General features: G+C 36.1%; 3 protein-coding genes across 16 annotated transcripts; 1 reads left to right on the top strand and 2 right to left on the bottom strand.

Moving 5' to 3' along the window:
* Positions 1-11,730: 11,730 nt before the first annotated feature.
* Positions 11,731-217,830, bottom strand: LOC145683907 (aminopeptidase O-like). 4 transcript variants are annotated; one of them, XM_081755572.1, is made up of 2 exons: positions 217,400-217,830; positions 11,731-14,119 (listed from the first exon to the last, which is right to left on the bottom strand). In XM_081755572.1, the coding sequence occupies exon 2, from the start codon at positions 14,098-14,100 to the stop codon at positions 11,746-11,748; it is 2,355 nt and encodes a 784-aa protein (XP_081611698.1). In that variant the 5' UTR covers positions 14,101-14,119; positions 217,400-217,830; the 3' UTR covers positions 11,731-11,745. The 4 variants fall into 4 exon arrangements, with proteins under 4 accessions (XP_081611698.1, XP_081611696.1, XP_081611699.1 ...); XM_081755570.1 differs by lacking the exon at positions 217,400-217,830 and adding an exon at positions 43,118-43,707; XM_081755573.1 differs by lacking the exon at positions 217,400-217,830 and adding an exon at positions 43,044-43,063.
* On the top strand, positions 41,220-136,240 carry LOC145683909 (RCC1-like G exchanging factor-like protein). Of its 10 annotated transcripts, none has more exons than XM_081755581.1 (9): positions 41,220-41,257; positions 69,441-69,625; positions 71,574-71,719; positions 88,649-88,757; positions 98,487-98,784; positions 115,572-115,744; positions 116,243-116,401; positions 126,748-127,007; positions 135,923-136,240. In XM_081755581.1, the coding sequence occupies exons 1-9, from the start codon at positions 41,235-41,237 to the stop codon at positions 136,007-136,009; spliced, it is 1,440 nt and encodes a 479-aa protein (XP_081611707.1). In that variant the 5' UTR covers positions 41,220-41,234; the 3' UTR covers positions 136,010-136,240. The 10 variants fall into 10 exon arrangements, with proteins under 10 accessions (XP_081611707.1, XP_081611705.1, XP_081611706.1 ...); XM_081755579.1 differs by lacking the exon at positions 41,220-41,257 and adding an exon at positions 42,089-42,156; XM_081755580.1 differs by lacking the exon at positions 41,220-41,257 and adding an exon at positions 42,332-42,375.
* A 20,781-nt stretch (positions 217,831-238,611) lies between the features above and the next one.
* Positions 238,612-280,204, bottom strand: LOC145683912 (arginine kinase). Of its 2 annotated transcripts, none has more exons than XM_081755585.1 (5): positions 280,052-280,204; positions 270,077-270,252; positions 249,225-249,403; positions 245,967-246,206; positions 238,612-239,527 (listed from the first exon to the last, which is right to left on the bottom strand). In XM_081755585.1, exons 2-5 carry the CDS (start codon positions 270,243-270,245, stop codon positions 239,042-239,044), a joined length of 1,074 nt encoding a protein of 357 aa, XP_081611711.1. In that variant the 5' UTR covers positions 270,246-270,252; positions 280,052-280,204; the 3' UTR covers positions 238,612-239,041. The 2 variants fall into 2 exon arrangements, with proteins under 2 accessions (XP_081611711.1, XP_081611713.1); XM_081755587.1 differs by lacking the exon at positions 280,052-280,204 and adding an exon at positions 279,981-280,005.
* Between the last annotated feature and the right edge of the window lie 8,154 nt (positions 280,205-288,358).

Consider the following 288,358-nt stretch of genomic DNA (forward strand, 5'->3'; position numbering starts at 1 on the left):
TATTCTTTTGTTAGACGCAGGTAATACTCTTCCACTTACCTATATTTTTGTTTATATATTTTTATTACTTACTCCGGTGCTTGTGGTCCCTAGTTCGATCCCAGCTCGCGCCGTGTGGACTTTGTGGTGGACAAACACCGTGCTCGTGGGTTTTCTCGGGGTTTCCCGTTTCCTCCCACTTTCTTCATTCCATCATTTCATTCATTTCTCATCATCACCGTCTCCTTTAGCCTAACCGGCATATCCGTGGGACGTAAAACTTAAAAATTTCATTTCATTTTTCATTTTTATTACTTAGAGTTCAACTTCATTTCAACACGTACGCTACTAGGCTACATGGGACGTAGATCTACAAACCACAGTACCTGCCACCGGAAATCGAACCCGACTCCTGCAAGGGTGCAAGTTCTAAGCATTTAGCCACAAAGAATCCCATAAATATATATTTGGTTTTGTCAACAACATATTTCCGTCCTTTACTTCTTTCCTTAATGATTTAATAATAATAATAATAATAATAATAATAATAATAATAATAATAATAATAATAATAATAATAATAATAATAATAATAATAATATATAATTCTGTAAAGACAATAAAGTGGAGCGTGCCAATATTTTTTTCAAATTAGTCTGGAAACCAAAAATGGTACATGTGTACCAAGTTTGGTTTTAGTAAACAGATTAGAGTCGAGATGGAATATTATTCTTGGGACACAATTGATTACAGAAAACCGCTTCTTTCTACCTATTACTGTTTTTACCTTATAGTAATCAACGTTTAAACCGGAAGTAGTTGATTTATGCCATTTCTGGTTTAAATAGAGGGCTAAGAAGGGAGATAGTACATTTGAAATGCTATATTGATTACAAAAACACTTTTCGCTATCTATTATCGTTTTTATTCTATGGCGATCAACACTGAAAGCGGAAATGGTTGATTTCTGCCACTACCGATATGAATAAAGTGTTAAAAGAGAAAATGCGAACTATTCTTAGAACGCTAAGTCGATTCCAAGGAAATCGAACTTGTTCTCTTATCGGTTTTCTTTATATAGATTAATATTGAAACCGGAAATCGTACTGGATTTCTACCACTTCCGGTTTTAATACAGTATTAAGGATGGACATGGAAGATATTCTTGGAACACTTCATCGATTTGAGAAAAACCCCTTTTCGCTATCTATTATGGCTTTCGCTCTATAATGGCAACGTTAAAACCGGAAATGGTTGATTTTTACCACGTCCGGTTGATTAATCGTCTCCATTAACGAACTCGGACGAGATATCATAATCGCTCCACATATCTATTGCAAAAACATAATATAACAATTTGGCATTTGTTCAAGAGTTATCGTAGGAGTAACGGACGGACGGACTAAGAATACAATATTATAAGTCCCGTTACGTGATAATAATAATAGTTATAAACGTATCCGGAAATGATTCATTTGCCATAAGGGGTGGCTGCTAATCTGGTGATGAATGACTAATACCCAAAGAACAAAACATAATAAATGACTAGGCAGAGTTGGATTTACTACTAGGCCCGGGGCGCAACGTTTTGAGTGGAGCACTTTGAATAAAAATTTAATTAGCAAGACGAAGAAAAGTGCAAAAATATAATAATAATAATAATAATAATAATAATAATAATAATAATAATAATAATAATAATAATAATAATAATAATAATAATAATAGAAGTCAAACAGTTTCCAAATAATAATTGATTTAGGAAGTCTATTGGCGTTAATCATTGGTCGTCGAAGCTAAATAGAATTTTAACATTCTACTTGCAGTAGACAGTAGCGAAGAGGCGGGTAATTATGGTGTACTGCACTTCCCTCGCAACCCTCTGTGCATGAGCTCCTCAACACCTTGTCACAATATAAATCTAGATAACGTTCGACAATCCGACAAGGTCGCCCATGTTGTGGTTTACAAGGGGGGCAGTATAAGCGACGTTTCAAAAATAGTTTCAAATTTTGCTGTAACTAATGTAAAAATTCTATTGGATTTTCGATATTCTGAAGTACAGTTTCCTCTAGGGGGGGGGCGATTGCCCCACCTTGCCCCTCCTGATGGGCGCCCTTGCAATCCGATTATTTTATTTCCTTTAATGAAATTCTTAGTGTTGGAATATTCAAATTATTACGGGCGAAAATTCAAAACGAATTTATTTCATTATTGCGCCAACGCATATCGTAAAACTCATCATTCTCTGTAACTATTTCAAACAACAAGAAAAGATCGTGAATTTATAGTAATTAAAGTCTTTCTTCACAACATATGTAAAATGAAAATTCATTAAAATTTCTACTAAAACGAAATAAAGGTATGCATAAAATAAGTTTTTCATTATTATTTTCTATTGTGTTAAAAATTTTCCCCATCGGGGAGGGGTAGTAAACCCGCGACTAGGGCAGGCACGGAAAGATCAAGTGTGCATGTTTCGTCTGATCAGCACCTTTTCTTCTTTTCTTTCTTCCTTTTTTTTTTTTTAAAAAAAAAAAACAAGATATACATACATTGGCATCGAGATACACTGGCAACCTTGTGCGGTGACCGCCACTTCAGTGTCCCCGTACGAAGGCTACAATTTAAAGCAATGCTTTTCCTCGAGTGGAAGACACTGAGAGTTGCTCGAGACAGTTGCGCGAGAGCGGTCGGTGGCGGCAACCGTTTTAGTGGAAGCAAACGAAGGCAGCAATTTAAAGCAATGCTTCACAAGCAGTTGCTCCACCGAGTTGCGCCACTGCAGTGGATAAATATGAATAGGGACGTAGTGCTTCCCAAGTTGATGGATGAGCTGCCGAATGGTTTCTCCACACACTGAATTGTAGTCCCAGTTCCTCTTTGTACATGTGTTGGTCTTCTGGCACGTGGTGTTTTCGGGTGTTTCGTCATCGTCCTTAAACTTGTTAAACCAACGCTGCACTGTCCGCGTCGTCACAACACCCTCATCGAAGGCCTGGCATATCTTCAGTCCCGCTACAGCGGCGTTTGACCTCTATTTGAACTCGTTCAGCATACATGCTCTTATGACGTTCTGTGGATGTCCCATGTTCCCTCTGTCTTTACGCAAGTTCACGGTGTATCTGAATTGCCACAACCAGGTAGTATGTTGGATATATCCACACCAACAACTGACGTTCGGCGTATCTCCACTCGCATTCAACTCACGGTGTGAGGTCCAATTGAACACAGACCTCCACGGAAAGGGACAGAACTTTCTTGGTTACCTTTATAGTTATGCACAAAAGTATAGCGTTTGGTCCCGGGCAGTAGTTCTTGATTAAGCATAATAAAAACTATCTTGAATATAATTTATAATAATAATAATAATAATAATAATAATAATAATAATAATAATAATAATAATAATAATAATAATAATAATAATAATAATAAGCTAAAATAGTGTTTTTAGTTTTCCAGAAGGAAACCAAAATTTTCCTCTCTTTCAGGTCTCAGAAACACTAGCAGCAACATATATATATATATATATATATATATATATATATATATACAGAGTGATTCAAAAGTCTGGACACGGTGGAATAAATCGAGAACTTAACTTCGGATCGAAAAATCAAAAAACACGTATTTAGTAATATTAAAAAATCTATCTGATGAAACCAAACTTGACCCTCTAGACCAGGGTTGTCCAAATGGCGGCCCGCGGGCCGCATGCGGCCCGCCAAACCATTTTCTGCGGCCCGCAAAGCTTTCTTGATTTACGATTGTTATAACATAATATTTTAATTTATATTCATTCATTCTTTTAATGTTTCCACTCTTCTTTCGGAATAAGGCATTCATTTAGCGCTTCTATACAACAAAAAGACGCGAGCATCCATGGCAACACTGGAGTCGGTAATGTAATCGCTGCTGAAAGGGACGATTACTTCAAGAACGTATATATATTTGATCTAGCTTTTTAAATCAGACCCTTTCTTCCTCGAACTTTGCCTAGAAGCCATAGCGCGCAAGACATACACCACTTCTTGTGATAAACACAATTTAGCATACTTTCTAAGTTGCAATCGTCTGACATTAGATTTTGAAAATGAAGCATTTAATTCTTCTGAGATCTGTAGAGACATCGAGAGTATCACGAATGGATTTAATGCGAAATTCTCTGATTTTGACAAACTAAAACACGACATTGCGTTATTTACTAATCCATTGACATTAGACATCGAAGAACAACCTCCAAACTTACAGCTCGAACTTTGTGACCTTCAGGCTGACCCATTCTTTCAGACAAGAACAAAGAAAGGAGTAGATTTTTCAGACTACTTTCTAACAAACATTTCCCTAACTTTTGTGAGTTTAGTCGGAAAATAGTGTCAATGTTTGGTAGTACTTATTTGTGAGAAAGTGCATTTTCCACCATGAAAATTGTGAAGAATCGCTTCAGAACCTGCCTTGGAGATTCTTCTCTTTTACATCTCCTGTGTCTAGCAACAACAAAAATGGATGTAGATATCCCAGCCCTTGTAGACGCTACTAGTCACCCTCATTTGCCACATTGAATAGGTATGTAATATTTCAAAATACATTTTTATATTTTTGTTTTGTAGCGTAATAATAATAATAATAATAATAATAATAATAATAATAATAATAATAATAATAATAATAATAATAATTATTATTATTATTATTATTATTATTATTATTATTATTATTATTATTATTATTATTATTATTATTATTATTATTATTATTAGCTGCGGCCCTCCACCTTACTAGTATAGACTGTTATAGCCCTCAGGCTCATTATAATTGGACACCACTGCTCTAGACCCACCCCCTGGGGGTTGGAGTGGGGTCAATTTTGAAATTTCTAATGGAAACCCCAATTTTTGATTGCAGATTTGGATTCTATGGCCCAAACTATGTAAAGTTTCATCAACACTTTTCCGTCGATGCATAACATGGCGCAGTAATCGGGGAAAATAAATGGCCCCTAAATACTCCCATTTCGTTCATGAGCTTGGTAGTATTTCCGACCTCTGTTCTCGTTCAGTGTCACTGGTTCACTTCTCTGTTCCTTCTCGTCACTGGATAGAAGCACACTACACACAGACAGAAGACACAGAAAAAGGCACACCTTCTTCATTTGGGCTTCGGGCAGTATCAGTGTTGCAAACCAGAAAATTCAAAAGCGGCGAGTAGAGGACAAAAAATAAAACAATTAAAAGTAAAAGGAAAATTGAAGAAAAGTATAGCTATTGAAATATCTGCTTATTGCACTATGGTGTTTTTTGACTTTTGTGTCTAAGATGAAAATGTATTGATATAACTGTTTTCTAATCGCTAAAATATGACATTCATTAGGGTCGATTGTACCATTCTCTGATAAAGATAAATTATCGGAATGATCCAACCTTGTCGCGGTAGTAGATCTCATCTTACACAAAATAACACATGACCACTGCGACCAGTGTTATCTTATCTGACGATTAAAAGATATCAGGATAGTATAGAATTGGCCCTATAACGTGCAAATGTTCGAACGGTGTGAAATTATCAAAAATAGCCTGTAACTGTCAAGCTAATTTATGTTTGAAATAACGGGTGAACCAAAAGTTTGGCCACGGTAGAGTAACTGGAGAAATACACTTCTGATCATAAAAGCGCAAAAAAACGTATTTAATATGTTTCAAGAAGCTATCCGATGATATCAAACGCAACACTCCGCCCCCACCTTCTGGAAAGGAGTGGGGAGGCATTGATTTTTCAAATGGGAACTCCAATGTTTTATTGAAGATTCGGAGACTGCATCCCAAATAATGTAAGGTATAATCAAAACTTTTTCGTCGATGTGTGATATGCTGTAATCGGCGAAATTAGATGCTCCCCTCTTCGTTTATGAGCTTGATATTAGCTCCGACCGTCTGTACAAGGTGCAGTATTTTGAGAAATACTATTTAAATAGTCGGATCAACAAAGTTATTCAATGATACCAAACACGATACCGCACCCTACCGCTAGGTGGGGTTAGCTGAAAGATTTGAAATGGAAGCTTTTATTTCTTATTGCAGAGTCGGATTCTGCGCACAAACCTGTATAAGATTTAGTCGAAACATCGTTGTCGCTGTGTGACGTGGCGCTGTAATGGCGAAATCAGGAAAACTTCCTACATGAACTTTAATTAGCTTCAATGCTGTGGACGTGATGAAAGAAGTATACATGTGATCAAAAAACAAAAGAAAGTGTGTGACTATTGGGTTTGTTAGGGTGTTTATCGTTCCTTTTCCGCAGTGGGACGAGAGAGACGAGACCTACAGTTGAAAGTGAGATCCGAACCTCTATTAGGTTTTGGAACCGAGACGTTCCCCATGAACAATTGCCGACGAAGTTTGTCCGACCGTCGTCGATTATTGGGTGACAGCAGCGAAAACGGTGTGCTAGTGCTGGTTCAAAGGCGGCTGCCTATTTGTCGACTTGGCAGCGAACACCGTGACGGCCCCGCCGCTGTTCAGAAACGGCAGCTATGAGACAGACGGTTGTCTTGGCCCAGCAGTGGCACGACGTCGTCCCCCGAAGCGACGGCATCATGATTTTCGCCATCATTTCGCCTGACTTGTGCGAACAGTCGGACTGCGACTCACGAGACTGCTCGCAGTCTCGCATAGTTTTAGATGGGTGAAATTATTATTGAATTCTTTCTTTACTTCTTCTTCTTCTTCTTCTTCTTCTTATTATTATTATTATTATAGTATATTATATTATTTGCTAGTAGTTGCTGTAGTAGTAGTTGTAGTAGTAGTAGTAATAGTGATAGTAGTAGTAGTCTGTAGTAGTATGTTTTATTTTTATTTTTAATCCTTTCATCCTTTAATTTTTAAATGTCTATAATGTGCAGTGGCGTATTTAGGGGGGTGGCTTCCGGGCTTAAGCCCCCCCCGAAATCTTACTTAGTATAGTAAAATAAATGAAATATCTTGCAGAATTTTCACATTTCCAGGCAAAGCCCCCCCGAAAGTTAGCAAAGCCCCTCCCGAAACAAAATCATAAATACGACATTATTAATGTGTCATCAATAAATTGATCACATCGGACCCTAGACAAGATTAGATTTTGTCGTTCCAATATAATTTCAAAACTAAAGGAGTTACCACTAAAGAGCATTGTGTGAACAGAGTGCACATTTCAATACATATGTATGGTACCACCGTAATTTCGTGGCATGGGGCCACGATGGCTCAGTGGTAGAGCGTTCACCTCTGGCTCTTGGGGTCCTGGGTTCAAAACCTGCTCCCGCCAAATGAACTTTGTGGTGGACAAACACCGTGTGCATGGGTTTTCTCGGGGATCTCCCGTTTCCTCCCACTTTCTTAATTCCACCATTTCATTCATCTCTCTCATAATCACCGTCTCCTTTAGCCTAACCGGCAAAATCGTGGGACCTAAAACTCAAAAATTTCATTTCATTTTCGTGCCATGGAGTCCTCTTAAGTACGTTGATCGAACTTTCGTTCGGGATAGACATGACGAAGGTTATAGGCGTAACCTGTAATTTGGGCATTATAGTGGAGCATTTGTACAAGAAGTGATACCTGTGTGTGTGCGTGTTATTCGTTTCATTATTGTTTTCTCTTCTCATATGCAACGTATGAATGTGTGAATTATAACACGTTTAGTGGCATGTGACATGGGATTGCAACATTGGGATGGCATTGCTCGTTCGTTCATTCACATGTTAAAGCGACGTTCACCTGAGCGATTCGTTTATAAGTGGCAGGTCGTTAACGGTGACGGATCTGTTGGTAACGATTCTCGGTCTAACAGCAAAATGTCTTTCTTTTTCACCCTAAACAGTTAATTTACTTTCGCCGATTATGGCGCCATATAATGCATCGACGGAAAAGTGTTGATGAAACCTTACATAGTTTGGGCCGTAGAATCCAAATCTGCAATCAAAAATTGGGGTTTCTATTTGAAATTTCAAAGCTGACCCCACCCCAGCCCCCAGGGGGTGGGTCTAGAGGGTCGAGTTTGGTTTCATCAGATAGTTTTTTTAATATTACTAAACACGTGTTTTTTGGTTTTTCGATTCGAAGTTAAGTTCTCGATTTATTCCACCGTGTCCAGACTTTTGATTCACTCTGTATATATATATATTTTTTGGCTTTGTAAATACATTGTAGCTGCCCCCCCCCCCTCACAAACGACGGGCCTCTCCTACACAAACCTGCTGGCTACACCCCTGTGTGCGGGCCTTCCATCTGTATGTAGATAATTATGTATATTGACTTGTGTCAAGTGATATTGGCTTTTCTCATGCAATATTGAAGTTTCTCATGTATATATTGGCTTTTCTCCAGGGGTAAAAGTAAGGGGGAAGGAGGTGGATGTCGTCCTGCCACTTCCATAAAATATCTCCGGCGTCCCACCACTTTCTAAATAAATACAATGGGTAAAGATAGCCAAGGGGGACAGTGTGACGTCACGCGTCCCCCTACCTTTTCAGATCCACTTTTACCCCTGCTTTTCTCATATGTATATTGGCTTCTCGCGTGTCTATATTGCATTTTCCTCGCATGTGTATATTGGTTTCACTCTATGTGTGGACCTTCCACCTGTAAGTTTAAGGTAGATAGTTACACACGTTTCACATCCATTTATATGTAACAATAAATAGAGAGAACAAGTACTTTTACTTATAGTATCTATTAATAACGGTATTCTGTATAATTCCCTTCTCGTTTTGTAACATGCGCTCACAAAAAAAGTTTTTTGGCTTTCTTTTATGCAAAGTCCTCAACAATTTTTTTCATAAGATGTTGATTGAGCAACCTTGTTTCATTAACTAATGTTGCCAAACCTAAGAGTCTTTCCTGTCCCATAGATGAACATAAGTATGTTTTAATGAGTTTTAGTTTGCTGAAACTTCTTTCACAAGTTGCCACTCTGCATGAAAGGACAAAAAAAAAAAAAAAAAAAAAAAAAAATCTAAGTGCCACTGAGACGTTTGGACAGACACTTTGAAGGCCATTTTCGGTAATCATGTCGAGTATGTTCCTTGGGGCCCGGCAAGAATACAACAGCCTGGTCATTAAGACTCGCAATTTCTACACATAATTCTACAGCATTCAAATTGTCTTGCTATTTCAAAGCGAGATCCGCACACGATTTTTTCAGGTCCTCCGAAGACATTTCACACAATACTAAGTGTGAACCCAAGGAACATATTTTTCTGAAAGAAACACTGCTCATTCTTTTTTTTATTTGTTAACACCATTTATTTCATGGAAAACTGAATCCAAAAATACTAAATTAATTACAAATTTGAGATCTTTGATTGGTTTCATTAAGTTTTTGGCAACAGATTTCACTTCTGAATTAGAGGAATTGGTTATAATTTTATCAAATGCTGCGAGAACATTTTCCAGCTCAGATTTCCTCCCACTTTCTTAATCCCACCAACCATCCCATCATCGTTCATACGGCCTTCCAAACTTGCCAGCGTTAATCTTGCCTCGAAATGGCGCCCCGGGGCAAATGCTCCGAATTGTCCCTCCGCAGATCCGGCCCTGAGCTTAAGTGATCTACAGGGTGGCGCACAAAATGATCCACCATTTTTTAAATTTTTTTATCGTTTCAGGGAACAAGAAATCACAACGTACACTTTCACAGCAGTAGCAGTACAGTTTGGAGAAACAGTTGAAGAAGAAATTGACACCTAACTCACTCTGCCGCTGCTAGAGGGCTAGTTTTCAAGATAGGTGACAAGAGCAGACTGACCACAGAGCAGCGCTCAACAATCGTGCTCTTGTTCCATGAATCAAAAAGTGTTATTGTTGCTCAAAGACGGTTTCGAGAGAGGTTTAATACCCGATGGGGTCCCTCCAACAAAACCATCCATAACCTCCATCAATATTGTTCAGAGGGAAGGAATAATATTGGAGCTCGACAGAAGCCTGTGTTCGCCTCAGAATATTTAAACTGTTAGAGTTGCAATGCAGAGGAGTCCCGGGAAGTCGACAAGAAAGGCAGCAGTGCAACTTGGCATATCAAGACAGTCGGTTCAACGAATTCTGAAGAATGACTTCCATTTTTATCCATACAAGATGACCGTTGTGCAACGACTCACAAACGATCACAAGCAGCAGAGATTAGTGTTCGCGCAATGGGCAGAGGGTAAGCAACAAATCCTTAACAACGTTTGGTTTTCTGACCAGGCGCATTTCCATTTGGACGGAGTGGTCAACAAACAAAATGTGTGTTTTTGGGCCAATGAAAATCCACGGTTGATTCACGAAAAACAACACCACGCTCCCAGGATTACAGTGTGGGCTGCAATTCCCAGCCATGGACTGATTGGGCCATTCTTCTTCGAAGAAACAGTAAACAGTGAGCGGTACTTGACTATGCTCCGGAATAACTTTGTCCCGCAGTTGTTTGCTACTGCTTTGCCCATCAACACGCAGTGGTTAATGCGAGATGGAGTCAAACCGCACACTGCGAATGTTGTCTTGAATTTCTTACACGAAATTTTTTACATGCGCGTTATTTCTGATCGGTTTCTAGATCGGTTTCATGCTGGACAATCTTGGCCACCTAACAGTCCTGATCTTAACCCATGTGATTACTTTCTATGGGGGTATTTGAAGGAAAAGATTTTTCTGAAACATCCCAACAATTTGGTAGAGCTCAGACGACTTCTTGCTCAGGCTTGCAGTGAAATTGATAAAAACATGTGTCGTCGAGTAGTGAATAACCTCAGTGTTCGATTAAATGCGGTTCAGATCAACAATGGCGGCCACATTGAACATGTTTTGAATTGAATTTCTCCACAGTACACTCTTTCTTGTGACGTGCATTTTTTCTGTTCTGATTGTGAATAGAGTTTCTATTTAAAAAGAAAATGGTGGATCATTTCGTGCGCCACTCTGTATAAGGAATGCTTATTAATGTTTCCCTTCCTTCGATTTTTGTTCAGTTTGATCTGATTTTAAGAAATTCATGTTTCTTTATATCCATTCGTTTTTTTCCACATCTCAGTTATTCTGAATTCACAGAAAAAGTTTTTTTCTTTCGAATGCTAGCTTTCACTAAGTGAGAACGGACATAAAACATATTTCTAATGTATGAAAACATGCAAATATTAAATCGTTCGAAACAGTAGAGAAAACACAAGATTTATTACAAACCAAAATGAACAGAAATCTAAGGAAAGAGAAGTTATAACCATTACTCAAATACCTAATTATCTCACACAAGTTATTTGAATTTTTTTCTAGATCATAATCTGAATCTGATATTTTGAGAACTCTGTTAAATTTTAAAAATGATTTTGTCAATATAGAAATGCACATAGAGGTATATGAAGTATATATATATATATATATATATATATATATATATATATATATATATATATATATATATATATATATTTAATAGCTTTCCGTCATTGATACAATTCGTAGGAGTTTCGTTTATTTGTCTTTTTGGAATTTATGTTCAACAGCTATTAATTTCACTGTCCCGTTCTTTAAAAAAAATACTGTCTCTTTTCTTAGTTCCTGATTAGAAAAAGGAACGAGAACCAGGTTCCGAAATATAATTCTACTGAATAAAATATTAATTTGACACTATCTATTCAATCTAAAAGAGATTTATCTAATGCATTGTGTGATTAAATTTCACTTTTTCTATACTCAAGAAGGAACGAGGAAACATTTGACACAGAGAAAAGTCAACAAAAAGTAGTAATTGCGTTTATTCACACATCATGTCACCTGTAATCATTTCTTCCACAACTACTCTGCTAGAGGGATCCATTTCATTCTTTAATTTTCTAAAACAAGCTATCGCTGTATCGGCATAAGGTCCACCTTTAATCAACAGTTCACCATATAAGTAAACTCCCATACCTTGATCTTCCTCTAGAAAATTAGATACCATTGGAAGTCCAGCTTTGTGTTTACAGCGTACAATAAGCTCACATATTCTGTGTCTAACATCAGCATTTTTTCTTTGTGGGTGATAATACTGAATTATAGCTTTAACACAAATTAGTGAAATTTTAGGTAAACTCAGTAACATTTCAAGAAGAAGAGTCAATTGATCTGACATTAGTGGAGGTAATCTTTCACATTTTAATTCACATTCTACAAGTTTTAAGTCACTTTTAGGTACGGAGGAGAAACGCTGCCAAAATGCATAATGGCGCTTAATGGCATAATATAATAAATTATCTTGAGACGGAATGCAAAACAATCCCAAACTTCCAGGCATACCAGGCATTTCTAACCACTGTCTGAATGTCTGCTGTATATTTAAATCAGATGCGATTTCATCAAAATATTCACAGTAAAATTCCAAAAAATTGCTTGATTGCACTAATTGTCCATGATACTTTAACGCGTAAGACTTCAACATTTTAACAAAATTATCCGAACCAACAAAATATGCCATGTATCTAAGAAGGAAATATCCTTTTAAATAATGTACTTGAGTGAAACTTTTTATAGGATTCATCCCATTTTTTACATATGCAACAGTCTTAACAACATTCTTATTTTCCTGTGGTCTTAGTACCTGTAGATCATTTTCGGTATTTTCTAATTCGGATTTTAGTGTTTTGTAGCGAAGGCATGCCCGCAATTCAGCAACATCTGACCACTTAATTTCATTGCCACTTGCCTGATACGAACAATATTCGTGGCAACACTTTCCTTTCTGACATTTTCTAGAAATAATACCTACTATGTTCATTGCAGCAGAATGAATAAGATCTTCCATGTATGTTGCAAAGCCCTCACTAAGCCATTCTTCTACCCAATTCAAAGCTCCAATAAGGAGGCCAAACCATGAATGGCTGATTTCATGTGACAACCTAATACACATTGTTCCATCACCTGCTACTACAGTTTGTGATATAAACACAAGATTTGGACTAGCAAGACCAAGGTGAGCAAAATTTCGCGGCAAAATCAAGATGTCTAGTCGCTCAAAGGGGTGTGGCCCTAACAAATCATAAGCAGCTTCTAAACTTGCGCAAATATATGACTTAAACTCTCTTTTTGCTCTCTTTAGAAGTGCAAACGGTGCAAATAATCTGCAAGGGATGATTTTCTTGAAGTTTTGTTTATTTAGATAACAAGGGTACGATTCATGGCCACAAGGAATACGAGTATCTGTTGTTTTGTTTTCTTGCTTGAAAGACACTACACATTTCGGGGAAGAATTCACAAAATCATTATTTTCTAGTGAGCACGAATTTTCACTAGTAGATGAAGACTCCAAAGTGCTTTTACAAATAACTGAATGCCACCATCTTCCAACTGCTATAGCAAGTGTAGAAAGTGGTAGCACCATAACTGTATAGTAGTAGAAAGTGTTCCAAAAGGAATCGAATTTTGCTACTTCCGGATTTTTATCCCCTGTCATCAGCACAACATAACCTGTTGGTACCGTAATTTTTGCTTGCCACGTTGCCATAGCAGCAGGTGGCTCCTGGCATGGAATGAGTGTTCTGTTGTTAACCCATGCAGCAGGAGTGTACACACATTTGTGTCCATCTTGATCTACTGTCCAACATAAAGAAGCACCTTTACCAGTAGTGGAATACGACACTGCAAGAACTCTAGGAAAACAATGTTTCGATATAACACCAGGTTTCCATATTTTTAGGCACCAATTTTCGACAGAATAACAAAGTTCTTTTCTCGGCCTTGATGCCCATTCCTCAAACACTTCTCTACTTTGTTTTTTACCAGTACTTAAAAGAAAGTCATCTATCTCTTTGTCATTTTGCAAGATCTCCTCCACTCGATGTACTATTATATCACAACAATCCAATACACATTGGAACGCTCCAACATCACCACTATTTGTACCTATTAAAGAATCTTTTGCTGATTGAATATAATCAGAAGCACTATCAGAATGTAACTTGGAAACACTATTATCGTTTTCAACAGAGCAACAAAACAGCAACACATATCCAGAAAAGCAGTTATTATTCAAATCACAACGTAAGTTTATCATGTAGTGATGTACACGGATATCATCAACATTAGCAAGAAGCGGCAGATCGTTTGCATGTTCAAGGCTTTCATCCAGATCCATGGAGTCAGTAACCTGATTCCTACAAAAGACAAACATTCAGATATTATTACTACGAACACGGCAAACAAAAGATAAATTATACAAAGCATATCTATATATAAGCATTAAATAATACAAAAGTAAGGCAAGACAATTTTAGAGTTACTAATATAAACTGGTTGAAGACTATCTTTATTAATTAACTCAAAATCTAGTCTCTCTGAATTTCTCTACTATGTTATGGATTTATTAAATAATCATCAACTGTCGAATTTTCCCACCTTTAACCAGTACGATTCTCAATACACGCGTACGAGAAAAAGAAATTTTAGTTGTGGTGAGTAGACAAAGGATTTTTTATGCATATGTATATTTTATTTGCATCTCTGTTAGGCTTCGTAGGGATTTCTAACAACAATAATACAGTTCAAATTTGAAATTTTACAGTGCATATAAATGCATACTTCAAAAGTTAATGCATATATTAGTGCTTAAGAACATATTCTGTGTTTCTATTTAGGATATACGCTTATAACATGCAATAAGGTTTAAGCAACAAAATGCTTTTTGCGTGGGAGGATGAAGGAATGTCTAGTTTATGGAGGAACAATATTGTTAGCAACCATGGCAAACAAGACATAAACTTGCTCCGAAATCCTATAGTTTTTTTCCTCACATCTCCCACCTCTCCCTGGCTTTCTAGTAGAGACCTGCACGGGCCGAATTTTTCGGCCCGAGCCCAATCCAGCCCGAATGTACCTAGGCCCGGCCCCGATAAATTTTTAAAGTTTCATTTTGTAACATTTTTCACGGGCACACTTCTTCAACGTATGCCTTTATTCTAATTATCGTTTAACGAAAGTCAATAATTATTAAAGAATTGCAATTAATCGGCCCCAGCCCGGCCCGACCTGAAGAGAAATCAGTGTCGCCCCGCCCAAGCCCGGCCCAGCCCAAAGAAATAACAGAGTCTGCCCGCGGGCCGGGCTGGGCTTCTGGCTGAGCCCGGCCCGTGCAGGTCTCTACTTTCTAGAAACAGTAGGTATCAATGGAAATTAACCCCTTGTGTTTCAGTGACATCCATGTGGATGTCATGAAAACGTATTCTTTATTGGGGGTCGTATTAATCCTGGAGTTAATGAAATTTTTTAGTGGATGCAAGAGACGAGATAGTTCTACTGTTTCTCCATAGGTGACAGCACCTTACTGACAGAAAACAAAACAAAAAAAAAGGGTTTTGTCTCAGTAGTTGGCACGCCTAAGGAAGCATTGAATTACGACATATGAATTGACGAGAAACAATTGGCAACTTCGAGATCGGAAAGATGAAGAAGTAAGAAACAAACCGTCTCACCTTTGGACATAGTGGGCAAGATACGATACCTCAGGTCAATGAACTCTGTTTTTTTTTTTTTTTTTTCAATTTAGGCTACTGACAAGTAAACCTTACGTTTGGGTGAATCGAGTTGCTGACTGAGACCCATATGAGAAAGTAGTACTAAATGTGGTCAGTATTTCAGTGAAGTTGTAGGTGCGAAGCTCCAGGGGTTTAGGAGATACAGCTACCAGAACATCACATGGAAGTACAGAATAGTCTTCATACAGTTGGAGGTAAAAGCCCTGTAAGACCTCTTGTAATGACAAAAGGTGAATACCAAATATATGGGTACATATTAGGACTAGAGGGAAGTCATATAGTAAGGGTATACTTGACGGCGGCCATCTTGAAATCCACCATTTTGAATTAAGGTTAAGTTTTTAAAATAGGAACAGGATCATGTGATACATGATTTAAGGCGCAAATTTAATCAGAAGAACTATGGTGACATTAATTTTGATTTACGCGCAATTGGTAAAAAGTTATAGGGAAATTTAATATTGTTGCAGCATATGTATTAGTCCTTTACCCCACCTTGTAAATTTTGTGTTAATGATAATAATTAAATAAAAAGCAGGTGGATAAATATTAGGTATATGGTAAGAGTTGCCTTGATGGCGGCCATGTTCAAATCCGCCATTTTGGATCAGACAAAAGTTTTAAACAAAACGCATAACATTGACACCTTATTAATAGCAAATAAGGACTAATACATATGCTGCAACCATATTTAATTTCCCTGTAACTTTTTACCAATTGCACGTAAATCAAAATTAATGTCCCCATTGTTCTTCTGATTAAATTTGCGCCTTAAATCATGGATCACATGACCCTATTCCTATTTTAAAAACTTAACCTTAATTCAAAATAGCGGATTTCAAGATGGCCGCTGTCAAGTATACCCTTACTATATGACTTCCCCTTGTCCTAATATGTACCCATATATTTGTTATTCACCTATTGTCGTTACAAGAGGTCTTACAGGGCTTTTACCTCCAACTGTATGAAGACTATTCTGTACTTCCACGTGATGTTCTGGTAGCTGTATCTCCTAAACCCCTGGAGTTTCGCACCTACAACTTCACTGAAATACTGACCACATTTAGTACTACTTTTTCGTATGTGTCTCAGTCAGCAACTCGATTCACCCAAACGTAAGGTTCACTTGTGAGAGGGTAGTGAGTTTACTTCATCGTGGAATTGTGTTCACATCGGACGTACATTAAATAACATTTTAGTTTACTGAGTGCGTGTGCGTGTTGATTTCTGCTGTAATGTTAGTGTGTCATCGAGTGGGTAAATTCCGAAAGGTAAATCGTCAAGAAGCTCACTGCTTATGCAGTGGATACAAAACGATAAAAACTACGCCACAGATGGTAAAATAATTTTTTGTCAATCATGTAACAAGCAAGTTGAGTGTGAAAAACTGTACCAACTGAATGAGAATTTCAATAAAAAAGCAAATATCGATGCAGCTGGTAGACAAGCGTCTAGTAAACAAACGTTGTTAACGTTGCAAATACGTTCAAACGGTCGGGATCAATCTGTAAATGATTTATGACATGTAATAATACTAGCTTCGAACATTTCATGGAATAAATTAAGTAATGTACATTTTCGTAGTTTTCAACAGAAATATTGTATTCTACTCCGACTCTCCGTAAATGATATTCCGACGAATGCTATAATATGGTAATCGAAGAAATTCGGAAGAAATAGGACGATTGCTATATATGAAGGGCTGTGAATGAAACCACAGACGCTTATGGTCGATGTGTTGCAAACACAGTCGTTGGGAAGCTATGCGAGGATGAGCTCGGTATGCCTTTTCTTATTGCGCCGAAAGTTGTAGATAAGGTGAACCACTTAACAATAGCTCGTTTTACCAATCAATCTTTGCAAATATTGTGGCCAACAGGCGATAAGGATGAAAAGTTTCTTGCCTTGGTATCAGATGGTGCAAATTACTTATTGAAGGGGGGAACAGCATTGAAAGTTTCTCTCTCTTTTTTTTTTTTTAATTTTATCCCCAAATGATCCACATTATCTGCTTGGCTCATGGGCTTCATAGGGTAGCAGAAGAAATTCGATTTCTATTTGCGAACGTCAATTTTTTAATATCAAATACAAAGACACTGTTTGAGAAAGTATCCCTCCGTGTACAAGCGTATATAGAAGTACTTCCTCATACTCCTCTTACCCCTGAACCCATTCTTACCCGCTGGGGAACTTGGCTTGAGGTTGCAATGTTCTATTGTAACATTCTAACGAAGTGAAAACTGCTGTTGAAGAATGTGATTCTTCTTATGCGAAAGTCCTTCAACAGAGCAAAGACACTTTCAATTTTAAAGACGTTAAGAGACATCTGGTAATGATAAAGACTCACTTTAAGATCGTGCCGACATCAATTCAGAAACTAGAGACGCGATGGATGCTGGTCACTGAATGCTTAGCTCTAGTTGATAAAGTTCAACACGAGCTCCAGTCAGCTACTGGTGAGCTCGGATGCTCTGTGTAAAATAAATTGGGGGATGTTTTAACCAGAAACTCCGACTACAAAACAATTGGAACCACAGGAAAATCAGATTTAAGAGTTAAATTCCAACCTACCAGAAAATGTTTATGCTAAACTTGCTCCTCTCTATAAATATTGTCCGGAAACATCTGTTTACGTTGAAGGGTAATTTTTTGGCTAGAAACTTATTCTAACAGACAAACGTCATAAACTGACACCAGAAAATATAGAGAATCATCTCGTAATATACTGTAAAGCTAATTACGAGGAGTAAATTCTCAAACACAAAGCGTTTTTTTTATTGTTTTTTATTAAAAAAAACAGTGGAAACATGTAGAAAATTGAGGCTCGTATATTTCGTGCAAGGTAAATGTACTTTAAATACAATCACGAAGAAAAAGCTAGACACCATGTTTTCATGTCACTGTGTACATTTTAATCTCATAATCTGTGTGTATTTTAAAATATTTAGGGTAATTTGTAAATATTACAAGAAAAAATTCTGAAGAGGAGATCCTGAAAGACAAAGTACCCTTTCAGTGTTATATTTCACCTACAAAACATCAGTCGCAACTTTGCTCCATGTTTGAAAATGTATTGTGCTCTCTTTAATTGTATTGCTAGTGTATATTTTATCATATTTAACAACACAGTTGCACGCATATTTCAAGAACTTAAGTGCATAAAAATTCGATGTATAGTTATGAGTTAGATTAAAGCAACGATCAAAATTAACAGTACCAAAAAAAGCTGATACTGGGAAATGACAGGCATGCATTTATTTAAAGTTTTAAATTGCAGGATATATATAAAACCGAGAAAAATTGGGACACGCGGAAATACGTAGGAACAAACCATGGTTCGACCAGGAATGCATTAAACTAGCAGATAAGAGAAAACAGGCAAAATTACCCTGGCTACAAAATTCGAATGAAATAACTACACAAAATTTCGCAGATATCGGCGCGGGGGGAGGGGGAAACTTCCAAAAATTTTAGAACAAAGAAACGCGATTTTTTGAAAGCTAAAGTTAAGGAACTTGAAGATAATAGTAAAAATAAAAATATTTGGGACATGTATAAGGGGATCAGCGAATTTAAGAAAGGCTATCAACCTCGTGCTTATATATTAAAGAAAGCTGACGGAACAGTTCTCACTGATACGGATAGCATCTTAAATAGATGGAAAGATTTCTTTAACGATTTGCTGAACACGCAGTCAAAAACTAATGTGCGTGGAGAAAAGGAGGTACACACCGCAGAACTGTATATTTCAGAACCTAACCGAATAGAAGTAGAAACCGCTATAAAGAAATTAAAGAAACACAACCGGGTGTAGATGAAACTCCGGCTGAGTTAATTTAAGCTGGAGGCGAAAAATTGTGGAACAAGATACACAAACTCATTCTCCTTATCTGGAACAAGGAAGAATTGCCACAAGAGTGGAAAGAATCAATCACTGTTCCAATTCACTAGAAAGGCGACAAAACTGACTGTAATAATTATCGAAGCATTTCTCTTCTGTCAACATCCTATAAAATCCTTTCAAATATTCTATTAGCAAGATTGACCCCATACGCAGATGAAATTATTGGATATTATCAGTGCGGATTTAGACGAAATCGATCAACTATCGACCAAACATTTACCATTCACCAAATACTCGAAAAAAAAGTGGGAATACAATACCCCGGTACATCAATTATTTATTGATTTTAGAAAGGCGTACGACTCGGTTAGAAGAGAAACATTATACAACGTTCTTACAGAACTTGGAATACCGAGAAAGCTACTTAGATTAATTAAGATATGTTTAAATGAATCCCAAAGTAAAGTCCGGGTAGGAAAATTTTTGTCAATGAGCTTTCACGTCGAAAATGGCCTGAAACAAGGAGAAGCGTTGTCACCATTATTATTTAACTGTGTTCTGGAATACGCTATAATGAAAATCAAAGATAGCATCCAGCGCCTAGAGTTGAACGGTATCCACCAGGTTATGGCATATGCTGATAATGTAAATTGAATAGAGGATGACATAAGAACAATAAAAAGAAATGCAGAGATCTTATTAAACGCTTGCAGGGACATGGGTTTAGAAGTAAATGCAAAGAAAACTAAATACATGGAAGTGCGTCGGGACCGTAATACGGTAAATTGTGGATGCGTTAAAATATTAAATAATACTTTTGATAAAGTGGATACTTTCAAATATTTAGGATCAATATTAACAGACGAAAATCATATTCACGAAGAAATTACATGTCGACTAAAAGCAGGGAATTCGTGTTACTATTCGGTTCAAAATCTCTTGTCGTCGCAAATTCTGTTGAGGAATTTGAAGCTTAAAATATATATAAAACGATAATCATGCCTGTTGTTCTGTATGGTTGCAAAACATGGTCGCTTACTCTGAGGGAAGACCATAGACTGAAAGTATTTGAGAACAAGATCCTGAGACGAATATTCGGACCACCCAAGAGGAATAGGAATGGGGAATGACGGACACTTCATAACGAGGAACTACATAATTTGTACGGTTTACCCAACATTGTTAGGGTCTTCAAGTGTAGGAGGCTTAGGTGGGCAGATCATGTAGCTAGAATGGAAGAAAGTAGAAACGCTTTCAAAGTCTTGACTGGAAGACCAATCGGAAAACGACCATTAGGAAGACCCTGGCGCAGATGGGAGGACAATATTAAGATGGATCTCGCAGAGATAGGAATACAAAGTAGAAACTGGATCCAATTGGCTAAGGATAGAAGTCAGTGCAGAGCTTTTGTGAACGCGGCATTAAACCTCCGGGTTCCATAGGCCATAGAGTTAGTTAGCTTATATATATATAAACTGATACTGGGAAATGACAGGCATGCACTTATTTAATTAGAGTTTTAAATTACAGGACAACTAGTAGGAAGATAAGTTTTAACATAGCGTTAGTGCTGCCTCCCCCCCCCAAAAAAAAAACATATACGGAAAAACTTAACAAGACACAAAAGTTCCTTCACTAATAATCTGCATCCGTGGGTGTCAATCGCGTCAAACCACGCACACATTAGAGTGAAAGAACATTCACATGATGTCGAACACAACAGTGCTCCAATATCAGGTTTTTTTAAAAGACAGAGAAATTAAAACTGAGCTCTGAGATGAGCACTCAGAAAGGAAATTGGAGGGTTTTTGTCCTCACAACATGAAAGAAGCACAACCTGAGATTTTTAAACTGTGGTAAGCTCGCAATAGGAGCCTTAATAAGCTTGTATTTATGTGTTAGTGAACATGAGTCTTAATTGTATAATTAAGTCTCATTTATTCTACCTACACCTCTTTTCTTTACCCATATTTTGGTAATGCTGCCAGTAAAGCCACAGAAAAATTAGACGATTTCCGTTTGTTTAGTAAACGAGTTAAAAGTGTAGAGACGAGCAGGGTCAGTATTTAATTTGATTTTAGAGTTATATGAACAATTACTTGTTCGATTCAAGTACAAAAATATTTTTTGGCGTCTTTTGAACACTCCTGTTCATACTTGGACTTACAAACTGTTTCTGAAAAAGTAGAAAACGGCATTTCGGACCTGCACGGAGTTTTCTTTGGATTGATGAAGAAACTAATATTAAAACGGAATTAAAATTAAAACGAAAATTTGCATTGTAATAAATCACCGGGGACTGAGTCCTCACATTCTCCTATGACAATTGTGGTATAGCTTTGGTCCAGTTGACACCTATACAAATACAATCCCAGATTCCTTTTAAACGACCCTATAACCAATCTCTCCGTAAAAAATCCATGTGAATTTATATTTTCGTTTTGTTGCGTTTTTTATTTTTTATTTATTTTCTTTTCAACAGTGGAAACATGTAGAAAATTGTGACTCATATATTTCGTGTAAGGTAAATGTACTTTAAAAACAATCACGAAGAAAAAGCTAGACACCATGTTTTCATGTCACTGTGTACGTTTTAATCTCATAATCTGTGTGTATTTTAAAATATTTAGGAGTATATAAACTGTAAGTATTACAAGAATAAATTCTGAAAGAGGAGTTCCTGAAAGACAAAGTACCCTTTCAATGTTATATTTCACTTACAAAACATCAGTCACAACTTTGCTCCATGTTTGAAAATGTATTGTGCTCTCTTTAATTGTATTGTTAGTGCATATTTTATCATATTTAACAGCATAGTTGCACGCATATTTCAAGAACTTAAGTGCATAAAAATCCGATATCTAGTTGTGAGTTAGATTAAGGCAACGATCAAAATTAACAGTACCAAAAACAGCTGATACTGGGAAATGACAGGCATGCATTTATTTAATTAAAGTTTTAAATTGCAGGACAACTAAGAGGAAGATAAATTTTAACACAGCGTTAGTGCTACCTCTCCTCGACATAAAAACAGGAAAACTTAACAAGACACAAAAATTCTTTCAATAGTAACCTGCATTCCGTGAGTGTCAATCGCGTCAAACCACGATTAGAATGAAAGGTGATGTCGAACGCAACACACCCTTGCAGTAAATCACCCCGGAGACTGAGTCCTCACATTCTCCTACAACAATTGTGGTATAGCCTTGGTCCAATTGACACCTATACAAATACAATTCCAAATTCCTTAAAAACCACTCTATAACCAACCCTCCGTAAAACATTTATGTGAATTTATAATATTTTTGTTCTGTTGCTTTTTTTTTTTTTTTTTTTGTTAAGTTGGATAATTTTCTTCAACATTCTCGAAACGTCCTCTAATCCTTGTTGATATATTTCTTTTGATAATCCTTATATATACACGTTTCCTCACAGGAGCACAAACTTAATAACTCTTACTAATTAGTAAACTGCCAGTAAAATAATTTCTATATTCCGTTAATGTTTCTCTAAATTTCTGCCTCGTTCCCCAAACTATTTAAGCCGAATCTTTTGAACGTCTTCTTCGGTTAATTGATAATGGTTTAAATGTTCAGTACAACAATTTATATATGGTTACTTATTTTGTTGGCATGTTGTGGATCGAATCTTCTCCAAAAATTTCCTATACACTAAACTGCCACTACATTTGGGATATCTGATTAGTAACGAGTTGCTGTACCTTTGGACTTGATAACGGCTGGTACAAGACGAAACATGGATTCAACAAGTCCATGGAAGTGGTTTGGAGGTACGGCTCCTGAAATGTCTTTCAGGGTTCTCCATGAATCAGGCAAAAGCACCGCTGGTGGACGACGAGGATATATCCCAGAGATATTCAATGAGATTTCAGTCCGGGCTTCTCAGTGGTCATTTCAGCTGGGAGAAGTATGTGAAATGGTCCTCCAAACAGGTGGTAGCTAGCAACTAGGACCTGTGATAGGAGCATCCACTTCTATCGAGACACAATAACAGCACGAATAAATGCAAATGGTCGCCCAGCTGATTTACATACTTCGATGCAGTGAAAGTATTTGGTCCAAACATTACCAGAAGGAAACACCCTAGACAATTACGAAGTCATCATGACCGTGTACAGTTCCAATCTGGCACCTTGTGCCTGGCATGGTTTGTAAGATTGGCGCTAGTACGATGGCGAGTAACAAAAGTTTACAACTACCTCGTATTAGAATTCACCAACGAAGGCACATAATTTCTTATGAACACAGCCACTATTTTTTTTCAACAAATATTTAAAATCTTTAGTTACTTAACTGTGCTCTTGGGTACATAGTTCAAAACTCAAAATCTGCTTTGAATTTTCTGCAATACCTTATGAAATAAAAAAGGTCATTAGAACGTAACACTAATGTTGTTTTCCTGAGATTATATATCTTAGATACTTTTTTTTTTTTTTTTTTTTTTTTTTGAGATCGTACATAGTAACTCATGACAGAGATGTAACTTATAGTTTCTTGTTTTCCTCTTCATTTAGTAGAAAGGATTTGTCTATCTTTTCTAACTTACTTAACGGACGTTACTGCTACTATGTCCTAACATCTTATTATAATATGATTCTCTCGATATCAGCAGGAAGTTACCAGCCATCAACTTCTAAGAACTAATTCTTGACTTTATTTATGGATGCTACAGATTAAATATTAAATAAATGAATGAAGATGTGCTAATCTCTGTATCCAACTGAATTTTAAATTTGGTTGTATTAGAGTAATAGAGCTTCCTCCAGGAATCGAACTCGGGTCTCCCGCCCGACAGTTGAATTATATTAATGAAAGGATAAAGATAACACAACCGCCAAAGGTGTTCCGAATACAGACACTGGATTGTTCAAGCACAGCAGCTAGGTTGTGGTACAAGCTATGTGATCTAAGTAAAGAGTAGTGAAGAGTGAGAGACTGTATGACTGTTCTGGAAAGCGGACTGGGTAACGTAGTGGTTAACGCATCGGCACGGCACGCCGAAGCGCCCGGGTTCGAGTCTTGGTCCAGTCATCAACCCCTGCATTCTCCGTAGATCAACTTCATCTCTAATTGCTTCTTTTTCCTTAGAAATTCATCCTCTAAGAAAGCTTTTCTGAAATATTTGAAGAACAAAGATCATCATTCGAAAGCCCTTTTATTGTATCTCTGTATTTTTTTTATAGCATCTTTATAGATCTTCACACTAGTACATTGATGGATACCATGCAACTGACAGAGTTCAGAGCATTATTAACAAATGTTTGAACAGATATGTTCTTCAAATACTTCAGGAAAGTTCTCTTCGAGGCTCAATTTGTAAGGAAAGAGAAGAAACTGGAAGATTCCAAGGAGGGTCGAAATTGTATAACAAGAAATGATCATTGTTGGATACAAGATGAATTCTTGTCATATACTAAAATACCTGTGTTGGAGTGTAAATGTGTAGATATTTCAAATTTATTTTTATATATTTACTGCAAAAGAAGAAATCAGCACACATCAGCAAGGATTTTACTTTTTTAAAAAAGGAAAATATGGCGAGAAGTTCTATTGTTTTCTAGCGATTAAAACATTGATTTTCTGTTGAAGGTAGCCGCATTTCTTCAAATACATATAGTGATGATTTCAGAAGGTGGCTCCAGGGAAATACCACTGACGCTACGATCGCAATACTTCTTTCGCTCCTTGTTTGTTTAGTCTAAAATTATCACTATATGTATAGCAAAAGAAGTACTTCGAACATAACATAAGAAAATTTCATAATTTGAAATTTCAATTTTTAGGACCACAACGTTTTAAGGGAAGGAGAGTGCTTACGCACAGGAAGTAAAAGTGAACTTTAAATCTTTTAAAACTGTTGTATATATTTTAACTATAATAGCTCATTTCAACGATATACTGAATGATCTACTATTATCCGTACTTTTAGTACATTATAAATTTGTCATTAATGAAGTTATATGGTTGCTTTCAAGTGTAAAATATACTATAAATATACCACATTGACTTCATCCCTAGTCTTCCGTTGCAAGCGCTGCTATCTGCTGAAGGAATTCCACTCGCTTTCTCTCGTTTAGCAACAGCTGAACCCTTATTGGCTCAACGCGTGGGTGTGTGAGGGTGTGAGCTTTAGTTCGCATTTTTGCCACGGCTCAAGACATTTTGGCAGCACAATAGGTATGCATTAATTGCAAATTTGGAGCGAGATGATCGATCTTTATTGATTATTCATAATTTTTTTCTAGACAATCAATTGTTTTAGTGAAAAACACGACATGCAAATAATTGAATTTGGCATATCAGCGAAAGCTATAGTAGCTATAAAAAACTGTTTGCGGAACAAAGCGAAAAGGGCTTCGCCCTATTTCTAATGCTGAAAATTCTATTTTCCATTGTTTACAATGAGAATTCGTATGCCAAATGCTTTTCCAAGTTTAAGTCTATGGGCACTTCGCTTTTCGGTGATTATTCCTCAATGGTATGTTCGATCGGGACATGCAACCCGTTACTACACTCAGCGTGCGCTCTCGAATCACCATGTCAAATTTGGTGAAGAACAGTTCAGGTATCTGGGAGACTCAGTTTTTCGGTGATTATTCCTCAATGTTATGTCCGATTGGGACATGGGACCCCTTATTACATTCAGTGTGCGCTCTCGAATCACCGTATCAAATTTGGTGAAGAACGGTTCAGGTATCTGGGAGATTCAGTTTCTCGGTGATTATTCCTCAATGTTATGTCCGATTGGGACATGGGACCCCTTATTACATTCAGTGTGCGCTCTCGAATCACCGTATCAAATTTGGTGAAGAACGGTTCAGGTATCTGGGAGATTCAGTTTTTCGGTGATTATTCCTCAATGTTATGTCCGATTGGGACATGGGACCCCTTAATACATTCAGTGTGCGCTCTCGAATCACCGTATCAAATTTGGTGAAGAACGGTTCAGGTATCTCGGAGATTCAGTTTTTCGGTGATTATTCCTCAATGTTATGTCCGATTGGGACATGGGACCCCTTATTACATTCAGTGTGCGCTCTCGAATCACCGTATCAAATTTGGTGAAGAACAGTTCAGGTATCTGGGAGATTCAGTTTTTCGGTGATTATTCCTCAATGTTATGTCTGATTGGGACATGGGACCCCTTATTACATTCAGTGTGCGCTCTCGAATCACCGTAACAAATTTGGTGAAGAACGGTTCAGGTATCTGGGAGATTCAGTTTTTCGGTGATTATTCCTCAATGTTATGTCCGATTGGGACATGGGACCCCTTAATACATTCAGTGTGCGCTCTCGAATCACCGTATCAAGTTTGGTGAAGAACGGTTCAGGTATCTGGGAGATTCAGTTTTTCGGTGATTATTCCTCAATGTTATGTCCGATTGGGACATGGGACCCCTTATTACATTCAGTGTGCGCTCTCGAATCACCGTATCAAATTTGGTGAAGAACGGTTCAGGTATCTGGGAGATTCAGTTTTTCGGTGATTATTCCTCAATGTTATGTCCGATTGGGACATGGGACCCCTTATTACATTTAGTGTGCGCTCTGGAATCACTATGTCCAATTTGGCCAAGAATGGTACAGGCACCTCGGAGTAGTATTTGGATAAACGAACGCCTAAGTCAAATACAGAGGAGGTTCGCGCACCAACTATGATTCTTTCCATTTCATATTTCAACATGGGTAGCAGCATTGGTAACACATCATCGGAGTCCAACGTTCGTGATAGACCGTTTCAACATATCGCTTAGCACGGACGCCAGCGTATATTATAATTGAAAGCAACCATGTAACTCCATTAATGACATATCTATAGTATACTAAAAATAGAGACATAAATTGGATCACGCTGCATGTTATTTAAATCTTCTAGGGTTGCCTCACTATAGGAGATTTATTTCAAGGAATTCACTGTAATCTAGGCGATGTCTTACTCAGAAATATACCGGCGACTTAATTTAAATTTTGAATTCAACCGGATAGCGATAATTTTTTTATTCAATTCTTAAAGTGTTGGGTCAATATTTTCACCACCTCCTAAACCTTTGATGTTTGCGAACTATAAAACAGTTGCAGATATGCATAGACTTATTGTCAAAACAGTAACATGCTTCTCCCTTGACAAAAGTTTTTGCATTTTCGATAACTATAATGAAATCGGAGAGTGAGAATTACTTAGTTGGTGGGAAAAAAATAAATCCCTTTAAAAGTAATGTGGAATTCTATAGTATTATCATCGATAAAGATTTCATCTCCTCATTTGCTCCGTACTTTCTTTCTTTTCCGGACAATCAAGCATTCCAGAACATCTTTATTTTGATATATATATATATATAAACTGTGTACTGTGGTCTACCAAACTTTCAACCATAAATATTGAACTCAAAAGAACATTCAGAAGAATCAAACTTGAAGACAGGCAGGCGAAACGAAAAATTTAAAGAAACATCTAAAAATAATGTAAAAGTTATTTTATGCACAGTTCGCAAACTAGCAAGGTTTATTAAGGTTCGTGTTCTTGTAAGAAGGCACACAGAAGCATACTATACATAATATATATATACAGTAAAACCTATCTTTAGCGCAATCGAACGGGAGTAAAAAAACAAAACAAAACAAAAAAAATCGGTTAAAGATATATTTTCGGTTAACAAAGGTACACCTATGCTTAAAAGTACGGTACATGCATACAAAGGACATACTGAGATAAAATAAGATGCTGTACGTGGTTTATTCAATTTACACTATTTATTACCACTACGAATTAATACATACAAAACTTACGATGAACAAACAACATAAATAAATAAATAAGTAAAATAAGTACACACGTTAACTTTATTTTGTGTACATATTACTGCTTGGCTTCTCGACTTTCTTCAAATATTTAGTTTGAGAAACCACACTAAGTATAACAATGTCATTTCAACGTAAGGCAAATTGTTGCAGTTCCTTCAAACTGTTGACAGCATATTAATAAGTCTTTGGTCTACATTCTTCTTCCAACACAATGCTATATTCTTCTTATTCTTTTACTTCATTTACTGCATTTACTGCATGCTATATCCGTTGTCTCGGTTTGCACATTACTGTCTGTTTCGATGATAACGTACTGTATTGTATATATCCCTGCCCTCCATCAGTACGTCTAGAAACTCTCTAAACGCTTTCTCCTTGAATCTGACATTTTTCATTAAAATGCTTATTTTGATTTCGGTTGTCCGCGTTAACATGGTTTCTGTTTAAAGAAGGGAACTTAACACGTGTTTCACTTTTAATTTCATGGGGTCGAGAAATAATTCCGTTTAATAAGGGATCCGTTGAAAACACGTTTCACTGTGTATATATATTAGTTCTAATTTTTCTACTTACGAGTTTCGTTGCTCTTGTCCCCCTACATGGTTCTACATCAGGCCTCAATAACCCATGAGGAAAATTAGCTCAATTGAGTAATATTAAGTGGTGTTCCAAGCGAGCTCAATTTTTCAATGTATTTACAATATACAATATGGGGCAAAGATACATTGTAGGTATGGAAAGACAATTTTAAGTTCATAAACAGAAATTACGAAGGTAATAATTGATAAATGATTTGAGTTAAGTTGGAAAAGACGTCAGATATGGGTTTGTGGTATAAAACACCCCAAAACATGTCACATGACCTCTCCCTGTTAAAAAGTTTGGACTGTAATACAAAATAGCGGTCATGGTGTTATTATACAGTAATAAATGCGATTCTACTTCCATTATCCCTATCCCATTATTCTACCTCCAAATATGGTGAAACTCCTTCTAGTTGCTCTAAACTTACAAGGTACGTTTTGTCGAACCATCACTTTTTCTTTAATTTCTTCACACTTAAGTGGTGTCATTGACAAAAGGGTATAGGAAAAAATTAAATGAAGAAAGTAGGATAACGGTTATAAATGGATTCCCGAAAATTCGTAAGGAAAATATTAAACTAAGACCAGTTTTGGAGTGCAGAGACAATATATTTGAACCACTGGAGCAACAGATAATAAGGAGGCAACAAGAAAGTATTAGTGTGAAAAACTCGGTGGAACTAAAGAGAAGGTTGGAAGAAGTAGGGAAGATTAATTACAGAACAGATGAAAGATAGCAGGATTAACGGCTGGAATGGGGAGGGTCTGAAAGAGGGCCTAAACTTCCTACTGCGTTATAGGTGATAGATTGGTTAAAATTAGGGAGGAGCCGAACATAGGCTGAAGGCTGAGTCCGGCGTTGGCAGAAATTGCCCCGAATGGTTGGGAGAAGAAAGTAAGATTAAAAGGTGACAAATTAGTGTCATTTAGTAGATATGTTGATGATTGTGTAGGCATGCAAGAGGACACGAAGACAATTGGAGAAATCTGTGAAAGAGATTTAAAATACACGAAAAGTGGAATTAGAAGTGGAAAATCAAGAGACATGAATGTTATTAGACATAAAGCTGAGGAAGAAGGAAAAAAAGATATTCATGGAATGGTACCGGAAAAGTTGTGCGTCGGGAAACTACTGCCATGCAAGGAGTGATGAAGACTATTCAACTAAAATAAACTTCATTAGTAACATGGAGAAAAGGATTGGGCAGACAAACAGTGAGAGAAGGAAAGCAAAGGAGAAAATATAGACTTTTCATGAGCAGTTAGAGGGAAATGGATACGATAAAAGAATTAAGGTACAAAAGGAAAGGAAGAAGAGAAGAAAAAAAAAGAAGACTGGAATGAGGAAAAAGGAATGGAAAATGTGGTGGTGGTGAGGAAATGTGAATATGAGAAGAAATGGAAGTCATCAAAAGAATGCTTAAGATTGGAGGTATTTCTACGTAAAGGAAAGGAAGCAAGAGGCTACTGGAGGTACTAAGAGAAAAGGGAAGAAGGAGAAGAGAATGATGGAGAAAGGAGTAATATATAGGATTCAATGTAGTGAGTGTGATATGTGCTATATTGAAAAAAACGGGAAAGAGATTAAAACAGCGAATACAACAGCATAAGAAGAATATTGGAAAGAGATAGAAAGCACATAAGAGACATGGAACATTCAGTTAATTCGAGTGAAATGAAAGTGCTGGGCAAAGGAAGAAAAAGTTAGTCAGAAAATGATAAAAAGTAAGATTTATTGAAATAGAAGACGATAGCTTTATGAACTGGAGCTCTGGATTTAAATTTGATGAACAGTGGAATAAGTTATTGAGGAGTTCTTAAGTATTAAAGATTAAATAAGGTAACTGCACAAGTTACTTTTGTAAATTTAGTATGATTTTTTCACTACTTATAAGATTATTCAATTAGTATTCATATTTAACGAAGTTAATTTTAAAGCCCACTTTGTTAATTAGATTAGGTCTAGCTGTTAGAAATCGATGTACATGATATCAACAGGAGGAAAATGAAATAAAATCTTAAGTTTAACGTCCCACGCTTATGCTGGCTAGGCTAAAGGGGACGGCGATGATGAGAAAGGAATGAAGTGGTGGAATGAAGAAAGTGGGAGGAAACGGAAGAACCCCAGAAAACCCACGCACACGGTCTTTTTATGTCATACTGTGTTTTTGCGCTAACCTCGTTTATGTGTACACCCAGCATCGCGGATGCGCCTACTCCCTATGGATGCATCCCGTAGCTTCGGATCCCCCTTGCTGCGATTCTATCCTGACTCGGGTTGATAGCATTCGTGCTTTTCATTGGCCACCTAGGACAAGTTAATAATAAGTGTCTTTTGCACAATATTTCTTATCATGTGTGTACACTGATTCCCTCCCAAAAATGAGCCTGCATAGAGTAATGCAATTCCACACCCCAAAAATGCTTGTTTAAGATGTAGTGAGTTTACTGTATTTTCTGAAAAAGAATTATATACGCAATGAATTTATGTATGGGTCTGTACAATAAATCAGCACCGAAATTTATTCCATATAAACATGTCTTGATACTGGTCAAGTTTGGGCACACCACACACTGCAAAATTTGCAGGTAAAATTCCATACTTTGCATGAAAAAAATGTATATAAGGAACGAATTTCAGCAGGCGGCAGAATTAAATACTACGTAGTGTAGCTCTATTTTAGGCTTACAGGTGTATGGTTACTAGTGTAAAATCGTTACAAGTGCTTTATGACAGTTAAAATAACTAAGTGTATATGAGAAATGGACTGTATTAGATACAGTTTTCCACAATCAGTGTATTTCTCTGCACAGTGTACAGTACTGGTCATAGAAACCTAGACGCCTAGTTAAAAAAAAAAAAAAAAAAAAAAAAAAAAAAAAAAAAAAAAAAAATCAAAGTCTAAAAGATGAACCCAAATCTTTACGAATTTCGAATTTCCTTTAGGTCTGGCTAATTTTCCCTTGATTTCTGTCGGAGATAGAGGTGGAAACTGAACTATAATATTACTGAAATGTAATGTAATTTTGTTTCCTGTACGTGTAGATCAAAAATATCTACCATACTGTAATGTTAAGTCCCAGATTTATTATATGATTTATGTTTTAATCTAGAGACAACAACAAAACTCACGCGATTTTTTTCTTGTTTCACTACCATTTCGAGATTCCTTAAAGCATAACGTTGTTCAGTTAGCTTCATTGAAACCAAACTAAGAAATACCTATCGAAATCAGCAGGATAAAAGCAAGGATATTTGAAAATATTCTACTCTTTCTTGGTAATACGTGATTCATTCTATTTAGGGACGTACGCAGGAATTTATTTCGGGGTGGGACAAATTGTATCAAACTTTGTAAAATTGCTCTTACAAGTGGGCAAAATTTGCAGGAAAGTCGGAATTTCGAGGGGTGTAGACTCGATGATCCGCCCCCTGCGTACGTACCTGGTGAGTTAATTTTTTTTTCCTTTTAACAAGAAAACCTCCGTGGGACCTATAGCAAAATTTCTGTAAAGGCCGCATATATTCCATGGGATCCACATGTTTATCATATGTTGCTACTTTTGCAGAAGCTCATCAGTCAATCTTAGTGACTTTTTCACAATGGAATAAGCCGACGGGACCACGAATGGTTTTCTGAAACCGACACAGTAAATTTATTCGTATTTTTTGTAAATTCGTTTCTATTTGTGGCTCATACAGAGCGATTAAGGAGACTTACGTGGCACTTAACTGTTTTAAAACTATTTTTATACTGCACTTCTTAATGCAATTTATTTTCCTATATGAATTTTGTGTTGTTTATAATTTCCAATCCTGTGCTTATCGATTATCGGAACAACATTTTAACATTTTTTCATGAATTCTAAAACATTCTTTTTCTCTCATAAAGTAATTTTATACATTGTCTGTAGAATCTGGGTAGTTCTATTTAAGTATAGATTTTCATACGTATAAAGTAAATAAAGAGAAATGGAACCCGATTTTGACGAACTGGAAGCTACACTCACAGTCTATCTAGCTACTTGAACTATCAACAGAACGATATTACTTTAAAAAAAAAAAAAAAAAAAAAAAAAAAAAAAAAAAAAAAAAAAAAAAAACCTTCCTGGCATTTTCTCAGTTTTTGTTTCATCCTTTTATTTCCAGTCGTTTCTAATTTATAGCCATTGAACGAATTTACAGACCGGACACGTGAGTTTGTTGTTTGCAATATCGTGTCAGTGTGTTTTCAGGTTTTCTCTCTCATTCTTAAAGTTTGAATTATTAATAATCATTCAATTTTCTAAATCATCAGTCTTCATTAGCTTAAACGGCATAATCGTGGAACATCAAACTAGAAATTTCGTTTAAATTTATTAATTTCAGCTTTTGTCCTGTAAACCAAATAGTTTATCTTGCACAAAGTATGTACTTATATTTTGGACTTTCGATTTTAACATCTGTTATATATCACTCTAGAAAGTATTCCATTTCGAATATTCTTTACAAGATAAATATGCTCTCGCATTTAATCAGAGTATATATTTTCTACAGGCCAACCATATTCCCATTGGTTTCGGTTGAAACTATAGATATAATCTAATGATCGTTTATCTCTTACTTAATGATTCCCAATGCGCGAAGTACTGAAGAACTAGACGAACATTTCGATGTTGCTTTCGACTCAAGAACATACATTAGAGAGAAAAGGAGAAGGGCTTTATGATTTGGTTTAATATATATATATATGACGTGATGTATCAGATTACATAGCTGTTTCATATTTATAACTTTCTTACATTCATACTTTTTGCAATACAACACAGATTCTTTGTTAAAAAAGAAAAAATGTCATAAACATGTTTTTCGAACCTATGCTAAAATGACGTTCTGCACACAAACTCCGTTAGACTAACCACTACACCATGAAGACTTAACTTTAGAAGTTGTCCATCTGTGTACATTATTACATTAATCATCTATACCCTAGAAGCATGATTTCTGTATTACCCAGAAAGCCAGATTTTATTTTCTTTGTCTTATTTTATATATGACATTCTCGTATATGCAATTACGCATTTACTTGACGGTAACGTCCAGATAGTAAATATCTCTGCTCCAAATAATCATACTACTATGTAGCAGAATGGAGTGAACATAGATTTCCCAGTAAGCACAAATGTAAGGATCCGGGGTATTATTTTCAGTGGCGAAGCGTAATCCCACAAGTAGGATAGACCCGACAAACTAATAACACAAACAACATTTCATGTATCATAAAATGTTTAAAATCAGTCAAAATTCTATTTTCCTTATTCAGTTAACCCCTCCCCCCTCAAAAAGAGGAACTGCCAAATCTATTAATTTTAAAGAACTTTCTTAGCTGTGTTTCTAACACTGTTTAGAGTTGAATTTATGTGCATGTATACATAGTAGCTTCTTCTTGTTTAATTTAACAAGAAAGAATTAATATATACACAAAAGCAGACGGAACGTAGTCTATTATTATTATTATTATTCAACAAATATTTACATGAGGAAAACACGCAATATGTATTAATGGAATATTCTCATTTAGCTCCACTATAAATATTTTCAAGTGCAGTTCATACTTTATTCTGCCTGGGATTTGGAGGGAGGATGAGGGGAATCTCCTCCTCACTTCCTGTATATTTGAAAATGGAGGGAGAGAAAGAGAAAGTACATTCTTTAGTTAGCTGTTAAATTTCTTGGATAAGTGTTTGTTACTTGCATCTCTCACTTTAACGTAAATACAATACTGCATTTAATTAATGCATACCTGATAGTGACTTCACTAGAAATGTTAATGTTCAGAAGGAACTTTATTTGAATTAATGCAAGATATTTAATATTGTATTCTATAGACTGGCATATTTAAGGGAGCGGCTTCTGTCCTTAAGCACTCGCCGAAATTTTATCGCAACTTTTTATTGTTTTATATATATTACAGAATTTTCACACTTCCAGGGAAAAAGTTAGCAAAGCCCCTCCCGAAACAAGCAAAGTCCCCGAAACAAAGTTGTAAATACCTGACTGACTCTATGAAATGGAAAACTCAACTAAAATACACACAAACATAATTATTTTATCCTGTACAGTAGCGTTTGGTAAATTTATACATGTTTAATTCAGTTGAGTTAATTTTGAGTTTAACGTCCCTTTCAGCAGCGAGGCTATATGAGACGGGACCTACAGATTAACGTGGAATCCTAACCACACGACTTCCCGCCGGGAATCAAACATATGTCTAATGTATCAAACTTATATTCTACAAGGTATTATGGACCAAGCTCCATGTAGGGAAAAAACAGCTACTCTGAATAACTCCTGAGAGTATATACCTAAATTAAACAAGTTATCACTAATATAAATACATAATTTTACACAGAAACTTCTTACTCTATGTTAAGGAGATCATTTTATAACATATTAACATTGAAAGATGCCTTCAACGCTAAAACTAAACTCCCAGAGGCGAGCCCTCGCACCTTCCCAACAATGCGTGCAATCCCCAGCAATAATAGCTTCGCTCTCTGAGCAGCATAGTACGTAAACTTGTCTAGCGAGCTGGTGAGGCTCAGACGCACAGACAAAGGATACTTGTTATAGTTATAATTATGGCTAGAGAAGGTGTATTAAATAGTTCATTTTATAGTACGAGTTTTATTAGTTTAGTTTTTGTATTACTTGTATTACTTTATTTGAGATTTTCTGCTTCTAGATTATTTATGTTTTATTTATTTATTTTTTGACGGCTCGTTAATTCCTACAATATTTTTAATTTTGGGTTGAGGGTACCAGCCTGAGCGTGTACAGGCAGGGATGTATTTGTTATTTTACACTTTATTTGCTTCGCTGTCCCTTTTGATCGGCATTTTTTTTTTTTTTTTTTTTTTTTTTTTTTAAATTTGAAATACGTTAAGGGTAGTTTGTTGATTAATATAGGAAGTTTTATGGTTTGGGGATTATATATTATATACGGTATTTTGCCTTAGTTGTAATTAAAATGCCTATGTTTCTGGTCCATCTTTGGCTACCGAGGGCCCATGCTGTAGCACCCGTAAGTGGTTCAATAATTTTGGCAGGAGTTTTATTGAAATTGGGGGCTATGGATTATTGCGTACTATATACTTTATGGAGAATGTAACTGTGAATATAAATTTAATTTGATTTGGTATTAATGTTGTAGGTATTTGATCAGTTAGATTAGTTTGTTTACGACAGATTGATGTAAAATCTTTGATTGTTTATCTTCTGTTGCCCATATAGGTTTAGTACTAATAGGATTAATAACGATGGGTCTATAGGGGTTTAGAGGTGCTCTTACATTAAAAATTGTACATGGTCTATGTTCTTCGAGATTATTTTGACTTGCAAATATTTCTTATGAACGTTTAGGGAATCGGGGATTATTAATTAATCATGGGATACTATCTTTTATGCCAAGCATAGGTCTATGATAATTCTTATTGAGAATTGCTAATATACCCGACCCACCTACGTTAAATTTATTAGAACAAATTAGTTTGTTGTATAGAATTGTTGATTGATCATGGTTGAGTATGTTAGGTTTGGCTTTACTTTCTTTTTTTAGTGCTGCCTATAGATTATATCTATATCTATATACCCAACATGGTATGCCTTATGCTAAATTTACATTCTTGTTGAGGTGGAACTGTTTGGGAGTATTTATTATTAATGTTACATTGATTGCCTTTAAATTTATTAACCTTTTTTGTAGGGCCGAGATTTTTATGATTGTAATTGCTTGAGTAGTTTAAGAGAAAATTTTAATTTGTGGAACTAAGGAAGCCTTGGTGCCCTCAGGCCGTGGTTTGACCTTTTTCAATTTGTGTAACTAGATTTTTTTTTGAATAGTATAAGTATTTTTTTATTCATAATGGGCTTGAATTTTTTAATTAATAGATATAGTATATTCACTGAATGAGAAGTTATTTCTTTTAATAGAAATAAAATTATTACGACTCTTTTATTTGATTGAATATCATTTATATTTATAAGATTTGTACTTTATATTTCTAGTATATAGTGATTTATTATAGTGAACAATGTATAGGTTCTGAGCGGTATCTTAATCGTTTTATTATATTAGTGTTAATATTTGTCCTTTCAAGAGTGTTGTTAATTATTTCTCTTTATTTAATTAGAATTCTCCTTAGCTGAGACGGGCTAGGATTAGTATCATATTGCTTAGTTATTTATTATGAGAATGTTCGATCTTATCTAAAACTAACTTATCGGAACTTAAAATTAAAAATTGTGATAAATCTATATTCTTGAAACCAGTAACAGAGAGTGAAATAATCATCATAATAAAACAAATGAAAAATTCGAATTCGGCTGGGTCGGACGAATTATCTAACAATTTAGTAAAAAGTTGTTACAAATATTTAGTTAAACCATTATGTTATCTCTCAAATATTTCAATCGCCACAGGAACCTTTCCTGATAAACTAAAGATTGCTAAAATTAAACCTTTGCACAAAAAAGGTAAACTCAATGAAATAGAAAACTATAGACCGATATCATTGCTACCCATTATAAGTAAAATTCTGAAAAAATAATGTTCAATCAGGTTATGGATTTCATTAATAAATATTCTACTGTATCCAACACACAACATGGTTTCTTGAAAGGTAAATCTACTGAGACAGCAATTTTTCATTTTCTAGAAAACTGCAGAAAGTTACTGGATGAGAAAAAATTATCTATAGGAATATTTTCAGATCTAACAAAAGCCTTCGATTTAGTAAATCACATATATTGCTAGAAAAACTTAGTTGCTATGGTATTAGAGGCTTAGCAAATAAATGTTTGAATCATACCTTAAAAATCGGAAACAAGTAACTGAAATCACAGGAATAGTTAAAAATAAAAATAAAATTCAAAAATGTGTGTCAAATGAAGAAATTATTAATCGTGGAGTACCACAAGGTTTAATTCTAGGGCCACTTCTCTTTCTTCTTTATATAAATGATCTTTCTGAAAGTATTAATAGTTCATGTGTGACTTTATATGCAGATGATACAAACATAATAGTTAGTGGGAAAGATGAATGTGAATTAGCTTCAAACTGCCAAACGGCAATGAACCAACTTTCAAGTTGGATGAATACAAATGACCTAATCATTAATGTAAATAAAACATGTGCCTTAAATTTTAACAATGGTAAAAGTAATCAAGCCAATGCAATAATAAAAATAAATAATAAAACAGTTAAATATGTAGAAACTGCTACCTTTCTCGGAGTTAAAATATCTAATAATTTCAACTGGGAACCACATATAGAACATGTAAGAAGTAAGCTAAGCAAACTATGCTATGCAATTAGATGTGTAAGAGATAAGATTAATGTAAAAACAGCTAAGTGTTTATATTACTCAAATTTTCATTCTACAATAAATTATGGCTTGATGTTCTGGGGAAATGCACCTAAAAGTATTGCTATCTTTAGGCTACAGAAGAAAGTAGTAAGAATACTTGCAGGAGTAAAATGGAACTCTTCTTGCAGAAATATTTTTAAGGAACTTGGAATAATGACTCTTCCCTCAATGTATTTGTTCGAAATATTAATGTATTTGAAAAAACATAGTAGTGAATTTATTGTTAACAAAGACATTCACAGTTATAACACAAGAAGTAAAGACGACATTCACTTGCATGCACATAGGACAAATATATACAATAAATCAGTTACACACAAAGGTACTCTATTATACAATCTACTTCCATCATGTATAAGAAATCAGGTCTCTGTCAATAGCTTTAGATCCAAACTTAAAAGGTACTTGATAGAACATTGCTTTTACTCGGTTGAAGAATATGTAAAAAATAATTCGTATACGTAAAATTAAATGTATAGTAAGTAAATTAGTGAAACCATAAGAATCTATATGTAATAATAGTATGTATGTTTATGTATACTGGTATATATATAAATGACATGTCCAATTTCGTTGTATGACGATGAACGGATGCAATAAATTATGATTATGATTATGATCTTATAATGCTGGCATATTAACAGCTCTTTCTAATCGAATTGGTGACGTGGCAATTTTGCTAGCCATTGCTTGAATATTGAATTATGGTAGTTGAAATTATGTTTTTTATTTACACAGAGTTTTGAGTAATAATGAAATAGTAATTATTTCTAGTTTAGTTATTTTGGCAGCAATAACAAAGAGTGCACAAATTCCTTTTCCCGCATGACTACCAGCAGCAATAGTCGCATCAATACCAGTATCTGCATTGGTTCATTCTTCTACACTTGTAACTGCTGGTGTTTATTTCTTAATTCGTTTTAGAGACGTTCTATGAAATGTGTATGCGGGTGATGTACTTCTACAATTGTCAAGTTTAACAATATTTATAGCTGGTATTGGCGCTAATTATGAATATGATTTAAACAGACGGAAGGGACTCCGAGTGTTTCCAACCTACCATTTTGTAACCGAAAAAAACGAAATGTTGAAGTAGCCTATTGACTTCATTTTATAAGAAACCAAAGATAAATAAAATATACGGTAGAAAACACGATAGGCCCGGCCTTACAGGCCTCATAGTGCGCTTCGCCACTGATTATTATTCGAACTTAGTTTTTCATTTCGGCATCCAGTTTGCAGTGACCAGAAGTGTACAAAAGTTGATTTTCATGTTTACAAGTGTAGCATTAGTAGGGTGAAAGAACAGTAAGTGCTACTGAAACTCATATCATTGCGGAAGCTAACGGGTTTTCATTGGCCTCGCTTATGTGTATACTCGCCGTCGCTGACGCACCAGTTCCGTTCATATGTACCTCTGCCCTATTGTGCAGACCCATAGCATCGTCCTACCCTGACTCGGTTACACAGCATTCGTGCATTTTTGTGGCCACCTAACGCAGGTTTTTTCGTTACCATTAATGGTGTTTAATAATTAGGTGCACCAACAACTACGGTCAAGTTTGCTATAAATGTAGAAATATTGACTTGTTTGTGTAGAAATTGACTTATTAGTATAATAAAGTGTACAAAAGTTTGCAAATGGCGGACATCGCCATTTGCAAGGTTGGCCGACAGTGAAGTCGAAGTGCCTGAAGTATAGTATAGAGAAATTGACAACAGTTAAAAATAGAATTCAGTAGATGCATGTAATATATAGAAATAAGTCAAAGTCAGGTTAGTTGAAAAATTGTCAAAATAGGGAAGAATTGAATTCAACATCGGGAAGGGGGTTTAACGGAATGAAGAGGGCCAGCTACCCAGATGGAAAGGGCGTAAAAGTGAGAAAAAGTGAAAAATAAATGAAATATAGATGAGCAGAGTATTTGTGTATAAATGTAAATGTGTGTAATGAAGCAAGATGTGCACTTTTCACTTAATCCCCTTCCTCTTCTGCGCAATACACCAGGGGATGTTGACACTAACACGATCACCGCTGAACTCCTAACACAGGTTAGTTCGCGTTTTTGCACTTTAGTTTTTATAGCATAGATACTGATGCTGTATTCAAACACAAATTATAATAAATTACTCGCGGCCCCTTTTGAACTTCATCAATGCTAAGTAGGCTAATCTGCCGCAGATGGGGCCTCCCGATAAGAAACACATGACTCTGTTTAAACGTTGTATTAGTACTTGTTGTTATCTTAGTATAATTTACGAACAATTACTCCAGTTTAGTTTCATTTTCACTGTTAATTACAAGGATGTTATAAAATAGAGGATCTGCCCATACGCATCTTCAACATATGAACTCAATGAAAAAAAAAAAAAAAAAAAAAAAAAAAAAAAAACCGAGCATCGTCTGAGCCGGCACGTCTGATTAGCTACTCTCGTTTCCGCCATGATTGTTGGCTCGAAACATTGCGATCCTATTGGCGCGGAGTGGGCAGAGTAGGTGTGGCGAAGCTGTGAATTGTGGCTTCATGATTTTGTTGTATGTGCAGATCCTGTATTTTATAACATCCTTGGTTAATTACAAATATTTCTTATTTTCATGCTTCCTTTACTCACTCCTACCCCCGATATCTATATAGTATAACAGCGCAAAATTAGTACCCTCCAACTGTTAAGTGTTGCAAATTACACACCACTCGTAAATTTGTGGCATTACATAAACTTTTAGAGTGCGTTTCGGGGTATTGCCCTGCACCCCTTTTAAGTTCATGTCCTTGGGATATTAAAAATTCCAAAACAAATACAAAAATATTTCTTTGCTGTGTGCTATCCCATACCATTATGTTCATGAAAAATGCATTTCTTTTAGCATATCATGCACGAAATGACGAGCTCCAGTAGTAGTTGTAGATTTACTTCAGAAGAGCTAACTATAAATAAAGTGAACGTGTGGCATAAAATCTACAGTGTATAAGACAAGAAACAACTTGTGCTAGGTGGCAACAAAAAGGTACTAATGTTACCTAAGCCAGTTAGAGCAGAAGGGAGGACCGAGGGGCAGCGAGGAAGAGGTGCGTCTATATGGAGCAGGCGCTTCAGAGAGGGTAGGTATACCCATAAAGAAGGATAGGAAAAATATATGGCGTAAAATTCATGTCTTGTGTGTTGCATAGCTTTGTGACACTTGTATGATCATTTGGTACACTGGCTTGATATGGTACTTCACTTTATCATGTATTTCTTAAGTAGTACTATGTGGTAGAGAGCTCACTTTCCATTTCGAATTTTTTTTACCTTAGTATACACGTAAGATCTGTACGTATTTTCATTACTTGTACAATCCTATTGTGAAATTAAGTAACAAAGTTCTTCCGTGGATTTTACGTCCCCCTCCGCTTGCGCCACACACGCATAAAGTAGGATGGTACCTAAAATTTTGTCTGAATAGGCCTACACTGAATTCAGATGCAACTCCCAGCAGCATATAGTATGTCCTAGGTTAGTTAATAAGACAGTGGGTTTGAAACACTGTAATATTATGCTCTGTTGTTTGTTTACCTAATATCACATCAATCTGCAAACTCATATAGCCAGAGGGACCGCGGTGATTCAGTGATAGAGCGTTCACTTCTGGTGCATGGAGTCCTTGGTTCGATCCGGTGTGTGTGGGTTTCCTCGGGTTCTCCCGTTTCTTCATTCCACCATTTCATTCATTTCTCATCATCACCGTCTCGTTTGGCCTCGGCGGCATTAACATGGGGCGTAAACCTTAAAGATTTCATGTGATTTTTTCATATAGCTACATTTAACTTCTTCTCCCTACTTAATAACTCTACACTGATCATCGTTATTACCTTTTCAAAAGTTTATTCTCATGCTGACATTTCGTCCAGTTCTCCGTGAATTTTGTATTTTAGAGCCGCCATCTGCGGTAGTTAGTCCGTTACGTAATGTCATGTCATCCAACGCTAATCTTTTGGAGGATAATAAGAAGGAAGCTAGTGTAAGCAACATTTTTCTTAATTATTCTCAATAATGTACCTAAACTTGAACTGCGCATCTTTTTGCAAAATGTAGTGTACCTAAACTTGACGTGTGCCGTTTTTTCCATTATGGTTTTCATGATGCACATTTAGACGCTGTATTTATACCAAAATCTTGAAAGAATTTACATTGTTCAAAAATTACTTTTGATGGAGCCGTTGAACTTCATCTATGCCAGGTAGGTTGTTGGCATATTCCCCAGTGCAGACCTTTGTAGAACAAGGCAGAATTTAATGAAAGAATTATAATTTTTGAATATTTAAGTGGTGTGGCTAAACTTGATCTGTACGAAATATTTCAAGTCAATTTGAGTAGCGTCCCTAAACTTAATCTGTATGAATTTTTGAAATTTTCGCTATTTTACTGTTAATCTTTACTATTATAAACTTCGTATTTCAAGTTACCTGTTATGACGACCGATGTAAAATAAGCACTGCTACCATCTCGAAAAGTATCGTAATTTTACCTCGTTGTTGTTGAGTTGTTGATTTTCAATGAAAATGAAGACAGACAAAAGAAGTACTTCTAGCGTAACAGAGAGCAGAAGTTATATTTTTTCGGCGGTGAATTTGTAAATTTTGGTTTATTTACTAGCATGGCATTCGTCATTTCGTATTGACAAATGTCAGAAATATAAATGTAGAATGTGTTGAAGAAATTATTGCGAATTTTATTTTTGTCGACTGTTCTTTTAGGCAAGAAAATTTTGTGAGTATTTTTTGTTGGTTAAGTTGAATGAATGTTATTTATAGTAGGAAGTCAAAAATCCGAAGTAATTGGGACCACAGGTAGTTTGGATTTACAAAAATGCCCAAGAAAATGCCATTTAGGCTTAAATATACTTACGGTATACTCTTTTACCGATACAGTGGTTATACAGTACATAGAATAATCACAATACCGTACGTAAGGCTACTTACATGTATTGTTTCTGAGGAACCTGCATGTACACTAAATTACGCTGTTCGGATTAAGTATAGCCCGCTCCCCCCAGTGATTCTACCGATTCATATTAGTTCATAATGAATCGGAATCGCATGTTATAAAGATTTAAGATGTAAATCTTGTGGCAAGAAAGCTTTAGTATAAGTAGTAGTAGTAGTAGTATCGGTAGTAGTAGTAGTAGTAGCAGTGGTAGTAGTAGTAATAGTAGTAGGAACGGGTTAGAAGCCCCGCAGGGGTTGGTTGGGTTCTGTTCCTGATATAAGTAGTAGTAGTACTAGTAGCGGTAGTAGTAGTAGTCGTAGTATCAGTAGTAGTAGTAGCAGCAGCAGCAGTAGCAGTAGTAGTGATTCTTCCAGTTCCAGTGACAAAGAACTGGGGGGAGCGGGCTATACACAAGCCAACAATTACATATGAATGAGCTTTTGTAAAAGCACTGACTTCACAGAACGCCGATGGTCAACCCTATTGTTTGTTTATCGCTAGAGCTGACAGAATGTAAAAAGCCTCTAAGGGCCGCGTTCGAATTTTTGACGTTCGGATTATGGACGTCCTACTGTATTTTACATTGTTATGCACTGAGGGTACCACGAATTTCCAAATTATTGTGTTTTATCTTTCGAGTTGTGGCTATACTAATATACGTTGATGCTACGTACGTTAAATTAGTTGTGTCGAAACACTTACAGATGAAAGTGGTCGAGTAGGTTTTCAATATTTCTTAAAAATAAAACAATTTAGCTGATTTTTGTTGCTTTAATTGAGTTTCTAAGACATGCTTATTTTCTGGAGTTATTTTCCTGACGCATGCACAATTACTTCCTTACAAATTTGGTCATTAGTGCTGCATCGCCGGATCGCACGAAAAGCGGAAAAAAAAAAACATCAAAATGTACTAAACGAGGGTAGGTTAGGTTAAATCTGAGGCGTGTAAACTCTCCTAGGAAATCGAAAAAAGTAGTAAATTAGGTAAGAAATGTATTGTATTAGGTTAAGTTAGATCGTCTAAACACAGATATGTAAAAGTTCCGAATTTTGAGTAGAAAGTCGTGCACAATCGTGTGGAAATATGCACGCCACTTCCACATTGCCTTTCTCGGCACTGAATCAAAACAAATGTACCTCTTCGTCAAATAGTCCCTTCTGCCTCCACTTACAATGCCGCTTACATCATCAAAAACAATCAACAACAACAACCACTTTCGTAATAGATACGAAAATTAAAAAAAAAAAAAGGACCACTTTAAAAAGATGTAGAGTAGGGTGGAAGAGAGTAGAGTAAGGTAGGAATAAGTAGGGTATGGTTACCTTGGGATTAGGACCGAATTAAGTTTGGATCCATTTTGTTAAAATTAATGGTGTAATTTCTCCTCTGCGTAAGGATACCAAATGAAGCGTCTCACGTGGAGCCATGTTCAAAATACAACTGCTCGTTACTTTCCCAAAATCCAACCATGCGATAATTTGCGAGAAGTAGTTCCTTCCGTTTGTCAAATAGTTACATGTTTATAATAACAGCTTATGATAAAAATAAACATAACTTCCGCTCTGCTTACATATTATCAATCACACCAACAAGCAAATTAACCATTTTTTCCGGTAAATTTTCAAAATTTGCTAGAAACTTTGGCAACCAAATTTAACCCTCAACTATCACTGTCACATGACTTTCACTTACTCTTCACAAACCACACTACTCTTCTTCACACAACACCCCTGGTGTTTGGGGTCTCGGGTTCGATCCCAGCCCCCGCCAAGCGAACTTTGTGGTGGACAAACACCGTGTACGTGGGTTTTCTCGGGGTTCTCCCGTTTCCTCCCACTTCCCTTGGGGTTCTCCCGTTCCTCATAGTTCGCACCATGTCTCTCTTTTCTCTGTCCTGGCACTTTACAGTGATACGTCCATCTTGATTTGCCAGTGTCATAGTGTTTGCTTGTTCAACTTGTCCATGAATGATAGGTGGACATAAGCATTCTGTTGTAGTAAATTTCGAGATCAAAGCTTCGTTGCGCTAATATCTATTCAGAAAACTGGTTTTCTACGATCTGGGTCTTTCCCCGTAATATATTCTAACATTTTCAATTTTAATAGAGGCCGTTTACGTTCTCTTAGATCATTTGGACACTTCTCTGAGAGACGTTCTTAAGAGAGTTACCAACAGGCTTGTAACTAATCCGTTAAAAATTAAGTATTAACTAAGAAATTCAGCTAAACTTTTTGTTAATTTTGAATTTAAGCAATTAAAATTTCTGAGAATTTATTTTTAGTTGATAATCGTTAAAACATATTCATAACTATTAAAAAAATGATCGTTATTTTTTCCCCTCAAAAATCATGTGAAATTGATATTTTGCAAGGATATAACATTGGCATGATGTATATTGATCATTTTTATTATATTTTAATACTATACATAAACAGAAATATTTCATATAATGCAGTAAGTTTTCCCATATCCTTAGCTTTATCTATTGAACTTTACATTAACTTCAACTTAGTTACATAGTAATGTAAATGGTTAATTTTAACTAGGGATGACCAAAATCTTCCAGAATCTGGATTGCGGAAAATTTATTTTCCAGAATTGAAAATTTCACTTCCCGGATTTCGAAAAGATTATGGAATTTTCTAAATTCCGGATTTTTTCCGAAATCCGGGATTTTTCTGATTTTTGGAATTTTCCGATTTTACTTTCCAAATTCCGGAAAGTAAAAATTCTGGAATTGGCCATCCTTAATTTTAACTTTAATCAATTAAAATTAATTTTAAATTTAATCAATTATTATTTATCTGTTAGAATTTTCATTAATTTTCTCAACTATGATTACCAAATATCGTCTAATGAACCATTCAACATTTCATATAAAACATGTATTCTCATCAGTTGTTGAGCATGGATGGGGAGAACTAGGTTTATCTTCTACCGATGTTATGGCTTGAAACTTAACGTATTAAATTCCTGATAGCATTATTGAAGATTGGTTCCTGATGAGGGTATTGTTCATTCAAGACTCTTGCAATTTTTACGGAACTATGGCTGCTAGCTAGCAGGACTGTCTCTTGTCAGTGACATCGTGTCATTCGCACACCGAGGCACATCTAAGAGATAGAAGTACAACTTGAAACCGTTCCCACGTGATTTCTTATGAATTACACATGTTATACGAAAAGTTACATGATATCCTAAAATAAGTTACTAGGTATCCTAAAATTTAACTTCTAACCCAAAACAGTTAGTTCAAAGTGGACTTAACAAACGTATTTATAAATTCTAGCCCTAAAACATGTATCACACGACCACAGTCCCATTTAAAAAACTTTATCTGATTCCAATATGGAAGCGGAAGGGAAGGATGGGAATAGTTCTATTTAAGCATGGATTTTCATACATATAAAGTAAATAAGGAAAAAGCAAGGTTGGCAAAAACCATGGTTTTTATTGAAAAAACCAAAAAACCAGTTTTTTTTTTTTTTTTTTTTGGTTTAAATAATTTACTGTCTGTATTTATATTAGATATCGACAGAAATTAGTTTGTATCACCTTGGTGTTATTATGCAACAACAAGGTTATGCTGGAAGTGGTTACATAAGCTTAAAGCGGAATCCAAACCGCTTCTCGGCTTACATCCAAGAGAAACTGTCCATTTCGACACGAAACTAGGACTAATTGGTCACAAATGCGATTGCCGACTCACTCACGAAGGACTCCTGATAAAAATACGTTGTACTGATCTTTACATAGGCCTAGTTGTTAACATAATTGTCAAGAGTCATTTCAGAAGGACAAAAAGATAAACAGTTACACACGTAAAAACGTTATACAGAATTACATATAAATCGGGAAACTCCCGCCTTAGCCATTGGTAAAATCCTGTTATTACTTTAAATGTGTTTGTTTGTACAATTTTAAGGTCAACGTATCATAATCACTACGCTAAAACTGAGCTATTAAATTGCAAATTTGGTATGTAGGTATCATTCAATAAAATTAAAACAAAGTCGAATCCAAGCTGATGTTGGAAGCTACGTAGGCAGTTGATAAATTTGGCAAATTTCTATCAATATATTTAAGCAACTTTGGTTTATTTATAAAACAACAGGCATTCAGGGCAGTAGAAATATATAATTTGGTTTCATTTCGTATATTTAGGCTTAACATCCTTCTGAAATACTAAGGTTATCACGGAGAAGACTTTCGCTTAAAGGGACACCTCGAATCGCTACTTGGTTTACACTTGAAAGATGGGTTGTGGTTCGACCGAGAATTGAACATGGGACCTCTTGATTAAAAGATGAAAAGTAGATAAACGTAATGCAGATGCTTTGATATGTGGAGACGTCACCATGAAGCTCACACGATTTAAAGCATTTTTCGTTCTTTTTTTTTTTTTTTTTGGTTTAAACCATTTTTTTTTTGAAAAAAAAAACAGCTGGTTTAAACCATAATTTAAACCACTTTGGTTTAAACAGCCAACCCTGAGAAAAAGGTATCCGATTTTGATGAACTGCAGGCTTTATTCATAGTCTATCTAGCTACGTACTTAGTAGTTCATTCGGAAGTTTTCCTCCTGTGCATTATTATGGTCAAACCGTTCGTAACTACTTCCGTTTGTACAATATATTGCCTGGTCGTGACTTTTAGAAAACATTATATAAATGTATTACCGTATTGGCAGTGATAATATTTTGTATTTCTAATTTTGACAATGATACAGTACAGGAATAACACCAGTCTTTTTTAAGTAATGCTTGGTAGCTATGTTAATGGTAACAACTGTGCATGTTATGTATTAGCTTCATGTTATGTGTAAGATTCATCACCACTGATTCTCTTTCAAGAATACTAGCTCAAAATTTAACCCGAGGCATATTTTTTAGTGTTTATTTGTTGTTGATTGTAAATGTTCCTAATTAGTGTACAATATTTATTTATTTATTTGCCTGTTTTGCATACAAATGACAGTATTCTCGAGTACGCATACAGTTGTCAGAATTACAAAATAATTATATATATGCTGTAAAAAACTTACAAATAGAGTAATACATACATAACCAGGGTTGGCAAAAAGCATGGTTTTTATTGAAAAACAAAAAAACATGTTTTTTTGGTTTAAACCCGGTTTTTTTGGTTTAAATAATTTGCTCTATGTATTTACATCACATATGGACAGAAATAAGTTTGTTTCGCCTTGGTGTTATTATACAACAATCGGGTTACGCTGGAAGGGGTTACATAAGCTTAAAGCGAAATCCAAACCGCTTCTCGGCTTACGTCTGAGAGAAATTGTCCTCCATTTGAACTCGAAACCAGGATTAACTGGCGATACGTCTACCGACTCACTCACGAAGGACTCCTGATAAAAATACATCGTACTGATCTTTACATACTTGTTAATATAATTGTCAAGAGCCATTTCAGAAGGACAAAAATAAATAAATAAAATAAAAAATAAATAAATAAAAAAATGTAAAAATAAACAGTTGCACAAGTGAAACCATTATACAGAATTACATATGGACAATTTCAAAATACTGCAGAGTACAGAAGAACTAATTTAGTCCAAGTTAGTTTACTACGACTTTTATTAGTCCAAGTTAAAGAAATACAACGACTTAATTTGCATATCAGTAAAGAAAGTGAATAAAGATACGAATTATTTGAATTCACTTTGGTCCTGACCCATTTATACATAAATAGATACCAAAGATACTTCTGATTTCAATAAATGCCTCTGGTGGGATTTTGTATGACCCTCCCCCCCCCAAAAAAAGTACGGCACTTCGATGTATTTTACCAACAGTAAACATTATTAAAACGAAACAATATTTAGAATTTTTCTTTGATTGTAATTGCATAACAATAATAACAAACTATAAAAAGATCATAAAATTATAAAAACAACAAAAGTTGCTTTTATAGCATAATCTCTTTGAGTACTGAATGGGGAATTTAGGTCTGAATATAATACGAATAATATAGGGAGTGAAACGTGATAATCCACAAATGTGTGTTCATCAAGATTTTACGAACACTTACACTCTTACGAACATTTTTCGTTTTTTGGTTTAAACCAATTGTTTTTATTTTTTTAAAAAAACAGCTGTTTTAAACCACCTTGGTTTAAACCAGCCAACTCTGTACATAACTATGACTTTTATAAGCTTACACATTCATAAAATAATTAACAAAAGGCATTTTACATTGTCTTCCAAAACCTCATTTACCGAGTAGTAACACTTATCTACTAAGAACTTGTGAAGATCAGATTAAAACATAGTATATGATTTGTTTTGCTTTAGAAAGCCAGGGAACTTATTGAAATTTTTTGTACAGTTAATATATACGCTTTTTTGAAAAAAACGAGAAATTTTTGGGAATAGCATGCAAATTATTAACGAATCGAGTATTTTATTTATGGATGTTACTGTTTTCAATAAATGATTGTTTGTCATTTACGGTAAACAAGATAATTTTATATAGATACACACAACGTAATGGTAATATCTTTTGTCCTCGATAGATGGACTTGCAAGAAGACTTTGGTGACAATCCAAACACAACCCTTAGTACTTTCTTTTGTAAGCGAAACGTGTTAATACATTCAGTAGAATAACCCCCATAAATAATACCGTAACTTATTAAAGAATGGAATTTTGCATAGTATACTGAAACCAGGGTTGGCAAAAACCATGGTTTTTATTAAAAAAACCAAAAAAACCGGTTTTTTTGGTTTAAACCAGGTTTTTTTGGTTTAAACCAGGTTTTTATGGTTTAAATAATTTCCTCTATACATTCATATCATATATGGTCAGAAATAAGTTTGTTTCGCCTTGATGTTATTATGCAACAACCGGGTTATGCTGGAAGGGGTCACATAAGCTTAAAGCGGAATAAAAACCGCTTCTCGAGTTACATCCGAGAGAAATTGCCCTCCATTTGAACTCGGAACCAGGACTAATTGGCCACAAATGCGATACGTCTGCCGACTCACTCACGAAGAAATCCTGATAAAAAAAAAAAAAAATACGTTGTACTGATCTTTACATGCTTCTTAATATAACTGTCAAGAGTCATTTCAGAAGGACGAAAAGATAAACAGTTGCACAAGTGAAACCATTACACAGAATTACATATGAACAATTTCAAAGTACTACGGAGTACAGAAGAACTAATTTAGTTCAAGTTAGTTAACAACGACTTTTATTGGTCCAAATTAAAGAAATACACCGACTTAATCTGCATATCAATAAGAAAAGTGAATAAAGATACGAATTATTTGAGTCCACTTTGGCTCAGACTCATTTATACATAAATAGATACCAAAGATACTTATTTCATTAAATGCTTCTCGTGGGGTCTGTATGTATGGCATTTAGTCCCCCCACACACACAAAAAAAGTACGGCATTTTCGATGTATTTTATCAATAGTAAACATTGAAACGAAACAATATTTAGAATTTTTCTTCGATTGCAATTACATAACAATAATAACAACTACAAAAAATCACAAAATATGTAATAAATGAATATAGAATATAGGACACCCATATAGTTAAATATATATAGTAGCCCAGTGAATACTTCACCGCGTGTTGATATATAGATATTGAATAGATACGGGTAACTACAAACATCTCAGGTTCTGACCCCTGCGCCATAATATCACGCGGACCGGAGGGCGATATATAGTCGGACTATGGTAATATTTTGTAGTTTAATGTGTTATAATAATAATCAACCATAGTAATACCATCTGATAGAATGGGTAGCATCATATAATCGTTGACTAAACATATTGAATAATAAATTATGAAAAGACAGTAGCAGTTATAGAACAGGGCTGTAGTGAATTATATTTTCTGGTCGTTTTTTTTTAAATAGAATATCCTGCTCCGTGAGATTTTTTTTTTTCCCCACGTTACCTACTCGGGCTAGCTTACAATGTTCATGGAGGCGACAGCTCTGATAGGGTACAGAATCAAAACAATTAATTATTGAAATTTATTCGCGTACCCGGATGTCGACCCCTAGTCCCTTTAAGTATTTTCATTTCTTTTCTTAGTTTAATTAGACGAGGGAAATTAACGACATCCCAGACTGTGGCGTGTCTGCGCAGGGTAGCTATCGGTGAGGTTTGGCATAGAAATCACCGATCCAAAATTCAGTTTATTTAATTTTTTTTTTATTTCGGCAAATCATTAGTTAGGGATATCTTAGATAATACTTCTATTCTAGTTTCATTACTGTCCTCGAACCTTCTTAGTTTTTCTAAGGGGTCGAATATTTTTTTTTTTTTTTACTTAGAGATTTCAAAATTGGGGACGCAGTTACCTGGTCCCTTTTCCCCTCTCCTTTTTTCCTGCTGGTCTGGGCCGGATACGGGGATCGGATTTCAATCTTACAAGCAAACTCTTGTGGGATTGGGATCTGATGGACACAGAACTTGCATCCTTGGCAGCAGGGCGCCCCTTGAGTCTACGTATTTGAGTAGACCACCCTTTTGGCATGTTAAGAATATTTTGGCTATGGATTTTGTTGAGAGCGAAATTCGACTTCTAACTTTGTAGCGTTAGTTATTTCTCACTTAAGTCTTTGGCGCCCCTATTCTTCGTCTTCCTTCTTCTCTATCTCTCTCTCTGTCTTCATTTCTTCAAGTTTTTTTTTTTTATTTTTTTTCAACCTTCCCCCCCCCCAAGATTTTGAACTTGTTACTTACGATTTATTTAACGTACAACTCTGATCTGAAATTACCAGCTGAGACGTTGCAAGACACGATTCATGAATGGAGTAGATAATGATTGGGTCCTCCATCACATTTTGACCTATCGCCGAAATGAACAAAGACTTCGTAGTTGACGACACTTCGATTACGTTCTTTCACCGTCGTCCCTCTTAAGTTTTTTTTTAATCCGTTGGTCACTTTCCTTTCTGTTTTGGTTTTCGATTACTTTGTAGTTAATCTGGGCCCAGAAATTGTATTTTGATTTACCTAGTTATATCTAGAAATGCTCTGTGTTACGTGCCTGCCTCACAAAGTTTTTTTTTTTTTTCTCCTTCATGATTTAAACACGAATTGATTATATAAAAGTTAAAAATTTATAGACGCGCGGTATCAGATAAAATTTAATTTGTTTCCAAATGTAATGTTGGAAGTCATTTGTTTTCTTGGACAATGTTGCAACCTTCTTAGAATTTATTGTAGGGGTGATTAATTTAAATGTGTGCGCATTTATTATAAATATATATATATAGAGAGAGAGAAATAAATACTTCGAAATGTATGTGTAATTAGTATGTGAATATGATGTTAAAGTAAAAGTATGATATTAAATGTATTATGAATATATGTAAGAGCGCTCGTGTCTGTCCCCCTAGACGTGTATTGGTTGCTATAGTTTACCAGAAGTCTTCCGACGAATTTAAGAATGTAGATTTTGTTAAGAATACCGCCGTGCACTTAAGTAATTTTCCTTTTCTTCTGAATCAATGTAAGTGATAACCTCTGTAATTATATAATGGCATGCATTGAAAAAATATCGGCAGGTCTAAACGTAACCCACATCATAACAAATATTATCCCTGAACAATTAACCTAAAACCATTGTGGAAAGTGTACCTTGAATCCGTCTCACCTTCATATGTATCCTGTGACTTGACCAGTTTTTTTTTTATCCTCAATTTGAACCATCATACTCCGTACACCTGTGGAAGATCATTTTTTTTTTTTTAAATCCGAACCATGTATAAACATATACGAAAGTGATCCTAATGAAAGGTCTCGTGAAGTGTCCCAGTGTTGGATAAATAACTTGAAATTATTCGATTAATAAGTTTGGAAATAGACCGTCTAAGAGGAGAAACTTCCTCTAGTGAAAGTGATTTTCTCGAAATCCCTAGATGGATATAAACGTAGCAGTATTTACACATTTCATCATAACACTTTAAAATCTATAGTCACCACAAACATTTCCCATTCTGATCACCGCACGACAACCTCACTCGAACCCAAGACTCTTTCATCCCAAACACACAATACTATGTAATACTCGGTAGCTTTATTAAGAAGAAAGAAAAAAAAATCCTACGTATGTTCACTAAAAATAGAATTATCCGCGATAATATTTAATGTTTACGAAATTTCTGCAGCAACAATTGACTTCTGCAGCCACGAAGAAAAATGAACATCTAATATAATTCCAAAGCGAAGAACTAGCATCATATCGCCCGACTTCTGTTAAAAATTTACGTATTGTTTATTTATTTAAATATCTCGATTTCTAGACTATGCAGAATGTTGAAACTTTCAGAATATATTAATTTTGGGTCACTTGACCTAACTGTACATTCATATGGGCTGTGAATTATACCTTCTAGGTTTTATTTCGGAAAGAAAGGTCAATTTCATGAAAACTAAATCACTAAGCACCTCGACGGAAGAATGGCGGTTAGTACTGACTTTTGACACTAGGGCTAGCGACGATATAATCAACCCTTGAACAACGGAATGTGACCTTGTACACGGAATTATTATACTATATTACGTTCACTTAATGACGGAGTAATAAAAATTTATCGCATAGTAAATACTACACTGTCCGTATTTAATTATCTCACACACTCTTTCATCACTTAACTACCACTACCACTGATACTACATTACAAATATACACATACTACTCAAACTACAAGACACATCATGCCAATACACACCAATTATCACTACCATTAATACATGTTGTACTGATAAATACACACAGAAAACATTCATATTTTACCATTTTAAATCGGCTCGAAAGGAAAAGGAAAGAAAGGGACAGGGCCAGCTGGCCCTTGTTTCACTGAATCACATTCTTAAGTGTTTAATCAACGCCCCCGAGGGGACGTATCGAAGTATTAGCTAACAATAGGACCCCTGCCCTGAAGGGGCAGGAACCCGGAACAAACTACATATTCAACTCATCCCGCTGGAAGCCGTACTCCCAATTTGGGAGTCAGATAGGAGCCCTTACTGATAATTCACACGTGCATTGTGATCACTATCCTAACTACAAAGAAATTAAATACCGCCATGTTATTACTAAATAAGTACAAAAGAAATCACATTTACTACATACACGAATACAATCTGCAGTGGGGCAGGCCTAACGTAACTCTAAAAGGAGTAATTTTCAGGATGAGAATATTTTAAGGGAGAAACACTACTCTTCCGAAACTGTTTATAGATTTTTTCTTTCTAAGAACAACTAGCAAACTGATGCACTTCACAGAACCTGTCCACCACTAATTATATCAGCAAAACATGGCGTTACCGAGTTGACTTCCTATTTCTGCTCTACAGTCCGGTTTTTTACTATAAAAATTGGCAAATTATGGCTCCATAGCTTCCAGTGATTTTTTATACGTTAATAACGTCACAATATTACCTTTATTTTTAGTTTCTCTCAGTCCTTTCGACTTTTAAGTTAGACGAACAAAAACCAGTGTCTTCAGTAGCACTTTCCGGCGTGGAATGGAATAATTGCGCCCTAATATCATAGCGTGGGTTTATCAGCCAATCAAAACTAAGCATTTTGGCGGTGGGGCTTTGAAACGAATAAAATTTGGTAAAATCTAGATTAAACTAGTTTTTAGAAGGACCTAGGTATCTAAAAGAGAGGTGAAGGGTGGTCCTGAAAATTCTGTCGAATTTTAGATTGGTTATTTGATCTGGAAAGTTCCGTCCAATAGTGGATCTATATTTTCGGATAGCACTGACACCGTAAGAATTGTAATAATCCATTTACATATACATATACAAGACTTATAACTAATTTAAAATATAAATAAAGATATTGATTCCCAAAACTATAATTCCCAATAATTTTTTACAGTTTCCCATGTTAATTTGAAATAGAATAACAAATAAAATTACGAATTATAGGAACAGCCAGAAATTTTTTGTTAAACGTCAGGTACAGTCGGCGCAAAAAATTTCGGGCACCCTCCTATTAAAAACATAATATCATTAGACTGTAATGGCATATTACAAATAAACATTTATAAACTTATAAAAACAAGTTACTTTTGTAGTATAATCTTTTTGAGTAATGAATGGGGAATTTAGGTCTGAATATAATACGAATAATATACGGGAGTGAAACGTGATAACCCACAAATGTGTGTTCATCAAGATTTTACAAACACTTACACTTTTACGAACCTTTTTTTGTTTTTTGGTTTAAACCAGTTGGTTTTTTTGAAAAAACCAGCTGGTTTAAACCATGGTTTAAACCACCTTGGTTTAAACCAGCCAACCCTGACTGAAACTAAAGCCTATGTTGTGACATTACCTCTTAGTCTAGGAAAGCCGAAACAAATACTACTTATTTTTTGTTGAGTTGGGAAATATGTACAATCCAAGTTAGTTTCGAACTAATGGTGACACCAAGAAATTTAGTTGAAATAGAAAAGGCGACTCTTTTGTTATTTACCATTACATAAGGAATAAATTTATTTTGAAAAGGATAATAAAAATTTAGCAAGGAAGTTTTATCATTGTTTAAAACTAACTTATTGCTACTTAACCAGTTACTTAATCGTGAAAATGTAGTGTTTAGATTATATTCAATATCATGTGAGTTACCTGTAATAAAAACATTGGTATCATCAGCAAATAAAACATCTTTATTAGGCAACATTTCTTGTGTGAAATCATTAATGTATATAAGAAGGAGCAATGGACCAAGCACTGATCCTTGAGATACACCAGTTAGTATTGTACCTTTATAACTGCTAAACTTATGAATTTTGCCATTATTTTCGTTCGTAATGTGAACTATCTGATACTTATCCTTCAAGTAAGACTCGATCCCTTTATTGGCAGTTCCTCTTATACCATAAAAGCATATTTTTTTTTTTTAAGTAAGAGATCATGATTTACAGTATCAAATGTTTTAGTAAGATGAACAAAGAGTCCAATTGCCCATTTTTTTATTATTTATCGCTTGCATAACGGTACTAAGAAAATCGAAAATTGCAGAATCAGTAGATTTGTCAGTTAAAAACAAATGTTGTGCTAATGATATTAGATTATTGGAATGTAAGTAATTCCTTATCCCATTTGACATTACTGTCTCGAAAAATTTTGAAAATACAGACAAAACTGAGATAGAGCGATAATTCTTAATATTGTAACGACTGCCTTTTTGAACAAGGGAATCACTTTAGCCACTTTTAACCGCTGTGGGAAAATGCCTAATTCTAGAGAAAAATTTATTACATGAGTCAGGTGGGAAGCAATTATCGAAGCAGATTGTTTTATATTAGTGGACGGTACTTCATCTAGATCTGCAGAACTGCTATTTCTCATCTTTCTTATAATAGCTAATATTTCATCAAGAGTTACTGGAGTAACAAAAGTACATTTTGGATAAGAAGGTATATTTGAAGAACCACTTGCATCAGCTTGGTGGGATAGAGCACCAAGAGCTACCTGAAGAGAAGTTATAAAATAATTATTAAGTTTATTTACAATTTACGCAGGGTTTGTAATTCTTTTATTGTCAAAAATGATGTGATTCAAATTAGCAATATCACCTTTATTTGTCTGTACCGACTGGTTAATAATATTCCACATAGTTTTAATTTTATTTCTAGAATTATTAATCATTTTCGAATTATGCATTAGCTTTACTGTCTTAATAACTTTCTTATATGTTTGTTTATACTTCTTAACGTAATTTCTGAATACATCAGAAACATTTGTATTATTAAGCAGTTTAGCATACTTAATTAAATTTCGTTTGGAATTACGAATACCAGTTGTAATCCAACTTTTCTTAATTTTATTACATTTATTAATTGGAATGAGAGGAAAAGCTACATTAAAATAGTGCAAGTATGCATCTAAGAAGGAGTTAAATTTCTCGTCCATAGTGGAAGCTGAATAGATTCCATCCTATGTCTCAAGAGCCAACAAATGACAAAAGTAACTAATATTACTCGGTGAAAATAATATTTTCTCAATTCTGGTAGTATTTTGCAACACCGGTAACTTAGTTGATGGAGGTGATAAGCTAACTAATTGCGCTTCATGATCGGAATAACCTGGGTTGAATATTTCAAGTTTATGGTTACGACACTCTCTGGTTACTATTACTTGATCAAGTGCTGATTTTCCAAACCGGGTAGGCGTATTAACAATAGCTTTTAGATTAAATGAAGTTAATAGGTCATGTAAATCTGTCTTAACTTTAGTGGTACCATCCAATTTATATTTATGTCACCACAAAATGATTATTCTGTATCTTTTGCACAGATGGTCAAGAAGAAGTTCAAGATTTCTAAAAAAAAAAAAAAAAAAAAAAAAAAAAAAAAAAAAAAAAGAAAGAAAGAAAAAAAATACCCGTAAGTGACCCGAATTAGATCTGTAAATACTACATATACACACTTTATCAGTGAGACTTATTGCAACTACTTCAAAGTGAAGTTCCAGATTAAACACCGATACATAAATTTCATCAGCTTTTAACTTGTTATGAACGAATATACAAACTCCTTCATGAATCAAGTTAACTCTTGAATAATGACTTACCAAATCAAAACCTTTCAATTTTACAGATTGAATATCAGTACAGCTTAACCAATGCTCCGTGAGGCAAATAACATGTGCAGTTGATAACACTGTCTCAACTAACACATGCATGAAATCCAGCTTATTGCCGAAACCCTGCACATTGTGATGAAATACTTGAAGCTGATTTAGTTTACAGTGTTTTACTGTATTGATATCTTCACCAGGTTTTATGTTTCCAAGGTTATTCTTGTGTTCAGCGCAAAAAAAAAAAAAAAAAAAAAAAAAAAAAAAAAAAAAAAAAAATTGTTTCCTACTTAAGTTTCCTTGGTGTGTACCAATGTATCCCAGTACAACGGTGTTGTATTGTTGTTTTTACTACACCCCACTCGCGCACAATCTTTATTTCTGCACAAACGTATTTCTTACCAAACCTATTTAGGTGTAGTCCGTGTGAAGTGTGTAATTTCCTATCTAGTATACTCACGTCCACAACAGAAACGTTTTTAAAGTGTTTTATTAGTTTATATACTTGTTTGTTCACACGTTCCACTTCTTTATTCACAAATGACCACCTGGCCAAATCATATCTGTGTGGCACTGTAAGCACTATAACCTTTGTATGTAATACGGCTGTAGTTGCTGTTTTAGGCATAGTAAAAATGCATTTACTTGAATTTTTTTAGATGTCATTAGTACCCGCTCAAACCACCGTAACATCATTATGGTCCATTGCTACCAATTCCGAAATAATTTCTTCACTAACCTTATCAAAGGTTGCACTTATCACTTCGCAGTTACTGAAGTTATTTGAGATGTGCCGCTACATTTCTTCCATGACTGTCCATATACAAACGTATTTTTGTTGTTTGTTTCCTTTTACTGTACGTCTGACTCTGGCCCTTTTTCTTTACACTATTACTATCAGAAACTGCGTTGGTTATTTTGTCACTTTCTTTGTACTTATCATTTTCCTCAGTGAGAACATCAAATCTGTTTTCCACTAATATATCCACTTCTTTTTTATTTCCGGTCGTGATTTTCTTCGAACTACACTTGTTTATATTTTTCTGCACTACGGTCCACTTAACACCTTGTTCATTGATTAAGTTATGCGGAGGGATCAGTTCCGTACTAATTACTCTGTTGTGAGACTTCTCAAAATTTACCAGTTTTCCTTGCACTTGTACTTGCACATTGTGTATCTTATGTTTACCACTTGCACTGATTTCTTTCACACCATAATTGTTCCCAGTAGTAGGCCTGCTGTTTGTACATGTTTTATTGACTTTTAAAACATCTTTGTATATTTTATTATTACAGTTTGAACGTTCCTATTTGTATTCATTTCCTTGTGTTTGATTTGCATCCTTCAATAGACTTGTACCTTGCACATTTACTTCAGTCAACTTTAAAAGTTGAGTTCTATTTGTTCACGCCTAAGCAGGTCCACCTCATTTTTAAGTTCACTAAAAACTTTATTACCAGTTTCAAACACGCTTCGATATTGTTTGATTTCAACATATTTTGATCGTCATTTGCTTTTGTATTCATATTTTTCGCTCTTGACCTTGTTATCGTATTTTTGTTCTGAATTTTTATATTACATGCTGCACAAATACTTGATGTCTCAAATTCACTGTTATTTTTTTACATTTTCTACATAGTTCAACATCATAACTCTGCCTTTCTTCAAGAGCTACACATGGAACAACTATACCTTCCGCAATCTTGAGCGTATGTGCGCCGAAAGGACGAATACAGAGAGCTTTGCTTACGATATGCAAATATAAGTCAGTTGAATTGACGCTCCAGACAACTATTATATGAAATAATCTTGTTATGTATATTAAAAGTTAATCAACATACGAGGAGGTATCAAAAAGTTCATGCAATCACTTGGATGAAATCTACTCTGGAGAAGTCTGGCACCATGATGGTATTAGTCCTTCTCTACATAGTCATGGCGCCTAGCGACGTGTTTTTAGCAGCGGTTCTTAACTTTCCGTAACCCCGTTTTGTAAGTCTGCAGTTTGGCTTTAAAACTACAGTTTAACGTCAGAAATGACGACATCCCTACTCTCAAAATGGCGTCGTCTGAGTGGACGCTTCATTTCTGGAAAGAGAAAGAAGTCACCTGGTGCTAGATCCGGTGAATATGAGGCAATATTTCATATCCTAATCGCACTTCCTTCATCATGGATGCATGGGCGGAATGAGCTGGTGCATTGTCTGCCAACAGCAGCACCTGTTTTGTGACCAATCCACGATGTTTCTTCTTTAGTTCTACTCATAACTTGATCAGGAGATGGGAATAGTTCTATTTAAGCATGAGTTTTCATACATGTAAAGTAAATAAAGAAAAAGGTTCCCGATTGTGACGAACTGCAGGCTTTATTCATAGTCTCTCTAGCTACGTACTTAAACTACTGAAATATTGCCTCATACTCACCGGACCTAGCACCAAATGATTTCTTTCTCTTCCAAGAAATGAAGTGTCCACTCAAACGACGCCATTTCGAGAGTAGTGATGACGTCATTTCTGACGTTAAACTGTGGTTTTAAGAACGATATCCACCGGAAAAAAAATAGACCAGTGCCAAAATGCATGGAAACAGAAAGTGATTAACAGTATGTTATCATTACTAGTAATAGTTTGCCCCCTGTGGTAGGTAATCTGTCACTGTCCCAGAAAACGAAAAAATATCACCTTGGCGGCAGACTTCTGCATTCTTGTCTTTTGAGGGAGGAAGGAGCTGGGTGTTTTCACTGTTTGCTCATTTCCTTTGTTTCTGGGTCAAATATAAACCTAACTTTCATCCATAGTCACTAGTCTGCCGAAAAAGTCCTCTTCGTTCACCTCACAGCGATGCAACATTTCTTTTGCAACGTTCTCACGATTTTTCATCTGAAGAGGTGTGCGTAGTCTTGGGACTCACCGTGCTGATATTTTCTGAAGATGCAGCTGGCTGTTAATGATATTCCAGACAGACCCCATAACTCATACCTACTACACATATAATACTTTCAGTTATCCTCCTGTCTTCCATTATGATCTCAACTTTCTCCATCAATGCGGCATCATCAGTGAAAGATAATCTTCCAGATCTGGAGGCGTCCACGGCGGCATGTGTCCAATTTGGAATTGCCGTTTCCACTTTTGGATACCATCTCATAGAATGGACTTACATCCCCATAGACTTCTTTCATCTCTTCGTGCATCTGCTTTGCTGATTTCCCCTGAAGATGGAGGAATTTAATGACTCTCCATGTCTCAAGCTTGTCAGTCATTGCACCTTCAGTGATTTACCTGCAAAAGAAAGAAAGAAAAAGTTGTTCGAACGAATCCAGAATTTGTATGGTTAACATACAAGGACCTAACTATAAGCTGCATGTTTGAAGGGGTTCGTAGTTCGTCACCTGGGTGCTTGCACAAACTTTTTGATATCTCCTCGTATATATTACATGTTCGTTATATATATCATTCTTTTAAAGTGGTATCGCATTGCAGTGAGTTACATCATAATTTATTATCGTAATGAGCTGAATTCGGTTTCCTTTCATAAACCATCTACTACTTTACTGAAGACTACCTTCTGTAGAATTGACGACAAAGAAACCATGTGCACTTCGACATTTTATAGCATCTAGAAATAAAATTTATCGATTGACTTTCGCAACACAGAATTCCAGCGTACTTCTCGAAAACTAGATCACTACCAAAACATGATACTTCAACAGTTTCTTTTCTACCCTTCTAAAAATGATTACAGTTACAGTTATTGTATTGATCTAAAAATATAATATATGCTACGCCCTCTTGTTCATAATTGATATGGCGACAAATCATGATTCCCTAAAATCATTTGCAAAATACCTAACTAACTAAATCTTCCATCACCGATTCTCAACTATCTAGTGAAGTTCAACATGCAATTTGTCGGTGTGATAAACTGTACATAAAACAAATCAAAAGAGACATTTATACGAGAATAGCTGGACATGTTCGCATTATTAAGACTCTCAACCTGCAGCAATTACGTGAACTGTCATTGCACCTTAAGGAAAATAAACTTGATATTGGCGATGAGCGCATAATACAAAAAGCAGACACAGCGATTGGATGTAAAATAAAGAAGTCTTTCTACGTTCATGAATTTAACTCTGAACTCTGCCTGACAAAAGGGAAAATTAATCTAATATAGAATGAGTGATCCTTTTAATACATACTTCTGCCGGTTGGAAAGAAAGAGAAACACTAACAATGAACAGTGACTATCTTCATAGTGTTTAACGTAAGTGCATTCACATAATATTCGTAGTCGTGAAACGATTTGTTTACCTCGAATAACCAGTTCTTATTCTTTCATTTTCGCAATGTTTTTGCCTTTCTTACCTCTTTCAGACTCAAGTCGGCTGATGATGATGGCCGTGCCCCTTGAAAGTGCTACTATTTTTGGATTTATAGCAGCGAATGTAAAGTGTTATCTTTTACTTGGTATTGTGACTGTTAGTACTGCTCGCAGTCTATACTACCTTGTTCATTTGTTTATCAGTTCCTTGGATGAATGTATGGTATCGTTTTCTCCGTAACTTAAAATTAATAAACAAATGAACAAAAGCCCTTCTATATCTCTCTATTAAGGGAATTAGTCCTGAGTAAGTGGCTGCTGATCAACACCCAGGCCAAACCACTTGGAATTTGGATAGAACCTTGGAATTTGGACAGAACCTTGAAATCTGGAGAGTGCATAGTATTTTGTGACGTAATATACCAATAAGGAAGGACTTTTGGAAATTCCACAAGGACGGGGAGGAGGAACAGGGATGACAGTATTATACTATCATATTCTCCGAATCTTTGAAGGTTAAAGACGTGAAATTTGATATATGAATTTATAAGAAATAATTAGATACTTGTTTCATTTTTTTGACTTTGAAGGAAAGAAAAGAGGAGGTATTACAATTAGAATAATACCTCGGAATCTCTTGAAGCTAGAGACTTGAAATTCGCTATATGGACTTCTCATATAAAGTAATTAAATATCAGTTTTAGTGTTTCCTCATGTTTGATTCAGAAAAGAGGGTTAAAAAAAGAAAGAAAAAAAACGTGGATTACAATAGCTTAAGAGTATATAGCTTGGAACCTCTTAAGGTTAGAGACAAAAATTAAATAAGTAAATAATTGTAAGGCATGTTCTTCGGCCGTGTGTTGTTGTAAACTTCTTGCGTGCTCAAATATGTATTTCAGATGGTTTGACTGTTATTTTAATTTGTTCTTTAGATTTCCTTTAAGTAATTCCGTTGCCGATATCCGCTTTCTGCTTCTTGATGGGCATTTTCTTCCTTTTTTTTTCGGGATAGAGTTGTCATCCCATGCCGAACCCCAGTTTGATTTGTCCTCTGTTTAGCCTAATCAGAAGGACTGATAAGAAGTTTTACCGACCTTCTGCACATTGTCCGTAATGGAACACTCCATATAGCCAGACCCCGTGCAAGACACAAACAGCCTAACCAGAAGGACTGATAAGAAAATTCACTCAGCTTCTGCACATCCTCCATAGTAGGACACTCCATATAGCCAGTCCCCGTGCAAGACAGATATAGTTATTTTACAGGCATGTAATTTAAAATATGAAAATTTTATTTATTTAATACCTATCAGCTATAACAGAGCTTAAGCATTATAACTATGTACTTAATAATATACAGATTTACAAATATACAATATATCACAATATACATAGGCTATCGCATTGTACAAATGTTTAATATAATACAAATATTCGAAATTGCATCATAATACACAATCACAGCACAATATTATAGCCACAGCATATTATGAAGAAGAAATTAATATACCAATAACAAAAATAAGAATTAAAATGAACAATAAAATAACACGATAAAGCGAAGCAAAGCAAAAACATACATACAGGAAAAACACAAATACAATCTCTTCTAGGCATATATAAGTTCAATATTTCAAAATAATTTCTAAAGATTTTTATTCAATTAAATTATAATTTTGACAAATAGATACAGTCATGCTAATTTAACAGAATCATACAGTAACATAAAATTTCTTCTTTCTAGTAGAAGATGCACAATCTTAGTGGCACAATAAATAGACTATGGAAATAGAAATAACATATGGAATATCTAGAAATATTGAGCATATTTGTTTTGGATTATGTTACAAGAATTTTCTGAAATCACTTTTACATTAAAAGTGTGCTTAACACTTGTAGTTATGATATTGTTCCTTGTTTCTGTTATACTAGAGAAGAAATATCTCCTCCAGTTCCCTTCCAGGCGGCAATGTGCCAAGAACTGACGAAACATTGCCACGTTGGACCGACACTGAATTTGATTTCTTACAGTAGAATGGTTGCCGATTGCGTAACGCATTCATTTTAACATTGAAGTTTAATAGTTGTAAACACTTACCACATTCCAATAGCCATATACAATTTTATACAAAAATAAATGATCTGTTAATCTCTCCTTAATTCTAATGTATCACAAGTAAATTCATTAACTAAATTATTATAAGAAATATTTTCTTCATATGAAGAAATATTTTCTTATTTTGTATTTTTTGTAATACATATGTCGCAAGAATTTAATTTGAATTCTTTCAATTTTCTTAATGTAACAGTGATAAGAACGATTCCATATCACGCTTGCGTACTCTAATCTGCTTCTTACATAACTATTAAATAACTTGAATGCAGTTGAATATTGTTTAAATTTTTGTGATTTCGTAGCACAAAACCAAGTGTCTTGTAAGATTCATTAACTATTTTTCAATATGTAATTCATATGTAAGTTTATTGTTTAGCCACACACCCCAGATCTTTAGTAAAATTTACTCTGGTTAATGTTTCATGATTCATAACATATTCATGGGTGTATATTGCCTTCAAAATGTACACACCAAACATTTCTTTATATTAAACTTACGTTTATTTTGCAGCGATGATATGTAACAACTGTCTATATCTTGTTGTAACTCAATACAATTTAGTTGATTAGTTATCTTCTTATAAATTTTAAGGTCGTCTACAAATAAAAGACATTTTGAAAAGTTAATAACACGTGGTAAGTCATTTATAAATGATATAAAAAAAACAATGGTCCCAAATTGGATCCCTGTGGTACACTTAAATTTACATTGAACATAAAGAACGTAATTGCTTACATATTACAAACTGCTTCCGATTACTTAAGTAAGAAAAAATTAATTTTAGCAATCCATAAGAAGAACCAAAATTTGACAACTTTTGAAGCAAGATGGTATGATCTAATTTATCAAATACTTTAGCAAAATCAGTGTATATTGCGTCCACAGAGTAACCATCTTTGAAAGAATCAGATATAAATTGAGTAAATGTCACCAAGTTTGTAACAGTACATCTTTTTGGATATAAACCATGTTGATAAGTTGATATATAAGATTTAACGTACTCAAAAATTTTCTGGTGTAAAATTTCCTCAAATATTTTCGAAGGTACAAATGTAAGTGAAGTCTGTCGATGATTTTTTACTTCACATGGATTGTCCGACTTAAAAATAGGTACAATTTTACTAATTTTCCAAATATCTGGAAATATTCGAGATTTCAAAATGCTATTGTATATATATATATATATATATATATATATATAAGAGGGATACGAAGAACTTATTACATGCTTTAAATATATAAGTTGGAGATTCTGTTTCCTGTTATCCCTCTTTTTATTATTTATGAAATTCCAAAATGTTTTTGGATCGTCAATTATATTATTCTCTACCATACTAATGTATAATTTGTAAGATTTACTTATCATACTTCTCAACTTTTTGTATAATGCAACCAATTTGAGTAAATGAAAGCTGGAATGATTCTTATTTTTCTAAAATATTATTTCTGTTTTATAAGATTTATTATCTCAGCTGTAAACCAACATGGATAATGTCATCTTTTATATATTTTTCGTTTAAGAACATTCTTAATTACAGCGTCAAGTTCCTTATAAAAGTAAGTTAGGGAATCATTCTAATTATCATATTGATATATCTGACCCCAATGCAGTTTTTGTAGATCCTTATACAGAATGTAAAAGTCAGCTTTAGATAGTTAAAGGTAATAGCTGGATTAAACTTTGTAAACGTTTATATGTAATAAAGAATTCAATTAATTAAAGGAGGAGGATGTGAGTCCTCACTTAATATCAATTTTTTTTTGGGGGGGGGTTAATTATAAATCTAATGTTCTTCCATTATTATTCCATATATTATTGTGTGATTGAAGATTGAACAAAGACAAAAAGTCCGCGACCACCACACAAATATGAACCTCTAGTCTGGAATCAGTAATCAAGGGTATGTTAAAATCACCTACGATATTATATTTTAGAACTGAAAATTAGTGACCTCAAATTTTCTAAATAAATCATAATATGCTTCAAGTTGGTTTTAGGGGGAAAGTATGTTGATACAATGATATAAGTGCTTCCTTCTGTTATCACCTTAATACAAACAGTTTGTACATGTTCAATATTTATCCTAATTTCTCGCACTTGAAATTTTTAAATACTGCTATAAGTGAACCTTCTCCTATTTTATTTTGTCTGTCTTGTCGAAAAACAATCTGTCATCAATGAATTCACTATCAAATACACTATTATTCAACCACGTGTCTGTCAAGAGAATAAAACCATAGTTTTCTGTTAAAATGTTAGTATATGTTTAATTTAATTTAGTATTAATTCCTCGTACATTCTGGTAATATATTGAAATCACTTTACCATTATTACTTATTAATTAATATTGGTTGTCGAATATCCTCTAATGTACGAAGTGTATAAACTACAGCCATCGGTTCTTTTTCTCAACTTTATGTTACCGGACCAATCGACCCACAAAAATTCTTAATTTTTTCTCTTTTACTTTTCCGCGGCTCACCGAATACAATTTTCCTTTTTACGGAGAGACGCTAGTGTACGTAAATAGGTCCCTCCTTAGTAAAGCCAATATCTTTACAATTTAAATTACGATTAACCTTTGTTCTAAGTAAAAATATATCTTTATTCTTACAAATTTAGCAATTATATTAGCAGCATCCTGACCAGTTTTTTTTTCTTTTTTTAACTTTGTGGTAAGCCTCAATCATGTCATTAATACTTACGTCTAGTGCACGACCTATACTTTTTATAGTGGTTAGTACTTTCTGTTTGGTAGCTCAGGGACGCCGCACACTTCCAACATGTTACGTCGTCTGTATTGATCCAACTCATCAATTTGTAAGTTCATTTTATCTATTTGTTTTTTCAACCTTATATTTTCACATTTTATATTATCGATAGTTTCCTGACATGTTTTTAACAATTCACTTTTATTTTTGAGAAGCTTCGAGTTCTCATCTAAATTTTCATGTGATAAGTTTAACGACTTCCTTAAATTCATCTTCGACTATCTTGTTTGATTTTTTTAAATCAATGATTTCTTCTTTAATAGATAACATTAACTTGTTACTATCTATACTAGAACGCCTAGCTCGAAAGCACTTATCGCAACGACAAGTTTGATAATTCGATCGAAGAAATTTAATATCCTCTTCCGTGAGATTAACAGAGGTACCATGATATATGTTTTTACAAGCTTTGAGTTGTATTTTCTGATTCAGTTCTTGCCTGTGAACAGCTTTGGAACATTTACTTCAAACTCTCATATTTAACAATAAATTTATCATTATTTTAACAAGAAGTTTATAAACTTGCTTGTAATCCTTATTTTATTAATAAAAATTGGGAAATCTGACGTTAACCATGTTTAATAAAGGTATTTTGAAGTAGTGTAGCTTTAAAAAGTATCTACGACACTGACACAGCACGGCAATTTCAGTGATGAATGTTTCTAGATGTGACCTACTAACACTGAGTTTTCATCATAATAAGTTTCTAATACTGACTTACGAATAATGTCTGGTTTCTTTACATTCTTTACATCCGATCACTTCAATATTTCATTGCTGATAATTTACTGAAATATATAATCAGCAAGTAAAATTAATAATCCATTATAATCTACAGTACTTATAGTTCATTTCACACTAAATATTATTCAATATAGAATATTTTTTCTCATACTAATATACTGAATCTGCAGAGCACAAATCACCTCCACACTACCATTATATGTATATGCAGGGTGTCCCAGGAAGAAGGGGCAATATTTCGGAAAATGGTAGTACAGTGAAATCTCTCTTAACGGACACCTCTATAATACAGACAGATTTTTTTGTCCCGGCAAAAATATATGTTCTCTTACGGAACAAAACCCTCCCATTTACGGACACTCTCAGATACGGACGCGGACAGTCCTTTTCCCCAAAAACGTTTGAATAACTTCTTCATAACGGACCGGAATCGTTCTCGGTTCTGCGATATATTACAGTATACAGAAAAGTTTTTTTCCCCATAAAAGTGTATCTCTCATGAGTCCAGACCTGGTGATTTGGTGAACCATCAAACAGAACAGCTGAACTTGAAATTTTTTTCGCAATAAACTGCTTTCTGGCGGAAATCCTAGAAAATATTCAATAAGCAATAACACTCATGCAGGGTTAGTCGTAAGGCCAGGAATTCTATGCGAAAGATCTTCCCTTCCCTAACAAATTTAATCCTTTTCCTCTGGACTTTGCATCTTTACCGACAATTTCATAGATAACAAAACAAACATTGTTTGTTTTACAATAACATTTTCAACGAGCAATGCTACATCTCTTACTTTTTTGGAAAAGAAACATTTTTCTTCTACTCATGATACTGGAACAAGTCTGGGTTGGAGTTTTCCCGGCTTCCTTTTTTATTTTCTGTAAAAGGATATTCTTTGTGATTGGGCCTGGGTCAATAAATATGCACCCCCAATAGCTTGCCTTTTCATCCATTCTGTCAACGAAGATGCCGCGCGAGTACACAAACACACACACACATGTTTCTTCTGCAATCGTACTAAGGATTTTTAGAGGACACTTGCTAGTGAGTTATATTACCGTTGTAGAGGTAAAAGCATGCCTTTTTCGTTAAACATTGCCCAGCAATAATAGGCTATGATTTAATAGAAATGAATTTCTCCTTCATCCCTCCCAGTAATTCAAATTATACTAAATAAGACTATTTTCATATTGAATTTTACGTATTTACGCCCATACATAATGTATTTACTGTATATTACTGCATACAATTACCCTTATGAGAAATTAAATTTCTGTAACCTCTCTATAACGGACACCTCTCAGTAACGGACAAAACTTCATGTCCCATTGGTGTCCGCTGTTGAGAGGTTTCACTGTATCGGTGATTCTAAGCACAATTGTTCATATGAACCTGGATCCTAATCTCAACGGTTTGAGAGGTACAGGCTGTGAACCATTTTTGACTTCATGTTGCTTATTGCTCACCCTGTATTTATTCTACAGAGGTGAGACATAGTGAAATTGAAAGGTGATGGAATGGCCTTTCCAACCATATGCAACGTGTGGTAGTGGTGTCTTTGGAAGAGAAGTTATTCAGGGATATTTGGGAATCAGTGTTGTCATTCAATTTCCTTAAATAACCTTAACTTTCCCAAATTTATATGTATGTACGGAAGCTGATTTATTTATTTATTTATTTATTTATTTATTTTTTAAGTTTATGCATGCATTATGTTTTAAAGTTTGATATAATTGTAAATTATTATCCTTTGATTTGTCTTAGATCAAAATTTCAAAAAATGATCAGACTGATGAAATACATAGAACCAATAACATGGAGCAAAACAAATAAATATTATCAAGACTGTCTGAAATTAGGATCTCAATATTGCGTACAAAATATATCTGTCAGACATCACAAGAAAATGAGGAAATTAGCACGAGTGAAAGCATGCAAAGTAATAAAAGGTAAGTGATAGTAAATGTCATGTATACTGTTTATACTACATTTAGCTATGTCTATAACTGTGAACAAGAAAAATCTTTTTAAACCAATAGCTATGCATTGTGTTGCAGTTTCGGGTATTTATTATGATTTTCATCAGAAACATCTGTAATACAAATGGTGTGTCTGATGAAGAAAATAATTAATAACACAGATTGCAACACAAGTTATTAATATTCGCCTATTAATTAGCTTGTTAATATGCTTTACTCAGATTTGATTATATTTTACAGTAAATATTAATATAATCTGAACTATCTATCCTTTTTATAAGAAAGGATAATTTTTTTTTACATATCTTGGGCATATGTTCCCTGTTCTTTCCTTTCGCTAATATTTCTCTTCCTTTAGATTCTGCAAGCTTCATCTAGGGCACTGCTTCTCAAACTTTCCGATAACACGGACCCCTGTTCATTCGGAAAGTGATCTGCGGACCCCCTTGCAATGCTATCTGAAATTTCACATGACATTAAAAAATATACTAATTAGAATTACCAGTGACAAGAAAAAGATCAAGAAAAATAATGCAATAAGTAATTTATTCTAAAGAAACATGATTGTTTCCTAGTGAACGAAATTTCAATTGAAAATACCGTAACTTTCAAAACTGAAAATCATTTTTAATTTTTTTTTTTTTAATCCACTTGATAAACAATCTTCTTAAATCTGGGGTCACTAATATAAGGAATGCAATTCTTTCTGTTATTCCATAATTGCATTGAAATCAGGAATAAATTTTGTCACCATCAATCTTAGGTCCTATTCCACATTATAACGATTTTGTTTTAAGGTTTTAATATTGCAAAAGAGCACATAAGTAAGTGGTAGGAAAAGGCATCAAATGTTGCAGTGCCTTTTTAGACAACTTTTCATACTCAAAGGGCAGAAATTTAATGAAGCAAGAAAACATTTCTAATTACTTTTTTTAGTAACTGAAAATTACTTCTTGCATAACAGCTGAGAGTTACATTTCAATACAACACATTTCAATTTTTAGGCGTCGCAGACTCCCTGGCTAGGTACCGCGGACCCCACTTTAAGAACTATTGGCTTATATGAATCAAAAAGGTGAATATGAAATTCGTTATTATTCTTAATAAGACTTCAAGCGTGCATTTCATAATTGATTAACGAAGTTCGTAGAAGTTTTGCAGTGTGTTAGAAGTACATTCAATAGAATATTGGCAAGGAAAAAAACAAATAACCAACATGAAAATCACTTCTTGATTTAATCTTCATAAGGTGCAATGTGGATTGTCTCGACTTTTGAACGTTTATGTTTAATTTAATTGACAGAAGTAAGGGCTTTTGGGAAGATTAATTTATTACTATGAAAAGTTACTGTTTTAATACCAAAGTATTGATTAATAAAAATCAAATTAAAATGATACAAAACGGAAAAGCAAATTATCAATTAACACTAAAAGGACGGAATGAGTCAAATTGGCCAATTACTAATTTCCTAGTGGAATTACGTCATTTTTCGTGCAGTTTCCTTCTATTGGGATTTTATACTTAGAATATTAGATGCAATAAATAAAAGAGTATGGTTGTAAATTACCAATACAGCTATTATTATTATTATTATTATTATTATTATTATTATTATTATTATTATTATTATTATTATTATTATTATTATTATTCCAACATTGCTCCACAGACATTGGTACATTGGTATGAAGTGCAATTATAATGATTAAAAATTTTATTTATCCGTAGTAATTTCATGCAAGTGTCTGGATAATGTTCAGAAGTAAATACTAAACATTTTACTCCTATCTCTATTTCCAGTTAATGTACTTTTGAAGGACACTTCACTTTAGATCAATATCATACTTTGGTACGAAAAGATAGAATTGTGAATTAAATAACTTGTATTATTTTTCTGTTTGTTGTTCTTTTCCATAGATGAAGATGCGTTGTTGAACCATGTATACGGATGGGGTTTTACTGAGACTGGTGCACTGGGTTATCACTTACAGCTAAAGCACAAAAACTTTCCTCCGAAATATCAAGACAGACCAGCTCTCCTTCGTATGCCGGAACTTAGAACAGTAAGTAACTGTGCCCACGATTTTATAATTGCTACTGTATCATTTGGTAATTAATTAATTCATAATCCTTCCTACCTACTTGAAAATCTTTTAACAGTTTCAAATTAATGTTCATCACCGGATATTTGAACCTGAATACTCCAAAACCTTCCAAATTTACTGATTTCGGCAGGTGCAATTGTTCACTCTCATCTGTCTTCTGAATTACACTCTTCGTTCTACGCTATACAAAAATTTAAATCTGTACGCACCAACAGTCAGCATTATCCTTACTTTACCCAGATTCAACATTCATCAAATATACAGATTATCACAACTCCACTTGTGATCGAACTTTTTATTTTAGCATCTTAGAAATCATCAATATACAGGGTGTAACAAAAAAAAGTACGGCAAAATTTCAGGGATGGATTCCTTATGGGTAGACAAGCAAAAAAGTTAATAGGTCACCCCCTAATTAAGCTAGAAAGATAATGTTGGTATCAATGTATTCCTAAAGGATGAAGCTTTTCACTGATATGTATTTCATGTATATGGAGGGTACTACGGTGGACGGGAAGGGTAACTACGTGATGTTTAAAAAAAAGTTCCTAGCTTAATCTAAAATTATCTTCCTAGCTTAATTATGGGGTGAGTTATTGAGGTTTAAATTGAGTAACATTAAGGGGCGACCAGAATGTGACTATTTCACAAGATCAGACGGCTCAATGCGTAACTCTGTAACGATACGTTTCCTGACATATGGTCATATGAACTTTTTTTGCTTGTCTACCCATAAGGAATCCACCCTTGAAATTTTGCCGTACCTTTTTGTTACACCCTGTATATCCAAGGTGAACCATTTACCTTGAAACATCTATGTAACTCTTAAACTAATAGATTAAAAAAACGCAGAAAGTTTGTTAGGATGCAAATATTGACAACGGAATATTGTTTTACATACTCTGTAATACAAGATTAACAGTTCCACCATCCCAACATAAAGTTGTTTTTCTCTAATGGCACTAAGCAGATTATTACGTATTTCAAATATACAGTGAAACTTGCCTATGTTGGCCATCATCGGTTCCATTGAAAAGTGGCCAACTTAGACAGATGGCCAACTTACAGAAAATAAATGTGATTGGTGTATTTTTAGAATAGGATTTCTAGTATTACTTGATTGTAAAACTTTAATAAGTAATGACACGTCAGCTACTTTTAAATAATGTGTGTAGAGTAATCATAATAATATACATTACTATTTGGTCTAGGAATTAATTCGTGCGGGTGGACAAGAGATGGCGCAACGAACGGAGCGTCCCACAGTTCCGTGTATCCACACATGTGTTGCAAACCCCTGTCATCGCGTATCGTTCGTAGCACAGGGCAGTGGATTAAAGCGTCAACAACACCAGTTTGTAGTTAAGTGAACATGGCGCAACTTGTGCCTGATAAAGTGTTTTTGCGGGGTGTCCTGCTGCATTACTTTAACATGCAGAAAAGTGCGACTGAAAGTCATCGTATTTTGGTGGAAGTGTATGGTGACCATGCTCTAGCTGAGCGAACGTGTCAGAAGTGGTTTGCACGGTTTAGAAGTGGTGATTTCGGCTTGGCAGACCAAGAGCGAGCTGGACAGCCAAAAAAATTTCAAGACGAAGAATTGACAGCATTGCTCGAGCAGGATTCGTGTCAAACGCAGGAACAACTTGCAGCAGCATTAGGCGTTGATCAAACAACAGTCTCCAAACGCTTGAAAGCCATGGGAATGATTCAAAAGATGTCACATTGGGTTCCACATGAATTGAAAGACAGAGACGTTGAAAGACGAAAAACCATTTGCGAATTGCTGCTTCAACGACAGAGCAGAAAGGGGTTTCTGCATCGAATTATTACGGGTGATGAGAAGTGGATCCATTACGAGAACCCTAAACGAAAAAAGGCCTGGGTGAAACCAGGTGAACCAGGTCCATCACAACCAAAACGAGATATTCACTGTGCAAAGGTTATGCTGTGCATATGGTGGGATATGAAAGGTGTGGTGTACTATGAGCTGCTGCAACCGGGTGAAACTATGAATGGAGAACGTTATCGACGACAATTAATGCGTTTGAAGCAAGCTCTGGCCAGAACACGACCAGAATGGGAGAACAGACATGATAAACTTATTGTTCAACATGATAACGCTCGCCCACATATCGCAAAACCGGTCAAAACCTATTTAGAAAATGTCGGATGGGAAGTTTTACCCCACCCGCCGTATTCACCAGACGTTGCTCCTTCGGACTACTACTTGTTCGATTGCATGAACAACGATTTGATTGGACAGCGGTGTACTTCTTCAGAAGATATCGAAACATGGGTCTCTGACTGGATCGCTTCCAAGGATGAGGACTTCTTTCGCCACGGAATCCGTACATTGCCTGACAGATGGGCGAAAATGGTGGCTAGCGATGGAAAATATTTTTCTTAAGGTATTTATGTATTTTGTGTTTGTACTACAGCTTCAATGTGTGCGTACCAACCGCACGAATTAATTCCTAGACCAAATAGAAAAAATACTACAGTATGTTTAATACACACAATTCATTCAACTTTCTGAACACACACACACACCGAAATCGGATTCGCTCTTTTGCTGTCTGTAGAGTAAGAAATTTTCATCTGAACTGATTAAATACTGACAAATATTTTCTGTAGATACCTTTCGAAAAATAGGAAATCAGTTATGAATAAAACAAATTTATTTATAATGGTTCATTCTAGAGGTGATTTTTTTTTAAAATTCTTTTTGGCACATACGCACATTCTAATTTTGTAGTTAACTACCTCTTGTTAATGAGCTACAAATGTTCCCTAGGAACAAAATATGTTTTCAGAAAATCTTCAGGGAATTCATGTCTCAAAGCCTCCGCTGCATTTCGACAAGCCGTCAGGTGCCAATAGTTGACAATAATTGAGATGGTTAGCCTTAACCTTGAGAATTTTCCGGAATTACTAAAGCTCCCCACTGTTAAAAGGAACCGACATAGCTAATGGTTTTACCAAAACAGAGAGGGCATACAACCATTTCCTTCAGCACCCCTTTATCAGGGTAGTGTTCTGGCCATTGACCTCCAAGAACAAATAGTGGAAATCCATACTTCTTTACCTCCAGTTACAAATACAGAACATCTGACCTTTAGTGTGGGAATACGAAAGAGTTAAGAAATATAACAAAACGGTATTTTTCGTGGCTAAGATACGCAGGTCAATTTATCATTATCATCATAGGGTAACATTGCTTCAAAGTGGCCAACTTCCAAGATAGACAGGTGGCCAACTTACAAAGTAATAAGTAACGAATGTCTTATGGGAAAATGCAGGTTCAAGAAGTACCAGACCAAGATAAGCAGGTGGCCAACTTAGAAAGGTGGCCAAGTTGACAGGTTTTACTGTACTTATTAAAAGAAAACGTACAATACTACATGTAGTATTTATTGTTACAAGCTAAGGCCACTACAGTATCAACAACATCCAATTTCCAATACCTCTATAGCAGTAATAACAGAAGAGAGACAGACCTGACAATGCACATGAGAAGTACGTTAGTGTTCAAAACTATCACCATGATGTAACATGTGTCTAATAAATGAGAACGAAGTTACAAAAGGATTAAAAATTCCATCTTTTTTTTTCGAAAGGCTTTATTTCGAGAAACAGTTTAGGTAAGTGTCATATACAATCGCATAGATGGCTGTCAAAGATGTAAAAATCATAATATTGTTTACAGTTAGTATGATATTTCAAACCTTTCCGGAGATACGAAAAATAAGGTAGAGATTGCTATACTGCTTAAAATGACAGATTTGTAGATCTTTTGTAAAAAATATGATTGTTGCTTTTCTTACCCTCTGTAAAATTACAGTTCGCGCGGAAAGTATTGACGCCTAAAGCTTAGCGTCAATATTTTTCGCGTTTTTACACACCATCCACGTATTTCTTTAATGACACCGAGGAAAGTATTGTCGCTTGCTGGCAGGAAAGACCTAAACTCGCCGCGACCTTATCCTGATAGCCGAGACACGCAACTTCAATTCGGGCGACTCCGCGCACGTTACATAGTTCTTCACGTTACACACATAAAACATCACTTAGGAGATAAATTCAAAGAGCTATTTGGTCTAGGAATTAATTCGTGCGGGTGGACAAGAGATGGCGCAACGAACGGAGCGTCCCACAGTTCCGTGTATCCACACATGTGTTGCAAACCACTGTCATCGCGTATCGTTCGTAGTATAGGGCAGTGGATTAAAGCGTCAACAACACCAGTTTGTAGTTAAGTGAACATGGCGCAATTTGTGCCTGATAAAGTGTTTTTGCGGGGTGTCCTGCTGCATTACTTTAACATGCAGAAAAGTGCGACTGAAAGTCATCGTATTTTGGTGGAAGTGTATGGTGACCATGCTCTAGCTGAGCGAACGTGTCAGAAGTGGTTTGCACGGTTTAGAAGTGGTGATTTCGGCTTGGCAGACCAAGAGCGAGCTGGACAGCCAAAAAAATTTCAAGACGAAGAATTGACAGCATTGCTCGAGCAGGATTCGTGTCAAACGCAGGAACAACTTGCAGCAGCATTAGGCGTTGATCAAACAACAGTCTCCAAACGCTTGAAAGCCATGGGAATGATTCAAAAGATGTCACATTGGGTTCCACATGAATTGAAAGACAGAGACGTTGAAAGACGAAAAACCATTTGCGAATTGCTGCTTCAACGACAGAGCAGAAAAGGGTTTCTGCATCGAATTATTACGGGTGATGAGAAGTGGATCCATTACGAGAACCCTAAACGAAAAAAGGCCTGGGTGAAACCAGGTGAACCAGGTCCATCACAACCAAAACGAGATATTCACTGTGCAAAGGTTATGCTGTGCATATGGTGGGATATGAAAGGTGTGGTGTACTATGAGCTGCTGCAACCGGGTGAAACTATGAATGGAGAACGTTATCGACGACAATTAATGTGTTTGAAGCAAGCTCTGGCCAGAACACGACCAGAATGGGAGAACAGACATGATAAACTTATTGTTCAACATGATAACGCTCGCCCACATGTCGCAAAACCGGTCAAAACCTATTTAGAAAATGTCGGATGGGAAGTTTTACCCCACCCGCCGTATTCACCAGACGTTGCTCCTTCGGACTACTACTTGTTCGATTGCATGAACAACGATTTGATTGGACAGCGGTGTACTTCTTCAGAAGATATCGAAACATGGGTCTCTGACTGGATCGCTTCCAAGGATGAGGACTTCTTTCGCCACGGAATCCGTACATTGCCTGACAGATGGGCGAAAGTGGTGGCTAGCGATGGACAATATTTTTCTTAAGGTATTTATGTATTTTGTGTTTGTACTACAGCTTCAATGTGTGCGTACCAACCGCACGAATTAATTCCTAGACCAAATAATTGAGTTCAAGTATAGAAAAATGGTAATACAGAAACAACATTTAAAATAAAAGGTACTAGGTTTATTAGTATCGGGTTATGAAAATGACGTCACGACTCAGAATCGGAAAGAGAGAAGGAAAGAAAAGAGTGAAAAGTCGGTAGCTAAGATGCGAGTCTCTTGCAAGTGTTGCAAGATTATAAACTTGAAAAATCTTATATCAAAAATAGAAGACCAGTAAAATTAGTTAATTGATCAATGTTAGAAATCATCCACAATGGATAGGAAATGGTTTAATATTTTTATATGATATATAAATTAGAGTTGCTACCCCGCAAGAAACTTCTATGCCTGCTGATAAATGAAACAAAAGAAAGAACGGGACTCACATGTAACTTCTGCAACTTTTGTGCAGAGAGTAACACTGCTCTGCCAAATATCGTCTTCGTGCGTGCATTAGTATGGGTACGTGGGTGTAGTGAAACTGAAACCATGGAGAGTGTTAAGCGCGAAATTGAAATCATGAATGAATTCGAATTATCAACTTCTCAGTATTATCGCAAACACGAGGAAGTGAAACCTCATTAAAGTCAAGCAAAGTAAATTTTCATCAATGTGTACGCCCGACTAAGAGAAAAATATGCAGACAAAACTGTTGAAGAAATTGTTGATATGATTGTTGCCGGTTTGCAGCTGGTTTACTCATTATTAACGTAGAGTTGCTGTGCTTTGAAAAAAAAAAAATCGTATTTTTAATTTATTGTGTGGGAGGGTGGCTGCTCGTGTGTTTCTGTTTAAGATTGACCTTTTCCAGGTAGATATATGAGAATAACTTCATTTCTTATCCTTTCTTACGTTATTCAATTGAAATGAATAATCAAAATAGTTTTCATGCTCTCGAGTTTTAATTGTGAGGATTGCAAATACATCACGTGCGAATTTCCAATACATTTATTACTATTGTCGTGTCTTCATGAATTATTAAAAGCAAATAGACCAAGAAACATATTTTTCGTTAGCGGCAGGAAAAGGACGAGAAATCACCTCTCCGCGCATATCAGCTGAGACGCAGAGCAGCGCCAGTTAAAACCCTGGCGATTGAGAACCCAACCAAAACAGACACACACATATAAAGGCTTCCCTGCGAAAAGGTTCGCGCGCCAACATGTACTAATGCGCTTGTGATTCGGCTCTCAAGTTAACATTGCGTTTAGTATACCTGTAGTGTTTCTTTCTGTGTAGCAACAATTTTCAACTTGCTCTGGTGGGTCGATGGAATTACTTGACATGTGCACGTGCTCTTGGTATTTCGTGTAATTTTGTTGCTGCAATGTGTGTGTTGTGATCTCATTTCTTTGGGACAAGATTCCTTACTACGCGTTGATTCCTGATGAAAGTGATGCGGTGATTGCCCTGTTTAATACTGGTAAAAAATCCAAAGATATCTCTAGGTAAACGAGTTTGAAGCTGAGAACAGTATAAATTTCAGTGAAACGCTTTAAGGACGGAGAAGAAGTCAAAATACCCCGCCCAAGACCAAAGTTTTATAGACCTAGGAAACTGTCTTAAAGAACGCTAAAAATCATGAAAAGGCAGCTGAAGAAGCAATCTTCTATAACAGCTAGTGAATTAAATGAAAACAATCCTGCATTGCTTGAGAATGTGTCCCTTCGGCCAATGCAGTAGAAAATTCATAATGACTTAGGGCTACTAAGTTACGGAGCTCGCCGAAAACCCCTTCTTGCAGAGAATCATCGTAAGAAAAGACTGGCTTTCTGTAATAAATATGGCACCTGGACTGTTAATGACTGGAAAAAAAGTGTTGAGGATTGATGAAGCCACGTTTTTTGTTAGTGGCACTGGTTGCCAATGAATGTACTGTTCTCAAAGTGCTGATCACGCCTTTCTTCAGTGCATTTGTCCATCTGTAGAAACCATGCCAGTATCATGTTCTGTTGTTCCTTTAGTTGTGGTGGTGTAGGAGAGTTAGTTATCCACTCTAGAAACCAGACTATGAATCAGTTTGTCCATTTTGAGCTATTAAATGATGAATTGGAATCGTCCTTTGCAAAAAGTAAAGCGTCATTTTTATGCAAGATGAAGCTCCTTGTCATACAGCCAAAAGTGTGGAATCTTGGCTTAAAGATGCTTGTGACACGTTTTTTTGAAGATTTCCAAGGGCAAAGTCCAGACTTAAACCCCATAGAAAAGCTATGATATATCATAAAGAGACGTTTACAGGGTATGGACATCTCTACATTGTCTCTGCTAGAAGCTGCCATCAGGGAGGTTTGGGACAATTTACCATTTGTTACCCACCAAAATGTCGCCTTGAGTCTTCCAGAATGATTGAAAGCATGCAAGGGGAAAGAAGGTTAACAAAATACTGATTAAAATTTATTTTGTGTTGTTTTGTGTTCAGCGTCTTTTTATTTGTGGTTCTAGCTATCACTTGTGTCGCGTTAATACTTTCCGCGCGAACTGTACATCAACAGTTGCTTGTAACTACAACAGATTTTCTTAGTTACATAATTTCAAACAGTGTTGCAAACTGTATCTCCTCATCAGTAGGAGGATCTTCTTTCTCGTACTCTTTTGTACTTCGTAATACTTCCGTTTTTGCCCCCCTTTTCGCGTTTTTCACCTCACCTAGTGAACTAAATTATTCAGGCTCATTTCCTACCCCTGAAATTATTTGTACTTTTGCCTGATGCGAATTTAATTGTTCCTAGAAAAAATTAATTAATTAATTAAAAAATAAAAAAATGGAATGAAATAAAGTCATTCCTCTTCAGACTATGTTGAGCGCGTCCGAAAGGAGAGTATTGCCCTCACGAAAGTCTAGATATTCAGAAAATGTTTGTTAAAACTAAGATAATTCATCTCCATACTATAATGATTGCCCCCGAAAGTGATGAGTATTATGTTGAAAAGCCCATTCTTCTCCATATTATATATTGATTGCATTCAACAGGATGTTGTGGGTTTCCTAGAAAAAGAAAAAAAAAAAAAACCTGCAAATTTCTAGAAGTTCGTCTAATACCAGAAATCAACCGTATCTCCGAAACGATGCATGAATGAATTTTACTATTGTCATCTTTAAGTACAAAACAAAATATTACTGGGCATTACTGATTCAGTCGATGTAATGTTGCTGGGTCATTGAATCAGTAATACATTTAATCTGGATTACAGAAGTAAAATTCTCAGCAAAATCACCAAAGATTGCGCATTCCTTGTCAGAAAGATTCATTTTCTTCTTCTTCTTTCAAAACATTATCTTGAATTTTGGAAATATAGCGATAAGTTTTCCAGTTTTCTAGTTTTTCAATTAGTAATTCAAAACAATCATCTTGCAGTTTCGCATGTGTGATTATTTCTCACTGTATTCAAATTTCCGTTATTCACGTTATTCTTCGCACAAGGCTATAGGTTTGTGGAACTTGGACCCCTTTAGGATACTTATTTCAATGAAATTGAAATTATAAAACCTATTATATATTCAATTTTTGACATAAATTTTGAACCCCCTATCATCTTAGGATGCATCCTTTAATCAAGATTATATGATAAAATGCTTAACTTAAAGTAGATATTAACTGCGTCTAAAATTATTTCAAACGGGTTTACCATTTTTCTTGATGATGTCACAAACAAAGAACATCGATGTCAATGTGGCAAAAACAATTACGAAAATGGCCGTCTTCCCTCCATTATGAGAATTGACAATCTCATCTACATCTTCTCACCTCCCATGCCGACAGAAACTGAAGTTGAACTTAAACAGCATCAGAATAGTCACTATTCTTAGTGATCCCGAAAACTATGGATTCGACAGTAATATCGATCGTTTTCGATTATTTTTACACATTATTCCTTCCCAGTTGTAAGGAATCGAATCTACCCCTACAGTGTTCTTTTCCAGATGGTAAATATTATGTGTACAAAGTTTGGTTATAATTACTTCAAGTGTTCCAGAGTTACGCTGACAAGTGAAGGTCAGGTTTAGGTGAATGAAGTTGCTGCCCGAGACACATGTGGTAGAGTAGTGCTAAGTGTACTCAATATTTCAGGGAAGTTCTAGGTGTAAAGCTCAAAGGGTTTAGGAGATACAACAACTAGAAGGTCACATGGAGGTACCTGTTATAGTCTATTTCAGTATGTGATTTTATCATCACTGATTACATTCCAGCTGCCAATGTCTTCCATGCGGATCAAAGTCGCTTCAAAAAGGAATTGCATTCGTACCGGACTTGAGGGAGAAAAGATCAGTGAAGATCAAAACAACAGCGGCATATATGAGTGCAACATCTCATTCCTACATGATAGTGACAGTTGTGTTCATGGAAGGAGAAATTCTGCGTCCCATGTGTTCTGGTGTTGAACCAAACGGTAGGTTGTCTGTAGTAAAACCAGCCAATCCGGCTAATATCATCTTAATCTCATTTGCTGGTAAAACAGCTAACATGAACATGCAGGACCTTAAGATTTTCTATTCGGACGTCATGTGGAAAAACATTCCAAGTGATAGGAAGAAATTCCTCTGGTTTCTTGATTCATGGTCTGTAAACAAAGACGAATCTTTCGTCACAGTGTATGCCAGTAGGCATTGATCAAACGGCTGATGCCTGGTGGATGTAGTGACATGATTCAGCCTCTGGATGTTCACTTCTTTTGTCCATACAAAGTCTTTGTTCGTATCATCATCATGCAGCAATAACAGGAGGTAAAGTAAATATTTGAAATCGTAATAGGTCTGTAGAACTTCAGTCGTTAACAATTTATCACCTCAATGCTCCTCGTTTTCGCAATATGATTTAATTCGCTTTCCATAAGGCTGGATACTTGAATGAGGAGCCTGAAAGTTGGATCGTTCCTTACGATTAGTGCATTGACGGAATTGTGAACGACAAACGTGTCAAGTGCGACTTGATTGCACTTCCGATAGCAATAGCAAAACCTCTTCGAATTTGCAAAACAAACAACTTTCTCTTGTGTTTCATCATTTAAATATGCTGGAAACACGAACATAATCTAGTTTAGAGGAAATAATAGGTATAAGATTTCTCCCATATGTTTTGGACTATGCATTACTATTATAACATGTACTTCCATGTGACTTTCTAGTGGCTGTATCTCCTAAACCCTTTGAGCTTTGCACCTAAAACTTCCCTGAAATATTGAGTACACTTAGTACTACTCTACCACATATGTCTCGGGAAGCAACTCGATTCACCCAAACGTGACCTTTACTTGTGAGACATATATATATGTTCTGGTGTTGAACCAAACGGTAGGTTAGCTATGGACTGCATAGCTAAATGGACAAATTTAGTTGGGTTAGACCCTCCGGCTCTCGAAAAACGTAACAATCAGTCGGCTTGGGACGAGCCCATCGTTAATTGCCATGCAGCTTCTTTATTGCAGACTATAAATAACATCGAAGATAAAGCCAGACTTTTAGCGGTCATGTCCCCAGAAAACGGAGCATGGCTTCAAGCTCTACCATCACCATCTCTGGGCCTACACCTATCCAATGAGAGCTTCCGAGTATCAGTTGCACTACGGTTGGGAGCAGATATATGTGAACCACACCACTGCCCCATTTGTAACACCTTTGTAGATAAAAAAGGATTACACGGTTTGTCGTGCAAAAGCAGCGCAGGCAGACACCCACGTCATTCAAGTGTAAATGATATAATATTAAGAGCATTAATATCAGCAGGGATCCCAGCAGTGAGGGAACCGATTGGATGCAGCCGATCTGACGGGAAAAGACCCGATGGTATGACATTAGTACCTTGGAAGAAAGGAAAGGCATTGATTTGGGACTTCACATGTTCAGACACCTATGCCCCCTCCAACCTACAATATGCCTCAGTACAAGCTGGACTCGTAGCTGCTCGAAGAGCGAAAGAAAAAAGGAATAAATATAGCAATCTACTCGATAACTATTGCTTTGTCGCAATAGCAATTGAGTCTAGCGGTTCTTGGGAAGAAGGAGGCCTCAAATTTATAAAAGAAATCGGCCACCGTCTATCAATTAAATCAGGAGATAATCGAGCAAAAAGTTTCCTGATTCAACGCATAAGCATAGCCATTCAACGTGAGAACGTGTCGGCTATAATGGAAACGTTACCCACTAGTAATGAGCTAGAAGAAGTCTTTCTTCTGTAATTGCGGAGAAGGGAGGTTAGGAGAAAAAACAAACATCATTGGTGCATCAATTTATGTAGCAACCGAGCAAGGAGTGTGAAGAGACAGCTCACAGTCCATAAGTTTATATATATATATATATATATATATAAAAAAAAAAAACCAGCATGAATGCTGTACTGTACATCAAGACAGTGACATAACATGACAGGTTGGAGCCTTTGAAAGCAGAAGATTTAGTAGTACCTGCCGAACATCATGGGAACAAAGTACCGAAGAATAGATATTTACTGTTTCATTTGAAATTTTCATTATAACAGTTTTTTTAAATAATCATTGTTATTTTACAATTCTTATGTAATTACTTATGGTTGTATCTAATTGCTTTCAAATCTCGATTATTGGATTAACTTATTTACATGAATGTAAACAGATGTTTTTAATAATTTTTATTTTAATATTTGAAAGTTATGGAGAATGAAATAATTAAAATATATATATATATATATATATATATATATATATATATATATATATATATATATGATTTTTAAAAAAAGCTTCTGTCGTCCACAGTTTGGGAATTTCACAGGCACATTGTAACTATAATATACTCATGTAACTTCCATTGGTATATTTTTCGTTTACATTAAACTATTTTGCTATTTAAAAAAAAAAAAATGCAGATCTGACATATATAATGAAAATTGTTATGGCTCATGCTAAACTGAAGCTTTTAATCTTTCCTAGCTGTATCCACTCTGCTGCTACTTCTTAACTCTGCTTGCTACTTTGAAAACTTACTTTATAGCTAATGTTCAAAGAGAAAACTTAGTACTAGTGAATGACACAAATACGAGTATTATAGGGTGAGTGTGTGAATAATAAAGGAAAAAGTTTAGAAATATTTTCTGAAAATATGTCATTACAATCGCCTCCGTTAGGGGTGTTCAAGAAACCGGTTAATCAGTTTCTGTTCGGTTTGTAGTTTAAACCGAATCAGTCGATTTGGGCTTCAAACCTGTTAGGTTTGGTTTGGGAACGGTTTGGTTCGGTTCGGTCGAGTTCGGTTTCGGAAAGGTTCGGCTCGGTTTCGAAACAGTTCGGTTTAAAAACGAACCCTATTTGGGGATTGTTTGCTTCGTTTTCAGTTTAATATTCGAACTCGATGGAAGTGCAGTTTGCGTTATTAGTAACCATCCATCCAGAGATTCAAATAAGGCTGTAATGTAATGTTTTTCGGTATAACTTTATTCAGATGCAAAATTATTTCGATATTTCACAAAGCACCGAAGAAATACATACACAAACATTCGATATAAATTCAGAGGTTTTCTGCAAATATTATGAAAATGACCATCTTCTAGAGAGAGCAGTAGAAGACGAAGTAAAGGAAGCACAGAAACAAGTCATGCATCCTCTTGAACAGAGATATCTACGAGAGCCAACCAAGAACTTGATTCGAGAGTGCTGCTTCCTGAATCCCCGATTGAAAAGCTTCTGTTTCAATAGTGAGGATGAGATCAAGGTAAAAATCATTAGTTCAGGAAGAATTATTGTTAACACCATCAACTATGGATGTTGCTCAAACATCCGAAGATTCATGCCAATTTGGACAAATAGCTATTTTTTTTTTTTTTTTTTTTTAAAGTGTTGCCTCTTTCCTTCATGGAAAATATGTAAGTGCAGCAGAGGAGGACAAAATGGGGAATTACTACATTATGATGTTGAATCTAACCCATTAGAGTGGTGGCTCATATGGTAAGGAGCTTCCAAAAATGGCAGAGTTAGCAAGGAAATTCCTTTCGGCGTAAACTACAAGTGTTCCCAGTGAACGAGTGTTTAGTATGGAATCTAACGTCGTTAGTAAGCACAGAATGTATCTCTTGCCTAAGCACACGGAACAATTAATTTTCTTATTAATGAACAAGGACTTTGTTCCGAAGAATGCATAAATTGTGTATTTTATGCTAATGTTTACCAAAAAACTACCAGAACTTCCCATAACTAGCTACTGCTAGTTACTAGAGCGTATAACTACATTGTTACTTTTAAAATAGCATTTTGTTCTTTGAAAAACTCTATATTTTTAAATATTATCCTTTTTCCTAGAATCTAAACGAAATTCATAAACGACAACGTCTATTACTATTTATTGTATTTTGTCCGTGATATGAACTGCTGTATTGTATGATTGTAGATTTACATAGTTCTGATATTCGTTTTCTAAATAATTTGTATATATTACTGTATAATGAATATAGAATTTGTGTAAAAGTGCTTATGTGTGAAAAGAAAGGGAAGATAGAAAGAAAAATCGTAGTGGAAAAAATTTTGTTGAAGATACGTACCAGAATGAGAAGGAATGTAGTGTCTCATTAGTATTGGGGGTAAAACATTGTACTCAACAGTTCAGTGAATCGATCGGAAACATCTCTGTTCTTACCTGAAATCCTAGAGGGCTCAAGATATCAGTAAGTATTCAAAATTATAAATGTTAATCTATTACTTGTAAATATTGATAATGGTAAATGTTACTGCGCTATGAAAAAAATATATCGGTGCTATATTATAATACAAGGGAAAGAGGAAGATAAGTATTTTTTAGTAAAGACTGACTTGTTTCTTATCTATTGATATTTTATCATGAGAACCATATACACGTGATAAATGACTAAGGAGTTGGGAACTACTTTACTTTAACAGCACTAAATCATATTTTAGTGCGAAGAGTCGCACAATGGAAATATTACAGTTATACTATTTAAGTGAATACTAAAACGACTAAAATTTAACCATTTATATTACCCCTTTGAGTAATAGGATATCTACCTACCAAATTTCGTATTTCAATGTATTCTGGGGTTTAAGTTTTGCCATTCTGATTTTTAAAAATGCCTCTGTCGTCCACAGTTTGGGAATTTCACAGGCACATTATATTAGTCCACCCCCTTTGAGCAATAAGCTAATAGCATACCAAACTTTATCTTCCTAATACTTAGGGATATTGCTCCCTAAATAAAGAACGGTGGAAAAGACCGTTAATTAATTTTTAAGTATAAATATGTATCAACCTCTAACCCTAACAAAGTCCATGAAGATAATATTATCATTGCGTACAATATAATTCTGTAAATTGTTATTGTTTGGATCAATATCTCGTACGGAACACTACAGTATTTAATACAAAATTCAACAATACTGTGATCCACATTGGTCCAATATAATTCGGTTATACATAAAAATTTTTGGCACGGAAAAATATTTATTATACACAGATCTTCTAACCAACGGTGCCGATTTCTCTGTAACTTTAGGGGGGCCCATTCATAAAAAAATATATACAACAATACATATAACAATAAAAATACATATTCATAAAAATACATGAGCTTTGCCCCCTCCCCCCAGGATCGGCGCCCTTGCTTCTAACTGCTCGTAAGTTACGAGTGAGTTAAAGATTAAATTCAGCTCCATTTAGACACAACTGAATTCGCTTCTACGGGATTCGCTTAAGTTTAGTAGATTAGCCGATAGTGAACGAAACCACGTTTCGATCCCTTTGGCTCGGTTTGACTACAGTTCAGTTCGGTTCGGTTTCTGAACCGTGCGGTTTAGGACCGGTTTGGTTCGGTTTCGGTTAACTGTTCCAAACCGGTTTAAGTAGCAAGCCGAAACCGCGGTTTACGTTTTCGGGAATCGTCCACCTCTAGCCGTATTAGGTGTACTTAACCGCTAGACGTGTGTGTGTGTACAGAAGGTCGTTTCATCCTTCGAGTTGAGAATTACACTCGCCCCAGCGTATGCTGTAAAACCCTTTTCCACCACTGATCGTGTTTAATGTGATGGCCCGGACGATGAACAATTGCACGATATTGGAGCTTCTATTCAGCCCAACCTGATCTAGTTTAACCCACTCGTTCTTGCCTACGTTTCAGAGTATCTGAAATGTTATAGCTCGACGTTTCGTGATGTTCCCGAAGGCGCAATGTCTATGAGGGGATGCATCTGGCGATTTAACAGGGATGTCTCTAAACCCTTGAAACCTGTATCCTGTTCGGTACGAGCCATATAGGCCACTGTTGTTTTGACAGTGTAGTTGCTGGCCTTATTTTGCTGGATGTGGACTTTAGCGATATCATTGTTGCACAAAGCAGTTGCATGTTGGCGGTATACGGGATCTAAGATGTGCTGTATATGCAAAACGTGCCTTTGGTACAGAAATTCAACATTACTATAAACCCTTTGGGGAAACTTTCGGTGCACGTGCGAATCCACTGTGGATACTCCTTTTCGTCGATAGGAGGGCAGTGAACTACACGCATCTGATTTGACATGGTGAACATCTAGGAACACCTGGTGATCATGTAGACGCACGCTTCATCTAGGATGATGATATACGCCAGTTAGCGCTCATACAAACGTTTGCATGCCAGCTTCCATTGGACGATATGCGTTGGTGTTAAGAGTGTGGACCTGGTGTTTGTGTGTCGTTTTCGGAACTAACTCCTATCGGATGATCAGATTAATGGTTGCTGATTACCGCCGGACACGTTGCACGTTGCAGTGGTGGATTCTTTTACGCGCTCATTGCGAAGCTGGGTGATTCTTCTGCAGCCTTTCACCTGACGTTGGACCCTTCGAGTATAGATGCGTATCATGATGGATTGTTATATGTATTCCCGTTATCAAACATTGTGAAACCTTTCCATTTACACTGTTTTTTTAATTTGACTATAGCTATAGTCCACATCGGAAAGTGCTACTATGTAGCCCTTCCAAAACGAATGCATTTTTGAAGGTCTTATAATCATAGACACCCTTGCTATCTTCTAGCTAGTAGATAACTGTCTTGTTTCACGTATGACGTGTAGGATGTGACATTGGAGCAAACAGTACCTCCAGCAGTGCCTGGAATGCATTGCCATAAGAATGAAAAAACTTTCTGTATAAACATCTACTAAAATAATGCTTTCCCATCTGTGTAAAATTACGTGTATTCATACGTAATTCTACTTACGCATTTGATCTTAAGGGAAATCCACAGAAACAGCTATCGAAGCGGATGTACTAGTCATCACCCAATTGAAAATCCGTCTTTCCGAACATAGGTTTTATTGGATAGAACGCCAGCAATTTTTCCACTTGAATTGTCTTAAATGTGATTTTACAATAAAGAATTTAACCTTTAGCTTGTTCTTAATATTATTGATGGAATCCTAAATCACGCAAAATTACAAAATAAGTTATTTTGTTTCTTATTTCTTTTAAGTTTAAGATGAGTTATTTTATTAGTTCATTTCTATATCTTACCAACATTTACTTTGATTTTTTCAACTTTTTTTTTTTTTTTTTTTTTTTTTTTAAGGCAACTGATATTACTTGTGGATATGGATATACAGTTTTTGCAGTTCATAATCCAGATAAGCTTCACGTAAAATTATATGGAACGGGAATCAATACAGAAATGCAGTTGGGTAAGTAGATATTTTTTACATTAAAATGTTTCAGTAGGGCTGTGCGATATCTGGATTTGGATGTCAAAAATCGATATTGACAAAATATCGAAACTTGATCGAAAAATATCGAAATATAAAAACTATCCAAATGTTGCGGTACCGAAAATATCGCTGAAAAACCAAATTCATCTTTTGAGAAGTCTGAATACAAAATAATAACAATAAGGAAAAAAGGAGAGAAGAAGAATTTTCTCTTCCTTTTGTGCAGAAAAAATACACTGAAGTGAAGCCTCCAAAACTTATCTTCGATTTTGTAATTGCGCCCAGAAAAGCACACTTGCTGACCTAAAGTTTATTTTTGTTGTAAATTAGCAATGAGATATTAGTAGAACTAATGACTGCATTGTTGTAGCGAGCGATTATTCTCCCTAATTTGAATCCCAAACTGTAGGAGTAAGTTTCTGATATCCAAAAGGACACACACACACACACAATGATCTATAAAAATCTGAGTGTTTTAAATAAATATTCAGGAAAATCGAGGAGAGTTCCAGAGAGGAGAAGACACATATAAAATTGAGGAGACTGCGTTTCCTCATTATTAGCCCATTTCAACTGCAATCAGCTGAGACGATTGGAAATTCTCAGAATAAATTAAATCGTATTTGACGAAATTGTATTTTTTAATGAAACTATCATAGAATTTGTATTTCAATCTTTGGGTGAGGGGAGGGGGTAAGTGAAATGTTATATTTAATTACTTGAACTTCAGGAGTGCGGATTATGTGAAAACCTCAATAAATATGTATATTATACTGTGTAAACATCAAATAATATTTATGAAAGTTTTTATATAACATATTTTTTAAACATTGAAAAAGGGGGAGGAAGAGGTTCATCCTCATTCTCGATTGATTTTAAATCCAAGTAGGGAAATGATTGCGAAGCCTCAAGAAATATACACTCTATCCCAAGAAAATCTAATATTTTTACGAAAGATTTCTTGGATCATAATTTTTAATCTGAGAAGAGGCGGGGGGGGGGGGGAGTAAAGGGAGTAATCAATGCCACATTAGTGGGCTAAATTTGCCGGCCATTCTTTTCTGATTTTAATTCTAACCACTGGGAATGACAAAAAAGAGTAAAAGAAAACATATATAATTTTGTATCAAAACTGAATGATTTTTGTTGAAGTTACTGTGAAACTCGAGGAAAATCGGGTAGGGGTAATACCACTACTTGACGTTTTGCTGACTTCAGCTCCATTCAGAGTGAGTGACTGGGAAGCTTCAAAGATAATGTAGGACATATTACACTAAAATAAAACAGTTTCAACGGAAATTACCTTGAAATATATATATATATATATATATATATATATATATATATATATATATATATATATATAGTTAATTTGAAGAAAGTGGGCGGAAGTAATCCATTGCACATGAGGTTGAGAAGCCTTGAAGAGAATGTACATGTTAATATACCAAATCTAACATTGTTTCAACGAAAATTACGCCACTGCTCACTCGCCAATATTTAAGAATATATTGGTCTCGGCGTTAGTTAGGAGACAACAATGTGAGCGAACGATATAGCCAATGGTCTAAATGGTATGGTGAACAGTTTGGGTCAGAATATTTGGGCAGTATACGCTAACGATAGATTCTATATGTGCCACTAGTTCCGATGCAGGTCATAATATAAATATTGTTATATTAGCTTATATGAGCTTATATGACTTATATGAGCTTTACTTTAAATATTCTAAAATGGAAAAAAAAGTTTAATGTTATAATTTCATGCACCAAAATATAAATTTATATCATCACATAATATTGCATAATTAAATGATTTTGAAAGGAAACGTAAACGTTGTGTTTTTATATTTTAATTCATATCACTTGAAAATCACTGCACAATACACTCTACACTTGAAATTATAAATTTGAAGATATACATACATATATATTGACATACGAGTATCATTGACGTAATAAAACACTTTTCATAATAAGACCAAAAAATAACGTCTTGTATCTCACTCGTCGAAGACATAGTTGACCGATTTATAGTCACTGTTCTGTTGTTAGTGATAATTAATTTTTCCATATTTCCAAATAACATGTAGATGAATTTTTCTGGGTTCCTTGGCATTTTAAATGATGTATCCTTATCCTTCTGAAGGAGATAACTTTAACAACATATCACTTATGTCGTAACATTCAGTTTCGAACATTATTCTTTTTGTAACCGGATAAACAAAATAATTATTTATGGGACTTTACCACTACTCAAATACGACATTTTGACGTTAATAGTTTTAGTTTCTGCGCCTATTTTCGTTGTGCAATCTACAACGCTGCTTGCAATGACTGTTAGTCGCACAGGCGCTGCAGGTCGACTGACTCTTGGTTTTACAGCCTGTCTTGTCTTGATTTTACGAAAGAGAAATTACCGATTTAAATGACAATTTGAGCTGAATAACTGCATCACTGATGTAATTGTTAAATTTAGCTATGATTTCAGTAGTGGAGAGGCGTTGTTGAGGTTCTTTCTTTATTTATTACCAAACAAGGATAAGTGAATTAGTTCAGCACAACGTTAGACAAAACCAATATCTCTCACTGACAAACGTATCTGTATATACATTTGAAAAGAGCAAGTTTGCAGGAATTTTTTAATACTAGGGTTTACCAGAAAGTTTTAAAATAGATATAACACACCAACGTGTTATAAATTCATCCTTTCATTCTTGACAAATTTTAATCCCAAGCTGGGGATATTCACAATACCATAAAGAACGTAAACGCTAAGTTTTGTCATAATGGATCATTTTTACATGGTTTATATTGGAGAATTATCTTGCATATACACTATGTGATCAAAAGTATCCGGACACCTGACTGAAAATGACTTACAAGTTCGTGGCGCCCTCCATCGGTACTGCTGGAATTCAATATGGTGTTGCCCCACCCTTAGCCTTGATGACAGCTTCCGCTCTCGAAGGCATACTTTCAATCAGGTGCTGGAAGGTTTCTTGGGGAATGGCAGCCCATTCTTCACGGAGTGCTGAACTGAGGAGAGATATCGATGTAGGTCGGTGAGGATTGGCACGAAGTCGGTGTTCCAAAACATCCCAAAGGTGTTCTATAGGATTCAAGTCAGGACTCTGTGCAGGCTAGTCCATTACAGGGATGTTATGGTCGTGTAACCACTCCGCCACAGGCCGTGCAGTATAAACAGGTGTTCGATTGTGTTGAAAGATGCAATCGCCATCCATGAATTGCTCTTCAACAGTAGGAAGCAGGAAGGTGCTTAAAATATCAATGTAGGCCTGCGCTGTGAGAGTGCCACGCAAAACAACAAGGGGTGCAAGTTCCCTCCAAGAAAAACACGACCACACCATAACACCACCACCTCCGAATTTTACTGTTGGCACTACACACGCTGACAGATGACGTTCACCGGGCATTTGTCATACCCACACCCTGCCATCAAATCGCCACATTGTGTACCGTGATTCGTCACTCCATACAACGTTTTTCCACTGTTCAATCGTCCAATGTTTACGCTCCTTACACCAAGCGAGGCATCATTTGGCATTTACCTGCGTGATGTGTGGCTTATGAGCAGCTGCACGACCATGAAATCCAAGTTTTCTCACCTCACGCCTAACTGTCATAGTACTTGGAGTGGATCCTGATGCAGTTTGGAATTCCTGTGTGATGGTCTGAATAGATGTCTGCCTATTACACTTTACGACCCTCTTCAACTGTCAGCGGTCTCTGTCAGTCAATAGACGAGGTCGGCCTGTACGCTTTTGTGCTGCACGTGTCCCTTCACGTTTCCACTTCACTATTACATCAGACACAGTGGACCTGGGGATGTTTAGGAATGTGGAAATCTCGCGTACAGACTTCTGACACAAGTGACACCCAATCACCTGACCACGTTCGAAGTCCGTAAGTTCCGTTCTGATTTCTTACGATGTCTAATGATTACTGAGGCCGCTGATAATGAGTATCTGGCAGTAGGTGGCAGCACAATGCACCTAATATGAAAAACGTATGTTTCTGTAGGTGTCCGGATACTTTTGATCACATAGTGTATATGTGCAAACTTGCAACACGGGTTGATTTTACCCCCTTTTATCCCCCTTATACTTGATTCATTGCACTCCAAACAATGGGTTATTTTTACATATTGAAGGAAGATACACACCAAGTTCCTTTAGAATAGGATAGGTTTTATGAAAGTTATCGTGAAACAGATGAACAGATACACAAGTGCCAATCAAGTCCAATGGTAGAAACTTCACTAACACTTGCTTTATTAATAAGAAAACATACTATGGGTAGCTTATACCCCTGAGTATTACTTTCAGATTATAAGTCATATGTGTACTCAGTTTGGTTGAAATTGCTCCAGGCGTTCGATATATATAGGCTGGCTGGACAATTTGTCTTTATACCTCTTGTAACTCTTGTAATAATAATAATAATAATAATAATAATAATAATAATAATAATAATAATAATAATAATAATAAAAACGCTGAAATTTTACACCATGCGAACAACGGTAGACAGACACTGTTTGGCATACTCTGTGACAATGCTATTCAACCTTTTTTTCTCGCGTACCCCTAGACATAGTTCGCCATCCAATTGTGTATCCCTGAAGCTTTTTAAAAGAAATTCAATCGAAATTAACTTATTAAACTTAATACACATATTCTGTTGATCAAAGAGGGGACAAAAATAGATACCCAACAAAAGGGCAATCAGTGTCCCAATGAAAAGACTATTTACAGGGGGATAAAGTGCACATCCGAAAAAATTAACATTCGAAATTTCAAAACGGGAGACATCCAGTTTTACTGAGAAGGATTTTCCTCTCATCTTCCCCGATAATGCGCACACTGAGCACAATGTTAAGAATTCAGAAACTAAATGTAACTTTAGAACTAACCTGTTAATGAGATGACTGAGCTTCGAGACTGCAAGAATCAGCTGATTCTGGTTTCAAGCAATTTCTGTGCTTCGTTTTTATTGATGTTAACATAGAGAAACCATTTAAAAGAAAAAAATCTTCAACTATGGTAATTCAATAAATATTGGAAGTACGCTTATTTTAGAATTATGTACCCCCAGAAACATTTTCGCGTACCCCCGGTTGAATAGCACTGCTGTATGATACCACAAGCTCAACAGTGTTGCCAACCCAACATAAAGTTGTATTTTTCAAATTGCACTACGTCAGATTATTACATATTTCAAAATTTACATATTATACAAAAGTTTATAATGTTACATTTATTATTCAGTGTTGCTAACAGGACGACACAGTATCACAAACATTCAAATTTTGGTGACCTCTACACCAGTAATAACACAAATGAGACAGGCGAGGCAATGCACGTACAAAGTGCTTTAGTTTCTAATCTGATCGTGATATGACAGATTTGGAATGAACACGTACAAAGTTATAAAGGGTTAAAAATTTGACTCTTTTCAAACGCTTTTATTTCGAAAATTGCTTTGATAAGTATATTATCCAAATACATAAATAGTTTTCAGAAGATGTGAAGATTACAATGCCGTTTACAGCACATTGATATTTCAAACTGCTCTAGAGATATGGTAAAAATTGTTAAAGTTTGCAACACTGGTAAAAGTTTATAATTCCGAAAACTTATTGTAATTACGACTACCAGACAGTATTGTTGCAATCTCATAGAAGCAAACTAAATAAAAAATTGTTTTAAATTGTTCCCACAAACATGCTATTCTAAGCGATATATAAAATTTTATCCTTTTTTTCATGAATCCCGAATGGTTGAGATATCAAATTGCTGTAAATGGCATTATGATATTTATGTGTATTGAAAATCATGTATATAGTTCGATATGATACTTATCTCAACATTTTATCGAAAAGAAAAAATTTCAGTTCCTTGTAACTTCCTCTCTACTTGTTCGAAATACGTCATATGATGACTGTAGTATTCGGCATTAAGGTACTTTGGATGTGCATTACCCTGTTCGTCTGACTTATATTATTACTGTTGTAGAACCCTCCAAAATTTGGCTGTTTTTCGGTGTTTGTGACATTGTAGCGTCCTTAGTTTCCAACATTGCATGACAAATGTATTATACGTTTTCGTATCACGTGTAGATTTGAAATATATAATAACCTGACATAGTGCTATTTGAAAACAACAAAAGTAAAACTTCATATTGGGTTGTCAATGCTGTATTATTAACCTTGTGGTATCACAGAGTATGTCATACAATGCCCTTCTGCCGATATTTTTCCATGATACAAAATTTAATATTTTTTGTCCATTCCTTTAGAAGTTACAAGGGTCTCTGTATATGTATATATATATATATATATATATATATATATATATATATATATATATATATACAGGGTGTCTCAAAAGTCCCATAACTTAGGATAACTATTATTATCAGAGTTACAACAAAATGTAAGAGGGAAAACCGTCTCCAAATATGGTGTTTTCAATCTAAAATAAAGGATTTTTTAAAAATCGGACGAGCCGTTTGGGCTGTACCCTCTTTATGCCCCAATGTTAAATGAAAATGCAACGTTGCCATTTACCTGGACCCATAACATAAGTGAATGAAGTTACTGTCTTTTCCACTAACGTGTCGATGACCAGCCATCACTTCAAACAGTAACTTCATTTACTTATGTTGTGGGTCCAGTAAATGGCAACGTTGCATTTTCATTTAACATTGGGCGCATAAAGAGTGTACAGCCGAAACGACTGGTCTGATTTAAAAAAAAATTCCTTCACTTTAGATTGAAAACATCATATTTGGAGACGGTTTCTCTTCTTACATTTTGTTGTAACTCTAATAATAACAGAGTTACCCTATGTCAGGGGACTTTTGAGACACCCTATATATATATACAGAGAGAGAGAGAGAGAGAGAAGAAAGAAAGAAAGATATAAAAACAAAGATTTTGTTTCTCTCTCTCTCTCTCTCTTTGTATATATAAGAGACAGAAACAATATCTTTAGAGCTGATTTTGAGAAACTCGCAACGTTTTGTTTTTATCCTTCCGTAAACTACCAGTATTTTTTTGGATATGAAGAACCCCCCCCCCCATACACACACACCCTGGAGAATCTTCTAAAAAATTTAAGTTTAAACTTTCATCCAGATAAGTCTAGAATAGCATGATCTCCAGTCAAGTCGAACTCAACAGGCAGAACGTTCGAACTGGTGAACGGATGGAGGAACATACATCAAAGAATCACTTTCCTCACATATAGAGGCTATAAAATATGTAAATGCGTGGGAATCTCGAATTAGATTATTTTCGTGATCACCATGCTTTTTCCACTCCCATTGTCGCTTGAAAGTAAAAATGGATCCAGGCAGGTAGCAAATGCTGTTAAATTATAGCATCATTGGGAAATTGAACTATTGAATTTTTTTATAGAACAACATCAAACAGCTATAAGTTTTATACGAAAACTAGCTGAAATGTCTAATTTAATTAAAAAAAAAAAAAGATTTATGGAAAATATTGGAACCCCATTTCTCCATTAGAATACGCACTTCACTGAAAATGTAACGATCAAAACCCATAAGATACTTTTTATCGTCATAAATGTGAAGCTCTATTCCCGTTAGGGTACATCCTCTGATAAAAAGAACGCTATAAAAACCCAACTTGAGAAAGGTAGGGCTACTATATTTGAACTAATAAGACTTTTCCGCGATGCAGTCACAAACAACAGATAACGTAGCTTTCAATATGTTAAAAAAAGCAACTTTTCTTGCCTATAAAATTAGAATTTTCAAAAGTATTGGGACACTTTTGAACTTCTCTCTTATTTTTAATAAGGAGTTTATATGCTGAATTTTATCATCCTAACCTAAGAGGTTCTTAAGACACACTATTTTTTGCATAAACTTTGAACCCCCTATATCTTCTGAGGATAAACATTTTAGTTAAATCAATATGATATAAACTCAGTTCGAGGTTGATGATAATTATGTCTCAAAGTTCATTTCAAACGCTTCAATTGGTTTCGCGTGATGCAGTCCTAAATAAGATCGCGTCTCTTTTAATATACTTTATTAGATGGAAAATATTGAAATATTGCAGCATCGGAGAATATGGAAATGTCAATATATCGGTCAGAAATTTTTTCTTTTTAGATTTCGATATTTGAAAATATCGATCGATCGCACAGCCCTATGTTTAATCAACTTTTTCATGAAGTATACAGTAGTCATAAAGTTAGTGTGTTTTCCTATTATTATTGAGCTATCTTCATATAATAGAATAGTGTAAAAGAATTTTCCAATTATACTAAAATTATTGAGTATATATATAAATTAAAATTATATATATATATATATATATATATACATACATATATATATATATATATATATATAAAAGATGGTTATCAAAATAATGGAAATACTTAAAATGTGTGAGGTGGTAACACTGAGGATGCGTATGCCGCTTCTGGCCGTTGTTAATAGTCTCTTAGGTGATCGTCTGTAGCACATAAGCCAGGTAGAATAAAAACGTGTGTTTAAAGCGAGCGATGGTCATATTACAAATCAGAGACCTTTGAGTTTCAAAGAAGCAAATTGATGGTGCAGGGTTAGTTGCCGAAACGATATCGAAGGTAGCCATTGTGTTGGGTGTGTTGCGTGGAACTGTGTCCAAGGTGAACTCATAGCAAAACAAAATCGGCGAAGAGTAATAATGGACGGAAGAGAAGCCTGAGTGATAGAGATAGCTGAGCATTGAAGAGGATTGTTACTAAGGACCGTACAGCGAATGCGACAAAAGTGACTACGGAACTCAGTCAGTACGTAGGACAGCGTATTGCACAATCACAGTCTAACATGAGTTACATATCCTGGAAAACTACGGTCGAGTTGCAATTTCTACAATGATTAACAATGCTTTAGCGCCAAAAAATATTACCGAGAACAATCAAATTAGACTGTTGGTGATTAAATAAGCACAATATGTTGCGATTAATCCTCTCTCTCCTCATTTTCAACAACAGACCTGCTTATGTACAGCGGACACCCAAATAAGCTTATACACCAAACTGTTTTCTCGCTACTATGAAATATTGTGGTACCTCTGTGATGGTATGACAACAAGTTTTTAGTAATGCATTTGTCCTGTGATGATGTTCACTGGACTCATTACTGCCAGTGGTTATGTGGACATTTTAGATGACTACATAAAGCTTACGGTGTAAACTTTTTTTCCGGGTGGTGATGTAGTTACGAAGATGACAGTGGTCCAATTCACACAGCTAGAACTGTTAAGGCGGGGTTCCATGAACATCGGGATGAACTGCAACACCTCACCTGGCCAGCCCGGTTCCTACATCAAAACATTATTGAACTCCTGTGATTAATTCTGGAACTCAAGAATTCAGATGTTATGCTCTTCTCTCTTCTCACTGACGGATCAGAGTGCTCCGCTTCACAGTATTCGTCTGGAAACCATATACAGTATCTCCATTCAACGACGAATCAGTATTCTGCAGGCTAATGTGGTCCCATGCCGTATTAATGAAGTAAATTGCATTCTCTTGAGGTAATTCCATTACTTTGAAAACCAGTTTATATATATATATATATATTGTTGGTTCTTTTCCATTTCACAGTATAATCTTTTAATTATTACTGTACAAAGAAGTAATCCTCTTTGTTGTAGGTTTTCAACCTCTAGGTCAATCATGTACCCATAACAAAAAGTTCCTAATGTCTCCAAGTCCAATTATGTTGCCTATCAAAGACGTACAGAGAACTAGCATAGTAGAAGTGTCGGCTGGACGTGCTCATACTCTTGTTCTAACTGATAATGAGGGTGTCTTCTTATTTGGGAGTAATTGCCATGGCCAATGTGCAAGGGAACTGAAAGAACCACGATGTGCTCCTGTGGACTTTGTGAAAAACATCAGAACTATAGGTGATAGAAAAATACGAAGTGTTGTTGCTGGCCTGGAACATAGGTAACGCATATACAAATAAAAATTTTGCATTTTTCTAAATTAAAAGAAAGTAAATATATATATATTTTAGTTTATTGCACTTCAAAAGTGACAATAATGAAAACAATTTAAATAGAATAATTCATTCTGATAGATATAATAACTGTTTTCGTGTTGTTAGTTGCATTTGTTCGTCATCATAGTTACATTACATTAAGTTTCTCTTGAGAAAAATCAATTTTAATCGTAGCACTACAAGTAAGGAAAGAAAGCTTCATATAGCTTGAGAAAGCTGTGTATTAGAATCAATACATTAGGGAAGCTTTCTTTTCATAGCCTGTAGGTATAAAAGTCAGATATTTATAGATGTGACTTCCCTCAAGAGCCGCCACTGGTTACATGATAACTTTAAAAACTATTGGATTTTGATACACTATGGCGTATCTGTTTTTTGAGTCTTTCCAACAATACCTGGTACTAGGGGTTGAAATCAGTCAAGAATGAGGGTAGAATTAATTGTCCTCATAAAAATAAGCAAGGTCCAGGTAACTTTCGTTAAAAAAAAAAAAAAAAAATGGTAGAATTATAACGTATTGTTTTCTTAGTTTTTCCAGCCATCTTCACTGCTTGAGTACAAGTGCATCAATAATGAGGAACTGAATTTCTCCTCTCCGATTCATAATAAGGATCTGAACAATTTTGTAAAAATAATAAGAATATTATAGACAATAATCTCTTTTGTTTTGAAATTAATACATACTGCAGTTGTTTAAGATTGAAATTACTCAGAGAAAAGATGCTTAATTAATTCCATTTTATGGAAGTCTTTTAACGATAATGTTCCTTAAAACAATACCAGCGTTTTATGAAATATTGTGTATATATTTTTTTTAAATATTTTTGGTCTATGGCTTATAATTAGTATCATTTAAGGACAAGGAGACAAATACACCCGTACTTGAAGTTCATGTGTCAGGGTTACTTAAGTCAATAATAATAATAATAATAATAATAATAATAATAATAATAATAATAATAATAATAATAATAATAATAATAATAATAATAATAAAAGATGAAAGAAGAAATAACACAAAACTACCAACAGAAATTGAAAGATGCAAATCAAACCTCAACAGTAAGAACATGAGTAAAGCTATTAATGCCTTTGCAGTACAGTTTCTAACATACTTATTTGGGGTAATAAAATGTACAGAGAGCGAACTAGCAGATCTCGAAAGTAAACTTTGAACAATATTGACAGAGAACAGAATACTACGGAAGAATACCCATGAGCTCCAAAAGAAAGAATGTCATTACCAAGAAACGAAAGAGGACGAGGACTAATCAACATTTGAAATCTACAGTACAGATAAATTCAAACATTAAGAAATTATTTCAATGGAATAAAAAAAAAAAAAAAAATCAAAACTAAATAGAGCAGTAGTGGCAACGGACCAGAAATATAGACCACTTCACCTAAGCCAGACGGAGAAATCGAAAGTAACATAGAGAGAAAAACAACTACGTGGAAAATTTCCAGAACAAGTCAATTAGGAACATGTAGATAGAGAAACATTTCAGTGGATGAAAATAGGAGATTTATATCCAGAAACAGAAGGATTTATGCAAAGAATAGAAGATCACGTAATAAATACAAAACACTACAAAAATCACATCCTGAAAAGCATCGCAATAAAAAATGACAAATGCAGAAGATGTCAAATACATCAAGAAACAATTCAACGTATCACAAGTGGATGCTCAATGATCACACAAACCGAATACAGAAAAGGACTCGACAAAGTTGCAAAAATCATAATCAAGAAGCAACAGTGAAACAGAAAATGATACTAGAGGAAGTATTACAAGTACGAACCGGAAGCCATACTAGCAACAGAAAAACATAAACCTCACTGGGCCAAAACAATACTAACCGATAAAGAGTTACATCATAACAGGCCTTACATCACAATAATAAGCAAAGGGGGGGGGGGGGGAATACATCTAATAGGCATCACAATATCAAAGGCAACAACTCTGCAAAAAGTACATAGAGAAAAATAGGAAAATATAAGCAACTAATCCAAAACATAAAAGAACAATGGAAGACTAAAAATGTTTAAAAAAAAAATACCACTAGTAATATCGGAAACCGGTCCACAAGACGTCGAAAAATAAACTTAGAAAAATTGGAATTTTAAAAAACAGTCATAAAGAAAATACAGGAGGACCGTAATATTGGACACATGCAGAACCGTAAAAAGGCTTCCTGTAAACCCCAGAATAAAGGGAAAAACAAAGAGGAAAAATAATATAGTTGGGTGGCTACTGTATCACCTGCTCAGACGAGGAGTGGAGAAAATACATGTCTGAAACCCTATTGCTTTCAATATAAAGAGAAAATGGCGAACAGGTGAACCATTAAGCTGCATGGAACGCAGTAGGTGATTTCTCATAGCATGAAGTCTTCATTTCTGCATTGTCTAAAGAACACTGCTTTTTAGCTGATAACGGAAGAAAACAGGAGAATATGTTCAGTTTTTACCTATGTTAAATGTTCGTTCCTCGGTTTGTTTGACCTAGTGATGGGCAGTGAGAATATTCCCAGTGGGAAGGAAAATAAAAAATGGCATATAAATTCCCGGGTGGGAATTTATTTTCATTTCTTTACTTTATTTTCCAAATTATAAAAAAAAATATGACTAATTACTTTATTTTCATTTATTATCATTTACTTCTAGGGTTTAAATAATTTGGAGGTTTGAAAAGTTGAAATTCGTTGACTGCACTTTATATAGTTAATTAATAAAGTTCCATTTCCATTTGCACTAGAAAGTAGCAAAGTGCTAATTTACAAATGATGAAAAGGAACCCGTTTGTAAAATAATGTAGAAATTCTGTAGAGATAGAGATGAAGTACCATTAATACACCCCGAACCACTATTAGTAATAGACGTCAGTATGACTGCTGTCTCTGACTCGATTTTCTGAATAGGTACTCGGACTTTTCTTACATGTGAATTAACGCATGAAATTTCGAAAAATGGGCAGGAAGAAAGGTCGTGTGTAGCAATGTTACGTGCAAAATTCTAAAGATAAGTCATTTTTTGGAAATATTGTGGACATAAATATGAATGCACAAATGTTGATAAAATGGTGAGACATGTGTTTTCTGATAGTTACCCAACGTAATTTGTTTATAACATTTAAAAATTTAATATGTTTATAATATCAGTAGCAGGGTCAAGCTTAGAAAATTCACTTACATATAAATTTAAACTGTTTAGCGGTGTAAAAGTATGTGGACTTCCTATACCAAATGTTCTTCAAACATATTTACTCGCATATTATAAGTAAATATACACTTATGCGTACTCTCTAAATATAATAAAATATTTATAAAAATAATATACATTTTACCGTTCTGAATACCGTTTAATAATACCTTTCTGAATATACATTTTAAAGAATCCTCTGGAGACAGCAGTAATAAGTAGACTGTGATAAAAACGAATTTAATTTTGAAATCATAATATAGTAATAAAATGCCATTTTCTTTCTGTTTGTACATAAATCCCTGGAATTTTCCTATTTTGGGAATCTTCCCAGGGAATATTCCCGAAAAATATTTTCCCGGGCTTACCACTAGTTGGACCTTTCACAACACACATCAGAGAGAGGGGGAACGAGAAAGAAAGAAAAGAAAAGAGGGACGGAGAGCGAGAAAAAAGAAATAGAGAGAAAGAGCAAGAAAGAAAGAAAGAAAAGAAGAAAAAAGGAAAATATATTGGATGTCATTTGTGAAAATACACACATTTGAAACCACGTAACATGTCATAACTAGTGTTGTAGGGGGTCAGAAAAAAGGGAAATTTTGAAGAAAGAAAGAAAAAACGAAAACGTTTGTTCTTAAATTATTTAGCAGTTCTTTGTTACACAGTAGTTGGAAAACTAAATTTGGGTAGTTAATTTTATACAATATCCTGTTTCTTTTATATACGGTTACTATCTACACTTACTGCTACCAGGAGCAGAATTACTCTTAACTTTCATCCAGCTCCGAACATACATACAAGTAAAAGTATACTCAAAGAAAAGAATTTGTTCTCGGAAAGAAAAATATATTCATTAACTGAAGGCTTAATTATTTAAAGTCTAGAGCCTAATTATTTCCTTTTCACATGAAAATTAATTAAATTTTAAACTTCAAGTTTATAGCTGTTGCTAATTAGAGCTATTATATTTACAATTCAGAATGCTTTAAAGAATTGGATGATTTTTATTTATTTTATAGATGAATAATAATGTAATTTACGTGATGAAAAGTTTTTCAGTTTCGTTCAGACACTCAAAAGTTATATCAAATAGTAACATTTTGCAAAATAAATAAATAATCAAATAAAATAAAATATGAAATAAAGTAGAATAATAAATAAATAAAAATAACAAATGTAGGCTTATATTTGTTGAGTGAAAAACACATTAGAATTTCTTTATTTTAGAAGTATAGTCTTGTTCATAGCCACTCACCTCCCCTTAAAAAGCCTTGTACTCTTATGCTTATTTGAAACAAAAAAGTTACAGTATTTCTATACATGACTGAGAATACTGGTTTGTAAAGAGAAGTATATGGACAGTTTTTTCCGAAGAAAATAGTATATGATGTTCTTTGCATTTGTCCAAAAGACATACGAATTTACAAAATATCCTCCTTCTGTATTTTTGTTGTTAGAGATAGGTTCAAACCAACTTCTATGTTCCCACCGTCGAGATGTATTGAAAGTAATGAATTGAAATTTGTATTTAACATACGAGGGGAGATCCAAAAGAAACCGGATTGAAAGAGCGCTGCCGTTCCTAGGCGTAGTAGAGAGTTCTCCTGTTAGGTGGGTCTAGTAAAGACCTTCCCAGATCAGTTGGCCAAGCGTCGTCTGCGTAGGAGGTTAACGTTTGATCGTATTATTGTTTTTCTCAACTGTTCTCGTTTTGCCGCCTGCGAAATCGTTATGGCAAATTCAAAGGAACAAGGAGTGGGTTTGCTTCCTAAATGGAAAATCGGAAACGAAAACTTACCAAATGCTTCAACAGGCTTTCAAGAAGGATACTATGAACCGCACACAATTTTGTGAGTGGTTTGGAAGCTTTAAGTGTGGTGAGATGAGTGTTGAAGATCGTGCTCGTTCTGGGTGCTCTTCATCATTTCGAAACGACGAAAACATCGAACAAATCTGCCCCAAAATCAGCGAGGATCATCGTTTCACGATCGATGATATTTCAAAACAGATAGGAATGAGTTGGAGCTCGTACCAGCGTCAGGTTTTGCAAATGAGACATGTTACCGCTAAGTTTGTTTCTCGCCTGCTCACACAGGATCAAATCATTCGTCTGAATTTGAGCCAGGACTTGAAAAATCAGATTGAAAGTGATCCACACTTTTTGACCAACATAATGACATTTTCCGAGAATTAAACAAAATTTAAAAGGAAAATGTTTTGATGGTGCAGAGGCTGTAAAAAGAACTTCGCAGAGCGCATTGGAGGATATCAAAGTTCCAGAGGTGCTTCAAACAGTGGGAAAGAAGATAGGAGAAATGAATCGTATTTAATGGAGAGTACTTTGCAAGTGACTGAAAGAATTTTATAAAACATATAATAAATTATTTGTTTAGGACGAAAGTCCGATTTCTTTTGGGTCCTCCCTCGTATTTGAAGTACAGAAAATAACTTGCTTGACAAAGTTTCAATACAAATAACAACTTAAATGGTTTCAAGTTCTTAAACACTGTTTTTGGGCTGGCACAGAGGCAAACATGAAACTACGTGTGAAGCTTTATATCTGAAAGCTGTACATAAGTTAGTCCGTATCGCTCTTCTTTCAATAAAAGCGTGGCGTAAGCAATAGTTTGTGTGTACTGTACAAATTGTTTGTATTAGCCTTCCATTTGTCATGGTTATTAGAATTATTAGTAATTAGTTTCCCGATCGCGGGAAAAATTCACCCTTCACTGATTTTAGAAAATCTTTGTTGTAAGTACATACAGCATTTTGCTTAATATTTAACAAGTTTGTTCAGTGTGTTTTCCGCTAATCCTTGTTCTCAGTAGCAATTCGTGAAATTTTTGCAAAAAATTGACTATGTCAAAATCACAAATTTGATGGCCAATACGTCGGAAACCAAACGTTTGCACAGAAAAATATTTTTCAAGGAAGTTGAGGTCTACATGCAGATCAAGTTTGGTATAGGTCAAATAAGTTTCTGTAGATTGCGTACAGTATATAGTGTTCCTAAGATTGATTTTTTAGGAGAGAAATCAAATGATTGATTTTTTAGGAGAGAAATCAAATGATTGATTTTTTAGGAGAGAAATCAAATAAAGAACTAAACAAGTATACAATTGCAACAAGTAAGGATATACGATTCCAATTCAGGAAGTTCTAAAATACAGAATATTCTCATGTAGATTGTGTGTGTTAAATGGTGAAAATACTTTGCTCTAGGAGGAACAATCTATATGTTCCGTAATGATCTTCACAGGTAGCCCCAATTATATAATAAATATCAGAATTCCTGATTTTGGCACGGGAAGAATAAGGTTTATGAAAAATATTTGAAAGTTGTATAGCTACAGTTTTTTTTTTTTCCCTGGTTTCAAAATAATTGTTGTGATGCAAGTACGACTTCATTGCAGTTACGTAAACGCTCAACTCCGTTTTCGCTCTTAGAGGTCACATTTCGTAAAACTCCATCGTCAGCCTAGGTCAGCGTTTCCCAACCTTTTTCAACTTGCGGCACACTACGGGTGTAACTTGAATTCTCGCGGCACACTCAGATATAATTATTATTATTATTATTATTATTATTATTATTATTATTATTATTATTATTATTATTATTATTATTATTATTATTATTATTATTATTATTATTATTATTTGCAAATACCATGTTTTTTTTTTTTTTTTTTTTTTTTGTGATTACTGATCTTCTCATAGAGATGAAAGCTCGATCACTGGTTTTATCCTATGCTAATTCATTATGCTTATTTTTTATTCTAATTTTAAGATAGAAAACAATTGCAATGAAATATAGGACTCAGATTTTTAAAAATACGCTTTCTTTTTCGAAAACTGTATCCAACCTTTCACTAAGAACGAAGATCACTAAATAACGAACGAACAAACAAATGTCTTGTACTTTTAACTTTGTTGTTTTAACCAAAACCGATGCATATTATTGCAATCACACAGCTTGCGACACAGCTGTTGAACAAAGTGTTGTTCTGTCATTCACGTGCGGATGAGTGTTCTACAAACGTTCACTTGACGCGTACCGTACAAATGCTTCCATTTCGCGGTGTTAGTATGACTCAATTGAAGCGTAACATAGCAGCTAACCGTGGAAATGTGTACGAGCCGAAATACTGTCTGCTACACAGTAATAGATGTAGAATAATATATTACAATTACAGTAACTTTTTCCATGCTAGAAATTCATAGTAATGTGAAATACAAAAGTATACATTTTTCCTATGTCTTGCAATTTGGTTGCTATAGAATTAATAATTTTGTTCCGATTTTCTCGCGGCACACCAGCGGTCCATTCGCGGCACACCAGTGTGCCGCGGCACAGCGGTTGGGAAACGCTGGCCTAGGTTATATGTAGAATATTTATACCAGATCTTAAAGTTGTATCCTTAATAGCTTTTGAGATCTGAAGAGAGAGCAACAACTTTCAGAACCCATTTTTTCCCTTTAGGGATTGCATGTTGGAAAATTCGGACTCATCTGTAACCTAGTGTACAAGGATATTATTTCTTCAAAATTTTACTCGTAATAGTTTTTGGAAATCTGGAAACCCCAGAACTTTCAACTCCCTATTGTCCCCTTTAGTAGTCGAATAACTCAAAATCTCGTCTAATATGCAACTGGATACAAGGAAATCATTTCTGCAAAATTTTAAGCTTTTACTTTAATTAGTTCCGGGAGTGTAATAATGAGTGAGTCACAAGATTTATTTTTATAGCTCTGAAAATTGAATCACGATCTTTCTTTGTTCATTCAGCTCCATTATTATTCATTAGGAACATTGCGTCCCTTATAGTTTTCGAATTGGAAGCTAAAAATTTTAAAGTTCGTTAAATGTGGTATATATATATATATATATATATATATATATATATATATATATATATATATATATATATATATATTGAGAGAAATTATATACAAATAAAACTTTTTTTTAAAAAAAAATACCCAATCTTTCCTGGAAGAAAACAGGAGAAATGCTTTTTTAAAATTATTTTTTATTTTATTTATTTATTTACTTATTTATTTATTTATTTTTGATGGTTCAAGATGTCCAGAAACTTTACAATACTTGTTGTAACTATCAAAAGTAATTATCGTAGTTGACAGACTAAAGGCCAAATCATTGCCGGGCTTTATAACCTTGTATTCGAAGCCAATGGGGATACAGAATCTAAGCTTCTAAAACTACAGTTCGTATACAAGGTAACCCATTCGAAACGCCATTATATGAACAAAATGAACAAAGTGGCAGAGAACGGGAGTGCGAGAAAGTTCTTGTTATGATTTAAAAAACCACAGCGCAAAGTAAGCCGCTGAAAGAAGTGATATTTCTCCATAAATCGCTTAGCTTTGAGTACAGTGGTATCGACACACGTGCCGCTCTGAAAGTGGAAGAAGGCGTATTACTTCTCTGGACCAAATCTGAAGCTTGTGAGGACTACGATATAAAGACCATTCTTCATTTCTAGACAACTGGCAAGCAGCCAGTTTTTCTTTGTCTCCCGATACCACAAGGATGCTCATCTTTTTGCCAGAACGGTGTCAATCAAAGGGTTCAGAAGACCAATCCAATGGCGACTTGCATTTACTCAAGAAAATGTAAACCAAATACAGGACATACAGAAAAACATGATTAACATTTTCATAACTAAACAAATTGTGTACATAGGTGAAAAGACTGGAATGGATCATACTAAGGGAATAATGCACTGGTGAAACAAGTAGTCAGAAGTGAAAATACCAAACAAGACAAATCTTCACTAGAGTACTTTCGACACCTTAAAAATGAACAGTCATAGTTTGAGTGTTAAATACTTTTTTAGTGATTTGTGGACAGTTGGAGTGTTTCGTTAGTACAGGAATAAAAACTTCATAATCTTTCAGTGATTTCTTTCAGTTTGCAGTAGGATTAGTCGCGATCATGGCGCCAGTGCGGGCTGAAATATCAAATATTAAGTTTTAGCTGGGATATCGTAAAAGCATTGGATGCAATGTTAGTTCCTTTTCTATATTAATTATGCGTACTAGAACATCTACAAGTTATTAATAACGATATTTGTTTGCTTTGTTTATTTGGTTGTGGTTGTATTTTCGAATTTCTCGAGAGATTACTTTTACCCCGCTCACAAGGCAGACTGAATCTAATTGATATACAGCTGAAATATCAGTTTTTTCTGCATCTGCGCATACCCAATATTGTACTATTGATTCCCATACTGTGCTCTAGTTAAACGTTGGAATGTGCAGTTTCATGTGAATAATTACCCGGATTTACGCTTGGCAAAGAATTGTCTGGGATACGTACTCTCTCTACATCTCGTATAGACCTGTGTATCACTAAGAGCTTCTACTGTATGTGGGTCAGCACGGGCTTTGTTTCAGTGTTTACAACCCAAAAAGATTATATCACATATTTACTGCATCATCTTTCATCTGCTGCAGAAAGATTAGCGGAGTATTTGGGGGAATCTTTATGTTCCAGCCCTATCAGTTTGTTCGAAACACGTGGTATGTTTTGACTTATGATACTTTACCTACTAAGGATCACTTACAACGGATTCATGTTCAGTCAGATCGTTTTGTACGACTGATCAAGTGCCTGAGACTATCGTATATCATTTTACTGAGTATCAATTGGTTGCTGGTATTTTTTTGATTTTACGATTATTTTGATTTTCGATTTTGATTTTATATGTACCTTACTGTGAGTATACAATTTCCTAGTGAGAAATTATTCTATCCCGTCTTTTATTGGTTGCCTAAGCCTCAGAATATCTTGGCAATATGGCTTATCAGCCATACTCTGATTTATATTTTTCTTCGTTTTCCTCATTGTTATTCCCCACATTACGAAGTCATTATGCATACTCAATACGGAGCAGGAATGTTGATAGTATTTATTTTAAAGAATTTGCAGATCTGATGTTGTAAGTATTTCTGTAGTTACCATTCATTTATATGATTTGTTTCTGGTTGTACGTTCTACATTTTGTTTGTTTTTGTCTGTTTCTTTTGTACTAAGTTATTTCAATAATAACAATAAAAAATAAATCGTACTATACATATTCATAAACAAATTGAAGCCATTACATGAAAATTTATATAAAAAACATAGATGCTAGTTATTCTGGTAACTCATAGTTAAATGGATGTCGAGTAACATTATATTCATGGCAACCTTCGCATATTTTTGGAATGTTATTTGGAATTATGTAAATATTGTGGTAAATTAATTACTGAAAATCGTTGGATGGAGTGAAAGATAATAATGCCTCGACAAGGTAGAATTAATTTCAGACAAGGTTTTGAATTAAGTTATCAAATTATAAAGTGTGCAGCGGATTTTCAGTATAAGTAAACTTCTCAGTATAAGTTGTCGTGTGATTGGTGTAATTCAGATTAACTTATTCTTTTATTTACTTCAATCATTCATTTGTTTCTTCATTTGTATAGGCTAAACCTACTCCCTGCACGTAGTGTATGTTATTGAATACAGTGTAAAATTTGAATAGTTTTCATTAAGTCTGAATTTTTAAGTATGATTTATTACACTTTAAGGGTTGCCACTGCTGTGGTGCTTAGTTTACTGCTAATAGAGTTCGCGTAAATCTGTTACATAATTAATATCGTTATTCTCTTCAAATAGATTGTATCTCTCACATATTCTTTGAGAGGTGAGTTCGTTACTGAAAACTTGGCATCGCATGACATTGATTTATAAAATATCGACAGTGCTAATAAAAGTTTATTTTGCATCCAACTTCAGGTTCTTAATTGTAATTACCAATTACGTTTCTTAAAATTTCTCTTGTCGTCTATAGTCAGTTGTATACGAGTTTTTGTAACAAAGGAAACACTGACCAAAAGCTTCAACACACACTGAATTTTAAACTATAATGTGTAACGGTTTCGGATATCTAATATACCCTTCATCAGACACTATAGAAAATAAATGGAGATACAGACATATATATATATAAATTTATTCTTATGGAAAAGTTTAAATTCTATTGGCTGAAGTCTTCAGCCAATCCCGTAGATCCCCGTGTTCACTTTCCAACCAAACACGTTCCGCCATTTTTGGTCCTTATAAGGGCCTTTTCCAATTTAATCTTGTCTATGCTATCCAAAATTCCCTGCCATAATTCATTAATAGGTAAGCCCCCTGTCCAGTTCATCAGCTTATATCTTCCTACTTTCTTTATTCAATCTGCTTCTTTCCACTTCCTTATTATCACTGTCTTCTCTATCTCCAATACTTCCGTCTTATCCCAATTAAATCTGTAATTAATCTCCTTAACATGTTTGTATATAGCATTGGTATCGTACTTCCTCCTCACATCATATTTATGTTGTTTTATCCTTTCTTTCATTCACTTTCCCGTCTCTCCAACATATGACATATCGCAGTTCCCACACCATACCCTGTAGATGACTCCTTCCTCTTCATTAGTCTTTTTGGTGCCTTTTCTATTCTTCTTTATTGATCTCAGTAAATTTTCTCCACTCCTTCTATAAGCTTTGACCCCTCCTTCAATAACTTCTTCAGTTTCTCCGTTTCTTCTCCCATACTTTCTATACCATTCCATTTTATACAGTGTTGTTATACGATTTTTGTTAAAGGAAGGTTAATCACTACAGATTTATTAAGATATAGAAGTTTAATAGTGCTGTTATAGAAGTTAAAAAATCGCTTGAAAATCTATTGCATCTATAGAACTTTCGGAGTATTTACTTGTTAAAATACTTCAAAATTTTCTTCAGTTTATAAACATTCAGAGAATTGAATAGCTGAGTGTAAGGGACCTTAAGTCACAAAGCGCAAGTGATCAAGATTCGAGCTATGTGGTATGCATTTATGTGGCTAAACACAACAAAGTCCTTACAATTTTTAACCATGAAGAAATTAGTTGTAGTTTGGGAAAAAGTTCCACAAATTTCATTAAATAGCATCCAGAGATTGACTATTGGTAATTTAATCTCAAACATTTGCTGAGTAAAAGTAAATTGTTTCAAATCTATATTTAAGTAAACTATCGTGACAATACAACAATAGATACGTGTGGAAAATAGACTTTATTCAATATTTCTTCGAAAATATCTGATTGGTGGAGTTAATTAAGGAATCAGGCTGCGACCCCTTGATTTAATGATTCAGTATGTTAACTTTCCAACAAGTAGAGTGTACAGGGATTTTCATTTAGTGGCATCTCTGGAGAAGTAGGTATTAGAGGGAAGAAGATGGACTGAACATTTTGCCTAATGATTTCCATTAATTGGTGTAAGTTCATAGTTTTTAAGTCGGTCTTGATGTGTGTGTAAAGGGTTTACACAACTCCAACAAATTGAACATGCCTTAGCAAATATCTTGAAACCAGAAAAAAGATCATATATATAAATTTTGTATGTATAAAAGAATTTTATATTGTATAAATGTTTATAAAGTCTTTTTCTTCGTGTGCGAAAAATTGGCACTTCCGCTACAGTATACAGTAGACCAACTCGTAAAGTTAAAAACAACACAAAGTGTTAAGAATTCTTGCCTATATTGTCATTTCAGTTCTACTGACCTTACGTGAGCAATAATTGAAAGTACATGGAACCATTTTGCAGAAGACGACCAGTAAACCTCCAATAAATATTGGTCAAAAGTGGTGGATGCATCACCCACATCTCATGTCCGAAAGTCGTGTTGTTTGATTGATGTGGAATTTTTTCCAATACTGAAACTATATGAGACGTGGACCTGCAGCGAACGTTGAATCCGAACTACATGAGCTTCCGCCAGGAATGAACCCGGCCTCCCGCGCCGAAGACGCATAGCTAACCTTGTGACGATTCGGGAGCTCTCCAGAGTTGTGAGAATTAGGCGAGTTTCTAAAGGAACTCGAAATGACATTTTATATCTCCTGATAAAAACTACATTAAATGAAAGAAGTTATCTAGCAGAGATAATGGAGGATAGTTGGATAGCACCTTTGGATGAGGAAGAAGATTAATAAAAAGCGAAGAGTAATTTTTTAGATTATATTACTAACGAGATGTATTTAAGATCAATTTTCCCGACATCAGTTTTTCCTCCTTTCTTTAAGCGTAAACTGCAAGAAGTCCTCAAAGTCAATAACCAAAAAGATATTTATGTTATTTTCGGTTGAATGTTGTAACATTGAGTAGTCCACAACTAGAATATAGAATATCGTAATGCGAAGAGTCCACCCATATCCCTTTGTATAAATCACTTGCTAGAGAACAGTTATATATACTTTTAAAACACTAAAAAAGAAGTTTAGTTGAGATTACGGTGATGGAACGAACTTATTCATTTTTAGGGAAAGAGGAATAGCGCATCTTTTTTCCGCAGAAGGAACGCGAATAGAATTAAGTCCATTTTAAAAGACTCTGATTTATTTATTTATATATTTATGTATATATATATATATATATATATATATATATATATATATATATATATATATATATATATAGGGTTTTCATAAAGTATGGACGGATTTAATTCGCTTATAATTTACATAAAAATGCTCATATTGAAATCAAATAAAGTGCAAACGGTAGCGGGAGGATTAAATTTTTACTTGTAATCTGCACCAGCTCAGTTCATTCACCGCCACACCTCCAACTGGGCGCCATTTACGTCCACACATTCGCGTAGGCGGCGCTGGAATGATGCTTTCCCTTACCCTGCTCACTGTTGCAGGCGATGTTGGCGGCCTCCCACTTCGAGGACGGTTCAGGACGCTTCCTGTCTCCAAGAACTTAGCATGCCACTTTCGGATTGCACTCTCAGTCGGTACCGGCTTTTTGAAATCTTTGGTGAACTTTCGACACACCAGAATTGGTGATTTTAGCTCTGCGTACCACAGAACACATTGCGCTTTCTCTTTCACCGACGCCATCTTTGATACGGTAACAGTGTTGCCAACTAAAAATTTAATCCTTCCGCTACCGTTTGCACTTTATTTGATTTCATTATGAGCATTTTTATGAAAATTATAAGCAAATTAGATCCATCTAGACTTTATGAAAACCCTGTATGTATATATGTATGTATGTATGTAATTAATTAATTAATAAAAGTGGAGCGAAAAATAATATTTTCCAGTATTGACTTCTAATATCGATGCTACAGACTACAGTGAGCTGATAGATTGGTGAAAGTGTAAGCTGTCGCCCCTTCCAGTGCTCGAAAGCTCAACAACAGACATGCTTATCACTTATGCATGTCAAAATCTGCTCGTGAGTTTGACTTCTTAAATTTTCCATGCCATACTCAGGAAGTTGAAAGTTGTCTCGAACTTGTCACAGAGTTGGCAGGAAAAGTGTGCGGACACGAAAACAGAGATGGCTACATTGGGGCAGCTTTGCTCTCAAGAGTCACAACGCCAAAATTTGATAAAAAGAAAGTCTTAATTTGAGACAACATCCTTGACTAAATCAACATAATGTAGCCCACCCTAATTGATAGGAGAGTTGGGTAGGGTGTGAGTGGAACTCCAATCGCAGCCACCTCCTCGTGGTGAGTTCTGGGTCATTTCAAGGAAAAAAAAAAAACTTTGAGAAATGGGCGAAGAGCTGCAAAATCATTATGAAAATAAAATCACCAGCATTAACGAATTAATAACAAACATGGCCTTACAGAACTAAAATAAAGTACTTGGATGCTATAGAAATGAAAAAAAAAAAAAAAAGTAATTGTATATTTCTGGCGTAAAGGTAAAGTTTGGTGTTTTCTGTCATATTTTTCAAACTTTAGGCCGTTTACACGAACTGAAGGTCCAAACTGTAATTATTTTCGTTATTTTTCCATTGATTAGCATGCAAATGCACAAGGTTTGAGCCCTATTAGAATTCGATACTCAAAAATCTGATTTTTTTTTCCATAAAGGTAAATTTTGGTGTTTTTTGTCATTTTTTTAAACTTTAGGCCGTTTGCGCAAACTGAAGATCCAAAGTGTAAATTTTTCTGTTATTTTTCCATTGATTAACACGCAAATACGCAACTTTTGAGCCCTATTAGAATTCGATATACTGGAAAATATTATTTTTTCGCTCCACCCTAATATGTCCTGTTGTGTTACGATCTTTTAAATATCGATTTCAATCTTTCCAAGAGACAATTTCTAGAGATACAACTTAATTGTTAACTTCGGCTATTAAAAAATAAACTCAATCTAAACAAAATCGGATTTATTGCTGCTTACAGTTACAAAATCAACAAATAGTATAGTGGACACAAGTGAATGTATTATCCCCTCACGGGATACCGATTTAGCTACCCAAGCCACAGCTCAGAGATCGGAGAAAAGGGAAAATGACTTACATTATTGTCTCCAGTTCCATGCTCCAGAAAAGGTCTGATCATTGATCGCTTTGAAGTGAAGTGACGAGATAAGAAGAGCGGCGATGAGAGAGAGAGAGAGATGACCCCGCTGTTCCCATCCAGCTCTTTTATTTGGAGGTTTATCTTTGTTTTTTTCCTTTTGTCTAGTTATTAAAAACCACTTTGGTAGTCATGGATCTAAAGGTTGGGTGTTAGCATGCGGGGTCAGGTTTTATTCAGTTGCATACTGGTTTCCATCGTTGTAAGTCATTTACTGTCTTAAACTGTTTTTAACACTTAAATATTAAAAAAAAAAAAAAAAAAAAATCGTTCGTCCTTCCTGGCGGGTACGTGACAGTTGTTTGTGTAACACTAAGAGAATGGCGAGAATGCGTCCAATCACACAGGATTTGTACGATAAAGTATGATGTACGAATGTTTGTAATTTTAGCAGCTAACGGTGACCCTTCTGATGCGTCTCCCAATACAATATGGCAAAATTAGAAAAAAAAAAAAAAACACACACACACAAAATGAGTCGCAAAATTTTCAGTAGGATTTGGACTGGTGATCTCAAACCCAGATCATAAAATGCCATAATCACTTCCAAATTGAGTTTTGTTAACTGGCTTATCAAGTTGGACGAGCGGTCTGTAGACCAGAGAATAGAAAGAGGAGGAAGGAGTTGGATAATCATCCAATTAATGAATATAACGAACTGTAACTATTACTTAATAATAAAAACTTCCATTCCGATAGGACTTAGAGTTCGAAAAGTATGAGGAAAAATTGAAATTCCAAGTTTCTTCTCCAGCGTCCTTTAAGATAACACTTCTAGTTTCAGGTGCTGAGTATTTGTTTTATACTTCCTAGCATCTCCCATAACATTGTTCGAGGACGTACAGAGCATTATTTTATAAATGTTTAAGATTTTAATTTATTAAAAAGGAAATGCAACTCAGTATCTCTTTTAAGGAGTGAATGACAGGGCTGACTGAATTAATAAAATTGTAGATTTTAGTGTTAAAGAATGTACGTATTATTATACTAATTTGGGTATTTGTTACCCATATTTTAGTACCAAAATGGTCACATTTTATACCTAAACATCTGTTTGATCATGGAAAAGCTACAGTCAATATTGTTTCTGGTTTTAGTTTCTTTATCACTGATAATGGGACATTGTATTCTTGTGGATGTGGATGTAGCGGTCAAACTGGACAAGGACATTTCAGAGATGTTTCTGAACCTAGTAAAGTTGTTGGCGACGTTTGTGGAGAAGATATCATTAAGGTCTCGTGTACTGCTGATACTGCACTAGCATTAAGCAGTAAGTTTAAAATATAGTTCTAAGATCTCATGCCATATTAAACGCATAGTTTCTTTATCATTTATTAAGACGAAAAATTGATTTATCATGAAGTAGCTGATGTAGTAAAAACCAGTTAAGACTTGTAATTTTATGATACCCTGCAAATTTGTTAATATTATCCGACCGTCATGCGATGTAGTTATTATTTCTATTATCTTTGTTTTTTGCATTTTTTCTTTATTGCGAGTTAAATTTCTTTTTATTTTGTCCTTTTAACAGCAAAATTTACTTTATATTTAAATGTAATTTTAAATGAAAATATTGCACTAAACTGAAATAACTCAAGACACCTATAGGAACATGAATAAGCCATTAAGATTCAAATATCAAAAAGATATTAGCAAGAAGTAATACAGTAATGTTTGTATAAATATATAGAAATTAATACTGCTTAGCTTAATTTTTGTAGTTTTTGCTAAGTAATAATAAAAGTTTTATGTTTCTTATTTCCAACAGAACATGGTGAAGTATTTGGCTGGGGAAGTACAGAATATGATCAACTTTTTTCAGTAAAGAAAGCCCAGGCTTTGCATACGGCTAGAATGCTTCCTATCAAAGGCATAGGTAAAATTGTAGATGTGGCTGCAGGAGGATCAGCGTGTCTTATATGCAATGGTGGGTATGCAATAAATAATGTATTTTATTCTTGACGTATGGTTAGTCTTCTTTAAGGGATGGCACAAACATCGTACGTTTTCCTAAGACATTATTGCTTTAACAGATTGCACAGAAGAATGTTCAAGTTCATCATTGTTCGGTGACACTATTGACCTACTAATCCAGAAGTGGCTTAAATATTTTAAGTTCGTGGAAATGCGGACATAAGGTATCATAAAAGGCATTTTATTGGTTGAGTTGTAGGGTAAGAAGAATCATTATTTAGAAGAGCTTTTGAAGGGTAAAGGGATGTGGTCTGAAAATGTGGTACTCTTATTAGATAGACAGAAATCAAATAAAAAATTAAATATACTAACATACTGTATATTCAGTTAAAAACTTCAGATTGATGTTGGTCGCTAATATTCCCTGATACAGTCTTGTTTGAAGGATTGTATATCTATTAATCTAATAGATTCGGTGATATTTTCTGTTTGTATCAAAATAAAATAAAATATTAGTTCAATACCCACACAAAACACCAAAAACAGTTGCAGATTACCCTATCTTGCTTCGGAGTCACTTTTCTCTCTACAAAGATAGTCAAAGGTTCTCTGCGTAGTACGAAATTTTATCTAGTAAAAGGAATGAAGATTCAGATTTCATTTCTAAGAATAGCCTGTTTACATTTTTCTGAAAAAAAAAAAAGATAGAAAAAAAAATAACTTTTAACTTCGAAACTAATAGACAAAAGATGTTGCATTGTGGGAAATGTAGTATTGTGTGATGAACAGTCACAAAATCAAAATTTTCTGGATTAGCATTAAAAAAATAAAAATAATAATAAATAAATAAAATAAGAAGGCTGCAAAACGAAAAGTTAGACACATATTGTCAAACAGAGGATATAATTTTAATTAGAGATGCAAGGGCTTGGAAAAAAACCGGCTTTTTTGGAAAAAAACTCGGTTTTTTCTGCTTCGCTTTTTTGCTTGGGAAATTTTGGGCTTTTTTCAAAATTCTGCTTTAAATTGATAAATCAGATTTTGTTTCGCTTCTCTATAACACAAAAAGTCATTAAATTAGTGGTTGATGCCGATAATAATATTAAACCTCGAAAATAAACCATGAATTTCGCAAAGATATTTCATACAATTTTACTTCAACATATTTACATATGAATTCCAAAGAATTAACCAATGTATATAATAAGATTTTTTTAACCTCCTATATACAAAAGTAAGCAGAGTTGGCAAAAAACATGGTTGTTTTGAAAATGCCAAAAAACAGTTTTTTTTTGGGGGGGGGAGTTTAAACTTGGTTTTTTTGGTTTAACCCAGGCTTTTTTGAGTTTAGGTATCTTTGCTTTATGTATTTATATTACATATTGACGGAAATAAGTTTGTTTCGCTTTGGTGTTATTATGGAACAACGGGATTATGCTGGAAGAGGTCACATAAGGTTAAAGAAGTCCCTACCCATCGGTAAAATCCCGTGATTACTCTAGGGGGGCGCGGTGGCTCAGTGGTAGAGCGTTCACCTCTGGTGCTTGGGGTCCCGGGTTCGATCCCAGCCCCCGCCAAGTGAACTTTGTGGTGGACAAACATCGTGCTCGTGGGTTTTCTCGGGGTTCTCCCGTTTCCTCCCACTTTCTTCATTCCACCATTTTCACTCATCTCTCATCTTCACCGTCTCCTTTAGCCTAACCGGCATAACCGTGGGACGTAAAACTCAAAGATTTCATTTCATTTTTCCCGTCATTACTCTAAATATAAAACAATAACGGAAAAATCCTGTTATTGCTTTGCATGTAAAATTTAAAGGTCAACGTATCATAAATCAGTACGTTAAAACTGAGGTATTAAATTACAAATTTAGTACGTACATATAATTGAAAGTCCAATCCAAGCTAATGTTGGAAGCTACGTAATAGATAAATTTTGCCAATTTCTATCAATATATTTAAGCAACCTTGGCTTCCTTATAAAACAAGACATTCAGGCATGCAGAAATATACAATTTGGTTTCGTTTCGTATGTTCGGGCTTAACATCCTTACGTAATACTGAGGTTATCAAGGAGAAGACTTTCGCTAAGTTGCACTCGAACCGCTACTTTGTTTACGCATGAAAGAAGGGTTGTGGTTCGACCGAGAATGGAACATGGGCCACCTTGATTAAAAGGTGAAAAGGAAATAAAACTAATGCAGATGGTTTGATGTGTGGAAACGTCACCATGAAGTTCACACGATTCGCATTTTTCGTTCCTTTTTATTTATTTATTTATTTATTTTTTTTTTTTTTTGGTCTAAACCAGTTATTTAAAAACAACTGGTGTAAACCAGCCAACCCTAAAAGTAAACACTTCTTTTAAAAAATACACAAATAGCTAGCAAAATTCTATGTAGTATTTTTACTTCAAAATATTCCATACCCTCTTTTTGGTACAAAATAAAATTAAAATAAAACATAAGAGAAATACTTAGATTTATATGATACACATAAAAGACTGCACATCTAAAGCCTTTCCAGCCTTAGAACAAAGTAGACGTAAACAAAGCGAAACGTATTACTCCGCGGCTCACACGTGCTTCGGCAGCGAGAGACTTGAAGAGCAAGATCGTCTGCTTACTTACTGTCGTCGCATAATTTCCAAAGTGTAAGGCTACAGTTGGTTTAATTAACGTACTGACACTGACTACTGCTATGTTGGAAATATGTATGTTATTAATTTTTTTTTATAACGAGTTTGCCTCTGTTCCTGTTGTCCTCTTTTGTGTTTTATAACACGAGACGAAAATGGATTATTGTCACACATCATCGCCATGAAACTCTGCATTCTACAATAATTTTAAATGGGTGGGGTAGGCGCGCGAACGCACACGCATGCGCAGTAAATACCGTATGTCCAAACACGGGTGAGGTTGAAATAAAGCAACATCTGTTGTTAAATGTTATATATATTGCGTTTATTATCACAAAATGCAGGATAAATTCAGATATCTTTATTTGAAATTATTATTTTAGTAGGGATTATATTGCGGTAGGATACTAGTGCAGTGAGACCAACAACCAATCACTGGTCATCGACCCACTGGTAGTCAGCTGGGTTTGTTTACATCCCCTTTTTTCTAAGGCTGGAAAGAGAATAGAGATTTTGGTTCTGTATATTCTTGAACTGAAATTCTACAGTTTTATATAACCACCCTCACGATTTATTCAGTCCTCAAGTTTTCTGATTTTTTAACAAGAGGGATTCAATATATGAAGGGTGTGAGGCAAGAACATGGTAACCCACAATTTTGCTATTTTAAGAAATTAGATTTTCTGCCGCACAATCCATTTTGAAAGTCGGAAAGCTGATTTTTCACATAAGACTATACATGAAGGATTAAACGAAGCGGTATGCGTTGTTGTCTATCTGGTGCTGCATAACTCAGCAATTGAAAATTTGTTGGTTACAATATTCTTGGCTCACATCCTCCATATCATTACGGAACTCTCCCAACCCCACTACCACCAAAAAAAAATTAAAAAAAGACTACGGAATATATTTAAATTAAGATAAATACAACTGCACAACAAACATGACTGAGTGGAGCTTTTGCGTTTCTATCGGGAAGTCCGGGATTCAACCCAGCATTCGACCATTCTGACAGTTTTTCTTCATTCCATCTGTGAAGTAGAAATAGTGCGTGTACTATGAGTTGGCCGACTTCCTTTCTTATTGCTTTTAAATCGTTATTATTACTAATTACCATCAGTGACGGTTTTGCGAAGGTTAATGGGGCGATCTTTCGGACTGAAGCCTGTTCTCCAAAATTACGGAATGTCTAAAACAAACGATATCTATTAGTTATGCCTTTACTCATAAACTTTAAGTTCCCGTCAAATAAAAATTACGAATGTTTAGAAAAACTAAACATTAGTAAGAAAAACCCCCTCCCAAAATACTTTTCTAAATCCGCCACTGATTCTCAGTATAAAATGATCTTCAAGACTGTATCTGGAAGATTATTGCTAAATCGTTGCACAATTACAGTATACAACAGAAATGTGGAAGTACGGTTTGACGGATATATTGTAAAACGTACGCTTTGACGGATATATAGAAAAACATAAGTTTAACTTTTGCGCTAGAAGCTTGAGTACTAAGCTCTTAGAAATGAAAAACGGATGACAAACTGAAATGATCCAGTGAAAAAAAAAAGAAAGTTAAATAGCCTCTAAAATTGCCCTCAAATACTACATTCTTTATGTTTGCTTTAATTCGTAAAACATGTGCTCCATCAATCTTGATGGTGAATTTCAGAGCGAAATATGGCATTTAGGTTATGGAATTCTTATCTAACTATAGAATATACTATAAGAAAGCTATTTATATAGAAAAATCATGAAAATGAAAAAAGCCAAAATTTCCAAAATTCTCGTTTTTTTCCCCCAAAAGCCGGCTTTTTATGTAAAAAAAAAAAACCATCGATTCAAAAAAGCCGGCTTTTTTGCATCTCTAATTTTAATTAGTGAATTATTATTTTTCAAATAAAACAAGAAGCAACAACATATCTTGAATTGTTCCAAAGATAAAACTATTATTTTGCCGAAAATCTTACGTGAGATATAGCGTCCTATATCTCGGACGAAGATATTTTTTCGGTGGAAACAAAAACAAAACAAAACAAAACAAAAAAAAAAAAAAAACGTGGTCATTACTTTGTCCTGAATTTTAACATGTGTTAAATTCAATAACATCTGAAACTATTAAGGTAATCCGCTTGCCTGAATTGATATGGACTAAGTCAGGTATTTGTCTGTAAAAGTTAATGATTCCTGTATTTACTCTTTTGACAAAATGCTCAAAACTTAAATTTTAACACTGAATGTTGAATTTTTGGAACACTGATGAAATACTGTAAGAGTAAAGAAGGACGTGCCATATTACAATGTTATAGTTCAACTAATTTGTATGTAGTGTATAAGCTTACAGAAATAAGCATCGTTCTTCAGCCTCAAAGTAAAGGCTTGGTTTCAAATTTGACTTTTTTTTATGTATATATATAGCTTTAACATAAAGCATTTTTTTTTATAAAAGTCCTGGAAATATTCGAAAACTTATTTCATTGTTGTTTATTTGTCTCCTACACACAGATATTTTTTTTACGTAAAATACAACTCGACACTACAAACCGCCGCCTTTCCTGTGCACATTCATGGTCAAGTGACTAATACGTGCACGTGTACGCGGATTAAATTCTGAATGTACTAAGTTTTGTTTAAAAACCCAAATACCAGTCAGATCCGTCTATAAGCAAAGTGAGTGTTGACACTACTAGTGAATGTAGCGGTGTATATATTGATACAGTCACAAGTAAATATGATATACCTACTCAACATGTAAATGATTTAAGAACGAGTTGACTAATTCCAATTCAGTTTTCCGTGATGTAAGGAGAACAATTATCACTGTTCAACAAATTTTGATCGAAAGTATGTAAATTCTTTGAAATTGCGATTTTTACATTCATTTAAGCATAATATGAAAGGAAATAATAATAGAAGAATTTTCTTAGCTCAGGTTGTCTAGATAAAAAAAAAAAAAAAAAAAAAAAAAAACGCCCTTTTACAACAGTTGCTGTATATATACAAATGTATTAATATTTATAGAACATTTAAGCAAAATCCTTGTAAAAACCTACATTTCACTTTTTTTTTTTTTTATCTATTTCACTGTGATGTGATAAGCTGGGGAGTTAAGAAGTACCCTAACCTATAGCTTTCTATACCCTTGTACTTCCTTTTTCAAAATTGCGCAAATACCAGTTTCACAGCGATACAGAAAATAAAGTAACCGTGGTCAAGTTAAACATTAACAATTCCGTAATAAAAATCAGTATTAACATCAATACATGAAAAATATGTACAAATACCTTTTTGTGCAAGAACTACACTGCAATGTGGACGAAAGTTTCAAGTGATAGCTTGTACAGGATTTGTTTATTTTATTTTGAGCGTCTTCGCTTGGTTTGCCTTTTGTAGGTTACATCTGGAGCATCCCTTGCAATAGTCCAACAGTAGTCGGCCAATATGTTAGAACTCCACTCTCCCTCATATCTCTTCTCCATGGCTGCAATATCTTGATGGAAACGCTCACCATGTTCTTCACTTACTGCTCCACAATCTTCGGGAAAGAAGTCTAGATGTGAATGAAGAAAGTGGAGTTTCAGAGACATATTGCAACCAAGATTTTCGTAGCACAATAACAACTTTGCTACCAGTTGTTTGTAATTTGTTGCTCGGTGTCTTCCCAAGAACTGTGAACACTCTTCAAGCTTTCCCACGCAGCTTTCTCCTCATCTTGGAGAATTTCGTCGAACTTGTGATCTTTGAATAGTTGCGTAATCTGTGGCCCTATGAAAACACCCTCTTTAACTTTGGCATCACTTAATCGAGGGAATTGTCCTCTTAGGTACTTATAGGCCTCATCCTCTTGGTTCATGCTCTTAACAAAACTTTTCATAAGACCTAATTTAATATGTAGAGGGGGAAGCAAAATTCGGTTACGATCTACCAGTGGTTCATGCTGCACATTTTTTACTCCCGGCTGAAGAGTTTCTGTAGTACTCCAATCACTTTTGCGGTAATGAGATCCACGATCTCTACTGTCCCATTCACATATAAAGCAACAATACTTTGTATACCCTAACTGCATACCTAGCAACAGTGCTATTACTTTAAGGTTACCACAAATGAGCCACTGAAAATCGTAATATTTAATAGCTTGAAGTAAACGTTTCAAGTTTTCATAAGATTCCTTCATATGAACTGCGTAACCTACAGGAATTGAAGGAAGTTCATTTCCAATATGTAAAAGCACTGCCTTTAAACTCACCTTGGACGAATCTATAAAGAGCCTCCACTCCGTAGGTTCGTAATTAATTTTAAGTGCCCTTATGAGACCATTTACATCTGTACATGCCACAAGTGTGTCTTCCATAGTAAAAAATGAAGTGAACATCTTCTCCCTATTCCGATACACTGAAATATTTACTTTTTCCTGCAATAAATTCCATTGCTTTAAGCGTGACGCTAAAATTTCGGCTTTGCTTTTCGAGAGGTCCAAGTCTTTGATTAGATCACTTAGTTTCTCTTGAGTAAGTCTATGTGGTTCACATGGAGGTTCTTCTACAACAAACGTAGGGTCCTTCGAAGTACTTGATTCAGGAGCTTCAACATCTTGATCATCATCAGAAAAAAGATCGTATTCTTTAGGTGGGTCAGGAACAGGTAGTCCTTCTCCATGTGGAACAGGGCGCATTGCAGAAAGAATGTTAGGATAGATCAAGGCCCGCTTCTTCTTCGTGGAAATTCCCTTCTTGACAGAAGGAACCATACAAAAATAACAGTCTCTGATGTGGTCGCTTGGCTCCCTCCAAATCATGGGCACTGCAAAAGGCATTGAGCGCCCCTTCCCATTAATCCAATTTCTTAGATTGCTGGCACAAGTGTTACACACAATATGGGGTGCCCAAGATTTATCTTGGTCTCCAATTTTACAACCAAAGTAATATTGATAGGCTTTTCTTATTAGTGGTGTTATAGTCTGCTTTTGTGAGGAAAATGTCACTTCCCCACACACGTAGCAGAGGCTATCCGCACTGTTTACACAATTTCGCGGCATTTTTGTTTATTGAAATCCTCAAAATGTCACTTGAAATAGTTCCGACAACTATTTAAAAATATACATTCGAAATACCAGTATTTTTGCGTACTTGTATTTTTATGTCCTGCACTACACAAACGTCACACCCAAAACGCTGATAACTGCACTAAACCTGTGTTTTCTAACAATAGCGGAACACTACTGAGATAAGGAACACAATGAAACCAAGCGTTCATATAGTTTCTCCAGTGTTGCCAGATCAGTGTAACATTTTACCCCAAACGAAGCGAATATATTTATTTTTAAAGCGTTATTATTAGACATGCCTGTAAAATGTCTTTTTTTTTTTTTTTTTTTTTTTTTTTTTGGCCTCGTGGAATACCGGAGGCCGTCCGGCCATATAGGCTGGTATGTAAACTAAGTTTTTTTGTATAGGCCTGATAATAAGTCTCTGGAGTACCGGAGAATTTCCGGCCTAAAAATAGATATATTAGTTGTGTGTGCAGTGTGTGTGTCCACTATGTCTGTATTGTTACTTGTATAAATAAATAAATAAAATAAAACGAAAAGTAGAGCTAATATTCGAAAATAACTTTCAAATTCGTGATCAGCACCACAAAATCAATAAGAATTAGCTGATTTTGTTCAATTTACATTTTCGTTGTTGAACAGTGATGGTACTGGAAAGAATTGGCTAGTTCATTCGGAGGGTATTGATAAAAGAGCGGTGCGTGGCTAAGTTTACCAGATATTTCAGTGAATCCAGGGATGCTTTTCAACTTCAGTATACAGGGTGTTTCAAAACAACACCGACAACGTTTGGCAGGTGATTCCTGACACCAAGATAAGACGAAAAGTATAGACCAACCTGGGTGCACAAATGCTTCCTTTTGGAGTTATAGGCTGCTGTCGAAAACACGAAAAACTGCACCTTAAAGGTCCATAGCTTCGAAACTATAGGACCTACCGTAGTCGGGTCAAGACTTCACTTAGGAACTAATATGTGGACTATCCAAAAATACATGTTTCAGAATCCTAAGGTACTCACACAACAATTTTTGGAGTGGGAGTTTGGCTACGGTCTTATAATTTGAAGTACTCACAAACTACCTCTATAAAAATTGTTATGGAAGTATCGTAGGATTCTGCAACATGAATATTTGGATAGGGCACGTACTAGTTTCTAAGTAAAGTCTTGACCCGACTATGGTAGGTTCTATAGTTTCGGAGCTATGGACCTGTAAAGTTCATTTTTTCATGTTTTCAGCAGCCTATAACTCCGAAAGGAAGCATTTGTGCACCCAAGTTGGTCTATACTTTTCGTCTTATCTTGATCTCAGGAATCACCTACCAAACGTTGTCGGTGTTGTTTAGAAATATCCTGTATATTACTAATACAGGATATAACAACAATCCTATGTTATAACAACGGATTTTGTCCGAGGACTTCCCCGGGAACGGGGGTGTGTGTTAACCTTAGTGTACACCCAGTTTTGTTGGCGATTATACAAAGGCTATATGAGTGTTAAATTCCAAGTAATCAATAAATTACAACTGCCAGGAAACTATGAATATTCCTTATGTTCGGTTGTTTTCACAGATGCTATGCTCTGATACTGGTCCAGTTAAAATTATTCTAGCATTCATTATTCGAAAGTAATTTGATAAGACGAAATATCTAATATTCACTTAATTATTTTTATCAACTCCACAAATACAAATTACTTAAACCTAAATAACAGTAAAGTCGAACGGAATTTAAACTAAGAGCTAAATTCTCTACGAAAAAGATTTTTTACACAAGTAGCAAGAAAGCTTTTGGATAGTTGGCGCGTGTTTGGCTTTTGGCTTTTTACGCTTGCTCTTTCAACGCGTGCTTTCATACAATCTGCCTTTTGTTGTACTTGCAAGCGATACTTTAGATTCTTCCCCTAGCGTCATAGCATCACTGGTCGTTCATTGTCTGCCAGCGTAAAACTGGCTACCAGCGTAAAACTCTTGAGTCAAGCTTGAATGGAACACTGAATGCAAGGTTGCCCCCATGTAACTTCGTTACTAGAATCCAGCTTACGGCATGCTTGCACGCTTTCCAAACAAGCCGGATGCAAGCTTGCCGACTTCCAATGCAAGCGTACAGCAAGCGGTTTGAAAATTGTTTCTACTACTAGGGTAATTATTTGTGTCTTCAATCTCCACCGTCATTATACGACAATAGACGTACCAAACAATCCTGAACACTCAACTGTGCAACCTAGTGCTTCGTACGTGTAGTCTTACGTCATTTAAATAACAAACTCTGTTAATGTGATGAAAATTTCAGAAATGGATGACATGTCTAGATGTTGGACAAGCGTTCTACTATATATCGTAGACTACTTTTTTTTTTTTTTTTTTTTTTGCTTGTTTGTTTGTTTCTTTTCTGCAGCATTTTGTTGTGCTACTGTCTTGGTGTGGCAAACAATATGACACACTAACAGTTCAACAATGTAACTGAAAATTTTGTATAATATTATTCACATTTTGATACGTGATTGGTAAGTAATGCTGCAAGTGTGCTAATAGTTTATCTTCAGTCAATTGCAAATGTTATTTTATTTTTGTCAATCAACTCTCTTTTTTTTCTATTCTTGCAGACCATACTAATACGTTAATCAATTGTTATATATAATGTTTACATCCTATCTATATTCTTTATTATTTTCTTTTCAGATGCGGGGGATGTTTTTACCTGGGGTTATGGAATTCTTGGAGTTGGTCATACGGATACCGTCGTGTCAAAGCCAACGAAGATACCCCCATTTCATTTTGGAAGAAATGAACTTCAGCCAGATGTAAAGGTAGTTGATGTACGCGCTGGAATTGGTTTCCAAATGGCAAGAACTAATGTGGGAGATTTGTTCATGTGGGGAAAGAATAAGCTTGGCGTACTTGGTGTTGGTGACCGCGTTGATAAACTTTTTCCATTAAAGGTAAATATACATTTTACAGTGTGCTATTAAATTATTCTACGTAGAAATATGTTTTTCTCATAAGATGTCCCTAAGGCATATCAGTTTGCTATATTAGCTCCTCTTCCTCTAAAATCTTCGTTGTACACTCAGTGTTGAACTGCTATATGTATGTAACATATTCATACTGCAAAATTTTGCTGAGTACTGGCGCATTTTTTCGCGTTCTTTATACCTAGGTAAATTTGTATTCCTCTCTTTAGAATGCGACATTTACAGTACAGTGTAGTTTCATACTCACGATATGCAGTGTTAACGTAATATGTTATTCTAATATCAGAATCGATATCAGAGTAATTCTTTGGCATATCTTGATAAACTATTTAGAGACGTACAAAAACTACTTAAAGTAGTAGAAAATCACTTCATAATTGTAATTGCCTTTAAAAATTCACGTACTTTCATATTAGACGTAATGTAGAATATATAACACCATGCGTGACATCAATAATAGCCGTAATGGCAAACGTTTTAATTTTACTACATGTTAATACTGTTCTTTGGATCTTATTGCATTAATATTGTTCGTTTAAAATTTGTGTTTCCAAATATTAAAGTCATTTTACTGTATGTTTATTTATTGTCTTCAACAAAGAATATATTCTCCAATTACAGAAAACCTGAACATTTTTTTACAATTTTATTCTTGTAATAGATTTAAAAGAAAAATGATAACAATAAAAAATAATATGAATATAGATAAATATACAATTAATTTTCTAACAAACTATTTAAAATTGAAGTAGCTACAGTAGCAAAAATACATGAAATTAATACATTTATAAATAAACATGTGAGTACACTTTATAGAAATTCATAAAACATTTTGTCGCAACAGTTCACAATAGGTTCGAAATGACATACTAAAATCTAAATACGGCAATTTCTGTGATACAATATGATATGTTTTGCACACTCGAACCAATGGTGAATTGCTGTAATGTTCCGTTCTAGGTGTATCATATAATAATAAATATCTCTGTCAAGTATTAGCCATTTTTGCGTTAAATTTTAATAGTCCCAGAAACGAACTGTTATCGTATATACCTTTAATCAGTTTGTATAAAAATATTTGTTCGTTTATTTTTTGTCTCGTAGATAATTTAGTATAATCAAATTCATTTAGCAAATGTCGGTATGATATTCTATGTCTTATAGCTGAAATTTGATATTTCTGCAAATATAAATAACGTAGAAAAAGTTTCTGAACTGCTTCTATTTTATTGGAATGGGAGAAAGCAAAAGTTTTCCACATTAAGGATCCGTATTCCAACTTACTTCTTACTAGACTATTAAATAAAGCTTTACTAGAATCATTAGTTTTAAAGTTTGCAGCGTTTCTGATAATAAAACCTAACTATTTGTATGCACATTTTACTATATAATCCACGTGATTGTTAAATGTAAGTTTTGAATCTAATATTACACCCAACTCCTTAATATAGTTTACCCTCTGAACTAACTGTTTATTAATTGTATATTGAACTTCCGGACTATACTTAATATTACTAAATACAACATAATTACACTTCTTAACATTAAATTGAATTCTATTTCTTACCGACCAGTTATATAATTCATCAATATTTTGTTGTAGACATAGGCTATCTTTATGGTTTTTTACATCGATAAATAATTTAGTGTCATCTGCGTACATTAGGCAGTTGACATATTTAACTGTATTAAGTATATCATTAGTGTACAATATAAAAAGAAGAGGTCCAACGTTGGATCCTTGAGGTACTCCGGTATCTATATTCTACGGACTTAATTTGTTTGTACATTACATATTGCACTCGATTCGTAAAGTATGATCGAAAGAGTTTTATATATTGTAAACATAATTCAAATTTATCAAGTTTATCTATTAATATAGTATGATCAATCTTGTCAAATGCTTTGAAAACGTCAAAATAGACTGAGTGGACAGATGAACGCCTATGGAAAATAGTATATATGTATTGAACGTAATTAATTAAATTTGTCATTGTAGATCTGCCAGGGTAAAACCCATGTTGAAACTCCGAGATATGTGGTTTGACATGCTTTAGAATTCGATCAAACAAAATTTGTTCAAATATTTTTGCTGGTGCACATAATATTGCCATGGGTCGATAATTTTCAATTAATTTACTATACAGTGGCGGAGCCAAGGGAGGGCCTGGGGGCCAGGCCCTCTTGCTCAAATTCGTGGCCCCCTTAGTGCCTGTCCACTACCGCTATAGTCGACAAACGTTGAGTTGATAGTGGCTACAAGTGAAACTACTACCGAAACATCTCTCGACAACAGAGTTACCAACTGCAGAATACCGTATGTTGCAACAATCTGCGTTCCGAGTACTAAAAAGCTCCACACTCGTTTTTGTTTGTAGTACAGCAAGGTCTAATTCATCAAAATCTGTAAGGTGCGTACATTGACCTGACCATCTGAACGTTCGTTTTAATCTCTCTCACTTATCTGGTTATCTTCTTTGTTTTCGACAAAGAACCAGAAAAAAAAGCAAAATCTGTCGGCATTCTCATTCGCTTCGATGTTGAAAGTCATACTAAAATAAGAGATGCTTACTTACAAATAGATGCACCACAGTAAAATATTGCACTTGGTTGCGGCAGTAATGTTATTTTGTGTAAAAGTTGTAGTTACTCCCGTGACCAGGTTGTATCACCCCGTTATCTGATGTTTAGTAATTAGAGTGATATCAGGAGTTCGTGGGACTGGTCCACAGATATTCCATTCAGTAAGTTTAGTTAGTGTATACCCACTTTTATCACAGATTTATATTTGTTCTTTGTCAAAATGTGCATTTCTAAGAAAATTACGTTGTAGGAATTATGCAGAACATAAATCAATGGCGACATGAATTTTCAATAGGATGTAGTAATTAATACCCCTCCTTCAAATGTAATCTCAAAACTAACAATATTAATTTAGCATCGACTACAGGAGATTAGCGTTAAGTTACTTCAACTACATTTAAATTTATTTTAAGGCTTTGAAACATCTGAGGCTTAAGGGATAAAAATGAGGGAAATGAATCAATAGGACCACAAAAATGTTCCTAGTGTCACCGAGGAAGAATCTTGGTAAACTTCTCAAGCGAAATATTTACCCACGAGGGATCGATCACACGATCTTCCTAATCTTAAGCTGATGTTCTACCGCTGAGCTTTGGCCATTCGGTGTGGGTATGAAGTGTTTGTGTGTTTGAATTCACGTCAAATTAAAAAAAAAAAAAAAAAAAAAAACTAGTGAAGGTAAACAAACAAACGAAAGAAAAAGGCCACGTATACATCTTTTGCTGTAAGGAGTTCCCATTGAAATGTCTGTTCTGACACTGTTTGATATTAGGGAAAGAAAAACATTTCCTCTTTTTGCTTCAAAGTGTGTTCACTTCATCATCTTAATGAAGTAAAGGTAAATTCATTACTCAGTTTTAGGGTTTATGGGTAAAAGTAACCATAAAATAATTGAACTACGGCCAGATCAAAACAAGAGGCTGCAACGGAGGCAGAAGCCCCGGGCGCCAGCAAACTAATCTGTATGTTTATTGGTGTAGATGCCCTGGCGCCAAATGTCTAGTTTCGTCACTGATTTGGCTACCATATTTTCAGTGTGTGAAATCGGAACATTTTTCTGAAATATTAAGGATACATGATAATCATTGACAATTTACTTTAAAGTGAAACTTAAGCTTCAAGAGCAAGGCTTAAAATTTAAAGTGTGCTGGGACGGCAAATCAGTGTCCTGTTAGAGTTCAGGTCCTGTTTCTGTGCGACGTTTGGCTCTTAAGAACATTTGTCCTTATCCGTCACTTTTTACTTTATTATTATTATTAATACAGTTTATATACCAAACAACTATTTATATTATTATGTGGTATGAAACCAAATCGGGGATATGTGATATTTATTTACTTCCATCATTCCATCCGCCGGCAAATTAGTGTAATCTGCACAAGAGGGAATGTTTTGGCGTTGGTAAAATTTGAGAAGGCTGCTGTCATGCTATAGCTTTGAGCTTCGTCTTATCTCAAGTAGATGCAGGCATGTCGGAAGGTTTGATTCTTGTAGATTCACTAGTTCAAACGCTGTCGAAGATGAGATCTGGAGAAAATAACTCTCAACGAACAAGATTCGAACAAATTTGTCAAGAATGTTTGGAGATAATGCAAAGAAAATGGTCTTGAAATTCCAGAGCCGGAAACAGGAGACTAATGGGTTCCTCGTGGAAACGAACAAGACATTTGCCATCGAAGTATCAAAAATTCGTTTTGGATGAATCTCTTCCTTCATTGGAGGCGGAAAACGAATGTTCTAAAGACAATATACTAAGAGACATTTTTCTGATAAGAAATTCACTGAGATGAAAAACTGCTTTGGATCATGTAGCAAAATCATTAGATCAATCACCGCTCTACATCCATAAAGTGAAAACTTTCTAAATTACAACATTGCAGAGCCTATGGCACAGCATTATCGAAGTGATCTGTAAACATCCAAATGTGAACTCAAAATCCTCCCAAACACAATTAAGTTGTATGAAGACGAGAGAAAACCAAAGTTGATTTCTTGCTGGATTTCATTGATGTTTTTCAAAAATGCATTCCTAGAAACCTACAAGCTAGATGTCATCTCTCTGACTATACCAGTTTCTAGTGCTACATGTGAAAGTTCATTCTCATGTTTGAAAAGATTAAAGACATATACGCAATTCAATGACTGATGATACGGTAAAAAAAATTTAGGATTGCTTTGTATTGAAGAAAATTGCTAAATCATTAGATCTTAAAGAAGTTGATGAGTTTGCTGCTGCCCACAAGAATAGAAAGATCTTCTTTTAAGTAGAGGCATGAACCTATAAGTTATTTTCTTTATCTGTAAAAGTGTATTTCTCTGCTTCCATTTAAATTAACCAGCCACACATATTTTAAACTTCGTGATTAAATAACTACTTACTTATATTAGAAATCATTTGTATTAATGTATCCTAGTTGTTTGAAGTAGTAAATTCTTACATTTTCACTGTAAAAGAGAAATCATGAACAATGAAGATGAAAACATTCATCTTGAACACACTAACACAATTATATATACATATTGTGTGTGTGAATAAAATTTTTCATTCATTAGAGATGGCTCCCTCAAAATTTTCTTGGACCCTTCATTGGCCCTTCCTGAAAAAAAAATCTAGCTACGGTACTGTTACTATCTCCAGACTTCAAAACAGGACATACTCGAGTTGTTTTACATTATGTAGGGAAACAACTAGTTTTTATAATCATATTAAAAATAGAGCATAATGGATTCATAAGTAGTTCAGAGCGTGCCTTAGGTATATAAGAAGGTAATCCATGAGGTCCACCAGCGTTTTTTGGTTTAAGTTTCTTTATAGCAATTCTATATTCATTAGTGGATACAGTATTTAAAGTTAAACTATGAGAAACAAACATATTATCATTAGTGGGCAAGTCCATAGTACTGGGGGAGGTTCCATATACAGATTGAAAGAATTGAGCATACCCACCAGCTATACTTTTACTAGTTTCCAATTATTTTGATATTTTAGTATACTATTATTGTCTCATTTTTCCCCTTTTTGTTTTGAACTAAATTTCAAAACGAACGGATATCACATCTAATGTTTTTCTTTTCAATTTGCTTTACAAAATCAGAATATGTAATATTTATAATTTTCTTTAATTCTCTCCTAGTCTGTACGAGCATAAATTTATTATATTCAGAAAATTTTGAATTTTTCTATAATATTCTTTTAATTTTAATTTATCTATAATATTCTTTGTGAACCAATATGGATATTTCTTTTGAGTATATATCCTTTTCCTGAGAACAGTTACATCAATTATTAAGTTCAAAATCTGACAAAAGTTATAAACTGCGTCCTCTACATTACAAGAGGTACTTATAACATTAAAGTTATCTTCACTTAGGAATAACATTAAAGTTAGCTTCACTTAGGAGTTTATATAATTGATAAAATCCGCTCTTTTAAAATTTCGTTCAATAGCATAGTCATTTTTATATAGTTAATTACTCTTTCTTCTTTAATCACAATAATTAATGGAGGATGGTGTTTATCCGGTTTAACCAATGGTTCATTTTCTTTGAAGATTTCAATTCTTTCTTCAAATTTCGATAAAACTAGTTCAAAAGTTCTATAACTACAATTCCTAATATTATTCATTGAGCACAAACCAGAAATATTCAAAAAAATCTGATAGTGTTTTGTAACAAGTCCCTCCTGCTGTAAGGTCATAGTTAGAATCAGTGATTAAAGTAAGATTAAAATGTCCTATTGCAATTACATTTTCATTAAACCATTCATAATTTGTTTCAAATAAATTATAAAATATGAACTTTCAATTTTAAATGCCGGACAAAAATAAATTCCAAAAATGTAATATACTTGGTGGTATAAAATTATTCTAACACAGATAAGTTCATTTTCATTATCCAGATCAATTTTATAAGAGACGATACCCTCTTTCACTGCAATCAGTACTCAACCATCTTTTTTATTTAATCTATCAGTACGATAGACTTTATAAGAATCAGTAAATAATTCATTATTTGTAATTCCATCATGCAACCATGTTTCTGTTAATACAATAACGTCATATTCACAAGACAAGCTATTCAGATCAAACTCATTAATTTTGGTATTCAAACCATTTACATTGTGATAATAAATAGTCATGCTATTATGATAATCCATCTATTATATATTTAAAATATCTTCATTTTTTAAATACAAATACATTCCTATCATCTACCCTTTTTCTCCGTTTTATTGTACCTGCATCATCCACCCACAAATAAGCATAACACTTTTCCCGTTTAACTTTCCTAGCCTGTCTCATAATATCGTTTCTACATCGAAAAATGAAATTAAATCTTTGAGTTTTACGTTCCTCGGTTATGCTGGTTAGGCTAAAGAAGGCGGTGATGATGAGTAATGAATGAAATGGTGGAATGAAGAAAGTGGAAGGAAACAGGAGAACCCCGAGGAAACCCATGCACACGGTGTTTGTCCACGACAAAGTTCACTTGACGGGGGCTGGGATCGAACCCGGGACCGCAAGCACCAGAGGTGAACGCTCTACCACTGAGCCACCGCGGCCTCTTGTTTCTACATCGAGTTAGACTTTGATTGATATACACGGGTTGGTCTTTACTGAAGTCAATTTGAATTGCATTCAAATTTCTTTTAACCGTCCGTTTTCGCAAGAATTCCTCTTTATCAACCCTTCTAATAAACTTACCACTTTCAGACAGATTCGGAGTTTGTTTCAACCTATGACTCATTCGGTAATTGTGGAATTCTATATAATTCAATAGTATTCCTCCTATTATATTGATCTACATCATCAAGCAATAAGCGCGTTTCATTTAATTCTTTCTTTAAAAGGGAATTTTCTTCCTTTAGTTGATCTATTTTAACACACGCATTTATTGTCTCAATTTGAGTTTTCGTTAGAGCTGCACTTCCATCTAGTTTCTGGTGAGCAAAATCTAATGATTTTCCCATTTCATGTTTAAGTTCTTTATTAGTTTTTTTTATTTTCGTCATTTCATCTTTCAGATCCTGAAGCAATTTGTAGATATCTCTCAAAGATGGAATATCGGGATCTTGAGCAACTTCCGCGTGCATACTAGTGTGTCTGTTTTTTTGAGCAATTTTTATACCTCCATGATTGATTCATAGATTTCATGTATTCAATAACAGTATTGGTTAATTTTGCACAGATTATAACAGTCTGTGCACTAAGCTTTGGATGATTCTTGTCTTGGTATCGATTTTTCAGATTCAATACACGCACTCATTTTATTATCGTGTTTTTGTTTCTTTGTATCATTTGTGTCAGTACAATATCCGACAACCTAGTGATATTAGGACGCACTCGAATATATTAACTCGGTGCTGGCAACTATGATTGTAACTATCAATTGTTTGTTTACATTTCCACTTCACAGCTCATCAGCAACATGGCTTTCAATATTTAAATGTAGATAAGATAGACAAATGACGTGTTACGTATATCAAATAAATCTGCATTACTTACTGTTTATGCTTCATTTGATTTGAGAGCACAACACAGAAAAATCATCACATTTACATAAAAACTTCGGAGCACAAACGAATACATCTTAGCTTCCCATCGCCAGAGTAGCCAGACTTCACCGCGTATAAGACGCGCCCCATTCTTCAAACTTATTCTCTTTCGAGAAGAAAGGGCATAAGGGTGTCTTTTATGCACAAAATTTATTTAATTTTGTGTGTACTTCATTCTCCAAGTATTTCAAATAAACAACTAACTTGTGAAGTGTAGAGTTACTGTTCAATCCAAGCAGTGTCTTTGTATATCGTCTTTCTTCATAACTTTTTTTTCTGTATTATTTCATAAGTTAAAAACCCTGTGCTACCTAAGTGGCACAGTTGTTTAGTCATTCACTTTTAGTTCAATAACTTTAAAGTAAAAGGTACGTTGTTCAAGATAGACATGCATTAAAAAAGGATAATATGCATATATAGCTCCGTCGATTATGATTAGTTTTACCCAGTATTTTGTTCGTTTCTCGTACCATCTGGAACATTAAGTACAATGAATATTCATCTCCTTTGATACTCAGGCAATTTTGCTTACTTATATATGCTAGTAACTCACAAATTAAGGTTATAGAGCAACAACATTGCGATTCAAGATGCTGATTACACACTATCTAGTCAAGCATGTGTTCCATATTACAAACCGTATTCTTTCATGAATTGTATCGCCACAGTTAATTGTTATTACTATTGTTAAGATTTTTTTTGTTGTTGTTTGATGTCTAATGTAAGATGTATATGTTTCTTCCAGGTGGGTATTGGAGCATATGTGTTAAAAATGTCCTGTGGAGTGGACCATGCAATAGCTGTAGGTAAACCTTATAATACAATGATGTAACACAATGTAAATTAAACGTATTTGGATTGATGGTAAAGTTGAACTTCCCGTGAAATACTGTTATCATATGACATATTAACAGCATCAATAATTTGATGATATATTTAAAACCTACGTCATTTTAAGAAGGCAGAAATTGTTAGTGCATGCAATTAGATTGTCAGACATATCCTCCGTGTTAAGTGATTGTGATGGAGAAAACACCAATAAATCAATTTTTTTCAACTACAATTACTTTTAATTGGAATTGTTATTATTAGTTTCTTTAGTAATTATAAATACATGGAGCGATCAATAAGCTTTCGCCTCCACGTAGAGAGAGTGAAGCTAGAATCTTGAAATTATCACATTTTATTTGTCATTTTCCACGTAGCATATTTCTTCGAACGGTCTTTCAAATTCCATACCCATTCTTTGTAGAAAATGTCACATTGCTTAGAAAGCCAGTGCTCGACAGTGGAAATGACAGTATCCGAAGAAAAACGCCTTCTTTTCAGCAACAGCTTCATTTTTGGAAACAAGAAGCACTATAACGGCGCAAAGTCAGGTCGCATAGGCTTTGCACAATATTTAGGCACAAAGTATTTTCATTATATTTACAAGTAACCTAGACTTTGGACAATATTCAATGTTTCCTAGACTTCGTGGACGGGAGCATTATGAATAACGGCGGACACCTTTGCTGAATATGTTACGGTGCTTTATCTTCAGAGCATCACCAAGTTTTTGCAGCTAAGCCGTGTAATATATTCCAGTCACGCTATGACCGTAGGTAAAGTAATCAATGAGGATTACACCCAAAAAACTGAAAACATTAGTTCCTTGGAAGAAGGATCACACGGACCGGACCTTTCTGCGTGAGTGGAGTGGGAATGCTTTTACTGTTTATTCGCAACTTTAGACTTTGGTACCTTGTATTCGTCCAGACACAAAGCGATCGTAAGAAATGTTCTTGTTGGGAATACGGAGGGCCAACACATCAGATTCACAATCATCACATTGCTGTTTCTGAAAAGGAGTGAGCACATTTCGGCACTTTCACTCAGTCTGAATATCATAATTTCAAACTTCTTGTATGTACAAACATAAAAATTACACATTAATATCTTAAGACATGAGCATTAAGTTTAATACACGTAGCACTGCACTTTTCATATGAGGGCAAAACTTATCGATCGCTCCACGTACAGTGATTCTTTTGCCTTATTTGTTGGTGGAATGACACATCTCTGTTAATCCTATTAAAACATTTTCTTTTCAATTTATTAATAATTATTTTGAAATTATCATCATGGTACTTTTCCATTTTTCTATATCAGCAATAAAAATTACCCACAATAAGAAATAGTCGACCTCCACTGGCCTTCAGGAACGACACATTTAACTGTTGGTATGTTTCGTTACATTGCTGACTGCATTGGGCTCTGTACTTGATAATATCTGATGACCACAATCCGTGGAAGGATGAAAGTAAATGTGACAGCTTTCTGGGAGGGATTCATTTGCGGACTTTCCGCCACTCATTATAGCAACTTAATAATAGTAAAAAGGTATATAGAAGATTTTATTGTCAGCAAAGCTATTGTTAGAGGTCTGCGCGGATGCGGATATCCGCATCAAAATGGGTATTTGCGGATATATATCTTTTCTATGCGGATAGCGGATAAAGTTGCGGATAATGTTTCCTACATTTTTCTACCTAAAAAAATGCTGTGAATTTTCTGATAATGGTGGAAAGAGCACTAGAAACGTTGGTTTTGAATTAAAAGTTTTAAAACTAGTTGAAAAATAATAAAATCAAAATAAAAGTCTGTTTGAAGCTTGTGACACATTGACAGCAAAAGGACAAAAAAAAAAAAAAAAAAGGACACGAGAGTTGTCCTTTTATTGCTGTTTTCAATATTTTTAGCAGCCGTTTTGTAGGTGAATGACATCTCTGAGCTAACCAGGAAGAAACGACAGGCTCCATCGCCACTTCTCAAGTACCGCTATTTGCTGTAAAATAGAAAAATAATTGCCGCCAAAACCCCTCTGATAAAGCTGAAAATTTTCAGACCATTTGCCTTGAAGAGGAAGAAATGTCTTCAAATAAAGTTTTTCTAGCCTGAGAGGTCAGGAACCCTAATTTAAAACACCGCATCCCCTTCCATAAACTGAAAACTGGTCAGCAGAATTATCTTTGCCTTTTGTGACAAACTTGAGAAGCGCGTAGGTCACCGAAATAGTAAACAAATCACATAATATGCCCATCTTTCTCTCTCCCTCTCTCTTAAAAAACGAAAAAAAAAAAATCTTTTTCACTGTTTCCTTTGAAGTACAGCAGATACTGAATGCACATTTGCGACCCCATAGATTTCTCTCTTCGGAGAGGTGCCACGGGCCTCAATGAACATTCCGAGGGATTGGAGTTTTATAACAGCAATTGTTTCTCTCGCTCTCTTTCTTCTTGTGTGTTTGTGTATATGTATGTATGTTCTGGGCCCCTGGTAAAGAAAGAAAGAACAACCAATGCGTTGTTTCTCCTACCCTAAATGTGTCCAACATTGAGTGGAGGCTGCAAAGAAAAGCAGTAAATTCTAAACTTCCTCTTTTGCCTCTTCCCGAAATTAACGGTATAGACTTCCTATTTGTATTCGAAGTTATTTTCACTTCTAGTTTCAGTAAAAGCGTGGTCGTGAAATCTTGAGTTGATTTTGAGTTTAAAGTCCCGTTCAGCAGCGAGGCTATATGAGACGTGGACCTACTGATTAACATGGAATCCGAACCACATGAACTCCCGCCGGGAATTGAACCCGGGTCTCCCACTCCAAAGGCGCGTAAGCTAGCCGCTTATCCACGAAGGAGCTTGGTCCTGAAAGCATGCATTGTACTGCGTTGTTAGTTTCGTCACTTACTTTTTTAAAATTTAGTGCAATTAGTGGTGCTAGTGTCAGTTCGGGATATGTGGATGTGTTTGCGGTGCTGTGATTAATTTTTATTTCTTAATAACGATTATTTTTATTTCGCTTTTGTGCTTAGAACAAATGCACCTTTTTTATGAGTAATGATGAAATTTAAAAACTTAGTGACGTGCTCTAAAATTAGTAAATTGAGGGGATACCTACGTGGGATTATTTTCGTCCGATATCTGCATTTAAACATCTTGGGTAAGTACATAAATCGTTCATTAATTTCTAATTTGTATCTGCACGGTTTATATTACATTTTATCAGTGTTGGGTAAGTTACTTGTAAAAATGTAACTCGTTACAAGTTACTTTACTTTCTCTTAAAATGTAACGTGTTAGTAACGCGTTACTTGCCCCCCAAAAGTAACTGTTACTTTACTTCGAAAGGAACGCGTTACTAACGCGTTACTTTTAGGTCCGAAACTTTAAAATTGTGAAAAAAAATTATGACTTCAATTTTCCGTACTACTATTAATTACTACCGCTATTATTATTATTATTATTATTATTATTATTATTATTATTATTATTATTATTATTATTATTATTATTATTATTATTATTATTGCACGTTCTGAATCGCTTTATGTAAATGGAAGGACAAGTTTTTACTTGATATATGAACATTTTCATATAATGTAACATTGATAAAATGCCATACTGCGTTGCGAGTTCGAGCGAGTTTTCTTTTGACACTCGATTCGACTGGAAACAGACATCTTTGAGTTCGATCCGAGAACTCGATTCGAAAAAATTTCCTCCAACTCGACTCGAATTCGGGTCGAGTTTCGAGTCGACTCGAGCCAAATCCGGTGTGTAGTTTCGAGTATATTCTTCAAGTATATTACATAGACAGTATAATTATTATCAATGACACTACTACTACTACAACTTATATTATTTTTATTTTTATTTTTATTTTTATTATTATTATATCAACATTCTATATAAAAAGAACGATAGGCGATTTGTATCTGAATACTAAAAAACTAGTTGATTGCCAACCTCGGTAGTCGTGAAGTCTAGGAGTCAAGGACATTGTTTACGAGCTTCTGTTCTTGAGGGTCTAGGTTGAGTATTCGGGTCGAGCCAAACACTGTTAAAAGTTATAGGACACTGGCCAAATATCTTCAAAACTGCTATGCCCGGGTTTGGAATTGTCAACGACTCGAGCAGCTCAGCTCACAACTCATTCACTATCGACCCGAACCAAGAAGTGAGCCGAGCCAACAGCTCACCCAACCGACTCGGCTCAGTTGAGCCGAACCGAGCAAATGGCTCATCCCTACCAAGCCAGCTCGAGCCGATGGTTCATCCCAAGTGAGCCTGCTCGAGCCATCTTCTCAGTTGAGCCGAGCCGAGATGAGCTTGTTATAAAAAATCTCTTGTGTTCTCGCTATCGAGACGAGACGAGATGCGAGCCGTGTCCCCTCTCGTGAGCAACACTAAAAGTATTCCATATTACTGTTTAGCTTACATTTCTCATGGCTTTCGTTTTCCAGTGTAATCAGGCCATGGTTTCAAGACGACTTAAAACGAACGAGCCATTATCAAACTCGACTGGACTCGAAACTCGACGCGAAAAACTAAATCGGCTCGGAACTCGACTCGAGGATATTACCCTTGACTTGACTAGAAACTCGACTTGAATTCGAGTCGAGTCGAGTTTTAGCTTGACTCGTGCCAGACACTTTACTTTTAAATTCTATCCACCATCATCCTCAGCTCTTAAGAAAAAAAGTATTCTTTCAAATGTTCGAACGGTAAAATATTTTCGTTCTCCATCTTTTAAAAACAACACAAATCAAAGTAAAAAAGACTACCGGTATCATTATACTCCTAGTTCACTCACTAAATGTATTGATTTGGAGCTGTCAAAATCTACGACAAAATCTTCCAGGTGCTTGCAATCAGTACACATGATTTCCCTAAGGCTGTCCTCATCTTCAAAAAACAGCGAGTGGCACTACGAACTTATCTGTTTCTCTGTGTATCTGTGACTGTCGGTCACTGACATACGTAGTTCATGCTCGATTGTTTCATTCTGAGAAATTCACTTACAGGAAACAAACATTTGTTTCCGAAAAAAAAATACATATATTGTAGTTACTCATCTGAAATGTAACGCGAAAAAAGTAACGCAAACTAGGTACGTTACTTAAAAATTTGTAACGCGTTACCGTTACAGTTACTTTGGAAACAATGTAATGCGTTACTAGGAAACGTTACTTAAAAAGTAACGCGTTACTTGCGTTACGTTACTTCCCAACACTGCATTTTATTTATTGTAGTTGGTATATGATTACGAGGAAACTGATTTGATATATTGTTTCGTTTGATTCAGAAAACTACGTGTATTATAGAATATGTAAGTTGTATATATTTGCTACCTCATTATCTGCGGATGCGGATAGAGATGCTGCGGATGCGATATTTTGTATCCGCGCAGACCTCTAGCTATTGTGGATTTCATAATCCGGCGATGTGCCTAACAGACTCCTGCGGTACGTGGTCGACTGGAAGTTGTGAGGAGAAACAGGCTTAGCCCGCTCAAAGCCCCAATACAGTACACGGCATTAGCAGAGCAACGAGAGAGAACAATTCCGCAACACAGGGAAGTTTGACCATACTACATAACATCCCTAAAGGCACAGTTTCCAACATCATCCGTAAGAACCTCACGTTGGAAGCATGTCACAAAGCATACTGCCACCGCCTTATTCACATACAAAGCATACTGGCCACATTCAGGAAAGGTTTACGCCAGAAAACTGTATGAAACACCTTGCAGGAGACAAATGAAAATGGTGTGTACTCTGAATGAGTGAGTCTACCTAGATGAGACCAGTAGAGTTCGATCAATTTTGTATAATCAAACAAACCACAAGAACCATTCTAATTTTGTACTGAAATGCAAGGAAAGGTTTTCCAAAGGGTAGCGGGATATTGCGGTAGGGAAGCACTGCCATTTGTCGAAGTGCTTCCCAACACAAAGTCAGCGCTGCTTACTTTCAGGAGAATTTCTTGTGCTCTCTGTATGGCACACGTCCTCCACCTCTACGGTGACGAGACTACAAATGCGTAGATCCACATGGACAAGTCCTCCAACCATATCACTCAATCATCCCAGGGGTAGCGTACTACGCATGAAAGCCAGAAGAAACGAAAATTCGAGTGATCTCAGTTTCATCCCTTCCTGTGAAATACCCGGACTCTTTACCAATGGACTACTGTGGGTTTAAACTCCTCAAACAGGCAGCACTTGATCGACACTGTCTCCATACCTTGCAAGGTCTTCGCAAGTTGGCAAAGCGGTATAGAGAGACATTCCGCTTCCCATTCTACGCAGGAGTTTCTACAGTGGAAACTACGCTGTCAGCCGATCGTTCTGGCCCATAGCCGTCACATCGGACACAAACAGTGATGAAAAAAGATGTATTAGCCAGCAAGTAATTCAAAGTCGACTGTTTTTACCATTGGCAACTTCTGTAAAGTGTACCAAAGTTTTGTTAAAATCTAATCAGAAATTTTGATATCTCTCTATCTCTTTTCTTATCTATCTCTTTCTTATCTCACATCTCATCTCACGTTAATACTAAACTTCGTTAAAACAGCTGCTTCAAGAAATTTTGCAGCACAGAAATATCGGAAAACGATTTTGGGGAAAGGGTATCTGCTTTTTTTTTCGCTATGGCTGAAAGTATCTGAGATATATTTCATTTCACTTTAGAAAAACGTATGATGGGTATAAAGAGGTATTAAAATCTAGACTTTGACTAGCAGTAGGCCTAATTCAGTAGAAAATAGAGCTATTAATGCTATATATCAGTTGTCAGATACAAAAATAAAATAATAAGGATGTTGCAGGGTTTAATGTATTAAACGTGGGCGGACTTTAAGGAACTTGAAATAAAATGCTCCTGATATTTAAATCTAGGCTTTGACTACTAGTAGGCCTAGTTCCTCAATAGAAAATAGGCTATATGACTAACGTCATATAGGAGTTATCAGATATCAGAATAAAATATTAAGTGTGTTGCAGAGTTCAAGTCTTAAGGCTGTCATCACACTTGCAGACCAATACTCATCAAATGAATCTCTTTCTTATTTACTAAGATCAAAACAACTTATAAAAAAAAGCTTAGTGTTAGTAAATAAGAAGGAGACTTGTTTGAGTGTTGGTCTGCAAGCACGATGGCAGCAGTAAGAAGCAAGGCCTAAATATATGAGTATGATGATTTCGTTAAAAAAAAAAAAAAAACAGTCCCGTTAGCAAGCAAATTCTATTATGTAAGTATTCATGCCTAATCATGAAATTATTTTAATGCAGTTAATGAACTGTCAGGCTTATAAGAAAAATTTGGTTCGAAAATTTCCAGGGCTAAAATTAGGCTTACTGTCGCCTATGCTTCACACATTAAACTTGCAACATCCCTATTTTATTCTGATATCTGATAACTGCTATACGACATTAGTAGCTCTACTTTCTACCGAGTTATTTGGCCTATTTGTAATTGTAGTCAAAACCTAGATTTTAATATCCAGGACATTCTATTACAAGTTCCTCAAGGTCTGCCCAAGTTTAATACAACGCAACTCCGCAACGTCATTATTTTTTTAATATCTGATAGATAAGTCATATAAGATAGTAGCTCTATTTTCTGCTTAGGAAGTAACTAACACCTGAATTTCAATATTCGGTTAATTTTATTACAAGTCCCTCAAGGGAGCTTATGTGTGCTATCGGTGAGCTTTTGTCCATCCCAGTAATATAAGACTGTCGGTGAGCCTATGTCCGACACCCACATTACGCATAGATATCTCTTGTTTTTAACTAACACACAGATTCTTAGGTTTTAATTTTTGTTTATATTTTTGTGAGAAGACAGCTTTAGAAGTAAAATTAGAAGTAGAAATTTAAGGAGACATTACAGGTATTCAACATTCGTGAAATTACAGAACTTATAATAACAAGAGCTAAACGTTTCCCGAAAGTCTGCTAAACGTTTGCTAAAGGAAGTAACAGGACCTGATATCAGTGACTCTAAGTGTTGGTTAAAACCATTTTATAATAAAACAGCTACCTCTGTGGAAGCTAAAAACAAACCAAAAGAAAAAGGGAGCTTTCTCTGACCCCTTTATATCGGTTTGAATGTAACACAACGAAATAATAGTACTTAAGAGGGTATTGCAATATCAATGGTCTCATAGACTCCAGTAATACTTGCAGGAGTTCCGGCCTATCCTACAGGGACGTGCTAATCAAAGCATTAACAATTAGCGATATTTGAGAAATTTTGGTAGTGTATACCTCCAGAGCAATAACTTTTATATATAGAGAGAAGGAAATGTAGAAAAAATATTTTCTAATTTTTTAAAATGTACTTTTAATTGGAGGGGGCTTGTAAGAGAAGTAACACGGATAAAAATTAAAAGACTTTTTGTTGCTTCAAACTAAAAGAAGAAAACTTTCCTACTATATTAATTGCCGTATACAACAATCAGGGCCGGACTTAAGCGGATTGGACCGATTGCTCCCAGTTGGGTCCCGCGCTAGAGTGTAATCTACTATCCAGTGCCATCTTAGCAGTATAATATTACCCTGTGGAAACCAGTGTGGTTCCTATGACTAAATTCTGCAAGTAATACATGTAATTAATACATTCTCCTCGCGAGACACTCGGCCAAGTGATCATCAGACTGTTAGATGGCTCTGTTACTCTTCGCTTGTGAAGTGCCCACAATAACATATTGTAATACATGTACATCCATGAACATAAACAAGGTAGCGTATAGCCTGTTGGCCTCTATCTAGAATTTGAAGGAGTGAATAGTTTGTATTAACAAACAAGCAATATTTTTTAAAGTTAATTCTGCAGTAGTTTCTTTATTTTTTTACGTTTCCAACTTCTGATGAAAAAATAGGCCTATTAAGTGATATGACACCTCCATGAATACCGGGATGATATAGTCTTAATGCGATTTCTTTACATGTTTTTCTGGAACCTGAAGCCCCATAATAGTGTTCCCATTCGGGCCTGCATCTTCTAAGTCCATTAGATTACTTTTTTCCCTTACTTTGAAGCAAGAAAACTTTCACTTTTTAACTTTGTGACTTCCCTCAGGAGCAACCTCTACTTTTAATTATGTATTTGAAAGCATATTGTCCTGCTAAAATATATTAAATATGAATATTTCTTAATTTAGGCCAAGTTTAAGATTATTAAAACTGAAAATTTGAAAGTATGCGTTGATTATAGCCTGTATTTTGTTAAAACAACACCAAAGAAAATTAGAAGTTCATGAAAGCTCAATAAAGATGTTTATGAATGAAATTTACGTCATAACATCAGTTTGAGTCGAGAAGTTATGTGTAATACTTTCGAAAATGGTAAGCATATTGTGGTTCTAGTTTTCAAATCACCTTTATGTATATTAAAAGCCGGTTCTTTAATGGCGTAACATAACGGAAAATAGTACTTATATAAAATGAGGTAATATTAAGGACTACGTTAAAAGAGGAAATGTAATTATGTCAATTTACGAAGCTATCGTGAAATTTAGAATGTTTTGTGTTTGTTTGTTTGGAGCTTAATATTCTTTTTCATCAGTGAGGTTATATGAGATCTCGCTCGTCTGGAAGATGAGAATGCTTACCACTTATTCACAGTGAATCAATGTGAATAAGTGCTGGCAACCCTTAGCTGTTTCGTCAGGTATGTGCTAATCTTCACGGTAATAAGATTTGATAAATCCGCAATGAAAATATTGTGTCAAAGAACATCAAAATCGAGTTGTAACCAGGGGTAAAAATGAATCTGAAAAGGTTGGGGAACGCATGACGTCATGCCGTCCCTTGTGCCTATCTTTGACCACTATATTTTTTAGGAAGTGGAGGAACGCCATAAATATTTTTGGAAGTGGGGATGACGTCCCCCGTGTTCCTCACTTTTAACTCTGGTTGTAACAAATGACACACCATCGTTTCAGGGTAGCTTTCGAAAAAAAACTTTAATGAAAGGAGGTGTGTGTGTTATTTTTTTGGATGTTGAATTGCTATCTTCCTTTTTTTTAATAGCCCATTGACTTATATAAGGAAGTATTTTTCTTTTAAATAGACGAGATTTTAATCATTCAATTTTACTAATTTCTTCTTCTGTCCTATATAATAGTTCCTTGCTTTAGAAATATTCAATGTAATATTGTTTTAGTTTTTATTTATACCGGTATATATTAAAATTACATAATACAGTAGTTAAATTTCGCATAGAATACATTTAAAGATCTCAAGAAGAAGTAGTCAGTAAAATTAGCAGGCTCTTTTATTTCAAAAAATTAAAACAATGTTTCCTCATATAAATTAACCCTGGAACTACCATACATTTTTACACACATGTTCTACCATTCGGGTCCAATGGACCCTAATTAAGAACCGAGGAATGGAGTAATTTTATGAGATTTTCACATTGTTTTATTGTATGAAAAAACAAATACAGCGCAACAAATTAACTTTCATGAAGAGAATAAAAATATTGAAAAGTATAATCACGGGTCCAATGGATCCGCTTGGTAGTTCTCGGGTTAATGGGCTGAATAACCATTATGGTGCAAGTTATCAACATTCTTAAGAGCTACTCTTGTTTATTGGGATTTAACGAAGCTACAATTAAATAACACATAATTACTTCGCTCGACTTTTCTATGAACGCACAACTTCATTAGTTGCTAGTAAATAAATTTCCTACTTCGCAAGGCCAAGTAGTTTCCTTACTCTATGATCTCACACACAAAAAAGCTTGGGTCATGGAAGTTGTTACTAAAACAACAAAAACAAATACCTGCCTCAAACAAATACCATCCTCTCATAAAAACCATGAAAAAGTCGGTTCTCTATCGAAAGGTGTTTGAAGTCCTCTGGACAATAAAATGACAGGTCAGGCCTCAAGAATGTGCTTTTTCTTTTTGTAAAGTTGTTTCATTCTTCCTTTACAATTCTGCACATGGTATGAGTTTCCTATTTTTTTTTTATTTTTTTTTTTTTTTTTGACTAAAGCAAATGAGTCCATGTGAGTGAAGTGAGCGCGAGCTCGCACTCAATTTAACTCGTGCTCGCGCTCATTTCTCTTAATTGGGCTCGCGATCACTTCTGTTAACTAGGCTCGCGCTCACTCGGGCTCGCGATCACTTGAGCTCGCGATCACTTCTCTGAACTGGGCTCGCGCTAACTCGGGCTCGCACTCCTCTCGATTGGGTTCGCGCTCACTAATCTCAAGTGGCCTCTCGCTCACTCGGGCTCGAGCTCACTTATTTCATTGGAGCTCGGGCTCGCGCTCAATTATTGAGCCCGTTGCCCGGTTGAACGTAAGTGCCGAGCTCACGAGCGTCGGGCTCGCGAGTTTGGACACTTATGATGCTGACAACGTCAGACCGTATACATTTTTAACGACCCCGTCAGATAATAAGTGAACTTGGCTTGAAGATTTTAATGCATCCACCGTATAGCCGGTCCTGGCACCACCAGGCTGTCATTTCTTTCTGACTCTAGAGAACTTCCTGAATGGTGTTAAATTAGTTTCAAAAGATGCCTCTTGTGAAAACTACGAGTCACAATTTTTAGACCCGAAACCAGAGAAGTTCTATAGGACAGGACTATGATGTTGCCGAAAAAAGTGACAGAGGGTCATCGAACAAAATGGTGCTTTTGAAGTTTCATAACATTATTTTTAGATAACAATAAAAGTATTCTCAATTTTGACCTCTAAAGGCCCAATACTATTTAGACAACCTGATCTTGTCAAGCAAATTTGTGGTGGCCAACATCATGCTCATGGGTTTTCGCGGAGTACTCCCTTTCCTCCTATATTCTCATTCCACAAATTATTTCATTACGACATCATTCACTTGCCTTAACCATCTGTTCTCCCTAGCTTAAAAGGCATAAGTGTGGGACATTAAACTGAAAATGTTCATTTTTCATTTCATTTCATTTAAGTTGTATAAAACTTGATAGATGAAATAGTAGTCTAATAGTTCATCTACCAGGAGGTGTTCAATGGCTATGTGGAATGTAGTGACTCCATGTACACCGGGAAGACTTTTAAAAAAATAGAATTTTTAACAAGAATTAACTACTACAACTAGCAACACTGTTCTCACGTTTGTTTACTTTTCCTCCCTTCTATTTTCTTAGCAGTCTAGCAGGAAAACTCAGAGAGAAGGGTAAGAAGGGAAACAGAGAATTCATATCACACGGAAAACAGATGACTAATTCAATATAAAAATGGCCCTTATTTAGGGTAATTTCGTGTTGTGATACGCACACCCGCTAAATGTATTATATGTGACCGTAAACACGCATTTGTGAAATAGCAGCTCTCTACGAGAACGTTAACCCTTGCCGACTTGACGATAAAAATCATAAAATGACGTTTCCACATTATAATATAATTTACAATGTCCAACTTTGATAACGGAGAAACCAAAAGAGACAGAGAAACGAAACTTTGCATGAAGTAACTAAAGAAAAGACATCCATGTACTGATTAGTGATGGGTAAATTCTCGGGAAGATTCCCAAAATGGGAATTTTCCGGGAATTTATATACAATCACAAAGAAAAATGCATTCTATTACTATATTATGATTTCAAAGTTAAATTCGCTTTTTATAATAGCATATTATTACAGTTGTATCCAGAAGATTCTTTAAAATGTATATTCTGAACGGTATTGTGTTACTTTATTAATATGTTATTATTTAGAGAGTACGCATAAACGTATAGTTACTTACAATGTTCTATGAAAGTAAATGTGTGGAAACAATGGTATAGTAAGTCCACATATTTTAACACCGCTAAACAGTTTAAATTTATAAGTAAGTGGATTTTCTAAACTTCACTCTACTACTAATATTATAAACATATTAAATTTTTAAATGTTATTAACAAATTAGATTGGGTAACTGTCAGAATACCACCAATTTATCAACATTTGCGCATACATATTTATGTTCACAAAATTTGCAAGATACTGACTTGTCTTTATAATTTTGCAAATAACATTACCAAACACTACATTTCTTCCTACCTATTTCTCGAAATTTCATGCGTTAATTCACATGTAAGAGAAGTCTGAGTACCTCTTCAGAAATCCGAGTCAGAGACAGGAGACGCACCGACGTCTATTACTAACGATAGTTCGGGGTGTATTAATTGTACTTCATCTCTATTTTTACATAATTTCAACATTACTTTAAAAACTGGTTCCTTTTCATTAATTGTAAATTAGTACTTTGCTACTTTTTAGTGCAAATGGAAATAAAACTAATAAATCATATGATTAGTTATATAAAGTACCGTACAGTCAACGAATTTTATTTTTTTAACATCCAAATTATTTAAAACCTAGAAGTAAATTATAATACTGTAAATGAAAATAAAGTAATTAGTCATACCCCAGACAGCACAATGCACGTACAGTACCCGTATAGTACATGTACAATTGCACGGATGCAACATGTACATCATCCGTATAAATGCACGCCTGTACATGTGATGCACATATACGTCACAAGTCCTATTCAACATCTTTACGTGCACAGGACGTGCAATGCACACTTACACGTCCTGCACAAGTGATTTATACCTACTGCGCAGGTGATTTACAAGTAGGACGTATTCGATTTACATGTAGTGCACAGGTGATTTACATTTAGGACAGCGGTGATTTACACGTAGCACACAGGTGATTTACATGTAGCATACAGGTGATTTACACGCAGTAACCAGGTGATTTACATGTAGGACAGAGGTGATTTACACGTAGCACATAAGTGATTTGATTTGATTTATTTGAGTTCATTTGACCATACAAAGTACACAAACTTTTATATATCGTCGGCAATTCAAAACCTGCTATGTGCATTTTTATAAATTTTTCAGGAGAAACGAAAAACAGTATCCTGGTTAGATTTTTCGCTTTATAAAAGTGATGTTATAAGTAATATTTGATGCTGCAAGTAACTAGATACCTTCTCAAGTAATAATAAATTAGAGAGTCTAAAAGCTGCACCAAATAATACTATTATCTCGAAACGGCCGAAAATGTCACATAGCAGATTTTGAATTGCCGACGACGATATGGTATAGAACATGTCATTTCACAATAATACATTGGTTAAATACAGAGTTAATAAACACATACAAACAAACTATAAGCATACGCATATAAAAACTAAAATTTTTTTACAATAAAACAAGAAAAAATAAAGATTTATTATTTAATCTAATGGTTAAAATATATCTACATACCAAGTTTTATTGCCTTCAGAAATAATAAAAGATTATTCACCTATATACTCATCTACAGAATAATATTATTTACAAATTAGCATATTTTTAACCACTCTCAGAAACTTTATATCATCTTTTATGTATTTCAATTCTCTTGGTAATTTATTATATAGCACTTTTTTTTTACGGAAAGGAGAAAAGAAAATTTACTAATTATACAAATCATATGTTTCTTGAAAAATTATATACTTCTCCAGCCTCTCAGAGGGTTACGCCCTCTCTTTGGCAAGTGATTTTCTACAGAAATATATATTATTGAAAAGAAGGCGGTGGTCTAAGGGAAGCTTGATTATTAACAGTGGTATTTGTGCATCAGTTTTGGAAGGGAGTTATATCATCATTTTATTATTCTTTATTTATTTCATTTTTCATCTTTATTATATGGTACACAAAACGAAACAGTGCAATCAAGGTGCCAAATGTGCAATAATATATATATATATATATATATATATATATATATATATATATATATATAGATAGATAGATAGATAGATAGATAGATAGATAGATAGATAGATATAATGCGAGGTAGTATTTTAACTGATGTAAGATAATGTAAATGAAAGATGAGATGAAGTGCCAGCACATCACAAACAAATAGAAATTAGTTAGACAGATGCAGGTTAAATCTTCTGTCCCGGGGCGACTCGGGACTAATGATCACAAGGGGAAGCCCTTGTTAGTTGTGAGGATGTCGGTGCTAAGATGGAAAAACATGAGGAATATGATCATGAATGATATAAATGGCATAGATGTCACGTTCATCCTCTGTGAGGTTTGCATGTTGAACATATAAGGAAATGAGTACATTTAAAGGAGAATACTTGTAGCGGTATGCGGCATCAGTGACAGCATCAGATTGAAGTATGTCCAGGAATAGCGGATGGCCCGTTTCAATGCGAGAAGTGATGTACCGAATACGGACTTGTGCAACATGTTCTGTAAGCTTAGGAAAGTTGATGTACTCATACGTGAGCCAGTGGGATATGGAAGCTTAAGTCGTTGAGCTAGTCGAATAGCATGACGCTCCAATATGCAAAGTTTTTCATAGAAGGAAGCAGAAGCATTGCACCAGGCAGTATGTCCAAAAGTGAGTATAGGTCGGAGAAACATCTTATAGGTGTGGAGTAAAACATCTGCTTTGAGGCCCCAAGTGGTGCCTGTGAGACGACGTAAAAGATTTAAGCGAATAGTAGCCTTAGCTCTTAATTTTTGCAAATGTGCATTCCAAGTAAGTTTGGAATCGAAGACGACGCCCAAGTAGGTAGCAGTTATATAGCACCGCACCTCTATAAAATATATTTTTTTTCAAACATACTTGTTCTGTGTGACGGTATTACAAATTTATCACAGTTTCTAGCACTAGCGGATCCAGAAGGATCGTTTGGGAGGGGCGGTTAGCTTCCTGGAAGATGAACGTAGCCTCAAGGTGACCAGAATTCTAATTTGCAAGAAAGGGACGCATATGAATCCGAGGCTGGAGAGGGTGTAAACCTGATTTCCAGATTCCATATTGGGACCCGAACTTTTTTTTTTTTTTTTTTATGAAAGTATATGCTTTCTGTAAATTTAAATTAAGTTCGCACTTCCGTTTTTGAAGCGAGGCGGTGACATGAATCACTTCACTCATAGTCACTGCAATATATCAGATGCACTGTCTTGCACAGCACTTACATAAAAGAAAGTACTGTATTGACAATGGCCTTCGAAGGAGTGTACAATTTGGTCTAATAAATAATTTATATTTTGAATAACAATTGCGGAACAACAGTTGAAAAAAAAAAAGACAGGCTCGTCTACGCAAAAGTAGATAAGAAAAGTATACATGCATCAATAATGATACAAAATTTATCTATCTCTATATTTGTGGGGTCCACGAAACAGTATAATTATAGCTATCCCTACAACAACAACAAAATTATATTATGCTAGCCTTCGCTCAGGTGGGGCTTTGCCCTGAGATCCCCGATTAGCTCGGCATACAGCCTCGCACAATATAGCAAATGCTCACTGGCGCAAATCTGGGGGGCATGATCCAATCTTGGAACTGGGGGACTGACCCCCAAATAATCCGATTTGAAATTTGGCTTTTGGGGAGAAATGTAATGATTTGTGTCCGATTGCCACAAAGGAAAGTGAGATGAAATTGATGTCCCCCCAGAATAAGCCTCAAATATGCCTGCCTCCAAATGTTCAAGAAAACTCTGCTCTCCAGAACCCTACACAGCATTGTTTTGCAACTTCACAAATATTTTGAATATCGCTTAAAAAAATATGGGAACGGTCTTACCCGTTCCCCCCAATGTTGAAGATAGATTTGTGCCGCTGCAAATGCTCCTACTCTGTGGTACAATGTTTTGCGTTCTTCCTTCTGTGTTTTTCATATACAATCGAATTGAGCTAAAACTCTGTCATGAAATTCAAACACCTCGTAAGGCATTTTAGTGAACCACCTCCACCTCTTTTCCTTCCCTTCTACGTTAAGTGGCAAACAAACCCGCTCAAATACATTTAGAACTATTTTAAATAAAAAGTCAAATTACCAAATTTCATATTTCTAACCATAAGGGATCCTGAGATACGGACATCTTATAATAATATTTCCCATCCCTTTTCTTCCCTTTTAGGTAAAATATCAAAAGCGCTGAAATTCGTGTTGAATTATTTTAAATGGGAAGTCCATATACCAAATTTCATGTTTCTAACTTTCAAAGATTCTTAGATATTGATATCTTACTATAATAATTGCAATCCGTGTCCTTTTTTTCGTCCCATCTCTTGTTTTCTCCATTGTATTAAAGTATCAAAAAACGTTGAAACGCTTGTAAATTTATTTTAAATAAGAAATCCAAATACCAAATTTCAAGTCTCTAACATTAAGGAATTCGACCATCTTATTAAAATAATTTCCACACCATTTCCCCTTCCTTTCTTCGAATTTCAAAAAAAATCTTTCCTTATTGATACCCTATGTCATAAATCATAACTACTGTTGGAATTTCAAGTTCTAGCTTAAACAGTTTGGCCTGTGCGATGATAAGTTATTCACTTAGGACTTCGTCTTTTATATATGAATTACAATAACAGCTTGTGTCATTTCCCAAGAAAAGATGAAATGCCATTAAAAGCCTCAATTAATTCCTGGTCCCTTCCTAATGTTTCCGCGTTGAACCCCAAAAATCACGGCTTTCTTTGTTGATCTAGTAGCTAGCGAACGTACCTTTGATCTTTGATGTATGAGGTTCTATGGTCAGTGCCGTGCCGTGGAAAATCAGCGCCTGGGGCGGAAGTAAACGACGGCGCCCCCGTACATATAAGTGAGGTTGATAGACTAGAAGCGAAACCATGGTTGACGCGAAATATATGAAAATTTTCAAAACTAAACCCTGCTTTTCCTGGTTTTTGAGTACCGGTACATTTGTATTACTTCTCTTCCTTCCATTTTATATTTGTGCACAAGTATAAATCTGACCTCGGTGAAATTAAATATTAGATTGAAAAATACTGCTGTTGATCTAAAATATTCCAAGTAAGTTTTCCTCTCTCTTTTTTTCCCTTCTTTTCTTTTTCCACCCAAATTTTGCGGCCCCTTACTTCGGCGCCCGGGACCGTCGCCCCGCTCGCCCTTGAACGGCACGGCACTGTCTGTGGTTTGATTTCGGGTGAGTGAGTATTGAACGCACTACAGTGGTTCAGATCCAACTTGAAACTCTAGTTATCATTCTGTAAATGATCGCTTCTGACAAACGACATAAATACATATCAATCAATCAATCAACCGAAAAGTCTCAGATTCAGAGAACTTTCGGTAAGGAGCGCTGAAGATTCTTTGTTTCTCTTTACTCAAAGTGAAGGTACTTGAAGTTTCGGGCCCCGAATTCCATTTCCATATCCTTTTTCTAGGACACAATTTTAAAATATACCTTTTTAGCTCAAAGGTTTACCCTCCTTCCTACAGCTGTTCGTCCAACGAGTGAATCATATTCTCGCTCCTTTGGGGCTTATGGTGACCACCTCAAGGAACTAGGGACAGAAGTAGTCACATTTCAAAAATGATTGCATTAAGTACTATTAAGTACCACACATTTTGATTTGACTGTGGTAGGCTTGTCCCACAGTTTGAATAGGTCGGGAAGACCTTCCCAATGGTGAATGCTGGAAGTATATTTTTAAAAACCTTTGGAGGGGGCGGTCGCCCCCTCCGCCCTCCCCGTGGATCCGCCAATGGTTTCTAGTTCTATATTCATGTACGTGGGCATGCGTTAAGTAGTTATCTATATTTTTCTGACTAATTTTAATACCTCATATTTATACAAACTCGGTATCGTAAGCAATCTGAGTTCACGAAATTTACTTCTACAACTACTACGAAAATGGGAATGTGTAATGATACGGATTATTTTCTTTTGTAATCTAAATATTGTAAACAAATCATTAGTGACACCCCAGAATTTACACGCAGTACCCAGATTATTTACATGTACGACAGAGGTGATTTACACATAGCACGCAGGTGTTGACACGCAGTACCCAGGTGATTTACATGTGGGACACAGGTGATTTCCTCGTAGTGCAGAGGTGATGTAAAAGCATATTCGAGATGCAACGAAAAACAGAGTTTATATATTTGGTGACTTACGCAGTAACACCATCTACAACACCAAAGACATCACCTTCAAAGTATATCACAAGTAACTAATAATTGTCAGTGAGAATTTTACTTTTGGAGTTTATTATTTGCAACGAACAAAGCTTTAAGTAGTCTCTTTAACATGTTTGCCAAGTAACAAATAACGCAACATATTCTGCTGTAATCGGTCACGAAAATAATTTTGTAAACCTATTAACTGTCTGACAGTAGTTACAACAGTGCAGTGCTGTCACCTGTTGATCTTGTATCCTAGCTCAGCGGACGTTATGGAGTTTCTACAATCATTTAGCTGTCATCAGGGATGAATTCAGGGGGTAGCCCGGGAGGAATTTCTCCCCCGAAGAAAATTTATTCCCCCTCGGAGAAACTCTCAAAATTTCAATCACAAAATGTAGAAACTACTCTGCCCTTCCCCCCAGGAGTTCATATTCCCCCCCGGGTGAAAATGTCTGAATTCAACACTGGCTGTCATTCGTCGAAAAGTTTCTGCAACACCGCCTGGAGGAAAAATGACACCTACCAAAATTGGAGGTTACTTTATATTGTTGATGAGGATGAGAGTAAAAGAATGAAAGTAAAAGTATACACTTGCTACGGTATTATGGACGTCTCATACACGTGCAGTAGCCGTGCAAATGCACATGTGCACACAACGGCTTAAACACCGGTAATTTAAATGTGCTTCATCTTCGCAAATTCACATGCGCACATGCACGGCTCAAGCATGGGTTATGTACGTGCGCTGCATCCACGCAAATGCACATGTGTACATAACGGCTACAGCACGGGTTATATAAATGTGTGCTTCATCCATGCAAATGCACATGTGCACATAACGGCTTAAGCACGGGTTACGTACGTGCGCTGCATCCATGCAAATTCACATGTGCACATAACGGCTTAAGCACGGGTTACGTATGTGCGCTACATCCATGCAAATGCACATACGTACATAACGGCCTAACCACGGGTTATATAAATGTGTGCTTTATCCGTGGAAATGCACATGTGCACATGCACGACTTAGTCAATGGTTATATACGTGTGCATAACCCACGCAAAAGCACATGTGCACATAGACGAGTTATGTATGTGTGCTTCATCCACGTAAATTCACGTGTACGGCTTATGTACGTCTTCTGTATGTGTTCATCATCCACACAAATGCACATGTGCAGATGTACGGCTTATGCATGGATAGGGCACATGTATCGTACACGTACGTGTTGTCTGGGACAGTTCTTGGAAGATAAAATAAAGAAATGGAAATAAATTCCTTCCCGGGAATTTATATGCCAGGGAAAAACCCGGGAATATTACCATTTTTTATTTTCCTTCTCACCGGGAATATTCCCACTGCCCATCACTAGTACTGATGAACATCACCCGATGAACAGTGTTGCCAACTCAAGAGAAAATTGTGCTTTTGTAAATCGAATGACCTAAATTGGATATCATTGGAAGCAACAATGAATATGAAGAAAAAAGAGATGTTAAACGCAGGTGAGTGTTAAAATTTTTTTGACATATCGTGAAACATGTTTTAAATTCAAATGCCCTTGGCGCACACAAGGAGTAAGGTACTAACGTCTTGTACACCTTAAATTAAATATTGACAGGAACTACTTATGCTGACTCCAAGTCTATAAGGGTCCGTTGAATAGTGTTGCCATCAACAGAAGAGTTGAAAAAGTTCGGAAAAAGTCATTAGTACAGTATGGTACAGTATGCAAGGTGGTAGAGAATGAGAAGTAGTACCGTGGTTCATAGGCGGAACTAGAGGGGGCCAGGGGGGCCCGAACGCCCCAGAAGCAAAACTGGCCCTTCCCAGAATTTTTCTAATGCACGAAAATGATGTTATTAATTTATCTCAGTTTTTGCATAACAATTTTAGTGATCCTTGCATTGGACATATTTAATAGTGTCTATACTCGCCCCGCCATCGATTTTTTAAAAATATGGTCTGGTGTCTGGTTGTAATAAAATCCCTGGATCAATGTGATAGTGGGCAGTATAGCTATTTGCGCTATTTCAACTTGCGCTATTTGCGTTCTTTTTATTTGATAACTTTATTAATGTAAATTATTTTTATATTGTTTCAAGTAATTAACATTATTGAAGTAGTAAGTTTTTCTTGTTTATATATGTATGATAAACCGATCTTATTATTTTATTTATAGCATAGTAATGTATGAATAGCTAAGATTCTCAGAGCAAATTATTAAGTAACACTAAAAAACGATGTCACGTCAGAAGGGCACGGACAAAAGGGCGAGGACAAAAAGGCCCGAGTCAAAACGGCCGCGCGTCAAAAGGACCCCGGTCATAAGGACCCGAGTCAAAACGGCCCCGCGTCAAAAGAGCCCCGCGACAAAAGGGCCCGCGTCAAAAGGACCCCGCGACAAAAAGGCCCGAGCCAAAAGAGGCCCCGAGTCAAAAGGACCCGAGTCAAAAGGGCCCGAGTCAAAAGGGCCCCACGACAAAAGGACCCGGGTCAAAGAGGCCCCACGACAAGAGGACCCGAATCAAAAGGATCCCGCGATAAAAGGGTCCCACATCAAAAAAGCCTGAAATATAACCTGAAAAGCATGAGAAATATGCTTATTAGATTAAAAGTATTCGGTGGACAACACCTGATATGCGTTGAGAGAACGTACATGTGGATCTGTATACAGTATTAGTCAAAATTATTACGACATCCCAGTTACAACGATTCATGTGAACAGAAAAGTATTGCAGGTAGGTATTGATCAGTGCCGTGTCGTGGTGCGGGTGAGCGGGGCAACGGCCCTAGGTGCCGAAGTAAGGTGGTGCAAAATTCGTAAGAAAAAAATAAAGAAAGAGGAAAAATTACTTGGAATATTTTAGATCAACAACAGATAATGTTACTCATCTTAGGAAAATCTATGTACACCCAACTACAAAAGTATCTCACTTCTAAGTGCTCTAATACCATACCTTAGGGTCCAGGTAATTTGCAGTTGTGAGAACGCCTAGACAGATGCAACCCAATCTACACGTAACTTTTCTTGGCACTGATAGCAGTTGGTAGCACTGAGTCAAGTCTTGATGCAATTAAAATTGTGAGTAGATGACGCACGAAACATTTCTCCATTCTGAGATGAACCTTTTTGGTTCAGAGCGTGTTGTCCAATGAACATCATATGTTAATCTCAATATTGTTGTGTATGTAATGTATTATTATATACTATATATTCAAAAAATAAAAGCACTGATCACACATGAATCAGAAAATGCTTGAAAGTATACGAAAATATCAAATCTAGAACAACTGCTGGAAATGAGTTACTAAATGATTGCCTTCATTGAGAGACCTCCAATTCTCCTCATTCCAACATCTTTCTCTTTCTGGAGGAGAGAAAATCTTGCTTGTCACACTGAGTATGTATTGAAATTGAAATTGAAACATTTGAAAAAGTTAGAACCTGACCGGAATTTGAACGCGGGTCCGACAATATAAGTTCAATGCGCTAACGACTTACCTACCGCGTCACTTCATCTTCCGTCTAAACTATTAGCTAGTTAAAGCATTGCATGTAAGACTATACACAAAATACTCGTACTAATACTCGTATAAGGAGACATTCCTTATGAGTGTCACAATGACTTACTCGAGGTTTCCTTCTTTAACTCAAAAACAAGTGATATAGACCTTCATCAATGACGAAAATATCACGAAACGTTCTTCAAGATGAAGCTACCTCATCGTTTTTAACTGGTTCCGATTTACATTACTGCAATTCTTCTTCACCGTAACTTCTAATTTCTAAAGAAAAGCCGGCAGACATTATTTTCGCATTCTTTGAATTGCATCAACACGTGTAGAAATAGTGTGTACTATGTTTATCTAATATAGTTACTAGTTTATTTTCTTATCTTTGTATCAAGTGTGAAAACAGAGAACTGCCATTGCAGTGACCCGGGTTCGAATCCTGGCGTGACATTTATTTTTTCTTTATTGGAACGTATTGTTTACATAATTGATATTGTAATTCTGTTATTATTATTATTATTATTCGTATAATTGTATGAATTTCGATGACAATTGTCACCAAATATTAGAAAGTGAATATGGGAGAACTATGAAATAAAGTAAAGAGATGTGAGTAATTTTATTATAAAATTATATGGCGAACGCATTTTATTTTATCCCAAACGGTTATCGTCAAATATACACGGTTAAAGGAGCACTCTGTTGGTCAAATTAAAAGGACTCAACGATTTATCCCTCGATAAGGAGACGTTACTTATGTGAGTGTCACAATAACTTTCTTGCGATTTCTTTCTTTAAACCAAATAAACTTATATAGATGTTTCTCAATGAGGAACATATCACGAAACGTTCTTCAAGTTGAGGCTATGTCATAGTTTTCAGCGATAGTCCCGATTTACATTACAATTCTTTAGGTATGGGCACGAGTCGAGCTATAACTCGACTCGAAACTCGAAGCGAATTCATGTTGAACGAGTCGAAACAAAGGTAATTTTTTTCGAGTCGAGTTCCAAGTCGAATCGCTGTTCTGAGGTCGAGTTTGATAAATGGCTCGCTCGTTTAGCTCATTTTAACTCGTTTGAAATCATTACCTGATTAGACGGGAATTGAGAGCTACGAGAAATGTAAGCTTTAATGCGGAATATTTTTAGTGTTGCTCATGAGATGGGACATTGCTCGCATCTCGTCACGTCTCGATTTTAACAAGACAATGGATTTTTATAACGAAATAGTCTCAAGTGTCGTAAGCACTAACATAAGTATATACTGTATTTCTTACTACTAAGGCTAAGACCTGCACGGTCGAAGATTTGAGCCGAAGCAGCCCAACCCGGGTAGTGATGTTAACTGACTCACCTCGGTTCAACTGAGCGAACAGGTCGAGCCGACTCGGTTCAGATGAGGCACCTACTCGGCTCAGGTGAGCCTTCGGCTCGAGCCATTTGGCTGGGGTATGCCATCAGCTCGGTTTGGTTCGGCTCGAGCCGGCTTCGCTGGGTGAGCTACTGGCTCGGCTCAATAGGGAATGAGCTGTGAGCCGATCCGTTCGAGCCGTTGAGAACCCTAAACCCGGGTCAAGCAGTTTTGAACAAGTTTGGCCGGCGCCCTCTAATTTGTAACAATTTTTGGTTTGAGCCCGGATGCTTGCTTCTCCGGAACTCAAATCCAGAACCTCGTGAAGATGTCCTTACCTCCTAGACCTCACGACTACCGAGGTCAGCGGTCAACTAGTGTTTAGTATTCAAATATACCTATCTTACATGTTTATACCTGGTGTTGTTATAATAATAATAATAATAATAATAATAATAATAATAATAATAATAAGTAGTAGTAGTAGTAGTAGTAGTAGTAGCATCATTGATAACAATTATATTGTTTATGTAGGGTATTTGAAAAAAGTATTTGAAACTACACACAGAATTTTGCTTGATTTTCCTCCTTTTGACTCGACTCGAAGCGAAACTCGAGTCAAATTCTAGTCGAGTTGGAAGAAATTTCGAGTCGACCTTAAAGATGTCTGTTTCGAGTCGAGTTTGTGTTTAAACTCCATCCCTACAATTCTTCTTTACCTTCTAGTTTCCAAAGAAGAAAAGACGGTAGAAATTATTTTCACATTCTTTGAATTATATCAACACGTGTAGAAATAGTGTTTGCTATAATTATCTAACATGACTACTAGTTTATTTTCTTCAAAGGGTGACAGCAGAGAACTGCCATTACAGTGACCCGGGTTCGAATCGCGGCGTGGTATTTTTTCTTAATTGGAAGGTGCTGTTTACGTAATTAATATTGTAATTCTGTTATTCCCATATTATTATTATTATTATCATTATTATTATCATTATTATTATTATTATTATTATTATTATTAATATTATTATTATCATTGCGAAGTCGAGACTTGGCTACATATTTTATACTTTATGAATTTTCTGATTGGATTTCACGTCTTTTTGTTATTAATCAAGACACTCCATTGAAAGGGACTTGGTGGAGGGAAATATCATCCTGTTGCTTTTTATTTGTTTACTCGAATGCTACACCAAGCCTGGATACTACATTTCATCTTTCTATATCTACGGGAAATACCCTAAAGGTTTTTTTATGTTCATAAGAGGGTAAGTGAATAAGTGATTAGATGTCTTAGACTAGTGGCTTGAGCGTTAATTTCCTAATCTTGGGTCGCGGGTTCGATTCTGGCTGAGACAGTGAAGGAAATGTTTATAATTAGCAATATTGATACTTCTGATGTATACTAGCATGAAAAATATTCAATTTCTCTGGGTCTCAGAGTTAAGACGACTTTCTTCAGAGGTGAAATGCCAACAACACAAAAATACGTCATCCGTATCAACCTTGATTCGTACTGTCTGGAAATTTAACATGTTTGGACAAGAATTGATGAATACATACGGGCTAAACATGTCCTTACTGCTGTACTATGGACCAGAAATGAGTTCCTAAGAATTGTTGACACCTGTGTACAAGTTGCAAATAGTGATCGAACTTACAACTCTAGTCACGAGAATGATCCTATTTAAGATGTCACCTCACCTTTCTACCTAGAAGAAGGGCCAAACAAAATGCATTAATGTTATCAGCTAACAAATATTTATATTCCATTTCTTGTCTTAAAATGATAATTCTATGTGTAAATCCATAAACGTAATAATGTAATTGCGTTCATGTGTAAACATAAGAAACATCTGACATACTGTATAGCTTTTCTGTACCTATGAACAGTGGCGGCGATTGGGCGTTAAAAGTGGGGGGGCAAGACATGATCTGAATACTTGTGTATCAGTCTTAATTTCCCTGGTTGTTTCTATCACTTTGTTTGCCGAAAGGTTGTATAACTAATAGGATACTATATTTTTCAGTTAAAATACCGTATATCGTATTTCATATTACGTAAATTGACAAGAGCAACAGAAGTAGGTACTAGCTCTTTGTACTCTTAAACAACGAAGTATAAGAAGAAATTTGATTCCTTGTTCATGAATATCTTAAAATTCTGTCTGGTAAATTGTGTGATCAGATTATTTAATAACAAATTTTCAAAACAAATAAATAGAAAGGATAATATTAATCATAGTAATGAATAATGAGGCTTGTTTTGTAGAAGTTACATTGAAACTGGAAATTAATGAAAATCTTAATTTTTAATTCCACATGCCATTAAATGTATGTTATTACTCTCAGAAAATGAAAAACAGTAAATACTACAACCATATGCTACATTTAAAGAAATATTTACGGGGGCGGAGTGAAAAGTTCTCGGCCTGACCCAGAGATGGCACTCCAATCAGCAAAATTTTATTGTTCTTGCCTTGGGGCGCTTTCCAGTTGTTCGTATAAGTGTCAACTTGTTCTCTCAAGTAGTTTGTGTGCAGGCATTGTTACAGTTCGACGTCTTGCGTGTTAGTTGTGAAAATGGATAAACTTGAATATCGTGCGGTAATCAAATTTTTTGTTTTGGATGGATTAACCCCCACTAAAATTCATCCGAAGTTGACAAAATTTACGGGGACTCTGCTCCTTCCATACCAACCGTTAAAAAGTGAGCAGCTGAATATAAACGTGGTCGCACATCCCTCGAAGACGACCCACGTAAAGGAAGGCCGAAAACCGCAACGACACCGGAAACAATCGAAAAAGTGCATGATATTGTGTTGGGCGAGTGAAGATGAGTGAGATAACTGAGCGTGTGGGGATATCGCAGGAATGGGTGAGAAACATCTTGCACAAAGAACTAGGGATGCGAAAGTTCTGCGCAAGATGGGTGCCGCATTTGCTGACTGCCGACCAAAAGCAAATGCGAAAACGATTTTCGCAGCAATCTTTGGACCGATTCAAAAGGGATCCGATCGATTTTGTGCGGCGATTTGTGACAATGGATGAAACATGCGTTCACCACTACACACCATAAATGAAACAGCAGTCCAAGCAGTTAGCTGCAGCGTCGAAGAAAGCGAAGACGATCGTATCGGCCGGAAAGATCATGACCAGTGTCTTTTGGGATGCCAAAGAGATCCTGTTAATTGATTACCTTGTAAAAGGGAGAATAACTACAGGCGAATATTACTCCAACCTTCCTGACCAGCTGGATGTCAAAATTCGCGAGAAGAGGCTTGGCTTGAAGATCATCTTTCACCAGGACAACGCACAAAGATGCATTAGCGATGGGAAAACTGCGGGATTTGGGGTACGATTTAATCGGCCATCCCCCATATTCTCCTGATTTGGCACTGTCAGACTTCTATCTGTTCCCAAACTTAAAGAAATTTCTTTCTGGGAAGCGCTCCACATCGAATGAAGAAGCTGAGAGGGTCGTGGATGACTATTTTCACAACCTTCCAGACTCTCACTTCCGGGAAGGAATACTGATGTTGGAGAAACCAAGTTTAGTGAAGTTAAGGGGGATTATGTCGAAAAAAAATCATTTTTGAACTGAAATTCGGAGTCTTTGATTGTCAGACCGAGAACTTTTCTCCCTGCCCTCGTACTTTTACAGCTTCTCGAAACATGTTCGTTAACATTAGGTAAAGTTTTCACTTTTTTGGACCACATCAGAACACAATGCTTAGAATCACTCCACACTCGAGTTATACAAAATAATCTAAAAACCTAGAATGATGTTGAATTCACTAAATTTAATTGTATATACACCCGTACATCCCTAAACACACCATTTGACTCTTATATTACACTGCAAAACAATGGAAAGCTAGAAGTTCTTTCATGTTACTCTCTTTTTAATCAATATTACTACAGTAGAGCGTCGATTATCCGAAGTAATTGGGGGACATGGATGTTCGGAAAACTGGTTTGTTCGGGTAATCGAACTGTACATGTTTATTTGCCATGCGCGGAGCGGCACGCCTCAACTCTAAGCTGGCGCAGCTGTTGCTGTGAACAGCTTTGATACTGCCGCTACTTCTTCAGCCAGTGCCAAACCGACAGAAGTGTGCTGATTGTTGAAACACAGCGTCTGGCGGCTTGGCCGGTCAGCAGCGCCTTATGAAGGCTCCATTAGAAGCAATGTTCCGCCAGCGGTGGCTCAGTGGAACGACTACTGTGGGAAACTTGGTTTGGGAGTGAGGGGGATGATGGACGGTAGGGTGGGAGAGTAACAGGTGCGAGCGAGTACACAGTTCGGTTAAGCGGTCGTTCGGTTGACCGACGTTCGGATAATCGACGCTCTACTGTATTACAAAAAAAGACACTTTAGGAACTGTCAATTTTGTGCAGTTAAAGAATAACGTATGAAAACCTTTCTTTCTTTTCTTTTTTTCCGAAATGTTCTCTCAATTCGTTTCAAAGCGGCTGACTAACATATCGAGCCCTTGTAAGAAGAAGTGAAAGTATGCTGGAATTGTTGTGCTCCAATAGGTTAATTTTTGGGTTATTTTTGCTGGCAATTAAAACCCAATTCCTGTAGCTTTCTTAACTCCACAGGAAGACAACCAATGCGTACTCACGCAACGGCTAATATTATATGGTACCATTTTTTCTATGAACCAGTAATGCATACAAAAACTTTACATTTTCAAATGAAACTATATACCTTAATGGGCTACTTCAAAAAAGTGAGGGAGCAACTGCCCCCCTTTGCCCCTCTAATCGCCGCCCATGCCTATGAATACCTTCGATTATGTTACATTTCTTTTCTACTGTGATAATAATAATAATAATAATAATAATAATAATAATAATAATAATAATAATAATAATAATAATAATAATAATAATAATAAAGGAATAACAATTACAATACCAATTATTAAAATTAACTTCCCATACAGAAACATTAATGATTGTCAGGACGGGATTTGAACCCAGGTAGCTGCAATGGGAGTTTCCTGCTTTCACAATTTTTTTAAACAAACCGCCCCAATCGGAGTATTGTTCGCCACTGACACCTCATGTCCTTTCGACGTATTCCGAACACTACAGGGACACGAACACAGAAATACTGAGGACAATTAAAATTCCGACCTTGCTCTTCAGATGAATTCGAACCCCTAGGGATTGCACCTCATGATCAGAAGCCGAACGCCCGGGATCACTCGGCTAGTGCCACCGGTTCAATTTGCCACAAACTCCTCATATGAATAAAAGGAAATAAACTAGTAGTTATGTAACATAAATACAGAACTGTCTATTTCTACACGTGTTGATACAATTTAAAGACTGTGAAAATAATTTCTGTCGTGTTTTCTTCTTTTCAAATTAGAAGTTATGGTAAAGAAAGATTTTTGTAAATCGGGACCATTCTAGAAACCGATGACGTAACCTCAACTTGAAGAACGTATCGTGATATTTCTCTCGAGTATGTCATTAAGTCACTCACACAAGCATTAGTATTTTGTTTATATTTTCCATGAAACGATTTTAACTAGGTATTACAGTAGTTTTGGTGGAAGGATAAATGGCGCGGTAGGTGAATGGTTAGCGCATTGAACTTATATTCGGTAGACCCGGGTTCGAATCTCAACCAGGCTGAAACATTTTGAAGTGTTTCTATTTCAATTTCAATTTCAATGCATACTGAGTGTGACAAGCAAGATCTTCTCTTCCCCAGGGCTTGCTAACTTAACATAACTATAACATAACGAAATAGACGGAAGTAACGTAATATATTTGTTAACACAATGCGTTATGTACCAATTGTAACTTCATATATTTGTTACGAAACACTAATGTTACTATACTTATCAGACAACTATAATGGTAACGTCTTAAAGGAGCACACTACTTTCTGTTTATCACTAAATAACCTTATGAAGAGATTGATAGGTATATAGTATATTGTAATAACGTTATTACTTTATACGTTATTCCCAAGGCTTACTAATTTAACTTAACACTAAAATAACGAAAAAGATGGAAGTACAACCAAGTATAGCAATATATTTGTTAATTGTTTTGTTATGTACCGATTGTAACTTTATATTTTTGCTACGAAACAATTATGTTACTATACTTATCAGATAACCATAGAGTAACGAATTGCAGGATCAATCTACTTTCTGTTATCAATAAATAACCTGATGAAAAGATTGATAGGTATATCGTATATTGTAATAACGTTATTATTTTATAGATTATTCCCAAGGCTTACTAATTTAACTTACCGCTAAAATAACGAAAAATATGGAAATTCAGCCAAATATAGCAATATATTTGTTATTTTTTTCGTTACGTGCCATTCATAACTTTTACATTTGTTATGAAATAATAATGTTACTATACTTTTCGGATAGCTATACAGTGACGAATTAGAAGAACGAAATACTTTCTGTTACCACTAAATAACGTTAAGAAAAGATTGACTGAAATATAGTATGTATCAATAACGTTAACGTATTAATTAATTACCGTAACAAAATGGTTTTTGTTACTACTGAAAGCGGAAATATTTCACGTTCGCATGAAGTTTGGAGCAAAAACACTTAAAAGTCCCTTCATTAAGCAGAAACTATGTTATGCGGACAACGGAAAGCAATACAAACGTTTAACGGAAAATTCTGACTTCCGGACTACAGCGTTTAAAAAACTTTTTAGGCATCATGTGAGAAGGCAAACATATACATTACAATGTCTGCGATAAATTCGTTCTTCTGTTAAATCTTTCTGGACAGTGTTGACCTTCCACAGCACTATTCATATTCACTCCCACAATTTTCGGCTAGACGTACGAAGCATGTCAGCTGTCCGTCTTCTTTGTAGGTATACTTCTGTTCCGATTGTATAGCGACTACCGACAGCCGGCAAATATGAGGATAAAACTGACAAAACAAGGTTCTGGCGAAAAGGAATTGAAGCAACAAAGTAAGAGTTATAATCTCTATCACGTGTCGTGAAGATAAGCAGTGAAGGATTCAAAGGACTTTCGGAATTCCAAAGAAAACTCTTCTGTCCTAAAGTATACCGTGCAAGGTTTAGACGAAATGCATCACGGTCTGAAGCAAAAATTCATGTGCAGAACATTTGAGAGAATTATGTCATTGTTTCTCATTTGCGTTTTCTGATACCCTTTCTGCCTTGCTCTCAGCAGGTATGGTTCTGGAATCTCATAAACATGGACATACCAGATTTAAGGAAACAAAATGTTCCTTGACCCATCAATACTCAGAAATATACATTAATTTCCTGTTTATTGTTGTCCTTGACCTTCTCAGCTCTCAACGCCTGATCAATCACCTTGCAATAAAACTTTTACCAATGCAGCTCTAAACTTACATTTTTACATTGGTTCGGCAGCAGTCATTATAGCTTGTAAAACAAGGGCTGTGTTTCATCTTAATACCAAGATAAAAGTATTCATGCTAGAGAACGAGATAATTGAATGTAAAGCAAATCATGAAGTTGTTCGACATCGGTAAAACTGTGGTGTACGAGATTCTAAAGAAAAAAATGGAAATTTTGAAGGGGTGAGAAAACTGCAGTAATGGAAAAATAATACTGCAGTAATGGTAAAATAAAAATAGAAGTTAACGAAACTGAAAAATAAGACATTAATGGAGTAGTATGGGAGTGGTTTGTTAGTGCCAAACCGTAAAATCACCGCATATCGGGTCCTATATTACAGGAATACGCTAAAACGGGAGCTGAAATCCTGGGTAAAACTGAACTCAAAGCATACAATGTATAGTTAGAAAGTTTATGCAAAAGATATGAGGTAGCGTTTCTTACGAATTTTGTGGTGATCATATGATGTAAATGGTGAAATATTTAATGAATGGGTTGCTAAACTACCTTCCATAATCGAAGGACATGAAATTGAATTGTATTTTTTTAAAGTAGAAATCTATCTCTGTTAAGCGGAAATCTCCTTTAACGGAAATTTTTGCGAATCCCGCTCGATTCTGCTAAAGACAGGTTTCACTGTACTTTGTAATATCGTTATTATTGCACATGATAAAATATAGTGAAAAGTAGCTTTTCATGCATATACAACGGCATAAAAATGAATACAATAATGATTGCATTTATGTGTATTATTAGATGCCGGTATACGTATACGGGGGCTTATAGGTTCCTACCAGGTGTTTGTGTGTCTGTATGTGATGTTTTATTTCTCGGTAACTACTGGTCGGATCTCAACTAAATTTGGTGAGAAAGTAGCTCATCGTCCATCAAATAAAAAAAGTATACAGTAGGTCGTTCACTTATATCCGATCATATTCTATTCGATGCTGCACTATCGTATCATACTGGGACTATGGGTCTGCTGGCGGGAGTGGTGTTGTGTGTGACCTTGTAGGTGCGTGAGTGTTATCAAATGGCGCCGAAAATAAACGAGTATGGGGAGGTTACATAATGGCCTTTTCCATGCTAAGTTTTCGTACGGATTCAACTTTCAAGTTTCTGGCAGATTCCTAATGGAAGAAAGTTGTCACTATAACCATAAGTCTATCTCACTGCTGATGGTCACATTCCGGCGGTCACATACCGTGATGTTGACGGTAAGAGGCACAGCAACTTTATTCGTCAGCGCAGGTAAAGTTTTTCTCTTGGCATTATAGTTGTTACGGAATTCAGATATGAGGGTAAGTTGATGATACGCAAGGTGAACAAAGACATGAAGATGCATGCTAGACACCTATCTATCTGCGATAGCCTACATTCCACAATTGAATGGAATGGACGCAAACGAGGTGATGATCCATATTTACAAGACTTCGAGTAATATCGCCAGAACATCACTACAGTTTTATTAGGACCTGGCAGAGGAACTGAGAATTCATGCTATTCTTTTTTAAGGCATTCTTGTGAAAAGCCCAGATGCCAGTCCAATAGATTTTTGCGCATTTCGACTGTTGAAACATCTTCAGCGTCGCTGGCCACACACCCTGCAAGAGGGTCATTTCAGCTTGACTTTTTGGAAGCTGAGAAGGAAAAGATGTAGCTGTATATATATTCTCCAAAGTAATACTATAGAATTATTATTATTATTATTATTATCATTATTATTATTATTATTATTATTATTATTATTATTATTATTATTAGGATCACGAAGTGGACTTATAATAGAGCAAGTTCGGGATATTATGGAATACCAATTTTGTTTCGCGTGTAACTCAGTTAAGAATTGCATATTGAAACAAAAAGCAAAACAAATATACGCCTTCCATATTGGGCTTTATTTATGCGTGTCTTGATAAAAATAGTTTCGGTACAGGGGTGGGCAAAACTTATAATTTGTAAAGAAACCACTAACTAACTAACTAACTAACTCTATGGCGTATGGACCCGGAGGTTCAATGCTGCGTTCACAAAAGCTCTCCACTGACTTCTATCCTTAGCCAACTGGATCCAATTTTTAATTTGTATTTCTATCACTGCGAGATCCATCCTAACATTGTCCTCTCATCTGCGCCTAGGTCTTCCTAATGGTCGTTTAACGATTGGTCTTCCAGTCAAGACCTTGAAAGCGTTTCTATTTTCTTCCATCCTAGCTACATCACTTGCCCACCTAAGCCTCCTAGACTTGATGATCCTAAAAATGTTTGGTAAACCGTATAACTTATGTAGTTCCTCGTTATGAAGTTTCCGCCATTCCCCATTTCCGTTCCCCTTGGGTCCGAATATTCGTCTTAGGATCTTGTTCTCAAATACTTTCAGTTTATGTTCTTCTTTCAGAGTAAGCGATCATGTTACGCAACCATATAGAACAATAGGCATGATCATCGTTTTATATATTTTAAGCTTCAAATTCGTCGACAGAATTCGCGACGACAAGAGATTTTGAACTGAATAATAACATGAATTCCCTGCTTTTTGTCGACATTTAATTTCTTCGTGAATATAATTTTCGTCTGTTAATATTGATCCTAGATATTTGAAAATATCCACTTTTACAAAAGAATTATTTAATGTTTTAACACATCTATAATTTGCTGTATTACGGTCCCGACACATTTCCATATATTTAGTTTCCTCTGCATTCACTTCCAAACCCATGTCCCTGCAAGCGTTTAATAAGATCTCTGCATTTCTTTCTATTGTTCTCCTGTCATCCCCTATTAAATTTACATCATCAGCATATGCCATAACCTGGTGAATACCGTTTAACTCTAGGCCCTGGTTGCTATCTTTGATTTTCCTTATAGCGTATTCCAGGACAAAGTTGAATAATAATGATGACAACGCATCTCCTTGTTTTAGGCCATTTTCCGGGGTATTGTATTCCCACTTCTTTGCGAGTACTTGGCGAATGGTAAATATTTGGTCGATAGTTGATCGATTTCGTCTAAATCCGCACTGATAATCTCCAATGATTTCATCTGCGTATGGGGTCAATCTTGCTAATAGAATACCGGGGTAGGTGTATTCCCACTTCTTTGCGAGTACTTGGCGAATGGTAAATATTTGGTCGATAGTTGATCGATTTCGTCTAAATCCGCACTGATAATCTCCAATGATTTCATCTGCGTATGGGGTCAATCTTGCTAATAGAATATTTGAAAGGATTTTATAGGATGTTGACAGAAGAGAAATGCCTCGATAATTATTAGTCATTTTTGTCGCCTTTCTTGTGAATTGAAACAATGTTTGATTCTTTCCACTATTGTGGTAATTCTTCTTTGTTCCAGATAAGGAGAATGAGTTTCTGTATCTTGTTCCACAATTTTTTGGCTCCAGCTAGAATTAACTCTACCGGAATTTCGTTTACACCCGAAGATTTATGTTTCTTTAATTTCTTTATAGCGGTTTCTATTTCTATTCCTTCTCTCCACACACATTAGTTTTTGGCTGTGTGTGCAGCAAATCGTCAAAGAAATCTTTCCATCTATTTAAGATGCTATCCGCATCAGTGAGAACTGTACTGTCAGCTTTCTTTAATATATAAGCACGAGGTTGATAGCCTTTCTTAAATTCGTTGATCCCTTATACATGTCCCGAATGTTTTTATTTTTACTATTATCTTCAAGTTCCTTAATTTTAGCTTTCAAAAAATCGCGTTTCTTAGTTCTAAAAGTTTTTGAAGTTTCCCGCCTGATATCTACGAAATTTTCTGTAGTTATTTCATTCGGATTTTGTAGCTAACGTAATTTTGCCTGTTTTCTTTTCTCTGCTAGTTTAATGCATTCCTGGTCGAACCATGGTTTGTTCCTATGTATTTCCGCGTGTCCCAGTTTTTCTTTTGCTGAAATTTTAATACTATATATAATTTCAATCCAAGTGTCCTCAACACTAGTGCACTCCGAATCTTCTAAAACCGAGAATCTATTCGAAACTTCAATCTTGCATTCGTCTCTTATTGGCTCTCATCTAATTTCTTTAAATTAAATCTCTCAGTTTTCGGACATTGAATATTTTTTTATTCAACGATAGTCTCTCTCTCATTATCGCTGCTACCAGGTAGTATTCAGTGTCACAATCAGCCCCTCTAAACGACCGGACATCAATTATACTAGATTGCCTTTTTCTATCTACTAAAACGTGATCAATTTGATTATATGTTTTCCCGTCTGGTGAGGTCCATTTATGAAAGTTGCGATGTGGGAATTTTGTATTCTTCACGATTAGGTTTTTGGATGTTGCAAAGTTCACCAGTCTAACACCGTTATCATACTTTTTTCATGCAGACTTTCGTTTCTTATAATCGGTTTGAAAATATCCTTTCGTCCTACCTTCGCATTGAAATCCCCTAATAGAATTTTCATATGGTATCGCAAGAGTTGGTCAAAGATCCGTTCCACTTCTTCGTAAAAACTGTCTTTTATATCGTCATCCTTATTTTCTGTTGGGGCATGTAAATTTAAAACAATAATATCACACCACCGACCGTTAAGAGTAATAAAAGAAAGTCTGTCAGTAACAAATTCAATCCGTTTAATTGCTGGTAATATTCGTTTGTGAACGAAAAACTCTGTTCCTAATTGGTGGTTTTTATTTCCTTCCCTGTAAAAGAACGTAGAATTTCCGGAATTAACAGATCCATTTCCTTCCCACCTAACTGCCTGAACTACAAGGTCCATCCTGTATTTCTCCAACTCACTCCTTACGGATTTTAACGCGCCTACCCTATAAAGACTTCTAATATTCCATGTTCCAAATCTCATGTCCATTTTCTTTTGCTGAGGTCGTGACAATTAAAGAAACCACTGTGGAGGATAATTTGAAATAGCCGGGTAATATGGAATACAAATGCTATATAGAAAAGAAATGAGTTTTCTGTTGAAGATACAATGAATACAGTGAAAATATATGAAAATTCTTAATACCAAGCCATAACTGAATGTGATTACTTGCAGAAGTCACAAATATAATACTCTGCTTCCGGATCGGCACAGTCATTGTGTGCTCACATTAAACATGATGAACAATGGACCCAAGCTCACCCCTTGTATCATCAGAAAATTTGCTGTAATATAATATACGCTTCGCATTGTTGTCATCATAAATGTGTGTTTAATTGCCCAATACCGATAGATATTTTTGTAATCGAAATACCATACGGAATATGGAATACCATGCTTTTCTTGTGGGTATTCCATATTTCACTCCACGCCAACTTGGAAACGAAAGAGCTGTTAAACGCATTCAAAGGCGTATAGGATAATGGCGCTTATAAACCTACCATTCTGTATATCCAACGTCGTAGTAAACAAAGAATTGTTGTTCTATTACATTTCAATAGGAAAATACAGGTTTAAAAATCTTGCCTGTAAAAGTTTTCAGGAATAAGAAATCAGATATTCACGTCTACCAACACATCGACCCTAACAGCACAGGATGTGCTAGGAATGTGCCATTTAGGTGTCCCAGCTACTTTTTCGGTACCCGACACTTCGTACATGTGATATTTAGGTGCTAAGTATGTACTTCAGCTATCTATAGTCTTAGATACTTGTTACATCTAATTGATATTTGCAACTATGTACAGCCGGCAGCAAGAAACTACAACATGAGCATGTAAGTTTATTGTGAAACGACGAAGTCTTTTGTTCCAAAATAAATGTGCAGGGGAGGGCGCCTAGGTTTCTCCTGGCATGATTCGTGCCACTTAGACGTTATGTTGATTCCCTGCGCTGTTAGGCGTAGTTTCACTATAAACTTACATGCTCATGTTGCACTTTTTTTTTTTTTTTGCTGCGGACTGTACCACAAATATAGCATTTATATACCTGGTTCAGTTTCGCACTCTTAACAGTCATTTGTTTTTATGTCGTCATTCGGATATATATCTATCATGTTCTAGGTGCGTTCTTTAGATACATACTGTTTTAGATACTCTAACAGCATTTGTTGCTTCTTTTTCTAAGCTGTTGTGTACTAGAAGCAAACAAACGCATCAACTTTATTAGATGGCAACTGTTGCCGATCATTTATTTCATGGTTCTTCCATGTTCACTTTCAAAGTAAATATACACCCGTCATTTTGTTATAAAATTACATGGCGAGTAGATTTTATCTGATCCCAAACGGTTATCATCGAATATACACGGTTAAAGGAGCACTCTGATTAGCAAAATTCAAAAGACCTCAATAATTTATTCCTCTACAAGCGACATTGTCTCCATCGCCTCCGTGGCCAAGTCGGTAGAGCACGCGGCTAGTAATTCAAAGGTTGGTGATTTGCGCCCACCCTGGAGTATATTTCTTTTACTTGTTTAAAGTGTTTTTTTAAGACTCATCTTAATGTAAACGCATTACGCATATAGGCGATTTAACATATTTTGTGGGAGTAATTTTGTGGTTCATTGACGCTTACGGCATGAGGAACATAACTAGAACATACTAGGCACGTTCCCCAGGTACATGTCAGACATGTGCCTAGGGACGGCATAGACTGTGGCTATCACTTGCCATCCATGTGATTTCTCTCTCAAAGGTACATAAGGGACATACTGGATACATTCCTATGAACCTGAGGGAACATGATAGGCATATGCCTGCTATGCGATTGTGCTGTTAGGGGAATGTCACAATCACAAGGAGACTGACTGTAGAGTATCATGGGAACTGTTAACAATACGTATACACGAAACATGCAATGTATCGAATTATTATGATAGTTGCAGAGGCAACTTTAATTACGAACGTTTTTTCCAAGCACCTTTGCATTGTTGTCTCCAGACACTTCATGACTGTTTATTTTGTATTTAGGTTCTCTGTTCGAGGGGTTAGGCTACATAAGACGAGATGTACAGTTTAAAAAGATTACTGTAATGTATTTGATGCTCTCTCAACTGATCCCGGGGCCTGTCCACCAAAGATGCATTGCTCCACAAAACTTAAGCAACCAGAGAGAACTTGGGATAAGCAACGAGTGGAGCCCATTGAAAACTGGTAGAGGGTATGCACCTACAAAGAGACGCACAGGCAATGCGAGAGCTCGATATAGAGCGTACGTAGCACCTTCGTAACCGCGATGAACAGATTTCTGCCACGAAGCGTACACAACAGCCTAGATGTGTGTCCGAGGCTGCAAGCAATGAGTTGGTGGTTCCTGTGTGGGATATCAAGCATAAGCACTTTGCAGGGGGATTCGAATCCTGTAGATTCTCGGTGTGGGTGCGCCCCTGGTGCTCACACTAGTTAAATTCAGCATAATTATAATGTTTTTTTTAGTTGTCATACTTCTTCACTTTTTGCATTGAGTTGAGTTGATTTTGAATTTAATGTTCCTTTCAGCAGTTAGGTTAAATGAGACGGGATCTACTGATTAACGTGGTATCTGAACCACCTGAGCTCCCGCCGGGAATCAAACCCGGGTCTCCCACGGCAAAGGCGCTTACGTTAATCGCTTAGCCACGAAGGAGCTCTCTTCACTTTTTCAATGAGATGTCGCCAATATATTATACAATTCAGGTCCTGCTAATTCCTTTCATATAAGACGCGAGAAAAGCAAAACAATCATATTTTCATTCCATAATCTATCAGCCATTTATTAATTTAAATTCACTTTGAAATTTCGACACAGTATAGTTTAAACATCTAGATGATAGTTAACTTTGTTCGATTATGTTCTAACTTCTTTCTAAACTTTCACAATTCGTCAGTGCACTAAAAGGTATACAGTAGTTTGCAATCACCCAACAGAATCCTCTACAAAACAGGGTAATGATAAGATTTTTCTTACAAGAAATCTTCCGAAAAATGCTGCCGTATCGAACAGGCCTTAGATTCACTAGTATTGGGAAAGTATTTTAGGAAAACCTAACACTACAAACCTATCGAGAAGGCTATACGAGAGGATACGAAATATATCCACTTATATATATATATATATATATATATATATATATATATATATATATATATATATATATATATATATATATATATATAGTTCAGCATATATTTACTTTAATTGAGAGATGTAATGGAGATATAAAAATAGCTATAAGCTATAGTTTTGAAAACAGTCGAGTGTATACCTACCAAAAATTCTAGCAGAACATAGCTGATGAAAATTATGGAAAAGAAATAATAAATGGTAGCAAATATACATAAATCAATCAGTATATCACCACACAACATGTTTTCACTTTTGCTACTTTGAAAGACACTGAGAGAATAATGTTTTTGCGCATAAAGTACAATCTCCGAAGTCCCGTCCCTCCCCCAAAGAAAAAACTTTCCGCGTTTTTTACAGCGTAGTGTTACAGCTGAACGTACACTCATGTCCAAAATTATTGTCGCATGTCTATAAATATGTTGTTGTAGGAATATAATTTGATAACGAGTTCTCCCAGTATTTCTTAGAATGTTAGTATGTGTATAATCGGCAAAGACATATAAATGGGAAATTTCATGTCAAAAGAGCAGTAAATAAGAACAATAAAACTTTCTTGTCCATTTAGCAACATTTTGTTTCACTCATTCTAATTTTTGTATTTATAATTCTTTTCCTACGAAATTTACCACAAATATACATTTCCCGATTATACACATAGTATCAGCATTAAAAGTACCCTGCAAAATCATTATCAAATTATATTCTTACAAGAAGACAGTTATAGGTATGCGACAATAATTTTGGACATGAATGTACATTACTGCAAATAACAGTACTCGTCTTTTTTTTATTTTACATGTATTTAAGATGGAAATTAAAATAGAAAAATCAGTTTCAAAATTTCCTTCGAATTCTTACAATACAGAAGGTAGGATTGTACCATTGTAACAATGCTACTAAGTACAGTATGTTTTGATAAGCTATTTACTTTTCTTACAAACATTTAGTTTATGTAGGTAGGAAAACCGTAGCCTAAAAAATCAGATTATACGTATTTAAAAATAAGTCTTGAAAATAAATTAAAATTTTATTTTGTTCTGCGTTAACTTAAGAATCTCTGGGGAAGGATTCTAAGCCTCCCATTTCCTCGGTACGACCCCGGAAAGATGTGATTTTGTTTGTTCTATTAGTTTATTTTCATTACAAGTAATTGAAATAAAAAGAAATGTAGATAACTGATTGTAAGATTGAGCTATTACTATATTCTTATATTTTAAATAGCGGTTTATTCTTTGATTCTGTTTAAAGTGCCACATTACTGGAAATTAATTAGTCAACAACGCTGCTCATTCAAATCTTGATTTGAACGTCCGGAGACCGCAGTTCCTCCCCCAGCTGCCCGCGCTTCCTTTCTGTACTACACACAGAAGCAGTGTATCATGCTCGCTGCTGCTGCGAATATGGTGTAATGATGGAATGCATATACGCAAGGAGTAAATCAAGCTGAGACTTGAAACGAAACGACAAAATAATAATATTCTAAATATTATTAAATATCTTAAAGAGCAACAACGTGTACGATATTTGATGGTTCACGTGTTCTGGCGAACTGCACAAGGCGACGCCACCACTTCCCACCCAACTTCCTGAACCCCCACTAGATCCATGCTGTATTTCTCGAGTTCACTCGTTACGGATTTTAACGCGCCTGCCCTGTAAAGACTTCTAATAATATACGATGTTTCAAATCGAATGTTTTGTTTTTCCTTCTTGTTTTGTTCAGATCGTGCCAAGTTAACAGCCCTGGTCCGAGGCTTCTGTGAGTGTTTCTGAACAAGTGCCTTTTCTACATGTAATATTTTTAAGTAGTCATATCATTTTTAAGTACAATATGTTTTGTCTTTCCAATCATAGTCTACAGCAAATACAGTCAAACGATCGCAAACTTCTCTCTACACACTCTCTTTATAAGATATCAAGGGAGACTTACTAATAAAGTGGCAGTATTATTGGAGAGAGCAACAGTAAACTGAAATTTTAAACATAGAGCCAAAGTATACGTGCCCGTGAGATCATGCGAAATATGGAAGACACGATTAGAAATGATAAATATGACTTCGCAACTTGTCATCAGTTTTTATTTAAATTACGATATCCTTCCACACTAAACCCTTAAGTTTTTTCTTGTACCGTATGACGTAATTTTTCTCTCTTTTTTTCAAACAATCTTGTCTTAAGGGGAATTGACCCATAATTTTTTCGTCTTACGAAGTTTTTTGTTGATTGGCACATGGAAAGGAAGAAGACGGCGAAAGAAATTTTCTTGGAACTTTTGACATAAATTTTGGTCCTTTTTCGAATGTTGAATCTTGTCTTATGGGACTAAAGCGCCCGAAAATCTTGTCTTATGGATCGGTTTTTAGTTTTGTGCATCCTTCCACACCAAAACCCGTTAGTTTTTTCTTGTACCTTATGACGTAAATTTTCGTAATCTTTCAAAAATTCAGGAGCTCACTGTAGCCAAAAGCCCCGGTTTGACGTGGAAGACTAAAGTTTTTCTTACATTCCCGGCCGACCCGCACCAGATGTAGGGGTGAAACAATTTGTGCCTCCTGGCGTGATTTAGCTCTCTGTACAATACTAACTCTAAAGGATATATATTATTTTTTATTTTGTTCCCTTCGTGTAACTGATATTTCTTTTTTCTCGGTAGTGGTAAACACAACATTCGAAATATTCTGCTCGATCGCCTGAGGGCAAGACAACACACAGCAGCAAGCAAGGCAAAATATCACGAGACAGGCCCGGCGAACTACAGAACGATTCGATTGAGCGCTCCCAACTTCCTAGCTACGTCTTATCAACAACAGGTAAAGTTGAGTAACAGTAGCGAGACAGGTGCAATTACTTCCGTGTTACAAGGATATAAAATCATATGATAGCACAATAACATTTTACATTTTAGTTCTAGATATTACTTTCTGTGAATCGAAGCAAAAGTTGAAAAATCGATTATTAACAATAATGAAAGAATGGTGTAATAAAAGTACTCATGCCCAATGGAAGGCATAACTCAAATCTTTGGGCAACAGTTTAACTAACGTGAAACTTAACGCATAAATTGTCGGAGGGGCCAGGTGTAGCCAGGTTCCATGAAAATTTTCTGACAATGTGAAAATTAGAAACGCAATTTTAGGCTTTATTGTGATGACTCTTAAAAGTTTCGAGGGAATGGGTATTCTCCCCTAGAATTTTTTTAGCCATATTTAAACTTGAAACGCAATTTAAGGCTTTATTTTAACATACTTTATTTATATATATATATATATATATATATATATATATATATATATATATATATATATATATATATAACGCAGCAGCTGAAATGCGTGGAGCAGGGGCGGGCATGAGTAAATCGATGATCGATGGATCCAGGGCGCAGTAAAGCTAGTTACGCCACTGATAAGGAGCACGTATGTAGCATGGAGTTGGCGATCCCCCTTGAGCCGCGGACTAAATCCGGGGCTTAGTCAGTATATTGCTAAATCCGCCACTGACTACATGAGGTGTCAACTTCATGCCTCGCGGCCTCTCCTTATAAATTTTATTATGGAGTGCCGCGAGGCATGAATAAGTGCTTATTAACCATTATTTTTCATATTTTCGTACAGTATACATATTAAATACACAGAACGTATAAAAGTAACGAAATGTTATAAAATTCTTTATTGATCTGGGGCAGGATTTCTCAACCTGGGGTCGCGAAGATAAGCGGAAGAGATAAATAAAATTAGAATCTAATACCAGAAATTATTTTTTTTTCTGATAGGTATCTTTTTACTTTTACACATACTGTTAAGAACAACAAAAACAGGTCTATTAAACATTTTCAATAGATGCAGAGTTATTTAAAAATCAATTTAAATGAAGGAGGTATGATATGAAACTAATGAGAACTGCATATTGAAATACCAGAAGAATACAAATGCAACAAAACCTGCATATTGATATACAATTAAAATTGAAAGCTAATGAGATGACTGAGCATGGTGTGATTTCAGTAGTGCTGCAATATATGGTTCAGTCTTTGTGACGCACATTATCAAGTCATCAACTAATAAGCGATTTCGTATTTTTGTTTTAATGCTTACCATGGAAGAAAAATCACTTTCGCACAGGTACGGTGTACGGAATTATTACATTTAAAGCAGCAGATACCAGACCAGGATATTCTTCTCTCCTCTTTAAACAGAACTTGTCCAAGTCTTCGTACAGAAACCCAGTTGCAAGGACTTGTCGTACGATAATTCTATTAGTTGGTCAAGAAGTTGTGGCTTAGATCAGCTACTTTGAAGAGGTTTAACCCTTTTAAATTATGATGGCACAACACCTTTGCCATGTCGTCGACCTTTGGAATTTGCTTTATAAGTCTCTAGTAAAGCTTTTCAGATCGGGTTTTTTGCATTCATTCAAATATGGAAGCATCATAGAACATATTTTATGGGCATTTTGCAGCCTTGCGTGCTCTGTCTGGGGGCTGTGACGTCACAAACATGGACGATGGGTTTAAAAAAGGGTATATTTGATAAGTTTTTCAAAAAATCCCTGACACATTACTATTTAACCTAGAATCATGGTTTGTACCTCGGTGGTTTCGCCATGAGACAGGCTTTCGAAATGTACCATTTAAATTTCCCTATCGTGTATCAGAAGCGGGAAAATCTCGTCCAAAATGGAAAAAAGGGGATTTTTAAAGAAAAAATTTCCCTTTTCCCCATTTTTATCTTCACAGGTACACGATAGCAAACTTGAGTGGTACCATTTGAAAGGCTGCCTTAACTGAAGAAAATGAGGTATGACTCATGTTGCTAGAGTCAACAGACGTGTGTAAAAAAAATCTTGATTTCTTTATTTTTTCATTTTTTACACATTTTAGTCAATTACTTTAGTAAAGTATCTACAGTATTATCACTATTTATTCTAAAGTCATGATAGGTACCTCGTTTTCTTTGCCATGAACCAGTCTTTCAAACGGAACCACTCGTATGTCTCTAGCATGTACCATAGTGGAGAAAATTCGCAAAAAAGAGAAATTTTTGTCGAATGCAGAGAGGAAAAAATATTGCCCCATCTGCAAACAGTACCAGCTATCCCCTATGTGAGCAATAGATAACCCATTTTGCACATGGGGCAATATTTTTTCCTCTCTTATTTTTCAAGATATAACATTGAAATTTCGTACAGTTATTACACATAGTATGTAGTATGTTTGAGATTTTTTTGGGTTGACACAGGGGCCGGTCAGAGGGGCCCAAAATCGGGGAAAGAGGATTTTTGACAAAAATTTCCCTTTTTCTCGAATTTTCTCCACTATGGTACATACTAGAGACATGCGAGTGGTACTTTTGAAAGACTGGTTTTGGCCAAACAAAACGGTGTATCAACCATGTCTCTACGATAATTAGGGATGAGTCAGAAAATGTTTATATAAAAATGGGTTATCCATTGTTCACATAGGGTGCCAAAATTTGTTTTATTTCGGGGCGAGGGGGCGAGCTTCTAAATGCTGCATTGATCATATACCTGCAACTCCGATGCACACAGGCAATATGTGTCGCGTGGTCAATCCACGACTATTTTCCTCGTTGTTGATGCGAGGTCGTGTTGTGAAGGCCTGGAAATTTTGGGTTAAAAAACAGTTTTTTACTGTTTTTTCCCGAGCCTGGAAAAACGGAAAATTTGGGAAAAATTGAAATTTTCGAACATTTTACTACATTATGCTTTTAAAATGGAAACTATTCTATATTTACTAGTTTAGATTTAAGATAATTGAATAGTTTTGTTTCTTGTATTCGAATAGGAAAAAATTGTGGCAACAAATATACGTGAAGCACTCCTTTAAAGTTAGCACCGTGATAGAATGGAATTATGGCCAAAAGAAACTAAAATATAATCCTAGTTGGATTAATTAATATAAACGTATTTAATTTATATTAAGCAATCTTATGAAGTTCCCGCTTTATGGCAGGAATGCTTTAAAATAACGGGCCCAGAATCATTTTAGATAATATGTTAAAATCAAATATATATTTTATGGAGATACATATCTTCCTTGTGCTGTGTAAAATTTCCGGAAATTTTGAATCCTATAGAAAAAAATCTTTTGTTCAGAAATATTGGCAAAAGCTGAAAAATATAATTTAAAAACTATTTCTTCGCCTGATGGTAAACATATTGGCTGTATCGTGTCTGCAGCATATATACAATGTATTTTGCTAGCAGAAAAAAATACTTAAAACAGGTTTTAATTATAAATTTTAATTTTCTGATATCTGGTTTAAAAAATCCATGTTTATTATTTGCAAATTTTTCTAACAACTGAAGAAGAGAGATGATCTAATTTACAGATACACACAAGTGCGTACCAATACCCGTTCTTGGCACGGGGAGAATACGTCTCATTTTGGACATAAAGGCTACCAAAACTGTCACCAATGAACTAGGGACACCAAAAACTATGAATTCGACACTAATATCGGCCATTTTCCATAATTATATATATATCCCTTCCCCCAAGTTGGAGTGCTGAATTTGGATTTAAGCGGCATCGAAAGTGTCACTATTCATCTCAGCAACCCTGAAAACTATGGATTTGACACTAACATCGGTCATTTTCAAAATATATCCCACTTTCTTCCTCCAAGTACACCTACAAAGTGAAATGATAGGAACCATTCCAGGCCCGAACCTCATCTATGTTGAAAATTTTATCAAGATTGGTCTGATGGTTCGAGTTGTTAAGTTACGAAAATATTCACTTTCATTTTATATATATAGATACTTTTTCGCGATAGAAAAGGAAGTATTTGTTTACATACAAAATTTTGCACATAAAGTTTATACAAAAGTCAATATTAAAATATTAATAGCAATTAAATGTTTTAGTGCATGAGTATCAGTGAAATTTGCCTACTGCTCCCTTTTTTTGAGAAGTAATTTGGTTAAAATTAACAAGATTCCACGAAAGCACATTAAAAACTCAGCTTCATTCAAGAGCCCTATTTGTTGCGACAGAAACGCTTCATGATGGTAGATGTGTATGCAATTGTAAAAGTTCTGTAATTAATGCGCAACCAGGAGTAAACGAATAAAAGGCACATAAAGGAAATGAGTGCAGACTATTAAATTTCAAGAATAATTAGAACAGTTTTATTTTCTAATGCTTCTTATTTAAATATTCGCAATATTGAAACTTCTAAACGTAAATTTTTCAAGCGTCCAAAAAAAAAAAAAAAAAAAAAAGTTTCATTACTAGTAAAATTAAATACAAAGATTTTTGTTATTTTCCCATTTTTTTCAATTTTCCGGAAAAAACGGCTTTTTGCCAACAGGTTCAAAATTTCCCTAAATTTTACAATAGTCGTGCGCAGCACTGTTGACATGATTGACAGCAGAAACAAATCTATGAATATGCATTCAAAATGGAATTTGACAAGAAACGAGTTGCTTTCGTACAGTTAGTTTATAACATTATAAAGAAGAAAAGGAATGAATTCCCATTTCATTATGCTCGAAAAGCTTTGTTTCTTGATTTCAGAATGGCCTACGACTCGGTCAGGAGGGAAATATTGTACAATATTCTTACCAACTCGGCATACCAAAATACTGTAGCTAATTAGATTAGTAAAGATGTGTTTAAATAAAACTCAAATGTGATGAAATGTTACAAGAATGTAATAAAATTATATCATGAAATTGCTGAGATTCTGAGCTAATTTTAAGATTAAACCATTTTCTAAATCATGTACAATAGTTTTTCTTTTCTTGTCACATGGACGGAAGACCTGATTCGATTCCCAGTCGAAGCTCAAGTGGTTCGGGTCCAACGTTAAGCTATAGGTCAGGGGCGGATCCAGGACGGACTTCTGGAGGCGGGGGCAGCGGGTTGTAATACTGCTACTTAGATCTAGTTTTAAGAGCTCCAAACTCTGGGATGTGTTTTATTTAGCTATATGTAAAATAAGAAAGTTTCCTCTTCTAGGAAGGGGGGCGATAGCTGGATCCACCCCTGCTACAAGTCTACGTCTGATATAGCTTCTGTTATGAAAGGGACACAAGACTCAAATCCAACCAACCAATCCCAACGTAAAATCTGGATAGGAAAATACTTGTCCACGAGCTTTCACATGCAGAATGGACTAAAACAAGGAAATGCGCTGTCGCCATTACTATTAAATTTTGTTCTGGAATATGCTATAAGGAAAGTTAAAGATAGCAACCAGGTAGTGTTGCCATGAGACGAGACAGAATCCTTTGGAATGAGACAGTTTATTTGTCCCGTCTCGTGTCTCGCAAATACAAACACAGTTTTTGAATTTAGAAAACAAACACACAGCAAACGTAACCGTTTCGATGTTCTAAGATTATCTTCCTCGAACGACACATTAAGATGTTAGAACATTGAAACCGTTACGGTTGCTGTGTTTTTGTTTTTTTTTAATAAAGTTAAGTTTGATAGCTTTGTCAGCTTGTTTTTATTAAATTATTTCCTTATGTTTAATTTTTCAGCTGTTTCTACATGATTTTCTACGATAAATTAAGTGGGATATTTATATAACTTTGGTTGAAATATAACTTTTGGTTCCATTGCATTTCATTGTCAATAGTCCAGATGTCTTAAACCTCATTTAATTGGGAGTGAGGAAATAAAATTTCTTCACATATTTTTGAACTCGAACCTCTGCCCTGGATGGCGTTTGTATGTGTCCCTAATCTTAGTTTTTTAAAAACGCATGTCCTGAAAAATAGTAATAGAAATAAATAAAAGAACAGTAAAAGAAATAGTGATACAACACAATGCGGTGACCCAACATGATACCATCTTTTCAGTTAAATCAACAGAACGGATGGTGGTGATTTCGGTAGTGGGAGAAAAACAGTTAGCTGCAGTAAGATTTGAATATGGATTACTCAGTTAGAAGTCGAGCGTCTTACCTACTTGGTTAATTCGTCAGGCGGAAAGAACACTTGATTCAAACAATATAGATATAAAAGAAAAAGAAAAAAATGTTGCTGAATAATAAACACAATGTTACTCTCACGACTTATACCATGATTTAATTTATTTTTCATTGATCAACTAAGAAGCACAATTTCCCCTATCTTTTATCACACTTTTCGTTGTGTTTTTTTTTTTTTTTTTTTGAAAAGTCAAACTACATGACCCACCGACGCGACGGCCTAAACATTGTCTTCCATCACGCTTTTGTTATTGTCTTTGGAGCTTGTTAAGGCATCGCTCTAGCGTCGAATCATAACAGTAAATACAGTCGTAATTGTAATAAGCCAAGTTCTATTTTCTTACTTCCTCTGTCAAAAACATTTTTATATTATCATCATCTGGGCCGGATTTCCCAATAGGCCCGGTAGGCCCGGGCCTATGGGCGCAAGCTCCCAGTGGGCGTACGGCCGCGAGAAAAAAATGTCTAGAAATAAAAAAAATGAAAATGAAATCTGTGAGTTTTACGTCCCACGGTTATGCCGGTTAGGCTAAAGGAGACGGTGATGATGAGTAATCTCTAGAAATAAAAATAAATAGCCATAACTTAACATATTTTTTGAATTGATTTAAAAAAATCAGGCTAATAAAACATTCTGATTTTGAAGTTCGTTGTAACAAATAATTGTTGGTAAAGTTCACCAATCTTTTGTTAATACATTAACGGTATTTTGTTAAGCCCAGAACCAAGTAAATTCCTCAAAAAACTTGCAATGACAAAATTGCATCGTGGAGTGGTGTTTAAGCAATTAACATATAGGCCTGATATAATTTTTAAATAAAGGTTTTTAGGAAAGTAACTTTAACTAGACTAGGGGGCGGGAAAATTATTGGGCCTAGGGGCTCCAAAATACTAAATCCGGCCCTAATTATCATATCTAATATAATAAATGTGTTAGGACTTAGGAACGATTAGTGAAGATTAGGAAGGTCACGTCGCCTTTTAAACTTGTCTTACGACCGTCTTTACTATTATAATTTGCATGTGCTATTACTAACTCCAGTACCGTAGTAGACCTGCCTATCTGATTTGACTCGCGGTTTTGGACAGTAAGGTAGGTTGTACGGAATAACATTAAAAATAATGTCTCAGTGAGTCGAGATTGAAATCTTGAACACGTTTAGGCAAGGCCTGGCCTATTTCAATTCAATTTGCTACTTAAGGGGGTGCGGTGGCTCAGTGGTAGAGCGTTCACCTCTGGTGCTTGGGGTCCTTGGTTCGATCTCAGCTCACGGCGTGTGGACTTTGTGGTGGACAAACATCGTGCTCGTGGGTTTTCTCACTGTTCTCCCACTTTCTTCATTCCACCATTTTCATTCATTTCTCATCTTCAGCGTCTCCCTGAGCCTAACCGGCAGAACCGTGGGACGTAAAACTTAAATATTTCATTTCATTTTGAATTTGCGATTTTACTTCGTGGTAGCTTTTATTTTTTAGTTTTCTTGGCAACCTAAACCTGCCATCCGAAGCGCTTAACCTTGCTCAACCCCTAACTTCTACTGCATGCAAAAACAATCATATAAAAGATTATTTGCGGAATCTCATGGTAATGCTTTTGTATCCCGGGAATACCTCTACAGGAGGCCAAGTTCAAACTTTTAAATGGCAACAGGGGTTGATTTTAGCAAGTTCTAAATTTTAAACAACTTTAAGAGGAAGTACTTTTTGATAGCTTATACCGTTTGGCACTTCCAAGATCTACTTGGAAGTCGAAATTATCGTGGTTTAGAGGGTTTTCGGGACTTTTCGTGTGTTGTAACTCAAAGGGAACGATAACTAAAGGTTCGAAACTAAAGTAAATTATTAAATGAGATATGCGGAATAAAGCTATATATATTTTTTTTTTTTTTTGAAAATGGGCATCCCGAAACTCCGCTACAGGGGATAGCAAAATTTGAAGTAGAAAAGGTTTGATTTCCCTTTCTTTGAAACAAGCACGAAATTTTGAACAACTTTCAGACAAAACATCGTTTCAAGAAAGTGGTAGGATACGAATCAACTCCGAGAAATCACACACATTTGATTAGGGATAGCCAACTCCGGAATTTTTACTTTCCGGAATCCAGAAAGTAAAATCAATAAAAATCCATATTTCGGAAAAAATCAGGATTTTTTCGAATTCTAGAATTTTCTAAATTTCGGATTTTTCTGAATTTCGGAACTTTCCCGACATCGGATTTTTTCCGAAATCCGGAAAGTGAAATTTCCGATTCCGTAAACAAATTTTCTGGAATATGGATTCCGGAAAAATTTTGGCCATTCCTACACATACGATGTTTGTCCACCACTTATGGCACTAACCGAAAACGAACCGACTACCGCACGCACCAGAGGTGAATGCTTCGAGGCAAAGCTAACGTGACATTTCTTAACTTGTGTGTTCTGGGTAATAACTTTGTTGTATCTTGATCAGCATGGTGCAGTCTGCTACATTTTACTTTCGTTCCCATGATACTGCTACATTTTACGAGACAAGAGGCGACAAACGAGACGAGACGGGACAGAAGCCTCGAGACGAGAGGAGACGAGTACATTTTTTCGAGAGGAGATACGCTTTGCACGAGACAGCCTGAAGTTTCGTCTCGTTTCGTCTCGTGGCAACACTACAACCAGTCCTTAGAGCTAAATGGCACTCACCAGGTTATGGCTTATGCTGATAATGTCAATTTGATACGAGATATTGTGAGGACAAGTGAAAGAAATTCAGAGGTTTTTTTAAACTCCTGCAGACACATGGACTTAGTAATAAATACAGAAAAAACTGTATACATGAAAATGCACCGTGATCGCAAAATTCCAAGTAATGGATACGTTAAAATATCAAACAATACTTTCGACATAGTGGACACTTTCAAATATCTAGGATCCACATTAACAGACCAAAATCATATCCGCGAAGGAATTAAATGTCTATTGAAAGCAGGGAATACATGTTATTATTCAGTCCAAACTCTTCGCGATTCCTATCAAAAAGTTGAAGCTTTAAATATATAAAACGATCATCATGCCTCTTATGCTGTGTGGCTGCGAAACTTGATCACTTACTTTGAGGGAAGAACGCAGACTCCAAGTATTCGAGAACAAAATCCTGTGGCGAATATTCGGACACAAGAGGGATGACAACGGTGAATGGCGGAAATTTCATAACGAGGTAACATAATTTATACCATTTACCTAACATTGTTAGAGTCATTAAGGCTAGGAAGTTCAGGTGGGCAGGTCATGTAGCGAGAATGGAATAAAGTAGAACTGCGGTCAAGATATTAACATTTTCGATCCTAAGCCCGAGTCACACTCGGGTTGTATGTTTATTCCAAAACGTCGGAGCCCGATTCTAACTCGTTTTTTACGTAACAGTTTCTATGCACCTTATTATGGGTTGCAGTCGGTTGTTGACCGTATTAAATACTTACTGAGACTTATGGCCGTGGGCACCAACGAAGCTCAACTGTTGAACGAGTGTCATAACCAAGTTCGGTGAAAATGTCTGTTTCACCAAAAGCGTTCAAGGTTAAGTCTCGGTCAAATGTTGGATAAACTTGGTTTGAGCTTGAATGGCCGAATTTGGGAGTTTAAATTTCGTTCATCCAAGTCAGTCTATTTACACTCAATAATGTCTGTATTTTTCCACTCGTATTCGGAAAAAAATTTTGCTCGTGGTTTCATTATTTTTTCCACCACAATTACGAACACTAAAATTAGACTACTCACAACTCACGATCTCGGAAGTCGAAAAGACAGGCACGCGATATGCTTCCTTCATTTGTTACTTTGTTAAACGAAGATAGAAATACTATTCACGTGACATCCATCGAAGTATAAACGAACTTTTACAGGTTGATTGTTGTGATCAACTTTCTGGGTGTGATTGCAGAACGTTCGATAAAATAGTGGAATATTTTGTACCGAAAACTATTTCATTTTGACAAAAGTTCCTTGTTTGAAGCAAGTGAAATAAATGTAGAAGAAAGAGGCCCTATCAAAGATTTTACAAGAGTACAGTTTAGATTCCGGCTCGTAAGGTGAAATTGATTATTTAGATTTGGATCCTCATTTCGAAATTTAGAAAGTAGGTAAGCACATGTTAACACCCTTATAAAAATATTTGCCCGACGGGAGCTGATGTGGCTCGGATTCCACGTTAACCAGTAGGCCCCGTCTCATATAGCCTCGCTGCTGAAAGGGACGTTAAACTCAAAATCAATCAACTCAAAATATTTGTACGAGGCGCATTCAGAAAGTAACATTTTCACGCGTCCCACAGCTAGGAAGCCGAGAGCGACCGCGTGTATGTGAGACAGTAATGTCCTAACATGGCTCATGCTCCAGCGGAACTTCCCTGCTAGTGCTCTCAGTAGCGCCGTGGTAGTGGTTGAAGATGGACGTTCCTATTCCATCTCCCGCTGCGTGTGAAGTGCGAGTAGTGATAAAGTTTATAAATGCACAGAGTATAGAGCCGATTGAAATATATCGTCAGTTGTGCCAGGTCTATGGACCTAACGTCATGAGCAAGCATGTGGTGCGTTACTGGTGTAGACAATTTGCAGCAGGACGTCAAAATGTGCATGATGAGGAGGGCAGCGGGAGGCCAACCGTCATCACAGACGAACTTGTGCATTTTGTTCGGCGAAGCATCATGCAGAGTCGTCGCTTCACAATAACGGAACTCAGGGGTCAGTTCCCGCATATTTTCCGCTCCTTATTGTACACCATTGTCACTACTTGCACTTCACACGCAGCGGGAGCGTTAGTTTTCTCTTGTATTTCTTTTCGATTGTTCAGAAAGTACATATTTCAAGTAGCAGTGTATCAAACTACCCCTTCTTACATCACCAAATTATATATACGTAATAAAACCTAAAAAATTAAAAAAAAAATTTGCAATGGTTTTAGTGTATCTATCATTATTTAGCAATGTGCTATAATTTTTTAAAAAGGCCCAAATGCCCCAGGATACTGGAATAAACCAGGTCAGATTAGGCCAGGATCGAAAGTGTTATCTTTACAGCCAATCGGGAAGAGACCATTAGGAAGACCTAAGCCCATGTGGAAGTACAATATTAAGATGAATCTTACAGAAATAGGAGTACAAAGTAGAAACTGGATGCAATTAGCTAAGGACAGAACTCAATGGAGAGCTTTTGTAAATGTGGCTTTGAATCTCCGCATTCCATAGGCCACAGAATCCATTAGTTAGTTATAAAGAAAAAAAAAAAAAAGAGGCGTTACTCGACTCATCCTTACGGAAACTTACCTTCTTAAAGAACTTCACATCTATGTTTATAGAATTGAGAAAGCAAAGAAGCAAAATGTTTCATTTTTTTTCGCATGAGCGTAAATTCATTTGATGATTTGTTGTTGGTAAACTACACTGAAAGATAACTTTGCTTGAAGGATTCACAGTACTGTTGCAATTGATGGATCTGAAGTCAGAGTGCTTTATTATTATTATTATTATTATTATTATTATTATTATTATTATTATTATTATTATTATTATTATTATTATTATTATTATTACTATTATTATTATTAGCTTATTATTTAAAAATAAACGCTCTCCAATTGTATCCTGTTCCTATCCGATGCTGAAAAAAAGAAAAGCTCAAATTCGAACTACCGGCCACATAGAGTAATGGTATTCTTTGCGCAATAGTCGTATTCGGTTTTCACTCAAATTATTCTAAAATATAAAGAGGTTTTACTATAATAATTATTATTTTAATTTTTCCTCTCTCTTTTTTGGCCAATATTAATAAACATATCACCATAATTATCATCATCATAGCTATTCTGCCATTATTGGTAGGTCACTTGCTGGAACTAAGAAGCTTCGATTTACGGTGATCCTCAGCTGGTCTCTTCGTCTTGACGCATCAATTTTCTGTTTTAATACTTTCCTTCCACTACACTCTTCTTCGTCCCCTCCCTCTTTTTCCTTCCACCATACCCTCTAGCACGTTCCTTATAATACATTTCCTCCTCAGCCAATATCCCAACCAGTTCCTCATACCCCTCTTAACAATATCAAATTTTTTTCTCCCTTATTGCTACTATTTCTAACATCTCTCATTCATTTTCCGTTCAACCCAATTAATTTTCTCCTTTTTTCTCCATGCCCATGTTTCTGCCCCATACAGTACATATTGGAATCAATAAAACAAAATCTTAATATTTAACTGGAAGTTTGTTTAATACAAAGGTTAGCTAATCGTAGTTGAAAAGACAAAAATCTGACGCCTTTATGGTGAAAAATAATATTGCAATTCATGGTATTTCAATAAGCTGTGCTGTCTTGATTTTCTTTCATGTGTCTCAGGGGTAACCTCCCTAGTTTGAGAACAAAGGGGTGTGTGGGATCTGTTAAAAAACATAAAAAGATTATGAAACGTTGTGATTTATCTTGCAAGTAGTGAAGCGTGGGTCAAGACTACTACTCTATAGAGCAGTCTTGAGCATGGATACCCATTGAAAAAGAAAATAACGGTCATCGCCTACGTTGTACACTATCGTCATATTACACGAAGGTAAACTATATTACATTTAGGAACATCCATTGTATATATTTCCATTACTATTGGCTCATTGTAGACTTTATTATAACTTATATCCAGAGTAAAATTTACCTATGAAAAGCATAGGATTTCTAAAAAGCAAGACCTACAAGACTCTTGCAAGCAAGACTAAGACCAAGACCAAGGGTTCCAGTGCAAGACCAAGACCAAGATCACCCGGGTCTTGGTCTTGGTCTTGCATTTGCTCATCACTACATAGAACAATGATACTCCCTCGTGGCTATGTGATTACTGTAGAAACCATTGGCGCGGGAGAGCAGGATTTGATTATTCCTGGTAGAAAATCAAATCCTTAGGAACCTACGTTAGCTATAGATCCACGTCTCACATAGCCTCAGTGATGGATGAGGGTAAACTCCAGACCAATCAATTATCCAATCATACACAATGAAAAATATGACACTGAAGGGTGATTAAAACAAGCTTATTTGTCTTGAGTTTAACATAATGTTTACTGTCAAGACTTTCTGTGATGTGGTTCTACGTAGGATCCAAATCACATGAGCTCACGGCGGAAATCAACCCCGAGCGTCCCGCAGAAAAGACAAATGCTCAGAAGAAATGAAATGCTGTTTATAATTTAATAGTTTGGATTCAAAACTCAAATAGTACTTTCCTGTAACATTTACGAGTTACTATAGTAATTCATCAGTACTTCTTCAATTTCCATGCTTAACATTTTCTGAAGCGTCAATGGTTGGAATTCCAAAACTGCCCCTTTCGGAGAGTGTACTAATATATTTAATAAATATTGGATATTGGCTAAGTTTTGATATAATTTTCTTTAACTACAAAAAAAAAAAAAAAAAAAAAAAGATATTAGTCGTACATGAAAAAGAAAAGGGACCGCGGTGGTTCAGTGGTAGAGCGTTCACTCTGCTGCGTGGGGTTCCTGGTTCGATGCCAGTTTGAGCCAAGTGGGTTTTATCGAGGACAAACACAACGTGTGTGGGTTTTCTTGGGGTTATCCCGTCTCTCCCCACTTTCTTAATTCTCTCACATTTATTCTTACCATCGACATGCATGTTACCTATCCGGCATAAGCATGGGAAGTAAAATCAAATACTTCATTTTTATTTATTTATTTATTTATTTATTTATTAGCAAATCTTCTCCTTTACGATTTACCGCACTACCGTTCAATAACATTTAATGCAACTGTACAGAACTGATTCTTAATCTTACAATTAGTAACGAAATGCTCTTTTTCTGTCAATAACATTACTTTTTATACCCTAATTGTTGAGTTGATTTTGAGTTTAACGTCCTTTTCAGCAGCGAGGTTATATGAGACAGGACCTATTGATTAACATGGAATCCGAATCAGATGATCTCCCGCCGGGAATCGAACCCGGATCACCCACGCCAAAGGTGCGTACGCTAACCGCTCAGCCATGGAGGAGCTCTATTCCCTAATTATAAGAGTAATAGTTGATATAATACCTAAAATAGTAATGTTATTCAGTTAGTTTTCCTTTTCATTACGGTATAGGAACGGTTACAAGTAACGAATATTTTAATGCAATTATATTACGTTAAAAAGTTCTGTCTTTAACATTAAACCCCCTATCATTGACATACAACCTTTTAAGTTAGCATTCAATAAGTTATTGCAACTGTACGATAACCTCAATAACGAAATGCTCTTTTCACCTGCCAATAACGTTATTTTTAATAAGTACCGTAATTATGAGAGTAACAGAAATTATACCTATGACAATAACGTTACTAAATTGGTTTCGTTTTTCGTTACGATATTGGAACCGTAACAAATAACGAATATAGTTGATGCAATTAAATGCAATTTATATTGAGTTAAACAGTCATGTCTTTAACGTTATCATTTTAATGAAACCTATTACGTTATCATGCATTAACTTCGTTGCAGTAGTAACCCTACCTTAATAACGAAATGCTCTCTTCACCTGCCAATAACGGTATATTTAATAAGTACCGTAATTGTGAGAGTAACATTTGAAGTGATACCTATGACAATAACGTTACTAAATTGGTTTCGTTTTTCGTTACGATATTGGAACCGTAACAAATAACGAATATAGTTGAAGCAATTAAATACAATTTATATTGAGTTAAACAGTCACGTCTTTAACGTTATCATTTTAATGAAACCTATTACGTTATCATGCATTAACTTTATTGCAGCAGTAACCCAGCCTTAATAACGAAATGCTCTCTTCGCCTGGCAATAACGTTATTTTTAATAAGTACCGTAATTCTATCAGTAACAGCTAAAACGGTATTTAACGCAGTAACGTTATTCATTTAGTCTCAGTTTTCGTTATCATATAGGTATGGTAACAAATAACGAATTAATAATAACGCACATTATGTTAAGTTAGCAAGCCCTGCTCTTCCCTAGAAAGAAAAAGATGTTGAAATAAGGAGAATTGGAGAAGGTCTGTCAATGCAGACAGTGATTTACAAACTTATTTCCAGCAGTTGTTCTGGATTTGATATTTTCGTATACTTTCAAGCATTTTCTGATTCATGTGTGATCAGTGTTTTTATTTCTTTGAATATGCATTATATAATGAAATAACACATTACATAAACAACAATATTGAGATTAACATATGATGCTCGTTGGACAACACGTTCTGAACCAGAGAGGTTCATCTCAGAATGGAGAAATGTTTCGTGCGTCATCTACTCACAATTTTAATTGCATCAAGACTTGACTCAGTGCTACCAACTGCTGTCAGTGCCGAGAAAAGTTACGTGTAGATTGGGTTGCATCTGTCTAGGCGTTCTCACAACTGCAAATTACCTGGACCCTAAGGTATGGAATTAGAGTACTTAGGGTGAGATAATTTTGTAGTTGGGTGTACACATATATAAAATTCAAGGAAAAAGTAATAAAAAGAGCTAAAAATAAAGGAAGAGTTTATTTTTGAAATTTTTATTACGCTTCGTTCGAACCATGGTGGCGCTTGACGCCTGGTCTGTCGACCTCATTCTTATTTACGGGGTGTCGTCGTATAGCCTTGCCCCACGCACTGATTTTCCACGGCACGACATGGCATTGATGCAAAAGCTGCATTTAGTGCGGTTTGGTGTCATGACACACTCTCGATTCGAAGATATTGGATATTGTACATTATATTTTTTTAAAAAAGAAAGGAGTATGTTTGACACATCAATGTAGGCTAGAATCTTCCCACAAATGATAATATGTACTCATTAGTTTTTTTTTGTTTTTTTTAATCTACATTCGTTTACGGAATAGGGTATGCTACGTTTGACAATTGTATCTAGTAGAAAAAAGTATCCGATAGAGAATTAATAATGAAATACGTGAATGGAGAAGAGGAAAATGTTTGCAAATGCTGGTCGAGGAAAAGCAAATGTAGGTTTTTGTACATGAACGCAGGTGTGATCATCGTGGCAGCCAAGTTGGATTTTGTCACATTGGATTTCACACAATATTCTTTAAATAGAAACTATATGTGTGGCACATCAATATATGTGTGGCTAAGTTTGTTTTTCGATATTAGAAACTGAACTAACTTTTGACCTATCGGTGTCACAAATTCTTTACGACATAGTGTGCTACGCTTGACATTAACAAATTGAGATTTCTGAAAGTAAGTTTCCTGTGAGTAACTGTACACTTTCATATTACATAGAGCATGAATAAGAAAATGCGACTTTTACTTACGTTCTATCGATTGTCTCACAGTAGGCCATCCGGTCGTAAAAATTGGAAAGTGTATGTTATAGCATATTACGAGGAAGTCTTATTGCTTCTTTAACAATGAGATGCCGTAAATCATTTGGGTTGTGTGATTTGCTGTGATACACCTTGTCCTGAATGTACCCCTATAGAAGTTAATTCAGAACTGATATATCGGGAAATCTTGCAGGTCTTCGATCACCCTTTTTTTCCAATCCAATGTGGAAAGACGTAAGCATTATCAAAAATTCAGTTCATAATGTGATGGCGCCGAGTCTTGTTGGAAGCAAGCGTGATCAAAATTATATGTGAATACTTAATGACAGACGGTGTCACTAGGGGCTCAGACAAAAGGGAAAGGACAGAAAGACCCGAGTCAAAACGGTACGAGTAAAAAAGATTTCCATGTCAGAATCGCCTGATATGTACCCTGAAAATCCTGAAAAGTATAAAAATGCTTATTGGATCAAAAGTATTCTGTGAACAGTACCTGATATACTTGTGAGGGAAACGATGGCTTCAATTTTAGAGTGCTTATCTCTCCTGCGTGAGGTCTCTGGTTCGATCCCCGACTTAGTAAGCTTGTGGTAAGACAACATCGTGTCCTTAAGTTTTTGAGGGATACTCCTATTTCCTCTCACAGTTCAACAATTCTTCCATCATCATTCACTTGCTTTATCATTCATCTTCCTCACCCTAAAGGATATATAAACGTGAAACGTTAAACTGAAAAATTTCATTTCGTTTCAATTGTGTCGAAACAAACAAAGTATTAACTTCTTATTTCGAACAGCTTAGAACTCGCTCTGTTTTGTTCGGACATAATTCAGTCTATATATTTGAAACGATTATAGGGTAGGAAAATTAGACAAAATGGTAGAAAAAATTCATAAAAAGATAAAAATTGGCAGGAATGTATGGAATAGTGGTCAAATCAATATACTAAATGTCAAGGAAAATCCGAGTGGAGCTTCAGCCGCCATATTGGAAAATAGCCGCCACCGATGCTGTAAAACTACGTTTTTCGTTATTCTGCACAGAAAACGCCAGAAAATCGCCATACAGATAAAAGTCTATACAGGCGCATGAAATAGTGGCTCAATCAACATAGTAAAAGTCCTTGGAAATCCGAGTGGATCATCGGCGACTATCTTGGAAAATGGCCGCCCCCAGCTTTACACTACAAAGCTGTGAACCAGTGGCAATGTATGAAAAGCAACAACTATTTTATAAATATAATTATTTATTGATTGTGTAAATATTAGTACAAAAATTTGAAAATTGTTAGTTATTTCGTCTGTCTAAAATGATAAATGCACCTGTCTCAGTGATATATTCATATTTCAACTTTCGTCTTTTTGCTGTCTATGTAATGAGGAGCAGTGTGGGCTCATTTGCTGACTCAACTGTCATTATCCATTTACATCTCTCAAGAGTAAAAACAGTTCACGCTGTTGGACCCGGATTCGACTCAGAGATCACCAAACTTCAAAACAAACTACTCAGAGTCAGCATAAAGCTCACCTGATGACGCTGTACGAGAGATGTATCCAGTTTCTAGATTCAGTACAGGACAAGCAAACGGCCTACTTATGGATTCAACATTTTCGCCATGTTCAACTCTTGGAACATTTATACATGTTGAAAGAAGTGGAAACTGGGCATTACATCTTCAGTGTATTAATGACATGCTTCCCACGCTGCAGGACATTTAAATTATGCAAACTCATGCGACTTGTACCGCCAGGAAATGTGTGCTCTCCAAACCAAAAAGTCCACAGATGAGTACGAGAAATACTGCGCTAGTGGATATTTTACCACCAGAAGAACTGATAAATTCTGGAGTGGATTCTGGACCGACTTGACTATACAACAATGCCTCATGCGGACAGTTAAGAGTATTGAAGCTTTGTTTCACGACCGCAGTGTCAGATCGTGTTGTGACTAAATAGATTTTGAGTATCCCAGCCACAACTGGAATTAGCAATAGCCTCGAAAACTTTTGTCATGTCAAATACAAATCGGGTGATCAACACGTAGAACCTAAACATTCAATGAAAGCTCGTGATGATGCCGATGTTAAGACGTTGGTCAACTGGCTTCAATACCACAATTCTTTTCGTGAACACAATGAACGTATAAAGATAACGAAGAAAGTTCTGTCGCTTTTTCACCCACCACCTTCGAACATCGGTATGTCATGTAAGACGTACCTGGAAGATCAAAAATAGTCCCCATGAGCATAGAAACCCTCTGCCAACGTTTTGGAAGGCCATGGTTTCCACCACGGTAGAACGTGGTGGGCCGTGAAGCGAAGAAGGTATCAAGTGCATTTTACAGCTCTACTAGGGATTTGTACTGGTGTCCTCTAAGGTGATTGTTCAAGGAATGGAACAGGTGATAATCGAACGATGTAACGTCTGGGGAGTATGACGGATGCAATAGTGTTTCCCATCCAAGGCGTAGAATGGTGTCCCTGGTCATCCTAGCTACCTGAGGCTTACCGTTGTCCTGTAACAGAAGGGCCCCTTTGCGATTCAGAAGTGCTGGCTCCAGAGTTTTGAGTCTTCGTTGAACACGGCTCAACTGCTGACAGTACACAGTTGCATTGATGCTCTGACCAGCTGTTAGCAGTTCCCAATGCATGATGCCGCGGGCAGTCTACCAAACACACAGGAAGACCTTCTTCTGGTGCAATGTTGGTTTCGGCTCTTTTGGAACTGGTTCATGGAATGCTAAACAATGATGACGGAGCCGTGGAGCTTCGTGCAGGATCAACTTCTCATCAAATGTCAACACCCTGTCCCCAGAAATGGCTCCTTCCTCAGACGAGGCAGCAAAGAAATACAGGTGTCTGCTCGGGTTGCCTCCTGTCCCGGAGTCAAATCATGTGGGACCCATCAACCCAACTTGTAGTGTTTCCCAAGTTGATGGAGGTATTGCCGAATGGCCCCTCACATTGAATTGTAGTCCCAGTTCCTCACATGTCTGGCCATTTTTTCGCCTCAATTTCTGCCTGCCAGTTCCTCACATGTCTGGCCACTTTTTCACCTCAATTTCTGCCTGAAGATCTTCATTTTGTGCATGTGTTGGTCTTCTGGCACGTGGTGCGTCTTCGAGTGTTTCATCACCGTCCTTAAACTTGTTAAACCACCGTTGCATTGTCAGCGTAGTCACGACACCCTCGCTAAAGGTCTCCCATATTTCCCGCCCTGCTGCAACGGCGTTTGACCTAAATTTGAACTCGTACAGCAAACATGCCCTTATGACGCTCAGTGAAGGTCCCATGTTCACTCTGTCCTTACGCAACTTTACGGCATAACTGAACTCTCACAACCAGGATGTATGTTGGATATACCCACACCAACAACTGACATTCGCCTTATCTCTATTCGCATTCAACTCACGGTGTGAGAGTCAATGGAACACAGACTTCCACAAAAAGTGACAGAACTTTCTTGATTACCTTTATATGTCGATCGCTACCGGCATCACAGGTGATGATACAATCACCTGTGTTGCGGCTTTCGAGATTGAGATGATAGTACTACGAAATAATATAAAAGGTAATTTCAAAGATGTAAACTAAAGCGATAAGGCACGTTCCTTGGTAGTAGTGACAAGTGGTGAAAGTATATATATGATGTGACTGTACCTCTAAACACTACACTACACTATACTTCTCCTACGAACTGGTACCAAGGCCATTGTGTCTGATATTTCTTTAAGGAAAATCAAGAAGTCGGTATTGTTTGGAGTTCTGGATTTAATGGATGAGACAAAACCAGGAAGTGACAATCATCCTCAACAAAGTGTCACTGTCGGGGGCATGGATTAAAGGAAAACTGACTAGATCTTTATTACCTGTGCTGGATTAAAATCTACCAGACTCGTTTCGAAATGGTAGTTTAATCGTACTGGAGGCGGCCATTTTCCAATATGATGGCCCCAGCTCTACTCGCATTTCGCAGGACTTCTAGTACGTTAATTAGACCACTATTTCATGCACCTGTATTGATTTTTTGTCTCTCTCTGACTATTCTCTGACATTTTGTGTGCATAATAACGAAAACTGTCGTTTTACTGCATCAGCGATGGCCATTTTATCAAAATAGTGGATGAAGCTCCACTCAAATTTCCCAAGACTTTTAGTATGTTAATTGGACACCCCACACAACTGTACCAACTTTTATCTCTGTCTGTCTCTGAGGATTTTCTGGCGATTTGTGTACAGAATAAAGAAAAACATATAGTTTTACGGCATCAACCACCGCCATTTTCCAATATGGCGGCTGAAGTTCCACTCGGATTTTCTGGGACTTTTAGTATGTTGATTGGACCATTATTCCACACATCTCTGTCAATTTTTATCTCTTTAAGAATTTTTTCGCCATCTTCATTTTTTTCTAATTTGTCCACACTATTATTCTATTGGAAAAAGTGGAAGGTTTCTCCATAGAACTTTATAAACTACAAATTTCCTCATACCTTTCTTCCAAAGAATTAAAATTTTCGATATAACTGCAAAAGAAAGTCGCTCTTACCCCCGAAAACCAAAAACCCAGCTTGTTCGGAATTTTCCCCCAGTTCCCCCTCCTTTTTTTGAGATTAATTTTGATTGGCTCTTGTTTGAATGTCTTCACATAAAGTTTAATGAATTTTCATTTCTATCTGCTATAAAGGAAGATTTTAATTGTTACAAATTTACGTTTCCGGAGTATGATTAGTTTATTTTTACAATACGCACTAGTGCAATACTAAATGGCATTCGTCTTGAAACCGATAATAGTATGAATATTCAAACACTAAAAATAAAACTAATTGAATAATTGTTTTGATTGCTGGAATATGTACTTCTCTCTATTGCAATTCCATACAAAATGATTATATTGATTACAAAAAATAAAACTACTTTTTAGTTTTGAGCGACAAAAGCAGAGGGAAAATATAGTAATCGTGAAAAAATTGAATTCAAGATTTCAAGGATTTACCCGTTTCATGAGAATAGACATTAAAACAGTGATTTTTCTACATCCGTTCGTCCTGATGTACACTCACCTAGAGGTCATAACGTTTTCTGAACGAAATTTTAAACTTAACCCATTTGAGCCCACTGTTCCCAAATGGGAACAATTTATTTTTTTTTAGCCCGTTTTGTTAGTGGATTATTTGTGATGGATTTATTTCGTCTTTTACAATAAGTACCTAGTACCAGTCCATCTAATATCACTAAAATCCTCAAAATATATTAAATGAGGTCAGAGGGGTGGGTTGTTTTCGGACAATTTTCTTCAAAACAACTTATAACATTTTATTCATATTTCATACATAAATATTTCATTGATAACTCAATTACATTGTTTAAATTATTTGTTACTGAAAAGATCACAAGAGGTAGTTTACCCTTGGAAATAATTTTCATTTTCAGATTACTTTCTCAAGGACAACACTGGCAATTGTGGTAATATTTGATAAATAAATATTTCATTGTTATTTTTACAATGTTGCATAAATTACCACCATGAGAATATCCACAAGAAGTAGTTTACTTTGAAATGAGTGTTTTTCTTTTTTACATTTTTTTAAAATATCACCCATGTGAGTTTGTTGATATTTTATAAACAAATATTTCATTAATAACCCTAACATATAGCACAAGTTATGTCTTATCGAAAAATCTACATGGGATAATTTACTTTTGGAAATGAGTTTTCTTGCAAAGAATTTTTCCGAGAACGCATTTTAATCTTGTTCATTATTTCACAAGAAAATTTTTTCAGTAATAACTGCAGCACAACATGATTTAGTTTAAGGTACTGAAACGAGAAAGTTTAGTGCGGTGGCCCGTACCTTTTTTAAACTTTTTTATTTTCTCACACTAGATTCATAAAAGTAAAATGAAATAGGAGAAAAACGTTATGAAGAGTAAAAGAAAACTTGTCATTGTTCAAATACATATTTTTATAAGTATTTACTTTTAAAATAAATTAAATGTGAATTTTAAAATATTCGATCAGTGTGAGTCCCTAAGGACGTTGCTCCTCTAGGCACGTGACTAGTGGCTCTAACGCTGAATCTAGTCGTAGATAAGACTCGTAAGCATAAACGTATCATGAGCGTTGAGCCTGAGGATGTGATGTATGTTGGAAACAGCGGAAAGTTGTACGAGTAAAAAGGATATGATTTGATCTCACTTCGAGTGATTTTCAATTAAAGTATGAATCTAGACTTTGAAACACCCTGTAATATCACGCTTTATAACTATCTGAATTAACTTCTCGCAATGGCTATTTGTTCCCTTTAATATTTATTTCATATGTTTAGCTGTATTTACAGTGTTTTTACGTGTTAATTTTTCGTCACATGTCAGTAAATTTTTCACAGTATCAAGCCAGTACTTCTACTATTTGCTTTTGTTTCGTTGTTGCTGCTGTTATACCTATAGAGAATGGAAAATAATAGAAAGGGAGAGACTCGGTAACTTGAAACTGCTGTGAAACAAAGTCAAAAATTCACCAATCAGCTTCAAGTTTCAGCAGTGATTGTTGTTTAAGTGGTCTGTTATTAACAAAGACAAAAAAATATATCTGTTGAAAGAAAGAAAGAAATTTGCTCAGTTGTGTGTTACATTTTCAGTCGTGCAGTTACGTGTCAATTCTGAGGTCATAATGCCACTCGAATTTCTTTGCAGTCAGAAAGGGGCGAAGCAACTGCTTCATAATGGTTATATTTATAGACAGGATAAAACTTTGAGTGGAGGTAATGAAGCCTGAAAATGCATTGAATATAGAGTTTCAAAATGCTCAGGACGGGCACACACAACGGGCCAAGACGAAAATAGCAACGTAGTTTTCGCTTCAATGATGGAAGAGAGATACAATCACCTACCACAACCAGTGGAAGCAGAAAAGTGAAGAATTCAGAATCACCTAAAACGAACAGCTACCGATACAAATGACACTCCTGCAAATATTGTTTCAGTTTGCACATCTAATGTAAATTGCATATCAGTAAGTGCTGCTCTTCCGAGTATTCCTGCCATGAAAAGGAAGGTTCAAAGAGTCAGGCAAGAAGCTCAAATGGCGCCTGTAAATCCCACGAATATAGAGGAGTTAGTGATTCCACTTCCGTACCAGGTTGCCTTAACTAAAGAACAGTTTCTTCTTGATGATATTGGTGACAACCAGAATCGCGTGTTGATATATGCAACTCAGCGTAATTTAGATCTTCTCGTAGGTTCAACCAATTTGGCATCAGATTCAACATTTAAAGTTGTGCCAGTTCTTTTCAAACAACTTTGGACCATTCATGTAATTAGGAATTATGTAGTAGTTCCAGTAGCGTATGTTTTGATGCAAAATAAGCAGCAAGCTACACACCAAACAGTGCTAGAGCGGTTAAAGTTTCATAAACCGAACTTCAATCCAACTCAGGGACGTAGCCAGAGTTCTGAGTTTGGAAGGGCTACATTTACAAATGGAATAACCCATATTATATATATATATGTACTGTAGTGTACTCAGGATAATTCGCGGAAAATATCGTTGCCCTAAATTAAACTTTAACTACTCTTTCGGGGGTTAGAAATGCAGGGGTGCCCACAAGGGGGGTTATGACGCAAACTGCGTCATTGAAATATTTGGGGGGGGGGTAAAAATCTATATAAATATGTTTGAGAGGGTGTAAAAATTAATCGAAAATATTTTTTTCATGGAAGAACACCTACGGATAGGCAATTGAGGGGGGGTGCGTCATGGACATGAGGGGGGTGGGCACCACTGAGAAATGTGAACCTCTCTTGAGAAATGCGATAATGAAACAATAATTTAAAAATTATGTATTAATAATGTTTACTTATGCAAGGACATTATAAAACGCAATACTTCATACAAATACTTTTTGATACATTTATACATACCTTTTTGCTTTGTTCCTTTATATTGCAATGTTTTTGGTAGATTCAATAATGGACCGAGATTTTATCCCTTCACCAATTTATTATAAAATTTGATAAATACAATACGTCTTTGATTACAAAGATACTAATGCTGTTTCCTTGTTAATGTTCAAGTAGATGAGTATAGGTGTTTTGCACGGTGCCCCTTCTGTCAAGGCAGTCTCCAAGGCACCTGCCGGTTCGATGGGTTTGGAAGGATAGCCCCCTCAGCTCAAGGCAGCTTCGCAAGGCTTTGTTGTTGAAAGGATCCCTAGTCCAGTGCGACCTTGGGAAGGATGGGTGTCCCCTAGTCCAGTGCGACCTCAGGGCGGTGTAGGTGATTTGATCAGTTGGACGACTGATGCTGGGTCCCTCGGTGTTCCTCCTTTTATTTGTCCTCCTCGGGTCCTTCCGTGAGGTCCGTCTGCTTTCGGCGTTCCTCGGTGTCCTTCCGCGTTGGCTTGCTGTCTGCTATGTTGTTTATAAATAATAGCACGTGTTGAGTTGACACGTGCGTCTGTTGTGATGTGGGGATCCTTGCACCCCCACACTGGAAAAAAAATAATCTGGAAGATTATTTTGAGAAAGTACACAATTGTAATTAGTAAAAGGCAACTGCACCAACGCTGAAACACTTGAGATACTGTTTATGCACAAGGAAACACTATAAACACTATAATACACCAATATCACTATGAAAAACTTGTTGTGAAATATACACATAATGGTAATAACACTGTAGTTCTTTCCCAACTAAGCAGGATCAAAAACAGTTTATCATTTCCCTCAAAGTGGGTAGAAGTGTCGATGAATAAATATATCAGTTTATTAAGGATCGATCACATCCGGTATGGGTAGTCTATATCAGTGAAGTCTCTTTCGTAGTATTAGTAGGCGCCAGTGAATTGTGTGTTCCTAACGGTGAAGGTATGTTTAGCTAATTGGTTAAGTTTTGTTTTGTAACGGGACTTATGAAGATTAAGGCACATTTTAATTATTATTAGAACGAATGAAAAGAGAAGAATCAGTTTTGGAATTTAATAGCTTCTTTTCTTAAAAAAAAGAAAAAATAGAGAATTTGAATTTTTGGTCACTCTATATAATGTGAAGAGCCTGATTTTATCAACATCCTTTATAAGGAGAAGAAGTGACGTAATAAGCATTCATGTACGTTTGTATTGAAGAAGAGATGTTGAAGACAAGAAAGTGTTGTATTTCAACCTTGCAGAGATTATGACTTTTGAAACTAAAAAAGAAAGAGAAAAAAATGTTGATCTTGCATTTTGCGAGAACGGAAACACAAATTGTAATGAAGTTAAATAACAAAATGAGATATAGTTTATAGTTGAAATGAAGAAGTGCGAATTTATGTCAGTGTATCTCTCTTTTTTTTTTTTCGTTTCTTCTGATGTTAGTTTCTCTTCTGTTCCTGGTAAGTACTAGAAATTTTGTTAAATTCTTTTTTTTTAGAGTTATGCCTCTTTCTCCTTAATTTTGTCTTCCCTCTGTTTGGTCTTCGTAAAATGGTTTTAAACGGTCCACCGCAATTTCTTGAATTCTATCCTTGAATTTAGACGGCAATTCTACTCGGTATAAATTTGAATTTATCTTCTCCAGGATGCGTGCCGGGCCGTCGTAGTGAACTGTGAAATGTTCAGGTAAGCCTATTTTCCTTGTGGGATAATATACCAAGACAAGGTCCCCTGGATTATAAGTTGTTTGTTTATGGCGCTTATCGTAAAACTGCTTTTGTCTGTTATGCGCCTGTTCCAGGTTATTTCGTACTTTCTTCCTGATGGCCGCTAGTTTATCTCTGTCAATTTGTATATGTTGTCTTGATTCTAGCGTACATTCTGGCGGGGTCCTTGGTTCATAACCAAACAATAAGAAACTTGGAGAATATTTGGTCCCTCCTTGTACGTACGTATTGATACCAAAAATAACGTGCGGTAACTATCTTTCCCAATCTGTATGGTGTTCTTGCACGAAAAACTTTAGACAATTCTGTATGGTTTTATTAGTTTGCTCTACTAACCCTATGGAAGCATGATTATATGCAGGTGAGTACTTATAGACGAAATCGTACTTCTGCGCCAAATTCTGTAAACGAGTTGCTCCATGTACTGGGTGTCGGTCCCAATATAATGTTGTAAAAGCTCCAAATTTGAGGATAATATCATTTTCCAGAAATTTCTCTATGTTTTCCGCGTTTATGGTGTCTACTGTCTTTGCAATGACATATCGTGTGGCTAGTTCCGTAGCTACTAGTATGTACTTATTTCTTCCTTCTCTGCTTGGTAGGGGCCCTAACTCGTCATATATCCATGTTGTTGCTATCTCTCCCACCGGGTGATGTAAGAGTTCGGCTTGTTTCTTCTGTGCTAGTTTCTTCAGATGTTGACATTCAGTACACGCGCGTATCTTATGAGCCAGATAGTTTTTCAGATATGGCATATAAAATTTCTTGATAGTGGTCTTGTATGATTTTGAAAATCCAAAATGCGGATTGGTCGCCTGGCGGTGGAAGGTTGTGAACCACAAATTAGCTAGGGACTTCGGTATGCATAAAAGATGTAGTAATCCAAAATTGGGGTGGTTTTGTTTTCGATATAAGATGCCGTTTTTAAGACAAAAAAATCTTGCTGATCTGACTGTGGAGATCTTTTCCGGCTCCCTTCCTTCTAAAACGGAAATGATGTCTTTATAATTTTCATCCTTGCGCTGCTCTCTTGCGATATTCGGTAAAGGCTCGTCATTTTCTGCCTCTATAGTATTAACTTGAAGGCTGTTTGATTTAAACGCGTAATAGTCCTCTCCTTTTTCTTTGTTATTTTCTTCTGTTTCACCTTCTTTCTGTATATCTTGGGCCTGTTCTAGCATACTGATTATATCTGCTGGGTGTTTGGATCCAGGCAAATATTGTATATCAAAATCATAATCAGCTAGAAATAACTTATATCTTGTGTACTTCCCGACTTTGTCCGGCTGGATATTCATCGTCGTGATACACTTTGCGTCTACGTATAGGTTAAATTTTCTATTAAGTAGAAAGTAGCGAAATTTGCGCAATGTGTATATGAGAGCATATAACTCTTTTTGCCAAATGCTTGCTTTCTCTTCACTTTTCGTTAGCCTCCGGGAACAATAAGCAACCACCTTCTCAGTGTTAGTTTTTGGGTTATAGCAGGCGAGTGGTCCTCCTGCCTGAGTTTGACTGCAATCGCTATAAACACGAATTTCTAGCGAATCGTCAAAGTGAGCAAGTGATGGAGCGTTTAGTATATCTTCTTTTAATTGTTCAAAGAGAACATCGTGATTCTCTGTCCATTTAAATTTAGATTTGAATGTTACTAACTGTTGGAAAGGCTCAATTTTTAACGTAAAGTCTTTAATGTGGGCCCTTAGATATGACCATAGGCCGATAAAGCTTTTAAGAATCCGTTTTGTAGTCGGTCGCTTAAAATTTCGTATCTTTTTAGCTATTTTTGGAGATATTTTAATGGATTCCCCACTAACAAGGTGTCCTAATACATTAAGTTCCTGATAGCCAATGTGGGTCTTCTTGGGTGATGCTCGGAAGTCGTGTTTCCTAAGCTTCTGGAATAATAATTCTAAATCCTGCAAGTGCTGTGGAAAATTATACGAACTAGTAACAAGATCGTCAGCAAAATTTGTAATTCTATCTGGTAGTCCCTCCAAAATCATTCTCGTGGCGACACTTAAACTTTGAGAACTTGTTTTGGCCCCCATTGTGCATCTCAAAAATTCGTATGATTTTCTATTATGATTGAGCTCGAAGGTCATATATTTACGGCTCTTAGGATGCAACAAGATTTGGAAGTAGGAATTGGAAAGATCGGCAATGCTTATGAAAGTTTTCCCCTTTATAGAGTTTAGAACGTCCTCTGTTGCTTGAAATGGTACCGACAGATACTTGGTATAAGTGTTGCATTTCTGCAGGTTGAGAACTATTCGAAATTCCTTCGTATTAGGCTTCTTGAGCACAAGAAGTGGAGAAGAGAATTCATTATTGTCAGTAGGCCTGATTATGTTTGCCTTGATAAGGTCTTGAATTTGCTTATCTACTTGACTTCTAATATGTAACGGAATAGGTGGGGAGCGGTCGTGGAATACGGCAGACTTAGAAATTCTGATTTTATGAACGTAACCTCTAAAATATCCAATATCATCAGGTGCATATGTAAAAACGTCTCTGTATTTAAATAACAAGTCATAAACTGCTTGCTTTTGTTTTCTGTCCAATTCGGGATTGACGTCAAAAAGTTCTTTATTGAAAAGTGTTTTTGTGTACTTTAAACGTTCTTCCGTTTCTTCTTTTGTTTTAAATTGATATGCTTTTTCAAAAAAATCTGGTTCTTCTAGGGCGTTAAAAGAGATTTCGTGCCCTTCCGCAAGAACCGCCACTGGCGTGTTCCTCTTTATAGTTACGCTCTTGCCATTTGGGTTTGAAATTAACATTATCATTTTGCTTGTTTCTATCTTTTGATCGAGGGCATTTAAATTATGTTTCTCGCGTAGTCCAGGAAGCAATGATACATATAGGAATTCTCTGTCAGCTATTTTTTTCTTTCCTGTTACTTGTACATATGTATACGATCTTGGAGGCAAAGTTATTTGCTTAGTCAAGTATAGGCAATTGTGCTCCGTCTGTGATACTATCTGAGTCGTTAAAGCTGACAATGTATTCTCTGTACTTTGAACTGGTAACTGCGGTTTCCTCGGTCGTTTAAAAAACGAGATTGTGTTCTTGTTTAAATCTATGGTGGAATGCGAACGTTGGAAAAAATCGATTCCTATTATTATTGGCATTGTTTTGTCAATTATCCTAAAGTAATGAGTGAATGTTGTCTGTCCTATTTTAAATTTTATTAATGCTATTTGGTTCAAATGAATGTTATTGCCTGAAATTCCTTTTATTATTGTCTGAAATGGAATTATATTTGTCCCAGGGGGAACGATTTGGGCGGGCCATAGGGAAACAGTACTTCCTGTATCAATTATCGCATTTTGAAGGCCCAATTTAGTTTTAATTGTTAAATGCGACCTGTTATTTTCGTCCTCTAATGCAATATTTTCCCGTCTTTCTGCCAATTGTCCTGATTGTTCGTTTATTAGAGGAATTTCGTAATTTGTGTCGGTTTCTTTTGGGTCTCCTCGTTCCGTGTGATGGTAACTATCGGCCCCCTTGTCAAGGGGCTGCCTTATGCGTTTTTTTGACGTTTGTAGCAATTAGATGCCCCATGGCCCCGCTTCCGGCATATTGCGCACACCAAAATTTGATCTTCCGTTGGAGCAGCGTGTCGATTATTCCGGACTTGTCCCTGTTTTCTCTTCCCATTATTATTGTTTCTCCTTCCGTTTCCCTGGTTCCTATTCTTCAAATGGCTTGTATAATTCGTCTGGGCTATCACCAGCGACAATTCTGCCATTTTATTGGCCAAGGTAGAGAGGTCACTTTGTGGAGGATTTTGCTCTTGGTGGGGAACGGTCTTAGGTTCCTGACTTGAGGTTTGAGTTTCTTGAGGGTTGGGTTGAGGAATTGCCATGGGAAGATTATTGTGTTGTTGGTATCCAGGTATATAGCTGTTCATTGGTTGTGTAACAGGTTGCATCTGCACAGGATAGGTATGATGGTATAACTGTTGTCCAGGATATATTGATTTTGGTTCGGTTGATAAGCCATAGGATGTATTATGCAGGTTAGGTATATTATTCTGGCCGTATAACATATGTAATTTTTGTGATAGCTCTGCGTGTTCTCTTTTCCTTAAAAGGTCATTAGCTGCTTCCAGTGTGTTTAATTTATTCTGTAGAGCTTCTACCGTTGCAGACCTTTCAAATGCTATCTTATTAAGGAAATCCCTCTGCAAACCCAAAGATAAATGGTGGATCTTTTGTTCTTCAGTCGCTTCCGGTAATAACTGCCTTATTGCTCGGAGTTTACGTAAAAAGTACGAATCTATTGACTCGTCCATTCCTTGTTGTACCTCGAATAATTCCTGCTCTGCTTTATACGATGGGACCTTTGGTCTACATAAAGCTACTAACTTAGATTTTAGATTGTCATAAGTCATTGTATCAAATTGATTTTGATTTTTAAGCTGTAATACGAGATCTAGTGCCGTGTCTTGTAAATATATTGGTAGAATTTCCTTCTTCTTAGCCGGTGACCATGCCTGCATTGCTGCCATATGGTCGAATATCATAAAAAACCTGTCCGGATCCTCGTGCATATGTCCCGCATACTTCGTTAAGTGTGGCATATTAAAGGATAAATTGGATGCACCCTCTGTCATATTTGTGTTATTCTTTCCTGATCTATATGTCTGTTTACCCGATCTAGTTTCCGGCATAAATCGCACTTAAGGAAAGGAAGAGAGAAAAATTTGATAATTAAATTTAGAATTTTGATAGTAAAACCTAGATAAAATAGATTCTGATACTGACCTTGTGCCTGTTAAAAAAGTTAATAAAAAGAGCGTCCCGTACAAAACTCCGGTGCCTATCACCATGCAATGTTTTTGGTAGAGTCAATAATGGACCGAGATTTTATCCCTTCACCAATTTATTATAAAATTTGATAAATACAATACGTCTTTGATTACAAAGATAATAATGCTGTTTCCTTGTTAATGTCCAAGTAGATGAGTATAGGTGTTTTGCACGGTGCCCCTTCTGTCAAGGCAGTCTCCAAGGCACCTGCCGGTTCGATGGGTTTGGAAGGATAGCCCCCTCAGCTCAAGGCAGCTTCGCAAGGCTTTGTTGTTGAAAGGATCCCTAGTCCAGTGCGACCTTGGGAAGGATAGGTGTACCCCTAGTCCAGTGCGACCTCAGGGCGGTGTAGGTGATTTGATCAGTTGGACGACTGATGCTGGGTCCCTCGGTGTTCCTCCTTTTATTTGTCCTCCTCGGGTCCTTCCGTGAGGTCCGTCTGCTTTCGGCGTTCCTCGGTGTCCTTCCGCGTTGGCTTGCTGTCTGCTATGTTGTTTATAAATAATAGCACGTGTTGAGTTGACACGTGCGTCTGTTGTGATGTGGGGATCCTTGCAATATATTTTGTAGCTTGAGAAAATAGAAATAATATAGTAACAGATATTCACTACCCAAAAAATGCGATAAGTTCTATGAGGCTACCTAAACTGAACACACAGGCTATCGAGACGTATATTTTAGTGTTACTTTTCAAAGATCCTGACTTCCTTCATATATTATACTGTAAACAATTACGGGCACATTTACTGACCAATTACCGACAATTCTGGCTGCCTACCGGTTACCCTAAAATTTACAGTATTGCTGTAAAATGTATGGTTATAGGCCACAAAAAGGTCGTATGTATGCCCTATTACCATAACTTAAATACTATTACCGTAAATTTTAGGGTACTCTGTTGGCAGCCAGAATTGATGGTAATCGGTCAATAAATGTGCCCGTAATTGTTTACAGTGTTGTACATTTTATTGTTTACAAAATCGTTGTCTTCCGTGCGTCTCAAACATAAATCAATCCAAGAGGCCTACAATTATTTGAACTTCCGTGATCATAAAAAAAATCTCCGTGATCATAAAAAAAATCTAATCAGCGAAGTACATATTATATAATAAAATAATAATTGGTAAAACATTGGCCTAATATTACAACACTATTTTCTTTAATGCTGTTCTTGCATCGTCTGACAACGTTTTGCCACATTGTATTTACAAATTACTTGCTGAACACAAACTGTGACGCCTATGCAACGACTTTGCGAATATATCAATAATTTTATCTTCTTCATGCTTAGAGGCTATCTCTTGTTCTATTTCAAGTGCGACTAACGCTGATGTTCTATCCTAACCAGACTTACAACTAAGATTTGATTTGAACCTTTTATGCACGCTCAAAGAACACTCACAAGAAGCTGATGACACAGGTAGCGTCAAGGCTATTTCCACCAAATTCGTAGTTGGGGGAAAATTGGCTTGGACAGAGCAGCATACAGGTCAGAGATATTTGTAATTTCTTTCTCCTTCATAAGAGATTCTACATAATTTTTTTATAACAATGAATTCATGTTCAGGAAAATCTATTTCGAATTGCGTAGCAGACTCTTCTGTTGCCTCCTTCATCAAGAACAGTTTTGATTTAGGATGACACGCTTGAATGCCACGAATTACAGATATATTTTCCTTACAGAATCATCTGTCAAACTCGTTCGCAATGTTTTCAACCATTGGATATAGGAGTTCTGTACGAAAATTCGCTTCAGTATAAACCTGTGTTCTTTTCTTCGGAATACTACCCGGAACCAGAAAATCTTTTATACTACTATCATTTCGCTTTTCTCTGCTCTTTGGTTGATTAAAACTTTCTATACCATTTTGTTTGACAAACTCCTATGCTTCAGTGTAGAGACGCAATGAATGTTCCTTTGTTCTAAGTTCTTTTATGGCTTCAACGACGGAACAAATAAGTAGCTGGGCGTTTGCTAGGGTAATATCTTCTCCTTGTAGAAAATTATTCAGGCCACTAGTAATTCCCAAGATCTTACTAAAAACAATCAAGCATGAAACTATGGCAAATGATTTCAGTTTGTTCGCAATACCCTCAGCTTCAGTAGTCTTCTTAGCATCCTTTCCCTCTAATGCAAAGATTATAGCTCCATCATTCTTTTTTATAGCATTCAATGAATGAACATGTGAAGCGCAACGAATGTCTAAAATCAGATATACTGGACTGCTCCAAACCTAACGCTGTCTGAGCCTGCTGTATTCGTCTATGAGCTTTTACGACGTAGAAATAATTATGCAAAGTCTGCAATAAATCAAAAAATGTATTTACTTGTTCGAACGAACACACTTCTACAATAAATTTAATTGATTTGCATTGCAATGGATATTCAGTGCGAGGGGATGAGACTTTCGAAATTACTTTTGCACACCACCTATGTGGCCTCTCATAACGCTCGCCCCATTGTAAGCTTGCCCAATGCATTTTGAGTCCTTATTAACACCTACCGGTACAGAAGCCAAAGTTTCGATAATTGTTTTCGGTATGTATTCAGCATTTACCTCACGAAGTTTGACAAATTTCAAAATGTGCTCTACCGGTTTAGAATTTTTCACATATCTCACATAAACACTAAGTTGTTCAGAAACATTAACATCTCGCGTTTCATAGCCATAACGCTGAATTTTCTAGCGGCACTTACAATGACATTGATGATTTCCTCACCGCAGCACAAGATAACTTCATTTGGAATTTCTGGGGATAAATAAGTGATATTCCCTGGCGCTGTATAATTTTATAAAAAAGAATTAAAACGTCGTAACAACTCAAATGTTTGTAAGAAATTCCCTTTATTTAAACTGCTGTCATCTTCATCGTTGCCTCGGAAAGCCAATCCCTATCGACCCAAATGGATCACAATCACCACTATTTTTTCTATATGCTTTAAGCACTCTCGACGGGTTCTTATTTCTTTTCCAGATGTATCGTTTTGCAGATTCAGGACATCTCTAGTTTCTTTGGACCTCGGAAAGCAGTCATTCACATGAATGTTTTGCTGTGAGATGCTAGCACCTTCCTTATCAACACTGTCCGAATGAATATTTTCCTAAGCAACAACACGCACCTTATCAGTTTCACTGAAGGTAGTCACCAATTGCTTATCACTTTTTTCGTGTGAAATAAAATATCTAGATTTTATAAATCTCTCTATATTTAACTTAATTTCAAGAACACATGCATAGCAAACTTAACAGTGCGGATTCCACGTTCAGTAAGAAAATAGACTCTTTCCCGCTCAGCCACAGTTGCCAGCGCCAGAGTAAACCTATACTCAGTACCTTCTCGTAAAACAATTAAAAGATACTATAAGATACTATGTTGCAAACCCCAGCAATGTGGGAGAAGTATTCTCCTAGCCTTTGAGTCGAATCAACTTTTCATTTTTTTTTTCTAAGTCGGTTATAGAAAGTGCATTCGTATAGCTTTTTAGCCTTAGTACTTCAAGGCGACTATAAGGCTGGAATCACTCTAAGGGCTGGAAGAACCTCGCAATGTTAACGAAGGTGACGGTGTAAAAGTTATTACCGTTCACTTTTAATGTTTAAGAAATACCTATAAATGGATTTTTTAAAAAAATTCTTAGAAATATGAATAATTTCAGTTTACTATGGATATTTTTTTCATTTATTGTCGGATAAAAACAATTTGTAACATATAATTTTAAATAAATATTTGGGGGGGCCAAGCCAAGATTTGGGGAGGCCGGTGCCCCTCCGCTCCCCCCCTTAGCTACGTCCCTGATCCAACTAGTGTTATAATTGATTTTGAAGTTGCGGTTGCAAACGCATTTCTTCAAGTGTTTCCTGCCGTGAATGTTCGTGGCTGCTTTTTCCACTTTACGCAGTGCATATGGCGGAAAATACAACAGAATGAAGAGCTTCTTAGGAGATATTTAGATAATCCAGATTTTGCCCTCCATATGAGACAGCTCGCAAGTCTTGCCTTCGTTCCGGAAAATGAAGTTCAAGAAGCATTTCACAGTTTGACACACAAATTTCTTCAATGAAAATGCGCAAATTCTGCAACCGTTAATTGACTATTTCGAAGATACATGGATAGGGCGTCCACAGCTTGGAGGTGTTAGACGTCCTCCAATTATCTCCATAAAGTGGAATCAATACGAAGTTACTCTCGGAGACCTGCCGAGGACAAACAACAGCATCGAGGGATGGCACCATAAGTTTAGCTCTTTCATTGGTGCTCATCACACTAACATCTTTAAATTTATTGAAGCACTGACGAAGGAGCAACAAATGAATGAAGTGCAAGTGGAGCAAGAAGTGGCTGACAAGTATTGGCCACCGGCTGAAAAAAATATAGAGTAACTGCAAGTCGAGTACGTACTATTGTACAGGAGTATGCTCAAAGACCTTTAGAGAACTATCTTCGTGGCTTAGCTCACAATTTTGATTTGCAATCCACGTAAGCACTTTGAGACAAGTGTCAATCGTATTTGGCATTTGGAAAGTTAAACAAAAATTATAATAATCTTATGTTCAATATAAGCTGGAAGAATTTAAAAACAGATGAAAGTATCCAGAATTTTTCAATGTAAGTTCACAAAATATCTGCGACTTGGGACTAAAAGGGCCAATGTCAACACGAAATAATTTGGAATATATATTATCATATAATAAGTGAATTATCACTTAATAGTGCATAAAGTTTTTTTTTATTTACATAGAACAAAATGGACAATTAAAATAATATTTTTCAGTGCGAATATTCAAAGCATCCAAAAATAAGAATAACCTGAGGCCAAGGTTGTGTGAACTGGAAAATAAACTTTCCCACAACAAGCTATATAGCGTAACACCTAGCTGACCTCGATATGTGCATCTGTGATCTGATCTATTGTTTGCAGGAAAAGTTAAAAACACAATATCTGGTGATGTTCTGGTGGACAAATACACGGATTTTCCAAAACTGAACAGAAAAACAAAAATAACCTTTATATTTGTATACATAACAATAATATTTATCAGAAAACTATAATTTGGACATTTTAAGATTCAAAAATATAGTGCCAACTAGTTGTGACAAACATGGACATTTACGGGTATAAAAAGACAGATTTTATTAACCAAGAATCATTGTTTTGGAATCATTCATTCGGATTCCACCATTTCGGATTCACTTCGTTCCGTTCAGAGCTTCGACATGAAGTCTCTGAGTAGCTGTCGTCAGGACATTAAATATAAACTCAAAAAGAAATTATAACTAATGCATGGTATAGTGTAACAAGTCAAAATAATCTATTAGTAATTTACATGCATTTGTAGTTATTGTATGCTTCTTTCTTTAGTACCGTAATATATTTGTGCATTTGACTTATGTGTAAAAAAAAAAAAAAAAAAAAAAAAAAAAAAAAAAAACAGGTCTAGCTTCCATTTCATTTACATATCCTTTTTCCCATGTTCTTTCGACGTTGTCTTTCGAACATGCTTGTACATTTCATTACATATTTTAGTAATAATAATAATAATAATAATAATAATAATAATAATAATAATAATAATAATAATAATAATAGGCAACTAGTTTCTTTTCTGGGCAACTTTCGTGTTCCAATAATACGTTCTGGTGTTCTTTGTGATTCTTTAAGTCATTTCGAACAACGACCACACGATTCGTTGACTCGAATCGATCATTTTGTGTTGTCAATTGTCTGCTTATGAGTCAATACTTTCACTTTCACAATATATGCGTAACATGGACTTTTTTTTTTCTCTTTCGGTAACACTTTTTCATTTACCTTTATTTTATTTTTTTTTTTTGACAGGTACACCCTTTCTCTCCTTTTTACAAATATTCCGCATGCCTATCCTCATGAACCAATGGCCTCCGAGATAACAGTGGGAATCGAATTCCAAGAACTGGACAATGCAATTCCATACACGGAGATTGCTTTTCTCTCTTACTCCCATGAACTTCCCATGGTTGACTCAACCAACATTGCTCTCGAATGTGACGAGGCTAATAATACTATTTTGTGTTCACAATTTAAAACCTTAATGCACAATATTAATAACTTAACATCTGACATTTTTTCTGCATCCGTTGTCGCCAAATTAGGTAAACAAAATTCTCCCCCTTCTATCGCTCGTACTACTAGAGCGCTGTTTGCACCTTTAGGTAATCTTCTTCGCTACATTTCAGGTGTAGCTACAGAGGATCAAATTAAACATTTAACACTCAACTCTGCCCAGTTAAAGGAACATTTGCAGTCCCTGGAAAAAGATCAGGTTTCAGTCCACACTGCCCTTTCTAACATTTCTCGTTCCGTTAATAGATTGGCTTCTGAATCTCGTAGCGTCTTTCAAAACATCCAAACCGCCATGACTTCCATTCTCTCCGAAGAAACCTATCTACGAAACTCTGTTATCGGAATCGAAATCCCTCATCCGGTTCATTAACCTGTTATTGAATTTGGACAATGTTATAGTTAACGCACAACATCAGACCCTTCATTCTTATCTCTTCTCTGACATTTACGATAAATGTCAACTAAATTTATTACCATCGGCTTTAGTTCCATTCGATATGTTAGCTGAAGATCTTTCCAACTTGCGCATGCGTCTTGCACGCAAAAATCTCATTATTTCTCCGCAGATAACTTTGCCTTTGTTGTATTCTCTTCCCCTCACATCATGCCATTTCTCTGGCACTCACGCCATTCTCCACACCCAAATACCAGTAATCCCTTCTGGCAATAGTTTTTCCTTGCACCGCGTGATCCCCTTTCCCGTTGCCTTCCCTACTGAAACTTGCATCATGTCGCTACCTACCACGCTTGTTTTATTCAACCAAGGGCGGAAAACAGACTCGCCACTATGAACCTTAATGGGTTTTATACAACAAAAAATGTTTAAAACAATGGTACGGAATGGGGATGCTTAGAGAAATAGTAACACAAAAAGAAAGACAGAGAAAACACACGATACCAGCTCGTGTCACCTCACAACACAAAATGGGCTGATGTGGCCAAAATCAGAACCCAAACAGACAAATAAACAAGACAGGACACAGTACTAAAGGTTATACTAGTATTAACAACTAAATCTGGTGCATTAAATTCTCTAGGAATAAAGCTTGGCAAAACAAGCGCAACAGAAAATATGCACACACATAAAAATTTAAAACCACTGTGTAATGCAATTTCAATAAAATATACGGATTTAAAGCAAATAGTAGTCAAAGGCAAATTTTCAATTACCAAAAATTAAAATAATAATTTCTAAATTAACAAAATATACATAGCCTTGACTAATGAGGTCATAAGTGAGAAAAAAGTATTTCGTTATACATGGATAACGGAATGTTTAATGCTAACCTATGATAGTATATACATTATCTGTCATTAAATGTATCTGAATGAAAAAAGAAAATGTCATGTATCACTTCTATGTTCGCCGGGAAAGCCATAACACATAGGCTCTTGGTGATGGTCTTAGTTCAGAATTTAATTATTTTTGTTCGGCGGGTTGAGGGCGCCGAATTTTGCTACCTAACCCTCACCGATGCCATCTTGCTCCAAGGAAATGTGGAACAAGCAACTATTTCGTTTTCAAAAAATAATTAAATTTTGAACCCTTCTGTGTTGTCTTAATCTTTATTCTTTTGGGGTTAGATTAAAATTACTCTTTCTTAGTAGATAGGCAATAATGTTGAAAGCTAATAGATATATTTTGTACAACAACATTGAATTGCTTAATTTTTCGGTCAATTTTGATTTGAATCTAACTTTGTGTTTGTTTCATATGGTTTCTTGTCCACAACCTGCTAACACTATTAAACTTTTTTTTTACCTCAAACTGCCGCCTACGTCTCTCGTTTTCGTTCTGCAATAGCCGAATTCATCTTTCATACTCTCAACATTTGTTTCCCGTATTACAGACAAATTCGGTCATTAATTCGTTTTCAACTTCATCGTATTTATTTCCTAACAGGTATTTTCCTAGAATAATAGTTCCAAACCACGTACAGTACTTCATTTTTCCGCTTGACAAAATTCGAGTTGAAACATACATTCTATATGTGTCGTTTTTGGGGAGTTCGGCGTCACGGACGATTGTATTTGAATTTCCTCTTTTGTCAGTGGGATAATATTTTTACAATGACCCACGGTAAGATATTCCTGAAATTGAGGCCGCAGGAATATTTCACCGCGAATGTTGGTCTTTTTTCGAGGGCGGAAGGCTAACGTTCGATCTTATGTTCACCTAATCATTCTTGTACCATAGCGCAAGGCCAGATATTCCTGAATTGAGGGCGCGGGAATGTTTCGCCGCTTTTTTTTTAGTCTACTTAGTGGGAGGGTAGGCTAACAATTAATGCTCAAATAATCAAGACAGAATATAAGCAAATTTCAATATTCTAGGACCTACCTTAAGCATCAAATTCCATCTATTACATAGATCAAAATGCGTCACGTCACTAACACAAATCACTCATCTACTCAATAACACGATTTACGCACGAGACTTTTTGAACGAAACTTGCAGAAACCACATCAGAATCCGTAAGAATTATAACTAACAATATTCACGCACACAATTCTAACCGATCTGTCATACACATCACAAGACACTTTCAATTTCCGGAACCTAAAGTTTTCCCCTACCGTTTTTATCAAGACATTCCATCTCATAACGGTTGGCGTGTCATCTTTTCCTTTCTGGGTCATTAACCATAAATAAACAAACACACTTGCTATGCATTCTCTTTCTATTACCTAATGTTTGCAGAAAGAAAGGTTTTTACCAAAATGAAATACAATTTTTTTTGCTATTGTTTGCTTTACCATACTTTGCAGTCCGAAATTGTTTTATTTTCAATACATATACATATCTCAGACTAATTCCAGTCCGACGACAAAAAGAGAGGAAACACTATTTTTTTTTTTCAAAACACCTAAATCTAAAACTAATGCAATCCATTTCTTTTCAATATGCACCTGCTCCGAGATCCCACAGATGTCACTTCCAGATGCCAGTTTATTCTCCAGCCTACCAGAAGCGGCACCATCTTGCTGCGGATGGCCATTTTCAGCATCTTCACGAGTCTGGTTCGAGATGTTCCTGGGCCAGCCTTCACCTACACGATGCTATCTCCAGTTCCCGTCTCGTCACGATGCAACGAGATCCTGTTCCTGTTCCCGGCTACATGGCACCTCCAAGAGTTTCCTTTTCAGCTCCAGACGTTCCAGAGACAATGGTTCCAGCAGCTTCCAGCATTCCCGACCCTTCTTTTCGGAGTCAGCCACAAGGTGGACTGAGACAGTATGGATTCCTGCCATGAACCAGCTCATCCTAAAGCAGAAGCTCCAGATGGTTCCAGCAGCGGCCTGACACCCCGACTACATGTTTTTTTTTTGGGTGACCTTCATCAGGTGTGGACAGACGCTGATCACTGCTACACCACCGACCACATCTTCCCGTCAGTGCTTCGCCAAGATTCGACGCACCGACACTCAGTGCATAAAGTTTCTTTTAATTATTAATGCGGACGTTATCAGTAGCCGCTCATTAATTCCCAGAGGGGGATTATCATATAATAAGTGAATTATCACTTAATAGTGCATAAAGTTTTTTTTTATTTACATAGAACAAAATGGACAATTAAAATAATATTTTTCAGTGCGAATATTCAAAGCATCCAAAAATAAGAATAACCTGAGGCCAAGGTTGTGTGAACTGGAAAATAAACTTTCCCACAACAAGCTATAGCGTAACACCTAGCTGACCTCGATATGTGCATCTGTGATCTGATCTATTGTTTGCAGGAAAAGTTAAAAACACAATATCTGGTGATGTTCTGGTGGACAAATACACGGATTTTCCAAAACTGAACAGAAAAACAAAAATAACCTTTATATTTGTATACATAACAATAATATTTATCAGAAAACTATAATTTGGACATTTTAAGATTCAAAAATATAGTGCCAACTAGTTGTGACAAACATGGACATTTACGGGTATAAAAAGACAGATTTTATTAACCAAGAATCATTGTTTTGGAATCATTCATTCGGATTCCACCATTTCGGATTCACTTCGTTCCGTTCAGAGCTTCGACATGAAGTCTCTGAGTAGCTGTCGTCAGGACATTAAATATAAACTCAAAAAGAAATTATAACTAATGCATGGTATAGTGTAACAAGTCAAAATTATCTATTAGTAATTTACATGCATTTGTAGTTATTGTATGCTTCTTTCTTTAGTACCGTAATATATTTGTGCATTTGACTTATGTGTAATTGTTTCTTTTATTCTGAATATTAATTAGTTACATTATGCATTTTTTTCTTATTATTTTTATTCAATCCCTTGTATTTTACTATCTGTCACATCTGAATGAAATGTCATGGATCACTTGGGTAATGGTCTCCATGTGACAGGCAACACACTATACAAGGTCTGTATGATAAGTAATGAGACTCGCCGCGCCGCGGCGCGCGTGTCGCTGGAGCGGGTTTGTCGGTGATGGAGGATGTAGGGGGGGGTCCGAGCAAAGCAACGCACCGCGCGTCAGTTGGCTCCGAGCCTTAGTGGAGCGCGGACAAGCCTTGGACAAAGCCCTTGTGAACATTCTTGTCACGGCGGAAAATCAACAAACATGGAGGGTTCCATCGAACAGCGTTATGCGATCAAATTTTGCGTTCGCCTGGGGAAAACGGCTACTCAGACGCTTTCTCTCATCACGGAGGCCTACAAAGAGGAAGCCCTATCCAAAGCCCAGGTGTTTCGTTGGCACAGTGCGTTCCGGAACGGCCGGGAAAGCGTTGAGGATCTGGAGAGGGCTGGACGCCCGACAACAGTGACTACGGACGAAACTGTGGCAAAAGTGAGGGATCTCCTGAACTCAGACCGTCGATTATCGTTGAGATTGATTGCTGATGAACTCGATATGAACCACACAACAGTGCACAAGATTGTGACGGAACAATTGGGAATGAGAAAAATCTGTGCGAAACTGGTGCCACGAGTGTTGACTGACGAACAAAAGCAACGACGTGTTGATTGTTGTCAGGAACTGTTGAACCTCATGAACAGTGACCCTAACTTTGAAGATGACGTCATAACAGGTGACGAGTCGTGGGTGTTCCAGTACGACCCTGAAACGAAACGTCAAAGCGCGGAGTGGCACACTCCTGCGTCCCCGCGCCCCAAGAAGGCCAGAATGTCGAAGTCAAAGGTGAAAACAATGTTGATTGTTTTTTTTGACAATGTGGGGGTGGTCCACAAGGAGTTTGTACCCCAAGGACAAGCCGTCAACGCCGCCTTCTACAAACAAGTCCTTGAGAGACTGCACAGGAGCGTCAAGCGGAAAAGACCGGCGATCGCTAGCCGGTGGAAGTTGCATCACGACAATGCCCCTGCCCACACCGCCTTCTTAGTGACCTCCTTTTTGACCCGGATTGGGGTGGAAGTCCTTCCACAACCACCCTACAGCCCAGATGTGAGCCCGGCCGACTTCTTCCTCTTCCCGAAGCTGAAGCCACGCTTGAAAGGAACCCGTTTTGCAGACGTCACAGCCATCCAAGCAGCCGTGACCACATTTCTAAAGGACATGCCGGCTGCTGACTTCCAGGGGGCGTTTGCAGCGTGGAAACATCGATTGCAGAAGTGCATCGACGCAAGAGGAGAGTACTTCGAAAGCTTTTAAGTCCCTGTACAGATCAGATCAATAAAACAATGTTTCCAGACCTGGTCTCATTACTTATCATACAAACCCTGTAACTCTAATCCCACTATACTACCCGTTCCATTATTGTGGTATACTTTACCTTTTACAAGAATCAATTTCATTTTATATACATAGCCTATGTGTTAATATATATTATTCATATTAACAATTACTTTTCTTACAAAAGAAAATATCCATTCATAGGCGTTAAAATTTGACGAACATCTTATTTTTTGCCAAAAAGTGACATTGGCCCTTTTAGACCCTAATCACATAACATTATCGACAAGACATGAAGATTTTTCTTTGTAAGGATTCATGTTAAGTAAGTACCTTTCAAATATAATAAATGTAATATAATGTTTATCTCAGAAATACTTTTTGTTACTAATGTTTGCCTTTTGTTTTTCACTCTTTTTATCTTATTGTAAGGCTTTATGCAATATTGGTACTTCTAAAATATAATGATCATAATGTAATGTTAATAAAAGTCAAGTTGTTCAAAAAATATACTCTAATGTAATGTAAAAGTATAATATATTGTTTATCTCAGAAATACTTTTTATTAGTAATGTTTGCCTTTTGTTTTTCACTCTTTTTATCTTATTGTAAGGCTTTATGCAACATTGGTACTTCTAAAATATAATGATCATAATGTAATGTTAATCAAAGTCAAGTTGTTCAGAAAATATACTCTAATGTAATGTAAAAGTATAATATATTGTTTATCTCAGAAATACTTTTTATTAGTAATGTTTGCCTTTTGTTTTTCACTCTTTTTATCTTATTGTAAGGCTTTATGCAACATTGGTACTTCTAAAATATAATGATCATAATGTAATGTTAATCAAAGTCAAGTTGTTCAGAAAATATACTCTAATGTAATGTAAAAATATAATATATTGTTTATCTCAGAAATACTTTTTGTTAGTAATGTTTGCCTTTTGTTTTTCACTCTTTTTATCTTATTGTAAGGCTTTATGCAACATTGGTACTTCTAAAATATAATGATCATAATGTAATGTTAATCAAAGTCAAGTTGTTCAAAAAATATACTCTAATGTAATGTAAAAATATAATATATTGTTTATCTCAGAAATACTTTTTGTTAGTAATGTTTGCCTTTTGTTTTTCACTCTTTTTATCTTATTGTAAGGCTTTATGCAACATTGGTACTTCTAAAATATAATGATCATAATGTAATGTTAATCAAAGTCAAGTTGTTCAAAAAATATACTCTAATGTAATGTAAAAATATAATATATTATTTATCTCAGAAATACTTTTTGTTAGTAATGTTTGCCTTTTGTTTTTCACTCTTTTTATCTTATTGTAAGGCTTTATGCAACATTGGTACTTCTAAAATATAATGATCATAATGTAATGCTAATCAAAGTCAAGTTGTTCAAGAAATATACTCTAATATAAAATAATTATATATGTATAAAATCTGATCAGGTGTAACAGAAAATGTAAACAAATGCTATTTGTTTGTAAAGTTTGCCATTAGTTTTTCAGCCGTTTTTAAAACCTTATTATAAGGCTTCGTGTTAGGTTAGCATCGTTAATATACAATACGAATAATGTAATGTTCACCGAAGTCAAGTTGTTAATATATATATATATATATATATATATATATATATATATATATATATATATATATATATATATATAATAAGGATATATATCATTTGATGAGATTTAATGGAGAAAATATATATAATAGTTTTTCAGTAAGGATTTTCTGTTTATAACATACTTCTTGTTTCATTATTTTTTATTTGATTCCATGCCAGAAAGACCCAGACAAAGGGCGACGTGTACAGAAGGAATCGTTTTCAATGCAATATCGTATATCAGTGGCTCCCAATCATGTTTACCTGGCACCCTCTTCGCAAGCCCTTAATACTTCACATATTTCTTACCGCTTGTTGGCTATAAGTACTTTTTTCTGATCTTTTACCTGATTTCAGATACACCATTGCATTTTCAATTCGATAATAATAATAATAATAATATCAAAATATTTATATTTTCTCCAGCAAGACTTCTGAATACCTTTGTAGTCCAATATTATTATTTACCAGCTGTATTCCTAATTAAACCACAGTTCGTATTCAAAAATATATTGTATATGTACTTTTAATTTAACATCTCTGTTATATCATTCGTAATATTTCTAAGAATGTAGTTTATTTCTGTCAGTAGCTTCTGCACATCTGTTCTTGGAAATACAGCACTGGCAGAATCTTAAAAACCTTAGTTGGTGGTAATCGGAACTGTCCGAACAGTCATATCCTCTTACTAGTAACATTGTAACTTATGTTCAACGACGTTGCCATAGCTTTGGTCCCCATTACCCTGTGAATTATGACTTACACATGTGGGTTCTTTCTTTCTATATAGAGAAGGAGGAAACAAACAAACATTGACCAACTTGCCTGCATATATAGATCATTCCTTCTCAATGGAAGAAGAAATATCCTGCTGAAAGCAGGTTGAAAGTGTCAAATAACAAAGCAACATTAAGCACTGGGAGTTTCCAGACTACTTTTTCTTCGCCAAACCATTTGAGACATTCCATTCCTTATACATGTGACGGAGATCAGCTTTTGCTCACCCCTATTTTCGCCGAGAGCTTTCGTCCAGTTAGAATTTTGTTGGCAACACCGAATTTCGGAGAAAATATCTGTTTCACTACCATATACTTGGAGGAGACGGCCAATAGGTCAATTTTCTATACCACCCACTAAGGCTTTTAAGACCCTTCCTAAAGAGTAACATCCCATCAATGTGGGTTTTCGTCGCTCCAATAGTGATATATTCTTAGGTTCACCAGACCATATAAGGTAAATATCGCTTCATCAAAGAATACCGGAGGGAGGGGCAAGGTGGTTCAGTGGTGGAACGCTTAGCTCTGGTGTGTAGGACTACTGGTTCGATTCCCGGCCAAGTAAGTTTGTGGTGGACAATATTGTATTCGTGAGTTTTCCGGGGTACCCTCATTTCCTTTTGATTTCACCCGTTCTTCCATCATCATTCACTTACTTTAATCATAGTTATCCTAAAGGGCATAATGTGGGACGTTAAATTGTAAGTCTGAAAGTTTCCAGAGAATACCATGTTATTTACGAAAATATTGCTGTAATCGATATTTCATATCATTACTTCGCAAAATTCAATGCGGTGATCAAACTCGTCTTCCGTTATTTCATGCACTAAACGCATTCTCCTAGGGTTTCAACTTATACCGCCTTATGCTGAGTCGTTTTGACGTATGATTAACGTAATACTAAAGGTTTGACTACTGCAGGAAACATATGTTAGTCGAACTCTTTAGTATGGTACTAATCATACTTCAGAATGACTACATAAGGCCCATAGCGTACAAAAATTCGTTGCGCTGAACTCTGGGAAACACCTAGCTTGTTAGCAACTCTGGTTGTCAATGAATGCAGAATTTCCACAAAAGGTTGTAAATTCAAAGAAACTGCCAAATTGCTACATTATTTCGGCCTTCCTGATCGCATACGGTACCTTTCTGCAAAACATCGAATTGTCTCTTAGATTTTTCGTTATTCACTTCAGGGGGGCGCGGTGGCTCAGTGGTAGAGCGTTCACCTCTGGTGCTTGGGGTCCCGGGCTCGATCCCAGCCTCCGCCAAGTGAACTTCGTGGTGGACAAACACCGTGCTCGTGGGTTTTCTCGGGGTTCTCCCGTTTCCTCCCACTTTCTTCATTCCACCATTTCACTCATCTCTCATAATCACCGTCTCCTTTAGCCTAACCGGCATAACCGTGGGACGTAAAACTCAAAGATTTCATTTTTCGTTATTCACTTCACCTTTTGAGACAAGTGGAGGACTTTTTATTTTTAAATTAAAAGATAGTGAGCCTGGTCTAGAGATCCAGAAATAAAGACGATGGAAGTCATGTACTGACATCACCCACTAAAAGTTGGCTAGCTGGCCATACACATTCATAGGCTGTATCTCCAGGGAGTGTGTAGTAACTTTCAGTCACTAATACTAATAAGTGGTACCCATTCTCCAAGTGCTTGGGCACAATCATTCCCCAAATTTACCATTACACCCAAAATAAGTGTAAAGGATTCCCCCCCGAGAAAAATAAAAAATAAGGATAAAAGTACCCATACTAATTTACATACCAAAAAATAGGAGGCTATTTAACGTGGCAGCCAGTGCTAATTTCTATCTATACAAAATCAATCTAGATTTCCTTATGCCTCCTTCCACAATTTTGCTCTTTCAATTAAAAGAGAATGCATTCTTGGCTATGACAATTAAAATGCTAAATTCTCCTTTATAAGTAACGTTCTTAAAGGCATCATTAAGGTATAATTAAACCGACTGTGCTATTTTCAATGAAATATTTTGTCTTTCAAAAAAAGAAAATAAATACTACTACTACTACTACTACTACTACTACTACTACTACTAATAATAATAATAATAATAATAATAATAATAATAATCTTATGGATACAACCAGCACCTAAAACCGCCTGTGGACACTCCTGAATAATAATAATAATAATAATTACAATAATAATGCTATATTAAATCTATCAAAAAAGTAATAACATTATATCTATTTTTCACTTGTTTTCGTTCCTTTTTTCTTGTTTCTTCGGTGCTAGGGGTCTCGGGTTTAAACCCTGCTCCCGCCAAGTAAACTTTGTGGTGGACAAACACCGTGTGCGTGGGTTTTCTCGGGGTTCTCCCGTTTCCTCACACTTTCTTCATTCCACCATTTCATTCATCTCTCATCTTCACCGTCTCCTTTAGCCTAACCGGCATAATCGTGGGACGTAAAACTCAAAAATTTCATTTCATTTCATTTCTTGTTTCTTCTTCTACCTAATGACATCGGACATCTGGCAACAACCACCAACCATCGTCCTAACAAGGGGTGGGTTGCCTTTCGGTAATGGTGTGAGAGAAGGCTCACATGTTTTGGAATTTCCTATACTTACTATTAACATATGTGGTAACTTCAAAATATTTTACAAACGCAACCAAACGAACAGAAACGTTAAGAACACAATGAAGTACTATTTATTAGTTGCCTGTCTAAATACTTTCTTCTACTAGAATAAATTTGTCAAACGTAGCACACACTATCGCGTAAATGAATAGAGGTCGGTCAAAAGTCGATTCAGTTAGACATGCGCACGAGACGAGTCGAGACAATTTTCCTGAGAAAATTCGAGTCCAGACAGCTCTTCCAATAGAAAAATATACATTTTTCGAGTCGATACATCAATTTTACAGTACATTTTGGAGACGAGACAGCCTCAAATCTTGTCTCGTGTGCATCCCTAATTCAGATTATCGTTTGTAGCAAGATTCTAGCCTAAATTTATGTGACACAAGTACCCCTGTCTATTTGAAAATATTTTATGGTATATAATATGCGGAATTCAAGTTGGGTGCCATGATCATTTAACGCAGTTTTAACATCAATACCAACCTGTAACATTTACTTTTCCTTTGTCCATTTGTCTCTTTGTTACCGCCCTGTCATGATACTTTTTCCTATTACATACATATGTCAAACACCCTGTCTTACAAACAAATGGTAATGTGTCAAAAATGAGTTCACATTCTCATTTGTGGGAATATAAAGCCTAAATTGAAGTGTAAAATCATAGCCTTTTCCATTAAAAAATGTGCGATCCACAATATAGTGTAATTCAAAATGGCTTCCACGGTGACCACACTCCAAACCAATGCAGCTTTTGCAATAATACCAATTGCAACATTTGATTTCTCTCCGGTCACGCGTGTCGTTATTATTGTTCTGTCCCAATACTTTTGACTAACCTTGTATGGAAATCCACATGTATGTTCTTACACTAAAATGAAAGAAACGTTTTCAAGATAATATTATTCATATAATACGTGCTTTTGTACTTTGATTCAGGGGCAGAAATTGAATTTTAGAACTAAGGGAACAGTCATTAATAGATAAAGCCTGATTGGGCTGTCTCGAGAATACAAACTCAGAGATATTTTTAATTTTCACTTTAGCGTCCCTTTCAGCAGCGAGGCTATATGAGATGTGGACCTACTGATTAACGTGGAATCCAAACCACATGAAATCCCGCAGGGAATCGAACCCGGGTCTCCCACGTCTGCAAACTAAGAGAGACGTGGTTGAAAGCAAACTTTCATCGAGAACCGACTTAAGCGTTAAGGATTGTTGCAGAACAAACAGCAACCAAACAAAATTAAGATCACCATTCAAGTTTCCTTTTTGTCTCTAATAAACACTGATATTCTTCCTTCTGTTGGACAATCACTTCTACTTACTAATGGGGCATTATCCCCTCGTGCATCTTTGATTTCCCCTCCTGTTTTGATTTCAGGCTTTCTGGCCGTGGGACCATTTCTACCCGGGCCCTTTCCACTCAAGCCCTTTTGTCGCGGGGACCTTTTGACTTGGGCCTTTCTGTCCTCGCCCTTTTGTCCGGGTCCTTCTGACATGGAATCGGAAATATAAAGCCTAAATTGAAGTGTAAAATCATAGCCTCTTCCATTAAAATGTGCGATCCGCAATAGTGTAATTCAAAATGACTTCCACGGTGACCACACTCCAAGCCAATGCAGTTTTTGCAATAATACCAATTGCAACATTTGATTTTCCTCCGTCCACGCGTGTCATTATTTGTTCTGTCCCAATACTTTTGACTAACCCTGTATGGAGATCCACATGTATGTTCTTACACCAAAATTAAAGAAACGTTTTCAAGATAATATTATTCATATAATACGTGTTTTTCTACTTTGATTCAGGGGCAGAAATTGTATTCTCGAGACATAGCCCAATTAGACTATCTATTAATGACTTTACCCCTAGTTCTAAAATTCAAACTCAGAGATATGATATGATATGATTTTCACTTTAGCGTCCCTTTCAGCAGCAAGGCTGTATGAGATGTGGACCTACTGATTAACGTGGAATTCGAACCACATGAAATCCCGCAGGGAATCGAACCCGGGTCTCCCACGTCTACAAACTCAGAGAGACGTGGTTGAAAGCAAACTTCCATCGAGAACTGACTTAAGCGATAGGGATTGTTACAGAACAAACAGCAACCAAACAAAATTAAGATCAGCATTCAAGTTTCCTTTTTGTCTCTAATAACCACTGATATTCTTCCTTCTGTTGGACAATCACTTCTAGTTACCAAGGTGGCACTATCCCCTCATGCATCTTTGATTTCCATTCCTGTTTTGATTTCAAGCTTTCTGGCCGGGGGACCATTTCTACCCGGGCCCTTTCCACTCAAGCCCTTTTTCGCGGGGCCCTTTTGACTCGGGCCTTTCTGTCCTCGCCCTTCTGACATGGAATCATGGCTACTAGCCACTGTTGCCACACTTGGTACAATTGTACCAAACTCAGCCCTTTTGTCATTCAACGGCCCGTTGGTACCACGCTGGCATTTTCAGCCCCTTTTGTGAAAAAGTTGGTACAATTCTACCCAGTTCAGCACCATTTAACAAATACTTGTCACATTTTCAAAAATGTCAGTAAGACTCTTCCTACATCTCTTTCTTGTAATGTCTTTCAGAGAAGGTTCTAGGACCCTGGAACGGTTTTACATTTTTTCTTTTACAAATGTCAGTTTACTTACCTTATATTCTTCTTACATTCTATTATCCTCCTTCGATCTTGAAATAAGAGAGAATAAGTGCAATAATTTATATTTTAATATTTTATTATAATGTACTGTTTGCACACGAACTCGGAGATGATTGATTTGTTCCTACTTTTATCTATTCTATTTTTTCATATATGGCCATAACACGATTTTGATGTATTGGTCACTTTAAAATAGAGGCGCGTTTGGTTTCCTTACAATACATACCGAAGATGATAATTGTTTTCCCTTTTAATTTGCGGCCTCTGTTATACTTTCTACGTGCGGGTTTCATCTACTTCCACGGTTGTTCGGGATCCTCTTGGATATTTTTTAAAAAGTAATTTTTAAAAAGAACACTTTCTTTATTTGAACTATTGGAAGAGGGGGGGGGGAGAGTTCTAGAACTTTACCTCTTTTAGTTTCGTGTTATAGAGCCATGTACTACACTGGTATAAGATAATGAATTCAGCCCTTTTTGTTTCAATTTGGTACTATTTTTCAGCCCACTCCAGAGCCTGGTCTGTGGCAACACTGCTACTAGCTGCCTTACAGGGGAATCCGTGCATAACAGGTTCGACTTACATTAATGCATTTTTACGTAGTTACGTATCTCACAGGTATGAAGACAAAATATTTCGATTAGTAACACACTAGTCTATTAAAATAGTATTACAAATTTGTTCTGTAAATTTTACAAATCTGTGGATCCGTACAGTAAATGAGCACCGGCGCTTCTAATGAAAATTTGCTTACATTTTTTAAAATCTATACATATCAAGTTAATTACTTACTGTGGTTACTGCATGACTTATTGGTGAAAACACGGTAACAGCAATCATTAGTTTTTATTGTAAAATTTGCAGAACATGCTAACAAATTTAAAGAATGGGAACAATTCTAGTTTATGACATACAAAGTTAACTGTTTTGATTTTCTGATTCGGTTTATTATTTTTTTTCACACTGATTGATGCAGTATTTAATATACACGGGCATATTCAATCCAAATAAAGCAAAATTGTGAAGATTTAAAATACCTGTAGGGCTGTTAAATGAATGAATGGAACAGTGTATGCCATAAAATATAACTGAGCCCAGGAGAGTGTCTTGCAGCGAGGTAGAATCTTATAAAGATAAATAAACTTAAATGTAAGATAAATTTAACCTACTATTCCGCCTCTACTAGGTGGCCACTAGAAACTAAATTTCTTCAATTCACAAATTGTAGTAAGTAAATAGCTTCAATTAATAAAATAAATAATATAATGAATTAGTGCAAATATGCTCCTTTCATCGGTCCATTGTAGTAATGACAGATTTTTTTGCCACAAATATCACTCTTTTTTGCTTTAGGAACAATTGAAAGAAGCACAGTAACACCATTTATATCCACATAACCCAAGGATGTTATAAATAGAGGATCTGCCCATATGTATCTTCATCCTATTAAATCGGTGAAGCCAAGAAGCAACCGAGCATCGGCACGTCTGATTGACTACTTTCGTTTCCGCCATGATTGTTGGCTCAAAACATTGCGATCCTATTGGGCGGAGTGGGCAGAGTAGGGGTGGCGAAACTGTATTGTATGGCTTCAAGATTTTGTTGTAAGGGCAGATCCTCTATATTATAAGATCCTTGATATAACCACATAAGTAACTACATAAACATTCAAATTATCAATGTAATCTTCTGCAAGCAATCCTGCAACAAAACGTAAAATATCCAAAACAGTTAGACAAGTAAAAACGAATACATAATTCATTATCGTTGAAGTACTCAAAAGGAAGTCACTCATTATTCTTGTAGGTCGGATAGCATATTCTATCTCATCCAGTACTTCAAATTCATCTAAAATATCCAAACTTTTGCAATCATATTCACTCTACTCATAGCTGATCACGACATTAACAAGGATTAATCTCCCGTTTCCGATGGTTAATCTTAATCTGATGATTTGGCGATATAATCTTCAGATCAGTGTTGGTGCAACACATTATCCTCACTTAGATGATTAATTTTAGTTTAATCCCCATCCACGAATTAATCCTCGGTTGGTGCAACTGACCATCAGTGTACTTTAAAAAATCCGGTAGTAGTAGGGTTAAGAGAAGTGAGTTATTAATGAAAATGTGGAAGTTACAATATATGCGAACTTTTTATTGCGAATGACGATACACTTCTCCTATTTATATTTGTGCGAGTAAAATTTTCTAAGTCCCTTAAAACTAACTTTTGCAACAACGTATTCTGAGTGAGAGGAGGGGAAGGAATGAAAGAGAAACAAGACCTACGAACACAGCTCACAGTTTGCTGTTTCAAAGTCTGTTTCTCTTTTGTTACTTCATATAATTATACTTTTAGTACAAAACAGTACCTTAGCATTAACGCAGAAAACTTTCTGAAGAAAACACACGCTTCTCGACAACAACAACAACAACAACAACAACAACAAAAAAGCGTTGTTAACGAGTTCGTTCTCTATCAATACAACTGAAGGAGCGTTTTCTTGTTGCTGCGATAGCCATGCGCGTTAAGTAGTCTATTTTTGTGTTGATGCAATACTTTTGACCCTGATTTGAATCCCACTCGATGCTTTCATTTTTTATTTTGTAATTTTTCGGTTATTCTTGCAGTACACTTTTATAGTATATGTATTACACGGAGGAGATGGACAACTTTCTAATTTATTCCAAAATAAGCAGGTGTCCAGGTGTGAAACCTTTTCTATATATCCTAATCTTATTCCTCCTTAGTGCAAATCACTTATTGCATCGATCGATTAGATTTTCGTAAACCTGTAAATAAATCCGGAGTTCTATGTTCAGGAAATCACTATCAGACCTAATACACCCACTACCAGAATGCAATTTATGTTATTATTATACGTGTCTTTGGCGTGGGAGACCCGGGTTCGATTCCAGACGGGAGCTCATGTGGTTAGACCTCGTTAAGCTGTAGGTTCACTTTTCATATGGCCTCGCTGCTGAAAGGGGCACTAAAATCAAAATCAAATATTATTATTAAGTAAGTAATAGAAAAAAGGTTACTAAATTTGGCGAGACATTTTATTTCCACCCAGTTTGTTGTTACACCTATAGACTTTGTTGTCTTGGTTGTGTTGTCAGAACCATTTTAGATAGGTTTTCACGACGATCTCGCATTTTTTCAATTAAACGTCTTAATAGCTCTTAATTGTATCACCGCTTGCCAGAGTCTCTCGATGCACTCAGTTTCGAGTGCACCGCCGTCTTACAAGGATGCACTCAGTTTCATAAAACATTGGCCATCACCTTACCCCGAACAATCTCACATGAGTATTTTGCGAATGGAGGTGTATCCTCTACTGCTTTCAAATCGGTTTTGTTTCAGGTTGAAAGTATTAGATGTAAGCCATACGATGAATTAGGATTTTATTTTTTAAAATTTATTTATTTATATATTTCTGCAAAACCTGGTTGAATCCTCTTCACAAAGATAAATGTGCTCAAAAGTGAGCACACTTTCACGTTTTCCTATAGAAAAGTTTGTCTGAGGGAAATCAAAATGAGTTGAGGCCATACTGGGACACTATTTGGTATATCTTGATCCTGCGCAGGGGATGTTTCATCTTCGAGGGGAAAAGTACACGTAGAGATAACACTGAACTCGCTGCCGACCATGTTCAGCATTCTGATTTGGGAACCTGTCTCGTCAATATTTTCCTCATGCTTTGCCACATATTTGTATCTTCAAAACTTATCAGAAGACTTCTGATACAAAATGCCTATAATTTCTATAACACACCAATGGTTTTGATTCTGCAATACTATGTCATGGATAACATCAATGCTTTCTGGCTGAGTATTATTGAAGGTGCACCGCAGCGAATTGTTAATGAACGTCTGGTCTTTTAGAAATGTACAACTCAAATTCTCACAGTAACATTAGAAGTTGCACAGTTCCTCAATGATTGACACATAACTTACCAAGATGAATTTTTGAGGTATCTAACAGAGGTAACCAATAATCGCTCTGTTTTCTCCTCCTGTTTCTTGGTCATGCCTATTCACAAGTCCATTCTGTCTGCAGGGTTCGGAGCAAAATTAAATTCTGTGGACAGTGTGCAAATTACAAGGGGGATAGGGGGGAAATCCTCTTTGGTAATACTTTATGTATTCTATAACCACACACTATCTACACATATAGACACAAAGCGTCAAGAACATTTTTTACACAACGAATGTGGTAACAATAATATAACTCGTGGTATCAATATATTTACGGAATAGGTTACATTGTTGTTGCTAGTTAACATGAAACATTGAAAGGTTTCCAAACTGATTTGAACATTTCTATTGTTTTATGCATTATAAACATATCTTGAATTAATATTTTACTTATAGTTACAAATTGCTACTTTATTAGTTACAGCAAAAGAAAATGCTGACACGAGCAAAAATCGAACTCGGGACCCTTTGCACGCGAGTCGCAGTTGCACCTCACTCTGCCACGACGTCACTTGGTAAATGATGCGTCGTAGCATATATGCGGCGAGTCGAAAACTTTTAAGACTTTTTCTCCGCTATTTCTGGCTATTGTGCTTCCCCAGTTTGTAATATTGACGGGTAACATTCATAAGTCCTAAAAAGAGAGAGTTCCTAATACCTGCGCACTGTCATTTTCCCTCTAATTTTCCCCGGGATATTCTTCGAGTAATTATTTGACAGACTAAGGTTTCATAAGAATAAATGATTTTTGTTTATAATTATTCTTTTTCTCCAAAATTATAAGTAATTATTCATTACTACGCTCCTTTATTAAGAAAAGCACAAATAAGCGATAATATATCAAGAAAACTGAGTTATTAAGAAAATGTGGAAGTTACCAGTGTATGCGAACTTTTTATTCCGGAGCACAGTACAAAAGAGTAGTTTTCGGACTGCAGTCCAGCCTTGTGGCGTGTGTTCAATGCCTTGAACGAGCTTTAGAACCAGAAATTTTAAATCATACTTCGTTGTATACGGATGTGTTGTACTCTGCTCTTGATTTCTCTTTTATGCTGCACCGACTACAGTCTTTAGAAAAAGAAAAAGGTGGGTTCTGTGGAAAAGAAATTCGCTTCCTTGTATGTGTTAAATTATGAAAGCGAAAGGAAAGACTAAGAAAAGATTTCTGCTAGTTCAAACATTACCGCCACCTAGAACACCCAAGCATCTTTGCCAATTTCTTAGCCTTGAAAAGTTTTACTGAGATTTCGCTCCAAGACTTGCAGCATTAGAAGCGCCACTCATTTGGAGCAGCCAACAGGAAGTATTTCAACAAATAAGACCCTTGTTTTAGAGGATATTGTTTTCTTATCCCATAAGAGATCAACCATTTCGATTAGTCTATGATGTCTGAGAAGAATATCAGCAGACGGCGAAGGTAGTCATCGTGCTATTGCCTTTGCATTTCGAACGCTCACTCCAACGGAGTCTATACAGATGGTGATCAGAAAAATGGAAACACCTGAACGAAATTGCAACTTACCAGATTAATATGGTGTCGGAACACCTTTTGCCTTCAGAACAGCCTTGATGCGACGTGGGATGGAGGCATAGAGGTCGTGAATGGTAGCAAGTGGAATTTTACACCATTCCTCGTGCAGGGCATCGGCCAGTTCTGTGAGAGGATGGAGGTGGAAATCGTCGCCGGAGTCGTGTTTCCAAGACGGACCACAGATTTTCAATTATGTTGAGATCTGGGGATTGGGCGGGCCAGGGGAGGTGTTGAACTTCATCCCGATGTTCCTCAAACCACGCTGCAACAACGCCAGCTGTGTGAATGGGTGCATTATCATCCTGGAAGATGGCGTCCGGGAACAACATCCGGACCATAGAATGCAAGTGGTCTCCTAAAATTGCGACATAATCGTTGACAGTGATTCGTCCGCTAAGTGTGACCACAGGACCCAATGAAAACCATGATATGGCGGCCCACAGCATCACCGAGCCGCCACCATGTTTCACAGTTAGGCGGAGACACTGCAGATCATAAGCTTCTTTGCGCGTTCTCCACACAAACACGGCCCGTGGTTGGGAATAGGGTGAAGGATGACTCATCCGACCATATCACACGTTTCCAGTCCTCAACGATCCAAGTTGCATGGTCGCGGCACCATTTGCGGCGTGCGAAAGCGTTATGGTCTCTGATGAGCGGTTTGGCCCGTGCAACACGACCCCGTAAGTTCATGTCATGTAATTCGCGGCGGACTGATTGTCGAAACAGGGTGGGGGAGGTGCTGATTGAGTTCCTCCGTCACTTGCTCCGCAGTGGCACGACGGTTCTGCGTGACAATGCGCTTTAATACCCGGCGTGACCTATCATTCATGATTTTCTTCCGCCCACTGTTCCGCTTCCCCGATGTGGTTTTCCCGTGTGTTGTGTAGGCAGTCATCACCTTCGACACTGCCCCACGCGACACTCCTAACAGTAGCCACTGCCGTCACACTCACTCCACATAACCGCGCACCAACAATTTGCCCTCTTTGAAACTGAGGTGTCTCCCATTTTACACTACCTCCGTCTGCTGCAGCCACTGGACACTGCTGTTCCACTGCGCCTGACGTAGTATGGAGACCGACCTAACACCAGCACCAGCGGTCCGGCACTGCGGGCGCCACGACACCCCTGCCAACCCATATATCTGACGTGTTGCCAACTACAGGTGTTTCCATTTTTTTCTTATCACATCTGTATGCTGTTCATGAAATAAGATTGCTTGCTCTCCTTTTTGCACTAAGAAAGTACAGATTGCATTTGGAAAGAACGCACTTTATTATGTATAGTGACAACAAAAATGATTCATTCATTTATGGAAGGCAGCGTATCACAAGAGAATCGAACGTTGGTTGCTTGAGATCCAGCATTACTCGTTTCAAGTAGGATTTTTAAGTGGAAAAGTAAATGTAGCAGATATTTGTAGCTATTACCCCCTACGATCGGAATCTGAAGCACGTCCCACTACATTCGACACAGAGGAAGTAATTTCTACTATTTCCTTGGGTATCGTCATCGTGTTATACCTGAATTGAAAGATCTTTCCACTTACCAGTGCGACAGTTCAACCCGCAATTCAACCAGTAATTCGTGTTTTAGAGGAAGATGTTACAAATAGCCCTGTCTCATTTGACGCAATGTCCTGAAATGTACAAACTAGACAAAAAATTGTTTACGAGGTGGAGGAAGGGTGAAGAAAATTTGTGACGTCATCTCAGAACAAAGCTTGTTTGGCATATTCATACCTGTAAAGGAAAAACATGAAATTAAGTTTTACGTCCCACGGTTATGCCGGTTAGGCTAAAGGAGACTGATGAAAAATGTATGAAATGGTGGAATGAAGAAAGTGGGGGGGAAACTGGAGAACTTACAAAACTCATGAGCACGGTGTTTGTCCACCACAAAGTCCACACGGCGCGAGCTGGGATCGAACCAAGGACCCCAAACACCGGAGGTGAACGCTCTACCACTAAGTCACCGTGCCCCCTTACCTGTAAAGGACACTACGGGGCTGCCAAAGTAATTGCAGACTGGCTGTAGACAACAAAGTGCGTGCCAAACAATAGTTACTGTAGAGAGAAAAGACAGTAAATTGTGCCCAAGCTTCAAATAAATAGAAAATACTATTGCTTAGAAATACAATCTAACTTAACCAAGCATGAAAATTAACTAAGGCACAAACGTATTTTAAAAAATAGGTGAAAATTAAGATTGCACTCACATTGTTTCTACAGCGAGTTTTCAATTGTCCATGTTAGTTCATTGGGAAAACATGGCCCATTATGTACGCAAACTGCGACAACTTAATGAGGGCTCCAGCAGTGTCAGTGGACCTATCTTTGATGACTAAATATTTTGGTTCGAGAACAAGCTTTGTCTGATGTTCGGATAATGCCAGTATCCGTAAGTGGTGTGTGATGCGGGGCCATAATTACTAAATCCCAAAATCCTTCTCAGTCTTAGGACATGCCCAAGGTGCCCAAAACAAGTACTCACATCGGAAATTGAGCTTAGAACTATGCTTGTTAGCTACTGTCATGAGGGGTTTTGGATGTAAGTTTATATTTACAAAAATTACAAGCACTAGGGATACTACGAACATAATGATTAAGAGAAGGAAGTGGCACAGAAATGCGTGCTTAGTTTCCTTATTAGTGGATATACGTTACATTTTGAAAATGAGAGCGTATACATGCCGAAAATTCTAGCATACATAGCTGGATTTAACAACGACAATTCTGGATGCAATTTACTGACATGTTGGAACGTGTACCAGAAAATTAGGTGCCATGTCATTTCTATTTACGACTGCTCGTAGTTTCCTTAATGAAGTACCCAAAAATGAGTAGTGTATTAGTATTTTCTATAATAGTACTAATAAGCTAACAAGGTAAGTACTTTGGGTTCGAACGGGTGAATTCGCACAAAAAAGAAAAATGTAATGATAGCATCCCGAAAGCGAACAATAATGTCAGTTTTTCTGCAAGATGCTGTAAACGTCCGCAAGAGCAGGGCACAGTAGAGCATGAAAAAATGAAATGGAATTTTTGAGTTTTACGTCCCACGGTTATGCCGGTTAGGCTAAAGGAGACGGTGATGATGAGTAATGAATGAGTTGAGTTGAGTTTAGTTTAGCGTCCCGTTCAGCAGCGAGGCTATATGAGACGTGGACCTACTGATTAACGTGGAATCCGAACCACATGAGCTCCCGCCGGGAATCTAGTAATGAATGAAATGGTGGAATGAAGAAAGTGGGAGGAAACGGGAGAACCCCGAGAAAACCCACGCACACGGAGTAGAGCATGAAGTCTGACCTCTGACTATTTTTGCAGAAAAGGATTGAGTGGATGGAAAAATCTGCGAACACCTATTACATTATATGTAGGGGCACACACATTTTGAATGAAAAAGTTGTGTCCCAGGGTCCCAGACAGTCCAACCAAAAGTTTCATATGGTAAGGCGCCAAGTAGCATATCATTGGAAAGGTAGTGTGAAAAACAAGATTTATCAAGTCCCGAGTCTACGCTCACCCTGTACAGAATGGTAGGCAGTCAAAATGTCAAGACAGTTGTCATGAAAGTCTGTAACCACCATTTTGCATAGGGTGTGCATACAGACTCGGGACTTTTTGCACCTTGTTTCTTTTCACAATACCTTTCAAAAGATACTACTTGACCCCCCTTTACCATTTGAAAATTGTGAGTTGGTCTCTTCTGGGACCCTCTGGGGGACCTGGGACAACTTTTTCATTCAAATGTGTTATCTCCAACAATAATGGAATACGTTTGCACCGATTTTTCCATCCACCCAACCGTTTCCGCAAAATTAGCCCGGGGTTAGACTTTATAGACGGCCTGTAATTATGGCACGTGCTCTACTTTACCCTGCTTTTACGGACGTTTACACTATCTTGCACAAAAAAACACCACTGTGCTTCCGGGGTGCTAACATTACACAAATTTTCCTTTTTGTACGTTTTCATCGGTTCTAGCCCAAGTACTTTCCTTGTACATATAAAGCGCCTGTATGTTTGGCGAAGACCTCAAGTACAATACAAGATGTCTGTAAAGTTACGCAACCCGAAATTTGAAGCATCAGAAATTTTGAACTGCATGTGAGAATGAAAAACTGTCACAGCCAGGGAAAGACTATATAGATATTTGAGAAACCATGAGGAAGGGGTTTTAACATTCGTTGTCACGAATGAAATAACTAAATTATTAGATACAAATTATATTAGAAATAGAGAAGTTAGGAGACTAATATGGGAACACTACCCATATGGCTAGCAACTATGCTACGGATAGACTCCAAACTAGAAACCTGAAAATCATTATGGGAAATTCATAACCTATCTACGTTTCAAGTTTGTAAGTTATCCGTAGCATAGCCAGCAGCATGTGTTGACACCGTCTAGTACAGGCAGTGTTCTCATATTACACCATAATGCTAGAAAACCTGTTTCACGATTTATCATTACAACGCCCGATCACTTGCACTTTGTAGCAATAAATATGTTCTTGTTTGAGAGCGATGCATTCCCACTCAACCTAACCACTAACATTTGCCCATTTGCTCTATTCGTGGTGACACTTTCATTTTGTTTGCTCTTATGATTCAAAAGTTCAAATGCTACAAAGTTCGTGTTGCGTGACTGCACACCTTATACTAATTTATTTAGCTTATAAGTAAGTTTAAGGTAAAAATAAAATAAATCAAGTAATTGTTCTGCATTTATTTGCTTTTTAACTTGGAAATACCAACTTCTGTAACGAAACTGGTGTTCTGTAACATGTGAAATATAATCTCCTCAAGGATAACCAATTTAAAATATATTCCGTAATTACAAGGTCAGGCAAAAGAATTCTAGAATTTTATGAATTACATTAGCTTAATATTTAACATGTACGAAATATGTACAAAGTACATCATTTCAAAACAAGCACGATACTTAATTTCACAAAATTTGATGTTTCTCTAAATCATGACTAGTTTCAAGATAAATACTTATTTGGAATTAGGTTGTCTTTATATAATGCAACGATACTGATTAGTTGGAAAATCTCCCCTCCATGTGGCCCTGTTCTATTCTAACTTGAGGCTCTGATGGTATTTCCAGGAACTTTGGGTAGGATGAAACATTTAAGAATTTATGGAAGTTCCTTCTCGATCTTGATGATCTCAGCGATGCCATCATACATCTCCTTAACGGCCTGGAATTCTGTCAAGCCCATTCTCCTCTTGTTGGAAATATCATAGACTCCACCCTCAGCCTCAGTGTGCTCGCCTCGTGTGCCACGGACTTGCAAATTGAATTTGGAAGCTACTTCCTCAAGCTTTGTCCTCTCAGCTGCTAGCTTTGGCACCTTTATATGCACAGAGGCTCTTACAGTAGTTCCCAAGTTAGTTGGGCAGAAAGTGAGGAAACCCAGACGATCATCGTGAGAGAATGGGATTCTCTTCTCGATGTCATTTACAGCAGTAACTAATCGTCTGTAGACTTGGCCCAAATCACCACCCATTTGCATGGAAATTATACGCAAATGATCCTCTTCGTTGCACCACACCAAGAAGGTCTTGTTGTCGTTATGGTAAATACCTCTGCCAGTAGGCCAGAAGCGGCACGCATTAGCGGCCTGAAAACGAAAAGAAAGGCTTAAAAATAATACCAATACGAATTAAAATTATACATACAAATATTGAATTTTAAAAATTTAGGTTTCGATAGGTTTCATTTTTATTTTAACAGTTCCAGATCAGCAGCTACAATAATTTTACACCACACACAACTATGAACCTTTTCGACTAATTTGGAGATCCTAAATTGGATCCGGGCTGGACATCCTGATTTTTCTTCCTTTCTGGCAGAAAAATCCCAGTCCAGCCCGGATCCAATTTAGGACCTCCAAATTACAAATCGGAAAGTAATAGTTCACAAACCTTCACTATGTATTATTTAGCTTCAAAATTCTTGCGGTAAAGAAATGTTTCTCGGATACACATTGAAAGAATTAAACCTAGAGATTAGCCAAAACTACTGAAAATTTGATACAAATGAGGCATTTTGACTTCAAGTTACCTCAGAGATTAAGTTACGATTTTGCATTTTCACTGTTTACGATATTTTCTTTCTACAAAAGAAATTCATTTCCCCCCTATAGCAACTTACAGATCAATGTATAGATCTTTACATTTGATTTGATCATTCCTTATTAAGAACTAGTGTAAACCTTACAATTACCGTGCTTAAGTATTTCTAAACAGATTTTGAATTTCTGAAATATTTAAATAAGCAAGACCTAGTAGCCACCGGATTTCACAGTACATAAAGTTAAAAAAAAATAGGAAAAAGGAACGCGCGGTGGAAGAATTTCACACCGTACAAGCAGGGAAAGTTGTATGTATTAAATTCCAATAAATAATTTTACTTTTAGGCTAATGTTCCACTGTTATTTTAATTGTGAAAGGAACTCAAAAATTAAGTACAAGGAAACTAGAGTCTTTCTATTTCAAGTGCGCTCCCTGATGGCGCTACTGTCGATGTGTGTTTTGCCGTACCTCCATCGAAAGATGGACAAATTGCTGCGACCAGGATCTTTCAATTATTGGATGCGGACAGCACTGCCACAATTATTTCACTAACTTGGCTGTGCACTGTCTTGTTAGCCATTCTAAGTAGCCTACGATATGACAAATTGGCAACACAGCCGAGGTCACTCGCTTCTTTCCCTAAAGCAAAAGGAGGGTTTCCTCCGTAAGAGGTTGGCGAGGGTAGAGCCGACGTATGTTTTACATTTTCCGAGGGCACATCTGAAATAGAAAGGCTCTAATACATGTAATTAAAACAGAATTCTGACATGTCACAAATCTAGTCAGATTTTAAATTTTCATCTTATATTAAAGTAACTTTGGACCAAATTTCTTCAAAACATTCCAATGTCCCATTCTTGATTAGAAGTTTCATACTTCTGGAAATTCCTTGTAACTTTTCAAAAACTAGTATTAAGGGAAAATTTAGCAGAAAAAAAAAACCTGCCAAAACTGGATCCTTTTGCAAGAACAAAATCCATAGCTTATGATCTAACGTAAATATTTGCTATATAAATGAAAATGTGGGTTTAATTTTGTTGGTACCCTCTTGTTTTCCAATGGCTGGCGTGCATAATTGGAGTGCGCAATCCCTGGTTCAATTGGATGTGAATATACAATTTCTCATCTATTTTCCCCCATGATCTTAGTTATTTAATTATCATCATTTTACTCTTTTCAATGCAACTTTCCACATTTCCCTCATTTTGAGGATTTCTAATATAACCTAGATTCCCTAGCTGTTTCCTTCACGATATTGTACCATTCCCCGACGCTCACTTCCACATTTTGTTTTGGTGGCGTTCCTCGACGAATACAGTGTCCCAGGAAAGGGTAGGAAGAAAGCGGCCTTGGACCTTTAAGTTAGGTACCACCACGGCATTGGCCTGGTGTGAATGAGGGAAACCTCATTTAGGATGGCTGGCCTAAAAAAAAAAAAAAAAAAAGCTTTTTACACATTTTCGACCGAGTGCCCTCACCGGGAATCAAACCTGAGACCGCTCGCACCGAAGAGAATTTTCATTGTATAATACTATACCGTTTTCAATCATTACGCAGGAAATTAAGCTGATTCGAGGTCTACCAGATTCTGGGTGAAGAGATGCCAAGGAATGCACTTTCCCTGGGAATGTACTTTATGTCTTAGAGCAATTTGGTGGGTCCTATAAACGTCGTCACTCTCCTCAACCCTCCCATCATCACCATCCTCCGGAATATAAACCGGGAACCTTGTGAACGATGTCCTTGTCTCTTCGACTTTACGACTACCGAGGCAGTCAACTAGTTTTTAGTATTCAGATATAAACTGCCCATCTTTCATGTTTATAACATGGTGACGTTATAATAATAAGAAGGTGATTCTAGTAGAAGTAGTATCATTGATAATTATGTTGACTATGTAGGATACTTGAAGAGAGTATTTAGAACTACACACAAGATTTGGCTCTACTCGAAACAAATTCGAGTAGAGTTGGAGGAAATTTTTCGAGTCGAGTCGAGTTTCAAAGAAAACTCGCTCGTGCCCATCCCTGTGTGTCAGCTGTGTAATAGTAGTATATTGTATAAGTAGCTAAATGAATATTTTAAAAGTTGCACGGATAAAAGTAGCATCTCAAAACAGCAGATACCAAGACGCTTGTCGTATGTGAACAGGATTCTACGACTCTTCAAAGCTACCTCAAACTGAGTATGCACGTGCCCACTTGTATAACCGTGACCTAACATTTGTATAGGTCTTACTACAAAAGTACTAAAATTCGTTAAACTAGAAGTTTATGTATCGAAATCGCAAGTAGTCAATGCCTTTCCTTCTAAATGTACGAAACTGGTTTAGTTCACACCATCTTTTGGCTAGGTTATCGTACCGTAATATGTGAACAAAATAACTCCTTATACAGAGGACTCAGTTGATTACAACCTTCTGATTACTGTAATCTTATTCAAGAAATGTGACCCCCCCCCCGAAAAGCCATGTTATATTATCCATAGATAGAATTATATATGAATGTTTTGTTCTTTCCCAAGCTAGAACATTAAAACTGCCACGCTTTACCTGGGAAATATTGTGCTCACCCTTTCTAAGCAATTTCTTTTACTCCATAATAAATATAAAGAATAGGGTGTATCGAAAAAAGCTTTTTCCGAAATCTCGTTACCCTTAGTGGCCATTTTTGGCCAAATGTTAAAAAATTGAGATATCGATATGAAATTTTCTGTTTCATTGAGGTGCAGCCATCGGCTTGAAATTTTAAAAAAAAATTATAAAATCTTAGATTTAAGACAGTAAGCAAAATAATTATAACTTTATACTGTGTTCCACCTACGTAGTAATAATGTCCTCCAGACAGTCCCAATAAAATGTTAAAAGATTTTAATACTACTTCAACTGAGTTGCCGCCATCCCTATCACCTATTGGGGGGGGGGATTCTTAAATCTTTTATATTAATGTATATTTGTAAAAATTCCGTAAACAATATTTAAACATGCTAGTAATTTTTCTGTCAGGTATCAGACACAATGGAGTCAAAAATCAATAAAATGATATGTATTCAACGTTTTATATTGCAAAGACCCCCCACATCATAACAGAAGCACATGTCAATACAACACATTGATTATAAACAATGAAGCAGACGAAAAGTCAACACGGAAGACACCGAGGGAAACCGAAAGAAGACTGACCTCGCGAAGGGACCCGAAGAGGACAAATAAAAGAGGGACCACAGAAGGGCCTGGTATCAGTCGACCAACTGATCAACTAACCTGCTCCGAGGTCGCATTGGACTAGGGATCCTCACTACAACCAAGTCTCGCGAAGCTGCCTTGGGTTGAAGGGGCTATCCTTCAAGACTCACCAAAAACCTTGCAGGTGCCTTAGAGACTGCTTTGAGATAAGGGGCACCGTACAAAACGCCAATCTTCCTTCATCTGATCAATAAGAGGAAAGACACTACACTTTGTAAACCAAAGACATTGTACTTAGCAATTTTTATAATAAGTTTGTGAAGGGGAAAAGACTAGCCCGGACCGTTATTTTGTCTACCTAGAGAGTCATTGCGATATATTTAGAAAACTTGGAAGATTTTAGAAGTTGCAGAACACAGATACAACATTATAGTTCCTGCACCTCTTAGCTTATTTCGAAGTAAATTTATTACATTCGAAATAACCCACAACTTACCATGAAGAGGTGGCTTTAGTTTAAGTTCCGCCCTCCCCTCCACTCTTGGACTTATCTTTGATTTTGTATTTACAGATTACTGGTTCTCAAATGTTGTCTAATATTTACGTTCAGTTACTCATTTTTAACTTTTTTCTGATTTCTTTGTGAACTGTGGTATCCCCTACCGAGATTTTGAACTTGCCACATTAAGTCCACGACGAGCGTCTGCACCACATACAGAACTAACCGCTTCTGTCACTAATTTTATCATGCGCTTTATTGCTTAAGTGTGAAACATTTCTTCACTGGCAACTGCGGCAATTTTTATGTTATGTTGCAGCTCATTTTTGCTTAGGTGTTTTGTTCATTAAAACACCCACAAACAAATTTATCATGTTAATGTAGGTTTTCGCGTCTAAGTTGACCTCAGGAACTTTGCCTTCTCACATTGACAGTCATGCTTTCAAAGTTCTTCTCCAACCGAGCCTTCTTGTGTTCGCATCTGTGTACGATATCACTGCCAGAAGTAAATTGTCAGGATAACTAAATAACACATTTTGCATTATCACTGGATTCTTTATTTAGTATTTGAATCCATAGACATAAAAATGATATAAGTTTCAATAAATGTTTAGGTCCTTGTGTGCAAGATTGTTCGCTTTTAATATAGAACCATACAGGAGCATAAACATTCATTATGTAGGAAATCAATCTTGGTTGACGGATTTTCCGTTCCGTTGTAAAGGAGCAAAATTCTATTAGTTGTCACCCGTCTTGCCTGATTTAGCTTTCCAGGATTTTGACTAGTCGAACTTGCAGAACAATGGCCCAACGAAACAGCTTAAATATTAAGATATTTTTGATCCATGCTTAAATTCAAAGCACTGAAGTTCTGAATCCGGTGAACAGCTATACGTTCAAAATCAACAAGTGGTAAGGACTCGCAGTTTTGTAAAGTCAGTCCAATTTGTCCGAATACAAATGAATGAATTTGGCTCCGTAGTCTTACCATCGATTTCATGGATTAAATGTCTAAATGGAAGTTCACAGTATGCAAGAGACAATTATTCTTTGAAGTGGCTTTCCTAAATAATTTAATATTGGCAATTACTCCAGTTTTTATCAAAATATTAACTGGCATTCCATCACAGCCTAGAACAAGTTTTGATGTCAAGATATGTGAACAAATGGTACTTCTAACTTTGACACTCGTCTTTTTCACATTTAGAATGGATTAGTTGATCAGCTCATTTACACCAAGCAATATCAAATAACGTTTCTCTGGCAAATTTTTGATATTGCATTATTTTAGTATCACATGTAGGGTTTGATTTTTTCACTGATTTTTAGGAGCTGACGAACTTTTTAGTGATACTGAAGAATTAAGTCTACAATTCGTTGTTAACTTAAAGTAGCTTTTCCGCATATAGCTGACTTCTTCCAAACTTGAATTATTTTAGAAGCAACTATGTAAGCAATGTCCTTAGTTGGCAGATCTTTTCTAGAACTGGAATTCCTCCTTTTTGTTTCCCTTTCCCCATAGGAATTCTTTCAGCACACTTTTTATTGAAGGCAGTTGAAAACAACTGAACTCTTCTGGAGACCCAATAACATCGTGAATAATGTTTTTATGTCTTCTGATCGTAATCGAATTTTATCCTCCAACTCCATTATAATACAAACAAAAAAATTGCGCACTCTCAAACATATAGAGAAAACCAAAGGCTTATGAACAATAGGATCAAGCAAGAAAACAGTATCACGTGTCAACGCTACCAAACTAGCAGAAGCAGAACACTCAAATGTGACAATTCACCACAGATTGTTATGTCTGACTATGGTCAGTCCATTTGATTAGATAATAGAGTTGTAGGGGAGGCAGTTGCCACACACAAATATTATAAGTTTATCGATTTTCCTCCAAGTCAAAGCGATGACGGCACATGATAAACAAAAGCTAACGATTTTAAATTTCTTTCCTCATTATATTTGGAAAGCAATTATTACTAAGAATAATACTGTGTAAAGTAATAAATATTTCACCTATTGTTTTGAAAATCTACGATTTCATCATTTTGTCTGACTTTCAAGCCAATGGCGGGACCTTAAAAAAAAAAAAAAAAAAAAAAAAAGGTATTGATTTGAAATTTTCTGTTATATTAACCACATTTGGTCAAAAATGGCCGCTAAGGGTAACAAGATTTCGAAGGGAAAAAAAAAAGGAAGTTTTTTCGATACACCCTAATAAAGAATTCAATTTAGTCTAAGAACTGAGCACAATACATATTTTGATAGAACTTTCCAGCTCACTTTTTAAATTTACCTGCAAAAATCTGTCTCCTTCCTTGAACAGAAAGTGATCATCGATCAGCTGCTGTTGAGTCTCCTTGCTCATACCAGTCAAGGGGTAGTATGTTCCCTTCAGCTCACCAGTGAGTCCAGATAAAGTGGCTGACAATTTATCTTCCATCTCCTTGTACTGGGCTTCTGACAAGCAAGGATTGAAAGGATAACCTTGCATGGAGCGGCCACAACGTACTCTGGTGGAGATTACAAATTGACCCTGAAAAAATTCAAGAACATTAAATCAGTTTCAAAGTTTTAGAATTAAACATGAAATACATTCTCAAAAACTCGTTATTACTAACATGTACGTATAGTCACTCATATCTGAATTTATCATATGCAATAAACTTATACTTCAGAAATTATGGATGTACGAGGTGGGGGGGATAAGTTTCCGGCCTAACACAGTAAATGAACTCACATTTCAAAATACTTATGTAACTATTTTAAAGGATGTTTTGCAAAGAAATCGTTAAAGTTTTTCAAATACTTCTCTTTTGTTGTAAGTTTGAAATGCCCATCGCGAAACACATTGTGACTTACCAAATGTGAGAATAGTAGTCATCTAATACATCTTAAAGAATATGGGAGTGAAGGAAATTTATGAATTCACACAGACAATGGCCAATGACTGTCCTTCATATAGCAGTGAAATCGTAGGTAGCAGAGTTCAGGAGGGGCAGAAGTAGCACCGAAGATTAGAGGTATAGAAGACCCAAAACAGTGTGACCGTGAAAACTGGATCGTGTGCACATGATCCCTGCAGTCAGATGAATTTGTTACGTATTGTACAGACCTTATGGGGCAGTCTGGAGCGTATGCACTACATCGTGCATGAAGAACTTAAGTTATGAAAAAAATTTCGGCAAAGTGGGTGCCCAAACTCCTCACAGTTGATCAAAAGCGGACAAACGGGACTGCACAGTGTGTGTGTGTGTCGTTTTTCAGTGAGTGCTTCCAATTTTATTAAACAAATTGTTACTGTTGATGAAACAATTGTGTGTGTGTGTATGATCCAGATACCAAAACGCAGTCTATGCAGCGGTACTATAGTGAGTCACCAAGACCGAAAAAATGTCGCAGACAAAAATCCGCTGGGAAAGTGATGCGTATCATTTTTTTGGGATTGTGAGGGGTAAAAACTGAGCGAATATCTGGAGATGGCACTAACATTGAATGCTGAAAGAGATGTGAAACTGCTTGAAAAAAATTGCGTACAGCATTGAAGAAAAAGAGGAAAACTAAACGCATCGCCTTTTTGCAAGACAATACTCCTTGCCTCAAAGGAGCCATCGCAATGAACAGAAGTTCAATCTTGACCATCCCCGTATTCTCTAGATCATTTATATTTTCCCAAAACGTAAGATGCACATGAAAGGAACTGAATTTAGAGACACTAATGACGTCATAACAGCTGCAGAGGCATGGTTTGCAGCACAAGACTTTTTTTCTTTCTTTCCATTCATCATGGGTAGCATTGCTGCAGGATCGTTGTATTAAGTGTGTCAACCAACAAGGCAACTACGTTGATTAAAATGTCAACACTGTTCCTGGCGTCATGTTTTCACTCCGAGGCCGGAAACTTATCCTACCCCTCGTATTTGACAATTGTGTAAAATAAAACTAAGTTAGTGAGTTTCTTTCCACTGTGAAACTACAGTAGACTTCTATAATATGTAAGTTCAATACTCAAACATATTACATCTAACTACTAGTTGCAATAGAGGAATAAGAATGAAGTCCCTTGCACAATGAATCTGTCTAGAAGCAATCATGAATCTATATCTTATTCTATCTCCTACTGTTTTTGCTCTATGTGGATAAATATAAGAGGCGGAAGTGGTCAATTGATGTCTATTACTTTTGGTTGCAATGAAAAGATTAAAATCAAATTATACACCCCTTGATACTGAATTCATGAATGTATAAAAGAATCTAGTTGTATTTTCGATCTAAAAATAAAAACTCGATATCTCAATTTTTGCTCTATGGAAATAATATTGGAACCGGAAGTACTAGTGAATTTCAACCACTTTTGGTTTCAGTAGTGTTACAGATGGTAGTAAGTTTTCTTAAGACGCTGAACCGATAGCGGAAAGCAGCTTGTTGCTATCACCATTTTTGTTTTATGTCGATCAACATTAAAACCAGAAATGTGATTTCTACCACTTCCGGTTTAAATAGAGAGTTAGCTTAGAAAACTAAGTTATTCTTGGGACTGGATTGTAAAATTAAAACTATTTTTTGGTTAATTCTTGCCTTAAGGAAATCAGTAGAGACTGGTAGTAGATTTCCACTACTTCCAGTTTTGGCAGAATTGCGAATGATTGTCACCGACACTGAATCGATTGCAAAAAGCTGCTTCTTGCTACTACAGTTTTTGTTGTACAGAAAAAAATGCTAGTACCAACCACTTCCGGTTTGATTAACAGCGTATTGCATAACCCACACTTATGTCCCTGGGTTCGACTCCTGGCATTACGTCGAATAAGGATTTTTTTTTTTTAATTCTTGCTGTCGGGAATCGAATCCAGAAACTGCATGGTGGATTATGCAATAAGAGTAACGCAGGAGATGGAACTTCTTGGAACGCTGAATCAATTGCAAAAGATCGCTCCTTGATTATCTTACAGTCTGATACTTGACAGTCATTTCAGACACTAATGCTCTGCGTATGCCACGGACTAAGAACTACGTACTTAGTAAGAGATTCATTAAAATTATCAAAATTGTGGAGGCGATGTACACAAGTAAAAATGTATGTCAGCAAAGCTGCGTACTAGGTTGTTGTAATAGTAGGATTCAAAAATATTGGCGGGTGAAGCTAAACTTCATATGAATATTTTCAGAAAATATATTATCGCTATGATAGTGTATTCGATCCATCGACGGGTGAAAGATTGTACAGCAATATTCCAATGCAATGATTTGCTAATCTTACTTCCAATCTCGTTTGAAGAGGTGCCTCCCTGCCAATATTTCCGAATCTAGTATGAATAAAGCACATTATCAGGTGATGCAAAATTGGAATTGGTCTCACTATCCAAGTGTTCTTTGCATTACGTATGTAGAAGTTCTGGCATTAGCAATGAGTACATTACACATTGATTTAGAGTGTCAAAATATTACACTACCAAGACTTTCACGTTTGGAATTCTAGTGAATGCAACACCTGGAAAATTCAATTTAGAATTACATACACCGATTATTCAGGATTACTTGAAAAAATACTTACCTCAGGGTCCAAGTTACCAAAGGTATCAACATCGCCCCAATCCTTAGGAGGATGCTTATCAGTCTTCTTGAAACCACCATGGTAATCCTCAATTATGGGGTCAAATAAAGCTGCGAAAACTGTATAGGCCTCAGCATCTGGAGCATAAATACCTACTCCAGAATCCAAATTCTCGAAACCTAAATTAAAAGTAGTTATTAATATTACTTATTACAGAAATGGTAATATTGTACACAATCCAAATTTAATACGGAACAGTTCATGGACAATAAATCAGTAGCAGACAGAACAAAGGAAAGACTTCCTGTAGTAACATGTACACTCATGTCCAAAATGATTGTCGCATATCTATAACTGTCTTCTTGTAAGAAAATAATTTGATAATGATTTTGCAGGGTACTTTTAATACTATGTGTATAATCGGGAAATTTATATTTGTGGCAAATTTCATAGGGAAAGAATTATAAATACGAAAATTAGAATGAGAATATTGCTAAATGGACAAAAGTTTTAGTTTCGTTTAATTGTTCTTATTCATTGCTCTTTTGACATGGAATTTGCCACATACATGTCTTTGCCGATTATACACATACTAACATTATAAGAAATACCGGGCGAATTCGTTATCAAATGATATTCCTACAACAATATATTTATAGACATGCGACGATAATTTTGGACATGAGTGTACCATACAATTTTATTAAAACTTTTTCAATACGTTCAAACCAGACACTACTGATTAAGTCTATAATAAAACAAAATAGCATTTTAGTAAATTAGCTTCTTGACTCATGTGCTTCAAGATTTAAAAAAAAAAAAAAAATCCTACTTCGTTATACTTACGTTTTTATCAACGAGCGGAAAGTATTGAAGCAATCGAATTGAACGAACCTTCTTACCAACTTGAGAAGCTTACTTAATGTCATGTTAACGGTTGTGGAAAGTGGACCTTTAATAGTGGAGACTATATAAAGCTCTGCCATATCTAATATGTGTACCTTCGAAGCACGTGGTTCTCAGTTCGAATGTCGACGGAAGCGTAATTACAGTTTTGATTTAACATTGTAAAACAAGAGGAACTCAAGAGTGACAACTGCTGCCCTTCAGCCTAAAACTACGTCTCTACACTAGTATTTCTCTTAAAGGTAAGAAAGAAATTTTCTGTAATTATAAACTATGGATGTTAAATACCTGATTTTAGCAATATTTTTCACATGCTTGGCTGAAAGTCAATTATTGCATGAAACGAAACTTGCTTCTATGCTTTGTCACTGCATGTAAAGCAGTGACACCACGAACTGTGTGTGCTACATCATACCGACAAAGATTGATCGAACTTCCATGGTTTGTTTTATAAGTAGGTGTCACTAAAGAATGAATATGAGACGCACACAGAGAAGCTGATAAACTTAGCAGACTAAAGGATATCTGTATAATGTCGCAGAGAGATTAAGATTACTGTAGTAAGTCACTAAAAGAAAATCTGGCAACTGATACGACAAGAATTCGGATTGCCAGGTAATTATCATAATATTAGAAGTAATTATTAAAAAACATCTACATAGCAAAGTATAAAATTTATATTGTATGTATGTAACAGCCATAGGACACGGGATTTGTCTCAGGAAAAAGCTCAGGTTCAGGGACATGGTGGTTCAGTGATAAAATCCGTATCTCCGGTGCGTGGAGCCACTGGTTCGATCTCAGCTCACGTCAAGTGAGCTTGGAAGCATGGGTTTTCAAAGTTATTACATTTCCTTCTACTTTCATTTCATTTTCTATGAATATTACCGTCTCCTTTAACCTTAGACCATAACTAAGTTAAACTCAAAAAACAAGAAATAGAAAAGCTTTCAGGTTCGTGAAAATCTTCAGTGACTTTAGTTTTTAAACTCATATTACAGCATATTGGAGATTTTGAGTTGAGTTGAATTTGAGTTTAGCGTCCCGTTCAGCAGCAAGGCTATGGACCTACTGATTAACATGGAATCCAAACGAGCTCCCACTGGGAATCGAACCCGGGTCTCGCACGCCAAAGGCGCGTGCGCTAACCGCTTAGTCACGAAGGAGCTAATCGGAGATTTTTATGTTACGCAATGTAACATCTGCAGATCCGGGAAGGCGAGCAATTCTGAGCCTATGCCAGAAAGAGCCACTGCTCATGAGAATTTAAAAAAATCCTTAATGTATAATACACATTAAAATTCACCTTGAAGCGCACGGAAACAACCTAACTCGCTTGTATTTTTTCTTTCATCCTTCAATTTGTACACAAAGTATAATAAAATAAGCAATCAGTTATATTTCAGATAGTCAAATAGGCCTATAGTTTGTTTCTGTGGTAGTTATCTGTCTGCATGACAGTCACTAATGGAAGCAAAATGGACGATTCATTAAAGTTTCCAGTTGGTAGTTGTTTTTAACTCAATCGGCAAATTTATCTTTTACCTACTTCCCTCTTAGAGCTAGCTACAAAAATTATACAAGATTAATATTGTAATAGCGTTTATCTTTATGATTACAAGCTTTCTCGCTCGCATTCTTTCATGAAAATGTCAACGTTGAATGGTTATCCGTGTAGGCTAAAGGAGACTAGAATTAATGAAATAATGCAAAGAACCTTCAATAAGGCAATGGAAACTGAACGAGCTTTTCAATTTATGAGTTACATTTATCAAATTTATTCCCACTTCTGTTCGTAATAGCTTTAATCGGTTATATGCCGTGATTAGCTTCGTGATTCGCAATTGTGCTCTAATCTCATGGCCGACCGTACTGCACTGGCGGATCGGGGGGGGGGGGAGATCGCCCCTCTAGAAGAGGAAACTTTCTTGATATAAATGAAACCGATCCCAGTTTGAAGCTCTTAAAAGTAGCTCTAAGTAGCAGTATTACAACCCCCCCTCCCCAAGTAGGTCCTGGATTCGCCCCTGCCGTACTGACAGAATTCCTACTTCAGACTACAATTTAAAGTCTTAGATGCTTAAAAACGATAATTACTCCTGATAATTACCTATTAGTTTAAAAGTGTCTACCTACCCCAACTACTTTCTGTGTAGTTATGGAGTGTACATTTTAATATCTGAAATTTCTATCTAATAGATTGTATTTGTTCAGAGGCATCTTTGAAGAGGGAAGAGGGCAACCGCCCTCCCTGAGCTTTAGAAGTTACTTTTTAATCGATTGTGTACTGATTTAATAAGAGACGAAACTTATGTCGGAGCATCTTCCTCCCCCTGCCAAATCTGAAATTATGTTCCTGATTTGAACTTTTCGTTATGTTAACCCTAAAATTGTCACCTTGTTTATACCGTAAATTTCTATTTCCGATTATTATGTCGTCTTGAAATCAGTAGCGTCATTTCAGATTTTACTAGGAGGGGGAAAGAAGGTCCACCAAGAATCATGTTTATTACAATGTACAATGCATGCGGTTTGCAAACTCAGGGGAGCAATTGCTACATCCTTTGTACGCCTATTTTTTTTATTTTATATATATATATATATATATATATATATATATATATATATATATATATATATATATATATATATATATATATATATATATATATATATATATTAGTGTAAATCTACACCAAATCAAGGACGTGGTGGCTCGTAGTAAGCGTCCCAGGGCACTTCCGTTTGCTCTACTTAGTGATAAATTTTAGCAAGGGGAATGCGGTTAGTGAACAGAATTCAGAAGTTCCCGGCGTGCAAAGCTGTGGAACAGCATGTTACCGAGCCGAGTCTGCAGAGAAAGTAAACTGATTTTTAGTACTGAAATTTAACAGGATTTTGTTATCACACAATTTTCTGTACAAGACTGTACAAGATTTGCTGCTTACAAGGAACCCTAGGTATCTATCAGAGCCCGATTTTCATGAAACTTTGTATATAGAGAGAGTACCTCGGGAAACTCGCACAGCCAAAATTGTAGCTGCAGAGTCCAAGACGTTGGGACACTAGGGCCCGAGAAAGATCAAAAGTGGAACGTCAGTACATTAAGGACATGGTGAGAAAATGCACGTTTTTCTTTAAAACTAATCATTGTAGCGACACGAAATGAGCATACATGGATCGAGATGGTCGATATGATCTGTTAAAAGTTATAAAAAGAATATCCGCCATCTTGAAAGAGGCCATATTGAAACTGGTGCGATTGGTGTAAATGAGAAGAGGGTCATCCGATGCATTAATTTGAATGTAAATAGCCACAAAAACCTGTTGGTGAAGTCTGTTGTGGGATTATATTATTTCTGTGCTTCTGGTAGAGTGGTTTAGGCATAAGATAAGCAAAGTGTATCTTATGACACTCGAGCAGATGCAGATTATGGAGCGCTGTGAGTGGGATCAGTGGAACTAGAAAACCGAGCGAAATATAATTTTAGCACTACATCATTTGTGTCACAGTCAACATGTAATTGGTGTGGATGTGCTGATATGACGGGTTCAATCTTCATAATAATGTCATGGTTGACATTAACTTGTAACTTTTAATTAGATTCAAATTAATTCGAACAGAAATCAGAACGTCATATCAGTCCACCTATAGCGCTCCATACCCTGCATCTGCCCGAGTGTCATGAGATACACTTTGCTTATCTTGTACCTAAACCACTCTACCAGAAACACAGGAATAATGTAATCCCACAACAGACTTCACCAACAGGTTTTTGTAGCTATTCACGTTCAAATTAATGCACGTATGACCCTCTTCTCATTTACACTAATCGCACCAGTTTCAACATGGCCTCTTTCAAGATGGCGGATATTCTTTTCATAACTTTTATAGAAAGACTATCCATGGCTTTGGATTGATTATTTTAACAAAAGAAACACTGACCAAAGCTTAAAACACACTTTATTTTAAATTATAATTTGTAATGGTTTCGAATATCTAACATATCCTTCTTCAGACAATATCGAAAATAAATGAAAATACAGACATATATATATATATATAGTCATTGTTATCAAAAAGTTTAAATTCTTTTAACAGACTTATATATATAGTTATTGTTGTACTTTTTTTTGCCAACTTTTAACTGATCATATCAACCATCTCGTATCCATGTATGCTCATTTCGTGTCGCTACAATGATTAGTTTTAAAGAAAAACTTGCATTTTCTCACCATGTCCTTAATGTACTGACGTTCCGCATTTGATCTTTCTCGGGCCCTAGTGTCCCAACGTCTTGGACTCTGCAGCTACAATTTTGGCTGTGCGAGTTTCCCGAGGTACTCTCTCTATATACAAAGTTTCATGAAAATCGGGCTCTGATAGATACCTAGGGTTCCTTGTTAGCTAGAAGTCATCTGACATCTGTAAACAGAGTGAAATCATACGTGTCCTCAGTCAGTACGTGCAAGATATGGAATCATGGTGCACTTCCAGGGCTGGATTAACCCATCTGGAGGCCCGGGGCTAGAAAAAAATTTAGCCCCTGTTGACTTCATCTAATACATTTCTGTGAAAGTATTGTAGGAAAGTTAAGGGAATATGTTTAATATTTTTGGTCATATTTTGTTTCTTTCTAGATAGCCAGTTGAGGGCTATAGCCCCTCTAAGCCCCCCCTTAATCCGGCCCTGTGCACTTCAGTAAACACTATCTGGTCGTGTACGGATGCAAGACACTCCAGAAAATTTGTACCCAAACATTTTTCTAAAATTACAGTTCTGTGGCAGCAGCAGAGCCACGAAAGACCCTGTGACCAGAATTTACAGATTCTGATTTTAAGTGTTTACGTGTTCCTGTCCGAGCTCAGCCTCCCAATCTTTATTTCTTAGACAATAGGGTCCACCAAAGTTGGTTCAGATTAGACCACTCTGTACCAAGAAAAAGTACAACACAAAGCAAGCCGAGCTTATTCCTGGTAGAGGTCGACCACCAAATATAGCAGTATCGATCCTTTGACGATGGGCCACACGTACACCAGATTTGATTTAGATCCGGCCATTTACCGACAAAGTACCACGTACACACCTAGAGTGAAGTATAAGGGCACGTATGCTTAAACTGGGAGCTAGAAAACTTCGTAACATCGGGAACCACTTTCAATCACTGTACTAAGGGCGGGGGGTTGAGCCAAGTCAACCACCCCTGAATACGCCACTGCATTTTTGAACATAGAAAATATTCGTGCACGGATTGTTTAGTGTAATATGCTGCTTTTTGCCTTGTTTCCATGCGAGTTAAATATATTCATTCTTGACTGAATGTAAGTTTGGAGCCTGTTGACCCCACCAACATATTAGCATCAACATATTCCATTAGCAGTTAAGGGTTAATACAGAATTTCCGATCTCGTTGCGGAAAGTACTATGGAGTTCTTGACATTTTGTGAGATGTTTTAATACTCAATTTGTATTCTTGCTTGGACGAAAGTCAGTGATGACGAAACTTAGGAGCAGGTAGAAGGAAAAAAATCTTGAAGCGGGCTAATAGACCCTACACATTTTTAAATATGGTAAATTTTACGTAATTCTTGTAATACTAAGTTCTATTAATGATTAAAGTTTCTCAATCTGGTTCGAACAGATGAATTGATTAAAGTGAATTAAATGATAATCTGCCGTGTTTCTGAAAACTTTTGAAATAGCCATAGGCCTAGGCCTACACTTTTCATTCGAGATCAGGAATCTTAACATTTTGATCATGAAGAATCTGGGTCGAATAGAGCTACCGACTAATTATGTGTGCCTTCTGTGGAAAATACTTGCTTAAGATTATTTAAAAAAAAATAAAAATTTTTAGGGCGTGTGAAAGCAAAAGAATTTCAGATCTGTAAGGAGAGCAAAATAATAATAATAATAATAATAATAATAATAATAATAATAATACAAGATTTTGTTTCTGCCGCATACAATGTTTGCTCGTCTTGTACTAACTGTTCCTATCTTTCAGAGATGTGGTGACTAACATTCAGACCATGGCAGTTTCTGCTCTTATGACATTGAATGACCTTCAAAGTCGCCTCGGACAAGCAGCTCACACAAGCGGAGACAGCTGTCTGAAGGAAATAGTCTATTGTCTCATTAAAAATCTTCACAGCAGTTACTATCCACGTCCGGGAAGTCTTCTGCTGCAATACTATGACGCCAGCAGCTTTCCCTTAGGAAAAACAAATTCGTGAGAAATTCGGTAACCTAATGAAAATTACAATACGCCGAACAAACTACGATGTTTCAATACTGCGAAGATATACAGTAGTCCTGATACTTTTGACATGTAAATTTTCAATTTAGGCACTGACCTCTTTTAGTGTTAAGTTTCGTTCTGCCAATAAGGAGTAGTTTTTTTTTTTTTTTTTTTTTTTAATGCAACAATGCAACAAATATTTACGATTATGGCTATTATGAATGAATAAAAATGCTTAGATTTAAAACTTATTACACGAAACAGCTATAAAATGATTGCAGAAAATTCAGATCAATGCAGAAAATAAAGATATTTGATTTTTCTAAAACAAGATTGCCTTATGTACGAGATACGCAAAATAAGCTTCGAGAATTGATATTTTGAATCTGCCTTTTCATCATTGAAGTCGCCATTTTCATAAATATGGAAAAAAGAGTTCTCGGATCAAATCAAATCGGGAGAAAGTTTAAAAATCGCGCCAAATACAGGAAAGTTGACAACCTTACCTGGCAAAAACAACCCCTACCATTTATCTAATCAAAATTCAAGAGCCAAACTTCATATACTGCGTTCAGTGGACAACATTCAACACTTCCTTCAGAAGTTCTGATATGTAAATGTAAGGATCCATTCTCGAACATTCCGCTGTACGCTAATCAACTATTAAAGAACAGACTTACGGACAACGCACAGGACATTCACCGAATACTTATGAATATCGGAATATAATTTCTAGTCCTGGTCTATAAGACTAGATCGATTATGCTCACTCTGTTAAACTGATGTTACTAGCTTGTGTTGTCTGGGCACTTCTGTTGCCTAAATTCAAACTTGGAGAAAAAAATGTGGTGAGGTAAGGTAAGGTAAGAACAAAATAATTATGGGCTTTACTCAATTTCGTCAAAATCATGGACGAATTTGGATTAAGAGGGCAAGTCATAGCCTCTCCTAATACAATTCACCTTTTAATCACTTGTACCTAATCTGCTATAAAATGAAGTTTCTATGTGCTCCTGAGTTCATGTCGTCCTGTTATTACTTGTATTATTCGCATTAATAGTACCTGAATCTTTTCTTACCCTCCACTGTTTCCCTTCTGTCGTCTACTTTGAAACCAAAGTAGAACTTTTTTTCGCTCTTACGCTTTTTAAATACCAATTGTATTTTCCAAAGCTGCAGTGGCGTAGTCCAGAACATCCTGTAAACCGTGCATGGTAGTGAGACGAATTTTTGCTTTGCTTTCGTTTCAGTGATTTACTCAACTTTCTGTATAAATGGGTTCCTAGGATTAAAAGCACGCCGGCCAGAGGGTGTACTGACTACACCTCTCGCACGCGTCGAAGTCGAGCGTGGAACGCTATCTCCACATTGCTCGTGATCCTAACTGGTACATCCTACATAGGAGTCATATCTACACACATTTACGCTCTCTTCATTTTTAACAGATTAATACACAGATGGACATTAAAAATAGAAGATCGAGAAGCATCGAATTGATTCATTTGTAATATATAAAAGGATAAAAAGAAAATAGTTCACTCAGCAACGAATCATGTAGACAACGCCCCCTGGGAAGAGCAACGCGAGGCAAGCCAAATGAGCCACAGTATGACCGCCTGTTGTGACACCTCGGCAATCGAACGATTTCTGATGTAAATAGATCTGCAATTGCAACTAGTTTTTACCTTTGATCAAGGACAAGTAATAGCACATATGGGTATTCCTATTGGATGTAGTGCAGCCAGTGACTAAAGTATGAATCTATATGTCCTGAAAGGGAACACCGAATGGCCACGTCATAGTATGGACTAAAAGGACAGTTGAGATGGGGTATATATATTTGGAAGAGAGTGTACATCACCCCCTATAATCTCATTAAAGCAGACAATTTTGTGGCGATTCGGCAGCGTAAGGATTTTCTCTTGACAATACCTTCAACTACTTACAGATTGATACTACCTTCAACAAGTTGGGGCAGCGCTTCACTTTCGTCTGGATGCGAGAAATTCTCGGACGAAAATCCACTGAAAGATTGACAGTGCGAAAAGGAACTGCTGAGGAGCTCTGGATTTAACTAGACTTGGAAGAACTAAAGCCAAACAGTGCCTACCTGAGGAAATGTCATCCTGTCACCAAGCCCTTTCTTACAGAATCATACACGATGAGACAAAATAAGCACAGCGAAACACTGATCTCTAAGTTACACTAGATCCAACTATATGGAGTGAAGGTATTCCTGTCCGATCAACGCGGAAGACATCTATTGGTCACGAGGGACAAAGGTACGTGCCTCAACATGTGCTGAAAGGACATTCCGAACAGATTGCGGCGCACTTCTGGAGATACATGACAGCCGCTGATCCAGAGAAATTATTCCAGGGCCAGGTCGAATGACCTGCCAGGTTTACATTGATGTCCTGAAGAACACCTTGCTACCATCTTTTCAAGCAAACTTCCCGGACAGTAGTTTATGTTCATGGATGATAACGGCGCTGTGAATAAGCCCATACATACCCAGATGTGGCTGCAAGAACACAAACTGACCTCCTCGGTCTGCCGATAAATAGAGTATCTATGGGATTTTATGTTGCAGGAGTGGGAGGGGATAGAAGCTTAAAGCCTACATTTTAGGCATATTGCAGTACTATTGCAATATAGCCCCGGTCAATCTCCTGCACTTGCTGCGAACACAGTGGCTATTGCGTCCTGAATTGCACCATGCAGTGATATTTAATTTTAAGGAGTTTTGTCGTCTTCGTCTCTATTGGCATGATCATTTGTAAGAGACACAGTAGTTTATATAAGTTTAGCGCTGGTCCAACATCGTGACCGTGACTACTTGGGGTTGTTTCTTCCAACTTTCATAGACTGTCAGCTATTTGCATTTACCACTCTTCTTTAGCCTTAGTTGAATTATCGTGGGACGTTGAATAATTCACTATTTCACGATCGTTTGTAGATTAGTACACAGACTAATAACGCTGAATATATGAGCAATAAGTTTGTTATTTTATTTTTCATGTTCTATTCATTGTCTGCAGAAGGAATTCTTTTCGTTCTTATGTTTGTCATTGTTTTGCAGGCTACTATGAGTTCCATTCTATCTTTAGCTAGCTGCAACTCCCATTTTTCGAACGGGGAGAATAGGTCTGTTGAAAGTATTTGAATCCTCTCCCTCCTTAGAACATCCCTCAATGAGAGTAACGATAAAAACCCACGTCACCCTTTTCACCAACAACCTCCCTGGTGGTAGGAGTGAACCTTACGCTTAAACACCAAGTGTCACTATTCATCTGTGACCCTGAAAACTGACATTAGCATAGGTTGTTTCTGAATATTTTTTCAAGTCTATTCAGATTTCACAAAATACAAGGGCTGTCCAGAAAGTATCAGAAGTTTTCGCCTATCGCGGCAGAGGGCGGGGCTAGAGTCACCATTTTGCTGTCAGAACGTTGCTCCACTCAGTACACATACAGCTGTGGTAGCATGAGGACTGAAGCTTTTCTGAGCTTTGTGACGTGTTATAATGTGCGCTGCAATAGAAAATAGATTCCTTGTGAAGTGCGTTCTGTGATTAGGTTTTTGTTGGAAAACACAAGCCAATTGAAATCCATCGCCAACTGTGTGAAGTGTACGGATATGAAATAAGTGAAAGCCGAGTGAGGCAATGGTGCATTGATTTTAAAAACTGCCAAGCGTACCCGAGAGCTCTTGGATAGTTTTGGATGGGAAGTGTTCGATCACTCACCATACAGCCGAAATTGGCGCAGAGCGACTACCACCTCTTCCCAGCAATGAGTACATCGCTCGCTACACAACGCATTGGTATTAACGCTAAACTGCATGTCAATGTAAGGCAGTGGTTGAAATCGCAGGTAGCAGATTTCTATCACGACGGTATTGAAAAATTTGTATCACGGTATAAGTGCCTTAATTTGCATGGCGATTATGTGGAAAAACAACTTAAGAATGTACCTTTCAAATATATATAATACGATTTGCTTTGTTCATTCTGTTACATTATTATTATTATTAGTAGTATTATTTCAAAACTTGTTACTTTCTGGACAACCTTCACATCTTAAGGGGGACAGGGATCACGCATTTTAAATAAATTTTATGAGATCCTTGGGAAGTCTACAATTGACAATCATGCCAAGTATAATTTTAATTCGTTCACTAGTTTTTGCCTGATGCGATCACTCACATTCGCTTTTAGGTAACAGCTTTTATTTTGCACTTTACTAACAGCAAAAGATCGGTATGCCTGGATTATTTATTCTTGGTTTTGTTTGAGTTCCGCTAGTACTTTATCATGGGATTGATCTGAAACTTTCCCTTCTGGACATCTTAAATGTAAACTATTCTAGAGACTTGTTAATCTCAGAAATTAGCTTATATCAAAAATCTTGTCAGACTTTTCTACAGGGAGATTTATATTCACTTGTTTCATAAACGACAATACGTATATTACATATACCACACACACACACATTCTTGTAGACTGATTGTCCAAGCACCTGAGCATGGCAAGCAGAGCCCTTTGAATTTCTTGCATTATGGTATCGGAAAGAGCTTAAATACGTGGTTTTTCCTATTTCCTTACGATTTCACGATTTAGATTTTTGGACTTTTGTCATCTATAGCCGTGTTAGCCCGTCACGTATGAGGGATGACTTCCCTCGGCGAGCACACTATCCGGGGAAAGGGAAGGAAGAAAGGATTGGAGAAGGAAGGAAGCAGCCTGGGACCTATAAGTTAGGTACCACCCCGGCATTTGTCTGGCATGAATGAGGAAAACCTCATTCAGGATGGCTGGCCTGAAAAGGCTTTTTACACTTTTTCGACCAAGTGCTCCCACCGGGAATCGAACCCGTGACCACTCGCACCGAAGGCGAGAGCGTTAGCGACTATGCTTGTTACTTTTTTTTTTTAGGTAGCCTCAAAATAGCCATACCGTAACTTGCCTGGAACCCAGGAGGCCACTCGACATCCCCACGCAATGAAATCAGCTTCCAGAAAACGTTACAAACAGTTGTTCTAGATGCACGGCAACAAGGCCCTATCTTGCTGAAATCACATTATTAAGATTAATATATTGTAGTCTGAATTCTGGCATGACAATGATGCAACACGTTAAAGTAGCGATCTGTGTTAGACACTGCTCGCCCGTTTCCACGAGAAGGCCCAATAATGTAAATTCGAGATAAGTGCAATGCAGATATTTTTGATGTAGTTCTTGTGGGTTTTCGAATGCCCTGTACTGAAATTCTGTTTACCATCCCCGATAAATCGATGCGAGCTTAATTATTCATGATCAAAATTATGTAGTTTGTAACATCCTTTCTGCAAACCTGTCATCTGATGAAGTTTTGTTGCAGTTCCTGAACAACCATTAACTTGAAAGGATGGAAATGGAGGTTCAAAAGTAAGATTCTCCGAATGGAAATTGACATCCGAGAACGTGACTGCTGAATGACGAGAGCTGATTTCCACCCTTTCAGTATTTTCTGGGGTCAGTACAGTTTGACCACCTCCCCGTTGGTGTTACAGATCCTGTCGTTCGAAACTAATTCACCCACTCCATAATGGTATCTAGTTTTGGAATGCGACTATGAATACCAACAGTTTCGAAAGAGTCACTATGAGCACTACAGAACGCCCAGTTTCAATGAAAGCGTTAACAAATCCGCGATGCGCTACAGATTAAGGCTCCAATAGTACTGAAATGAGATATGGCAATGAGTATATTTAACAATCCTAGTTTATACCAGGCCTGCCGCAGCGCGCACGAAAATCTTTTGAAAAACCACCATATATATCTGCCAGACCACCATGTCTACGCAACGAGTTAAGAGTGAAGAAGCCCCGAAGTTTAATCATTAAAGTATGCGAAACATTTCTTTGTGTCAGCCAAGCGCATTACCAAAGGCTGTAACAGTTTGAATGAGCGACATTTGGTAACTATTTTTATTAAAACAGCCTTGACAGGCTTTTATGTATATTGTTTACAATATATAAAATTGGAAATCTACACGAGTGAAGCAGCAAGTCATGGGTAACCTCCGCAGCTAACTTGAGATTTACTTCCAACTATGGTTCTCTATGAAATATTGCTCATCCGATGCTTATGAAACTTTTGAAATGAAATTTGGGGAGTTACCAATTCCTTGTGGACTTTCAATTTGTGTAAAATACTTCGATCCTACAAGTAGGATAGGTAAAGGCGCTTTTTAAATTTAGGAAAGTTTCCGATATTGTAACTAGTTTCCACGCCTCAATTGATATACTTGGTCCCGAGTTCGATTTCAAGTGGGATTGATTTGTTCGGAACTCAAATTAGCTCCCAAACCTTACAAAGAGTCTTTGCGGAAAAAGGAACAAAAATCAAATTACGCCAAAATTTAGAGCCATTGATCCGGAAAGTTAAAGAGCACACACAAAAGGCTAAATTAAATATTACCGTGTTTGTGATCATACAAAATTTTCATTGTCAATAATAGCATGTGTATCTTACTTTAGCGTAAAATATTAAAAAGATTGGTATCGCCTATCAAGCACCGCAAAAGCAGATTTAAGTTCCTTCTAGGAAGTCGAACTGCTGCCCTTGGAATTGGTAATCTTAACCACTAGGCCACGAACACAATCCTCAAGGAGTTGTCATTGAAGTCTTTAGAGTAAATTGCAATCTGTGCCATTATCTCAACTTCTACGCCACTTTTTTTGTTTCATCGTTTCTTTGGCATTTCTTTCATGCTGTCCCTTATCTCTACTATGCACAATCTGTATTCACAACTTCTGTCCCTCTTAACACTCACTTGTCTTTTACTGCCTTCATTGTATCTCACTAATTCGTGTTTGGATCAATTTCTTTTTAATGTAACTTTCAATAAAATATCCCAAAGGGAAGGTGGTTCAAATTTTAGGTCTAAAATAAAGTATTTCACGAACCCCTGAATTTAAAATAATTTTCTGAAAATAGCACCTGAGTCTACCTTACACATTTTTAGAAACGTGTATCCTATGAAGAAGTGTTTCAAGTTTTCACAAAGAATAGCGACTGAACAGCTTGAAATAAACTTTTGAGCATTGTCAGCACTTGGGTCGAGCTGAGATATTTAGATTCGAATACGCATCCTACGAGAAGAGGTTTAAATGTAGTTTAAGTATTTTCCATTAACCTATTCAACCAGTACAACGCCGGGTACTTCAGCTAGTACTAAAAAAGCAATGCCGGAGGTATTTCGTGACACTCCACATAGGTATGACCAGCGGCGCAAATCTGTCCATTTTTTTTTCAAAAAACATTTCAAATTGGATTGAGGGGGACAGTCACCCCGTTCCAAACTTGGAGATATGTCCCCCTCATCCCCCCCGGGATTTGAACCAGTATGACGCGTATACGAATACTAAATGCCGCAAGGAAGAGCCCCTTGCATTTGAAAAGTAAAATCTCACGAACTAGAAATCTATTCAATTTTCTAGATTGAAACGGGACAACACATTGATTTTTACAAATATGAAGGAATAATTGCACCCTTCAATAATATCTTGTTCTGGTGCAACAATGCAATAGATTCTGAATTATTCTTAAATCTTGCAGACAGTTTGAAAAATCTTGTTCAAACCGATTCTACAGCACTATTCATTAGCTCCCAATCCACGTGAATGCAAACGTTTACAAAGTAAATAAGACTACCTTAAACGCTAATAGAACACTGATTACATTTTAGCTTAACTCAAGGTCAAGTATTTCGTACGTGTCATGACTATTATCCTCAACCAACAAGTTGATCACGCATTCAATTTCTGTACTTAAATTCACTAAATACGTTTAAACTGTAAAGCTCGTGGTAAGAAGGATCTTACCATTCACTAACATTGCATCATAATGCAAAGTAAAAATATTTAGAAACAAAATAATTACAAAAAGCAACAAGTGACTACCATGACAATACACACACTAAGTCAGGTACCTCTATCAAAGCCGTGACACCCGATGAGTAGTCTTGTGGCCATGATGTCCATTTCTCAAATGAAAACTACCGGTAGTTGATTTACAGTTTTGAATTTGGTCGTTTTAAGACCGACATTCATACATTTTGAAAATCTGAATAATACGTGGTCTTCCGAAGCACAAGTACAATTACTCCTGAGAGTCACTTGTAGGAAAAGTGTATGGAAAAGTGCAGTCACTGAGACTAACTGAGCTTAATGTAAAAGAGATTGAAACTAGCGTTATTCTCAGATAAGGGCAAACTGAAAAATCCTGAAATTTCCAACTCCCTCCCCCCAAAGTCCCAGAACAAACTAAATTCGGTACGAAAAGTATGGTTTCCATTTACTGAAACAATAGATTAAATTGACCAGTACCAAGTTAACAGCATGGGCTAAACAATTGCCCAAACATCTAAACAAGTATCCGGAAATTCCATAGATAGAATTTCCTAATGTTACTCATGCCAAAACTAGACAATCTTATTGCAAAAAAGTGGTCTATCACATAGAAGAAAAATAGGTAAATGCCTATCGATCCTTAGGAAGTACTAGAGAATAGAAATGAACGTAAAGTGAAAGAATAGGCAGGGCGAAAGAAAAGCATACTTGCGGGTCTAACTACTGCATTACGAATCAAACTTTCGTGTGTAGTATTTTATAGAGCAAATACTGATAGTAAGCACATACGATAAAAACTTATACTTGCAAAATGTAGGTATGGAGAAGAACTCACTTATGCATAATTAAGTCAAAAACAAAACCAATCAGCGCTGGGAATAGCAATAGAATGAATATCAGGTAATTAAAAATAGGAAAAATGAAACCTTGGTTAAGCATGAACTATACTCTATAGGCCATGATAGAAGATACTGAAAATGGAGGAAAGGCGCAGGAGACTTCAATGACAAAAACACCTGTCATTCAGCTAATGACGCGTTAATGAGGATTACTTTTAGAAACCTATTTATGGTGTGTACTCATTTGATAACTACTTGTTTCGACACCTGTAGGCTTTCACCGGACAAACAAAGTTCTCAGCTTTACTTCCCAACTCGATATACCTAGAAATTAGTTCAATTGATGGACCAGAATTTACCCCTACTGCTGATCATTTTGTAACTTTACAATATGGTTAGTATCAGTATAGATAATATACCAATCGAGTTCATTGAGAATATGAGAGTCAAGAGCAAGAAAATTTTTCCAACTGTGCAAGAAAAAACAGGAGAGTGACCAAAAGACTTCTTGGCGACGATCATGATACAGATGGCTAAGAAATCGAACCCAAAGAGATTTGAGGATTAAAGAACCATTAGCCTCATCTCATGCAGCAAAAATTTTGCTTCGAATTTTAAACAGAAGGTTGTATGGAAAAGCAAATGGAAAAGTTTAGGAACAGTTCGGGTTCAGGGGAAGTGAGGGCACAAGAGATGGAATTGGATTAAGGGTGAAAAGTATATATATATATATATATATATATATATATATATATATATATATATATATATATATATATATATATATATATATATATATATATAAAGAGGCGTATGTGATCTTAATCTAGAAAAGGGTTTTGACCGCATAAATTGGGAATTGAAGTTTTAAAGAAAGTTGGGTTGGAATGGATAGATCGAAGATTGATAAACGTAGGAACCAAGAAGTGTTAGAATAAGAGGAAATGACAGGAGTTCAATTGGAAGGTAAGTTTGACAGGGATATTGTCTCGCCTACATTCAACATCTAGAAGAGAGTCTTCATTTTGTAGGCTGTTTTTCACTATTTCATTAGCTGGTAAAATGATTAGGTGTACACGGTTTAGATGATATGGCACTTGTTGCAGAATCAATAAGAGAATGTTAGAAAATAAGATGCGAGAAAACTTGAGAAATTGCTGTGAAGAATATGGTATGAAAAATATGAGACATGCCATGATGATTGGAATGAAGGAGGTATCAAATATAAAAGTAGAAGAGAAAATAGAACACGTGACTAGTTTTCGACATCTGGGTATTATTAGTGATCTGAAGTGTGGACGTGAAATAAAAGCAAGGATAGGAATGGCGAAAGAACCCTTTAGGGGGAAGAAAATACTATTTTGTGGGACTTCGAATAAAGAGTTGACAAAGTTTCAAAGTGTTTTGTCAGAAATGTGGGTCAGACAAATGGACATTACGAAAAATGACTAAAAACGACTGAAAGCTTTCGAAATGTAGGTGTGAAGAATGTAGAGAATTAGCTGGGTCGAGCGGAAAACTAGAATTAGAAATGGTCGGAAAAGAATTTTAGCTAAGAAGAGAAGCTGGCTGGAACACTGGCTAAGAGACCGTCATGAGGGACGTGCTAGAGTATGGTGGCAGAAGAGAGGCGAAGGAGGCTACAATTAATGGACGATATCAAAAATACGTGAAGACAAAGAGGTTAGCGAAAAACAGTGGAGAGTAGAAGCTTTTCAGCTGCGACTGTTTCCTGTAGAAATCTTGAGCAACCCGTGCAATATACTTTGCATTATACATCCTTAGAATGCAAGATATATTGCACTTTCATTTTCTCCCAAGTGAACAGTTTTACTCCTTACAGTGGGAAATTTTATCTTCGTGGGAGAATTTTAATCACGGTAATCACAATAATCAACTTCAGATATGGATTAGAGAAATTTACTGGAGAATCACTAATAAAAACGGAAAAAGTAAATTAAATCCGGACCTATATTTAAAGCTATATCTGGTATTTGCCTGGTGAACCGCGAAAACTAGGAAAACTTCAGGATGGCCGAAATTTCCCTATAGCAAAACGAGAACACTATTCTACTCTTTATATCATTTACAAATATAAATAAATCTCGCGGCATTTAAGCAAAGTGAATATGATAACCTCTAGGGTTCTAAATACTTTAATATTGAAACATTTTTTAAGACAAATTTCTAGAGTAATCTCTTGCAACAGTAATGAACGATAGCATCAATAAAAGTTATTATTAAACATGAGAAAACTAATACCACGGGGGGAGGGGAGAGACTCATCCATCATAATACAGGATGACCCAAAAGTAGGTATACAATACAGTACTGATCAGCTCATTGCATTTTATATCATTTCTTATTGTTATCCATCAGGTAGACAGTTTATTAGTTGTTCTTCATGTCGTTTTACTTATACCTTAAGCTCAGAACAACCGAAGCAACTAAACCCATAAACTAGAATGTTATACTATACTAGATCAATGCAGGGGTGTATACCTATTTCTGGGCCACCCTGTATAGTACCGACGTTAAATATGTGGTTCTACAGGGTTACGTACATATACAATTAAAAGCTTTGAAGACAAATATGAACAGTTACATTTGGCATCAATTTTGGAGTAGTTTATATCCGGAAATCTTACGTTTATATGTATCGAGAACAATTTGCCAATGTGTAATTCGTGGATCACAGCAGGTCTAGACTAATATCAAACTACTGTCACCTCTGTTAGATATCGAATAAATCGACTGAGGGAACAGACTAGTTTCAGATCAAAAGAATCGGTAAATGAATCAACACAAACTTAGCTCCGATTTCTGATTGATGCTAAACAATGTCTATGCATACATTATTCAAAGTTTCTTTGCTAGTCTCAACTGCTCTACTGGAAAGTATTATTATACAGGGTGTCTCCAAAGTCTCCTAACAGGGTAACTTATTAGAGTTACAACAAAATGTAAGAGGAAAAACAGTCTCTAAATGTGTTTTCAATCTAAAGTGAAGGATTAAAAAAAAATCGGACGAGTCGTTTGGCTGTACACTCTTTATACGCCCAATATTAAATGAAAATGCAACGTTGCCATTTATCTGGACCCACAACATAAGTCAATAAAGTTACTGCCTTTTACGCTAACGTGTCGATGGCCAACTCTCATTTCAAACAGTAACTTCATTCACTTATGTTGTGGGTCCAGGTAAAGGGCAACGTTGCATTTTCATTTAATATTGGGCGCATAACGAGTGTACAGTCCAAACTGCTTATCCGACTTAAAAAAAAAATCTTTCAATTCAGATTGAAAACATCTTATTTGGAGACTTTACTCTTACGTTTTGTTGTGAGTGTGATAAGAGTTACCCTATGTCAGGGGACTTTTAAGACACCCTGTATAATACACTTGGAGCAAAGCAATACCCTGAGAATGTTGCCACAGTTTTACATGTAAATTTTCACTACGGTCATTCAAATGAAGTTTTTAACGTACCATGATTATGTCCTATAGACTAAGTAACACAAATAGTTAATTAATGAAATTAAAACTAAGGACAATTTTAACTAAATTCACATGGACCGGGATCGAATTTGAGTACCTCTCCACTAGATGAACGCTCTACCATTAAGCCACAGTGTCAGTTTGTTAATATTTCATGTTTAAAAGAAATTAGTAATACGGTAACCTAAACGAATGAGGAATTTTACAATTACTACTAGGCTTGAATCTATAAATTAAATAGTAGGCAAAATAATTATTCAGCAAAAAAAGAAATCTTCGATAATTTAAAACTTCTGAATCAAACCCCTGACGCTAATACTCGCAATCTATCCCCAGTCTGCGCTCAAGGTTCCGAAGGTTTGCTCTGGCATATTCTTGTAAAATCAATACAGAGCTGACCTAGTTTTGGGTGGTCTTCCAGATTATATAAGCGTACTAGAGATACTACTGACATCCGAATCACTTCCGATATACATCCAAATTACTTATAAAACCAAATCTCTTTTCAACACACTACAAAAATAACGTTACAGCTAGTTATTTCAATAGTCTTCTGTTCGGTAACAAAAAGGTTTTATAAACTACTCTTAGTAATTCAGCTTTTCTTTTAAAAAGATTTAGCAACTCTAAATTACTTCATAGGAAAATTATTACTGTGAACTAGCATCAAGTTAACACGTAAATCACATCCCCTTCGTGTGAAATCTGATTAGAAAGGACAAATAGTGATATTTTGCTTTTAACGCTATTGAAAATGTTCAGACCCACGGAAACAGCTGATTTAACACTGCAATAATAACCAGGAAATTAAGCATCCAGTAAACTCTTTTCTACTTAAGTTCCCCACTTTTACTTTTTAACAGGAACTTCAGGGCGGATGGAATACATATAACAAGGACTTTCAAATGAAAGCGAGCAGCTACTAAAGACCACAACATCAATACGTAAAATGCAACATTTACCCAGTTCCAAATTGCTATCCCGAAATCTGCCTGGTAATTTAGAAGGTTTAAGGGACAGTTGCAGGGACATTTACAGAACACCTGCATTAGCCATCTTACATTTCGGAAGATCTTCCACGTTGGTCAATACCCTTTCAATAGCAGATCTAAGTATTAAATTCAATCAGAGGATTCCGAAGATTAAAATCTCAAATTTTTATTCTAAAATTTACGCCGCAATAAGTTACGTGAACTTGAAGTGCAACATTTGCTGCATTATAACAGTTCCTAATATACTAATCTAGACATAATTTACAGTGCTAGTACATTACATGATTTATTCAGAACTTTCATACTTGATGTTCAAATTACTCACACTAGCGTTCTAATTTCACTAATTAGCTACTTCATTATACGCACACTGTCAATTTCGAGTGCTCTGTTAACCCAAACTGACCAAAAACTGGCACGTTAACCTTAAAAAAAAAAAAAAAAAAATACATACTAATTTAATTGGACTAATTACTTACCGGACTGAACACAATCAAGCAAGGTAGAGCCAAAGGATGGAGTTTTCTTGGTCTTCAGGTTGTCAAACACCTCCTTGGTCAAGTACTTCTTGAGAAGTGACTTGCTGTCAGATTCTGACAGCTTCTTGAAGCCAGCTTCAAGTTTTTCAAGCACCGCTGGATCAGTCATCTTTTTCCTGAAGAAGAATTAATGCAAGCATTAGTCTTACGAAAACTGAACACAATATATTACAATATTCAGCTGAGTATTTACGTTTATATTAATCTGAATACTTGCCATTTCGTAACACTACATATTATGCACAAATGAACTTACGTATGAGGCACTCCGAGTAGTAAGGGCGAACTGAACAAACGCCTCTTGCCTGAAAACGCACCCTGAGCAGTTAAAATAAGTAATTTGAAACTATATTTTCTAAGGGAAAGAAGAACGACTTCCACATACAGGCACGAGAACTGGCTGCTACAAAACAGTTTAGTCATTACTACTCGAACAGCTCAAATTTAATTTTCGAGCGTTCATATTTAACTTTTGCTCAATTTCCACTTACTACCTGGTATGCTTCACATGAACTACTCGAATTTTGTTAGCAGTTCGCATCTAACGAAGAAAATTTGGGAAATTCGCAATTACATTTTATGCTCACTCTAAACGTATGTAAGGTTTACGCTAACCTCTCAAATACTTCATCGCTTCCACAAGTAAGAACGACGCCCATGGATGATTCTTCGTGAGTACCAATCAATGATAAACATTAAGGTTCCGTTCTTAACATTCGATCGTTACTAAGTAACTATTCGCCTACGCACGAAACTTTGAATACACTTGCATTTGTGTTACTAGTGGTGGTTCCCACCAGTTCCTATCATCCATCACTAATTCAATGACTGAACATGCACGATCAATTTGTACTATGGCGCCATGCATCTCTGACAAAGCGTAATACCACGACACGAAGATTAAAATAAATTACACATTTCAAGTCAATTCCAAAGATTAAAACCCCCAGAATACTATGAATAACAACATCGAAATTTGAATATATATATATATATATATATATATATATATATATTAATTAGAAAATAATTTCTAATAAATTTTTATTTGTGTTTATTGATTATCTGGAGTAATTAGCGTAAAACTCGTCGTTCTGTCCCGAAATTGGTGTAGGCCTACTAGATGTATAAGAAAAAATATCGTAGTTTAATAGTAGTATATTATTAATTTTTCCAGAATTATAGTATTCACTACCATTGAGCTGCACAATTCAAAGTAACTTTACATAACCTATAGGATGAGTCATTTCATTCATTTATTCATCCATGTCGTACATTATTGGTCGGAGACCAGTACATAGGACTTGTCAAATAATAAGAAGACATTTCAATATAATTGATATCGTCCCTTATAAAATGAAAGCGAGTGTAGATAGCTGGAATTTGTAACTAAGGGCACGTTAGGCCGAGGAGAAACCTTATGGTGTGTCAAATGAATGGCCATCTTGCTGTGCGCCATTTTGAATCTCCCACAAAAAAAAAAAAAAAAAAAAAATCAAATAGAAAATTGTAATAATATACGAAACAAGGATGACTGATATATAAAACAGGGCTAGAATTTTAAGACACTAATGGTTTTAGCATTTCGATTTCTGGGCTTTCGGCACCTATGGCCATTTAGGCCGTCATGCATGAGGGATGACGTCCTTTGGCGAGCACCGGGGAAAGGGAAGGCAGGAAGCGGCCTGGGACCTATAAGTTAGGGACCACCCCGGCATTTGCCTGGTGTAATGTGAATTACGAAAACCCAGGAAAACCCCATTCAGGGTGGCTGGCCGGAAAAAGCTATTTACACTTTTTCGACAGCCCCACCGGGAATCGAACCCGGGAATCACTCGCATCGAAGGCGAGAGCGTTAGCGACTACGCTACGCGGGGCTACGACGCTAAATGGTGTAATCAGATTTAACGTAACTGTAATAACAGTTATAACCACATGAAACTCAAATTTATTTCCATTTCCAGGTACTGAAAAATGCCATTAGCTAAAGTCGACCGCAGAAGTGTCCGTGATTTCAATAAGAGACGTCCTCAACACGCTCCAGTGGTACAATTACTGAACAACTTCGAATAGACTGACATTCTAACATTTTCCGTAAATTAAAACTAGCTACGAGTGCGAAACTGGGCCTTCAACTATTTCAACTTTGTTCTCAGACGCTTAGGCGTAGGTACGATTGAACCAAAATCGATTTCAAACTTTTCTCACGAATGTACAATGATCGAGACTTAAAAAGTTACTGTACTATAAATACATATATCAAGCGAGTTTCTCCCCTTGCGCAATTATCGAAACCACCTGACAGGCCTATATACTATATCAAAAACAATGAATTAAACCGAATAATAGTTTACAAAATAGCTCGACTAGAGGTCTTTATAAAAGGGAATAACTACTGCATATCTCTTTATATTTAAATCCACATTTGAAATTTATAGCTTTTCATGATAAAAAAATAAAAAAAAAGGAAGCCTGTAAAAATTGTCTGAAGCTTGTGAGAGCCTTCAGCGGAAACTTCATCCTTTTACTATTGATTTGCAAATTTCTTTTGAAACTTCACCAGTTGCGAGGTCAGGCTAAAGAAGGGGATTGCATTAAAATTGTGGCCTCCTTTTATCATTTCCTTGTATTCGAACCGCGGGAAGACTCAAGATCTCCCTTTCTCAAGCCAAGACGCGTAGACTTTCATTCGATCCCTAGTATGTTAACGAACAATGTCTATCCGACAAATGTGTCCCCAGCATTTTCTTTTTCTTAAATGCAAATTCAATTTTAGTATCAGAATTAACGTCAGTGCTTTGGAAGCTATACTGTCACAATTATTAGTTTAACATTTTCTAATTAGAAATCTAAGAAACGATCAATCATCTCAAATTTCTAGTTCTCTGCACACATACGCACAAGCATAGGGAAGGATGCATTATCAATAAGGAATCAGGAGTGATAAACTAAATATTTGCGAGAAACTAAATCTTTCAGTTTAATGTCCCACCATTATGCCTCTAAGCTGAGAGGAATGATGAAGTGGACGACTGAATAATCGGTGGAATGTGTGTGGGAGGAAACCGGAGTAATCCGAGAAAATGCGCGGTCACGATGTTGTCCACTATAAACTTAGCTAGGTATCGAACCAAGGATCTCACGCACCAGAGCACTAGCACTGAGCCTCCGTGCTCAGCTAAAAATTTGGAAAAAATTATGATGAAGCAATTCAAAGTTAGTTAAGTTTTATTTTCATATGCAACTAATTGGATGTCAAACACCACTTGCAAAAATATTTGTAATATCCCTTTGTAACCACACACCATAGGTAAGCAAAATTAAGCTGGCAAAAGGGAGAAATAAACGACTTCCTGGGAAAAAAAAAAGAAAAGAAAAAAAGAAAAATGCTACAGAAAATACAAACTTAAGACTCAGTTCAGACAATCATTTAAACCAAAATATTCACCTGAACAACACACTAACTCACAGACAACTCACTGGGAAATAGGGGAAACAGAAGTGTATGACGCAAACAAACTTGTTACGAGACTACAGAAACTTATTGGCGGGTCATGTCTGATCGTTCACAATGCGGATATTTTCGCAGAACTACTTTCCACCCTCACTGTGTTGATAGTCAAGCCGGCCTTTCTTCAGGAATTACTGCAGTAGATACGAGCTACTCTGAAAACGCAACAAAAGAGCAACGATCTGTCTGCCGTTAAAGCTAAGAACGACCAGCTGCTCCCGACTCTGCGTTTTCAGACTCTCAAGAGTTAAAAATCAATCAGCTTTTAAAATGATGCAAGATTCTGTCAAACCGAAAATGTGCACTTACAAAAAGGCGTGCCAACCACCTGGTTGCAAGGGAGCATTATTAAAATGCGGAATAATTAGTCGAAGACGCCATGAGTTCCGAAAAATATCAAGAGATGGTAAGAGTAGCAATTAGAACGGAAAAACTAGTTCGCTAGCTGAAGATGTGGGTAGCTTGACCTCTAGTATGACCTCTAAATCACCAAGTGTCAACATGGTAGCTGTGGTTAGTCATCCCTTAAACGGAAGGTCATAAATCAGCGAGTGGAACCGCCACACGCTCGTCCAACAGCTCGCTTTTGTTTCACCCGCCATTACAACTGCAACATTTCATGTATATTAGTCACAGCTATATAAACTACGTATATTAAGTCAGTAACATACGCACACAGTTAATAGCTCCTAATTGCCGCACACAGTAGCTGCTTTTATTTCACAGTAAGCCTTATGACAAATTCTCTCCCAACTATTCTTTTTCCTATCAAATTTCTGGTAGTACTATAGTCGATCGAATTACATCTCCCTTACTTCAGTCTCAAATTTGGAGCACCAAAATATATCCACTACATCCCTCATTGGTTAAATTGAGGTTTACGAGTCCCTCATTATACAAGGCGTGAACCTATAGTTTCACGTGGGATCTGAACCACATTAGCTCCTACTGTAATCGAACTGACTTTCCGCACCAAAAGCGTGAACATTTAACATCTTTTGTGTATACCAGAGGTGGTCAACTTTTTTGTGTGTTGGGACTAAATATTTCACAAAGCACTGCTAGTCTACTTACCTGTAGACCGCTAGAGGGATTAGTCTTTCAGTTTTAATGTCCCACGAGTATGTCCTTTAGGCTAAAGGAGACGATAATTACAAGTGAATAATGGAAAAACTGGTGGAATGAGAAAGTGGGAAGAAACTGGAGTACCCCAAGAAAATCCACGAACACTATATTGTCCACTATACTTAATTGGCCGTGGATCGAACCTGGGACCCAACATACCATTGTCTCTACCACTGCGCTACCGTGCCTCCTTCAACAATCTAAAAGGAATTAGTTGTTTTGGATCCTTTATTATCCTTAGCAAAATTCAAGTTTTACATACGTGCATATACATACAACTAAGCAAAAAGCAGCAATAATCAAAAAACTTGTAACAAATCTGAAAACACTTACGAAGGTCGCTGGCAAGAGGAATGAGTAAGGGGCGGGTGATACTAGACCTAAATAGGTTGAGAACGCAGAGCTTCACCGTTCAAGCTGTTTATGAAACCATGAAACCATGGTGTATCAAACATAGGTTTATGATATGGTTTACGTATGTTACACAATACGTAAGTTGTCGCTAAAATCTGATTGCCACATAGCACATTTGATAGAGCATGAGAAATGAAAATGAGCAAAATTTAAGGTGCTATGGGCCAGAAGGATAGGAGCTACTGGGTTTCAAATTTGAATATCCAAAAATTTATATTATGGAATTATGTACGTTTAAAGTAAATATCTTAAAAATTGTTAAAGCAATCAAAAAAGTTGCACAATATAATGAGAACAAAATGCCCTATCGAAAACCACAAACAGTGTTGCCAACTCAGCATAATATTTTGTTTGAAATAGCACCGCATACAAGTGTGCACAGATTTAAAATGCACTATTATCACTAAACATAAGTGAAGTGTAGAGGTACATTGTTGCACAAAATTGAAGCTACGTGTGCCGAAAATTTACAATGGACAAGTCTGATATGTGGCAACATATGATAAAGAAATCTAGTCTCATAGTATGAATTTAGTTCAAATGCATAACACATAGCAAAATGTCAGCAGTGTCACAAAATATTGATGCATTTGAAAAACGACATTGAGTTATGCCATTTTTACGTCCTGTATCAGCTCCGAAACTATATAGGAGTGTAAAGTGGGATCCGAATCACTGTGAGAGAAAGATTACAATGAAATGTAAGATGAAAAGTACAACAAAAATATGTCCGAGGCGGGATTGGAAACCGCGATACCTAATATGTCGGTTGTCTAAGACCACACGGCTATCCTGGCCGACTAAAAACGAAATTAGGTGGCAATAAAATGGTTATACAGTGAAACCTCTCTAAAGCGGACAGCCGTGGGGAATCAAAAATTGTCCGCTATAGAGAGGTTTCGATATTTTCTTACGTAAATTAGTAAATAAGGTGATATGTAATTACAAACTATTGAAGGTAATTTATCAAACCGTTCTATGACTGGGCATGTCGACATCTGCGGATTCTCCACAAATCACTTTGAAAGAAATTTTGTGTCTAATCCGAAACTTCTCTAACCACTTGTTCGAGACCTTGAAATCTGAAACATTCATTTCTGTTACTACCTCCAAATTCTTAGCTTTTAGAATCGATCCTAACACAGGAATTTTTTTCATTCCGCACTCACATTCACTTGCACACCAACTTTGTTCAAAGCAATGAGACACTATTTTCATTGTCATTTTCACACCACAACTTTATTAACTTGTCTTGGTTTTATATTATCTGAGGCTTGTGTTTTACAGATACAAAAATTTTCAGCTATCCTTCGCACACCTCAGTATTCTTCAAAAATTCAATCAATTCGATTTTAACATTACCGCTTCTCGTGGCATTTCGAAAGCTCACAACAACTTACACCTTATTGCTTATTCGATGCAGAATGACTTAAAAAGATTTCCGTCTACAAATAGAGGCACTAAGGCAATAGGCGAATACGCGGACAAAAAATACCAAACGTGTCTTCTGCTTAATTCCAGCGGAACAGTAGAATGACGTGTCATCCCAAATGGCAGGCAACTGTCAATCACTTTTGATTTTAAAACATGTTGGGTGGGAGTTTAATGCGAGCAAAGGATATGAGGGTGTTGTTAAACAAAGACGCTTCATCTGAGTTTCTGAACAGCTAGTTGACGAGGAAAAATGTTATTACAATGCTTCCTTGGTGATACATGTATGCATTTCTGAAAATGTATTTTTTCTGTACTTTTCAACTTGTTTCTAGAGAAAGTGTCCGTAATATGGAAGTAAATAATACCTATAAGAGACAGAAAAGACTGTCCGTGTCCGTACTAGTGTCCGCTTTAGAGAGGTTTGTCAATATGGTTTTTTCCTATTACAGTGTTTGGGTATTACAAAATATGTCCGTTATGAGAGGTGTCCGTTAGTAGAGGTTTCACTGTATTTCCAATGTGAATATGGTAATATTATAGTGTACAAACAATCATATGGTATGTAGGAGAGGAAGTAAAAGAATATGTCACTTATCACGAAAGACAGAAACCAAGAAAGTACTCTTCCAAATATTGATAAGATAATAGAGAACCAGTTTACAGAATTAGAAAACATGTGTTTCTTTGCGTGTATCATTTAGTTTTCGCGAGTTGTCTGCTTACGAGTCATCGAGGCTACAGAAGTATAATCGGGGCCACTTTCTGGCGGGAGTAGAAAGGTTAAAGGCAAGTTCGAAATTAAACTTAATTAAAAAATATGAATGTTAAACATCTCATTTTAACAATAGGCCCTACTTTTGTTGAGTTGAGAGCAATGTATGACATGAAACAAAATGTTTTGTCGTTGCATGTAATGACGTGGCGACACCAGAAATTGCGCTACATGTTTGTGTCCATACCGAGGAAAATTGAACTTACAGTAAGTATGTGGTAGGTTCCATGCATAGGAATGTGAATATGAGACACTAATAGTCAGTTCGTAACTTCCATGTCGAGTGACAAATGGATGGAAATGACTAACCAGATTAAAGAATGGTTATATAGGTATGTCGCACAGTTTACTGCAATAAGTTACTAAACAAACTTAGCAACTAAGACAAAACTTAGGACTAACAGGTTATTAACGTTATCATTAATAAGATTAATTACTCTAAGTAAAAAAAAAAAATACATATATGTTGTATGTGAGTCATACGACAAAGAGTTTCAGTCTATAAGGAAAATAACTCTCTGACATTGTAGTTCAGTGGTAAAATTCACATCTCTGGTGCGTGGAGTCACTGGTTCGACCCCGGCTCGCGTCAAGTGAGCCTTGATGTGAACAGAGTATACATATGGAGGTCAGTTTTCCAGCTTCGTTCCACTTGCAAAAACAGAAATAAAAAGCTTTAGGTTCATGAAAGTCTTCAAATAGCGACCGTTTAGTAAACTCCCACACTATATTACACTATCTTCCAGAATATTTCTCTAGAGGGGCGCGGAGACTAAATTGAGACAGTTGTGGTGATTTTAATGTTACGTAATGTAATTTATATCAGCTCGGGAAAGGCGAGCCATTGTGAGCGTATACTTGAAGAGCCACTACATTATTAAAAAAAGAAAAAAAAAGGTTGTTTCTAATATGTAATATGGCCTAAAATGCACTTAGAAGCGCACGAGAATCATCACTTCTGAAATTTGTTCCTCCATTTTTCAATTCCAAACTAAGTTTGAAAAGAAACCACCAGTTAACTTATATTCCTGATACTTCAATATAGCTGCCTCTGTGTTTGTTATCAGTCTCTGCATGGCCGTCACTAAAGGGGAAAAAATTAAATCTTTCAGTTCAACGCACGGCAAAAGAATGATAGAATTACTGGAATTACAAAGCGGGAGGAAACTGGAGAACCCCGAGAAAACCCATGGATACGAAGTTGTCTACCACAAACTTACTTTGCCATAAAACAATCAGCTTCTTGCCCGGTGCACAATTTACATTGCAATAATTTCAAACTCAAGCACCCTCTTACTGTACAGGTACGTGCAATGGCGAGCATCAAAGGAGTGGGATCAGATGCACTGCAAAATAATAGTTGCAACAAAGTACATACGTACAGAACAAGTTCAAACATTAAATTTTAGAGCAGGCCCGTAGCGAAGGGCTATTCGCACCCTGCGGCTTCCTACAATCCCTATTACAATGTCAGTTTTATATTTCGCAAAAAGTCAACATATCTGCTTATGCCTTCTTTGCGCAGATTTAGAGACCATGTTTTCGAAGTTTTAAAAAACTACGATAAAAATAACCCCAAATGTGCGATGAAAAGAATCCATAGCTTTGTTACAGATTCTATAAATGAACAAAAAAAATTTAGTGTTTCTTAATGTATTATTGCTCCCACAGTAATTCCTTCCCCCTTCCTCTAACCTTCTCCCTGTCTTAAACACTTTAGGCCACTCCCCATCCACTTTTAATTTAGCCCAGGCCATAAAACTTTTAACTTCCGACTTCTACAAGTACCACAGTTTATTTAACTGTTCAATTAAACCATTTAAAAGTTTATGAAATAAGAGTTAATTATACCTTCACTTCATTTACATAAACTAGGTCATAGCAACAATGAACCAAACGCTCAACTATGCAAAAAAAAAAAAAAAATCCTTTATGGTTGTTGAACTCGCGATAGGTTCAAGTTGCAAATGAATGCAAATTGAAGTAAGCAAATTAAATTACATACAGAAAATAAGTGGCTGCTTCCTTAAATCTTTGCGTCCCTTGATTAAACACCCAATCAGATTAATGTCACCCAATCAGAAACTCATTGACGTGAATCTATGCTCGAATCTTACGCAGATTAAATAAGCACTCGCTGGATTTATGTACGACCGAATTATGACTGAATTTAATTGGAAGTTAACGAACACTGAAAAGCCGGCTCATGCGATAAAAACACTTCGTGGCATTGAACAATGAGTAAACAGGTTATGGAGCATTCATTCGTTTCTCGCGACAGCTTTGCTTCTATCGTATGTCACACTGATTTTATGCTTTGTAACACCTTGATGGTACATTTCATCGACACTAGTATGACAACGTTGCAACTGCAATACACACAAAAACTTTGCTAATATCAATGGGCGTTGGTTCACAGGCCGTTAAAAGTTAGCCATAACACATTAACACAAGCTTAAAAAAATATATATATTATAATAATAAATAATACACTTCCACGAGAACAAAACCACGGACAACAGGATTACACCGCACAATCACGTATATTATTTACATACGTATAAATATAAATTGAAATAATTACACACAAACAACAATTTGATAGCTGTACCACACCACTACCTCCAACACAACCCTTCCGTCCCCCACTCTTGCCTACCTGTTATCTCTTCAGGGCACACAAGAGGAGTGAGACTCGGAGACGGCGACGCGCACTAGTTCTAGGTTCCCACCTACTGACGTCATCCAGTGCTCCGCAGTTCAGCCAATGAAATCACTGAGAATTTACGCCGGCTTCGAGCAAAAAAGAGTAAAAGCTTTAAGTTGCGAACTGAAAGAGGAAGGGGTGAAAGTAATGGCGTTGGCAGACAGTACTTTGGAATTCGACAAGCCATAGTTGGAGGCTGCACAGACGAGCCCCGGCAAGGTCTGCAGCTAAAGGACGGAAATACGGCATCAGAAATAGAGTTCAGCGGCGGACAAAGTCAAGGATATTAGACTTCACTTAACTGTTACTATCAAACGCCATTAATTTGGGTCGTCTTTCGTTCTACAACTAAGTCACTTCAAAGTTGATAAATGTTATTTAAAATTCAGTACAGCCTTTTGATCATATAAAAGAATTATATTATTTTTATAGGAGGAATGAGAGATGTATTGATTGAAAGAACCTTGAGTACTCAAGTCCTGGTCAAATGGCTAGAACGCCTGCATTGCGTTCACGTAGTCCCGGTGTTGATTCCCAGAAGACGCACAACTTCTCTGAGTAGTGGTTTGGATTCTTTATTAGGTGTGTGGCGAGTAGCGTTGCGTAGCGTAATCGTTAACGCTCTTGCCTTCGGTGCGAACGGTCCTGGGTTCGATTCCTGGTGAGGACACTCGATTGAAAAAGTGTGAAAAGCTTTTTCAGGCGTCATCCAAAATGAGGTTTTCCTGAATTTTTCTCATTCACACCAGGCAAATGTCGGGGTGGTACCTAACTTACAGGTCCCAGGCGGTTTCCTTCCTTCCCCAAACCTTTCTTCCTTCCATTTCTCGGAATAGTGTGCTATCCGAGGGACGCCATCCCTCAAACGTGACGGACTAGATGGCCATTGATGCCGACAGCCCAGAAATCTAAATCCCCCTTTTTTTAAGGTGGTTTTGTGTCATGTATTGCTATTGCCGAAAATAACACTAAACTTATGTCAATCCAATCAAAATCTCAACAATATTTGAAGTGTGAAAAGCATAGAGTTGCCATATTTTGAAAGGAAAATGTAGACAGTTCATGCAGCTAAGCAGGGGGAGAGGAAGAGAAATGTACCAGTGGTTCCTTTTCCGCAGCAATGTAACACATCGAGTCAAGGGCGTATCATATTTATCTATTTGATGAAAGGAAAATGAGATAATTTTAAATTACATAAACCCTATATCATATAACAAATTTAACCAGCCGATGTATCGACTAGGCTTATACTATATATATTACATACCCATCTGCCGTTGTTGTGAGGTTTACTCTTATTTTGAGGACTGTATAGTAGGGTTTCTCAACCTGGGAGTTGCGAGAGTGTTTCATGTGGGTCGCGAAGATAAGCGGGACAATTTAATATAAGCTATCGTCGCATGAGAACCAGAGGGACGTAACTCCATTTATGTAGGTTTACAAGCGACAGGCCAAAAATTATTTTCTTAGAAAGGCGTGTTTTTAATAAGATGATAATTGAGCTACATTACAACAGATGATCGACATGGAGAATAAATAGATGGCGTTACGTTCCATGTACACCAAGTGGGGCTTTCAAAATTATGTCCAAACATGAAGAAAACGAAAACTGCATTGTTGGAGTTACGTTCCTCTGGTTCTCATGTGACGCTATAATACCGGAAGATATTTTTATATATTATTTTGAAAACAACAACAACAAAAATAAGTCTACTAAACATTTTCTACAGGTGAAGAGTTGTTTAAAAATGAATTTAAATGAAAGAGGTACGATATGAACCTAATGAGAACTGCATATTGAAATACCAGAAAAATACAAATGCAACATAACCTGCATATTGAAATACAATTAAAATTTAAAGCTAATAAGATACCTGAGCATGGTGTGATTTCACTAGTGCGACAATGTCTAGTTTTTATCTTCGTGAAGCACATTATCAAGTCATTAAAATACTAAACAACTTTTTTATTAACCAAAATTAGAAATCACTTTATTTTTTATCGTATATCCCAAAATTAAGGGAGTTATGAAGTTTTAAAATTTTCAAACAGCCTCCATTTTGAAACCGTATGATGGATTGGATTCGATATTTGTAATATGAATGAAATGACCAAATTTGATTTCAATCCATTCGCTTTTAGGGAAGTTACTGTATCTACTATATACAAGAAATGGATTTTACTATTATAGAAAAAGATGGATATCGTGAGATTTCCGCAATAGGTGTATTAGAAATCAAACGCAAGCTTATTACAAACCAGAAATTATTAGGGGGTCGCTGGCAAGAGAATGTGATAAAATGGAGGTTTAGGTTGAGAACCACGGCTGTATAGTAATGTAAAAACTAAATTCCAATAATAATAATAATAATAATAATAATAATAATAATAATAATAATAATAATAATAATAATAATAATAATCTTCATCAACAAACGTAGAAGTCGGCGCATTTTAAAGTCCTGACATAGGGGCTAGCTACGTCGGCATGCGAGACATTTTCTCCGAAATTAGGACGGGCGGTAACCCTACAAGAGCATGCTAGTAACAGAAGGAGTGTGTTCAAGAAGCTTAAAATGTTTACGAAAAATAAATATCCAATGCATTTCCATCTGAAATTAAACCCAGTGCCACGTGCATCATAAGCTTTATGGTACAGTACACCAACGAGAGAAACGTGGTTTGTAGGGTCTGCAAAAAGAAACACCAAATGAAGAAAAGTTCACCAGGTTTTTAATGGAATGAAGTGAAATCTTGGAGTTTAACGTAAAACAATTATGTCCTGTAAGCTAAGGAAGACGGATGATTAAGACAGGTGAATTTATGGTGGAACAATTGGTGCAATGAAAATTGTAGGAGGAAACGGAAGTATGCCTAGAAAACTCAGACACGATGTTGTCCACTACAAACTTACATGGCCGGGGATTGAACCAGGGACCCACACACCAGAGGTAAGCGCTTTGCCACTGAGCCACCGTGCCCCCCACCAGGTTTTTAATGTTGGGAACCTATGATTGAGAGAATTTTAAATGTTTCAATATCTTTCTTAAAAGTAATGGCGCTGAAACATTGAAAGGAGCAGAAGTTCATCACTTCGTCCTTTCTCATGAGCTTAGATTGGCAGTATACACAGTTTGTTTTACGGTAATACATGAAGTTTCGAAAGTACAATATATGTATTTTGTTACAATAAAATTGATTCGCATCTTTGCCATGACTTGGGCTAATAGTTACGTTTTCAAACAGATAATTGAGGGTATTTTAATTCATAAGATGTAATAGTTTAATTTCTTTATTCTTTTATATCTTTATTTTTCTAATTTTGTATTCTTAACGAACTGTTCTGCTACTATGTAATATAATGACTAGTGAGTTATTCTATTCTATTCTTGAGCAATACAAATTTATTTTAAAACAAAATAGTAAACACTACCAATTTATCTCAGAATCTTCAACTTAGAAATATTCAGTAAATCACAAAAGTATTTACTTCTACAATAACACACTTTCAAAATTAAAACTGGAAATAAAATGGTACTCTTTGAGTACAGTAGTCTAGACCATAAATTATTGCTTAATTCAGTATATACTGTTTCACCTTTCTTGTAAAACATTCAGGGGCCTCATTTTAGACTTCGCTTGAGGGGGGCAAAAGCACCACCGACATAAGACTTTAATGTTTTGTACTAGTCTATTAGTAGATAATCGATTAAAGTATTGTTGTTGTTGTTGAGTTTCGTCCCGTTCAGCAGCGAGGCTATATGAGACGTGGACTTACTGATTAACGTGGAATCCGAACCATATGAGCTCCCGCCGGGAATCGAACCCCGGTCTCTGACGTCATAGGTGCGTACGCTAACCGCTTAGCCACGAAGGAGCTCAAATTAAAGTATTATATATGTATTCCTCAAACTCTTGGGGGGCAATTGCCCCTTCCTGCCCTCCTAAATGACGCCCCCGAAAATATTAGCCCTCTTTCCGAGGAAATAAACCCCTTTTAAAACTAGAGGAACACTACTAGCTAACACAAACTATTACTAGATAATGACAATTGGATTACAAAAAAAGAACATTTGGAAACTCATTTAATAATACATGAATATATAGCCCTATTCTTGCTTGCACTATCAAAGGGTTCAAGTACGCAGAAACTTTTTTATTTATCCTCTATGCTATATGAGAAGATAACACCCATAAGGTGCTGTACTCTATTTTTAGCTACATTTTCAGCCTCTTCTTTCCTTTAGTGTGTTTGTTTGTTGAGATTTAGCATCCCATTTCAGTACTGAGGCTATATGAAACATTGACCTTCAGTTTAAGGTGAAATCCGAAGAACCCTAATACGCTCGAATTTTCTTATTCTCCCACTAGGAATCGAATCCCTGTTACCCAAAGGCTCGCACGCTAGTCACTAGACCAGTGGAAAGGACCATCTCTTTAGGATAGGCCTATGTATTTTACCTACGCTTATGCACTTTAGGCTAAAGGAGACGAATGATTGATGAAAATGAATGATTGTGGGACTCTATATTTTGTAATCTTCCACCGGGAATCGAACCCCAGACCACGTGCATCTAAGGTACACACACACTAACCACTAGACAGTGCGGAGGGCGAAGGTAATATAACTAAGAGGAAAATGTTAGGGGGTCTATATCAGCCATGTGCAACACCCGACCCGCGGCCCGACTTCGGCCCACTGAAACCTTTCATCCGGCCCGCCTGGCCCGGTATTTGTATTTCTTACTCTAAAACTAAATTGAAATTTTTTGTAACCCTCAAGCGCATAATGTGAGACATTTCTCGTGACTTCGTAGCGATGAGAAAACAGCACAGATACCAACGTTTCTCCACACCGTAGCCTTTCCCCTGATCTTTGTACATCGGACCTCGTCAAAAGTAAGAAAGTTAGAACTAGAATTTTCATTTTTTTTTTCCTCTAGTAAAATATTTTGGTTACTGCTTTTGTGTTCCTGTGATGTTAGTGGACGAGGAACGAGTTTGTTCATTGAATATGGCTATTCAATTCTTGTAAAATTGTTATATGTTGTCTCGTACGGTCCTCGACGCCACTAAGTCATCTGAGATTGGCCCACATTCTGTTCCAACTTGCACGTGCCTGTTATAGAAGAAGCTGGAAAAGTAGGAAAAGAAAAGTATGGAAACAAAGTTAGGAAAGGAAGGACAAAGACAGTGAAATGTGCAATAGATTGAAAGGTAACAAGAATAGGTAAACAAGAAAAAGAAATTCAAATAATGTTTATGGATGTAAATTTAATGGGAATAGAAAGGAAAAACTACGACGATAATATAGAAACTAAGGAATGATATAAGTCTCTAACAAGTGATATACAACTCGAGACAGATAGAAATAATACATTGAGTTATGTCTGTGTGACAGATAGAATCAACTCTGTATTTTGGGCATTAAACAACAAAATGAAGCACATGAGTAGGAAGATTGCTACAATAAGAGGAAACTTAAAAGTATATATAGCGAAATGAAGAATTGAAATATACATAATATACACATTGCCTATTTTTAAGAATATAGAAAGAGGGAAATATTCGGAGTTTATAATGACAAGAGACTCAGACTAAGACGCCTTACAAATTGTTAAGATTTCACTAGCTAAACAAATCAAATAACATATATAAGAACTTTACATACTTAAAAGGATACAGTAGGAACTCACGTATCCGACCCAAAGTTGGTACAGAAGTCGCAGCATGGCACATTCTGAATATGTTACAAAACATACCTGCAATACTTGCCTAATAGTGTGTGAAATTACTCGAAGATGTCACACAACTCTTCGGATGCGTAGCCGGTTAGACTCTGTACACTAAGTATGTCTGGGAGACGGTCGTTGTCTGAGCCTACTTGTGATCAGGCGCCGTCCCACTATACCTCTCACATACTCGATAAGAATTAGATCCACATACCTAGCAATCTAGAGGTATGTGTACCGAAAAGAGCACATTGACTTCACCTGGTAACATGGAAACGCACGATATGTTGCTAGAAAGTGGGATCTTAGAAAATGTTCAGATAAGGTCGGAGGAGAGGATTGGCAACATCACAAATTCACGAGGTACTAGTCATACTCTTCTCTAGTCATATACTAGAGGCGAGCGGGCAATCTAGCCTAATTCTCATCACTTATCAAATATCATAAAGACAAGTTTGGGTTCCATATGACGAACGAGAACTCGCTCGATTTTCCTCTCACCTGTAATTTTACATACGAGTATAGGACAGTCACTGAGTCTGAAATACAAACTACTTTTATTGCTGAATATCTTTACTCTCTATTTGCCTTGCCACATCAGTGTCTCCTGATAGCATCAAAAACATTCTTGGCATTGAGCAAATGTCAAAAGTAATCATGCAAAAGGAACGCAGGATGGTAGATCAATCTTCAATAATCGATCGTGTTCTCACTGTGTTTAGTGTCCAGGGAACCGCAGTGGCTTTGGTCGTATTGATGGTCGCTGCTGCCAGCAAGGGTGGTCCGAAATATGTTTTTCCAGAAGCACTTCGGTATGTCGCGAAGGCTCAGAAGAGAGCACATTGGTTATGGGAACCCTCTGCTCCCATCGTGTGTACTTCAAATGAACCAGTGACACGACATAACACGCGAGTGGCAATTCAACGAAACGACCATCCGACCTCTTGCTATCTTAGTACACGGTCACGCTCGAAGATACTTAACTGTACAACAGACATTTGCTGGTGTTGTCCTGAGATTGGATACGCACATCGTAATCCACACGCAACGCAACATTTGTCTAGTCCAACATCCTTCAAACTACCAGAAGTATGTCCTCTACAGACACTAGGATCTGTCTACCCTTTACAGTGGCCCATGTGCTGGAATCTTCAAACTAAGATTAGCATGCATTCCAAAGGCACACATTCTGTGGAGCGAATTTTATTCAAAATAGACTTTACACTAAGTGCTCTAAAATGCTTTCCGACCGATGGTTTAGTTTTATATTGCACGCAGTAATAATTCAGCTTCGAGTATGAAAGGATTCACATGGACGAAGAAGTAAGGGAATTCAACAGCTTTGATTTGGAAGGAGACCAAAGATGCAATTAGCTTCCATCGAACAAAGTAGGTGAAAGCATTTCAGACAATGAATTGAAAGTATATATAGTATTTATTAATTTAGAAAAGGCTTTTAACTGCTTTAACTAGGTAATCTGAAAGATGCTTGATGTGAAATCAAAGTTTAGACTCGGAAGATACTTACATATGAACCAGTCAAAAGTTGGAGCACAAGAATTGATATAAGATATTGGAAGGTGTTCCATAAACAAATTACCTTTTAACGTCATTATTTACCTTCTAGAAGAGTAGCAAACGAGAGTTTGGTTAGGGAACAGGTTACTTTGACAGAAATTAGAAAGATCAGTAAGTTCAAGTGATTTAATTGTTCTTACGGAATCTAAATCGAAATTAACATGATGTCAAAAAAAAATGTAATTAAGTAATTGGAAATACAGTAGAAATAAATGTATAAAATTGTGATTGGAGTGATTGAGGCTGGACAAGAAGTCTGAATGAAGAAAATACGTACAATAGGTGATTAGTTTTCAATACCATTACCTATTATTAACAAAGATAAGGAAGTAAACAATAAATAGAAAGCAACGTGAGAAATGGCGAAATTTCCTTCAATATGATTGTAATGATGATAAGAAGCAGACTTTATTTATGACTTACTGAAAGAAGAGGTACACAAAGGACTCAGATGTAGAGTATTGCATTGCACGGAGCAGAAACATTTACATTACGGAAAGATGAGAAAAAATTTCGTACTTGAGTTCACGGAAATTTGAGTCGACGTGAATGCGAAAAAAAGTTAATTGAAATGATTAACCAGTTAAACGCATTAGGAATAAGGGAGAAAGAATATAATGTTAACTAATTAAAAAGATGTTAGAAAATTGTTGTAGAAAAAATTGTGCTCTGAATGTCGTAGTTGAAGATATGATGGAATGAAAACAAGGATGGTAGAGATATATAAAATTAATGGATACTATACTATTAATGGTAAGTATAATTCCTACATCAAGACAAAAAGTTCTTTAAGGATCATAATGTAAGAGAATTTCTAAATACGTAGCAAGTGATCTATCAGTGATGGAAAATAATCATGATTAATTGTACTGGTACAGGTGAAAATCGATCCCATTAGCTCCGATAGAAACCGATCAAGAGACTTCCCATGTTTACATCCCAGAGACGC

Source organism: Thermobia domestica, chromosome 4 (genome assembly GCF_964235325.1).
Source record: "Thermobia domestica chromosome 4, izTheDome1.hap1.1, whole genome shotgun sequence".
Taxonomy (NCBI): Eukaryota; Metazoa; Arthropoda; class Insecta; order Zygentoma; family Lepismatidae; genus Thermobia; species Thermobia domestica.

What these genes read in the sequence shown, in the direction of transcription:
- LOC145683907 (XM_081755570.1), bottom strand. Translation starts at nt 43,143, where the DNA reads ATGCAGGTTCCTCAGAAACAATACAT. An exon ending in GTTCCTCAGAAACAATACAT is followed by an intron (nt 14,120 to 43,117) that starts GTAAGTAGCCTT and finishes TGTCTTTTGTAG; the next exon opens with GAATCAGGTTACTGACTCCA.
- LOC145683912 (XM_081755585.1), bottom strand. Translation starts at nt 270,245, where the DNA reads ATGACTGATCCAGCGGTGCTTGAAAAACTTGAAGCTGGCTTCAAGAAG. An exon ending in GCTTGATTGTGTTCAGTCCG is followed by an intron (nt 249,404 to 270,076) that starts GTAAGTAATTAG and finishes CTTTTAATTTAG; the next exon opens with GTTTCGAGAATTTGGATTCT. An exon ending in TTGGTAACTTGGACCCTGAG is followed by an intron (nt 246,207 to 249,224) that starts GTAAGTATTTTT and finishes GAATTTTTTCAG; the next exon opens with GGTCAATTTGTAATCTCCAC.
- LOC145683909 (XM_081755575.1), top strand. Translation starts at nt 43,947, where the DNA reads ATGCACAATTACTTCCTTACAAATTTGGTCATTAGTGCTGCATCGCCG. An exon ending in CAATACAGAAATGCAGTTGG is followed by an intron (nt 88,758 to 98,486) that starts GTAAGTAGATAT and finishes TCTTTGTTGTAG; the next exon opens with GTTTTCAACCTCTAGGTCAA. An exon ending in ATAAACTTTTTCCATTAAAG is followed by an intron (nt 127,008 to 135,922) that starts GTAAATATACAT and finishes TGTTTCTTCCAG; the next exon opens with GTGGGTATTGGAGCATATGT.